At 51.1% G+C, this 284642-nt stretch overlaps 6 protein-coding genes across 14 annotated transcripts; 4 read left to right on the top strand and 2 right to left on the bottom strand.

Annotated features, from left to right (window-relative positions):
* The first annotated feature begins 61239 nt into the window (after nucleotides 1–61239).
* LOC140910048 (homeobox protein Nkx-6.1-like) lies at nucleotides 61240–64357 on the top strand. The gene is made up of 3 exons (XM_073340160.1): nucleotides 61240–61612; nucleotides 61730–61914; nucleotides 63779–64357. The coding sequence occupies exons 1-3, from the start codon at nucleotides 61294–61296 to the stop codon at nucleotides 63980–63982; spliced, it is 708 nt and encodes a 235-aa protein (XP_073196261.1). The 5' UTR covers nucleotides 61240–61293; the 3' UTR covers nucleotides 63983–64357.
* Nucleotides 64358–91951: 27594 nt separating this feature from the next.
* On the top strand, nucleotides 91952–98549 carry LOC140910049 (homeobox protein not2-like). Its single transcript, XM_073340161.1, has 3 exons — nucleotides 91952–92309; nucleotides 96003–96211; nucleotides 98391–98549. The coding sequence occupies exons 1-3, from the start codon at nucleotides 91952–91954 to the stop codon at nucleotides 98547–98549; spliced, it is 726 nt and encodes a 241-aa protein (XP_073196262.1).
* A 17035-nt stretch (nucleotides 98550–115584) lies between these two features.
* Nucleotides 115585–135645, top strand: SMYD5 (SMYD family member 5). Its single transcript, XM_073342991.1, has 13 exons — nucleotides 115585–115810; nucleotides 121203–121311; nucleotides 122483–122622; nucleotides 123201–123322; nucleotides 124560–124629; nucleotides 126767–126871; nucleotides 127470–127532; nucleotides 129297–129367; nucleotides 129943–130049; nucleotides 130880–130936; nucleotides 131765–131859; nucleotides 132865–132935; nucleotides 135075–135645. The coding sequence occupies exons 1-13, from the start codon at nucleotides 115715–115717 to the stop codon at nucleotides 135217–135219; spliced, it is 1251 nt and encodes a 416-aa protein (XP_073199092.1). The 5' UTR covers nucleotides 115585–115714; the 3' UTR covers nucleotides 135220–135645.
* A 1680-nt stretch (nucleotides 135646–137325) lies between these two features.
* Nucleotides 137326–154781, bottom strand: PRADC1 (protease associated domain containing 1). Of its 6 annotated transcripts, none has more exons than XM_073342993.1 (6): nucleotides 154052–154777; nucleotides 153351–153614; nucleotides 150011–150111; nucleotides 147443–147552; nucleotides 144866–145033; nucleotides 141846–144094 (listed from the first exon to the last, which is right to left on the bottom strand). In XM_073342993.1, the coding sequence occupies exons 2-6, from the start codon at nucleotides 153421–153423 to the stop codon at nucleotides 143974–143976; spliced, it is 573 nt and encodes a 190-aa protein (XP_073199094.1). In that variant the 5' UTR covers nucleotides 153424–153614; nucleotides 154052–154777; the 3' UTR covers nucleotides 141846–143973. The 6 variants fall into 6 exon arrangements, with proteins under 6 accessions (XP_073199098.1, XP_073199094.1, XP_073199095.1 ...); XM_073342994.1 differs by having other exon boundaries at nucleotides 154650–154777; XM_073342997.1 differs by lacking the exon at nucleotides 141846–144094 and adding an exon at nucleotides 137326–137533 and having other exon boundaries at nucleotides 153351–154781.
* Nucleotides 154782–155877: 1096 nt separating this feature from the next.
* Nucleotides 155878–177044, top strand: CCT7 (chaperonin containing TCP1 subunit 7). Its single transcript, XM_073342990.1, has 12 exons — nucleotides 155878–155985; nucleotides 159408–159561; nucleotides 162113–162219; nucleotides 163360–163485; nucleotides 165363–165415; nucleotides 166447–166618; nucleotides 168698–168862; nucleotides 170656–170844; nucleotides 171880–171977; nucleotides 173104–173236; nucleotides 174590–174796; nucleotides 176412–177044. The coding sequence occupies exons 1-12, from the start codon at nucleotides 155980–155982 to the stop codon at nucleotides 176634–176636; spliced, it is 1635 nt and encodes a 544-aa protein (XP_073199091.1). The 5' UTR covers nucleotides 155878–155979; the 3' UTR covers nucleotides 176637–177044.
* A 14069-nt stretch (nucleotides 177045–191113) lies between these two features.
* Nucleotides 191114–260538, bottom strand: FBXO41 (F-box protein 41). Of its 4 annotated transcripts, none has more exons than XM_073343011.1 (15): nucleotides 260064–260538; nucleotides 241695–242677; nucleotides 232518–232722; nucleotides 231533–231612; nucleotides 227747–228102; nucleotides 225041–225282; nucleotides 224204–224319; nucleotides 222668–222820; nucleotides 216386–216481; nucleotides 214701–214819; nucleotides 214084–214242; nucleotides 212672–212787; nucleotides 208285–211269; nucleotides 207108–207245; nucleotides 191114–192371 (listed from the first exon to the last, which is right to left on the bottom strand). In XM_073343011.1, the coding sequence occupies exons 2-13, from the start codon at nucleotides 242411–242413 to the stop codon at nucleotides 211207–211209; spliced, it is 2424 nt and encodes an 807-aa protein (XP_073199112.1). In that variant the 5' UTR covers nucleotides 242414–242677; nucleotides 260064–260538; the 3' UTR covers nucleotides 191114–192371; nucleotides 207108–207245; nucleotides 208285–211206. The 4 variants fall into 4 exon arrangements, with proteins under 4 accessions (XP_073199112.1, XP_073199111.1, XP_073199114.1 ...); XM_073343010.1 differs by having other exon boundaries at nucleotides 207112–207245; XM_073343013.1 differs by having other exon boundaries at nucleotides 207112–207245; nucleotides 227747–228093.
* Between the last annotated feature and the right edge of the window lie 24104 nt (nucleotides 260539–284642).

The raw sequence follows: 284642 nt of genomic DNA, 5'->3' as shown, positions 1-284642 counted from the left end.
AAGGACAACGTAGTAATCGGCTTAATCTGCAGCAAGGGAGATTTAGGTTGGATATGAGGAAAAACTTTCTAACTCTCAGGGTAGTTAAGCTCTGGAACAGGTTTCCAAGGGAGGTTGTGGAATCCCCATCACAGGAGGCTTTTGAAGAACAGGTTGGACAAACCCATCAGGGATGGTCTGGGTTTACTCCTTCCTGCCTCAGCACGGGAGGCTGAGCTAGATGGCCTCTCGAGGTCCCTTCCAGCCTGACATTTCTATGATTCAGTACCTATCCTGGGCCTAACCCACAGGACCAACCTTTCTCCTTTGCATCAATCTTTTCTCATGAGATTTCCACCACAAACTAGCTGAGAGGATGGTGACATGGACACAAAGCTCCCTCATCCATTACATCAGGCAGCCTGGTTTAGGTGCTCAGTAGGGAAGCAGGTGACACAAACTCTGTTGTGATTGCGTTGCCTGGGACCTGCCATGTCACCTCTCTGTGCCTCAGTTTCCTCTTTGGTAAAATCGGGGAGACAAAGGAACAAAGCGCTCGGATTCAGAGTGAGAATCACAAGCTTCTGAAGAGTGAGGAACTCTCCGCTGAATTTTTTAGATTCATCCAGGCCATTTCTGGCGGGCATCAGTGTATCTTTGCAGGAAGATCCTGTGGTTAAGCCAGTGCTCTAGGACTCAGGAGATAGGGTTTGGTTCCTATGCTGACTACAGAGTCCGTGTGTGACCTGGGGCAAGCCACTGAGGATGTAATTCCCATCACAGGGAGACATACACAGCAGTCTGGCTTTGTGGCTTGGGCTAGCTGAGTACGATCTCGCCTGACCCCTTGGGTACATACTCATGCAGCTAGCAGGTGGTAACTCCACTCACCCTTCGTCACATCACCAAGTGCTCGGACGAGATCAGCTCGTGGATGTAGAAGAGCTGGCTGAAGCTGAACCTGTGTGAGAGATAGAGGTGATGCCAGTGGGTGGCCAGAAGCACTTGGAGCCGTGATGCAGTCTCCTTTGGTGGCAGGTTCACACCCATTGTTGGCCAATTCGGTCCGTGGCCTAGGAGTGCTCTCACACAGCAGCATTGATGAGCGACACTTGCTACCATCTCCAGCTGGCGAGAAGACTGTCCCAACCTGGTGCATGGTGACTTGGCTTCAGTTATTCATGCCTTTGTCACCGCTCAGCTGGACTACGGCGATGTCCCTTGGTGTGAAGGACATGGGCATGAAGCCTTCAGCATGGTGGAAACTCCATCTGGTACACAATGCTGAAGTGCATCTCCCTCAGCAACCCAGACCACTATGAGCTCATCAGATCCGTCCTCCGCTCCCTGCACTGGCTTTTCCAGAGAACACTGAATCAGGTGGAAGGTCTTGGTCCTTACTTCAAGGCGCTCTCTGGCGTGGGCCCAGCATATCTAAAAGAGCCTAAAGTTCCAGGATGAAGACCGTGGTTGACAATTCTGCTCCTCAGGTGCCATGGAACTTTCTACCGTAAAGGGAAAAGCTCAGCTGTGCAAGAGACAGAACTGTCTTGGGGGCCAGTCCGAAGCTGGGGAACAAATTCCCCCAGGAAATGAGGGAATCCCAAACCTCCCCACCTTCTGCTCCCAATCAAGGTCCTTTTCTTTGGGCTGATTTCTCGACCAAACATATAGCAACATGTGTGTGCGGGTTTGGGGAGCGGGGCACAGGGCTAGCCCCCGGGACCTGAGCTGGGGAGTGGAGTCCAGGGCCAGTGGCCCTGCCTAAACCCTGGGGGTGCTGCAGCACCCCTTCTTCCCACGCCTGTGCTCAGATACTACGGTGATGAGTGCAGAATGAGAACCGATACAGAACAGGCAAGGCTATGATACGGCTACACTGCAGTCAGTGGGGAGATTGCAGCCTAGCTTTAATCTAGCACAGAGCAGTTAAAAAGAGCAGCGAGATCAAGGTGACGTGGACCTCCGTGCAAGCTAGGGCAGCAAGAACATGCCCACCTGGAACCCTGGGTTTGTACGGCCCCTGCTATTGTTAGCCGCACTAGCTAGACTGGGAACGCCTACCCCTGCTGCAGTCACCCCCCGCCCCCGCCCCCCGGAACGGAGCAGGAGGCGGGAAGAGGCGGAGCGAGGGCGGGGCCTTGGGGGAAGGGGCGGAGCACCCACCCAGGAAAATGCAAGTAGGCGCCTGTGCTAAAAATAATCAATGAATCAACGAATGAATCAGTCAGTCAGTCGTCATCTTTGGAATCCTGCGGGGACAGGGCTGACAGACTGGCACAAGGGCACAGAACTGAGTATCGAGGACTCCAGAGACCGCTTGTGACAAGGACCCGGGGTGCACCGGGACGTTTCACCCTGGGATTAGCAATCCTCTCAGATTCTAGACGCTCCCTAATCCAGAGGAGAAGGAGTAAGCAGAATTGGGTTCTGTCATTCGGTGACCTTGGGTGAATAACCGAACCTCAGCTCTCCCATTTGCAACCTGGGGAACACGAAGCTGAGTCCCCTATTGCTCTACGCATTAAAACAGGATTTAGGCACCTAGATACCTGTGAGGATTTAGGCCCAGGTGCTCAGAGCCAAAAGCGCCCTGGGGCTGCAGCAGCGAGTTCTCTGCTGTGCCCTGCAGAAGATAAAAGTGACACGCATTCAAGGGTGAAACCACCCAGGAAAGTTAAACAGCTGCAACTGGATTAGCACAAGGCAGGCTCTGCTAAGGTGACTGAAGCACGCGAGGAGACGGACGAGTTATGTTTTATTCAGGAAGGTTGGCCTAGGTCTTCTGAGGTTTGCATTCATAATCCATAATCCCTTCCATAATGCCACCAGAACCTGCCCCGCTGGAATTCAGATCTCCCGGCAGGCGCTGGGCCGCCTCTCCTGAATTACTCCCCAGAATGCCCTCTCCAGCAAGGCTGGCTCTGAATAGAGCTGGGAGGAAGGCTGGCTGACTAGATTCGATTCTGATCCCTGAACTGCCGTCCTAGAGAGTCTACTGCTCATATCACCCCTGCTGTTAACATGTCGGGCATAACGAATCATTGCAATATTTAATGTCAATCAAACACTAGCAAACACGGGCACTTCTGTTGCATCTTCCCATCAACGATTTCAAAGCACTCCTTGAATGCTAACAAATTCAAGTCTTGCCACCCCCCTGTGAGACGGGGAAGTGTTCTTATCCCCGCCCTACAAATGAGGAAACTGGCTCATAGCAACAGGAAATCACTTGCCCACGGTCATCCAAGGAAGCCCATAGCAGATCTAGGAATCTGGATCTCCTGGCTCCCAGTCCCCTTCCCAACCACAATAGCCTTGTCTAGTGATCATGTGCTCTGGCAGGGGCTGTGCTTCAGTGTGTGCGTGTTCATTCACACTCATGTTCAAGAGTAGCTGGCTTGGCTTAAACAATCAAGCCCAGCCCAGGTGAAAAAATACAAATAATTCTTTATCCTTCCCCCAAGGGAACATTCGCTCAGCAGCAGATATGCCAGGACCATCAGTGCTATGCTATGCTTATCCTTGTTTGATGTGTCTGCCAGTTGGCTCATCTTTTACTTAGACTGTAAGCTCTTTGTACAGCGCCTAGCACAATGGGGTCCTGGCCCAGGGTTGGAGTTCCTTAATGATAAGGAACCTGAACCAGAACTCCCCAGTAAAACCCAGTAGGTAACCTCCCAGCAGGAGCTGAGTTTGGGGAAATCCCTCTGTCCATGTCCCATGCTTCAAAGGCAGGTAGGCTGTCACGTCCCCACCCAAGCTGCAAGCATTCATCAGAACCTCTTACTGGCTTCCTCTGTCCTTGGGAGCTAGTGAGTCTGATGCTGAGCTGGCATCTCCTCTGTGGTACTGCAGGTTACCGAGGAACCAGCTCAGGCCTCTGAGTGGGCCCAGTTGCAAACTCTTTGTTGCATGCATGTGGAGAGGAGTGAGTGCATGGTGAATGGTGCCAGCCAGACAGCACAGGGCATGGACAGCCAGTAACCACAGGGCAGGCTTCCCATCCACTGAGCTACCAGTGTGCTTCTAGAGACATCACACTAATTCATTGTCTCTATGTCCCGTTTCGTCCTGGGTGTTTGTGATGCCAAGGGCTTTGCTGAGACCACCCACAATTCAGGCCCCCAAACAGCCATCAGAGAGTAATAACCTTCAGTCACTACCAGCCCCACAGTGGACTGGAACCACTGATGGTCTGGAGATGGAGACAAAGGTCCAGATCCTCAGAGATATTTAGGCTCCTTACTTCCCTAGATTTCAAACTGCAGTGTTGTTGGAGACATAATGGGCTCAGGATAGTAGAGAGACAAGGTAAGGGAGATAATATGTTTTACTGGACCAACTTTGTTGGCAAAAAAGAGACAAGCTTTCAAGCTTACATGGCTCCGAAGAGCTCTATGTAGCTTGAAATCTCGTCTCTTTCACCAACAGAAGTTAGTCCAATAAAAAAACTTAACTTCCACTGAAATCAATCAGAGAGACAAGGTGGGTGAAGTAAGGAGCCTAAATACCTGTGAGGCCCCGGGCCAAAACTCTTGGTGGGACCCAGTCCTGCCCCACTGGTGTCAAGGGCTTTCCCTTCCCATAGTCTGTAATGTGTATTTTCAGTCCGAATGGAGTTGTACCTGGACATATTCAAATCTCACAGTGAAATATGTTTTTTTTAAAAGAATCAGCACACGGAATTTCTTATCACAACACACATGGTCCGAAATCCAATTATACATTCAGTTCCGGTTCTCAGCCCAGCTCCGCCTGCCCCCTTCTATCTTTATTCATGATCTTCCTTTTATTTCTCCTTCCTCTGATTGTTTTTTCTCTCCTCCTCTTTTGATTATCTTTCCTCATTCCCTATCTCTGCAGCTTTGTCGCCTTCTGTTATTGGCTCGGTAATTGTATTTCTTTCCTTTTCTTTTCCCCTCTCCTCCTCCCAAGTCGCTTTTTATTTCCTCCGCACCTGTGCTTTCTGACTTTCCTTTGTTCAGCTCTTTACTTTATTCCCACATTTGCAGTTTGGGGGTAAGGAAGAAGTCGTTTTTAGTTATTCCTGCAAGTTGTGACCTTTTGTTTCTGTCATTAAAAAAAAAAAAAGCAGCTCGGAAGAAAATCTGCTAGAAAATAATTAAAGTAACACCTGATAGCAAAGGTGACACTCGTCTCTGGAGATGGGGACACTGCCAGACCCTTACGACCTTTCCATGCCCTCTAGCACCATTTCAGCACACAACGGGATTCCAAAGAACATGGGGAAATGTGGGGAGTAGATTCTAACTGGAGAGGCAATGGAAGTCACCAGTGGGCGAATGGGGGAGGCGGAGAGACTCCCCGACTAACTGCAGCGCTGCTTGCTAAACAGCGATCATTTTTGTTTCAGAGTAGCAGTCATGTTAGTCTGTATTCGCAAAAAGAACAGGAGGACTTGTGGCACCTTAGAGACTAACCAATTTATTTGAGCATAAGCTTTCGTGAGCTACAGCTCACTTCATCGGATGCTTATGCGCAAATAAATTGGTTAGTCTCTAAGGTGCCACAAGTCCTCCTGTTCTTTTTGACCATTTTTGTGTGTGCGCAAGTTTATGTTCTTAAGCATAAAAAGCAGCAGTCCTGGCCCACTAGATGCCGAACCATTGCTGCACTGAGGGATGGGTACATCTGCACAGCAGCTGGGAGAAGTAATTCCCAGCACGGGTAGGCAGATAGGGAATAGCTCTGCTCGACCGAGCACCTAAAATGAGCGTGGCCACAGCGGCTATTCAGGCTAGCTGCCCAAGTATGTGCCCAGGGAGCCAGGTGGGACTGCATGTCACCACAGCCAAAACTGCAACTTCTATTGTGTCTGTCTGAGCAGAATGAACCTGTGTATGTCCAGCCGCACTGGAAATTACCCGAGAAGGATAACATAGCAACGAATACTTTCTATAGGAAATGGTCCTGAAGATATACAGGACAATTTTCCTCCCTCTCTTCAAATGTCCTGGCACATGGGAACAGCATGGATGGGAAACGGTTGTAGACGGAATATCAGTTGGGGTTCACCAGAGCACCCCACAAAAAGTGCCCCTCACATTCACTATTGCTCAGCCCTGCCAGGTAAAATAGCCATGGTGTGCCAGGCACTTGCTGCAAGAATCATGGAGATCAGAACCGGAAAGCTTTCAAGGATACTGGCCCGATGCAGTAAATCCAGCTGCAGAAGTGGCACCAGTTCTGTAGTTCTCATTGCTTTGTGAAGCATTTGGGTGCGCTAAGAGGATGGAAGACTCCTATGGCAAATACAAACTCAGCGGTCTCAATCCAGTTCCTACTGGTGTCCACATCACAACATACACACACCCCCGAACCCTCCTGTTAGCATCCTCAGCTGAGATGCTGTGGACTGAATGAGCCATGGAGACCCAAATCACTCACTCTAGAGGTCTTTCCAAGGCAGGCTTCAGGCATGTTGATGGGGCCATGTTAGAAAGCACTGTCTGGAGTTAGCGCAAGGGACTGCAAATCAGGAGAGGGGTGTGTGTGTGTGAGAGAGAGAGGGGTACACACCTCCTGAAAACTCACCTCTCCCTTGATACCTACAATAAGTTAGTCAATTACATCCGATCTCCTGTCATAGAGTCCATGGCCAAAGGGGACCACTGGGATCTTCTAGTCTGACCTCCTGTCTAACACAGGCCAGAGAACTGCCCCACGATAATCCCTTGAGCTGATCTTTTAGCACAAATCTAGTTTTGATTTTAAAATTGCGTGGAATGGAAGAGAATCCATCACAAGCCTCACCATTAAAAATTTATGCCTTATTTCTAGTCTGAATTTGTCTAGCTTCAACTTCCAGCCTTTGGATCGTGTTAGACCTTCCTCTGTTAGACTAAAGAGCCCATGATCAAATATTTGTTCCCCATGTAAATACTTACAGGCTGTGATCCAGTCACCCCTTAACCATCTTTTTTACACTAAATAAATTGAGCTCCTTGAATCTATCGCTATGAGGTAGGTTTTCTAATCATTCTCGGGGCGCTGCTCTGAACATAGGCGCCGACTGTGTGGGTGCTCTGGGGCTGGTGCACCCACGGGGGAAAACATGGTGGGTGCTGACCACCCTCTGGCAGTCCTCCTATCAGCACCTCCCCCTCCACCTCCTGCCTACCATCAGCGCTTCCCCCTCCCTCCCTGCCCCTCCTGCCGCAATTAGCTGTTTCGTGGTGTGCAGGCAGGAGGCTGGGGGTGGTGGAGGGGGGGAGAGGAGGAGCGAGGACACGGCCCACTCTGGGGAGGGGTCAGGAAGAGGCGGGGGGGGTGTGGTCTAGCACATTGTGCGTGTGCCGCTGACCCCTCTCCAATTTATCAACATCCTTCTTGAACTGTGGACATCAGAACCGGACGCTGGATTCCAGCAGCGGTCGCACCAGTGCCAAATACAGAGTTCAAACAGCCTCTCTGCTCCGTGGATCACATTGGCCCTTTTGGCCACTGCGTCACAGTGGGAGCTGTGTTCAGCTGATTATCCACCACAACCCCCAAATCTTTTTCCGAGTCACTGCCCCCCACCCTCCTCCATCCCGTCAGTATGGCTGGCCTTCTACAGGTCATTATTTGTATTACTAGGCATGCCTCGAGACCCCACTGCGCTGTCTCCATACCAATCTATGCACGATATGACAACAGCATTGCATGGGCCATACCAGTTCTGGGGAGATGGCAGGCAGCTCTGAAATCAGGTACCTTTCAGCAGCAAAACACAACACACGTGCTGGAACAGGGAGTGCTGACGCACCCCCGTGGCTTGCAGTAGTAACAACTCAACTACATGGTTTCTACCTTCAGCACCCCCGCTATAAAAATTATTCCAGCCCCACTGCCCAACAAGTTCTAGTCCATTCCCCAAGCCACGTTAATCATTCAGCCTCCACCACTGGTTTTCCTAGCGGCCCTGCCTGCCCACAACGAGAGTCTTCTGCCTATGCGAAACACCCCCCACTCATCTTCCACCCTCCAGCATGGCACGGTCGCGCTTGTTCTACTAACCACCTCTCTCCTTAGAAACAAAGAGAAGCCTTTATTGCAAGAGAGGTGGAATCGCTTTGCTGGATAAAGGCACTAGGAGGTTTAAACAGCATCTGGGAAAGAATCACGGCCTCTGTTTATACAATTAGCCCTCGTCTATGCACGTGTGTCTATATATTGTTGTGATCTTGCTACTTCCTTGATTATAGGTTCTCACCTAGGGCAGTTGCTGAGCTGATTAGTAGTCTGAAAGTTGGCAATTGCATGTGCTAATTGGATCATTTTCTTCTCTTTTCTTTGTTTACACCATATGGTCGGTGGTTGTGCAAATCAGGTTGTTGGGGGGAAGTTTGGGGGTGAGGGGAAGCGGGAGGAGGCTGTTGGGCTGGTTTCCGGATTGTCGCTTCTTGCGTTCCCAATATGAACATCTGCGTTTACCATTCAAGCCATGCTCGTTTTAGCCAGTGGGGGGGACGGATGCCATTACCAAGCGCCAACCGGCTCCCTCGATGACGCCTTCTTGGCAACATTCCCGCTGGAGTTTACTGCGATCACTAGGTGGCGGTACAGCGCAAAGGTGATCTAAGTGGGGACTTTGGGTTTGGGCTGCATCTCGGGGCCTGTTGCTGTGTCTCATGGGGCACACATTCGCCAATGGAACGTAAACTCTTCGTTATGGGCCTGAAGCTGGGAGGCACAGCGTGCCTCCTTCCAAAGCGAGCCTATCGGATGCACCAGCCACAGCTGCCTTTCCCTCCATCGTACCCACCCAGCCTGCTAGGCCGCAAGGAAGCTGCGCAGAAAGCTGGGGTTTCCTCGACTGGTGAAAAGGGTTCTGCCAAGGGAAACGTCTCTCCCCTCGCTCCCTGTCCAAGAGGTTATTGGCACCAACAGGCGCCTATCCAGAGCCACACGGAAAGAAATGCAGTGAGCTGGGAAAAGAGCCCCTTTTATGAGATGTCATCTGGGTCTCAGCACAGGAGTCCAGGGCAGCCAAAGGAGATCAGACGCTCGTCTCACGCGGGCTCAATCTCCTGCTGCCTGTTCACTGATCAGCGTTTGTCATATGCCTCATCAGTTTCAGGGAAGGCAGCCCTGAGGTGAAATGGACAAGTGTCTCTGCAACATTAGGGCAGAGGGCAGTTACTGATCAGCATTCGCTTACAATACCTACATGTAACTTTAAGGCTGCAAATTAAACACACACACACACACACACACACATATATATATAGCGCCAACCTTTTTTCTCCCTCAGATCACGTTTTGCAAAGTTTTCTGCAATTTACATCTGTGCGGCTTGTCTCCATTATGACTTATTTTTCTAAGTGTTGCACATTTAAGTGGAAAGAGGACAATCACTTGGTGATTCCCTGTTCTGCTCATTCCCCCTGAAACACCTGGCACTGGCCACTGTTGAAGACAGGAGACTGGGCTAGATGGACCCTTCGCCTGATCCAGCATGGCCGGTCTTATGAGGTTCTACCCTCCTCCCCCATCTCTTCTTCCGCTTCTGCTGAGGAGGTAACTGTCACTCTGTGTTCAGACACAGCCTGCTAAAGTAGACATGCACAGTTCACTCTCTCCTCGAAACCCAATATTATCGCTATTGCAGCGAAGGATCAGGCCCCAGTGTTGAGGCATTAGACACACATAATGAAGAATCTCTCTGTTTCAGTCTTTGCCTTCTGATATTTTTTTCCTTTATCACATGGAATATGTTTGTTAAAAGAATACTGTGAAAGTTGGAGCTCCTTCTCCAGGCCCCTCCTGGGAATTTATGGGCTTTGCTAGAGTAGGGCCATTTGCCGCAGCATAGTTACATCAGTAAAAACCACTAATGTGGACATCCAGCACTGGTGCAGGCCCCATTTTACACCATCAACATTCAGGGCTTGCTTTGGGGCGACTACATTAGTGTCAGTACAATGGGGGGGGGGGGTGAACATGACAACCAACCCATATATACAGGGCCTAAACCAATTACAAGAAAGCAAACAAATCACCTGCAAATCAAGTGCATTGTGAAACACTGCCCAGCGCTCATCCACCTCAGAAGTTATTGGAACCCGAGTGAAACAATGGGAAAAGTAAAAAGTTCTTTAGAACACTTTTTAATGACTTCAAACTGGTCGCACCTTGCAACATAATTGCCTGGTTACTGCCTGCCGGGGGGAAAAAAAAATTGATCCTTTGAAGCTCCAAGAGGCAGTGAAGTTCTATAGCTCCTAAATGAATTCGATGATTTTCTCCTTGGGGTTTGTTGTTTTTTTTTTTCAAGTTGCAGATTGATCTCATTATATTTGCAAAAGGGGAGAGAGAAAAGCTACATGTAAAGCTAGTGTTTGTTTCCTTGGTTACCCTAGAGAGTGCTTTGTAGCAGTCTATTAATGCGGGTTCCTTGGGCCGCCAGCTCAGTGTCAGGGTCAACATAGGGTCAGCGTCAAGTTAGAGGTCCGGAGCCCTCTGATCAGCTGTTGTTCTGTTGTCTGCTCTTTTAAATGGCTTGATCCCATTCTGCCTGCTCTGGCGTGCTGGCTGGATTGGTGTGGGGGGAGATAAGCCATTTGTCAAAGCCAGTGGTCGCTAGGATTAGATGTGTACATTTAATTTTTGAGGAGGGGTGGGGAAGGTTCAGAGCCCCGAATGCTCATTTCTGCCTTGAAACTTTCCATGCCGCAGACGTGGCAGCTGTTGCATTGATTCAGCAAGCAGCCCAGCGCCTGCAATTAAATGGCTCTGTCGCTGGGAGACTTCTCATGGAGGAGGAATATCTCCCAAGGCGCAGGGAAACAGGAAAAGGGTCTATGAGCTACGTAGCAACTCCAGCCCCGGTGTACAAAGGTGCAGCTCCACTGATTCCAATGAGCTTGCACCATTTACTCCAGGCCTCTGCGGTGCGGGCCCTGGACCCTCCTAGGTTCTGAATCAATTGGAAATGCCTGGTCACGCAGATCTAAGGGCCTGATGGTGCTCTTGGTGGTGTCAGTGTGACATGACGGCCACCCATGTCTAGGTTATACCAATAAGAGCCAAAGCCAGCCCAAGGGGAGTCTGACTTCTCTTGGCATATGGTAGGGGCCTACCAGCAGCATCATAATCTAAGCCCCGCACGGTCCCCTGTTACAGACACAGAGGTGCTGTGGGATCTGGCACCCAAGGGGAAGAACGTTCTCTTTTGGACTCAGTGGGAGAGACACAGAAGCACGCGTGCTGTTAAAATGGTCATTGGTTGGCTCAGGTGTCAGGTACGGGCTACAGAGCCTTCTACCTCCAGATCCTTAATGTCGGCGTCCATGTCACGCTCCCTGTCAGCACCCGGCCCGGGCAAGCCAACGATCCAACCAGCGGCCCCAGTTCGGTGATGAATCCAACGTGAGGCACGTTGCACATACACTAAGTGGAATGACACAGTTGTCTCCAGCCGACGGCTGTTTGGCAGCCCGTGTGACGTGATGATCCTGGGCCACTTCCTAGAGGCTCCCACCACCACAGAGAACCCCAGCAGACAGGGGGGCTGTGCACACTGAGCAGTGGTGCTGCCAGGCCAGCGGTCAGCCTGGGGGTGGGACTCTTTGGTTCCACTGGGCATTTCTATAGGTTGTGCCAGGTGGACAGGAGACCTCATGGTCCCGCAGACAGAGCACAGGGCAGAGAGCCAGATGATGTGGGTTCCATTCCAGGCTCTGCCAGGGGCCTGCGGTGTCACCATGGGCATGTCACTTCCTCCCTCTGTGCCTCAGTTTCCCCCGTGACTGGTTTACCTATTTAGACTGTAGGGTCTGTGGGGCAAGGCCTGTCTCTCACTATAGAGCACCTAGCCCCAGGGGGGTCCCACTCAGTTGGGGCCTCTAGATTCACAGATCCCAAAGCCCCCACAATAATTCCTAGAGCAGAGCTTTTAGAAAAACAAAACCTCTTATTTGGATTTTAAAATTTTCAGTGATGGAAAATCCACAATCCTTGGCAAGTTGCTCCCACACTTAATTACCCTCACTTCAAAAAAAGTATGTGAGATACACCAGATGGGCGGGGTAAGACCCCATTTATTGGACCAACTTCTGTTGGTGAAAGAGAAGCTTTTGAGCCACACAGAGCTCTTCTGTGGGTCTTTACTCCTTATCTCCAGTCTGAATTTGTCTAGCTTCAACTTCCAGCAATGGGATCACGTTAGACCTTTCTCTGATAGACCTAAGAGCCCGTGGTTAAAGATTTGTGCCCCTTGTAGATACTTGTGTACACTAACTAAACACAAACAACACCGGACGGCTGAAACACCAGGGAGTTGTGCCTGCAGCAAGGTGGAAGCAGGTATTTCATATTCAAGGTGTAATCTGAGACTCCCTAAGTAAGGCCAGAAGGGCCCATTGTGATCAGCCAGTCTGACCTCTTGTATAACACTGGCCAGAGTGCTTCCTGCAGGGAAAGGGATTGTCTTTCCCTGTTCCCTCACACCACCTCACGTGTCCTTAAACGCCATGTTTAACACGTTTCAGAGTAGCAGCCGTGTTAGTCTGTATCTGCAAAAAGAAAAGGAGTACTTGTGGCACCTTAGAGATGAACCAATTTATTTGAGCATAAGCTTTTGTGAGCTACAGCCCACTTCATCAGATGTATTTTCCACTGAATGCAATGGGGAGATTTATATACATAGAGAACATGAAACAATGGGTGTTACCATACACTTTTCATAGAATCTCAGGGTTGGAAGGGACCTCAGGAGGTCATCTAGTCCAACCCCCTGCTCAAAGCAGGACCAATCCCCAATTTTTGGCCCAGATCCCTAAATGGCCTCCTCAAGGGTTGAACTCTCAACCCTGGGTTTAGCAGGCCAATGCTTAAACCACTGAGCTATCCCCAACACCCCTTGTTTCATGTTCTCTGTGTATATAAATCTCCCCATTGTATTTTCCACTGCATGCATCCGATGAAGTGAGCTGTAGCTCACGAAAGCTTATGCTCAAATAAATTTGTTAGTCTCTAAGGTGCCACAAGTACTCCTTTTCTTTTTGCAAGTTTAACATGACACTCCAGGAATAGATCTAGGGCACGTGGCATCATAGGAACCTTGCACGGAGTTCTTAGCCAGACAATCTTACTTGCTGTTTTCATATACCAGCCTGATTGCACACCCCGCCTTGCATGATTTCTGTCCATGGAGTGTGAGCTAATCAGAGTTCGACTCAGGAAAATCAAAGATGCTCAGGTGCTGTCTCTCTTCCTTTCCTCTCCAGCGCTAGGACAGGGAGGATCTCAGTGACTTAAGAAAGTGGCAATTGAAAATAGAGCTTTTTACCTCTTGGTGCCTAGCTAAACAATCTGTTCCACCTTGTATTTAGCTCTGACACTCTGAGCTAGTTTCCCAGCCCTGAAAAAGAGCTCAAAAGCTTCTCTCTCACCAACAGAAGTTGGTCCAATAAAAGATATTCCCTCACCCACCTTGTCTCCCAGGTAGAGAAGTCACCTGTTCTAATCAAACCCAGGTGGACACTTACTGAAAGCCATTACCATCTGATGTCTGGTTGGTGCCATAGGTGAGATGACTGGGGTGGGGTCTCAGATCAAGGCCAGATTTCAAGAGCTCAGTTCCCATACAGGCACCTAAATAAGTGGCCCAGTTTTCAGGAGGGGTCAGCGATATAGTTTGGTTCCTAAATATGAGCTTAGTTGTTTTGGACCTCCGGCCCCAAGTCCCCAGTGAGCCAATGTACATATCACCAAATCCAACCGTGCCACTGGACCCCTTGTGGGCAGTCGCATCAGAGCGACCAAAGATTCAACCGGCTAATGCTCGAGCCCTGTCTATACCACTGCTTCCACCAGAGGGACTGCACTGGTGGTGAATTACAGGTTCTCTTCTTTCCACCGTAGGCAAGGCCATCCAGTACAAACCAAGTCAGCAAGCCACCAGAGATCCTCTCCGTCCTCCCATTGCACGCAGCCACAAAACTGGGGAACCAGCTGTGGTTAGATGTTGATAGATGTTTGGCTGCTTGTGTGTGTTTCCTCTGTGTGTCACCCCAGCCCTGCAGAGACAGCTAGCATGGTAGACCTCGAGCAAACTGCCCAATGACCACAGGAACTGTTAAGGGACAAAGGCATCCAACCAGGTTTATTGTCGACGAAGCACGGTACTAGTATATTGCAGACTTTACCAAACCACTAAAACACGTATGCCCGTAACAATGGACCAGCGCAATGAACGGTGGGACTTTCCATTCTTCCCTCGGCCAGACAAAAATACTCCCTCTGAGATCTCAAATGTTACATGTGGGCGTCAGCCCATGCGATGGAGGCCTGCCACCAAAACACAACCAGCTGCAAGTGGCGCTTGTCACCACACCAACACCCCACTGGGCTGAATGATGCTTGACCAGCCGGTCAACGAATCTCTAACGATAAAGACTTGTGGTGAAAGTTAACCATAATGAGTCAATTATATTTTCTTAATTTTCTCATGCTGATTAAATTACACTTTTAAAAGGAGAGAAGCTATGGGAAAGCAGCAGGATCTGATTATTCCCCTCCTCTTTATTTATTTTTGGCTGGGGGGCAAGCTCCAAATTATTGCATTTACTTTGGCAGTTAAACATTAAGCTGGCCTCTGCGCAGGCTGGAGGGGCAGTGGAAATGGGAAGGGACTCCTTGCTTTGATTCTGGGACCAATCGACACAAAAGAAACTGCCCTCAATGGAGGCTATTTCCTTCCAGATGTAGCTGAATTGTAAAGAGCGTGGTGGAGGGACAGCTCAGGTTACACAAGTCAAACTCATCCCCCCTCCTTCCCCCGCCCACCCAATTAACACATCAAAGAGGTGCTAGAATTCTGAAGGGTAACAAGGGCCACATAACAGAGCAGACCTCCCAGGCAAACGCTTGGGTGGATGCGGGGAGCATTACTTATATTACCCATTGTGCTCTGGGCAATGTGGAAAGGGGCATCCTTAACAGGCATGGGTCTCCCACTCTCCCCTCTTTGTGACTGCTGCCATCACTTAGTTGGTGACCCTGCCACCGGAGATACCGCCGAGATCATCTAAACTGGGCATCGTCCTACACGCTTCCTCCCTTTTTGGTTTTTGTAACCTTCCCATCCCAACCATGCAGCAATTAGCAAACTGGTGTGAGTGAGAGGGTCCACTGCCCTCTGCTGGGTGGAATCAGAACTGCTCGGCTGTGTCTCATTGGCCTTATACTGCTAACGGAGGTTCTCCTTTAGGGCAAGGGATGGGGGCCTGGGCTTCTGGAGCAGGGGGTTTCAGACTTCTATCCCTGACGCTTCTGTGACATTCTGAATGGCCACGGAACACAACACAGTGTCAGTTGGGGAGCTTTAGGTCTATAGACTTTGGCAATCTTCTTATTGAGGATCACTGTCAAATATTAATTACACCTCCGTACACCCCTTTGATGCGAGTACCCTAGGAGGGAAGTGTTAGTGCCCTCGACCTCTCTGGAGGTAAGTACTATCTCCTTTGTAGAGGTGGGGAAACCAAGGCACAGGACTGTTCAGTAACTTGCTCACTGTCAAATAGAGTCAGTGTCGTAGGCAGCCTGGGTGTTGTTCCTGGGTTACTCCCACTCACCCGAATCTAACGGCTGGACAATGCTCCCTCCTGTAATATTTGCTATGGAAGTGCCAGGTAATGCTGAGGGAAATCGCCCCCTTTGAGGAGAGTTGCTTGGATTGCTGGGGCGAAAACTGGTTTAGATTTGACCCTCTTTGGGCACGCCGGCGATTGCACACGGCACAAGCTCAGTGTATTTTGCACGCTCAGGTTTCTCGCTGAGCTCATGCGCTGGTCAGGATGGCTGTGCTGAGTACATACACGGCCAACTTTAAATGAGCAGTGGAAAGTTTAGGGATGCCATAGAGTCAGTGAGATTCACAGATGTTAAGGACCATTTGAGGGACCACTCTGATTATCTAGCCTGACCTGCATAACGCAGGCCAGAGAACCTCAGCCCATGATTCCTAATCAAGGCCATAACTTCTGGATGAGCTGAAGCATATCTTCTAGCAGGCCCGCTGACCGGGGTGGGTGGAGGAGGCGATAAAGGGGGCAATTGCCATGGGGCCTGAGCAATTTAAAAGGGCCTGGGGGCCCCTGGCTGCCACTGCAGTATCGCCCTGGCAAGCTGCAGGGCAACTAGGCACGAGAGACTGCTCCGGGCCCAGTGCTTTGGGGGGCCCCACAGGTTGGAGTGGGAGGTCCCGGAAGTAATGGATTCATCACTTCCACCCTGGCCCCCGCCCCCCTAGGGACGGCCCTGGCACCTGGAATTTCTGTCGGTGGGCCTGTCTTCTAGAAAGATATCCAGACTTAACGACTTCAAGAAATGGAGAATCCATCCAATCCTTTGTTTAACTGTCCCAAAACTTAATTACCTTCACTGTTAAAATAGACACATTCAGACTAGAAATAGGGGGCACAGAGTCAATCTTCCAACCGTTGCATCTTGTTATACCTTTGTCTGCTAGATTAAAGAGTCATCTACTATCAGAAGTCTTCTCCTCTCTAGGCCAAAGAGAAGGCTAAGCTGAACTGATTGAGCTTCTTAAGTCTCTCACCATAAGGCCTGTTTTCCAGATTTCAGGGCATTCATGTAGCTCTTTTCCAGCACCTTTTCAACATGCTGTTACCAGAACTGGACACACTTTGTCAGTAATGGGCTCACCAAAGTTGTCTCCAGAGATAACACCTCTTCTTTACGCCTATTCAATGTTCCTTCAACTATACACCCCAGGATCACATTAGTCCCTTCAGCCACAGCATTCCATGGAGAGCTCCTGTTGAGTTGCTCATCCACTCTGACCCCTAAAGCCTTTTCAGAGTCACCGCACCCTGGGATAGTCCCCTATCCCGTAAGTGGGACCTGCATTCTTTGTTCCTAGAGGTCTCACCTTGCTTTTAGCGTGATTAAAAAAAACAGATGTTTGAATGAGCCCCATTTACCAAGCAATTCAAATGAACCCCTGTGCAGTGAATGAGGCAGGGCTGTGGAGCCCTGGCCTCAGTTACACTATTCCTTTTCCAGGTACAAGCTACGCAGCTCAGGAGTGGGGCTCCCACCTGCTCGGGACCTGGCTGAGGAGTGTTGGCTAAAGTGTTTAGAGGGCAGCTCGCTAAGTAGCCTCATGATATAGAGTTCCTTCCGTTTAAAAACAAAAAACAAAACAAAAAAACCATAAGAAATTCCATTAAAAACTCCAATAAGAGAATGTTAAGTTTGCCTAGTTAATACTGAACAGCAATAATAGTGAGGTCCAATCTAGCTCTTTTCACCTGTGTAAAAGTGCTTTATAAAGGAGGCAAGTATCATCACCCCCATTCTCCAGATGGGGAAACTGAGGCATGGGGCAGTGGCGTGACTTGCCCGAGGTCATCCAGCAGGGCAGTGAGGGACCTGGGTTCTATCCCCACTCTGTCAAGGCCCAGTGTTCTATTCACTAGGGCACATTGCGTCTCTAGCTAGTCCCTCAGAAGTCTGACATTCACAGAGCTGAACCTGGTACCATGAAATGCTACCCATGTGCATCTCAGATTGCAAAGCGATGCTACTTTGCATTATTTGGGAAACAGTACATCAGGTCACGTAATGAAGGACTATTGTACTGCATAAACACAATGGCGAGACCCCACAACAGCCAGGGGAGGTAGCATCCAGCTTTACTTTTCTCATTTCCTGATGGACTGCTTACGAGAACATTAAGGCTCAATGGCTAAGGTAATTTTTTGGATGGAGTACATGGGCACCATGATGAGCAGGTGCTGGGAATCAGGGATTTGAAAGTTCTAGTCATGACTTTGCCACTAATTTAGTGAGTACCCTTGGGCACCATCATCGCACTTCTCTATGCCACTTGCAAAATGGGAATAGCTGCTACCACCTATGGATGCTGTGAGACTGAATTAATTCACGTTCATCCAAAGTGCTTTGAAGACACCAAGATAGAGCTAAAAATATTAACAGCCTGGGGGGTAAAAAAAACAGATATCAATTTTAAGGCCTTGGTAATTAAGCACAACTAGAAGTACCCTTAAATTCCCCTTGATGTATGCAAATCCCATGGAGGCTTCCCCCCAACCAGCTGATTCAGAGAATTCCTTGGAGAAAAGTGCTCAAACGTCAGCAAATTTCCCCATCCCTTGTCATTGTTTAGTCAAGTTCTCGGAAGGCCTCGTTTTCAGGGAGTGCCAACACTCCCGTGATGTCCACGCCTGAAAGCAAGGGCCTCAAACCAATGACCCAACCAAATCAAAAGACTTACTTACAGGGAACTTGGGGGTGGGGGAGAAATTCTCTGCCCTTTGCTATGCAGGTGGTCAGACTGGGTGACCACACCAGTCCCTTCTGGCCTTGAAATCTGTGCTGCTGAACTGAACACCCAACTGGAGACACGTGGCAAGCAGAGGCCCTCCCAGCATCTTCCAGCCCGGTCTCAGTTATGCATGCAGAGGGGGGGCCTCACTCAGAACCAGGCTGCTGGGGCTGTAACCTGCTCTGTACTGACCATTATGAATGAGAGAGCCCGGCCTTTGCCAGCCCACACCATGTCTCCTAGAGGTGGCTTGACCAGGGGAGCTATTATGCAATGCTGAAAGCTTGGGTTTCCCCGCTAGTAGGAAACCTATTTGTGCCTGGTCTTCTCCTGCTCAGCAGGGCTGGATTGCAGGGGCCTCCATTCACACAGCTGACGCCACACCCCCTGGATGGCCACCCGTGCGGTACAGAGCTTGCGTGACTTGTGCCGTTTCACACAGTGTCACAGGCACTTGTTTGAGGAAGTACAGTCTTGTGGTAAGAATGAGAGCTGGGAATTCTAGGTGCCCTTTATAAATGATATCAAATAACGAGTGCTAGAGAGAAGGCAGATCGGGAATTTCTATTACTCCTGTCTCATAACACAAGGAGGAGTGGCTAGTCAATAGAATGCAAAGGTGGCCAATCAAAACTGATAGAAGGGGTGGGATCTGAGTTACCCAGGAAAGAATTTTCTGTAGTATCTGGCTGGTGAATCTTGCCCACATGCTCAGGGTTTAGCTGATCACCATATTTGGGGTCGGGAAGGAATTTTCCTCCAGGGCAGATTGGAAGAGGCCCTGGAGGTTTTTCGCCTTCCTCTGTAGCATGGGGCACGGGTCACTTGCTGGAGGATTCTCTGCTCCTTGAAGTCTTTAAACCACGATTTGAGGCCTTCAATAGCTCAGACATAGGTGAGGTTTTTCACAGGAGTGGGTGGGTGAGATTCTGTGGCCTGCGTTGTGCAGGAGGTCAGACTACAGGATCATAATGGTCCCTTCTGACCTCAGTAGCTATGAAACACTCCCATTCCCACATGCTCCTCCCCCACATCATTAGACGGTGGGGCTCGTTGCCACAGGTTGTCAGTCAGGCCAAGACCCAAGCAGCGGATCATAAAAGGATTAGTATGGATAACAAGGCTATCCTGAGTTAGGGATTGTGTTGCGCCGAGGTCAGCTCTACCCACCACTCGGTGGCGCCTCCTTGTGGCTCATCTGTGGAATTAACTGTGCCACCGGATCGGACGCCTTCCTGCAGTTCCTCAGCCTCACTTACTCCATGGCCTCTCACGCACCGGGAGCTGCAGCTCTTTCCTCTTCAGGGCATAGCCCTCTGGCTACATCACATCAAAGTCCTCCCCTCTTCTGGTACCATCAACGTCTCCTTTCTGCCAGCCCCAAACGAGCTCGCCCTAGTGTGTCACCCCAGCAGCAACTTGTAGGGGAACCAGGCCCACCCTCCTCACTGGGTTCCAGTCCAGGGTCCCTCAACCCAGCAGCTCTGGGCTTTTCCTCTCCCAGCCCATCCTGCTCCTTCCCTAGATTGCTTCCTACCCTATCCTTACAGCTTCCTGTTCTTCCCACTTGTACCCAGGAGCAGGACTGCATATTTCCTCCATGCAGCCTGCCAACTTCCTAACTCCGGCCCAACTCCCCACCAGCAGGCCTTCATCAGCAATTAGGCCCTAGCACTCCCTGGCTTTCCTCCAGGTGCAGCCTATGGTTAATTAAATTCCCAAATTGACCCCTTCAGTTCTTGTGTGGGGAGGGCCCCTCATCACATGTCTATGCAGTTTTCATACCCAATTAACACTTTCCCTTAGGCAGTGTGCAAATTTTTACCAGTACAGTTAACGTGCTACAACCACTTTGTGTTCACATACACATACCAGTATAAAGGCACAGGAATAAGCTACACTGGTGTGAAGACAGTCTCTATACAGGTATAACCCGCATCCACACTGAACAGTCAATTTTCACTATGCTGGTTTCAAACCAGGATAGTCAATAATAACATTACTGTCACCACCACCTGGCTCTCTATTGTGCGTTTCATCAGTAGATCAAAGGCGGTCAGTATCATTATCGCCATTTTATAGATGGGGAAACTGAGGCACAGAGTGTGCCCAAGATCATCCAGCAGGTCAGTGGCAGAGCTGGGAATAGAAGCCAGGTCTCCCGAGTCCCCATGCTGTGCTCTATCCACTATATCATGCTGTTAAAACAGAACAAGCACTATGTATAGACTAGTCCTTATAGCAGCAAATACAAAAGGGGAAATTTTCAAAAGCCCAGATGGGAGTCGAGTGCCTACCTGGCCTCTTTGCCTTTGAAACTCTGTCTCTAAAAGGGATATGAAAGACTTTGGAAGGGACAGAAACCCTCCTGTTTTGGGCCACGAGCCCATCTCTATCAGTGGTTGGAGCTTTCCTTGGGAGCAGGCTATTCCCAGAACTCCCTGCTGCAGAATTCTTGCACCATCCTCTCAAGCATCTGGTGTTGGCCACCGTCAGAGACAGGCCACTGGACTAGATGGACCGTGGTCTGATCCAGCCAGACAATTCCTGTGTTCCAACAGCGTGCCACCAAGGAGCCGGAGTTCCTCCACCTGAGAGTCAGGGACTCCTCTGGCAGAGAGTTTTGCCCGAGCTGTTTGTACAGTGCTCCAAGACACCTAGGTGAAAGGCCAAATCTCGCCGTCACTGTAGCCCTGATCCCCCAGCAAGGCTCTAACAGCAGAGCCAGGACACAACACGAGGGGCCCTGGGGAAGCAGCTTGGGAACGGTGCGGGTGCGGAAGGTGCTGGCAGGGAGCAGAGAATGGAGCCGGAGGTAGAAAATGCAACGCGACACCCTGGGTTAATTATTTAATTGGGTGAAACGTACTTTGAAGAGGATTCGCGCTTTCCTGACAGCTTGCAAGTAAACATGTCGAGGAGAAGGCACCTGCTCGGTGGTGCTGTTTGCTCAGAGACCCCATCTCACCCACCTCCCTGGGACGGCTAATTGCCAGACAAGAGGAGCAGGGAGAAAGGGCAAATGGGGGTGAAGCAGCCCAGGATTGAGTTTATAGCCACAGGGACCCACAGGCCACCACAGGGAGGGATCAGGCTGCCAGCGAGTGGCCGACCAGGCAACAACAGCATACCTGTGTCTACAGACGCCTAAACAGATAGGGTTGGATGCTGTGTTAGCACCGCAGGCCAGGGGGCTCAGCCGGTCTCCCTTGGACTGCGGGGCGGGGACCGGGGCCATGGGGAGAGAAGATGTCATTCATTCCACATCTTACTGTCCCTTATCTAGAGGGACTGAGCCCAGGGGTGGGGGAAGCCCAGAAGCCAAGTGAGCCTTAGGGTTAGAACTGGAGATGGGCCCAGATCCAGACAGGCCGGAGCTGGGAGGGACAGAGGTCTATGGAACCAGGCACACTCCAGGCCGGTGGCCTCTCTCTATAGAGCCAGATCCAGACACACCTGGACCCTGGGGAAGCTCAGGCCTGGATGGGACTGCTGCCTCTTAGGTCTAGCACTAGTAGTGGGCCACAGAATGCGGGCCCTGAGACCAGAGGGGGCCCTGTGACATGGGGCCCCCGGCCCACCAGCAGCTCACCCCATAGCTCCTCCCCCTTTGCTGGGGAGCAGGCCCTGGGTGGTGAGCCGGTTTACCAGGCAGCTCGGCTTCCTCCTGCCCAGGCAAGAAGCTGCAGGAAAACAGCCCGGCCTGGGCTGCATGGGCTCCTATGCCAGCCTGTGTGCGTTAAGTGGGCAAGGGCTTGTGGAAGCCTGGGTGCTCCGCTCAGGGAGAGCGGAGGAAAGGGAACTGCCATCAGCAGAGCTGAGTGCCTGTAGGGAGCTGAAAGTGAAGGCTTACCTCTGCCTGGCAGGTCACATCCATGCCTCAGTTTCCCAGGATCTCCAGACAGGCGGGCTCCCTCTCAGTGCCCTTTGGCGAAAGCAGGAGGCTTCCCCTTCTGGGAGCAAAAGAGAGGCCAAAATAACACTCTGCCTTGGCCATCTCCAGGCCTGCTGCTGCACGGCTGATCTCAGGAGCTACTTCCCCCTCATCCTCAGGAGGAACAGGTCAGCCATCTTTTCCCCCAAGCTCTGCCCTGCTTTTCCCCTGCCCACAGAGATGGATCTCTCCCTGGGAAACTCCCTCTCTTCCTGAGAAACTCTAGACTGGGTCCCCCACAGGGAATACTGGCATTTGCTTCCCACCCCGTGCCCTGTGTGCTCCCTTTGCCCACAACATCTACCTTTGCTCCAATGGTCCCTTACCCTTCTGCCTGCCTCCGGGGCCAGGGGGAGCCGGGCTGATGCCTAAGTGCTATGGACCTGTGCCTAGGCCAGGGGCTGGCTCCTGCATCAGGATCTCAACTTTCATTGAAAAGAAAAAAGAGCACCTAGCCCCTGTGGGTGGGAAGAGCCGTTCTGCAGCATCACGCAGTGGCAGTTGCCTGTGTCTGCCGAGAGCCTGAGCCACCCACCTGGCAAGGAAGGGGCTGCTCCATGGAACCCAATGGCATGTGAATACCAAGACCCACTACCCTGGGGGGACCCCACTGACATCTATCCAGCAGAGGGCTCTGAGGGCAGCCAGCTCTGCTCCCCCCCACCCATGCAGATAAATCCTGTCTGTGGGGGGACCCCCTTGCCTGGAGAAACATGGGAGAAGGGGATTCTGTCTTATAACTCTGGTGCGAGAGGGAAGCTGCTGCTTCTTGTTGTCAGTAGCTTAGGGTGTGGTGCTCTGCTAACAGAAGGCACGTCGGCCAGGTTTATTGCCGAAGAGAAACACAATCTCTCGCCCCCCAATTCATATAACTTATATAACTTATATACGGTTTGCTGCTAGTCCCTATGTGCTCCCTGGCAATGGACTGAGCTCAGTCAGTGGCGGGACTTTCCACTGCCCCCTAGGCCGGACAGAGACACCGCCCCAGGGATGTATCTTATACACAGGTACAAACAAGTTACATAACACTCCTGACGTACTGAGGTGAAACCCCTCTACATAACAATGCACCACCCTTCTAGGCAGTAAGGTGCCGCCTCTCACCTTGTACATGTTGGTTGGAACAAAACAACTCTATCCATCATCCTAGCCTTTTGCCCCCGTCCTTGTTATCTCTGTGGACAGTGTAAGAATGTTCTCGTACCACTTGTGTATAGCTCTGGTATCCAATATATTTTAGATATATATTTATGCAACAGTATATGGTCATGCAACATCAGCCCTTTCCTTGCCAGCTTCTGTGAGCAAGGCCTGCCTCTGGCTCAGAGCTTAATTTTGCTTTATGTTAGCAAAGTCTTGACCATTACTTTAGCTCAGGCCTTAGGTTATCATACCGGGCCCCTGATACCAAAAGGTTTATGTTTCAGGGCCTCATCTTACTACACTCCTCACAAAGCATGTTCATCATGGCCACTTCAGGTGGGGAGACACAGGGGGCCCCATGCCAGGTGCACTGAGAGTCCCTGATTGCCTTAATCCAGTGCTGGGGCTATGCCTTAAATAACTGAGCCCTCCCCAGGCTGCTTCCCCAGAGCCCACATCAGCTCCTGCATCAACCCTGCTCTCTGCAGGCCTAGAGAGACCCTCCCCTCATTTAGCCCTGCCTTTTCTAAAGCCCCTTCTGGGCTGAAATCAAGAGCTGGATGTGCTGAGCCCAGGCCCTCCCTTAAAAGGCCATCTCAAGCTGTTAAAGGAGCCCAGGACTGGAAGCTGGCTGCAGGTTGGAACTGAGGGGCCCCAGCAGAGCTGCGGGGAATCCAGGGCTGGAATCGCAGGGGCCTGTGGGTCAGGGTTGAGGGGCGCTGGCAGAGCTGTGACGATAAGAATTGCCAGACTGGGTCAGACCAAAGGTCCAGCTAGCCCAGTATCCTGTCTTCCGACAGTGGCCAGTGCCAGGTGCCTCAGAGGGAATGAACAGAACAGGTAATCATCAGATGATCCATCCCCTGTCGCACATTCCCAGCTTCTGGCAAACTGAGGCTAAGGACAACATCCCTGCCCATCCTGGCTAATAGCCATTGCTGGGCCTTTCCTCCATGAATTTATCTAGTTCTTTTTTTGAACACTGTTGTAGTCTTGGCCTTCCCAACATCCTATGGCAAGGAGTTCCACAGGTTGACTGTGCGCTGTGTGAAGAAATACTTCCTTTTGTTTCTTTTAAACCTGCTGCCTATTGATTTCATTTGGTGGCCCCTAGTTCTTGTGTTATGAGAAGGAGTTAATTACACTTACTTATTTACTTTCTCCACATCAGTCATGATTTTATAGACCTCTATCATATCCCCCCCCCGACACACAAATCATCTCTTTTCCAAGCTGAAAAGTCCCAGTCTTCTTAATCTCTCCTCACACGGAAGCTGTTCCATACCCCTAATCATTTTTGTGGCCCTTTTCTGAATCTTTTCCAATTCCAATATATCTTTTTGAGATGGGGCAACCACATCTCCATGCAGTATTCAAGATGTGGGGAGAGAGAGCTGAGGGGCTACACGGTGGGACTGAGGGGCATCAGCTGAGCTGTGGGGGGAAGATTGCTGGGGGGCTGCAGGGTGGGACTGAGGGGCGCCAGCAGAGCTGTGTGGGGAATCCCAGAACTGGGAGGGCAGGACTGTATGGCAGGACCATTGTCTGAGCAGCCCGAGAGCCATTTCCCAGGAGGCTCAGGTTAAGCCCAGAAAAGCCCTCTCTGGGTGTCTGGTTTATTTCTGAGGTTCTTGCTTTACCAGCCCAGGCTCCCTAGCCACGTCCTCGCTCCTGCTGCTCTGAGTCTGTGAACCCCAGTCAGACACAGAGCCCCTCACAAACAGGTCAGCGCTTACGTGATCAGTGACTGCCCCCCTCTGGGGGTGACCCAGCCCCCCTCTGGATTCTGAGGCTCATCTACACCTTGGCACCTCCCCGCGCTGACTTCAAATACTTCCTCACATTCAACCCCTGCCCAGTGCCTGGCTGGGCAATTCTTCCCCCTTGGCATAGGGCCCAGCTGGGCTGGGTGTCTCCCAGGGAGCACTAAGGATCTACTGCCCCATCGCCACTGTCCTGCCATGCAGAGATCTTTCAAATGCTGCATTTTTGGGGCTGGTCCTTGGTGCCGCTAGAAGAAAGCCAGGCCTGGAGAGACAGCCCGCGTGTGGAGCAAGAGCCCCATGGTGCTGCCGTTGTCATAAAGTTTCTTTTTTCTAAAACTGATGAGGGTGGGCAGGGGCGTTTTTCTGAAATCCCCACGGCCCAGTGAGGCCGGAAGCCAGCTTGCAGAGTAGCTGGACTTGCTTGCCATGGAGACTATGTGCAAAGCAGTATCAGCAGCCAGGTTGGAGGTGGTGGCAAGGGGGCGGGGGCGGGGGGCGAGTCATTGGCCAGAGAGCTCCGTCCGTGGCAATTTCCCTGTGCAAAATGCTGACACTTCACAACCCCCCATTCTCCCCGGCCCCCTTCTAACATCAGCTTTGTCCTTGACATGCGGGAGAAATCCAGGCGCGAAGGGGGCTGGGGTGGGGAAGGGGTGGGGGGAGTGGGCGCTAAACCAAATAAAGAGTTCAAATGTGAAACGATTAAAAATAAAATAAAATAAATCGAAAGCGGGCGAGATAAGGCTCCAGAGCCCTCGCTCCCTATTTAACATTCATTGGATTGAATAATCAGGCCTCATTATCTCAAATTCTCTGCATATTTGCCCTCAAAATGCTAATTTGAAAGTTGGCTGCGAGCGCCGGCTGCCTATTTTGACTAAAATATTATTTTGCTTTATTGTGCATTGTTTGTAGCTCCAGGGGGCATTTCCTGTTTAAAACCAAAAAGGGAAAAAAAAAATTCTATCAAAGGGGCGCCTGGGAAAAGAGCCTTTATTCATCTCTTGGGCCTCTGCTTTGCGTAGAAATGGCCTTGGTAGGGCCTTCGAGTAAAATTAGAGGCGTTATCAGTTTCTTTTAGGGGATGGACAGTTTATCATTAATCTCGGGAAAGGAAATAGGAGAAATAATTTTTTATTATTATTATTTTACCGAGGGGGGGGAAAATCTCTCTCTCTCTCCTTAAACTCCCCTCCTTGCCCTACGCTGGCTACTTTTGACCTCTACAGAGATACGACTGGTGCTTTGACTCAAACCCACAGATTAGCACCGATTGAGGTTGTATTTTACACGTCATACAAATGCAATGGCGGGGGGGAATTGGGTGCCATGGGATTTAGCTAGCGGGTTGTTTTATACGGCTGCCCATCACATGCCGAGCACCTTCCGTGTAAAATCAATAGCCAGGTCCTGGAGTCACTGGCTCTCCTCCCAGCTGGAGGTAAAAAAGTTTGGGGTTGAGTTTGTGGCTTTGACTTTTTTAGATTTTACTAATCGACTGTTTTACTGGGGGGTAAGTTGGGATAAAACGGGGGGGTTGATGTTTTTAGTGGACAGACTGGGGGTTGATAGAAAGGGGTGGTGATGTTTTTATTGGGGGGCAAGATGGGGGTGTCAAGTACCCCAGCATTGATCCCCTCTACTAGCAATAATCCCTAGCACTCTCCTACTACCCTTCATCTCAAAGGGCAGCAGCCATCATCTCCTTCAGGTTATAGAGGAGGAAACTGAGGCACAAAGCAGTTGATGCTAACATTTGCATTGCGGCTGTTTCACTTTTTGGGACAACAGAGGCTGGGTTTCCTGAGGTCCCGAGTACCCATGTCTCCCATAGGCTTCAGCCAGCACCAGGAACCCAGACCCTGGTGGGCAACCAAACAAGTGGCACCCAAAATCAGCAGAGGCTTCTGAAAACCTGAGCTTGAGTGACTCGCCCAAGGACACACAGCGAGACAGTGGCAGGGCTGAGATGAGCACCCTGCTGTCTTGACCCCCAGGCTGGTACCCTCTCTGCTGGGCCACGCTATTGCTGGGGATGCAAGAGGAGCTTTTCCTGCAGGCTCCTCCATCCTGTGGACTTGCCACTGAAAGTCCCAGCAAGGGCTCCCCATAGTGACACTCCTCCTTTTTGTGGGGGAGGGGGCACCCCTCCCCTAGGAAACAGACTGAGCCACCAAAATCCAGAGCAAGCCACTCCTGATCATCCGTGGTTGTCTCATGGCCCCTAGGAGCCCTAGAACAGAAAGACAGCCCCTGCCCCAAAGCACTCACGCCCTACTTAACACACCACCCTCCCCCGTAGAGGGAAGATGAGAACATAGCACATGACAGGTCAGTCACAGCACGTCCTCCATGGCTGGCAGGTGCTCAGGTACCGCAGGGACGAGTGCGGGATAAAACCGATATCGGACAGTAGCAAATTTGGGAGGGAGGTTGGAAGCTGGGGTGATCATCAGGGGTCGGACATTACTGACAGAGCAGGGTATCCTGTGATGTCTCTCCCTCAGCCCGTGCCCCGATGCTGGGTCTTTTGTGAGGTCGCCAAGATCTCCGGTTTGGGTAGGGAGAAATCCCTTGCCTCACTGTGCTTCAGCTCTCATGCTTCCAATTACACACGTGTCACACGGGGCGAAGGAAACTTTACCCCTCTGGCAGGGCTGGGCAAATCACTGGGTAGTAACCAACGTGAGCTGGAACACACCTCAGTGCTGGGACTCGCTGCCAGCCAGTCGTGGGTAACCCTACGGCTTGCAGCCAGGTAAGGTAACGTGCTACCTATGCTACTTATCTGCCCCCCATTCGACTAGTACCTGAGCACCACCCAGTCTGTAATGTATGTCTCCTCCCAACATCCCTGCGAGGCTGGACAGTGCAGTTCTGCCCAGGGTACAGGTCAAATGATATCAATGGGACTTCGGCGCCTCAAGGGGATCTGGGCCTAAGTGACTTGCCCAAGGTCTCACAGGATGTCTGTGGCAGAGCAGGGTCTCTCAAATTGTCGGCTAGTGACTGGACCACCGGACCATCCTGCCACTCTAAACATACCAGCCCTTGTCTGCAGTGAGTCAGTGACAGCGTGACCTAAGATATTTCACGGCACGGACAAGCTTGCAAGGGTGCAGGGTGGCTTAGTTGTTAAGGATGATTAATAAGTAATTTGTTAATAACAATGAGCTGGTTTGTAAAGTGCACGGAAGAGGATCTGTTGTTATTAACCAGCCTGGCCCTGGCTCACGGTGAGACAGAAGAGACCAGCCTGCAGAGTGTCAGGCAGAGCTCATGGCCCCCGAAGCATACGGCATCCTCGCCGTGGAGCAGGTCAGCTCTCGGACTCTCACAGCCAGAGCTGACTTCTCCACCCCAACGCCGGTAAGGACGAGCAACTCGATTTCTCAGCGGGCCGAAATGTCTCACTGCACCTCTCCATGCCGCCTACTTCTCTCGCCAGTTTGGTGTTCGGAGAGCTCAGGGCTGCGTCTCCCAATCAGCCTAAGACGTGTCAAACCTCCTGACCCCACACTGTTTGGCTTAAGGGTCTTTTCTTTCCGTGCAGCTGGCTTGGGGGACATGGCGAGGGGATGCGGCGCTTTGGAGAGAGGCAATCACGCGGCGCAAGCCTTCAGAACATAATTCTATTTACATTATTACCCTTTCTAAAAGTCAATCAATAGATAATAATGCCGGAATAACGGCCAGAGTTAAAAACCCCATTCACTGCCAAGGATTAGGGTTATAGAAGGGCAATTGCTTCAAAATCGCTTCAATCCGGCTTTAGTGATGCCGTGATTCACTTGCTAGATTACCCAGCATTCCGCCGGCTCGCTTTAAATGACACATTTCGGATGCAGGCCCCACACTGCTCCGAAATCTGTTTGCACAGCAAACTGCAATTGTATCTGAGATTAGACGGGCTTGCAGGGAGGAGGGCGGGAGAGAGCGGGTTCTTGTTGACAAATAAACTCGGAAATCCCCTGCCATCAATTCTGCAGGAGCCTCTGCATTTGGCATTGACTCTGCTTTTGACATTCCGGGCTGGACAGATGGACCCTTCGCGGCTGGCCTCCGAGGTTTCACACTGTCCCCACAGTGGTGCGGCCGGCCGGCCCAGATGGCATTGTGTTTGCTCAGCAAGAAAGGGGGCACGCGAGCCTCCTAAGTACTAAAGCAGAGAATGGAAATGCTGGGTCCTTTAGAAACCCTGTGAAAGCACCGGCCCTGAATCTGGCGCAGCGCAGCCCATTGCACCAGATCCAAACATCTTTTAATGCTGCTGCAGTGCAAAGGTAGCCTTTGGGAGCCACGGTACACTGGCACAGATGATGACCCAAGGAGGAAGCCGGCGCCTAGAAAGGAGGGCAGGTTTGCCTTTGGATGGCACACAAAGGTGGGGCAGGTGCCAGGGGAGTTCCACCAGCATGTGTCCCCCGGGCTAGGGCTCCCCTGAACCCCTCTAGGCTTGGTGTTAGAGACATGCATAGAGTCAGGCAGTTCGAAGCCAGAAGGGACCACAGATCATCTGAGCTGATCCCCGGTACATCACAGCCACTGACACACCAACCCCAACAACCAGAATTAGGCCAAGGTATTACAGCCCTAAACTGACTACACTACGGAGTGCCACAGGCAGGTAATGGGGGACTGAGGTGCCTCCAAGGCCCTGCAATGGCAGGGGGTTGATGGCACATTATTGCCATGGTACAACAGGATAACAGACACCCCAAATCAGCATCCACATGAACAGCCATGAGCTTTATGCAGTTTTGCTCTAGGGTCCTCCCTCCAGATACAATCTGCACAAGCACAGCGCATCCCTTTGCCATTTCTCATGAGCTGCACTGTTTGCTGAGGCAGGGGTCGGGTACCCATTCCCCCCCACGTTCACAATCCTCTGGTGCTTGCATTTGTACAGGGATCAGTGAGAGCTGGGGGAAAGTTCGCAGATGAAATTCCTTTGTGGAAAAAATGCAGATTGGAGTTGACTGAAACATTTTGCAAATTCTTGTTGAACTCATTAAGCCAGTTCAGTCAGGGAAAAAATACTTCCTCTCCCTCCCGCCAGTCGAAACATGACCACTTTTGTCCATTCATGCTGACTTTTGGTTTTGAATTTTAATACAACTGTATTTTTTTAAAAAAGCAATAAGCCCTTCAAAATACAATGAAATGTTTTGGGTCAAATGAAGCATTTTGTTCACTGCCCAAAAACGAATTTTTTTTCCAGCTTGGTTGGTTCATTCGCTGAACTGGAAAATGAGCCGTTCACACAGCTGCAGCATCAGCAGATCTAGTCAGCATTGCCAAACTACAGAAGCTCAAAAACCATGAGTCAGAACCTGCCCCGAATCATAAGATTGGCTCCCAAAACCATGTGATTAAAAAACATTTAACTCCATATTAAATCAAGTGTTTTGTTTTGTCTGCTGATGCCTGAACAACCCTGCCCACCTCCGGTGTGCGTGTGTGTGACAGAGTAACTGCGGAGCTCTTGCTAGGAGAGCCCACTGAGATCAGAGCCTCATTGTGCTAGGTGCTGTACAAACACACTGTAAGAGGCAGGCTCTCCCCCTCAGAGCTTAGTGTCTAATGCAATGTAGAGTGGGGGCTACTTGTTCTGGTTTGTCCCTAGTTTACTCTCCAGCCCCACAGGAACACGGTGCAAAGTGTTTTAGGAACCCTGTGTGTCCCACTTGGCCAGCTCAGAAGGGGAGGGAGCTGGCGAGGTTACATGTCCCTCCTTGCAAGCATAAGTCAACTGAAGGGGGATTAGAACTTTTGCTTCCAGCGGGGGGCAGATCGTACAGAGCCACTAAGCCACCCCGGTACCTAGCTGTGAGGATGCTGCCAGATGGAGGGCAGGCGGGGAAGCCCAGTCAGGTGCTGTCTCTGGAAGGGAGATGAGGGAGCCTCTAGGACAGATATTTTGTAAGAGCACAGGACAAGCGGCTACCAGGGCAGGGCCGGTTGTGAGTCAGGGGGCCTCCAGCTTGGTAGGCCATTCTGTCTGTCAGTCCAGCCAGCTTTTCAGATGGCCCCCATCACCTTACCGCTGGGGGTCCCTTGGCAACAGCGGTGCCTTCACGTCCATACCTTGGCATTAACACCAAGGGAAGGGGAAGCAGGTGCCGCCCCCAGGGAAAGGAGAAGGAAAACCCCGTCCTGGGTCAGGCCCCACTGGCTCCACAGATCCTCCGAGCGGGCAGGGCAGGAGCACAAGGAGGAAGCTGAGCGGAGCCAGCCACAGGCTCCTGATCACCCAGCAGGGATCCTTCAGGCCTGAGACCACAATGGCACATGCCTCCTATCTACTAAGCCATCAACAAAGCAGCTGAGGGAGGGGGAAGAGAGCTGCTGCCCAAGGCAGCCTGGCCAAATATTGGGGCCTGGGATGGCATTGCTGTCCCCAGGGGGAGGGAGATGCAGCACATGCCCCCTCCTCCATTGGTGCCCTTGTGGATCTGCTGCCATGAAATCCAGACCCCCCCAGTGGGAACAGTCCCACCCCCTAAGGAGATGGAAAATGGCTCCCAGGCAGGAGAGTGCCACTCTACTTCCAGGTGATGGCAGCCTGGGCTCCTCGAGCTGCTCAGCACCTGGGACAGAGGCTGCTTGCCGGGGGTGCCAAAGGTCCCAGGCTTAAGCCTTCATGACAACCCAGGTAGGGGTTATTCCAGAGTGGCTACCCCAGGGCCTGTGCACCTTGGGCCTAATTCACCTCTCACTCAGGCTGGAGTACCTGGAAAGCAATGGCGTTAGACCAGGGTCAATTAGAAGAGGCACATGCCCTGTTTGGCAGGCTGCCTGCATTCCAACCTGGCCCGTGGCCAGAGGGTAGCTGGCAGCCATAGATGGCTGAGGAGAGACCAATATCCCACCTTGGCCATGGATCGAGGAGCCTGGCAGCTGTATGGTGCTGACAGCGCCTCACCCACCATCAGTCTCCAGTGGCCCTGCCTACCAGCTGGAGAAGCGGGGTGGCCAGGCAACGCTCAGCACCTGGGTCACACGGCACTTTTATCACGTCGCCACCGCCCCAGTTTGCGGGGTCTATCCCGTGCCCTGCCCGACCGGTACAGCCCGCAAAGCTGGTGCAATGACGCTGCTTCACAAGGCTGCTCACCACGCTGCCGTCGGCACGAGGAGACGATGCCTGATCGCGACGGTGTCATTCCACCTTCACTTTCAGGGGTCACTGCGGTTGTATGGGGGCTGCAGTCCTGATCCCAAGCCCTCTCCCCCAGCTCCTGCTAAGGAGGCTACGAGCAAAATGCCAGAAGTGCCCCATGAACCAGCGTGCTGGTTCCTTGGTGGGGTTCTTCTGAGCTGGTATAAAGGATGCCGGGGGTGTCTTGGGAGGAGCAGGACAAGCAGGAGCTGCTAGCAGGACTCCGGCTTGGCTTAGAAAACAATGTGGTGCATTTGTAGGCCCCGTCCTTTAGAGGGCCTCAAAGCACCTTCCAGACTTAACACAGTGACCATCATTACCTCCGATACAGGTAGGGAAGTGTTCGCAACCCCCCATGGGGGGAAACTGAGGCACAGGGCATTCAAGTGACTTGCTTGAAATCGTAGAGCACGGCAGTAGCAGAGCTGGGAAGAGCAGTAGTCCAGGGCCTGAGTTTTAACCACCAGACTAATCTGTTCCAATGGGCTAGTCCCTAACATTGCAGCTGTACCCCATTTGTCTGAGGAGACAAGCATATTCGAAACCAGCCTCCAGCCTCCCTTGCATTTATTCAAGTTCTCACCGCTGTCTCTGACCACAAACGTACGGATCTGCCAGGACTTCTGCCCCGTACCAGAGCAATTAGATGGGAGGACCACAGGGCCGGATTTACACCTTACGCGCCCCTAGGTACAGCTTCTTCAGCCCCACCCCTGGCTACAACTGACCTTCGTGTTTTCTGTAAAAAATAAAATGAAAAGAAATAAAAATGTATATAAATCTCCCCACTGTATTTTCCACTGAATGCATCCGATGAAGTGAGCTGTGGCTCACGAAAGCTTATGCTCAAATAAATTGGTTAGCCTCTAAGGTGCCACAAGTCCTCCTTTTCTTTTTGCGAATATAGACTAACACGGCTGCTACTCTGAAATCAGTCATTTACATGCAGTACAACCTCAAAGATACTAACACCAGAGTTATGGACTGACCGGTCAACCAGACACCCTGTGGAACCAGAAGTCCTAATCAGGCAGCAGTGCAGACAGAAAAAACAACAAGCAAATACTGTACTGTCTCTGGGCTTTAGCCCCAAGGCTCAGGGCTGCAGCCGGGGGGTCAGGGGGTGCAGGGCTCCGGGCTTCTGATCCTCAGGAGCACTGGGGCTCAGGGCTTTGGGCAGGGGGGAGCACTGGGACTCAGGGGGCTTTCAGCCCCATGGCTCCAGTCCCAGTTTCAGCCTGGTGGGGGGAACTAGGACTTGGGGTTTTAGCTACCAGGGGAGCGTCGGTTTCAGCCCCAGCACTCCCCTCATAGCTAAAGTCCTGAGCCCTGGATCCGCCCCCACCCCAATCCACGCTGAAGCAGGGAGCAGAGCCCTGGGGAACTCCAAGCCCAGGCCGCCCCCTGCGGGGCTGAAGCCAGGATCGGAGCCATGGGGCTGAAGCCCTGACCCCAGCTCTCCCATCCAGGTCTAAAGCGCTGAGTCCTGGTGCTCCCATGGAGTAGAAGCCCTCAGCTCCCCGCCCGGAGCCCTGGCACTCCAAGAGTTAGAAGCCGCAAATCCCGCTGCCCCCGGCCGGAGCCTTGACACCCCCGCCCTGCAGCTGCAGCCCCAACCCCGCACGTGGCTGAGGTCCATAACCTCTTCTTCAGAGTTACGGAACATATCAGAGTCACGGACAACCTTCATTCCCGAGGTGTCTGTAACTCCAAGGTTCTACTGATTTAACTTTTAAACTTGCAACCCATTATTGACTTTTAGGGATCCCTGGAACACCGGCACCCCTACGCATGGGCCTACTGTGACGAACTGGAAATCCAGCCCTGGGGAAGCACCCAAGGTACACACCTACAGGGCTCGGTCCAGCAACTGGGGCAAAACTGCCATAGCATTGTACCAGCCGCACAGAGGGGAGCCCAGTCTCCCCCAGCCAGTTCCAGGGACACATTAGTGATTAAGCAGTGCCCTCTGGTGGTGAAATGATAGACCCGACCCTTCTGCCGGGCCCGACTGAAGGTTGCGAACCTGGGCCTGATTCCGCAGCTCCTTGGGCTCGGGTGACCAGGTGTCCGGTTTTTCACTGGAACGCCCGGCCGAAAAGGGACCTTGACGGCTCCGGTCAGCCCTGCTGACCAGGCCGTTAAAAGTCCGGTCGGTGGTGCTGGGGTGCTAAGGCAGGCTAGTCCCTACCTGTCCTGGCACTGCACGGCACCCCGGAAGCGGCCAGCAGGTCCGGCTCCTAGGTGGGGAGCCACAGGGCTCCGCATGCTGCCCCCGCCCTGAGCACCGGCTCCGCACTCCCATTGGTCAGGAACCAGCCAATGGAAGCTGGCAGCGTGGGGGGGTCGGGGGGAGAGAAGGTGCCTGCGGGTGAGAGTGGTGCATGGAGCCTCCTGGCCCCCCCGCCTAGGACCCGGACCTGCTGGCTGTTTCCGGGGCACGTGCAGTGCGGTGCCAGGACAGGCAGGCAGCCTGCCTTAGTCTCCCTGCTACGCTGCTGACCAGGAGCCGCCCAAGGTAAGCCCAGGCCCCAACCCCAAGCCCCAACCCCCTGCCCCAGCCCTGAGCCCCCCCATAACCTGGAGCAGCCTCCTGCACCCCGAACCCCTCATCCCTGGCCCTACCCACAGTATTCTTGTCAGCAAGTTAAGGAAGTATGGGCTGGATGAATGCACTATAAGGTGGGTAGAAAGCTGGCTAGATTGTCGGGCTCAACGGGTAGTGATCAATGGCTCCATGTCTAGTTGGCAGCCGGTGTCAAGTGGAGTGCCCCAAGGATCGGTCCTGGGGCCGGTTTTATTCAATATCTTCATAAATGATCTGGAGGATGGTGTGGACTGCACTCTCAGCAAATTTGCGGATGATACTAAACTGGGAGGAGCGGTAGATACGCTGGAGGGGAGGGATAGGATACAGAAGGACCTAGACAAATTGGAGGATTGGGCCAAAAGGAATCTGATGAGGTTCAGTAAGGATAAGTGCAGGGTCCTGCACTTAGGACGGAAGAACCCAATGCACAGCTACAGACTAGGGACCGAATGGCTAGGCAGCAGTTCTGCGGAAAAGGACCTAGGGGTGACAGTGGACGAGAAGCTGTATATGAGTCAGCAGTGTGCCCTTGTTGCCAAGAAGGCCAATGGCATTTTGGGATGTATAAGTAGGGGCATAGCGAGCAGATCGAGGGACGTGATCGTTCCCCTCTATTCGACATTGGTGAGGCCTCATCTGGAGTACTGTGTCCAGTTTTGGGCCCCACACTTCAAGAAGGATGTGGATAAATTGGAGAGAGTCCAGCGAAGGGCAACAAAAATGATTAGGGGACTGGAACACATGAGTTATGAGGAGAGGCTGAGGGAACTGGGATTGTTTAGCCTGCAGAAGAGAAGAATGAGGGGGGATTTGATAGCTGCTTTCCTCTACCTTGAGAGGGGGTTCCAGAGAGGATGGATCTAGACTATTCTCAGTGGTAGAAGAGGACAGGACAAGGAGTAATGGTCTCAAGTTGCAGTGGGGGAGGTTTAGGTTGGATATTAGGAAAAACTTTTTCACTAGGAGGGTGGTGAAACACTGGAATGCGTTACCTAGGGAGGTGGTAGAATCTCCTTCCTCAGAGGTTTTTAAGGTCAGGCTTGACAAAGCCCTGGCTGGGATGATTTAACTGGGAATTGGTCCTGCTTTGAGCAGGGGGTTGGACTAGATGACCTTCTGGGGTCCCTTCCAACCCTGATATTCTATGATTCTACCCCAGAGCCCGCACCCCCAGCCCAGAGCCCTCACCCCTCCTGCACCCCAACCCCTTGCCCTAGCCCAGAGCTCCCTCCTACACCTTGAACTGCTCATCCCCGGCCCCACCCCACAGCCAGCACCCCCAGCCCAGAGACCTCACCCCCTCCCACACTCTAACTCCCTGCCTCAACCTACAGCCCCCTCCCACACTCCGAATCCCTCGGCCCCACCCCCCAGCCTGGAGCCCCCTCCTTCACCCCAAACCCCTCATCCCTAGCCGGAGCCCTCTCGCCCTCCCGCACCCCAACCCGCTGCCTCAGCCCAGTGAAAGTGAGTGAGGGTGGGGGAGAGAGAGCCACCGAGGGACAGGGAATGTAGTGAGAAGGGGACGGGACCCCAGGCAGGGACAGGGCAGGGGTGGGGCCTCAGGAAAGGGACAGGGCTAGGGTGTTCAGTTTTATGCAACTAGAAAGTTGGCAACCCTAACTTGGGCCCAGATGTTCAAAGGTAATTAGCCACCTATCTCCCATTAAAATCAGTGGGACTGTGGCACCTAAATACCTCTGAGCATCTGGGCCTTGGTTCCTGGAACTCCCATTGAAACCAACTCTTATTTCTGTGCACTGCCTCTGGCCTGCTGGGATCTGGCCAGGATGAGGAACAGAAGAGCTGTGAACATAAGAACGGCCAGACTGGGTCAGACCAAAGGTCCAGCTAGCCCAGTATCCTGTCTTCCGACAGTGGCCAATGCCAGGTGCCCCAGAGGGAATGAAGAGTATAAGGGAATGTATAAGTAGGGGCATAGCGAGCAGATCGAGGGACGTGATCGTTCCCCTCTATTCGACATTGGTGAGGCCTCATCTGGAGTACTGTGTCCAGTTTTGGGCCCCACACTTCAAGAAGGATGTGGATAAATTGGAGAGAGTCCAGCGAAGGGCAACAAAAATGATTAGGGGACTGGAACACATGACTTATGAGGAGAGGCTGAGGGAGCTGGGATTGTTTAGCCTGCAGAAGAGAAGAATGAGGGGGGATTTGATAGCTGCTTTCAACTACCTGAAAGGGGGTTCCAAAGAGGATGGCTCTAGACTGTTCTCAATGGTAGCAGATGACAGAACGAGGAGTAATGGTCTCAAGTTGCAGTGGGGGAGGTTTAGATTGGATATTAGGAAAAACTTTTTCACTAAGAGGGTGGTGAAACACTGGAATGCGTTACCTAGGGAGGTGGTAGAATCTCCTTCCTTAGAGGTTTTTAAGGTCAGGCTTGACAAAGCCCTGGCTGGGATGATTTAACTGGGAATTGGTCCTGCTTTGAGCAGGGGGTTGGACTAGATGACCTTCTGGGGTCCCTTCCAACCCTGATATTCTATGATTCTATGATTCTAAGAGAACAGGTAATCATCAAGTGATCCATCCCCTGTGGCCCATTCCCAGCTTCTGGCAAACAGAGGCTAGGGACACCATCCCTGTCCATCCTGGCTAATAGCCCTTGATGGACCTGTCCTCCATGAACTTATCTAGTTCCTTTTTTAAGCAAAACAGCATTTAAGAGATAACAGATTTTCTATGGGTTTTTATAGTTTTTTTTTTAAATATCTGTTATAATTCTATAGGAGGAATATAATTTTATATTCCATTGTATACAGTGGTACAAAAAATCCACTACAGAAAATGTATCATTTTCTATTACATTCTAGAAGGGTTTTTCCATAAGCTGCCAGGCTCCCAGAGGACTCTGTGCCAACCCAGTGTTGCAGGTTCAAGAAGTTTGGATGGTCTGAAAAAACTTTCTACAGTGCCTCATTCGAGGGAGGGTACATTGGCAGGCTAGTGCTGGGGCGTGCAAGCCAGGACTCCTGGGTTCTACCCCCTATTCTGCTGCTGGCTCATTCGGTGACCTCGGGTGAGTAATGTCGCTGCTCTGTGCCTCAGTTTCCCCAGTAATAAAAAGAGATTGTAGTATCACTGAATACATGACTGGGAGAAAAATGAAAGCAAAGGCTGCACCAACCTAGGCCTTCATTCTGCAACGCCCTTGGAAAGTGAAGTCCGTACCAAGGATAACAGGAACCTGTCAGCAAAATGTCCCCAGCTTGACTCAATATCCTGCCATCTGTGTGGTCCCCTGACCCTGCCCTGTGCTGTAATGTGACAAGCACTTTGGCTCACTAATTCAGCCTTTCTCCACAGCTCCCAAGGTCTATAGCGGCTGAAAGGCCATAACCCGCTAATGAGACATGTCAGGGCCCATGGACTCATTCCAGCCAGGGCCCTTTGAGGTGCGTGTGTCGTTTCCTAAGTATCTGAGGTTTCCATGGAGATGTGGCCATTGTGGGATCCTTCCACCTCCAATTCTGCTCCCTCCTTCCTTTCCTGTCCTGCCCCCCAGCCCATCTGTTTTCTCCTCTCCTGATGAACAGAACTGGGGTTAGCTTTCTTCCCTGCCTTCCACCCCATGATGCCTTCAGTGCAGCTCACCTGAGTGGGGGGAATGTCTGAGGGAGGCTGGCCCAGGGATCCGGCTCTACAATGGGCTGCAGTTGCTGTTGGGAGCCTTCATTTCCCCTTCCCTCAGATCCACCCCACTCTTCCTCCTTATACCGCTTGGCTTTCCCTCAGCACCTGCCCTCCTGCACCCAAGTGCCCTCTCCTTCCATCCCTTGTCCGTAGCTAATGCATATGCTCTCGCTGCCCCTGCCCCGCAGCCCCCTTCCCCAGACACTGGTTTGTTCTCCTTGATTTCATTCCAACCTTACGGCTTTCTGGCCGCCCGGCACCGAGAAACAAGGCTCTACCCCATCCCATGCATGTGCCCCCTTCCAGCCTCCCCTTCCCCACCCATGCATGATATGCTCCTGCTCCGGCCTCACCCTCTCCCCGTGCAGGGATCCCTGGGCTCACAGAGGGTTTTCTATGTATCCAAGGGCCAGGGTGTGGGGAGGTGGCTGACTCTCCCCCAGTGCAGGAAAAGGGGAGATCCAGATGAAGAGATACTCCGCTGTGTGTGGATGTCAGGGGCCCAGATGCAGAGGAGGGTTGTGGGCGCTCCCAGGGAGAAGGAGGGAGAGGTTGCAATCAGTGGATGTGCCAGTCAGATGAACAGCATGGAATTAAGCTTTGCAGTGTAGCATGGACGACGCCCCCTCTGTCTCCTCAGTGGCCTTTCTGCAGAGCTGATGCTCTGGCCACAAAGCCTGAACTTGTCCCCCGGCTTCACTTGAAGAGGCTCCAGGTCCACGCTTCAGTCCCAGATTCGAGCTCTCTCTGCAAAAGCCTTTGAGTGGTATAAGCCTCTAAGCCATGTCAGTCCCAGGGTATTAGAGAGACCAGGTGGATGAGGGAATATCTTTTATTGGACCAACTTCTGTTGGTGAGAGAGACAAGCTTTTGAGCCCCGCTCTGGGAAGGGTAACCAGCGTGGTACAGCTAAATACAAGGTGAAACAGATTCTTTAGCACAAGGAGTTGACACATGTTGCACGAGACCATTCACGGTGGAGTGGGCAGTCAATGCCTCTGCAGTCATAGCACACAGGGGGGCTAGTGGGTTGCCAATGGTTGTAATACCCCCTAAATCCAGTGTCTTTACTGACTCCGTGATTTTTAGTGTCTAACCCAGGTCTGAATTTACGCGCCCAGAAAAACGACAATAGACAAAATCCCCCTGTTCCCCCTGGGGGAACACTTTTCACAAAGTGGTCCCTCCACGTCTGACCTCTCTGTCCTTGGCCTCAAAGGAGCCCTGCACAGCACCTTCAAAAGGTGAGCCTGGGAGCTTCTCTTCTGCCCCCAAAACAACGAGGCGTCCTTGAGGCACCTTAGAGACTGACAAAGTTATTTGGGCATGAGCTTTCGTGGGGTAGAACCCACTTCTCTAAGGTGCCACAAGGACTCCTCGTTGTTTTTGCTGATACAGACTAACACGGCGACCTCTCTGAAACCTGTCTCCTGCCCCAGCAGAAGTTGGTCCAGTAAAAGATAATGCCTCCCAGGCCTTGTCTCTAGCAGGGAATAGAAGAGCGTGGGACTCTGCTTTGTGGGTGAGAGCTGCTGGCTGGTACTGGGATCTGGGGGCATGCACAGTGGTACGGAAATTGCCTCAGTTTCACTTCAGCCGTGGGTGCTGAGCGCCCCCATTTGCCTGGCTGCCAGGGGCATTCAGCGCATGGCCTTGCTAGGGCACCGAGCCCTCTGTGCCTGGGATGCCGTGTCTGTGCCAATTCTCCGTGACTGTCAGGCAGATCTCGTTCACGGCTCGAGATCCTTGGAGGGAAGGGGCCACTGATGAACAAAGCCAGAGAAAAACGACTCTAAAATCCTCCTGGATAGACGGCATGCTGCAAACTCACCCCCGAGTTGATTTATGTAGAGTTTTAGCATCTGTCTGTCTCCCTGACCTGCCAGGGGCCTGGACAGACACATACAGGAGCTTTAGGCCTCCTTGTCTACAATGGGGGGGCTGCCCCGATGCCATCCAGACAGTGCCCCAGTGCTAGCCCCTCACACAGAGAAGGAGCGTTGTAAGTCGTGACTATGGGGGGACCTGAGCCCAGGTTCAAGCTGGGGTAAGTGCAACTCATGGCTTTGCCTTTGTCACTGCCAGCAACTGTGATGAGTCATTTAAAATCTCTCCTATAATTTCAAAATATTATTGTGTATTATTTGCATTGTGGTAGTGCCTGGGAATCCCAGTCCTGGACCAGTGCCCCATGGTGCTAGGCGCGGGACAGACACAGAACAAAGAGACAGGGACCTACTATACATAGTTAATAAGGACTAATCTGCCGTGCACTTCTGCAACCCTTCTCATGCTCTGAGTGCTCTGATAATCCCTAGCTCTTATTTCATGCTTTCCATCTGTAGATCTCAAAGCACTTTACCAAGCAGGCCCTATTTTACTGATGGGGAAACTGAGGCACAGGGAGGCGACAGCCCAGATCCTCAAAGGTATTTGGGCACCTAACTCCCATTGAAATCAGTGAAAGTGCCTAAATACCTTTGAGAATCTGAGGGGCAAAACAACTTGGCCAAAGTCCTCCAGCAGGCCAGGCCTGGAACCCAGATCTCCCGAGTCCCAGCCCAGTGCGCTTCATGCTAGCCCACCCTGGTTCCCACAAGCTGCAGAACTCACAATCATTCCAGTTCTCATGGCTTAGCTAAAATCTTTACACTATAGTCCCAGTCTACACACGGTCGTTGGACTGTCCTCGCTGGCTCACTTGCGGGGTGTGGGGGTGTGGGGGTGTGATTGTTTTACCAGTACAACCCCTAGAGCGCCCCCAGGTGCTCTATAGTGGTGTTGTTTATTCCCCTTCCATGTGGGCATTACGCTAGGGGCACAGATGCCCCCAGGCCGGGGAGGATGTGCTGGGGGAATTGTACCGCTGGAGTCAAAGCAAGGCCTCTTCCGTCCTCAGAACGAACCAACCCACCGCGAAGCTGATCTGGAGTATCCGCCCCAGACAGCGAGTACACGCTGCCCAGCCGGGTCCCTGCATAGGTCCCTCCATGGCCCTGGGCAGGGTGTGAGGGCTTGGGGGTCCTGCCCCTGTTGCGCTCTGGGCCTCGGGCAGGGGGTGGCAGAGGGGCATTTGCTCATGACAGTGAGGTGTCTTTATTTTAAATGGCATTTGCAAACTGCCCTCCCTCCCCCCCGGCCCCGCACCCATCCCAGGGCACTCAGCGCCGTGCCCCAGATAAGATCGCTATTTGCCAGGTAATTAGGGGCACTTGTGTGGAGTGCTGGAGGAATTCTTAGAGCTATGCCTGAAGAGGTGCTTATGGGCTGCACAGCCCCATGGGGGTGGGGGCCCTGCAGCCCAGATCAGTGCCAGACCCTGAAAGAGACCCTGGAAAATTGTGAGGTTGGTTGCTATAGTAGTTATGGAGCTAAAACAGCCATAAGCCAATCTCCCACAATCAGTCGGCACCCTGAAGCACGAAAGATCAGGAAACCAACCCCCCTTCCCCACCTATAAACATCAGCAAGATGCCCCGGGTTGGGGGGGGGCATTTGCACCTTTCAACTGACCCCTACAGGAGGCGGTGATGGGTCGCAAGACCCAAGAAATGACATAATTCCACCTCTCTAGTCCCGGAATGTCCCCTGTGGCACATTCTGCAGGGCTATGGCCTGTGTGGTCTTAGCTGTCCTGCCCAGTGTTCCCTGGAGGTGACTGTTCCAATGCTGGGAAGCTTCTTCTAATATTCAACCTAAATCTTCCCTTTGTGCATTGGCTGGGGACTCAGGAGACCTCGGTTCTAGTCCCAGCTCTGCGACTGGCTGACTTTGGCCAAGTTGCTGCCCTTCTCCGTGCCTCAGTTTCCCTGTGTATAAAACAGGGTTAATGATACTAACCCGCTCCCCACACTTTGTAAAAGGCTAAGTATTATTATTAATTTCATCCTGTACTACCCTCCGTTACTCCTTATCTTCCTGGCTGTTGGGACACTGGTAAATAGTTCTTGCTCCCCTTCCTGGGCCTTGTCTACACTCAGAAATTGCACCAGTTTAATTTCGGGCTTGTACCGCTTTAACTGACAAGCCTAGGCACCCCCTAGCACGGAAGGGGAACGAACTAGAACAGGTGCCTTTGTACCAGTATAGATATATCAACGCTAAGGGGCTGACCATGCAGAGCCTTGGCCGACACAGCCACGCCGGCAGAGCCCCCTAGTGGAGATGGAGAATAGGCCGGCATTGCAGCACCAGCTCCCTGAACGACCTTCGCCATGCCAACAGCAGCATCCTTCTGTCTGTATAGCTGCATCTTCGCTGCGGGTTTTGCCCACACAGCTATGTTGGCTAGCAGGGTTGGTTTGTCCATGCTCCTTGCTGACAGAGCTACCCCAGCAAAACGTTGTCATGTAGACCGGGCCGAGGGGTTGTATTGCTCAACCTGCATTGGTAAAAATCACACCCCTGACCCAAATAGCGATAGCCATACAAAATCTGTGCGTAGACCAGGTCTGAGTAAAACCACTGCAAACTCCTCTGTAGACACTGATTTGGGTTTAGCTTAAACCTGGTCTTCATTGATAAAGGCAGGTCCTCACACAGTTTTATATCATATTTGGCTAAGGGTGTGAACCTTGATTGATTTTTACCAACGTAGTTATATCTGACCAGCAGTTACGCCTGGATAAAGATGTCTTATAGCGTATTCCCCTTCCATATGGGAATAGCTGGACCCATATCAACATATTTATACCGGAATAACTGCATCCACACAAGTGAGCGTTACATGGCTGTAACTGCACTGGGATAGGTAAGGTAGAATAGCTTTGGTGTGTAGACAAGCCCTTTAGCTATATGGAAGTAAGCCTGGCTTAAACTGAAATAAGAGTGTCCCCACAGCCTTTCTCCCTGATGGACTCTAATCCAGATTAAATTACACCTGGTGCAACTTTGCCAATTACCAGTTACAATTACAGTGCAATTACCAGCACAACTTTGTGGTAGCGGGGCCTTTACTTGCGGCTTATCAAAGCAGTGAGGAAAACAACGGGTTGACCTAGCTGACAGGTGCCATGGGCCTCTCACTCGGACTGGTGTAAATGCCCATGAAGCAAAGTGGTATGAGTGAGAGGCGAATTGGGCCGGGCTCATCTGTGCCTAACGGGGTTTGCTATGGCCTCCAGGTCAGCTGCAGTGTTAGGGTGGAGTCTATAAAATCACGAATAAAACCTCCCCAGCCTAGCTGGAAAGTAGATGTCCTTTGTGTTCTCCACCCCAGGATAACAGGTGCGTAACAGGTCAGTAATCGAGCACTGACCTAAGGCACACCTACTCTGGTGCTGGGGGGGTGATCGAAACCATCATGTCCGTCCACGATGCTATATAAATGACACGGGAGTCAGAGGACAGCACCTCATAGTTCAGGTAAGGTAAGGGTGCGTCTACACTTCCGACGGGAAGGCATGCTAGCTCTGAGCAAGCCGGTGCGCTAAGAATAGGCCATAGCCCTGGTAGCGCGAGCAGCTGGCTGCCCCACGTACATACCCATCCAAGAGGCGAGGCACGTACTGGGGACGGCTAGCGCCTCCTAGTGTTTGCACTGCTGCGGCTATATTTCTATGTTTAGCACACCAGCCGGATCAGCGCTAGCCCGGGTTGCCTCACGCTGGGCATCACACCCCCGCAGGGCCGTCCTTACCCATATGCAAACTAAACAGCTGCATACGGCACCAGGAAATCTGGGGCAATTTGGTGCAGCTGCATGCTGCTCCAGCGGCCAGCCCGATCCCCCGGCCGGCTGAGCCGGCCAAGAAAGCTGCCCCTGCCCCGCTCCGCCCCTGCTCTGCCTTCTTCCCACCCCTACTCTGCCCCAGCCCTGCCCCCATACCACCCCTTTCCCAAAGTCCCTGCCCCTGCTCTGCCCCACCCCACCCCCACTCCACCCCTTCCCCTGAGCTATGTCCCGGGGAACTGCAGCAGGGGTCGGGCCCGACCCCGCACTCACCAGGCGCCAGGAAGTGGAGTGACCCGGCCCCAGCCCGCTCCGTGCCGCCGGCTCCCAGCCGTGCCGCCGGTGAGTGCTGGGGGGGGCGCTTCCCCCAAGCCCCCCGAGTCCCAAGGCTGGGAGCCAAGGGAGCGGGCTGGGGACCAGGTCACTCCACTTCCCGCCACCCCGTGAGTGCGGGGTCGGGCCTGCTCTGCAATCACCGGGCAGCAGGAAGTGGAGTGACCCGGCCCCAACCTGCTCCGCTCTGCTGGCTCGTGCTGGGGGGCGGTTTCCCCCTGCCCCCCCAAGCCTGCTCCTGCCCCCTACAGATCTTGGGCCCAGCCTGCCCCCCCCTGGAGGCCTGGGGTCAGCCCCCTCCCCCACAGGGGGGCTGCGTAGGGCACCAAAATGTCTAGGGACGGCCCTGCACCCCCAGCTCAAAGTGTAGTCATACCTGTCGCGTACTTGAACTATTAGGGTGCAGTCATCTGACTCCATTGTTATTTATCCAGCGCCACAGATGTAGGCGTCAGTTCCCTGCCCCTAGGAGCATACCATGTGCGTAAGCTCTTTGAGGCAGGAACAGGCTTTTCATTCTAGGATTGTACAGTGCCTAGCACAATGGGGTCCTGGGCCATGAGTGGCGCCCCCAGGGACTGCTAAAGTGCAATAAATAAGTCATGATTAAATCAAGAACACAGGATATTGCCCCAGAGCGTGGTGTGAAAGGGGAAGGGAAGTGGCGTGGGGAACACATAGATTATATAGAAGGGAAGATTTCCCCTCCAAAATAATTGTGAGTGTTCTTAATTTCACATGTATCTGATTAGATATAGTTGAACAGGATGCCTGGATATCTGGCTTACTTAGTGGTTAGAGCACAGGTCTGGGAATCAGGAGATATGAGGCTTACTACAGACTTTGTGTGAGAACTGGAGAAGCCATGTAACCTTTGTGTGCCTCAGTTTGCCCATCTTTAAATGGGGACAAAACATTTCCTTACCTTGCAAGGGTGTTGTGAGGCTTGATTCACTAATGCATGTAAAGTGCTTCGAGAGCCTTGCATTGAAGGTATAAACATTATTATAGTAAGATATGGTAAAACTTACCAGTGTGGTAAGTCCCTCTGAGTTTATCACAAGGAGAAAAGCAGATTCTTTGAAATCCTGAATCCTGATGCTCCTACTTCCTACTGCTCCAGAATCTAGGAACACAGGAATAGCCAGATCAGATCAGACCCAAGTCCATCTAGCCCAGTATCCTATCTCCTCTAGTGGCCAGCACCAAGCACTTCACAGGAAGGTGCAAGAAACCACATAATGAATAATTATGGAATAATCTTCCTGTAAAATAAGTTTCTTCCTTAGAGCTGAAGAGTTAGCAGTTGGCTTATGCCCTGCAGCAGGATTTATATCTTTTATGTATTTTTACCCTCTATTATGCAGCTGCGGATGTTCTTATTATTCATAGAAATGTCTCCTCTATTTTTGAGCCCTGCTAAAGTCTTGGCCTCCATAAGATATTGTGGCAGTGAGTTCCACAGGTCAATTATCTGCTGTGTAAAAAAACAGTATTTCCATGTATCTGTTTTAAATGTTCTGCTTTGTGGCCACTAACCAACTCAGGGCACTGACTATTAACTAGTTACTTACAAGTCTTGTCTAGGAAAGCCATCCTTGTGCGCTCCTTTGCCAGGGCAGATTTATTGATGGAAGAAATCCAGGCGCATATCTTAAAATGCTTAAGAGAGGGATTCATTCCACCCCCAGATCCAGGCTGTTAGACATTTAAATAATAATAACAGGAAGACGACATTTATCATGCAGATAAACCAAGGCTATAGACTTACCATAAAAAACAAACAGGGCGTTTAAATAAAAATGTCAACTGCAGAATAAAGAGAGGATTCTGTCTGAAGCCCAGTTCTGAAGCTGCCCTCAAGTGTGAATTACAAACAGCCCTAGCTAGGAACACACAGGAGTGAGGAGCTCGCTGGTAAATAAACACAGCAAATCCTTGAGTCTGAATCCCATCCATTCTGATGGCGGCTGGCACCCTGAAACAACCCATAGTGGTTTAGCAAGGGGATACAGGTTTTCCTACTGCATCGGGGTTGTCAGAGCACGGCTGCTGTCCATCGCAGCGGGACAAAGAAGTTCATCCACATCATCACCAGCCCCTCAAGCAGACCCCCCTGGCTGCTTGCTCCGTTTCAGAATCCAGTTCAGAACTGCCCTGCTGGGTTTTGAAAGGCTTCACGGTCTTGCTGCAGCTGAGCGTGTGGGCCTTGTCTCAGATACAATACAATCACATACTACATTACAGTTTGCACACACACACACACACACACACACAGAACTCATACACATGAACACACACATCCCTATGCACATGAGCACTCACACTCTATGTATTATTTGTATAGGTACCCCGGTCATGGGCCAAGACTCCATGGCGCTAGGCGCTGTACAAACCCAGAATAAAAAGACAGCCTCTGGCCCAAAGAGCTAACAATCACACACACACACACACAGAGTGGTTTGCAGTGGGGGCTATGTACCATTTGGACAAGACTGTATTTGGAAAAGCCAGGCAGGGTGGATGCCCTGAAACGTCAGTGCTTACACACACACACACGCATGGCACTGGCATTTACACCCCCCTAACACACATGTGTGGATGTTGCGGCCCAGGCTAGCTGCCCGAGCTTGGACGGGCTTGGACTCGGGGGGCTAGCCCAAGCGGTCACCAATGCTGCAACAGCCATGCTGCTCATTTTAGTGCGCGTCTGTCTACCCATGCTGGGAATCACCCCCCGCCCCCAGCTGCAGTGTAGACGGATCCCCACAGGCTGTGTCCCTTACACTCATCCCACGTGGAATGAAACGGTAAGACGCAGAACCGTGCTCAGGGTGCGGCGTTTGACAAGATCTTGCACTTGGAGCCATGTGAATGTCCCGGCATCTCGGTGACTGGATAATGCTGCTTGCTCTTTACTGACAGCAAGTTCAGAGGCAACAACAAGCGAGCTGGGCTTTGGTTTTCCCGGCGTTTGACTGGCAAATGCGCTGGGCAGGCACAATTAGTGGGCAATTCTTTACCACTCTCATGCTTGCAGAGTTGATCACCCATAGTGACAGAGGGCCACCCAGGCCTCCCTGGCCCACCACAGCTCATTTGTGTTTTGAAGCAACGTAAGGGGTAACCCATCAACCAGGAAGGAACCTTGGCAATTAGTGTGCTGCAGACCGGTGAACTTGCCAGCTCTTGGAAGCCAGGTGTGGTCAGGTCTGTTCCAGACATGAATGGGTGACTATGGAGAATTGGAGGTGGTAGAAGATGGCGTTGGGATTTCTGTAGGTGGCACTCTTCCCAGCTGGGTCGCCCTCCCTCAGGATGGTCTGGGGGCTAAGGCCCTTATCTAAGCCTTCAGGGAGCTGGGTTCAAGTTCTTGCTATTCCATAACCGTTCTCTGTGATCTTGAGCAAGTTACTCCATTTTTGTGTTTCAATCCTCCACCAGTACAATGGGGATCATTCTTTCACTATTGCCTGTTTCTATGGCAAAGCTCTTTGGGGCATGGACGACTACCTCCTCCTAGGCAGGTGTACAGCGCCTAACACAATAGAACCTTTAGGTGTTGTGATAATTGGGGGTGGGGGGGGCTCAGTACTGAGCTGAATCCTGGTGCTGCGCTGACGGAGGTGTCATCTCTTGGTTTGGATGTAAAACTCATGACATAAGGAATAACACAACAGTGATCATTAAAGAACCAGTAGCGTTTTTCATCAGGGTTATCCCTGGATACCCAGGGCAAATCCCCATAACTGTCTGCCTTCCTGAATTCCCCCTGCGACTGGATTGGGGATCCTTCTTCACTTCCCATCCTAAACCGCTCTGCGGTGTTGCTGTCAGCTGGCAGACAGCTGGAGCCAAAGTTACAAACGCATTTAGACACGGAAAGAGGCAGGTAGGTGCCTCGTGGGATTTCCACGAGCACCTAAGTGAATTAGGTGCCTAACTTGCTTAGGCACTTTTGTAAATTCCAGTAGGTGCTGATCTGCTTCTGTAGGTGCCTAAATATCTTTGTGAATCTGGCCTTACACCTCAGAGGGGACTGCATTTCAATGGTGGGAGAAGTGATCTTTGTATATAAAGCACCTTGGGGACGAAAGATGGGATATAACACTTGGATGATAGCGCTGATTACTATTATTGGTGCAATTCCTTTATTTGTACCGGAGTAGCACCTAGCGGCCTTGACGAGGGCAGGGTCCCGTTGCGCTAGGCGCTGTACAAACAGCAAATGACAGCCCCTGCCCTAAAGAGCTCACAGTCCCACAGGAAAGCGATTTCAGTGTTTAAAAAGGCTTTGATATCACTCCGCTTTTCAAAGGGGACCTAGTGCTGGGGCCAGCACTATAGACTGACTCCATGTAGCCACAGTATGGACAGCACCAAAACTAAGGTGACTGCTGCCATCTTAGCCAATACCAGAGGCCTTCCAGAGTATATAAGTGTAAGTCTCACCGGCTTGAGCTAAAGAGATCAGAGCTCCAGCTGGGAGCTGGAACAGACTCATATCCTCTGTGGATCACCTATAGCAAGGATCCCCTATCACACCCTGACCAGTGGTTTACAATTGGACCTGCCATGCTACTCCACTTCCACCCCTGAGTGTCAACACCCCAACCCTGAGCGGGAAGGAGCGCGCCTAGCATTTCCTATGGCCCAGTCCATATTTGGCTTCTCAGCTAGGGACGATGGTTGGAACCCCCAGCCCAGACACCTCCAAACCACATCCACCTCCCTGTCTCTGCTGTCAACAGGGATCCCTGTTTCTGTGATGCAGAGACCTACCATCTAATTTAATGCAGGCCGCTGAGTACGTTTAAGGCCTTATAACTGGTGGATTTCCCTAAGAATGACCTGAGAATTACTTATCCAGCGATTTCTGCCAGCTGAGAGACCAATCTCTCACTGGTAAATGGATTATCCAAGTGACACTTGGGACTGATAGCTCAGTGATGCATCCTGAATGGTCCTCAGCTTGAACCATAACTTTGGGCCAACGACTATAGAACTTCCACCTCACAGGCCCCTTCAGCTTTCAGTTGCCATCTGTACCAGTGACTCACTGCGCAGGTTTGGTCATGTCACTTCCCCTCTCTAACTGTGTCTACACTGCAATTAAAACCCGTGGCTGGCCCTTGCCAGCTGACTCAGGCTAAGGGGCTCTTTAATTGTGGTGTAGATGTTTGGGCTTGGACTGGAGCCCGGGTTGTAGGACCTTGTGAGGTTGGTGGGTCCCAGAGCTTGGGCTGCAGCCCCTTTGCCCGAGCCTCTTAACCTGAATCAGCTGGCATGGGCCAGCCACTAGTGTCTAATTGCAGTGTAGACATACCCTTAGTGTGCCCGTAAAGGGTGGGGGGAGGCACACACTTTAAAAAGGAGATTCTCAGAGGAAAGGCACTGTACACCCTTGTGCAAGTCACTTCCCCTCGCTGTGACTCAGTTTCCCTTCCAGGGACGGGGTAAACAGTGAGGTGGCAAAATTTGCAGATGATACAAAACTACTCAAGTTAGTTAAGTCAAAGGCAGACTGTGAAGAGCTACAAAAGGATCTCTCAGAAAGTGACTGGCAAAAAAATGGCTGATGAAATTCAATGTTGATAAATGCAAAGTAATACACATTGGAAAACATAATCCCAATTATACATATAAAATGATGGGGTCTAAATTAGCTGTTACCACTCAAGAAAGAGACCTTGGAGTCATTGTGGATAGTTCTCTGGAAACATCCACTCAATGCGCACCAGCAGTCAAAAAAGCAAACAGAATATTGGGAATCATTAAGAAAGGGATAGATAATAAGACAGAAAATATCATATTGCCTCTATATAAATCCATGGTACCCCCACATCTTGAATACTGCATGCAGATATGGTCGCCCCATATCAAAAAATCTATATTGGAACTGGAAAAGGTTCAGAAAAGGGCAACAAAAATTATTAGGGATATGGAACAGCTGCCATATGAGGAGAGATTAATAAGTCTGGGACTTTTCAGCTTGGAAAAGAGATGACTAAGGGGGGATATGACAGAGTTCTATAAAATCATGACTGGTGTGGAGAAAGTAAATAAGGAAGTGTTATTTACTCCTTCTCATAACACAAGAAACTAGGGGACACCAAATGAAATTAATAGGTAGCAGGTTTAAAACAAAGAAAATGAAGTATTTTTTCACACAACGCACACTCAACCTGTGGAACTCCTTGCCAGATGATTTTGTGAAGGCCAAAACTATAACAGCATTCAAAAAAGAACTAGATAAATTCATGGAGGATAGGTCCATCAATGGCTATTAGCCATGATGGGCAGGGATGGTGTCCCTAGCATCTGTTTGCCAGAAGCTGGGAATGGGCGACGGGGGATGGATCACTTGGTGATTCCCTGTTCTGTTCATTCCGTCTGGGGCACCTGGCATTGGCCACTGTCGGAAAACAGGACGTTAGATGGACGTTTGGTCTGACCCAGTATGCTCGTTCTTATCCTTTGTCGGTTTTGTCAGTTTGGATGGTGAGCTCTCTGGGGTAGGGACTCTCTCTTACTCTGTGTCTCTTACTCTGTGCCTTGACCCCAGTTTGGGCTTCTAGGCACTACTATAATACACATAACAGGGTTAATCCTCGAACCTGGCCAGAGAGTTGTTGCAAAACCCAAACCATCTTTGCTAGCTCATTGCAGTCTCTTGGGCCCATCCCAGATTATTACAAAGACTTCATTTCCCGCCAGCAGTCTGAGAGAACAGACCAGTGCTGGGTTACATAGCACCTGTTAACATCACTGGGTTGGTCCATTTGTGACCTTTCATGTCATCTCGGTGGTGTTGAACTTTTCTGATTCTGGTAGCTCTATGGAAGGGGAAAGGTCGGAGCAAGCACAGATAACGGGATAGAGAGAGAACAGAACAGTGTGTGTTGGGAAATGAACTGAGGCATCCACTCATCATTCTGCAGCTGTTCATGCTGTATGGTTACCCGTTAGTTGAAGACCATTAAAAACAGCCCTGATATTTAGAGTGACCAGATAATATTGGGACGGTCCGCATATTAGGGGCTTTGTATTATATATGCAACTATTACCCCCCACCTTTGGGGGAAAAAAAGTGTCCCAATTTTTCACACTTAGTATTTTGTCACCCTACTTATACAACACTTGGTCTCAAACCATTTCACATGATCTTTAATGTATTTATCCACACAACCCCCCCACTGGATAAGCCAGTGCTATCAGCTCCATTGTACAGGTGGGGAACCAAGGCAGGGATCCTCAAAGATACTTTGGTATTTCTATTGATTTCAGTGACATTTGGGGCCTAGACTAGGGCCTGAGAGGCTAAGTGACTTGCCCAAGGTTGCATAGGCAGGTAGTGGCAGAGCAAGGAATTGAACCCCTGTCCTAAGTTCCTTCCCTGCACAGTTTGCATATTAAGCAACAAGGGCACAAAGTAAGTGATGCTGATGGCTGCATGGACAACCTGGGCTATGTGGTCCCAGTGCTTAAGTTGTAATGAAAGAGGTGCCAGGGCTCAAGGAATATTTTTACTTTCATAACTGATGCGGCAAGCCCAGAGGTGCCAGGGCTATGAAGTGCCAAGCCTAGACATGCCAGGGCTCAGCCCTGGCACAAATTAAGCATTGATGGCACCCTGTTAGCATACTGTCTGCTTCCTCCTGTTGGCTTCACTCTGTTCTTGCTCATCTCACAGCTGATCTATAGTTCTGTATTGCACCTTGCCAGAGAAAAGTCTCATAGGCCAGACCATGAATCCCTGACTCACAGGAGCTGTCCTGCTGAAGTTCTAACCACAAGAACCAGCCTTCCACCATGCTGGTGGCGAATTCAGAAAACATGTTGATTTATTATTGACTTTAAAGGGACCACAAACTGTGCTTAGAGGAAAGGGGATCCCAGACTGGCCCATAATAACTGTCAATATCAAATTGTTCTCTGGCATAACTCCACTGACATCTTTAGAGTTACACCAGGAACATATGTTACTTATATGTGCCCTAAATAATGCTCTGTTAAGTGCTAAGAAGACTGAAGTTTTAGTTCAAAACTGATTCCTCCCCCCCCCCTTCAAAACAAAGTCACGTTAATTGGAGAAATGCTGGAAAGGGGAGCCTTTGAGGGAATAACGTTGAACCCTGTGCATGATCATAACAGGCAAACACGCCACATATTAGAGAATGATATTGACCTCCTTTGTAAAGCCTTTTGAGATCTGTGGCTAAATAGTGCTAGACAAGAGCTAGGTATTAATTAATTAATATTATTATTAGGGTATTTGCTTTTGGGGAACTTCTCTCTCTTTTTGGTGGTGGGGGTTGATTTCTGCCTAACCCATTTTTTACACGAACTAAGGAAAGAAAAAGAAACATTTTGACTCCTTTTTTGGTGATCTGGTTTTATATCATGAGAGTCAATGGCAATTTTGCCCCTGAATTCAGTGGGACCAGGAACTGGCCTTTGTTGTGATAGATTTATTTAGACCCTCATCTTGTTGATATAGTCAGTAAATTTGGTCTGGATCTCTAACAATCAGGTACCAAAAGATAACTGTAATCCTCAGTGGAGCTAGAGGATATTATTTAGTAGGAAAGCCATAGAATTTAGATAGATGGACAGTTAATGGGTGGATGGAATGGATGACAGTGGCTAGACAGATTGATACAGTGAATAGACAGGTGCAGTAGATAGATACAATGAGTAGATCTATGCAGTAGGTACAATAGACAGCTAGATACCACACAGTAGGTAACAGGTTTCAGAGGGGTAGCCGATAGCTTGTATCAGCAAAATCAACGAGGAGCCCAAATACATTTGTTAGTCTCTAAGGTGCCACAAGGACTCCTCGTTGTTTATGCAGTATGTAGACACTGGAAGATGTAGTAGGTCAGCAAATGGGCATGAGGGTTTGTGGTTTCTGGTTCCAGGGCAGATTGAACCAAAAAGTCTCATAAAAATCCCAAAGCAAGGAGACCAGGCCTCCATCTAACCTCTAGACTTCACTTTCTTGCCTGCATAGCCAAACCAGACAGTCAATCCACAAAATGCCATGGAGCACTTCACCTTCAGCCCATCCCTTTCTTAGGCAAGCTCCAAATGCAATTGGCTTGCTAATGACCATCATTGTTATTAATTAGCTCCGAGCTTCTCTGCTCCAAGGCCCTGTGGATTAAAGAGGTTACACCTTGGGAGCAAGCATGAGACCCATTAGGGATAGTCAGTCAGTTTGCACTCTAATTGTTAACTAATGAAGACTACTGTTTGGGGACTGGCTAAGCTAAGTGTTTGCTGTCTGAAGTGAGTGCCTGGCAGAGAAAAGGGCTGTCCTGTTTATTATTGAGGTGCTCTGGCTCACAATTAGGAAGGCTAGTACTCAGAAGTGTAATCTGCAGAACTCAATGGGCCTCCAAACTGCTCTTTATTACTTAATGAAATGCAGAAAGGCAATGCTTGTTGTTAAATAATGATACCTTGCACCTTCCAAGCTCATGATGGCAAAGCTCTTTGCAAATGCTAATTAATTAAGTCTCCCAATGCCTCCCCCCAGGCAGGGAAGAATTATCATACATGGAAAGATAAGGAAACTGAGGTACAGAGAGGTGGGAGGGACTTCCACCAAGGCACACAGGCCATCTGGGACAGAGCTAGAAGCAGAAACCAGGATTTCCTGAGTCACAATGCTGGGTCTTCTTCACAAGTCCATGCCACCATCCATTCAGAAACAGACTGATTTATGATGAATGTATTAACACACACACTCTCCAGAAGGGACGTAGGAGAGATTAGCCCCCACCCCAGAGAATCTACAGCAAACAGATGAAGGGTGGTGGGAGGGGAGAAGGTGAAAGCAGATAGACAGAGTAGCCTGGGAGATACCTGGCAAAAAATAGGGCAATTCTCAATGGAAATAACAAGCCATTTGCCAATTATGCATATAGTACCTATTTGTCATTTGTTACCATTGTCCATTTTTGCTCATTTAAGCCCTGATCCTGCAAGAAGATCCCTCCGATTGTTGTGTCTAATTTAAATCTATTTAATAACAATTAGATTACAATGCATCTCTTACATGTAATTGTTTAAATTAATTTAAACCACACAGCAGGCTAGGAATTGAACTCAGGCCTCCAGAATCTCCATCCAGTGCTGTATAGGATGCACTACCTCCCTCTAAGAGCTTCATGTGCCAGGATATTCTGCCTGGCACCTTTCAAACGATCAGATGCCAGGGGCCACACCACATACATTGGATGTGCCTGCCCTAGAAGAATCCGTATTCCTGCTGCAGCACTGCCAGTGAGCCATTAGCAGTACGGTATGATGTGATGGAAACCAGGCTGGCTGCATTGTGGGGGCTCAGTTCTTTAGACTGAACAAGGCCTTGCAGTCTGGCCAACCCCAAACATTCAAAAATCCTGAGTCAGGCTCACCAAAAATCCTGAGAGTGGCTTTAAAATCATGAGATTATGTAACAATAATAGCTTTGGGGTTCTTGTTATTTGCCTTCTGCTTTTTGAGCCTTTTGGGTGCACTGGGGTCTCATTTTGAAGCTTTCTCCTCAGCCACGAGGGCTAGCAAGTTACCTTTGCTTTAAGAATGAAGGCGGAAATCATCACATACCCACTCGACTCCAGGAGCCGGGGCTTTAAGGAAAACAATAATTAACTACCAGGAGACTCAGGACCAAATCAGGAGAGTTGGCAACCCACTGTCTGGACCTTATTCTCACTCAGGAGACACAGGGGAGCCAGAAATACAGGTCTGCAGGTTCTGGCTTCCACACAAGATGTCACAAGTCTTCCAGGCCTGGGCACTCAAACCAGACAGTTAATACACAAACAGCTGGGGAGGGGCTAAGCTCCCAGACAGCTTCTATTCAAGGTGCAGTTATCAAAGAAAGCCCACCCCAGCTGACTGACATGAATGGGCTATTGAGGCCTGTATCAGCTCCCTTATGCAGGTGGCCCAGGCCCAGGCCTTTGATAAGCCATCATGATCATCTTTGCTGGGCAGATAACCCAGCCATTGCAGGCCTGTTAAAGGGAACAATGAAATCAGGTCCATTTTCCTCTGGTACCTTGGGGCAGGGCTACCTCCCTGCTGTTATTTAACCCTTGCAGTGCCAGGGATGGGAGATTAGGGCATGCTGAACTGTGGCTAAGGAAGTCAAGCATGGTGAGTGCAGTGTTATGCAGAAGCAGTGTTATGCTGAGGGGGGCAACAGGAGTTGGTAACCAAAGCAAAGGGATCACTCAGTGGGTGAGCATTGCAGGTCCAATGGGTTGGTAGTGGTGGGGAGGCTTTCTGGACTTTAGCAGTGCTTGGGTTCAGGGTGAGGTTACAGTTCATGTTTAATAAATTAGGTGCGTCCCTGAAAACAGGTACCTGCAGGGAAATGAGGGCCATGCTCTGTGCTCTGACACAGCTCTTGCCACCCTGTAACAATCTGAAGTGCTTTACAAAGAAAAGGAACTGTCATTATCCTCAACTGATAGATGGGGAAACTGAGGCACAGAGCTCCACTTTTCAGACTCACCGAAGAAGCCCCATTGACTTGCACTGAAACATAGGCTCCTGAAGACCCGATCCTCAACAGAGTTCGGCCCAGATACTCCTGGGCATTTAGGCACCTAACTCCTATTGAAATGAATGGGCATTAGGAACCTAAATGCCTTTGCGATTTGCCCAGAATCACACAGGGAGTCAGCAGCAATGTCCGGAAGAGAACCAAGGTTGCATGATGCCCAGCCTCGTGCACTAAGCTCCCCTGCGCAGCTTTCTGCAGTGATGACAAGCTCTGGAGGGGGCTGGGTTACAATGGCCCACAAGAGCCATCGGCACTGGGCTATTCTAAAAGGGATGCAGGAGGCAGACCCGAGAAGGCTGCAGCTGGGGTGCAGAAGGTGGGCTGACTGTCAGCTGGGTCAATGGGTGGCACAAGGAACTCAGCTGAAAGTCGGTATTGAGCAAATCCGTTGGGACCTGCACAGTTTCGTGGACGGGGCCTTGGAGTGGGGCTCAGGAGACCTGGGAGCTAGGCCTGACGCTACCACTGACCTTTTGGGTGATCTCTGTTCTTCTGTTTCTTCTTGGATTGGCTTGTCTATTGAGGTTGTACTCTGGGGGGAGGGAGGAGCAGAGACAGTCTCTCACCGTGCGCACGTACAGCACCTAGCCCTGTAATATAAATAATACTGGGTAAGTAAAACAGGGCCTCCTAACGTCTCTGTCCCAGAGCTGAAACCAACAAAGATCAAGCAAAAGAGAAGGATTCCCACACAGCCATACAACCTCCTGTGCCCTAGGGAAAACACATGCCATTGTTTGCAGCTATCTGGCCTGGATGGAGGAGACCTATTCGGTGATGTAATTAAAAGGGGATTACAAACCCTTGAGGAAGCGCACATGCAGGGGTTAATGCTGCCACCTCAGGATCTCAGCAAGGAACGGAGAGCCGCTGAATTAGGGAAGCAAAGGGAAAGAAAGTCGTTTGACCTGAATGTTTTAGGGAGTTTTCAACAGACAGTTTAGGGCTGTTAGCTGCGTCCCTCGAAAGCCAGACAGACTGTGAGACTCCTGTGCACTACAGCATGACCCCCACACACGCACCCTCCCCCCACTTAAAACACTGTCAGGTCCCATCTCTACATATAAAATGGTCAGGGGGCAGATAGAAGGTTCTGGGTTAGTCTGGTCTCCGTACAGGAAAACCAAGGGGGCTGCGGCTTTGCAAAGACAAGGGCAGGGCAGGTTCAGACCCCTGGGGGGTAAGTGAGAGGGTTGGATACAAATTGTCTAGGACAGATGAGTCGACTTCTGGGTCCCACCCTTCTTCCACTTAAGAAAAATGGCAGAACTGCTATTAAAATTGCCCCATCCAGGGCTGCCGATACCGCCCGGAATCCGCTCTGACGATGTGGTTTAGCATAGTGCTTCTTCCCCTGGATGTTATTTTTTTGTTTGGTTTACTGTAACCGGCAATAAACCCAGTGAATGGGTTAGCATGAGCTGAAGCTGTCCCGTTCTCCAGGGCAGGGGAGTGGACAGATGTCTGTGTGTTTTATTGCAAAAAGGAAAGGCCACGCCACCAGCCTGGGTGCTATAAATGAAACAGGACCAGCATGGGAGGAGAGGGAGGTCTGAGAACAGCGCCTCTGCATTCTAAACAGCACCAGCTCCCCAAGTGTTACAGGTTCACATGGCAAACTGGACCAATTCCAGAAGTGCGAGAGGTGCAAAGGGGTTTCCACTCTGTGTGCAATACGGACCTGGGGAGAAGGAAAATCCACCTGAATGTTTTGCTGGGCAGCACTGCTGAGACTGCAAGCTGGGTCTGCAGTATGCACTGTAGCGAACCAGATGGATACATGACATAGGGCTGAGAGATGGAGCATAGTGCAGGGAAATCATTTTGGGGCCTGTTCCTGCTCCCATTAAAGCTGCCTATGTATGAGGACGCAAACCAAAACCGCAGAGCCAAGCCCCATTCCCGATGCCAGGAAAGTCCTGACCCACTAGCTTGAAGCCTGAACAGCTGAGCTGAAATGCTACGAGCAGAAAACGCTGGTCCATGTGCCAGCTTTCTGTCTGCAGCCTGGATGGGGAGAGGGGCAGTTTTAGTGCCAAAGGGAAGGGGCAGGTGGGAGCCCAGCTGTTCCCGGGGGAGGAGGAGAGCAGAGAGAGACACATCTCTTGTAAACAAAGCTGAGGCCAGGGTAGCTTCCCCTCCATTCACTTGCCCAGCAAGGTGTGGGGCTGACAAGGGGAGGGGCTCGGAAGATCTGTTGACCCGCCAAACACGGCTGTGTTTGCCCATCTCTTCTGCAAGGGGATGTCAGGGAGGAAAAGTAATTTGGAAGCTCGGCAGTCACAGGGGGCTGATGCTCCGAACAAGCGTTTGAAGGTGTGTAACCCCCCTGGATTTGGGACGAGGAGGGGGCAAAGTTTGCTGAGCTGCCTTGTTTTGAAAAGGGAAAGTACACACGAATGAAATGGGGTGAGCATGCCCATCTCCCCCTTTTAAAGGAGCCGTACTCCTTTTTATCTCGGGCCTTTCAAGGCTGGTAATTAAGAACTAATAATGACATATCTGCTTTGCAAGGCTGCCCTTTCATCTCGCCTCTCACACAGCCCTTTATTTGCATCGGCCCGCAGCAGATGCTGGACGCTCCCCACAAAGATAAAAAGCAAGACAACAGAACCCAAGCTGGCTCTTCGCTTGTGGGGCGGCCACCTTGAACTTTTATGGCTTCTTCAAATTGCAGCTGGAGCAAATCCCTCCTTGCGGGGACGTCACTGATGGCGATGGAGTTTACACCCAGGGTGGATGTGTCCCACTGGCTCTGTATTTTCAAATCCGCCTCCACCCCACCAAGACGCTGAGGAACAGTCAGGTTGCTGAAGCTGAGTTGTACGCAGTCAGGCCCAGATCCTCAAAGGTGTTTTGGTGCCTAACTCCCATTGGTGGCGTTAGGCTTTTTTGGGGATCTGGGCCTTACTTCCCCCACATCTGGTGCAGAAAGAGAACAGGGTGGGGAGGTTTGTCCTGAAGTCTCCAGGAATCAAAGATTAATCTTTAATGAGAGACGATGTCATGGGATGAAACCTCCAGGTATACGTCCAACCAACACTGGCATCCCTATCTCTGATTGAAAGCCTGGTAACTTTGGGCCCCATCCAGCATTGTCTATTTTCCCTTAGCATCAGTGGGCAAGGAATGCAGCATCCGGCCCTAAAATGTGCTCCTCGGGGGTGGGGAAACCTGGAGCATTTGCAGTGGGGTCAAAGGGCCGGGGGTGAGCGTACACCCCTGGCCGTCATGGGAGCCCAAGAGGGGGCAGCGTGAGCAGGAGCAGAGGGCGACCCCCTGGGAACACCAAAGCCCGTTAATGAGCAGATTAAAACTGGGAAGACAACAGCAAACCTTCCAGCCCTGTGATTCCTGCCTTGTGTGTGCGTGTGTCTGCAGGTGTCCCAACCTGTGATTCCTGCCACCTTGGGGGGGGGGGGGTGCGCTGCTTCAAATGAGCCCCATAATGACTTTCTCAGCTCTGGGAGTGGGCCCTTCATTTCCCTTGCTTTTATGGCGGGGCTCTCCCCTCAGCAGGCTCGGTCCCTGGAACCTAGTGAAACCAAAGCTAAGGGGAGACGGAGGGGGTTGGGGGGTGGGACATTACACTGTCTCTTGCCTGGCCTTGCAGGGGGAAACGCTTTGCAGATGTTTTGGGCCCTGGCTTGCTCTCTCCCTCAACTCCCATTTCCTCCCCAATAAAAAGAAAGCCATGCTGGAGTCTGTTGACTGGGGCCAGCCCCCGCCCCCGCAGGGCCCCGGACGGAGGTGTGACTTTTCCCAGCTCATTAGGGAAAGGTGTACAATTTTCAGAATTTCAAAACCTAATGACCATCTGAATCCCATCAGTGGAGCCCGCCACGATGACCAGGTAGCAGCAGCAGCCAGTGCTGGGAAAAGATGCAGGGGTTTGGGTGCTGGCCTGGGACACCTGGGTTCAATTCTCTGCCACAAACTCCTTGTGCGACCTTGGTAAGTCACTTAGACGCAGATCCCCAAGGGTACCTAGATGCTTAATTCCCATTGATTTCAACTTGAGTTAGATGCCTAAATACTTCTGCAGATCTGGGCTGTATTCGCTCTGTGCCTCAGTTCCCCATCTGTAAAATGGGGATAAAAGCATTTCCCTACCTCACAATAATGCTCAAATGCTATGGTAACAGGGGCCATATCAGAACCTGGGATCAGTAGCTCCATAGACAGCAGCAGCACGGGTCTGGGCGCATGAAATGCCGGATTCTGCCACCCCTATGCACATTGAGTATCGCCGCATTCTGCAAGTTGTCCCACTGAAATCAAGCAAGGTGCTTCTCGGCATGAGTGGGGGGAGGGGGGGACAGGATCCGACCCTAAAGGGTTAATTCATAAGAACAAAGAGCCCCCAAATGCAGAGGGCATCAAGCGAGAGAGGGGAGTGAGGCACAAGGAAAAGCAAAGGAATCACTACCTCAAATGGAGATATAAATTGGTGCCACCAATAACCGTGCAGCCTGCATTCCCCTAACCAGGAGGAAGTCCCCGGAAGCTAGAGTGTTCCCATGTGAGCCAAGCTTTGCTTCCTTACTCTTCAGGCCTGTGGGCCCCTTCCACTGCCCTAACTCTGGCTCTGGGGGTGGCATATTTCCAACCAAGGAACCAGGGCAGAAATTGGCACGGAAAAGGGGGTTGGGAGAGAGGAGACCTTGGGGCGCTTTGCCTCCTGGATTTATGTACATAGAACCTCTCCCCCCATCTCCCGTTTGTTGCCATATCCATGGGCTGGCAGCTCCACCGGAGTTGACAAATTGGAAACAATGGGATGGAAGTGACTCTGGAGGTTTGTGTGTGTGTAAACCCAAGGGGCACGGCACCAGCGACCCTGGGATCTTGGGAGATTTCTGAAGCTCCTGTCAAGTGGATCTCACCCCACCCCCCTTTCCAGCTCCCCGGCCCATCCATTAATTGGATCCCTTGTTGGTCCGGACACCTTTTTCATCTGCTACTTAGGGGCGAACAAAAGCTCAGCAGGAGCCATTAGCACTTCAGGGTCCCTGCTCCGGATATAAGGGAGGGAGCGGGGCTGGCCTGTCTGTATGATCAGGCCAGGAGCGCGCTCAGCCCCTCACCTGCCGCCTCCGCCTCCTCCCGGTGCAGGGACCCCCTCGCCGATCTCTGGCACAGCCTGGCCATGCTGACTACGACCCTGCTGCCCTTTGGGCTGCCCGCTCCGGCCCTGCTGACTCACCCCGGCCCCCAGCTCCCCGGACACTCCCCCAAGGCTCCGGCGGGGAAATCCTTCACCATCAACGCTCTGCTGGGCCGGGCAGACCCCTCGCCGCCGCCGCCGCCGCCGCCTCCTGGCCCCGGGCGCTGGGACCCCGTCTGGCCAGACAGCGCCTGGCCGGGCGGTGCGCTCCAGCTGTGCGCCCAGGCGCATCCCCTCCTGCAGCCTCGGCCGCTCTATCCCGTCTGCTACCCGGGCTGGCGGGCCCCTCTGAGAGCCCCAGGTAAGAGCCTGATGTCCCCCGACTCTCCCCACCGCTCCCCCCGCCCCGGCCGGGGCCCCCCACTCGTGGCCACGCAGCCCGCGCCTCTCCTCTGAGCTGTTTCGTCTTTACGCACAGGGTATCTGCTCTCCAAATGCTGCTTCCCAGGCTTCAGAGCCAAGTCGGGCAAATCCAAGCGGGTCAGGACCATCTTCAGCAGCGACCAGCTGGCCCGGCTGGAGAAGGAGTTCGCCCGGCAGCAGTACATGGTGGGCACCGAGCGGTGTCTGCTGGCCTCCGCTCTCCACCTCACCGAGGAGCAAGTAAGACAAGCCTGTCTCTCCCCCAGCCCTGTACCTAGATGGTAGGGATGGCAGTGCCAGGGGAACCCAGGAGGATAGCGCCTCCTCCGTCTGCAAAGTGGCCTGCGCCATGGCCTGGATCCCCAGTGTGTCCAGCTCCAAGGGGGACAGAAAGAGTCAGATGAAGCCACCCAGGGCTTGAGCCCTACATAGGCTTCACAGGTTTCTCTGCATCCTCCCTGGAGTTCGGCACACATTCCCGTTGACTTCAATACAAGTTTTCCTCCAAATAAGGATGCTCCAAATAAGGGCTGCAAGATGGAGCATTTCCCAATTCTCCACCCCCCACCCCCCAGTGCAGGACTCACTCTCCCATGGGCTTTCTCTAGCTTTTCTATGGGGGGGGGGGGGGGGAGAAGGGACTGTATACATAAGAACCTCCCAAGGGAAGGGGAGTAGAAACCTTCTGGAGTCCAAGGCAGACTGAATAAAGTCCTTGAGAACAAATAGGGGTGTGTGTGGAGGGGAGAATTCCAGCAGCAGCTCCCATCTAGGAACAATGTGGAAACCTCTGTGAGCTTGATTCTGTCCTCCTTACTCTAGGCCTGACCCAGAGCCCACAGAAGTAGATGGGACTTCTCCTGCTGGCTCCAGGGCTTTGGATCAGGCTCTCTGAGTAGCTCAATGGCTGTGGCTCAAGGTGCTACTCACTGGGAGTAAGCGGGGAAGACTCTAGTTCCAGAGGCTCTTAAAAGCTGGATTTTTTGTACCTATTTCTCTTGCTGCAGTCTGGGATAGTAACAAGTCTCTGAAGTCTGAGCTTTCCAAAACAGGGCCCAGTATTATTGCTTATATCGCAGCAACAGCTCCACTTAGGAACTGGGTCCCATTATCCTAGGTGCTATAGGACCCCTGGTCAGAAGCAATATCTTCCCCCAAAAGCTTACAATCTAAATAGACAAGACAAAGTACTATTCCCCTTCTTCTCCAGGTGGGGAACTGAGGAACAGACAAGCCTGTAGCAGAACAGGGAATTCACCCCAGACTAACCATTGGACCATTCCCCACTCAACACCCCTGGATGCTGCTACCGTGGCAAGCTGCCCTGATGAGATCCAGCTGATGGCTAGGGCCCAGATCCTGAAAGGTATTTAGGTACCTAATGCCCATTGAACTCAATTGGAATTAGACACCTAAAGAACTCTGAGGATCTGGGCCTAGGTTCTCAGCATCTCACAGGAAGGAGGAATCAAACCCAGCTCTCCTGAGTCAGTCAACACCCCTTTACCCCCATTCAGGGATAACTGGCTCTCTCCAGCAACTAGTCAAATGTGTATTTCGACTGATCCTGATCTGACCAAAACCAATGGGAGTTTGACAGCTAATCGGCACAGGATGGGGCCCTCGGATGGGCCTGTTAGACAGGGATCCATGAGGAGAGGCAGAGGGGGCTGGCTGTCATCTCCCACACCCCCACACAAACTTTTCAACCAGGGAGGCGTCTCTGAAGCTCCATCTACCTCAGGTTTTGCATGGGTGTCCGTCACCACAGCATCTGAGCCCTTCCAACGTTACTAGGGCTGTGTCTACACTGCCCCTTTCAGCGCTAAACTTGAGTCGTTCAGGGTTGTGAAAAAACACCCCCGAGTGACAAGTTTTAGTGCTGAGAAGGGCCAGTGTAGACAGCGCTTTATAAATAATAAATAAATAATAAAGCGACCACCCCTCATTCGGGGGGGGGGGTGTTATCGCCCTGGCAATAAAGTATGTCTACACTGCCCACATCATGGCGCAGCTGCGGCAGTGTAGATGTATCCTAGATCTGCTTAGCGAAGGTCCCTGGTAGAGTCTGGGTTTTAAAAGTGAAGCGTTTTCTGTTCCAAAGGTAAAAGTGTGGTTCCAGAACAGACGGATTAAGTGGAGGAAGCAGAGCCTGGAACAGCAACAAGCCAAACTGGTGAAGATGGGTCTGGCCACTCCCCAAAGGAGCCAGGATTCGCAGACCTACGAGGGAGAGGAAGGGGACAGGGACTTTACCAAGGAATCTACCAATGATCAGGAAGGTTTGTCCTCCCCTCACTTGGAGTAATCTACTGCACATCTCTCTGGACAGACTCTCCTGTTCTGTGCTTCGGGTCCTCACCCCTGTACATACTGTATTATAGCTGGCAACGTGCATATATAATATATACAGTGTAGGGATTATTTTTTGCAGTGCAAAAATAGATTAATTTATGCAATTGTTTAAAAAATAAAACACAATTAATCTGCTACTCTAGCCGGCTCAGGTTCTTACACCAGGCCTGTCACTGGGCTCTGGGCACCTACATGTGAATTACGTAGTCATTGGCTCTGTAATGTAAAACAGTAGCACTCAGTAGGCTTCTCTGAATCGGTGTCAGGATAAAAATGTATCCCAAAGTCATCGCCCCCTTCTTATTTATTTAACAACCCCTCCTCCCCCACCCCCTTCATAATAAATCTCTGATTTAGCCTGGAACGCTGCCTTTCTTTGTTCATGGTAACGCACTTGCAGGATTTTTTTTCGTCTTACTGGCATGACTTCTCGTTGCCTAGCTGCTCTTTGTATAAACAACAAAACTTTTTGGTGAAGTGGGGAGATAAAATAAAGGCACTTCCCCCCACCCCCAAACAGAATGGATTCTCGATGAGTGGGGCATAGTAGGAATAACAGCTTCATTCTGGCAAAAGAATAAGATAATGGACAAATATGGAGATGTTGGGTTCGCTCCTTTCACACACCCTCTAAATCAGAGGATAAGAATCAAAACTGGTGGGTCTGAGAGATTTACACTGCACTAGTCCAGCTGCGCCACTGTACTGCTTCAGGGAAGATGCTACCATGTCAGCGGGAGAGTTTCTCCCATTGGCGTAGCTAATCCATCTCCGCGAGAGGCGGTAGCTATGTCTACCCTGGGGTTAGACTGGTAGCGTTCAGAGGTGTGGATTTTTCACACCCCTGAGTGACACAGTTCACTAGTGTAAGTTTACAGGGTAGACCTGGCCTTGGTTTGTTCTAACCTCTCTTTGTTTCCAGTGTTGTAGCCATGTTGGTCTCAGGATATGTGAGTGCCGAGGCTATCCAGCCAAATGAGAGCCTGTCCAGGGAATGAGGGAGTTTACAGTAGTCCAGACAAAGGGGAGCAGAGAGGCAACGGGACTTGCCCACGGTCACACACAGGGCAATGGCAGTGGCTGGGAATAGAACCCAGGCATCCTGACTCCCACTCGAGCACACTAAGAAAGATAAAAAGCAAACAGCGCTGCTACCTCTGTGTTCGTTATTCCACAAGGAATTTTTGTTAATGCTGAAAGAGAAGAGATAATATTGTGTCTTATAACATCGCTTGGCAAATGCACATTGCCCTTAAAAACGGGCAAGGGCTGCAGGCTAGGACCCCGCTCATGCACAAACAGCTGGGAGTAGTCCGAGCTTCCAGGTGCCTTATGCGTGGGAGTAAGCACAGTTTCCCCACTGAGTGTTTTCAGAAGCAGGGCCGAAAGTAAGATAAATGTGGTGTGTAGCCACATGACAGGTTAATGCCCTCCACTAGAAGAGCTAGGGGGTTTAGCACTGTATTAAATGGTGATATTTTTATTATTTGATTTTAAAGGGCATGTAGTGAAAAATGTTTAAAATACATGGGGTTGATTCTACTGCCTTTACACACCTTGCTTTTCAGTAAGCATCAAGCACCTGCCCTCTCAAAATCAAGCCCCTTCAAAGTGTCTCAAATTGGGTCCCCCAAATCACCAGTCACTTGAACAGGTTAGCTTTCGTTCCTCTGTGACTCAGTTTCCCATCTGTACAATGGGAATAATAGTGCTACCCTACCTCTTGGGACAAATATATTAAAAATTGTGAGGCAATAAGATATTCTGGCACTGGAGGGAAGATAAGTAGCTTAGAGTTTAACAAATTAGAAACATCAAGAAAATGGGGCATGATTGAATGGATGTACTGAAGCTGTCAGAAGGTGAATTTACCAGCCTGACTGCCAGGGATCCAATCCAGGTCTGCACAGACTTCAGGAGAAAGGGCCCAGTCCTCAAGTTACAAAACACGTGGCCCAGATCCACACAGGTATTTAGGGTCCTAACTTCACTGAAATCCACACTAAGTTAGGTACCTAAATACCTTTGAGGAGCTGGGTCTTGCTGGTTTAAATAGGGGCAGGATTGGGCCCAGATGTCAGTAATTCCAGAAGAAAAACATGCATGAGGAATATTTTGATCTTCTCCCAGTGTTTTACTTCGGACAGTCACAAAGACAGAGGTCCAACACCGTGGAGTCACTCCTGATTTAACACTGGCTTGAGTGAGAGCAGAATTAAGCCCACAGTAAAACACAGAGCCAGATTTATCACACGTCCCGCTGAAATCTCTGGTAGCTGCCGGTGCTCAGAAAAGCAGGTCTGTACTCAATACTTCTGAGCCTGTGTGGGCATCATGAGGCTCAGAATCCAGGGGGAAGGAGTGGCTCAGAAACATGGAAGAGTTTGTCTACACTTGGAAGTGGTTTCTGATTCAGGGAGCGGGTGAATTGAAAGTACTATAGCTGCCCCTGAATAATTCCATGTGTGGACACGCTTACTCTGGAATAAGAGTGTTCATACATTGAGTTAATCAGAAACAAATCTATGTGCAGACAAGCTAAGACAGGGAAAAAATAACATCGCTGATTTTTATTCAGAACTTTCTATTGAAATGAATGGGGACCTTTGGAGCCAGTTCCCACACCCATGAAGCCAACGGTATCACAGGGCTGGGCACAGTATAAAGTGTGGGACTGGCAGGATTGCATCCTGAAACTGGTAGAAAAGTACTGATCGTGTCTTCAAAACCATGGGGAAAGGCATAACCCCCCACCTCATCACCCCCTCCAATGATCCCCCAGGCTCAATAATCCACATCCCCAGTGATGGGAGGGGACGAAACCCAATAGGATCAGAGACTTTATTCCGGCAGAAGGGAAACACAAAGCATCAGCAGAGGTAAGAGAAGAGGATGATGTGATTGAAGCTGCCCTTTGTTCCTACTGTTTCCAGAGCTGGGATTAGCTGGAGTCTCAAAGAGCCCAAACTGTGCTAATGTCTTTAGCTGTCTGGTGTGACCCGATGGCGTGTTTGCCGGCTTGAACTCTGTCATCTCGGATGCCACTAGCTTTACTGGGCTCTGCCTACAGACCACAAGAGCGACCCCGGGCATTTGAAATATAACATTGCTGGGGAGGCAGCTTCTGAGACGGAGCAGCACCAGGTTCTCAGGACCAGGGGAATCCAGCATCTTGCAGATTTGGGCTCTTAGACACAAAACTTTACCGGTGTTTCGGCCCTTCCATATGACCAGCCTGCTATGAGGGGCCTGATCCTGCAGTGTCCTGCACGCTCCAAACTCAGGAAGAGTTTAGGTGGAAAAGGGGATCTAGGACACTTTACTAGCCTAGCCCAGCCCTGCAGTCCTGACTTCAGGGAAGTTTTGACCGGGTATAGGCTGCCTGCCTGGGCATTCTAGTGGGAACCTATGTGAATTACAGTCTCTAGTTTGATCTATGTTTGCTATGGACAAAATTTTAAAATCCTGCCTAAAAAAGCATCACAGAGTTTGGCATTAACAGTTTCCTCTCTGTGGCAGGGGGACTCTCTTTCCTGGGTTGGCATCATGAGCTAATTGATGAGGCACTGGACTGGAACTCAGGAGACCTGAGTTCTATGCCCAGCTCTGCCAGTGACTTTGGGCAAGTCCATGTGCCTCAGTTTCCCCTCCCATGCTTTATCTGTTTAGACTGTAAGCTCTTCAGGGAGGGAGGGACTATCAGTGTGCATCTGTGCAAAACCATGGGGCCCTGATCCCAGCTGGGGCCTCTAGGCACTACCATGCTATAGATAATAATACAAATAAACAACGACAAAGGGCCTGATCCTGAAAACCATCACTAGTGGGACAAATTTCAGTGTCTCCAGAACAGCTGCACTGACTTCAATAGCGCCATCCCAGGGTTGCACTGGTAGATTTCCCGCAGGCTAATCACTCTCAGACCTTGGTACCCTCGCGTAGGGGCTCGTAGGCTCAGGTCCCACGTCAGGTGTCAAATGTCTGCCAGACACATTGCACAACTTCATCACAAGAAGGCACATGGCTTCCAAGTGAATCCCGGAGCAGCTGAGGCTTGCCATAGCAGGTGTGCAAATAGGGCCCGATCCTGGAAGTGCGGGCGGTCTGGAGTCAATGGCTGGTGCCGAACACCTTGTCACGTAATAAATACTCTGGGTGCGGGTGGAGTGCTGGTTATGGAAGGAGAAACCTCTAGCACAGAGGCCACTGGGCCGTAAGGAGCAACCTGCACATTCATTCAGACCTACCGGCAGCATTCTCTGTGCTAGCAATTCACGCCTTGGGAGATCCCTCTTTGGGACTAACACGGGGCGCTCTGCAATTCTTGTTCCCTCTCGGGGGTTCCCATCCTGCAGTCCGCACTCAAGCAAAATGCCAAATAGACCCTGGCTGGGTTTTACTGGAATAAGTGCTACAGGTTTGGGTTCCTGAAGGAGAAATTGATGGACTTGGGCATGACCCCACAAAACCCTTACTCACACGAGGAGGCCCATCGAAATCAACGGTGTTACTCATGGGAGTAAGATGTGCAGAGGTTGGCATGGCAGGTGCATAGGGCCAGATCCTCAGCTGGCGCAAACGGGCATTGCTCCGTCAGAACGACACCAGCGTACACCAGATGCAGATCTGACCTATTGACTTCAATGGAGCTACACCCATTCACACCAGCCAGGGATCTATAATGCCCCTCAGCCACCCCCTCTCCATACAATATGGGCCCATGCTCCCTCTGTAGCTCATTATAGTTATTCATATTGGTGCCTGCCACAAAATGAACTTTCTCCTGTCCTGGGAATAAGGTTTTAAGGTTCCCCTTGGAGGCTATAAAAATGCTGGGAATTGAGGCATCTGCACGTGTATTTTTACAGCCCAGCGATTTCCCCTCTTTGCACATAGGACCCCGGGAGGAATGAAACCGAAGAAAGTGAATTACAACAGCCCGCGAGCTGCTGCAGGGGTCTGCCCCCTCCTACAGAGACAGGCGTGGGGCAGGATAAGGTAGCAACACTTTACCCGGGTGCCGAGATAGAGACCAGGAAATCAGATAGAGACCAGGAAATCAGTGCGGGGTCATCTCGCTGGCTGGGAACGGGGTGGAGGGGAAAATCAGAACTTGGCTCTCAGGCATGGACTGGGAAATGGACTTATTGCCAGCTGCAAGAGGTAGTGATCATAGGGGGAAGGGATAACAAGGAGAGGGGAAACATATCAGAAGAGCTGAAAACACTGGACTCTTTTCCCCATTAAATGTAGGGAGCTTTTAGTTTAACTGTTAGCTTAATTAGATCATTTAGTTATGTTAAATCACGTACAGTTTGTAAAGAGCTTTGACGATTAAAGGAATTCTAGCTCACTATCTCTCTCCATTACTTTCTTTCTGTTATCCCCACCCACACCCCTCAATCTATCCATCCATCCTCATCCGTACCCCTCTATCTATCCGTCCATCCCCACCCACACCCCTCAGTCTATCCATCCATCCACACCCACACCCCTCACTCTAGCCAGCCATCCCCATCCGTCTATCTATCCCTGCCCACACCCCTCAATCTATCCATCCATCCCCATCCCTCTGTCTATCCCCAACCACCCCCCTCAATCTATCCATCCATCCCCATACCTCTATCCCCACCCACACCCTCAATCTATCCGTACATTCCCATCCACACCCCTCAATCTATCCATCCATCCCCACTCACACCCCTGTCTATCCATCCATCCCCATCCACACCCCTCTATCCATTCATCCCCATCCACATGCTTCTATCTCACCCTATCCACACCCCTCAATCTATCCCGATCCCATCCACATCCCTCAATCCATCCCCATCCACACCCCTCTATCCATCCATCCATCCCCATCCTCACCCCCTATCCATCCATCCCCATCACACCCCTCAATCTATCCGTCCATCTCCATCCACTCCCCTCTATCATTCCATCCATCCCCATCACATCCCTCTATATATTCACACCCACACCCCTCTATCTATCCCTCCATCCCCACCCACACCCCTCTATCTATCTCCAGCCACATCCCTCTATCTATCCTCATACACATCCCTCTATCCATCCATCTCCAAACATGCCTCTATCTAATCTATTCGTCCTTTCCCATCCACACCCCTCTATCATCCCTCCACATCCACACCCCTTTACCTATCTGTCCCCATAGACACCCCTCTATCTAATCTCTCACTTGACATTCTTAAAGCCCTGCACAAACATTAATTAAGTGCTAGGTTATAGAATGCTGTCATTACTATTTGTTATTATTCTAGATACAGTTAGGTTATTGTTATTCTGCATTATTGGGCCACATGGTGACATGCAAGGCGATAGCCCCCTCGCCAGGCCAATGCAACAGGGTGGGCCAGCTGCCTCCATGGCATTCCCACCTCCAGGCCCTGGATCACCTGGGGAACCAGCGCAGACCTGAGGGATCCCCACCTGGGCGGAGGCAGGCTGGGCCCCGCCCTGAGTGTGATGCACACACTGCCTCCCCTCCCTCCACCGCCATGCCCACAGGGAAAGCCAACACAGCCAAAGGCTGCCTTCGTTTTTCTGGAGCCCCCATTCCATCCTGTACAACAGCCCCTGGAGAGGCGTAGCAGCCAGGCCCCATGGACACTGGAAGGGAGCTGGGGAGAGGGGAGCCAATCCAGAAGCACAGGGCCTCCAGCGAATCCCTTAATATCTACAGGAATCTCAAGAGATCCACAGGTTCTGGAGCCCAGCCCCTCTGCAATCCACACCCCCTCCAACACAATAAACTGGGGAACCTTCCCAGCTTCTCCTGGCCTCCGGCCCCATCCAGGGGAAGGGCTGATCTGGCTCATTAACATCAGTTCCAGGTTGGTATATGTACACACCAGTCAAATTCTCACTTCTCAGGGACAGAGCAGGGGACATGGGTGGCTTTCAAAGCCAGCCACCATGATACTAAATCACGTCCCTTAGCATCTCCGTGCTAGCCAGGGGCAAGGGGACGCAGCGCAGCGTTCATGGCCTCACTGCATTGCACTGAACATCTTTCATTATCTGAGTCAAGTCAGGAAGAGTGGTCTTCAACCCAAGGATATTCCCAGGGGAGCTGCTTGTCTCTTGGAAGCTTTGGGCTATATAGCCAGAGCAGAGAGTCTTTCCCTGGTCTGTTTCATTTCAAAGAATTCCTCCCTCCTTTCCCCAAATTTCCATCCCAAAATATGTTGTCAAGTTTCAATCTTCAGGGCAGGGACTTGTCTGCAAAGTAGCTATCTTACTTCCAGGGCTAGAGACATATTAATAAGTGCTAATAATCCTTATTAAGAGGATTAACTTGCATGAGATTGACCTTAACGATGGAGCGCTGGGCTGCTGTGCTGATAAACCATATATCAATGCCGGCGGGTAGATAGGAATGGATCAGATGAAGTTGCAACACGAGGGTCCGACCATGCCCACCCAACCTTACATGAGTAGGACTTACTCACGCGACTAGTCCTACTGAAAACATCAAAATCAATGGGATTATTTGCATGAGTAATTATTACTCGGGTGAGTAAAGGCTTGCAAGAGTGCACCCTTAAATAAAAACCCAGTTGACTGAAAGCTTAAGTAATACGGGCCTGATCCAAAGCCCATCAAACTCAATGGGAATCTTTATTGGGGCAGTGCCCCCAGACCAGCCAACAATGGGGCCCCATTGTGTTAGGCGCTGTACAAACAGGGTAGTAGATCTGCCATCTGCCATCTGCCACCTGCCATCGATCTTTGGGTCAGGCCCTACAGGGGATACATGTCTAAATTACAACAAGTGGCCAAAGAATTCACTTGAAGCCTGTGTTTTATTTGCCTCCTTTGCGGGTCAGCTAGACGCATTTCAATGCAAACTGGATGTCAACCCCGCAGCGAGCAGCACAGCCTAGACTGATGTTAAGGGCCAGATTGTGAATCCTTCCCCCAGAACAGCCACTCCACACGTGGTCCTAGCCGTGTCATTGGGAGGCTCTGCAGCATAAAGTGCTCCTCGGTGTAAGTGACGGGACACCGGATGGGGAGGGCTCTGAGTTACTACAGCGGATTCTTTCCCAGGTGTCTGGCTGGTGGATCTTGCCCATATGCTCAGGGTCTAACCGATCATCATATTTGGGGTCAGGAAGGAATTTTCTTCTGGGTCAGATTGGCAGAGATCCTGTTAGGGTTTCGCCTTCCTCTGCAGCGTGGGGCCTGGGTCACTTGCAGGTTTGAACCAGTGTAAATGGTGGATGCTCTGTAATTTGAAGTCTTTAAACCATGATTCGAGGACATCATTAATTCAGCCAGTCTGTTGCAGGAGTGGGAGGGTGAGGTTCTGTGGCCTGCCATGTGCAGGAGAGGTCAGACTAGATGATCATGATGGTCCCTTCTGGCCTTAAAGTCTCTGAATCTATGAGTAAGGGGGGTCGCTGCCTCGCCCTGCTTGTCTCCCTGGGGTAACTGGTCCATGTGGTTGACCAGAGGAAAGAGCCTTCATTGGACCCTGGCTGGACTAAGCTGTGACTCCTGCTGAATAAGCAGAGCCGTGTGCAGTGGTAGCGTTCTGGCCATTTTTAGCGTGGATTGGGACGGTGGGAGCCTCCCACCCTTGCTAATGCGCTTGGACCTGTGCAAACAGAAGTCCCTCTCCATAATCTGATTGTTTCCAAATCCCCTCTGGGTGCTCTGCATTTTGGGGCTGGGGCTAGGGCAAGGCTGAGAGGCGCTGGCTTTGCATTCCCAGACCTTTCTGCATTCCACCTGCTAATCCTTTCAGCCAGGGGATCCAACTCACCCCTTGCCACAAAGACTGAACCCAATGGAAGCAGACGATGAGCGAGGCCAGAGCCAGATCCTGCTCACACGTACCTTGATGGGCATCTTCCCAAGGACATTAGTTGGCACAGGATTGGGCCAACGAGGGGTGTTTCTGCCTCTTTTAGGGCCTAATCTTGCAAGGTACTGAGTGTCTCGGGTCCAACCCTGTACCCTTTAAGTCAATGAGTCTAGGGCAAGCGTTTGCCCTAGATGTGAATGAGAATTGAGCACACTCAGCCCCATTTAGGATTAGGCTCTTACTCCCAACTAAACCACTTTTTACATAAAACCAAGTGGGCCAAATTCTGCCTTTGCACCTGAAGATGATGGATCAGATTCTGATTGAAGTGACTGCCCAGGGGTGTAAATCTGGGGGAAATCCTAACAGGAATTCTGGTAATTTGGAAATAATTCCACATCACTGGTGTTGTACCATTACACGTGGGCAGTTCTTTTACAATGATCATATTTGAGCTGGTCTATGAATTTTGTGTCTTCATTTTTCCTCCCTTTCCTGATGCACATTTCTAGTAACCATTTGTGGCTTTTGGGATGCTTCCTAACCTAAGTTCAGTGCAGTCACTCAGTTGTTATGATCCCTGTGCTATTTTCCTTTGCTAGGTTGTTGTGTTGTCGTGGTCGTGGTGTCTGTCAGTCTGTCTGTCTGTCTCTCTCTCATTCATTCCAGAGTCTTGGCCTATCAATTCAGCTCAGTGTGGTGACAGACCACTGCGGGAAGGGTTCAAGGAAAAAGATCTATCTAGATCCATGTATCAAAGGTTAAGGGGTCAGCCATACTTGTCTCCAGTCTCTGTCTCGTCATGTAATCTTGTTAAATGGTTAGGAAGCTCTTTTCCTTAATTCCTGATTGGAACATCAAATAAAGCAGCTCAGGGACATCTGGACAGCTCCAACCGACTGGCTTGAGCTGAAAAGGGACCTCGGAACTGAAAGCAATTGCATATCATTCCTCAAACATTACAAAACATGCCTGGCTCAAATTCTGCATCCTTAATTGGGCAAAATCCCAATAACTTCAGCGTGGCCCCATGATGTTTTGAAGAATGACAGAACAGCTGCATTCCATACATACAATCCCTCATTTCCCTTATGAATCTGCCAATGACTGAGCACCCAAAACTCCCATTGGAGTAAAAATTAAGCAGGGCTAGGAGCCAACATTTATTTTATATTGACTTTAATGTTATTCTTCATATCTTTACTTTTATTTTTAAAAAATTCAACAGCCTAGTTCATGTTAAAATTGCTTAATGGATCCCCTTACCCAGAAAAAACGCTATTTGTTTAACAATGAGGGCAGGGATTGCTATTCCAGAAGTGCTCCAAAGAAAACATCTTCCTTTGGCTACTGGCTGGAGGCCTTGTCTACATACAAAAGCCAGAGCACTTTAACAATATAGATTTAGTTCAAGTGATACAACCCCTGCCCTATGAAGGCAGCCATGTCAGTATAGAAGTGCTTATACCAGTATAGCATATTCCCATACGGCTGGGAAGGGAAATAAGCTACATCAGTAAATAAGGCACCTTTATACTAGACAAACTGCATGCCCATTAGGAGTTATGGCAGTATAACCATCACACCACTCAGCAAACTAGTTATAATGGTATAAAATCAGTGTATACATGTAGCCTGAAACTAGGGTGACCAGACAGCAAGTGTGACAATCGGGACGGGGATGGGGGGGGTAATAGGAGCCTATATAAGAAAAAGACCCAAGTATCGGGACTGTCCCTATAAAATCAGGACATCTGGTCACCCCACCTGAAACACAGATCCGAATCGTAAAGCTGTAATTATCAAATAGCAATCAAACAAATACTACACACAGTATACACTGAGGATCTCTGAGACCATAACTTAGAGATGGCCTAGATGAGGACAACCTGCATCTGTGCAACTTAGTCCAGCAGATCAATGACTTCATGAGACGTAAGCATATGCTTACTGTTAAGTACGTGCTTAAGTGCTGTGCTGAATTAGGATCTTCACTACTCTTTGCCTCCGTTTCCCCTCTGTACCATGAAGATAACACTTAACTTCTTCCCACCCTTTGTCTATTATAATAATACCACTACCTAAGGACACTTTTTGAAAGGTATTTATGTGCCTACCTCACACTGAAATCAATGGGAGTTAGGTGCCTAAAGACCTTTAAAAAATCTGGCCCCTACCTCTCATAGAGCACTTTTCATTCATAAACCTCAAAGTGCTTTACAAAGGAGGTCAGGATCATTCCCCCTATTTTACAGATAGGGAAACTGAGGCACGGGGTTTCCCAAAGTCACACCGGTAGAGCCAGGACTAGAACCCATGTCTCCCAAATAGCAGGTCAGGGCTTTAGTTACTAGACCACACTGCCTCACATAAGCACTTTGGGGCAGGGACTCTCTCTTTGGCCACACAAACGTGTATTGGTTTAATTATACCAGTTTGTTTAGTTTCAGCTAAATCAGTTTTCAAAAGCTCACCTTACGCCAGGGGCGGCCATGAGGGCCGCATTGGGTTTCGAAAATTGTATGGAGGGACAGTTAGGGAAGCGGGGGGCGGGCGTGCCCCGGCCCCCACCCCCTATCCACCCTCCCACCGCTTCTCGCCCCTTGACAGCCCCCCCCCCAGGACTCCTGCCCCATCCAACCCCCCCTGCTCCCTGACGGCCTCCCCAGGACTCCTGCCCCATCCAACCACCCCTTCTCTCTGTCCTCTGACTGTCCCCCGCCACCCCCATCCAAACCCCCCTTTCCTTCCTTACTGCCCCCTCGGACTCCTGCTCCCATTCAACCCCCCCGTTCCCCACCCTCTGACTGCCCTGACCCTATCCACCCCCCCACCCCCTGACCACCCCCCTGAACTCCCCTGCCCTCTATCCAACCCCCCCTTTCCTTCCTTACTGCCCCCCCAGGACCCCTGCCCCACCCAACCACCCCTTCTCCCTGTCCCCTGACTGCCCCCAGAACCCTTGCCCCTGACTGCCCGCCACTGCCCCATCCAACCCCCCCCCTTCCTGACTGCCCCCCCAGGACCCCTGCTCCCATTAAAACCCCCTGTTCCCTGCCCTCTGACCACCCCAACCCCTATCCACCCCCCCGACCACCCCCCTGAACTCCCCTGCCCTCTATCCAACCCACCCTGCTCCCTGCCCCCTTACCGCACAGCACAGAGCACCAGGTCAGGCTGGGCTCTGCAGCTACACTGCCCCAAGAGCTCGCAGCCCCGCTGCACCGCCTGGAGCATTGCGCTGAGGATGCGGGCGAGGGGGAACAGCCAGGGAGGGGCCGGGGGCAAATCTCCCGGGCCAGGGGCCGGGCAGGAGAGGCCCGCGGGCTGGAAGTGGCCCGCAGGCCGTAGTTTGCCCATCTCTGCCTTGAGCTAAATTGATACAGCTTAAAGACGTCCTTACTATGTGTTTGTACAGCACCTCGCACAATGAAACCCCTACAATAAAACAATCCAGTAATCAGAATGTGTAAATAGAGAATGACAGACAATGGAACTCTGGGTAATTCGGAGCCACAGTAACAAGGCTAGCTTTAGTAGCCCCCAGACATTACAATGACTAGCACCATGGCCAAGATTTTCAAAAAGGACTAGTCATTTTGGGGGTGCAGTTTGAGACACCTTAGAGGAGCCTGATTTAGAGATTTGGAATCCAGGCACCTCCTGAAAACCTTTTAGGGGTCTCCAGGTGCCCCCCCCCACCCCACAATCATTGGCCTCTCTTTGAAATCTTGGCCTCTTCGCATAACAAGAACAGCCCCCGTGTTTTTCCCCATGCTTGGCTTGAGCCTCCCTACTATCGGAAAGATCAGAGCTCAGGAGAGGGCTGCCTTGTTCTTGAATGAGATCTTCTCTCAAAGGAATGGCACACTGGTGACAAAAGATGCTCCGTATGTTGCTCTAGAGTTCAGACAAGGGCCTGTTTGTTTTTTCCCTGGCGTGAGCGAAGGCTGGTTAAACACAGCAATCACACACACAGGTGATTCTTCCCGGCTAAGAGCCACCTAACTGTCCTTCCCCACCGGATGAGCCCCCAGCTGTACTATTATTATTCTTTATCTGGCAACAGTATCGAAAAGCCCCAGCCATGGAAGCCCACTGTGCTAGGTGCTGTACAAACACAGAACAAAGCGATGGCTCCGGCTCCAAAGATCTTATCATCTAAGTCATCTCATACATTGGGAGGTTCTGTGGTAATTGTGTCCCACTTACTCAAGACCAAATTTGTTCAGTTTTCATAGATCCACGCCTCACTCCAGCTACCAGCTCTGCAAATGCCCCCCCGGGCTCTGGCAGCCAGGCTGGCTTCTTTCCTACTCACCCACCATCACTAGGAATATGGAGGTTGCAGGTCAAACTGTGCCCCCATCGACACCCACAATACAATTCCACTCCAGAGGGACAACTTGCATATGGCCCATAGGCCGTATAATCAGTAATGTTTGTAAAGTACCCGGAGGTCCATTTGCAGGGCAGGCACCATGTGAGTGGCATATTTTCTAAATCATTAGTAAGATCAGTCAGGCAAATTAATAATAATACGGCTGGGGAGAAAAGATGCTCTTGTTGCAAGGCACATAAGCAGGAGATCTGGGCCCTGTTCTTGGCTCTGCTAAAAGCTTCCCTGGTGTTCTTGGGAGAGTAACATAGCCTGTCTGTGCCTCAGTTTCCCCATCAATAAAATGAGGATAATACGACTACTCTACCTTCCAGGGGGCTAAATTAATGATTAGTATTTTCAAAGCATGTTAAGCTGTTCAGATAATAGGCCAGATCCCCACCTGGTGTAAATTGGTGTAGCGCCATTGAAATCAATGGGCCAGATCCCCAGTTGATGTAACTCCGTGTCGCTCCATTAATGTCAATGGATCTATGCCAATTTGCATCAGTTGAGAAGCTGGCCTAGATAGTGCAAACCCTGGTTATTACTGGAAATATTAAGTAATATTAAGTAATATTAAGTATCCCGTCAATGGCATGACTTATATTTTTATGCATGAGTCCAGTGTCAGCTTTGGATTGCAGTCCCAAAGGACCACGCTTCTCGATCATCATGCTTCTCTGTTTTAAACCGGGCTGTGACATGGGGCACAATCCTGTGCTTCTGGCTTGCCTGAGTGTGCCCGCTGGGCTGGCTTCTGATCTCACTTACACCTGTGCAATCAGGAGTAACTCAGCGCAGCTACATCCATGCAGAAACCGCAATCCAGACCAGCCTCTTCCAGCAGCGGCGCTCATGTGAGCAAGTCAGGGCAGGATCGGGCCCATGGCCCAAACTTCCCCCACCAGTGTCTATTGATTTAATAAGATGGAAAGGAATAAAAGGAGAGGGAGCATTAAAATAATGAAAGATGAACAAAGGGGAGTCGCCAACAAAGATGCTGCCAGCTTTTAATGATGCAGCCCGACAGATCCCCTGCTATTCCTCCCTTTGGAGGGGCGATTAAGAACATACTGTTATTGTTAGGGAAGAAAGATAAATCCCTGCACCGTTTCTGATGCGATCAGCCTGCGCTTCTCCCTACAATTTGTGATCCTATTGTGGACGGTTGTTTGCCTTAGGCAAGGAGAGTCTGGGAACCACTTAGGAACTATCCTTTGGTCATTAGCATCCCAATTAGGAGAGAACAATGCATAAGCAAAAGATAATTGAAGGCAGCACTGGGATTATGGCTTGCTCATGCTAAATCAAAGGTCATTTTGTTTATAATTCCCAATTAATTTAAAATTTAAGGTTTCAGAACTTTATCTCCCGGCTCTAATACGCTCTATTAAAATCTCTTGAAAGGTACATATACAGTGCACCTCTATTCAGGGACTGCATGTGATTAGGAGCCGCTGGGAAGACATTAAAGGGCCGCCTTGCATCAACACACTCTGTACGGGGTGCGCTTTGCTTTGACCCATGCCATGAGCTGGATTCTTGGTTCTGTGCTGCAGGGAACGGTGGTTACTTGCTTTGCAGCAAAGAACACCCGGCCAGATCTCACCATGTGGCTTCTGTGGTGAGGAATGATTGAAAGCTCTGCAGGATGGGCAAGTTGGGTTTGTACAAGGCGCCGGTGAGACAGAGAGTTTTGCTGGTATCGACCCAGCAGGAGAAATTCAGCGGTAAATGGGTATGGTGTAGACCTGACTGGTGCATGCTTTCGACCGGTCAAACAGGCCTGCCTGAGGTCAGCTTTCCCTGCAACACATTCAGAGAAGCTTTCCCACTGAAGTCAATGGGCCTGATTCTCTCCCACATACCCTGGCTTTAATCCATTTTAAGGCCTTGTCTATACACAAACGTTGCACCAGTGTAAGGCCTTGTCTACATGAAAAAGTTGCACTGGTTTAATGTAAATTGGTTTTTAAATAGATGAAGTTAAACTGGTGCAAATCCCTGCGTGCACACCCTTATTTCAAGTATCAGAGGGGTAGCCGTGTTAGTCTGGATCTGTAAAAGCGGCAAGGAGTCCTGTGGACTCTGATAGACGTATTGGAGGATAAGCTTTCGTGGGTGACTACCCACTTCGTCGGAAAGCTTATGCTCCCATACATCTGTTAGTCTATAAGGTACCACAGGACTCTTTGCCACTCTTATTTCAGTTTAAAAGTGGCTTATCTGGAGGTATTTTAAGCAGATTCCCAATCAGTTTAACCGAAACCCAAATGAGCCTGGTTTAATCTGAAATAAGAGTGTCCACACAGCTGTCTCCCTCAGTGGAACCACACTGGTCTAAAAATCACACCTTTAGTTAAAATCTTCTCAAGCCTTACCACATTGCAGGCACCAGACACACTTTTCTGACCTCCCTTCTAACATAAACACAGAGCAGCCGGAAAATTTAAAAAGAAAATCAGCACCCCACCCCACCCCCACTGAAACAAAACACTCCACTGCACATATGCAACAGATGTTCCTTGTGTCATTTCATGTGCTAATGGAAGGTGCTTAGATACCATGGCGATGATGGCAGCATAAGGTCCGGAACAGATTAGAATCAGTGCAACTCTGAATATAGACAAAACCTCAGTTCCACAGGTGTAAACCTAAACAACTTCAACTGACTTCAGTTCAGTTATTTTGGATTTACAGAAGCATAACAGAGGGTAGAATCTGGTCCTTGGTGATTTTTAAAGTGTAGTCGTAGTTCAGCGCTACACTAGAAACTTTCACCAGTATATAGTTTAGGGGGGTGATTTTCTGTGACATTTCTATCCCAGCAGAAGCCCTAGTGTAGACGCAGTTATAGTGGCAGAAAAGTGCTTTTGTTGCTATTGCTTATTTCACGTGGGGAATTAGTATAAGCATAAGCTGCACTCGGAGAGTTTGCCACTATTTCTGTACCAGGGCAAGGCTTTTCTAGTGTAGACTGGGCCCTAGCGGATATCTGGCCTTAAGCAACTGTAAATACTGGCTGGTTTCAGAGTAACAGCCGTGTTAGTCTGTATTCACAAAAAGAAAAGGAGTACTCGTGGCACCTTAGAGACTAACCAATGTATCTGAGCATAAGCTTTCGTGAGCTACATCCAATGAAGTGAGCTGTAGCTCACAAAAGCTTATGCTCAAATACATTGGTTAGTCTCTAAGGTGCCACAAGTGCTCCTTTTCTTTTTGTAAATACTGGATCTCTCCACTTGTGTGTGGCTTCCACCATGCAATTGAACACGTAGCAACAGAATAACAATGGGGCCTGGAAAAGCGAGAGGAAGAAGTCACTGGAGCCCAAGCTGAGTATGTAAAGATCGCCCTCTCCATTAGAGTCACAAAATGGTCCATTTTCCAACTGGATAGCTGTAGAGAGTACATGCCTGGGGTCACTGAGGTGGGAGAGGACCTGAAATGCTACAGGATGCTTGACATTATCAAGTGCTAATGAGAACGGCATGTGGCTAAGAAGCTTTCCAGTGCCATTACCAAAAATTAACCTGACAATGCAACCTGAGCAGGGAGTGTCTGAAACTTGGCCTGGTTTGTGTATTCACTGTCTGGGTCTGGAAGGCAGAGAAGGGCAGATAAACAGGCCTTTTGTGCTAGCCAAGCTGCCTGCTTCTTTCACGTTTTCTCTTTGTTCACCTCCATCAAAGCCAAGGGCTAAAATATTGAAGGGCCCAATCCTGCAACTGGATCCCTACAAAGGTGTGGGATCGGGGCCATAATGCCCAACTCCTTCCCAAAGGAGCCCAGTGAACAAGGAATAATGGCTCCGACCCTGCAAGGTGCTAAGCACGGTCAGCTCCCAGGCCCTGTCTATACTAAGGGGATTTCTATAAAGGGCCCACCTTTGCGAACACTAATTCAGCCCCACCAATGCTAACACCTTGTAATCCCAAAATCAGGAAGATCTGCTCGGAGCAGGGCTGGAGGGCAGTGTTAACAATGCCAGTAGCCTCCCTGCGCTGGGGCGCCTGACACTGGTGGATCTGAAACAGCCTTAGCCACAACCTGGATGTTTTTAGAAAATCTCCTGCATGCAGAGGGCCCCTGGGACTTAGTTCAGGGCGAGATGAAGGTGCTCCAGGTGGCTCGATGATCGTGTCAAGAACTGCAATTGAATTAGGCAGACAGTGGGGCCGTTTCCGTCTTCAGTTCCACCCGGGGGAGCATTGCCAAATAGCTGAGGACTCGGCCAACACATCTCTACTGGAGCAGGGCCCCGATCCTGAAATGGCTTACGCTGCATGCTGACTTCACGTCGCCCTCTGGGAACTGACCCACTGGCTTCCACGGCACCACTCGCAGAGCATCCCGCCAAGTCTTCTGCACTACTAACACATCCCAGCTCTCTGAGCACTATCATGCTTAGGGCCGCATCCAAAGCCTATGGGAGTCAGTCCAGTGATCCTGAGTCAGGCCCTAAGTCGGTGAAACCAGGCTTTGGCTATCTGCAGCTACCACCGCTCCCTCTGGCCACAGGGAAGCAACGGGTGGGACTTCTGTGTGTGCATCAGGTCCAATGCAAGACAAGTAGAAAATCTGCTGAGCTACAAAGCAATTTGATCCCCCAGATCTTAGGGAAACCACCCCCTGTATGCAAGAAATTCCCTGCAGAACCACACCCCCTCTCACATAGTATTATTTGTATTACAGTAGCATCTAGAAGTCCCAATCAGGCTCAAGACCCAGTCGCGCTGGGTGCTGTACAAGTGCAAAGTAAGAGAGAGATGGTAAGCTCTTGAGGGCAGAGACTAACTAGAGAAATAGAGGGGGGAACTGAGGCACAGTGAGAGGGAGTGATATGCCCCAGGTAACAAAGAGGGAGCGTATAGCAGAGTTGGAGCCTGAACTCAAGAGTTGCGTTGCATACAATCCTGGCCCAGTAGAAGGTGGGGATTGAGAGAATTAGAGGAAGGGAGACAATATCTGGGCCTAAGGGGAAAAGATCTGCTCTAGTCCAGCCAGAAGTTACGGGCTTGATTCAGGAAGGACTGAAGCCATGGTTGTATGCAGCGTAGTCGTAATTGCTGTGATGGTGGGTGTATCTTTCCCAGGCCTGAAGAGGAGCTCTGTGTGGCCCAAATGGTTGCCTTTCTCACCAACAGAAGATGGTCTAATCAAAGATATTCCCTCGCCCCATAGGCGCTGACTCTGTGGGTGCTCTGGGGCTGGCGCACCCATGGGGAAAAATTGGTGGGTGCTCTGCAGCCACCAGTAGCTCCCCGCCCTCTCCCCACCCCACATCCCTACCCCATCCCAGATCACCTCCGCTTTGCCTCCACCTCCTACCCTCTCCATCCCCCAGCATGATTATATTGCGTTATTTTGACAAATAAAATATGCAAAATTTTGCAGAATTTTAAAATCTTGTGCGCAGAATTTTTAATTTTTTGGCGCAGAATTTCCCCAGGAGTAATAGCACCCTAGTGTGGACACTGCCTATGCTCACAGAGCTTCTGCTGACACAGTGTCACCAACTCCCTGAACCACACTAGCTATGCTGACAGAAGCACTCTTCTTTCAGCCTAGCTGCATCTACACTGAGGCTAGGCCTATACTTCAAACGCTACAGCGGAATAGCTGTGTTGCCGTGGCACTTCAGTGTAGACACTCACTACAGCAACAGGAGGGCTTCTCCTGTCCCTGTGATCCACCTCTCCAGAGGGCAGTAGCTAGGTCAATGAAAGAAGTCCTCTGTCATCTTAGCACGATCTACACCAGGGGTGAGGTCAGCATAGCTATGTCTTTCAGGGTGTGGATTTTTCACACCCCTGCAGCATAGCTGTGCTGATGTAGACCATCCCTTAGGTTCTGGCAGTATCTCTATCACATAGGGGGTGTGAATTTCTCAACTCCTAGCTGACCTGGCTATGGCAGCAGGGCCTGGTAGTGCAAACCAGACCTTGGTGAAATTCTCTAGCCTGTGTTCTTCGGGAGATCATATTTGATGATCATGATGGTTTCCTCCGGTCTTAAAATTTATGAATCTCCTGAGACCCAGCCCAGTGTCTTTAGCCCACAACCATCCTTCCTCTCACAGCTCCAACAGCAAATGGTTTGTTGTGGGCGACCAATGCAAGCTAAGAGAGATGGTACACAGACTCTGCCATTGGGCTAGGAGATGTGAACGACAAAGAGAAACTCTGCTTAAATGCCTAAAAACCATGGGTCCAAAGATCTCTCACTCTTGAAGATGCAGCTGGAGCCCGGGGTCTGAAACCCAACCAGGTGGGAGGGTCTCATAGTGCGGGATCCAACCTGAGCTCTAATGGCTACTCTGCTATTTTTAGCCCCGTAGCCTGAGCCCCAATGAATTGACCCAGGCTCTGAGACTCAGTGCTGGGGGTTTTTCTTTGCAGTGTAGATGTACTGGAAGGGAGCTGGGCACTCAGCTCCCATTGAAAAATCTCCTATTATGAAGATATAAAATGGCTTGAATATTATCGGGCCATCAGTTTTCCAATACTGCTAACCCCAAGCATTCAAATATCATGTGTCTGGCCTCAAAAAGTCCTCAGATTGGCTTAAAAAAATCACGAGATTTACAAAAAAAAATAATAATAGATTGTGGGGGTAGTTTATTTGCTTTCCGCTTTCTGAGCCTTTAGGAGGTACTCGGGTCATGTTTTCAAGTTTTTCCCTGCAACCACAAGGGCTAGAAACTGTTTTTAATGAAACCTGGGATTCTCACTTCATCACATGACTCCAGGAGCTGGGGCTTTAAGCACAACTATCAAACGCTGTTAGGATGACCAGACAGCAAATATGAAAAATCAGGACGGGGGTGGGGGGTAATAGAAGCCTATATAAGAAAAAGACCCAAGAATCGGGACTGTCCCTATAAAATCGGGACATCTGGTCACCCTAAACGCCGTGAAACTTGCAGAAAAATGGTGACTTTTGGCAACACGTTGAGAGGAAGGGTGCTCTAGTTGGTTAAGCTAAGGGACAAGGAGGCAGTAAATAAATCTGTGCTGACCTGACAGCTTTGGCTCTTGTTTGGTGTGTGACCTTGGGAAAGTCAAGCTTAACTTCTTTGTGCCTCCATTCCCCTTTTGTAAATCGAGGACAAAAGTGCCTTCCAAGCCTTCGCTGCTGTTGTGAGGCGCTCAGACACAGGGAGGGTCTGACTCTCTCTTTTCCCTGATGGCAGTCCCAAGCGGCTGTAAAATGCTACCAGACCAGAACGAAAGCATGGCTCCCTCACTTAGCACTAGTGGGCACGGCCATGGAGAATCAGGCCCACTGATTCCAGTGGGGAGTGCCGACAGGAAGGAATGGCCCATTATTATTTATCACAGGCACTTTCATTTGTCCTTTCAAACGCTTAATCCGTTTTAGAGATGGCAACTCGACGCGTACAATGGAGCATACTGCAGCGATTCAAACGGGCGCAGCACGGAACTCATGGCCCAGGGGATGGGGGAGAAACGAAGGAGGCTTTAAACCACCTCAATAGTCTCCCAAGCCTAGGTTGCTTCAGGGCCTGGAGAGACCCCTGGCATAATGCAGATAGCCCTAAGGGCCTGTCTGAATTATAGCAGCCTCGTGGGACTGCCCTATGGGTGGAAGACGAAGAGCTGCCCGGAATCTCTGTCGCGCTGTATGCTATGGCCCGGCCCCCAACACGCCCCCTCCCCAGCCCCTTGCAAGCCCCCTAAACGGGGTCCTTGAGAGGTAGCCGTAGGCTGTCCTCCGCAGTACCTGTTCTCCCTCCCGGCTGCAACCAAAGCTTTTATGGCCCCTTTATGCCCTGTGCAACAGAAAGGGGCCAGAACGGGAGTGAGGACGTTTGTATTGGCTTTAAATAACAATCAATAGCAAGGAGCCCCCAGCCCTCGCGGCCTAGCAGAGAGCAGTTCGGTCAGGTTACAGTACCAGCCCGACCCCGCAGAGCGCTTCGGCCCACGCGCAGTGGGAAATCCCAGCCCAGCACTACACACCTGCTGAACTTTATACACCAGAACCCGATCCAAATTCCATTGAAGGCAGCGGGATTGCGGCCGCCTGTGAAGGTCAGCGTGCTGACGCCCGCAGGATCGGGCCCTCGGGGAGTAGCAGATCCGAAGGAAATCAGGGTTCCCACAAAAATCTCATCCCAGGAAAATGGCGAAATGTAACTCGACATTTTTTTTTTTTTGGAAAGAAAAGTATTCATCCGCCCGACTTTGTAGCAGTGAAAATCAAGCCCGGTGGGTGAAAATCTTGGTTCCCCTGAAGCAATGGCAAAATTCCCGTTGATTTCAGTGGGGCCAGGGTTTCCCCCTGGGGACTTCAGTCTCAGTGAGAATTTTGCTATTGTCTTCAGTGGGGCCCGGATCAAACCCTTTGTGGCCAATTGACACCGCTCTTTACCACCCTACTGACATTAAACCAGACTTCCATGGATGTAGCACCCCACTAGCTGGCACACGACAATTCCCACAGCATCCACAACTCAGGCCCTGGCACATACCTAGGGTGTGACAGGATGATGCACGGGGTGAGCAATACCCCTTTAGAGAGACCTTGCCGGGGGCGGGGGTGTGTGTGCAATTTAGGCAAAAATGCAGATTTTTGTAAACTAAAAAAGATGGGATTGGAGTACAAGCAAAAGTTAGAAATAAGCTTGGATCAATATTAGAAATACTGAACTGGAATAATGCTCGATAGAGGATCAAACCTGCATATAAATGTTTTCACTGCGTTACCGGAAAATTACATGAAATCAGATTTCCAGCTTACCTTGGCACCCAGACAAGGCAGCACTGGACAAGTACATGGGAATCAGAAGGTGAAACTGACTTTGCCTCGCTCTTCACTGCAGAACAAAACAAAACAAAGGTGTGGGAGGGTTACAGTGGGATAACTCACATGCTTTAGCTAGCCCGCTGCAGAAGTGCTGGAATGAGGGGTGCTGCAGCATCCCTTGGTTCAAAGTGGTTTCCATTATATACAGGGCTTACAGTTTGGTTCTATGGCTCTCAGCACCCCCACTATACACATTCTTCCAAACCCCCGTCCTGCTGTGAAATTGTACCTGTATTTTTTTCTGCAAGGTAGCTAGGGCGAGGTCAGTATTATGTCCCTGTCCATGGTTGACCTTGCCTAGGCTGCTGCTGGGCTGAGAAGCCAGCCTGTCATGCTAACCCAGTATTGTCCCATTGTTTCCTTGAGCTCCCTGGTCAGTCTGTCTGTACCCATCTGTTATTGTTCGTCTTAAGTTATCTGAAAAGGTTCAGAGGAAGGCAACAAAGATGATCAAGAGTATGGAACGGCTTCCAGAGGAGGAGAGGCTGAAAAGGTTAGGGCTGTTCATCTTAGAAAAGAGACAGCTAAGGGGGGATACGACAGAGGTCTCTATAAGATCATGAGTGGTGTGGAGAGATTGAATAGAGAAGTTTTACTCTTTCACACCGTACAAAAACCAGGCGTCACCCGATGAAATTAATAGGCAGCAAGTTGAATACAAAGAAGAGGAAGTACTTCGTCACACAGTGCATAACTAACCTGTGGAACTCATTGCCAGGGGATGTTGTGAAGGCTATAATGGGGTTCAAAACAGAACTGGATAAGTTCACAGCGGATAGGTCCATCACTGGCTATTAGCTGAGCTGGTCAGGGATGCAACCCCATGCTCCGGGTGTCCCTAAACCTCTGACTACCAGCCGTTGGGAGTGGAGGACGGGGTGGATCACTTCATAATCCGATGAAGTGAGCTGTAGCTCACGAAAGCTTATGCTCAAATAAATTGGTTAGTCTCTAAGGTGCCACAAGTACTCCTTTTCTTTTTGCGAATACAGACTAACATGGCTGTTACTCTGAAACCTTTCATAATTACTCTAATGAAGCCCTGGTATGGGCCACTGTGGGAGATAGAATACTGGAATAGATGGACAATGGCCCAACCCAGTAGGGCAGCCTTTATGTCCTACACCTAGATTTTGTTCTATGTTCGTACAGCGCCCAGCACAAGGGGGTCCTGGTTCATGACGGGGCTTTGAGATGCTACACAAATACAAATTAACAACAACAATAGTAGTTTACCTCATGGTAAAACTACAGAGCTTGTCTCTACTAGGATTTTACAGCCCAACAGAGAATGCACGTTAGTTATCCCACAGTTAGAAACATACCTTTTTTTTGGCAGTGAGGACAAAGCATTATTTTCACTCTCCAAGCTGAATACAGTGGGATTTCAGCTTGAGCAAAGACTGTGAGATGGAACTCTCAGCTCCTGGAGTTACCTGATTATGTACAATCCCAGCTCTCATTTAAAAAAGTCAGGAAGCTTCTAGCCCTTGTGGGTGCGGAAGTAAAGCTTGAAAATCTGACCCTAGCATAACCTAGGCTAAAGGTTCGAATGGCAGAAGCCAAACACAAAGAACTCCAAAGTTCTTCTTCTTCTTCTTAGTTTAATCTCAAGATTTTTAAGCCAATCTCCTTAGTTTTGGTGGGGGAGGGGGCTGACTTGTCGGTTTTGAGCCTTGGAGGTTGGCGATGCTGAAATTGTCAACATGCTAAATTAGAACTAACATCTAACAAATCAATGCCGGAGCCCTTACGATCTAGCCTGCCCCTGCGCTCAGACCACTGCCGGGCATGCTGGCCTGTTTCACTGTTTCCCTTATTGGTCTGTCTGTATCCACCTGCTGTTTCTTTGTCGCCTAAATAGATTGTAAACTTTGTGGGGACAGGGACCATCTTGTGTTTGTACAGCACCTAGCACAATGCGGGTTCCTCAGCGCTACTGCGATACAAATAATAAATAATAATCATTGGGGTTAATCCTTTACCCTGCACCAGAGGAGCTGAATGCAAAGATTTCTTCCATTGTGACGCTTTTGTGCGTTAAAAGCGATTTAAGCCCCTGGTTTAAAGATTCCCCGGTCACATTTTTTGGTTTGTTTGTTTTGCTTTTAGGAAATTTCCACCGCATCTTTGTCTGCTGAGGAGGCTGGCTGTTCAAGTCAGATGGAAATGCAGCCAGGTCCTCCCCATTGAAAGAGGCTAGGTGTGAAATTTCTCATGGGCAAAGAAGTGAGAGCTGCAGGGTGTCTAGAGGAAGGTGGGCGAGAGAGGGGAAAAAATCAGAAGCCAGAAAGAGAGAGAAATTCTGAAAGCCGCAGCTCCATTTCTAAGGTGGGGGGAAAGGAGCTTTCTATGACGGGATTGTAAAATGCACTCCCCCGGGCCTGGGGAACAAGGCCCCCCACTCCATCTAATAATCATTAGCATCAATTAGAATCCTTTGAAGTGGGCAGCATCTTTGTCTCTTTGCAAAAAAAAAGAAAGAAACAAAGAAAGAAAGAAAGAAAACCCTTTCAGGGAGCCCGTAACAACATCTGGAGCAAGAAGAGGCTGGACTCAAGTTCCCCACTTTCATCTCTTGTCAAGGTGCTTGGAATGTTAATACAGCTCCATTCTTTAATGGAGTTGTCAGGAAATGCTTGTCACCCGGGGTTCCTTTGGCTCAAGGGGGGATGTTTACAAAGGGCTTTTATTTAAAGTGTTCTAAGAAACTCCCCCTCCCCTTTCATTTTCTACCCCCTTTAAAAACAAAACAAAACCAAAAAAAAAAAGGAGGATCAGGGACATCCTTTTATCTCCCCTGCCTGCTCCCCTGCAAAAGCTTCCCCTCCACTGGGCACTTGGGTTGGAAACAGACCCCATGCAAACCCCAACCTGGCAGCCCTGTGGCAGAGTCAGGGCCACTTGGAAAGGAGGGGGTGTTGTTAGCATGGCAAGTGCCTGGCTCCCCGGAGCAGGGCCCCCCCTGTTTTGCTGGCTGGCTGGTGCGACATTTCCCAAGACATTTCCCAACTCGTTACCGCTGGGTGAAAATCCCCAGCTTTTTAACAGAAATACATTAGCGGAGCACACAGTGCTAATGGGAGACAAAATGCCTCATTAGCCAGCTAATTCTACCACTGGGGCAGAATACAAAACTCACCTTACTGTCACCGCTGCCTGTCCATCCAACTCCCCCTTTCTTTCTACCTCCCTAATTTCTCTCTCCCACATCTTTGCTGTGTCCCCACGGCTCTGCCCACCATCTCTCAGATCCCCCTGACTCTGGATTCCCCCCACTCTGGCTACAAGAGCTGCTTGATGGAACACAATGCACCAGGCAGCCCCATAAGGAGTTGTGGGGTTTTTTTTGCTTCCTTTTAACTGGCCAGGTTCTTGCTACCTTTCATTTCACCCCAGTTGGGGTTCATAGATTTGAGAAAGGAATCACCCTCTCTTACCGCCTTAGTTAGTGTGAGCTTCCCTTTGGATATCTGTGAATATCTTCCTCGTCCCTAATTTAAAAGCAAAATTCCGCACTTGGTTGGATTCTATCCCAGTCCAGTTTGACAGTTGGAATTTTAGCATTGACTCCAATGGGAAGATCAAAAGCATTGTTACTTTATTTTTGGTTTATGCTTCCCCCCCCCCTTTATTAATTTGTATGGGATGTCTCATGTGAAAGAAGTTAGTGTACATTTTTTTCCCATTCATCCATCCACCCATCAATCAATCCCCATTCACACCTCTCTATCTGTATTCTAATATTGGGCTATGTATTGTTCCATCAATATCAAATCACTGGGAAGATCTGCTTAAAAGCAGATGGGCTGAGGGCCATTATTATTAATGCATTGTCATTTTTATAATAGTAATTAATTATAGCTACATTAAATTTATATATATATATAAATAAATTATCAGATTCTCTCTGAAGTTTGCACAAGGCAAAATTGTATTTTCTCCATTTAAGTTTTGTATTTATTTGCAAATATTTCAGAGGATTTTATTCCACATAATAGTTATTATTTTCAGTAACTATATGCTTTCCGAATACTTATATAATGTGCAATAATTATAAGAGTTATTAATCATTAGATAGAGAATATTAAAGATGCTAACCAGAACAAGTTACATTATTTGGAATTTAAAACTTGGACAAGAGTAACAGAGTATTGACCCCTGCAAACCTATTGCAAAACATCAAAGAGGAACTGGAGCTGGAAAACATCCGTCTCTGGGGAGTTTGGAAGGCTATTTTTTTATTGCCTGAGTCTCCAATTTTGCAAGCTGCTTAAGCATATGCCCTAACTTCAAGCACGTGACTTCAGTTAGGAAGGGTTTGCAGGACTGGGACCTTACATTGTAACAAGGAGCAATAAAACCTCAGCTGTATTTTTTTATTTAAGTATTTCCAAATTGTCACGGAAGGCAGCTTGCTAAACGGGAGAAGTAAACACTTTACAGAAAAGGCTGATGGTTTCTTTTGTACCAGCACCTGATTATCATCTCTCTCTCTAGGTTCTTGCATGGGCACCCATTTCCAGGATATTTCCTTACTAACGAGATAGGCTAATAGTATTCCAATATGGTTTCTTGATTTACATTTGCCTCAGAGTGTAAAAACACTGAGTCTGATTCTCTGTTACAGTAAGGTGCATTTACACGGCTCTGGCAGCTTAACGGAACTTTAACGTATGCGTTTACATTTGTGCCCACTTTAAGGCAGGTTTGTTAATACACACACACTTATACATATATCTACGTTTTATTTTCAAGTTAAAGCCAAAAGGTTCGTAGCCTCTGATGTCTGTGCCAAACAAATCTAGGGCTTGAAGGCACAGACTTTGCCAGGACTCAGACATAAGCAATGGGAGATGCAGTTTCTTGAGGGTGACAGAATGAAGAGAGAGATCAAAAAGGATAAAGTGCTGGAAAGGACCCTGAAAACCCCCAGCTTCCAAGGGAATGCTGGGATCACACCGCAATGCCTCCTGACTTGTGTGACAGTAGAAAGGCAGACAGGGAGGCAGGAATCAGCCCTAGGATGTGGATGGAACAGTACAGAGACATGCAGACAATTACACACACTAGTGTACACACACACAAACTGAAATAACAGGTTGCAAATTAACAGTGAATTTCTGCTCCATATCTCAGCACCCTCTTGCACAGAGACGTGTGTGTGTTTAGGTGCATTAGCACATATAGGCATGTGCATGTGTACACATTGTGTGTGCGTGCTTGCAGTTACTGGCATGTATATATTTGTGGTGATGTGTGTTTGTGTGCGTATATGCATGTGTCTGCACATTTCTGTGCTTATCCTGTGTGTGTATAACCGTATTTTTACATTTATCTTGTAGATGTTTGTGTGTCATTCTCTGTACTTTTGTATCTCGGTGTTGTGTGTTGTGTATACAGCTACGCTTGTATTGATATTGTGTATATTTGTGGGGGGGGGGCTTTTAGATGCATGTTATGTGTGTGTGTATTTGTATGGGATGTGAGACCTCCCTTCCCATTCCAATTTGATCTTTCCAAGCAGACCTGGCCCTTGTCTTAGGCCATGCTAGGCTGTCCTCTGCCTGTCCCAGCCCAGAGACACACCCTGTCCTGCAAGCACCCAGCAGAGCATCAGGCCTTGGAACAGCCTCTCCTTTCTCCACCCAGCTGCAGCCTGCTTTGCATATTAATGTCTTATTTACACTTCACAGGGGAAGCCCTCGATATAAAGCCACCTTGGGCCCTTCCTCTGTATAAAGAGCCAGCCAGGCAGCGGGCTGAGGCCGGGGCTAGGAGCCTGCAGCTTGCAAGGCATCTGGAAAGCAACAAGCCCAGGCTAAGGAACCTGCTCAGTCCAGCCTCCCCATCAGCCACAGAACTGCTGACTGAACATGCTCCAGAGCCTGGTCTCCCCAGGTCCGCTCAGCAACATCCTGGCAGCAGCAACAGACTCATCTGGCCCCCCAGCTTCTCCAGATGTTCCCCAGCCCCCTCAGAAGACCCCCTTTAACATTGACGCCATCCTCTCCAAGCCAGAGCCCCAGAAGGAAGGTGCAGCCTCTGCCAGATGGTCCTCCAAGCTGCCTCTGGAGTGGCACAGCTGGATTTACCCAGCCACCTACTCCATTGGCCTCATGACTCACCCAGCCATGTACCTGGCTAAGCCGGGCTATGGGGTCGTGCATCAGCAGCTGCAGTACAGATTGCAGAGGGGCTGCCTGTTCTCTTATCCCAGCTGTAAGCAAGACAGTAAGTAGTGTTTAAGCTGGCAGGGCTATGGGGTGGGTGGGTGGGTGCGTGTGTTCTGGGGGGGGGGCGGGCTGGGGGGTGTGAGTGGAGGGTGGGGTGTGTCTGTTCCTAGGGTGTTTCTGTCTAGTGTGTATGGGGGTGTGCGCACGCAAGGGGTGTTTGCCTGGTCTGTGTATGTGTCTGAGATGTTTCTGTCAGTGTGTGAATGGGTGTGGCGGTCTGTCTCAGGGGTTCTCAAACTTGGGGTCACGAGGTTATTACATGGGGGTCGTGAGCTGTCAGCCTCCACCCGCAAGCCCCGCTTTGCCTCCGGCATTTATAATAGTGTTCCATATGAAAAAATGTGTTTTTAATTTACGGGGGGGGGGTCACACTCAGAGGCTTGCTGTGTGAAGGAAGGTCCCCAATACAAAAGTTTGAGAACCACTGGTACTATATCCAGATCTGCGAATGGGGTTGCCGTCTGATATGTGTGTACGTTTGGAGGTATGAGGGGTGTACGGGTATGTGGCATGTCTGCATGTGTGAGGCATACCTGGATTGTGTATAGGGTGCATGTGTGTGTGTGTCTGTCTAAACTGTAGGGTGTTTCCATCCAGTATGTGTGCACACGTACTGTGGTGGGTGAGGGGTGTACGATTCTGACCCATTTCTGCCAGTGTATTTGTGTGTGTCTATCTGTGTGGGGGGTGTTTCTGTCCTGGTGTAGTCTGGGTGGAGGTGGGTTTGTATGTCTATGTGGGTAGAGGATGTGTGGCAGATGTCCTGCATAGGAACTAGGTATTATTATATGTCATAGAATTATAATATATATGTAATATATGTCATATATTATATGTCAGCGTGTCATAGAATCAAAGGACTGGAAGGGACCTCGAGAAGGGGCAGCTGTGTCTGTGGAGCTGTAAGAGGTTGTCTGGAGGATGGCAAGCGTTCTGCCTTATTCTTTAGGTAGCTTGGCAAGGGATACAGACTCATCAGGATTGGGCAGGAGCAAACTGTGACCCTTGGAGCTTTGACTTTTTCTGGACTAAACTAAACTAGCAGAAAACCCAAAAAGTTTTTTTTCAAATTCTGTTAGGACCCCTGAGGTTTCTGGGGTGCATCTCACACCCCAGGCCCAGCTAGTCTGTTGTTGGCTATGATACATTCACAGACAGAAATTCAGTTTAATTTCCTGCCGTTTCCAGACTATGCTCAGTTTCTGTGTGCAGGGAAGCAGGGGAGGAGAGAGCCCGGTAATTTTCCAATATTTATTTCTGTTTCTGGGTTAAAGGGGCTGATGCTTATTAATCCTGAGAAGCTGATGGGCGAAGGGAGCCCAGGGATCGGGATTTATTTTCTTAGGGGCTGATTCTGCAGATTTGTGCTTTGCTGCAGTTGGAACTACTGATCTGAGTAAAATTACTCTCACGTGTGTTTGCAGAATCTGACCCCAAAGTTTGTTAGGCTTTTTAATGTAAATGCAACGAGAGCAAAAAGAGATTTTTGTTTTTAAAGTTACAGATTAATTTGGGTTTCATGGGAAGAACCAGAGCCCCATGGAGTTGGATTGCTGTAGCAGAGGGCAGATTTTAGTTCAGTGTGTGTATATTCTTGTCTCATTAAACCATATGGTACCATTGATTTTTAAGCAAAATTAACCCTTTGTCTCAGTGAGTAACCTTGATTAAAACTAGATGGTACACTACGGCCCATTGAAATTTATTATCATAGAGCATGCGGGGGCCAATCCCAGGGGTGTTAACAGAGGCAAAACTACCCACCTAAATCAATGAAGATTTTTGCCCGCATAAGAAACCAAGATTTGAGCCCTAGAGTTTTTTAAGATTTAGATACTAAAAGTTTTGTTTATATTCAGAAACCTTTAAAAACTATTTAATGTAGTTATGTAATTCATATTATCTCTTTTTTTAGACCGTTTAATCTATGTACATGTATATATTACATTATAATTACATTGCTAGGTGGCGACAGTACGCTTGGGCAATTTGTAAAAATGATTTTAGAAATTATTTAATTCCAAATCCTATTTACTGCTATAATAAATATATCGTAATTTAGTTATTATATGACAGCCCTTCTGGTGTAAATAGGCTGAGTTCTATTGAATTCAAATTAATGTTGATTTATACCAGCAGAGAATCGGGTCCTACATTATAAGTGTTTATACACTCAGATATTTTTAAATAGCTATCACACATTAGTTTTATTCTCCAAACATGTTTTTTATAGATATAACAGCTACAAATATTATATCTTAATGAATAAAACTACGGCCCTGATCTTGCAAACACATAACGCACCTGGTTAGCTTTACACACTGGAGTAATCCCATTTATCCAGTGAGATTACGCTTGTTAAGCATGTGTAGAAGAAATTTGTAGGATCAAGGCCTATAATTCTAACAATTTATAATTGCATTCTGCCTATATTTATTGCCAGAAACATTTTGCTATCGACATTTCAAATTCCCAGCGGTTTACATAACTACATTTTGATACTTGGAAACCTTTTTAACTCCTACCATGATCGTATCGGACCATGATCCCACAGGCTGATCCATGCAGGTGGATCCCTATGCTTTTGCAGAGCCCTTCTAAAGTCAGTGGGGCTCAGTAGGGGAACAGGGACTCACACATGTGGATCCAACTGCAGGATCAGGGCTTTCCAGTGTAACTATGTATTAGCAAGGGGCCTAACTGCAAACCCTGTGCCTCCAGCCCTCCACATTCTGGGATGGTCAAAATCAGAACCCAGATCCAAAGCACGGGCAGAACCAACACCTCGGATCCTAACACTCCTAGACTTAGGAGGGATGGGTTCAAAATTCAGAAAACTCCCACTTATTCATTATGCAAAGGCCCCCATCCTGCAACCCTCCTGGGTTATGGGGATCCCTGAAGTCAGCGGATGACTCACATAAGTAAGGCTTACTCATGTGAGTAAGGCTGGCAGGCCCAAGCTCTGCATTTATTTTGTGTAACAATTTGAAATGCGTGGGAAAGAGTTGGCGGCTCAGGGCCTGAGAAGCAATGTTGCCTGTTCTTGAGTTTGTGCAGTTTGGTATAATAATATGGAATTCTTAATAAAAAATCATCAATCAGACACTTCTGAATAATATAGTAATTATTGTTATGCCAGCAATATACATGGGACTATGCAGAACACAAAAACCAGATCCACCTTGCCATGGAGAACTCACAATCCAGCTCCCCAGTACATAGGCACATTATTATCTTTACTCTGGAGCAATCCCACTGAATCGCAGTGTTTGCTGGATCTGGCCCTGAACAAGAACTTCCAGTATAAGCCATGCATGGAGCGGGTCAAATCCAGCTCACCTCAATCACTCACTGACTTCCTTGGGACCACGGTTGGCCCTTTGTCAATAAAGGGATCCCCAGTTATACTGGCTAGCAGAGGCTGGCTGTTTCTTTCCTCAGGGCATTACTGTTCCTTCTCTTCCATCCCTCTTTAGCCCCCTGTGGACTGCAGCGGCCCTGCTCCGAAACAAGCCACAGCTGTAGCTAGCAGGGCTTGGAACAGGTAAAACACATTCACCCACAGTAACGAGGCTTAACAAGGGCTGTGGCGGGTGCTGTCTTTACGTACACGCGTCAGGCAGTCCCTGCAAGGCAAATCGGGCTGTTTCTGCCTTTCGCCCTGCTGACTCTTGCCCCTTGCTCGCAGGTCTGGAATTGTCTGGTTGCGTAGGACCTGTCTCGCTGGGCCCTCCTGTTCCTTGGAGATCCAGGGAGCCCTGTAAGATGAAGAGGGTCCGCACAGTCTTCAAACCAGAGCAGCTGGAGAGGCTGGAGCAGGAGTTCCTCAAACAGCAATACATGGTGGGCACGGAGAGGGTGGATCTGGCAGCCACCCTGCACCTCACAGAGACCCAGGTAGGAAATCTACTCCCTTCCCCTGAGGCCATGATCAATCTGGGATCTATACATGGTCCCTGGGGGATCTATACATGGTCCCTTCCTGGGACTGCAGCCGGAAATGACAGCAGGAGATGAGCCACCTAGTAAGTTTCAGGGCTTCTGTCTCTGTTATAGTGTGAGCAGCTTCAGTCAGAAGGAGCTGATTCTCCCCAGAAATGGGGAGGGTCCCTGGGGGTCCCAAGGGAGATTCCATGACTAGGGATATTTAAAACTAGATGAGACAACGCACGGGCGAATACACGATGCATAGGTAACCTGTGGCCCTACCCTACGAGATAGCACTGAGACGGGAGGCAAAATAGGCTTAGAAATGTGTCTGACTACTAACAACCTCCACTGATACATCCATTAAGTAGGCTAAAAATGCATTTGGGGTGTAGATGCTCCTGGTTCAGGGCCCAAGCCAGCCAAAGTGTTGTAGGTTAGAAAGAATCTTCCTCTGTGGGAAGGTTACTGTGCAATTGTCCAAATGGGGCCATCGTACCTCTGCAGCAGCGGATACTGGCCACAGCTGGAGACAGGAGACTGGAGTAGGTGGGCCACTGGTTTGATGCAGCCTGGCTCTTCCTATTGTACTGCAAGGACCAGTTCTGCATTTTCTAGAGGAGGTGGACTAGACAAGCTCATTTTCCATCTCTAGTTTCTATGATTCTTGATTTTGTCACTGTGCACGCACCCGAATGCGACCGTCCTGGGGGCTGAGGGGCACAAAGACCCCTGGAAACTGGGGACTCTTTCCATGATCGCTGATTTGTGTCACTTTAAAGAAGGCCTAGGCGTCGGCCCCCACCTTGCCAAGCCTGCGGCACTGTTCCCCGAGCTCTTCTCCTGCTTTCGCTGATCATTGCGGGTCCTGGTTGGATGACCCAGAGGGAGTTTTGCCATTGACCCCATCGGGAGCAGGACCGGGCCTTTTCTTAACTGGTCTAATCAGCCCCTTCATGCCAAGGTGGCTGGCACATGGCGCTGCTTAGGGAGAGCTGCGTTCAGACTGAGTCACATTAATTTTTATACCCTTTTCATGCTCAGGCACGCCCAGATTGCACATTCCCGTCCAGAGTGAAACCGCTGCCTAGCTGGGGCCACCACATATGAAATCTGCCAGCTGGTGGGTCCATGGCATAAGTCAAAGCACCGTAGATGGGACCACACTGTGCTCCTGAATTGTGCTGCAGCCCTTCTAAAGTCTCAGCGGCTCCCGCTGCTCCCATCAAAGCCAATGGTCAAACTCCTATTGGCCTTCATGGGGATGCAGCTAAAGAAACCCCGTCAATCTGGTCTGTGCTGCATGACCCAGGTTTTAACCAGAATGGCTGTTCTGCAACTGGGTTCCCCCAGTGTGACAGTTATTGCAATGTAGCCAGGATCTATGACGGGAGGGCTCATGAGGTTATGGATCTTGTCTCACGTTCCATGACAGACCCAGGAGGGTAGCTCAGGAAATGGCAGAAATCACTCAGTGCCGAGATTTAGCACTCAGAGCCTCTGCCTGCTGGGAACAACACAGCTGCTTATTTAATTTTAAACACATTTCGGATACACAGGGGCAGGGCGTGGCGGTGGGAATCCTGGCCCCACTGCGCTGAATGGGAGTCTTGCCGCTGACTCAGTGGGGCCAGGATTTCACTCCTCGTTTTGGGACGTTTATAATTTAAAGACAGCACAATCAGGGTGAAGGTTTTGGGGAAGGAGTTTGGGTCTAGTAGGTAAAGCCAGGGACAGGGAGTCAGGACTCCTGTGATCCGTTTCACTATTGTCTGTGTGCAAATGGCATGACCGCCATATGATTCAGTTTCCCCGTCTGTAAACCAGGGATAATACCACTTACCAACCTCGCTGGGCAGTTGGCAGGCTTAGGTAAATGTCTGTAAAGTGCTTTGAGAGCCTCAAAAGAAAAGAGCCACTGCTTTATTTATAACTATTATTAATAATCCTCATGGCCCATGTTGCCCAGAGCCTCTTAGCACCAACTCCAGGAGTCAAGGAGACTTGCCTGTGGAGGGATTACAGGATCAGGCCCTGCTGACAGTATTTTAGCACACTTCAAAGACTTGCAGGGTCAGGGCTTTAATGCGCCCGAGCCTTGGCCCAGAGCGAGTGGTTTTCATTGCCCATTGTGCTGAACCTCTCCTAGGTGAAAGTCTGGTTCCAGAACCGGAGGATCAAATGGAGAAAGCAGAGCCTGGAGCAGAAGAAAGCGAAGCTGTCGCAGTTCGGAGAAATGCAGCCTGTTCCTACGGACTCGATGGACCTCGAGAACAACGAGGAAGACACGGTGGACGTGGAGGTCTAAATGGCTTGAGAATTCCCTGTTGCAGACGTTGCTCTTGCGATGGAACTAGCAGGGGTTTACAGCTATGCCCAAGGAGAAGACTGACCGATGAAGCTACCAGGGAGTTAAGCAGCTGCTCCACACATGCGCTTCTCCAGCCAGATAAAAAGATCAAGCTCTTTATCTGAATGCTGAGGATACTGGACTGACCTGGTGCTGTCTAGGATGAGTCCATGATATGCAACACCCACTGTCTGGCAACCTCATACTAGACACCCGGGGCCTGCTGCTCATCAGGTCAGTTGCGCATGGGCAGCTTCCAGATAACCCACACGTCTTTCTTTTCTCTGTTGAAATGCCATAAAGCATGGTCCCTTTCCAGCAGAAAGACTGGGGTTAAATTTAGAGATGGGGGGGCAGTCCTCGATTTCCAATCCAAACATCAGTGCATGTAAATGCAGTGCTATTGTGGTTTATCAGCCCCCTGGTGGTGCTGAGCTACCAGGTAGGGTAGCCCTGGCAGGGAGAGTGATAAGAGAATCAGACTAATGATTTTTTCCCCAAGTAGCCTCCCTAGTTAATTTTATTTCCATGTCAGGTTTGCAGTTCAGATCTGCACAAAAAGTGCTCCACTAAAATTTGCAGTAAAGTAAACGGGATCTGAGCAAACTAAGGAGAAAAAAGCCCAGCGGGCCATAATTGAGGGCTTGATACTGCCATAAGCACAATTGTCATGGATTTCAATGGGAGCTCCGTGAAGAGCATGATGCTGCTGTCCCTATATACTGACCCCGATTCTGAACTTACTTACACCGATCCTCCACCGATGTAACTCCATTATCTGCCATGGAGTTAGTCCTGATTCATAGAGGCATGAGAGGAGACTCAAGTCCTTGCAGTTCCATGTAAGACAGCAGGATCAGGCTGTAAAGATAAACATTTGCAGCCCAAGGGGTAGTTTTCTGAAAGCTGTAAGTGCCTAGGGCTTAGAATGAAAGTGCCTCCAGGCAGCCCTCCTGCAGCGTTACAATAAGGATTTGTACATTTTTGCCTCTCTCCTGGCCTGCAAAGCCCAGATCAAAGACCTCAGTCCACCCCTACGCACATATTGCATTACCTTTACCATGCAGAGAGGCACTCAAGTGGCAAAATCTGGGCCTAGCTTTCAGTTACCTCTCTCCATCGGGCAGCGTCTGGATCTGGGATTTTGCCTTGGCCCATTATACAAATTTTGCTTTGGATTTCGAACACCTTCTTTATACCAAGCATGGTATTACCCCCCACCCCAGCAATGCACATACACTCGTTAGGACTGCAGCTGTAGTTGCTATGTTGTGTTTTCTATCTCTGCATTGTGTACCGTGTGTCAGAGGAAACAGCATCTGATGGTTTTGCCCAGTATCTCAGAATAGAGCCAGCGATTGTATTTTTAACAGGAGAGCAAACTGAGTTTGTGACCGTTGAGGACAGGTGAGGCTCAATCCCTCTTGTACCTCATTGTATCAGGTGTGCTTTGAGTTCACATTGCCAGCTGCTAAGGGCGCTCTTCGCACCCAAAAGCTCAGGATAATTTATTGTGCTTCTTTTTGAACCAGAACATTGTAAATAACACGACTCTTGTATTATTTATAGACATAGCCCCACTTTTTGGACACTGTAATTTATTTATTTGCTTCACGTTCGACCCTAATAAAATCTAGTCTATTTCAAAAGAGCTACAAAGCGATGGGAACTGGGAGGCAGTATTTTCTTCCAAGCAAATGTGTGTCTGGGTGGCTCGCAGGGAGATAGGACCCTGTGGGTGATGGGGCTCAGACTGCACCACCTCGGCAGATGGTTCATACGTTCAGTCAGTTTCAGGCTGCAATTTCCCATCACTGGTGCGCTAGCCATTTTCCCTCTTATTTCATCTACAAACCAGGATTACCCGTAAGAGGGAAGCCAGCCGAAGCGGTGGCTAGGGGCCACGGTATCTCTGGTAATGAACAAAAGACTGTAATGTGGGCCAGCCAAACCACTGAAAGGGTGATCTGCCTGCTGATTTTCCACAGTGCCTCGCACAACAGGGCCCTGATCTCTGATCCAAGTAACTCATAAAAAGAGAGTTGGTTCCTCAGACCTCTCTGGATTCCCTGATGCTCCCTCAGCCTCTAGGACCAGACCGTTCAAACAGGTCCTTCAACCCTGTAGGAAAGGTCCCACCACAATTCACAGGAGGTGATGCTCTGCCCAGGCCACGTCCCCCTTTCTTCCAACCCCATCACAGATACTAGATTCAGCTCAGTGAGCTGAGTCAGAAACCACCCAGGACAGGGCCATAGTCACCACAGCAACCATGAATTCCTGGGATGAGCCAGAAGTATCAATCCACTTGGACCTGCGCCTCATCGAACACCCTGAGGCTTGGTTCCTCCAGGGAGGAGCCTGACCCGCTCAGCAAGGCGCTCTTTGGTGTCTCAGGACACCAGTTCAAGCCCAAATGCTCATTTACATCCACCACTGGCCTGGGAGACTTCCTACATCTGCAATTTGGTGCAAAAGGCACAGCCACACGTCCTGCTCACCTCATGTTGCACTGTGCGCCTGTAGACCTCCTGCTGCTGTCGCACAAAGTCCTACCCTTCAGGGTAAAGAAAAATCTCCGTTAACTGCTAGCAGTGTAAGGCCTCTGATGCACTGTCAAGCAGTTCTCAGTCCATCCAGCAGAGGGCAGACTCTTTCACATGTGTCAGAGTAGCAGCCATGTTAGTCTGTATTCTCAAAAAGAAAAGGAGGACTTGTGGGACCTTAGAGACTAACCAATTTATTAGTCTCTAAGGTGCCACAAGTCCTCCTTTTCTTATTTCACATGAGTGACATTTCTTTAAAACATACTGTATGTACGTATCACCTGGAAAATATTCTGTCACGCGGCATTCTAAAGGTGTCACTACCAATTAGATCTGCTTGGAAAATGGGATTATTTTCCCCCTGGAATGATTCATGGGGGGAAAGAATAAAGGTATAATTTTTAATTCTCAAAGTTTCCTTCCATTTTTTGTTCCTTTTAAATCCCCTATCCGTCTTCCCCATCCCCGCAATGGAAAGTAAAGAAGTGTTAGGAAAATGGGGGAAAATCCACATTCTCTCCTTTTTATTGTTTCCCAACGGACAGAACATCACTTTTAAAACAATAAACAGGTGTCTACACATTTAAACCTTTCACTATGGGACATACCTGTGAAGGTGTGAAAAATAGGTTGTACTCCCCCCCCTACTAATTGTTTTCCCAACTTTGGCCATCTGAAAAACAGTAGCACAGGGCTGGGAAGTACTGGAAAAGCCCACAATTTCAAAACCAAAATACTTCGGTGCTGGGGGGAAGGGGGGTAATTAAATTTCTCATTTTGAAAAATGTCAGGGTTTTTCCGCAACATTTTTTTTTAACATTAATAAATTTCATTTAATGAAACTATTTTCTCATGAAAAAGGTTTTTATTGGAAAATTTTTTTTGACCAGGAGCTCCCACTAAAGGAACCAGTCAAGATTGGAGCCCCGTTGTGCAAGGTGATGTATAAACTCAAATGGAGAGACAGTCTCTGCCTTAAGAAAAGGAGGACTTGTGGCACCTTAGAGACTAACCAATTTATTTGAGCATGAGCTTTCGTGAGCTACAGCTCACTTCATCGGATGTAGCTCACGAAAGCTCATGCTCAAATAAATTGGTTAGTCTCTAAGGTGCCACGAGTACTCCTTTTCTTTTTGCGAATACAGACTAACAGGGCTGTTACTCTGAAACCAGTCTCTGCCTTGAAGAGTTTACAGTCAAGAGCAAAGCAGAGTGGCAAATTCCTTTCACTCCCTTGTTCAACTGGGCAGGGTTCATCCTAGTGGCTGCAGGTGAAAGGCTCTGTAGCTCATTAGCTGTGCCCTGAAGCAGCCAATTCCCCATAAGTGCTGATGTGACACCATTGAGAATAAAGTTACTTTCTGGAAAGGTGAGTTTATTAAATCAAGTTCTGACCTTTTTGGAACTCAGGCACGGTCTCCTGCTTTCTGTGCAGGTTGGAAAAATCTCCCACACACTGCTCAAAATCTCAAACACACTCTGTCTGCCACACTCTGTTCTTAAAGGCACAGCTCCTATTATAACAATCCGTAGTTTATATAGCACTCGTTCATCCATAGCTCTCAAAGCACTTTATAAAGGAGGTCAGAAGCATTCTCCCCATTTTACACAAGGGGAAACTGAGGCACAGAGGTCAAGTGAGCTGCCCAAGTTCACCCAACCAATAAATGGCAGAGCCAGAAACACAGGGCTCCTGAGTCCCAGTCTAGTGCTCTGTTCACTAGGCAACACTGTCTCCCCATTAACCACCTACAAAGAAAGTCCAAGGCAGAAGAAACTACCAAAAATAAATATAACAATTACCTGTATCTGCCACACTTGTCTGTGCCACTTAGTGGATCGTACCAACATAGTTCTCATTGCATAGGCAAGTGGTGGAAGCCCTGCACTGGCTGATTGGTACATGTTCCCCCCCCCCACACACACACAGAAGGTTAGCTCATGACTAAACCCTATTTTGAGGCTTTATGTAGGATGTAAGTGGGGTGTCGGCCTTGTGATGGCTCTCTGTATAGTGGGGAAATTCCCCCTAGGTGATCAAATAGCTCTGTTCTCTCTCCAATTTTTCTGATTCCAAGGGAGGTAACCGGGCACCTTTAGACTAGCATTCACAAGCTGCAGCCTAAAGCAGGATGCTACATGTCAATACGTTACTTACCTTGCTTCCTTCGAAGACAGATTTCAGAGTAACAGCCGTGTTAGTCTGTATTCGCAAAAAGAAAAGGAGTACTAGTGAGGTCCTGCAAAACGTCCTGAATGCACTCACCAATGCCATTGGGAATTAAGGGCAACTCAGCACTTTACATGAAGGTGCTAAGGCCCTGGTAGATTTGAGCCCTTATTTGACTGAACTTTTTCTGAAAGTCAGCGGCCAGCCAGAAAGCCTGCAGCGACATCTAATGCCCAAAGAGCGGCCATGCTACAGAGCCCTGGGTTTGACTGAGCCGAAAGGGGGGTGGGGGGGAAGGCAGCTATGCTTACAGCCTGTGTAGAGGGGATTTCAAGTTTCTTAAAGGAACATGCAAAGGCAACTCTGATAGCAGCCGGAGCTCAGCACAAGTGCAGTGTAGCAAATGATCCTTTGGTGTCAGCTGGGGTGGGGCGGGAAGGGAGAGCAAACAAAAGGCCAGTTCGCGTCAAGAGCGGATGAGGCCCACTTAACTCCATGAAAATGGCTGCCATCACGGCGATTTTTTAAGATGCTGAGCTGCAATTGCTGCCCCAGAAACAGAGGCAGACTAAGATTTATTGGGACCCTGGGCACAAAGAATATTTGGGCTCCCCACACCCGGGCGCCCAGGAACACCAGCACCGGGGGGTGCCATGCCCCTGCCCACTTTTTTAACATGAGCGTAGTACCCTCGGGCAGGCGGGAAGCAGCGGCATGGGCATAGTTTCGGGGGACATTGGCCCCCCCCCAACTGTGAGCCTTGAGTCAGAGGCGACAGGAAGAGCGGAGCCGCACGTGGTCACTACCGCAGACACAAATCCCAGGGGGCAGCGGGGGGACACAGGCTGGGGGCTGCTCTTGGGCCCCCTGGCCTGCACCCAGGGCAGGGGGAGGGTCCAAGGCTTCCCACAGCGGCCCGGGCTCCCTGGGCGGCTCTTACCACTGCCTGGCTCCGGCTTCCAGCCTGGCCAGGGGACGGGGCCTCAGGGGGAAGAGGAGGAGCAGGGGGCAGGGCCACAGATCTGACACCGGTGGCCCCCCTCCCCCCGGCTTCTATCCAGGTTCTGGCGCTCCTGTGGGGGTCCCCAAATTGGCCAGAGCCTGTGCGTTAATCCGCCACTGCCCAGGAAGCTGCATCCTTGCTTGTCCCTGTGGTGAAATATGGAGTTCAGTGGCCAGTGCCACCCTTTGGCTTCTTTAGTGTACAGCAAAAACCTGAATTGACTGCGTTGCCAACTCTTGTGACTTTATTGGGAGCGTTGAGATATTTGGGATGTTTTTTTTAAAGTGCCAGCTCCTGGAGTCATATGATTAGGTGAGAATCTCAGGTTTTTTCCCTAAGGTCCAACACGACAAGTAGTTTCTGGCAGACCATTTCCTATAACTTCTGCCAAAGGGGTTGTAGATTCTCGGGGACCTTTTCCCCCAGCTTCGTATCCACGTGATGGTAGGCTAGGTGGGTTTGTTCTTGCAATGCTAAGACCTCCCAGGGAAGGTCTTCAATTCATATTTGCTGTTTCTATTCAGGCCAAAATCATGGATTAAGGGCACTTGTGGGCCTGTTGGATCATACTAAAGAAGTTCTGTATTAAAATCACAAATGAGTTTGATTCCCCAGAGTTTAAATTCCAGAGTATTACCAATTAAGAGGTCTCTTGGTTTTTGGTACTGTTTCTCTCCCTCTATGTGTGAAACTTGCAAGCTGCTAACTGTGTTAGTACATTCTAAGACAGAGTCTGTTCTCAAAGCAATTCTTTGTAACAACAACTACTCATGCACAGAGAGGCTCAAAGCAATACTCTGTAACAACAGAAACAGCACCCAGAGACTCCTCGCCCTTTTGTTGCATTCATCTCGCTTTGTTAACAATTGTGAGTAAAATAGAGGATGTATGTGGATGGATGCTTGGTGTGGATAATAACTGAATGATCAGGGAGGTGCCAGCCTAAGAATCCAGTGTCCATCGACTGAAGGAGGCGTCAAGTGGAAATAACCAGAGGACCACCCCCCCCGCCTCCCGAGGGCAGACTGGAATCCACCCAACACCCTCAAGAATGGGAGAGCCAAAGAACAAGATAACGTCTGGCATCACGGAGCCGTCAGGAATGTGCCATCTGCTGACTGATTCAGCAAAAGCATGATGAAGCAATTCCCTTAATAAATTGGTTAGTCTCTAAGGTGCCACAAGTACTCCTTTTCTTTTTATGATAACAACCTTGCAGAACCTGTGTGTGTGTGTATGAATGAATGTGTGAATAAATATGAGATTGAATGGAATGTTATAGCTATAACTAACTGCTTACTATGATTCTGTCTGTATTCACAATAAATGTGGCATTTTGCCTTTTCCCCTTTAATAAGATCCTGCTGGTTTTTATTTTATTGGTATAACAGGCCAAGCTCAGGTTCCAGTGGAAAAGGCATTATGAGGAGGCCCTCTTGATCCTTCCAAGCCTTCAGCAGGTTCATGTGGTATACCTGGATCTATTTTCTCTTCCCTGGATGGTGGATTTCAAAATCAACTACCCTTGCCCTTTTTACAACCTTGAAGGATCCTTGCCACTTAGCCAGCAGTTTTGACTTCATGGTTGGCAGCAACAACAAATCCTATCATTGGGGTTAAATTTTCACATCCTGGCCCTTTTACTGTAGGCCCATTCCTGGTTCTAGTGAGATTTCAGCTGGTTCTCTCTCAAGAAAGCCCACAGCGTCTCTAAGTTTTCCCTCAAAAAGAACATGTAGTGTTCCATGTTGGTTGTTCCTGGGTCTGGCTCCTCCCATGTCTTTTGGAGGAGATCCAGGATCCTGTGGGTCTGCTTCCCATATAGTAGCTCAAATGGGGATAATAGGAGGGGTGGGATCAACAGGGCTCAGTGATTGGTATCTGAGGCCTTGGCCCTCCAGCCGGTTCACCAGTTGAGTTCTGGGTTGTCAGAGTCCAACCAAATGTTTACAGTCCAACGTCCCCACAAAAGAAAAGGTCTTCACCCCACCTCTGGTAGCCTGTGAATGGCACACCCTTGGCTCAAGCCTTATAATGTCTCTGTCCTCTCCAAGGGACGGAAAAGGTGTTTATGTCCCACATACAAAATGGGAAATGACGGCCTAGGAAGGAGTACTGTGGAAAAGGATCTGGGGGTGATAGTAGACAACAAGCTAAATATGAGTCAACAGTGTAACGCTGTTGCAAAAAAAAGCAAACATAATTCTGGGATCTATTAGCAGCAGTGTTGTAAGCAAGACACAAGAAGTAATTCTTCCACTCTACTCCACACTGATGAGGCCTCAACTGGAGTACTGTGTCCAGTTCTGGGCACCACATTTCAAAAAAGATGTGAACAAATTGGAGAAAATCCAGAGAAGAGGAACAAAAAAGATTAAAGGTCTAGAAAACATGACCTATGAGGGAAGATTGAAAAAACTGGCTTTGTTTAGTCTGGAAAAGAGACAAGGAGGAGGGAGAAAAATTGTTCTTCTTAACCTCTGAGGACAGGACAAGAAGCAATGGGCTTAAATTGCAGCAAGGGCAGTTTAGGTTGGACATTTGGAAAAACTTCCTAACTATCAGGGTGGTTAAGCACTGGATTAAATTGCCTAGGGGTGACCGGATGTCCAGATTTTATAGGGATAGTCCCGCTATTTGAGGCTTTTTCTTATGTAGATGCCTATTACCCCCCACCCTCTGTCCTGATTTTTCACACTTTCTATCTGGTCACCCTAGGGAGGTGGGGAACCCACCTGCCTCCTCCACTGGGTTCCAGCTCAGGACCCTCAAGTTAGACAAGGAGACCTTGACAGTGCCCTAAGCTCCTTCCTACCTTCCCTCCGGCCTCTGCAGGCTCTTCAGTCTGTTGGCCTGTTCGTCCCTTTCAGAGATGTTATCCTTGGACAGCTCTCTAGCAGGAGTCCTTTCCCCTGCCTGCTCACTCTTCTTTAGTGCCCCTCCAGCTGCTTCCGGGCCCTTTTACCCTCCCAGCTGCTGTTAGCTTGCCAATCCACAGTGGCTGGCAGGGCCTGTATTAACCCTTTGGCTGCTGGGCTAGTGCAGAGTACATACACCTCATGACAGGCCCCCTTTTAAACTCCTGCTCCAGCTTGAGCAAGTTCTGCAGGTGCAGTGGCGGGGGGGGGGGGAAGGATCACAACGGCCCAGCACTGCTCCCTAACCCCTCCTGGCCCAGTGTGGGGTTATACACCCCATCGCAGGTGTCCTAAGAGGTGCAGTCCCTGCGGAGCCATGGGCACGCGGTGAAAGGATCGGAGGCGCATCACCTTGGCCGTGACGTCCTCCTGCCTCAAGAGAACAAGAACCTGTCAGAGACGTGGTGCTCCCAGGAATCAGGGGAGATTAAATGTCGGCTGGAACCCTGAAACTGACTCTTGTCTTCCTCTCCAGTGACCTCCTGTGCCAAACACCCCCGCCCCATTGCAGGGGGAGCTCCTGCCTCCGTTTCCTCAGTCTTCCTGTGACAGCTGTTCCTTGGCAGCTTCTCTTTACAAGATTTCTCTTGTTGGTTTCCGGTGCCTGTATTCTTCCATTCCCATTGGTGGCTACACAGTGGGGAACCCTCACTGCATCCCTGGCCCAACAGAATAGCAAGGCTCTCTCCAGTGGGTGGAGTATCCTGGGTGCATGGGGAGGGGGGTTGATCCTAAATTGGGGTGGGGGATCATCCAGCTGGGGTCAATCTCAGAGCTGTTGATGGGTTTTGGCAGAGGTTCCAGGTGGGGTCAGTCTCAGATGGGAGGGGGGCTCATTTCTTCAGGGGTCCTGTTGCCCGGCTTCCATCAGTGTCACTCTTCTTTGGGGTCCCATTTCCCAGCTGGGTTTCATAGATATTAAGGTCAGAAGGGACCATTATGAGTATCTAATCTGACCTCCTGCACAATGCAGGCCACAGAATCTCACCCACCCACTCCTGCGAAAAACCTCTCACCTATGTCGGAGCTACTGAAGTCCTCAAATCGTGGTTTAAAAACCTCAAGGAGCAGAGAATCCTCCAGCAAGTGACCCGTGCCCCATGCTACAGAGGAAAGTGAAAAACCTCCAGGGCCTCTTCCAATCTGCCCTGGAGGAAAATTCCTTCTCGACCCCAAATATGGCGATCAGCTAAACCCTGAGCATGTGGGCAAGACTTACCAGCCAGACACCCAGGAAAGAATTCTCTGTAGTAACTCAGATCCCACCCCATCTAACATCCCATCACAGGCCATTGGGCCTATTTACCATGAATATTTAAAGACCAATTAATTGCCAAAATCATGTTATCCCATCATACCATCTCCTCCATAAACTTATCAAGTTTAATCTTAAAACCAGATAGGTCTTTTGCCCCCACTGCTTCCTTTGGAAGGCTATTCCAAAACTTTCCTTACCTCTCTGGTGTAGCAGCAGCCGATAGAGCCGGTAAATCCCCGCCCTAACACGCCAGCTGGTGTCATAGAATCATCGAAGATTGGGGTTGGAAGGGACCTCACGAGGTCATCTAGTCCAATACCCTGCTCAAAGCAGGACCAGCACTAACTAAATCATCCCAGCCAAGGCTTTGTCAAGCCAGGCCTTAAAAACCTCTAAGGATGGAGATTCCACCATCTCTCTAGGTAACCCATTCCAGTGCTTCAGCACCCTCCTAGGCCGTGTCCTTGGTTGGGTTACTGATGTACAGACCAAGTTGAGCCATGAGGTTCCCCATCTTGGGGAACTGTGCTGAGTTCTAATGGAAGGGAGAGGAGATGGGGATCATCAGCTCCCAGTCTCCCAAAGGCCAAGAGTCTCTCTGCCCTGGGTCCCTGTGAAGGAGATGCTGGGGCAGAGGAGCTAGGGCTAGACACCTTAGTTTTCTCTGCCCCCAAGGAAGCCTGGAGCACGGGGATGTGCCCTCACTGAGAACTTGCATCTCCAGCTGCTCCAGGATGACAAGAAGGGACAAAGGCCAGGCATGAACCTGGCTGGAGCATGGTCCCCTTAAAGGCCCAGGGTCACCACTGAACCAGGAAAAGAAGAACTCAACTTAAGCTTATTTCATTCCCTGCTCTGACTCTACCCCCACTCCCCCGGCAAGAAGAACACTCCCAACCCACAGACCCCACTGCAGCAGATCCTACAGCCTGTCAGAGCCAGCCCACCTATGCCTGCAGTCAGGAAGCTGGGGGTCAGAGGTCACTTTTGTCAAATTTGGGGAGAATGATGGTGAATCAGAGCAGAGCTGCGCTGCTCCTTATGGCCCTGGCTCTCTCCTGGGACACTCTGGACCTGTTCCAGAAGTTGACATGTTGTGGGGGAAGGAGGTAGTTCGGGATCAATGGGTAGGTGTAGATGCTGTGCAAATAAGCCCCTCCCCATTCCCAGGGGGCTGAGATATTGTGCTCAGGGTGGAATATCTGATTCAGTAACCGTAGAGCTTTGGAAGGGGATTGCTGCAACCAGGACGATGCTTGTATCTGGCAGGGCACTTGTCTCTGTCTCTCTAGATTGGGACAATGTTCAGTGTTGGGGTTGGTCCCATCCTCTCTGAATCCCTGATTCAGGAACAGCTCATCAGGAAGGAGAGACAGACACTGCCCCCATGCCTGACTCTAAAGCCCTTGGTGGGACAATTTCTCCAGGAATCTCAGTAGGAGAGAGGGGCTGACTGCCTGGGGATCGTCCTGTTTCTCTAGGAAGGAGTTAGTGACTCTTCTCCAAGGACCATCTTGTGGATCTCATGGAGTGGAGGGTTTGAGGCTCACTCCCCAAGCCAGCTGGGTCCCTGTGATTACTGCTCAATAGAACCAGGCAGAGCCCTGGCTTGAAGTCCCACCTTCTTCCCCTGTCCCTGCAGGAGGAAGGGCCCAACATTGCATTGCACTGACTGCCCTGAGCAAGTATTTTAGAAGAACTAACACGTTACAGAGAATCATGAACTTCTCAGAGAAAACTAATGGGGAGACGAGGCAAAATTAATCAAATACATGATTAGTTGTGACTTATTTGCTTGGTCTTAAAAAGAACAAAAGGACATGAATCTCCTCCCTGTCAATAGCCCCCTGCTCAGCCAAACAGTATTAAGACTCTGAAAGGCGGGAGGCTGAGGGGTCTCACCAGATATCCCAAAGGATGGCCCAGGTGACCACCGAAGGGGATCACTCTCAGAGCGTTGTTCCAGTCCCATCTCATTGTGAGGGCCTCCCACATTGAGAGCAACCCCCTGCATCTGCTTGGTGGAGGGAGGGAAGCAGGGAAAAGGGAACAAGAGAAGAGAAAGGAGGGAGGGACAGAGGAAAAGGGAAACCAAAAAGGACAAACCCCAATGTCCCCCGTGATTCTACAGGACAAAGTCCGAGGTAGGAGATCAAATTCTGCCACCTTAACCTACCATTTTCAGTGCCTAGAATTCAGCCAGCAGCAGGTGGATCAGACTGAACAAGTTCCAAACCTCTCTGAGCCTCTTACCTTCTAAACAAGGACTTGGGTTTTCTAGCAAAATCAGTAGTAGGGAAGGAGAAAACTCCAAAGAGGGTCCTCCTCACGCTCACGTACGGGAATCCTAATTCTCTCTCACTCCTCAAGGAGAGACCTCGAGGAGGAGACTTGCTGCAGCAAAGCCACGGGGCTCACTTTGGTTGCCCCAGCCCTGCTCCTCTGTCCTGCCTGGCTGTTGTCAGGGTCTCTCTGTGAGATCACCGCCTCCCCATCACCTTTGCCCAATAGGCTGAGGTCCTAAAAAGGGCTTTTGTGATGTCACTGCCACGCCCACCCCTCCCCTGGAAGGCTGATGTCCTGCCTCTGGCTAGTCTCTTTGGATGTTTGAGTTGCTTTCCCTGGATCACCTCACTCAGTGACTGTTGAGTCTGGGGATCAAGCCGGCTACACAGTAAAACATCAGAAGCTGCTCCCCATGCCACGCTCAGGTTTTCATAAATTGGTAGACTTTAAGGCCAGAAGGGACCATTAGATCATCTAATCCAGGGGTTCTCAACTTGTTTCTTTCTGAGGCTTCCCCAACAAGCTATAAAAACTCCACAGCCCACCTGTGCCACAACACCTGTTTTCCTGCACATAAAAGCCAGGGCCAGAAGTAGGCAGTAGCAATCAAGGCAATTGTCGGGGCCCCCACACCACAGGGCTTCATCTTTTTGCCCTGGGCCCCAGCAAGTCTAATGCCGGCTCTGCTTGGCGGACCCCTTGAATCCAGCTTGAGGTCCCCCCAGTGGGCCCCGGACCCCTGGTTGAGAAGCTCTGATCTAATCTGAGTCCCTGCACATCACAGCCCTCCGCTTTTTCACAATATCTGCTTTATGACTAAAGCACCTTCCCGAAAGGCATCTAGTCTTTCTCTGAAGACATCAAGAGATGGAGAGTCCATCACTTCTCCTGGTAATTTGTTCCAATGATGAATCACCCTCACTCTTACGAATCTATGCCTTATTCTAATTCGAATTTTTCTGATTTCTGCTTCCAGCCATTGCCTCCTGCTATGCCTTTCTCTGCGAGGTTAAAGAACCCTTTCATACCTGGTGTTTTCTCTCCATGAAGGCACTTACACACTGCAATCAGCTCACCTCTCAATCTGCTTTTTAATAAACTAAGCAGATTGAGCTTGGTCAAGGCCTCATTATAAAGTGTCCTCTCCATCTCTCAAATATGGCTCTTTTCTGCACCATCTCCAATTTTTTAATGTAATTTTTTGAAATGTGCACACCAGAACTGGATGCAGTATTCCAGTATCAGACTCACCCATGCTGAATCATCTCCCTGTCCATACTATGTTTATCTATCCATGGATGGCTTCTGCCCTTTTTACCACAGATCACAAACGCTCATATTGAGCGACTTGTCCACTAGGGCCCCTAAATCCTTTCAAGAGTCACTGTTTCCAGGGGACAGTCCCCCATTCTGTAGGTGCCTGCCTCCTTTGTCCTAGATGTATAGGTTTGTATATGGCTTTATTCAAGCCTAATTATTCAGTTAAGTATTTTAGAAGAACGACAGGATTAGTGAGAGAATCATGAACTGCTCAGAGACAATTAATGGGGAGAAGCAGCAAGATTAAACAAATACATGATTGGTTGTGACTTATTTGCTTGGTCTTAAGAGAGAAGTTTTGCCAGAAGCTGGGAATGGGCGACAGGGGATGGATCACTTGATGATTACCTGTTCTGGTCATTCCCTCTGGGGCACCTGGCATTGGTCACTGTCAGAAGACAGGATACTGGGCTAGATGGACCAGTGGTCTGACCCAGTACGGCCGTTCTTATGTCTAGCAAAGATTACAGTTGAGTTTTGCTTTTGAGAAGGGTTTAATATGAGATAGTATCCTGCCCTAATCGAATATTTGAGAATTAAGTTCTACACACAAGCAATGACACGCAAAACAGCACTAAGGACTGGCTTGAGAGACAAAATAATAGTTGCAAAAGGTAATCCCCATTGGTGGATCAAATGAAAATTAAGTTTTTACACTAGGCCAGGAAATCAGTCAGACTGGAAGTATCATGATTCAACAGAATAAACTTGTGCTATAAAAATAAGAAGAAAAAGTTAGAATTAAAAAATCCAAATGAAAAATCACAGTAAAAAACATAGCAAGTGCTATACTAGAAACACAGATGTCATTGCTAAAACTACTTACTTATAAATATTTTCAGTGAGTATTTGCTATTAAACTATAAAATAAACAGCACTGTCAAGGTTCCTTCCGCACTCTGAACTCTAGGGTACAGATGTGAGGAACTGCATGAAAAACCCCCTAAGCTTATTTTTACCACCTTAGGTTAAAACTTCCCCAAGGTACAAACTATTTTACCTTTTGCCCTTGGACTTTATTGCTGCCACTATCAAGCATCTAACAAATATATAACAGGGAAAGAGCCCGCTTGGAAACGTCTTTCCGCCCAAAATCCTCCCAAACCCTACAGCCCCTTTTCTGGGGAAGGCTTGACAAAAATCCTCACCAATTTGCATAGGTGAGCACAGACCCAAACCCTTGGATTTTAAGAACAAGGAAAAAGCAATCAGGTTCTTAAAAGAAGACTTTTAATAGAAGAAAAAGTAAAAGAATCATCTCTGTAAAATCAGGATGGTAAATACCTTACAGGGTAATCAGATTCAAAACATAGAGAATCCCTCTAGGCAAAACCTTAAGTTACAAAAACAGGAATATCCATTCCATTCAGCACAGCTTATTTTATCAACCATTTACGCGCTATCTCAGAGTACACATATCTAGCTAGATTACTTACTAAGTTCTAAGACTCCATTTCTGTTCTGTTCCTGGCAAAAAACATCACACAGCCAGAGAGAGCTTTTGTTTCTCCCCCCTCCAGCTTTAAAAGTATCTTGTCTCCTCATTGGTCATTTTGGACAGGTACCAGCAAGGTTATCCTAGCTTCTTAACCCTTTACAGGTGAAAGGGTTTTTCCTCTGGCCAGGAGGGATTTTAAAGGTGTTTACCCTTCCCTTTATGTTTATGACAAGCACAAGGACATGGATCTACACAATGATACCAAAGGTGAACGATAAGGTGCTCAGAGTAATAAAAATCACATTTTAAAAAGTAAACAATTAAAAGGAGTAAAACTCTATTTAAAATGGATTACAAAGACGGGAGTGCGCTTCAGGGAATCCCAGCTGCGGATAAGACAAGTCTGCGAACTGCTGTGAGACTTTAGGCAGACCCGTAAACTGATAAGGGATTCTTTTAAATACTCAAACTGCGACACAAAGTTTTTGGGGGTGTATGTAAAATATTTCACTGAATCAAGGCTCCTGTAGCCCCTCTGCATCTTATATCACAGGGGTGGCTAAACATACTGGACATCTGAGTCACATACAACAATCTGCAGAAGTTTGAGAGCTGGGGCACACCTGCGGGGGCTCAGGGCTTCAGCCCCACTCCTGCTGAAGCCCTGAACGCCAGAAGGAGCGCCCTGCAGGGCTGAAGCCGAGACCCCCCCTACCACGCCCCCCCACTGCAAGGTCAAAGAGCTGCAAGTGGCTTGTGAGCCACAGTTTGGCCACCCCTGTAATAGATCAGCGAGGGAAGAGCTGCCGTGTCTAGGCATGGGGAGGGCCTGGGCCTTTAGGAGCCCAGCCCTGGGAAGCGGGGTGCTGGCTGGTGAGAGGGGACATAAAAAAAGCCCCCCGCCCCCACCCTCTATTTGCAAACACGGCAGGTGGCTCATCCCATCGGGGCAAACTGTAAGCCGCCCCCCTTCCCAGTGCCAGGGCTTTGTCCTCTGCCCCCGTCTAGCAGCACCCCCGGTTCCTACCCCGGCCTGAACCCAGCCTGAACCGCGGCTCCTACCCCTCGCCCCCCTTCCCAGGGCTGAACCCTGGCTCCTACCCCGGCCTGAACCCCGGCTCCTACCCCCCGGGCTGAACCCCGGCTCCTACCCCCCCGGGCTGAACCCCGGCTCCTACCCCGGCCTGAACCCAGCCTGAACCCCAGCCTGCACCGCGGCTCCTACCCCTCGACCCCCTTCCCAGGGCTGAACCCCGGCTCCTACCCCGGCCTGAACCCCGGCTCCTACCCCCCGCCCTCCCCCCGGGGCTGAACCCCGGCTCCTACCCCGGCCTGAACCCAGCCTGAACCCCAGCCTGCACCGCGGCTCCTACCCCTCGACCCCCTTCCCGGGGCTGAACCCCGGCTCCTACCCCGGCCTGAACCCCGGCTCCTACCCCCCGCCCTCCCCCCAGGGCTGAACCCCGGCTCCTACCCTGGCCTGAACCCAGACTGAACCCCGGCTCCTACCCTGGCCTGAACCCAGACTGAACCCCGGCTCCTACCCCCCCACCCCCCGGCCTGAACCCCGGCTCCTACCCCCCGCCCTCCCCCCGGGGCTGAACCCCGGCTCCTACCCCGGCCTGAACCCAGCCTGAACCCCAGCCTGAACCGCGGCTCCTACCCCTCGACCCCCTTCCCGGGGCTGAACCCCGGCTCCTACCCCGGCCTGAACCCCGGCTCCTACCCCCCGCCCTCCCCCCAGGGCTGAACCCCGGCTCCTACCCCCCGCCCTCCCCCCAGGGCTGAACCCCGGCTCCTACCCTGGCCTGAACCCAGACTGAACCCCGGCTCCTACCCACCCACCCCCCCGGCTTGAACCCCGGCTCCTACCCACCCACCCACCCCCCCGGCTTGAACCCCGGCTCCTACCCCTCGCCCCCCCCCGGGGCTGAACCCCGGCCCCTACCCTCCCAGCCCCGTCCCTGATTTTTGCCCCTCATCCGCCTCTCCTCAGCCTCCAGCTGCTCGACTCCCCCCGCCCGCAAACAGCAGGCAGCCGCCGCGGATTCCCAGCCAGGGCAGCGGGTGCAGCGGCTGCTCGGCGCAGGCCCGGCGGCAGGGCCCAGGAGGAGGAGGAGGAAGAGGAGGAAGAGGAAGACTTTCCCGCTCCCCCACCAGGTCAGAGGTGGGAGGGCGCCCAAGATGGCTGCCTCCATGGGTGACCTGTTCTGCTTTTGTGCGGATCCTGCGGGCCCGGCCCGGGCCATGGTGGAAGTGAGATTCATCAGCAGCCTCAAGGTGAGGGTCCTCCCCCACACACACCCTGGCCAGGGGATCAGATCCTCCCCCCCCCACACACACCCTGGACGCGCTATCTCAGAGTTGGCCAGGGGATCAGATCCCCCCCCCCCCACACACACCGCCCAGGGGATCAGATCCCCCCCCCCCCACACACACACCGCCCAGGGGATCAGATCCCCCCTTCCCAACACACACGGGCCAGGGGATCAGATTCCCCCCCCCCACACACACACACACACCGGCCAGGGATCAGATCCCTCCCCCCCACACACATACACACCGGCCAGGGATCAGATTCCCTCCCCCCCCCCACACTGGCCAGGGGATCAGATTCCCCCCCCCCCAACACACACACACTGACCAGGGGATCAGATCCCCCCCACACACACACACACCGGCCAGGGGATCAGATTCCCCCCCCCCACACACACACACACTGGCCAGGGGATCAGATCCCCCCCCCCCACACACACACACACCGGCCAGGGGATCAGATCCCTCCCCCCCACACACATACACACCGGCCAGGGGATCAGATTCCCTCCCCCCCCCCACACTGGCCAGGGGATCAGATTCCCCCCCCCCCCAACACACACACACTGACCAGGGGATCAGATCCCCCCACACACACACACACCGGCCAGGGGATCAGATTCCCCCCCCACACACACACACACACCGCCCAGGGGATCAGATCCCCCCCTCCCAACACACACGGGCCAGGGGATCAGATCCTCCCCCCCACACACACACCTGGCCAGGGGATCAGATCCTCCCCCCCACACACACACCCTGGCCAGGGGATCAGATCCCCCCCCACACACACACACCGCCCAGGGGATCAGATCCCCCCCCCACACACACACACCGCCCAGGGGATCAGATCCCCCCTTCCCAACACACACGGGCCAGGGGATCAGATTCCCCCCCCCACACACACACACACACACCGGCCAGGGGATCAGATCCCTCCCCCCCACACACATACACACCGGCCAGGGGATCAGATTCCCTCCCCCCCCCACACACTGGCCAGGGGATCAGATTCCCCCCCCCCAACACACACACACTGACCAGGGGATCAGATCCCCCCCACACACACACACACCGGCCAGGGGATCAGATTCCCCCCCACACACACACACACACTGGCCAGGGGATCAGATTCCCCCCCCCCACACACACACTGACCAGGGGATCAGATTCCCCCCCCCCAACACACACACACACACACTGACCAGGGGATCAGATTCCCCCCCCCCAACACACACACACCGGCCAGGGGATCAGATCCCCCCCCCACACACACACACACACTGGCCAGGGGATCAGATTCCCCCCCCCCACACACACACACACACACTGACCAGGGATCAGATCCCCCCCACACACACACACACGGCCAGGGGATCAGATTCCCCCCCCCCACACACACACACGGCCAGGGGATCAGATTCCCCCCCCACACACACACACACACTGACCAGGGGATCAGATCCCCCACACACACACACACACCGGCCAGGGGATCAGATTCCCCCCACACACACACACACACTGCCAGGGGATCAGATTCCCTCCCCCCAACACACACACACTGACCAGGGGATCAGATTCCCCCCCCCCAACACACACACACACACACTGACCAGGGGATCAGATTCCTCCCCCAAACACACACACACACACCGGCCAGGGATCAGATTCCTCCCCCAAACACACACACACACACCGGCCAGGGGATCAGATTCCCCCCCCCCAACACACACACACCGGCCAGGGGATCAGATTCCCCCCCCCAAACACACACACACCGGCCAGGGGATCAGATTTCCCCCCCCCAACACACACACACCGGCCAGGGGATCAGATTCCGCCCCCCCCAGCCACCCACCCACCCAAACTCAGGTCCCTCCTTCCAGGCTGGCATGAGGGTGGCTCTGCTGCTGCTGGGAGAGACTCCGCTTTGTGCAGCTTGGCACAGCCCTGGGCATTGCTCCACCCTGGGGGGTCCCTCCGGGATCCCTCCCCTCGCAGCCCCGATGGGGTCCTGTCCAGCCTGCACTGCCCTTCCTTGGCTGGGAGACCCGCTTCTCTCTCACACACGCCCCCCTTCCCCACTCTAGGGACTATTAAACCTCCATCTGTGGCTTCTGCCAGGGGGGAGCGTGATCTGTCCCTTTCCATCAGCCCCCATCTCCCGCCTTGGTGCTCCTTGCAAAGCAAGGGGGTCCCTGTTCTTCCTGCCCCTGAATGGGGAGCCTTTCCTGGCTGGATCAGCCGCCCCCCCACCTGTTTGTCTGGTTCCTGCCCCACCCCAATTAAAAACAGCGATTTTTTAAAAAAAACAACATGGTTGAGCCTCCCTTCCCCCAGCTTCCCCTTTCCGGGAATTTGGACAGCTGAATGGGCTGGAATAGCTGGCGCATCGGAGGTGTGCTGGGGGGCCAGTGGTGGTGAAGTCCAAGGCTGGAATTGCAAGGGAAAGAGGATTGCAGGTCAGGACTGAGGTGCATCAGCAGAGTGGGGTGGGGCGATCTATGGACTGGATTATAAAAATCATACTTCAGATACATTGGCAGGGCTTGGGGGTGATGCTGGGGAAGCTGTTCTAAAGAGTGTTAGACAATTTTTGTTCTTGCTTGTGTGACTCCAAAGTGGCAGAATGAATTTGACTCAAAAGCTCCAGAAGAATTAATTCTTTTTCAAGGCTGATCTCAGCCCAAATGTGAACTTTCCCCAGAGACACGGGAGTGAAAACAGGGGAATGCTATAAAGCTTATAGCTGCTGTTAGCTTTAGCTTTGGGGCCCAAAATATCTATAATGCCAGGTTCATTTTATTGTCCTCACTATGTCGTGCTCTTGCAGATGCTTCTGTACTGGCTTATCTTTGTGCATGAGTTGTCCCCTTGATTTCAATGGAGCTATTCATATGTGTAACATTAAGTCAGTGTGGAACTATTTGCAGGATCGGTGTCTGTATTTGTTCCTGAGTATTTGTGTGTTATGATGGGATGGGAAGTCTTTTATGTTGAATTATTTTTACTCATTGATGCTAAAATGACGAGCAACAGATCACATAATAAAGAAATAGTACCAAGCTAGGCCAGTAGGGCTACACGGTCAAATCCTAGACCTTACTGCAGCCCTAGAGAAAATTACCTTACCAGTGATGACACAGCTTTCACCTCTTAGGAGGCTAGGAGGGGTTTGAATCGCAGTGTTCACCAAGGATCTCCTAATTTTATGCTCTAAATGAAAATGTTGTTGGGGCTGCTATGTTTGCCAGTTGACATGATACGCCCCCAGAGGTTGTTGCATTTCAGTGCTGCATGAAATGATCTTGTGTATTTAATAAGGCTGTCAAGCGATTAAAAAAATTAATTGCAATTAATTGTGTGATTAATCACACTGGTAATAATAGAATACCATTTATTTAAATATTTTTGGATGTTTTCCACGTTTTCAAATATATTGATTTCAGTTACAACACAGAATACAAAGGATACAGTGTTCACTTTATATTATTTTTATTTCAAATATTTGCACTGTAAAAAACAAAAGAAATTGTATTTTTCAATTCCCTTAATACAAGTACTGTAGTGCAGTCTCTTTATCATGCAAGTTGAACTTACAAATGTAGAATTATGTACAAAAAATAACTGCACTCAAAAATAAAACAATGTAAGACTTTAGAGTCTACAAGTCCACTCAGTCCTACTTCAGCCAATCGCTCAGACAAAACAAGTTTGGTTACAATTTGCAGGAGATGATGCTGCCCACTTGTTTACCATGTCACCTGAAAGTGAGAACAGGCGTTCTCATGGCACTGTTGTAGCTGGTGTCGCAAGATATTTACGTGCCAGATGCACTAAAAATTCATATGTCCCTTCATGCTTCAGTCACCATTCCAGAGGACATGCGTCCATGCTGATGATGGGTTCTGCTCGATAATGATCCAAAGCAGTGCAGACCAATGCATGTTTATTTTCATCATCTGAGTCAGATGCCACCAGCAGAAGGTTGATTTTCTTTTTTGCTGGTTCGGGGTCTGTAAGTTTCCGCTTCGGAGTGTTCCTCTTTTAAGACTTCTGAAAGCCTGCGCCACACCTCGTCCCTCTCAGATTTTGGAAGGCGCTTCAGACTCTTAAACCTTGGGTCGAGTGCTGTAGCTATTTTTAGAAATCTCACATTGGTACCTTCTTTGCCTTTTGTCAAATCTGCAGTGAAAGTGTTCTTAAAATGAACATGTGCTGGGTCATCACCTGAGCCTGCTATAACATGAACTATATGGCAGAATGCGGGTAAAACAGAGCAGGAGACGCACAATTCTCCCCCAAGGGGTTCAGTCACAAATTTAATTAATTCGTTATTTTTTTTAACAAGCATCATCTGCATGGAAGCATGTCCTCTGGAATGGTGGCTGAAGCATGAAGGGGCATACGAATGTTTAGCATATCTGGCACGTAAATACCTTGCAACGCCAGCTACAAAAGAGCCATTCAAATGCTTATTTTCGCTTCCTGGTTACATTATAAATAAGAAGCGGGCAGCAGTATCTCCCGTAAATGTAAACAAACTTGTTTGTCTTAACGATTGGCTGAACAAGAAGTAGGACCAAGTGGACTTGTAGTCTCTAAAGTTTTACATTGTTTTATTTTTGAGAGCAGCTATGTAACCAAAAAACCCTACATTTGTAAGTTACACTTTTATGATAAAGAGATTGTACTACAGTACACCTCATTGTATGAGGTGAATTGAAAAATACTATTTCTTTTGTTTATCATGTTTTACAGTGCAAATATTTGTAATAAAAATAATAATATAAAGTAAGCACTGTACACTTCGTATTCTCTGTTGTAATAGAAATCAATATATTTGAAAATATAGAAAAACATCCAAAATATTTAATACATTTCAATTGGTATTCTATTGTTTAACAGTGCGATTAATTGCGATTAATTTTTTTGACTTAATCACATGAGTTAACTGCGATTCATCGACAGCCCTAGTATTTAACTTTGAGATCCTTTCAGGGGAAAGATAAAGTTGAGGGGTGAAATCCTGGCCCTACTGGAGTCAGTGGGAGTTTTGCCCTAGTTTGCCCCCTGGAGCAGTCTGTGGGAGGGGGCACAAGCCATAAACATTTGGATCTGGATTCTACAGCTCTGGATCTGGGTTCCACCCTACATTCTCAGAGCCAGGGTTTTGGCTTAGGACACTGGACTTGGCATCGGTCCGTCGGAAGACATGGACTCTATTCCTAACTCTTGGTCTGCCCTGAGAGTGGAACTCACAGCTAGCTGGGGAGATGGAATAGCCCTAACTGAACTTGCAGTGCTGCAAATTGCTACAGACTGGGAGTCACTCTTGTTTCTCCATTCAAAGGGAAAAGGCTTATTTGCCACCAGGAATATCCATAAAGGGGAAACGATCTTCTTGGAGAAGCCTGTGGTGTCATCCCAGTTCCTCTGGAACGTGCTGTACAGATATAAAGGTGAGAGGAGAGTCATTGGTTTTAAGACCAGGAGGGGGCCCTTAGTTCACCGACTCTGATGTCCTGCATAACAAAGCGCTGAGAAAGAAGCAGTGACCCTGATGTCGTGCCCCAGAAAATTACACTGGCCCAAGGTCTGAGACTTGCTGTATTCAGTCTGTGGCCTATGCGGAACAAAATGCTGGTGGTCAAAAGACTAGTGACAGTTTAAAGACTGATGTCTTTCAAACCACTAATGCTAGGAATAAATGCTTGATAGCCTGGAAAAGCTGTACAAACCCAGCATGTCAGTGGTATAAACTGCTGATCTCTAAATATGGTGCTCCGTGAAATATCTTCTGCAAAAATCATATTGTTATTGAAGTAAAGGGAGCGGGATAGCAAGATGATAATCAGAAGAACATGGTTTTAAGGTTGGATACCTCATGGCCTTCCAGGGGTTAGAAACACTGTGCTGGACAAAGAATGTTTCCAAGTTCTCATCCCAGACCCGTGGCCTGAAGGGAGAAAAATGCCGATCCCAGGGAATATAATGTGATTTGCAAGTTGGATGTAATCAGTGCAAAAGGTGGGAGCCGCACAGAAGCAATAATATCTAGGGATCATTCCTTGAACCCTGTTGCAGTATACCTTGGCTTCACCGGGCACTGTGTCTTTTATACCATCAATCCCTAAACATGGAACGGGGTTAAATAATGATGACAGATCGGGGGATAGAAACTAAAAAAGAGCTTTAGGACAGGGAGAAAAGGTTTCCAGTTGAGATTTGAAGTGGCATGAAGAATCAGTGAGGTAGGGAGATACGTGATGGTTGTTTCGGATGGCAGGAGCTGTGTAGCAGAAGGGTTTCTCATCGCAGATCAGTTTGGGGACTCATGATGCAGGTGAAGTTTGGTGGCAAAGGGAGTTGAAGAATGCGGGAAGTGATGCAGATAATGAGGGCCGTGTTTCTACAGACGGTGTTGGGCCTGTGCTGTTTTCAGAGTGGTGGTTTAGAGTGGGATAGTGAACCAGATTCTCAGCACCTGTAAACCAGTGTTGCACCACTGAAGTTAATGAACCCACCCTGAAACAGCAGACGAGGATCTGGCCCACTGCATGCAAACGCATCTGTTCTTTTAGAAGGAGGTTCTCTCTATCTCTGTCATCTGGCTCGTTCCTTCTTCCCTAGCCTGTGACCACTGCCTGCGGGCCCTGGAGACGGCAGAGGAGAACGCACAGAGGCTTCTGGGGAAAAGCCGTCGGGTCCTGCCTCACCCAGAGCAGTGCAGCATCCGGAAGGATTTGCATCAGCACTGCCCCCATTGCCAGGTACCGGGTTGCTGGGGAGAGCTGGGAGCTGCCATTGCTGTGGCCTTGTGTTGATCGATTGGGATGGGGCTTGATCTGCAAGGAGGCCACGTCCCTTTCAGATCTGCCATTGTTGCTGCAGCCGCCCTGGTGTTGGGGCGCTCTCATCGGGAAGGTTGAATTGCTTTCCTAGCTACTGATGGAGAGAGCATCTGATGGGGCAGGACCACTTGGGTCGTCTAGGCCAGTTCTTCCCACTCTACAGCCTCGTCGTACACAATGGGGGTGCAGGGGAGAATTTTCATATCCTGGTGCTCACAGGGGCATCTGTGTCCGAGGAGGGGTTCACCCAGGGGGAAGGCACATGCCTTTGCTACCCCCTGCTCTTTCTTGCAATAGATAGGGCCAGGACTCTGTACTAAGGGGAAGTGGGCTGGTGTAGGACTGCTCCCAGGAACCCCCTCCTCCGTACCACAGTGCTCTCCCTAGGTCACTAGGAAAATGGCTGGCCTTTAAGGGTTGCTCACTTTCCTGAGGGCTAAGTTCCTAGGTTACTCTTCCGCTGACTGACGTGTGTCGCTGTCTCTGTTGCTCTCCAGGTTGCGTATTGCAGTGCTGAATGCAGGCAATCTGCCTTCGAGCAATACCACCAGGTGCTGTGCCTGGGCCCCTCCCGAGAGGACCCCAAACATCCCCTCAACAAACTGCAGGAGGCCTGGAGGTAGGAGCACTGGATGTTTGTAGGACCAGAACTACCTACTGAATAGACTGGCTCTGGCTCGTTCGAGAGCAGAGACGGGGACTCACCCTGTGTCCAGCTGAAGGTAGTTTGGAGCAGGGTCAGTTACTGCTCTGTCTCTGCAGAGGCACCCACGGCTCCATTGTTCCAGCCTATAACCAGCCAGGGCCTCCTATGATATGCAGTTGTCACTGTGCTGCATCGCACCGCCACTCAGAACTTCACGGCATCAGTGAGAACAGAGCGAGGAGCCTCCTGCTCCTGAAGCACAAGCCTCTGTTGCTTGAGCTAAGAGAGAATCTCCTTTAGCCATATAGAGGCTGTGACACCCAGCTGAGCAATTCTGATTCCATCCAGCAGAGGGCAATAGAGTGTGTATACACCAGTCAGTTGATTATAATACTTTGCAGTTCTGTGGCACCATCTGTGGATCCCAAAGCACTTCACAGACATTATTGAATTAAGCCTCCCAACACCTCTGTGTGAGAGAGAGAGAAGGATTATTATCCCCGCTTGCAGATGAGGAAACTGAGGCACAGAGAAGGGATGTGATCAAGGTGGTAACAGAGCCCAGTTCTCCTGACTCCAGCCCTCTGCTGAAACATGAGACAACAACTCACTAGGTGTAACACGTACGTTTTTAGTTGGCTCTTCAGTTATTTTTATTATAATAGCACCCAGAGACCCCTATCAGAGCTGTAATTGCATTGTGCTGGGGGCTGTACATACATAGAGTAACTGTAGTCCCTGCCCCAAAGAATTTACAATCTAAATAGACAACGGGTGGGAAGGGAAGGCGGGGAACTGACTTACCGAAGGTCACATGACAGAGCTGGGACTAGAGCTGGAGTCTCTCGAGTGCTGGAGCCCCTGGGCCTTGCTGCCTTTAGCCGTTTCACTGTCAACAAGCAGAGAAATGCGCGGTAGACCCGACTTGGAAGGTCCCCTGCTAGAGTCCAAAGGCAGGGCAGGAAGTTGCCCCTTTGGCCAGACCTCCATCAGTGCCCCGGCTGAGCCTTTTAGAACTTGGTTAATTTCCACTTCCCCCGCGGAGCTCCTGGGCTGTTGGTGTCAGTCCGATGTCTGCGTCTGAACGAGGCTGTGTGTGGGATTCCAGTCCTTGTCTCCCTTCGAGCTGCAAACACCCTGCTTGCCCTTTCAGTGCCAGGACATCTCTGCTCCTCTCACTCTCGCTCTGTGATTCCTCCCCCTTGTACAGAAACATCCATTACCCACCGGAGACGTCCAGCATCATGCTGCTGGTGAGGATGGTAGCCACCGTCAAACAGGTGCGTGCCTCTGTTTGCTGCTGGCGGCACCTCCTGTACGTTGCTCCCGGTGTCTGCCCTCTCCTCTCTAGGGCTACGCCTGCGTTGCAAAGTGAAGGGATGATTGTAGCACCAGTAGGCATGCCCGTCACTAGCTAGCGGGGTTCACAGCTGTAGCGACAACATGGTGGCACAGGTTATCAACCCGCGGACATGTCCAGAGTCCTGTGCAGGCTTTTACTTGGTTGTTAGCCCATAAGACCGGCCAGACTGGGTCAGACCAAAGGCCCAGCTAGCCCAGTCTCCTGTCTTCCGACAGTGGCCAGTGCCCAGAGGGAATGAACAGAACAGGGAATCATCAAGTGATCCATCCCGTCGCTCATTCCCAGCTTCTGGGAGGAGGGATAGCTCAGTGGTTTGAGCATTGGCTTGCTAAACCCAGGGTTGTGAGTTCAATCCTTGAGGGGGCCGTTTAGGGATCTGGGGCAAAAATTGGGGATTGGTCCTGCTTTGAGCAGGGGGTTGGACTAGATGACCTCCTAAGGTCCCTTCCAACCCTGATATTCTATGATTCTATGACACCATCCCTGCCCATTCTGGCAAACAGCCATTGATGGACCTATCCGCCATGAACTTATCTAGTTCTTTTTTGAACCCTGTTACACTCTTGGCCTTCACAACATCCTCTAGTAAGGAGTTCCACAGGTTAACTGTGCGTTGTGTGAAGAAACACTTCCCTTTGTTTGTTTTAAACCCACTGCCTATTCATTTCATTTGGGGGCCCCTGCTGGATCCTGTGCTGACATGTCTTCCCTACATCTTCACTGCTAAGGTTAAAGCTAGCCTGGGTAGGCTACAAGCACACCTTCGCTTTGCAGTGTAGACTTCTGTAAGGTAACCTCCTGGCACGTCAGCATGCGGGGCTGGGGATGTCTCACTGCACTGCACGCACTTACCAGCACTAGCGAGCGTTTGTTGCTGAGACAGCATGCAGCAGAGAAGGACCTCATGACCTTCCGCCCCAGAAGCAGACCCTCCTTCCGCTGTCATTCGCTCGAGAGCATCTAAGCCCTTTGGACACAGATGTGTCGGGCAGGTCGGATTCCACCCGGCAGTGGGACACAGACACACCAGCCAGGATGTCCCACCACAGCCTGGGTCTCTGTGTCACTGTCCTGACCGTGTGACACTGCTCCAGCTCCTGTCTCAGGGCTTGTGCTGGGCGCTTGTTTGAGCTAGGCGCTGAAGATGCCTCTTGCTGCGGGAATCAGAGGCTGCTGGCAGCACAGATTCTGTAAGGGCCTTGGATACCATGGTGATAAGGGCGGAATAAATATGCACACCCACCCGTGTGGCGTAGCTGTGCCGTGGGAGGTGATCTTTATGGGCTAACATCTGGGTTAGTGTGTCCTGAGAAGGCATCTGTCATCTGCATGATGAGTGATCTCCTGCTCCTATTCCCTGGGTCTTCCCACTGGCCTGGGAGAGCTCTTTAAAATGAGGGTTGTGGCTGTGTACGAAGCAGCCCCTTGACTATGCATTTCCTGCTTTTCCTAATGGTGGAGTTTGGGGTTTTGACGTCCCTCATCCCATCGTGTTACCGGGAGTCAAAGCTGTTGTCGCACATCTGTGGCTTCCCCTCCACCTTAGCAAAGGGAGACCTGAGTTTGCCTAGAACAAAAACTATCACTGTGGAACTGGGCTGAGCCCATCGCATTAATACCCCCCCATGGCGTACTCTCCTTGGCTTCTCCTGCCCTCTCTGTCTAGCTCCGCACATGGGCCCCACTGCTGTGTGTCTCACCTGTATTTCCCCACCGCTCCCATCTCAAGTAGAGAAGTATTATCCTTATGTCACAGATGGGGAAACTGAGGCACCGAGTGACTTGCCCAAAGTCACAGAGGCTGTCTGTGGCAGAACAGGGAATTGAACCCCACTCTCCTGAGTTCCCACCCTGTGCGTTAAACACAAAACCAGCCTTCCTCCCCTTTCCTTTCTCTGGCTCACTTGTATTCCAAGGGTTAAACATCGCTGTAGCAGTGCTAATGTTCTGGCCTAAATAGCGTCCAGATCTGGGTGTCCTGCCATCTCGCATAGCCCCCTCCCACTTCCCTCCTGCTGGAGTGCCAGTTTGAGCGGCTGTTTGATATGTTTCAGGCAAAGGACAAAGACTGGTGGATAAAGCTTTTCTCTCAGTTCTGCAGTAAAACGGCCAACGAAGAAGAGGAGATCGTCCACAAGCTGCTGGGGGACAAATTTAAGGTCAGTGCGTCACACCACTGGAGTGCTTTGGCCTTTTGGGGGGATCCCTGAGTTCCTCTCCTTTCCCTCTGAAGGCCCCACTTGTGTACAAACCCTTGGTCACAGAGAGAGAGACATCACGGTCCCCAGCAGTGACCAGAACCGGAACGGTCAGTGTCCAAACCACGGGCCTTCTCCACTTGAGCTAAAGGAGTTCTCCTCTCGTGCTCAGTACACGGCAGGCTGTTGGACCAGCCACTAGAGGCAGCCATGGCCATTTAGCCAGTGTATTGCCCTGGCTCCGTGGTAGACGGACCAAGCTGTGGCCTGTCCACTGAGAAAGGAGCAGTTAGTGCCAGTGGTTTCCATGCTGAGGTTGCTTCTCCCATAGGGAGTGGCCAGATACCAGTGCTTTGCTCGTGGGCACGCAGCCACAGGTGGTGGTGGCTTTTGATAGCTGCCAGCTTGGGGGCAATTCAGACGAGCAGCTTCTTGACCAGAAGTGGTGGCGCAAAGAGCCTTCAGGCTGCTCCAGACTCTGCTCGTCGGCTGGATTTAAAGCTGCCACACCTGTCCTGGGGCTCCTCTCCTCGCTCACTTTGTGGCCATGTGTCTCCAGGGCCAGCTAGAGCTCCTCCGGCGGCTCTTCACGGATGCCCTTTACGAAGAACATCTCAGCAGGGTGAGTGGTGAGTCCTTGACACCCCCTTCCCCACCCCCGGCAGAGTCCTGTGCACCCCAGAGAGAGTGCTGAGGAGCCCCCGTTTCTCCCTAGTCCCTCTGACACCCCGAAAGTGGGGTGTCCTGGTTGCCGTTCCTCCTGACAGTACTGAGGGGCTAAGGTTTGACCTGAAGCCCATTGGTGCCTCACCCTTACCCCAGCGGGGCTGAGGTGGGATATGAGGGACAACCTCTTTCTCTAGCACCTGAGCATTTAACCCCCTCAGTGCTCTGAGCTTAGATGGACTCAGGGGATAACAAGAATCATAGAAAGGTAGGGCTGGAAGGGACCTTGAGAGGTCACCTAGTCCAGCCCCCTCACTGAGGCCGGACCACGTGACCCTCTCTAGACCATCCCTGGCCGGTGTTTGTCCGACCTGTTCTTCAAAACCTCCAGTGACAGGGATTCCACAGCCTCCCTTGGAAGCCTGTTTCAAGTGCTCAGCTCCCCTGAGAGTTTGAAAGTTTTTCCTCATAGCCAACCTCAGTCTCCCTTGCCGCAGATTAAGCCCAATACGTCTTGTCCTCCCTTCAGTGGACTCGGAGAGTAATGGATTCCCGTCCTCTTTGTAACAGCCGTTACCATATTTGCAGATTGTTGTCAGTCCCCCCCTCAGACTTCTTTTCTCAAGACTAACCATGTCCAGGGGTTTTTAACGTTCCCCGTGGGTCAGGTTTTCTAAACCTTTTCTCATTTTTGTTGCTCTCCTCTGGACTCCCTCCAGTTTGTCCACATCTTTCCTAAGTGTGGCGCCCAGGATGGGACCCAGCTGAGGTCTCACCGGTGCTGAGCGGAGTGGGATATTACCTCCTGTATCTTACATACGACTCTGGAACATGTACAGCTGTTCAGCATTTCCCCTTGCTGCTGCCTTACAGGGGACGTACCCGGGGGAAAGAAATACAATGTAATAGGCTTGTGCCCTCTCCGGCGCTCTATGGCTCTGGAGTGACTGTACTTGGAATCCACCGTTGAGTAGCAGAAAGGAGAGACGAGGCCAACGGGGAGCTGGGAGGGATCCCTAAGAACTGGGTGGGGCCAGAACCATCTGAGAAGGTTGTAAATGCCTACTAGGGGGAGGAATTGTTTGGGACAGGACACCACAAGGAGTAAAGGGTGAAGCCGAGGGAGGGAGAACGTAGGCTGAGTCTGAGGGGAGCCCTGCTGACCCTGGATTCTGCTGGAGGATGGAGCCCCTTTGCTTGACGGGTCAGATTTGTCAAAGGTGCTGCTCTCCCACTGAAGACAGTGGATGCGAAGTGCTGATGAAAATCAAGCCACTAAGCTCTGTGCCTCACTTTCTCCGTCCAGATCTCTCTCACGGGGCATTTCTAGGGACCGCCGCCTTGTGTCCCGGCTTTGTTATTACAGGACGCTAGACCTGGGTCACAGCAGAGCTGAGGCTCGGTTCGCTGCTGGTCGTAATAGCATGAGGGCCCGTTCTACGGCAGCTCCAGCCCCAGCCCCGCGTCCCATCACGTGATTCTGCAGTGGGTCCGACAAGTGAGGCTGCGAGCTAGAGCAGTGTTTCTCAGCAACTGGTCCGTGGACCGGGGCCGATCCCTGAAATCTCCCTGACGCAGTGCAGGAAGGCAGCAGCCTGGTCCCTGGTATCAAACAGGTTGAGAAACACTGAGCTTGAGCAAATGGGAGCCACTGAGATGGTAGCTAGCCCTACAGTCCTGACAGGTAAACTGATCCTCTTGCTTCTTGGCCTCTCTGCAGTGGTTTACTCCAGAAGGGTTCCGATCGCTGTTTGCCCTGGTGGGGACCAATGGCCAAGGCATAGGAACAAGGTAACCAATGGATTCGCCATTGCGCTCTGGCTGTGCATGGGGAACTGTTGAGAAATCGGCATGGAAGTCATGAGAGTCCCAAAGCTCTCTAGGGCTCTGGGCTCCCCTCAGCGATTGCATGGATCCCCTCTGCCGTCTGAAGGAGTCATCCGTGCACATCCCTCAGCCCAGCTGATGGGAGCTACTTAAGTACCTAGAGCGAGAGCAGAGAAAAAACCTTGTATGTATTGCTGAGGTTCTGTAAAAGCGGCTCTTTACCGCCTGTCTGTCAAGTAGAACAGGACCTCCCCAGTGCCCTCAATCCAAAGCCTCCCAAAGTTCAGGTCTGGTTTTGCATCAGAACTTTGCCTCTTGGGGCCATTGGACAGTTGAACCCTGGGAGCCCCAAAGAGTCTCTCCTCCCTCCTGAGTGTTCTGTGCTGAAGAACGAAAGCCAGTGCCGTGAGCACCCGTGCCGGCTCCCGAGGTGTGATCACAGCTCTCCCTAGCACTGGGGTACGGGTGGCTCTCTCGCCCACCTGGCCAGATTCAGAGACCTTTGGAAACATAACCATGTTCTGTCTGGTTTCCGCTAGTTCCCTGAGCCAGTGGGTCCATGCCTGCGATGCATTAGAGCTTCCCCCGCATGAGCGAGAGCAGCTAGACGCCTTCATAGACCAGCTCTATAAGGATATCGAGAAAGGTAACTGCAGCAGGAAGCGTTGGTGAGGTCCCCGGGTGGCTGTCGGTGCGGTTCTCTGGGTCATTGTCTTCTCCAGGCCAGTCAGGGACCAGGGAACGGGCAGGGCTGGGCGTGGGACTCAGCAGCGATCGCAGTTGGCCGATTTTGTGGGCTGCATTGGCCGGTGCTGTCTGAAGGCCCTGGCAGGGTCCATGAGCTGCCGTTAGCGGTCCCGGCTGCAGTGTAGCTGTACCCTGAGAGAACTCTGCTCAGGGACAAGGCCCCTCCTTCCCATTCAACATCGGGGCCAGGACTGGTTTGCTGCCATTTTTCTGGATTCACCAAACCCTCAACAGTCTCAACAGCCAGGGGATCTGGCTCCCAGATACTGGGAAGTGTGGCTGAGGGGAGGCGAGCTGCAGGGAGCAGCTCCTGGGGCTGGTGGAGGGAGATGGGTGTGTCCCCAGGCGATGGCAACCAGTTTTTAAAACCCAGCTCCCCGTCTTGCTGGTTGTGATGGGCGCAGATGCGGACCAGTAGGTGTCTGCTTGATTTGTGGGTGCAGTTAAGTAATTAATTGGATGTTTCCGTGCCTTCAGTTCCTCCCACAGCTATCTGGGGGTCAACTAGGGGGTCTGGCCCCTTTAAATACCGACCCCCAGCCGTCCAGTCCCCAAGCTCCCTGGGAAGCTGAAGTGGATTGGTGTGATTGGCCCAGGTGAACCGGTACAAAACGGCTCTGCCCTGGTCGAATTTGCCCATCCTGCTGTTTCCCCACGCGCTCACTCTCCTGGAGTGAGGGTTTGGCTGGAGAAGTTGTCCAGTGCTGTAACCCTCCCTTTCTGCTTCAGAGACCGGGGAGTTCTTGAACTGCGAGGGATCCGGCCTCTATGTGCTCCAGAGCTGCTGTAAGTAACGGGCTGATGCCCCCTCCCTCTTTGGCTGAACCATTCTAACGGTCCAAAGGTTTCAAGAGATGCCGGCGTGGTCGGGCGGGTCACAGCCTGGCCTGCCTTCTCGTTTCCTTGCGTCCATTTGCAAAAGCCACGCATTATTTATATGATGCTTCTCAAAAACGAACACGCCAGAGCTTTTCAAACAAGCAAATAAATGCCAGCAGCTCAGCACACGTGAGCAACCCTACAATAACAAACCAGGGTCTGCAATCTATCGCCAAGTTAACCTCCAGTGCATTCATATTCCTACCGAGCCCAAAATGCGCCAGGCATGTTAGAGACAAATACCATGTGACTTAAACCCCAGAGTGCTTTCTGCATGCAATGGGGTAAAAATATCTTGGTGAGGAAACCGTCTCCAGTCTTAGCTGCCTCCTGTTATTAAAGAAAGGGCAATCAGAGACTGGTTTATTAACGAGAAGGGAGGGAGCCTAGAGATAACGCAGCCGTCTCGGTGCTGCAGGGAGTATCTCAGCCAGGGTGGTGGGGAAATCTGTACAACAGGCAGGCTTATGGAGAAGGGAGCAGGATCTACAATAGGAATATTTTCCTCCGTTGCTTCTCACCCCATTAAACGACCAGTGGGGAGACTAGTTGGTTCAGAGAAAGGCGAACAGCATCCCAAGCCTTTCACCTCCAGCTCACCACGTTGAGCCCAGGGCAGAACTGATCGAAGCCCTCCCCGTCTGCTGGCTGTTCCGCGGTGCAGTGCAGTGAATGGGGTCTCCTGCCTCTGTGTGTCACTCACTGGCTCTGGTGCCCGTCTCTTCCCTGCTGCAGGTAACCACAGCTGCATCCCCAACGCTGAGACGTCCTTCCCGGATAACAACTTCCTCCTGCACCTCATCGCCCTGGAGGAGATCAAGCCGGGAGAGGTGAGCCTGCAGGGAAGGGAATGGCTGGTTTGTTTGGGGAAGGCCAAAGCCTGTAGCCCTCTCTCAGGCCAAACTCCTCCTGAAGGCAGTGGCTGTCCAGCCTGTGTAAGACCAGTAGGGTTCTGTCTATGTGCTTACATGATCCCCCCATTACCATAGTATCCAAGCACCTCCCAACCCCCATAGGAGGTAACATCCCTATTGTATGGATGGGGAAACTGAGGCACGGAGAGATGCCGTGACTGGCCCAGGGTCAGACAGGGAGTCTGTGGCAGAGCTGTGGGTTGAACCCTGGTCTTCTGAGTCCCAGTTCAGGGTCTTTGCTAAAAGACCATTAACCCTCTGTGGCCCTTTGCTGAGGAAAGGACAAGGGTCATCATGAGCTGCGGTTCAGCCCAGCTGGGTTTTCGAGCCGTTCTGGACCCTGATTATTTTGTGAGCAATCGGGGAGCCCCAGGCAATCTCTGCTATCCAGATTAGAGATGGGCCCGACCGCCGAGCCCCTGAACGTCGGGGCAGTTCAGATCTGACCTTCGCCCCCCCCGGCCTGCAGCGTCGCTAAAGTGGAGGAAGGCATGGGACCGGGCTGTCAGGACAACAAAGGAGATTCCTCACTGGGGCTGCAGGACACACATGGACCCTCTGTTTCTCTCTGGCTCTCCACGTCCCCTGTGCTGCCTGGTGTCACCATGCAGCAGCCCCTTGAGTCCTGGCCGGGCCTCCCAGCCATGGAAAGGTCCGCTAATTGCTCTGCTGGGTCAGTCTCTCCATAGGGCTGGATTCTGATTTCTACCTGCCCTGGAAGTTAGCCCTGCTGGATGCTGTATTCTGCTTTAGCCCTGCCAGTTCCCTCTGCTCTCTGGCAGTGCTTTGTCCCCAGTGACTTGCTGCACTTTCCCCTCTGTTCCTGGAAAGCATCCCTCCCCCCGGGGCGGGGGAGCCCGGCAGTGGTTCAGTGCAATGGGAACTGACTCTCAGCCGGGCCTGTTTCTCTTGTCTCGGCAGGAAATCTGCATTAGCTATTTAGACTGCTGCCAGCGGGAGCGGAGTAGACACAGCCGCCACAAGATACTCAGGTAGGAGTAGTCACCCACGCCGGTCGGACTCTGCTGGCCAGGGGGCCCTGGGGACAGATCGGGGTAGAAGCAGCGGTGGGAGGAAGGGTTGCCAAGGCATGGGTGGAGCAAAGTGGTTCTGCAGAATATTGTCAATTTATTTTCAGGGATCAGGGGACACCCCCCCCCCCCCCCCCCCGCATCTTTACTCTGTTCTTGGATGTAATGGCATCGTCTGGCCTCAGTCTGCTGCACCCGTCCCTCTGGCTGAGCAGGGCAGGTCCCAGTGCACACTCGCCCACTCACACTCTCACACACACCACACCCCCCCCCCCGGCCTCCCTTCCCTGGCCCTCCCTCAGGCTGAGCAGGGCGGGGCCCGGTGCGTGCTCTAATACTGCCAGCCACAGAGGGATACTTGAGATCAACCCGAGTTGCTCCATTCAGCCTCTGCCCCAAGAGCTGAGCCTGCTGCTTCTGCCCTCATCGCCCTGTGGCCTGCATCTGCGCCTTTGTACGGTGCCTCCTGGTCTCTGTTGGGCTGGCTTTGCAGCGTTCGTGTACATGCAGCCTGCTGGGACGGGCCACTGTGTCCTCCGCGGTCCGAAGGGTGTTGGGCCGAACGTACAGCCTGTGTGCACTCTCGGCACGCTCGCCCTTCGGGATGGACAGATGGGGTCGGCACACCAGCATGCACGATATGCAGGCAGGAGGATCACACAGCCGGCATGCACTGGGATTCGTCTGCACTGTGAGCTGATGACGCCTTCTCCCCAGCTCCTGGCAAAGTCCTGAGCCCCGGGGCTTTCTTGCCGTCCGTGTTTTGCAGGGAGCGTGTAGCTCCTAACCTGTCAAGCAGCATGAACCCTGGGAGTGGACACAGCAACACCTGCAGGGTCCATCTACACAGCAGTGAGCGTGTGTGTGGCCTGGGCGGGCATGCCCGGGCGAGCTTTAACCTAGGCAACGATAGCAGCGTTGACGTGGGGGCACAGATTTCAGCGTGGGCGAGTAACCTGAGTTTGTACCCAGGGACCCTGGTGGGCTCATGCTGGGGCAGCTACCCTGCGCTGAGGCCCGTGTCACTGCATCTCCGCTGCTCCTGTCACCTGTGCAAGCTGGATCAAAGCGAGCCTGGTATACCTGCCTGCAGTGCACCTGCAGTGGGGACCTGCAGGTGGGGACCGACCCAAGGATGCATCTCGCCCAAGCTTGTCTTATTCCTGAGCTATCAGAATGCTAGGATAGGAAAGGGATGGATAATAAACCAGGAAATGCCATAATGCCACTATATAACTCCCTTCTACGGCCACGCCTTCAGAGCTGCGGGCAGATCTGGTCGCCCCATCTCCAAAAAGATGTATTAGAATTTGAAAAGGTTCAGAGAAGGGCAACAAAAATGATGAGGGGGATGGAACAGCTTCCATGTGAGGAGAGATTCAAAAGACTGGGACTTTTCAGCTTGGGAAAGAGACGACCAAGGGGGGATATGACAGTGGTCTATAAAATCCTGAGTGGCGCGGCGAAAGTGACCAGGGAAGTATTATTTACTCCTCACAACACAAGAACCAGGGTCACCCAGTGACATTAACAGGTTTAATACTAGCCAGAGGAAGAATTTCTTCTCACAACACACAGTCAACCTGGGGAACGTGTTGCCAGGGGATGCTGTGAAGGCTTCTAAAAAAGAATTAGAGAAGTTCCTGGAGGGTGGGTCCAGCAATGGCTCCTAGCCAAGATGGCCAGGGATTCAACCCCATGCTCTGAGTGTCCCTAGCCTCTGACTGCCAGAAGCTGGGACTGGGCGATGGGATGGATCACTTGCTGATTCCCTGTTCTGTTCATTCCCTCTGGGGCACCTGGCATTGGCCACTGTCGGAAGACAGGAGACTGGGCTAGATGGACCCTTGCTCTGACCCCGTCTGGCCGTTCTTATGTAGCTATAGTGTGTGATCAGGTTAGAACGACAGAGACCAGAGGCTTCTTGTCCAGCATAACTCACGGCTCAGGCTACAAGCCTGCCCGCCCTGGGGAGCTCTCCCTGCCCAGAGGGAGGGATAAGTGGGGAGTTAACCCCCGAAAGGCTGGCTCTACGGAAGGGTTCTGCGCTCCAGCCTGCAAAGTCCCTTGACGTGGTTCTCTCTCTCCTGCTCCCCTCAGGGAACACTACCTGTTCACCTGCTCATGCCCCAAGTGCCTGGCTCAAGCCGATGACGCCAGCCTGACTTCAGAGGAGGAGGAGGAGCTGGAGGGCGAAGGAGAGACGGATGACGCGGAGCTGGAGGATGAGATGACGGATGTTTGATCCTGGGCCCAGGGATGGGGTTCGGCTTTGTACCGGAGACGGGACCGTGGGGAGGGACTGGTGCTGCGGCAGGGAGAGAGCATGTTAAGGTTTGGCTAGGTTGGGCAGTGGAGGAAGCGGGGATCTTCCCTGCTCCTGACCATCCTTCTGAGGGAGTGTCTGTAGCCCCCTCTCTCTAGGTAACGGCTCCGCTTGTCCCAACCACTCCTCCACGGCTGAGGGAGATATCAGCCCACCCAGACATCGCCTTGGTCTCCTTGTTTGTGTCTGACCCTGCACACAGAGCAATACGCCAGGGCAGGGGAGATGGCGCAGGCAGGGAAAGTCCCCTCCCCTTCTGAGCATAGCGCACAAGCCTGAGCACAAGTCTTGCTCCTGACGCCGGGCGAACAACCAGCTACTCCGGGACTTCCTCCGGTGTCAATATCTAAGTGATCTGAGAACTTGGAGAGCGGAGTCCGGGGGGATTTGGGCACATGACTTTCTCGGGGCTGTGGAGGGGGGGAGAACAGAGGTTTAACCCTGTGGAGACAGTGGCTGTGCAGAGAGGTTGTAGTCTCATGGACTCAGCACAAGACTGGGAGCCAGGACTCCTGGGTTCTAGTCCTTGCTCTGTCGCTGACTTGCGGTGTGAGCAAGTCACTTACTCTCGCTGGCTCTCAGATTAAAATGAGGGGGGATGATCAGACTTTCCTAGCTTGCGGGGGGGCGGGGCGGGAGTTGGGAGGATTAGCTGCTCCATGTCTGGACAGGGCTGAGTATTTTGAGTTGTAGATATATATACTCTTAGTGCCAGCAGGTGAAGGGTTAAGTAGCTCTGGGGGTGGATACAGTCAGCTGGTGGAGTCTCACACTCCTTACCTTGGGCTCCTGCTCCTGCTGCCGTCGCGGGTTGGCCTAGTACTTTTGTTGTGGGGGTTTCACCATGGGGAGGTCTGTCTGCCCCACCGGGGCATCGGGCTCAGCGGTGCTGGCCTGTGAGGGGCTCCTGAACGGACCCCAAAGGGAAATCCTGACCCAGCTTGTCGCAGGGGGCTCGACACCTGGGGCCAGTTATAACGGTCCGCAGGCATTCCTCTGCTCAGCACTGTAGCGCCAAAACTCGTTGTCAGAAGGGAGTTAGGCGCTTAGGAGCCTATTGACTGTCAGTGCGGTTTTGGCTCTTAGGTGCCTAAATCCCTTTTAACAAGGAGACATAGGCTCCTGAATCAGCTAGGCATTGGAATGCTGAGCCCAGCAATGGCTAAATACCTCTAAAAACCTGGGCCCCGGTTCTTCTGCAAAGGACCAGGAAGGGGGGGCTGGTCCCACCCCAGGTGGATTTGCCAAGCCCAGCCCTGGAGCGCGAAGGGAGAAACAGTCGACTCTATTGTGTCTGGGGGGTGGCTGGAGGGATCCATCCTCAGCCTTCCCTTGTGTGTATTATCCCACTGACCTCCAAGGGGTGCAAAGGCTGCAGGGCTGGGTCCTGGAGTATCACGTGACCTTCAGCCAGCCCTGGAGGCTGAGTCTGCAAGGAGCTGGCAGCTCCTTCTAGACCCACTAGTGTAAGCTCCCCAAGGGACCGCCTGGGTCTGAGCGGTGCCCAGCGCCCACAGCTCCTCTCCAGGCCAGTGGGTGTTGCGAGTGCTCAGCCCCTCTCAGATCAAACCCTATCAGAGCAGCGTGGAGCTCTCGGGGGGGAGGGCGAAGGATCCAGATGAGAGTTCAGGCCGCCTAGTACCAGAGCCGGAGATGGGAAGATGCCAGTCGATGCGGGAGTCCGTTCCCCTGTGAGGGCAGGACCTGCCCTGCAATAGAGACTGAGCCGCTTAGAAATATCTCTGCCTTCTACGAGGCAGGCAGCTTTGAAATACGACTGTTGAACCTATCTTAGCCTTGTGACAGCACATTTTGAGGGCTTTTACATTCTGCGGGCCTGGAGCTGGGAGACTGACCTAGAAACTTGGTGCCTGCAGATCACAGGCCAAATCCTACAGTGGTGTAAATCTGGAATAGCTTCACTGATTTCCTCGGAGTTACTCCAAATTCACACTGGTGTCGCTGAGATCAGAATTTGTTTTCACCTTCTTAAGCCCTTGCTGCACAAGAAGTTGTACTTTGATTTTTGATCTTGCTTGAAACAATACAGCAATATGTTTATTTGACGTGGTGCTAATGCCCGTGATGATAGAACTGTAGTGAATGAAGGGAGTACGCTGGTATGGAGTAGACCGACTGTTAAACCGTGGCCTACAATGGCTCCGGAACATTGCTTGAGCAAAGCAGTCTTCCAAAAACCCACATGGTGCAAGGATCTCAAACAAGGTCCCACCTGTAGAAGAAAAATGTTACATCTGAGAGCAAGGAATTGTGGTTGAACAAAGACCTGCTAACCAAAGTGATCAGGCTAGATGTGAATTACAGTGACAACACTATCCAGATGAAAATGATATTGCAGGAAAGCCCTATCTGTGACGAATGAGGTGTTTAAAAAAACCAAAACGTAAAATGGGAGATTTAACAACCACCACCCCCCAAGCCTTGTCTCCATTTATGCGGCTTCCTTTTTGCAGGCCAGCTTGAGCGGTGTCACTATATTGGTCAGTTTCACTTCTTGGTTCTCATGCCCGGGCACAATTCCCTTGCGTGTGGGTTTCCTGTGCAATGCTTCAGCTCTAAATAATCCCTCCTCTTTCGAATGTATACACCCTGCCTGCCGGTGTCCTGAAGAACCAGAGCACTGCGGCTAGCCCTGCCTTGGATATTTTGTTGGCCAACCTTGAGTTTTAAAGTTGCCAACATCCATCTCCCTACGACGAGCTTTCCGCCTAAGGCTTTAAGTTAACGCGTTTCAGTTCAGAGAGAGTTGGGAAGCAGGCCCACCTCCTCTTACTGTTGTGCTTGTAACCAACAGCCCGACGTTCCTTTTGGGACGGGGCGAGTGGCAGTCTTGTTTCAGGAGAGGTAGGCAAAGCCATTTGATCGGTATATTCTCACGTAAGCAGAGATCGGTGCGTGCTACAAACCGTGGATCCAGATTCCCAAACAGCCTGAATGCCGAGCCTGGGGTTGGGTTGGGTCCACTTGCAAAACGGGGAGTATTTGGCGCGGGAGGTTTTGGTGCTTCGCTGGATGAGCCCCAGCAAACCGCCGTAGCGTGGGGTGCAAAGCAGCTCTGTTTAACAGTAGTTGCCTTTGATGGAAGCTGCCACTAATCTTTTTGAAACAGAAAAGCGGGTGGGCCAGGCTGGGCTGCCCTTGCTGAGGTCATCTGCAATCTGCGCCCAGTTTGGCCACCTGGCTTTTATTTTCTGCATTGTTCGATTCACGGCAAAGCAGAATTCTAGTGCCATTCTCCTACACCTCACCCTACCCCGTCACATCCACGCTCTGCACAGCTTCCCTGCGGTCACAAACGGCCTTGGGTAAATGAGCCTCATCAGCCCCCCTCCTCGCAGGTTCCTGGTTCAGGGCTTGGGACGTCCTCCCCCGTGGACTGTAGCCAGACATGTCTCCAGATTAGGGTTGCCAACCGTCTAATCACACAAACCCACAGCCTTGCCCTGCCCCTGCCCTGAGGCCCAGCCCCGCTCACTCCATCCCCCCTCCCTCCGTTGCTCACTCTCCCCCACTCTCATTCACCGGGCTGAGGCAGGGGGTTGGGATGAAGGAGGGGGTGAGGGCTCCGGCAGGGGTGTGTGTGTGGACTCTGGGGTGGGGCCAGAAATGAGGGGTTCAAGGTGTGGGAGGGGGCTCTGTGCTGGGGCAGGAGGTTGGGCTGTGGGAATGGGTGAGGGGTGCAGGCTTTGGGAGGGAATTTGGATGCAGAAGGGGGCTCCGGGCAGGGGGTTGAGGTGCAGGAGGGGTGCGGGCTCTGGGAGGGAGTTTGGATGCAGGAGGCGGCTCAGGGCTGAGGCAGGGAGTTTGGGTACAGGAGGGGGCTCAGGATTGGGGAAGGGGGTTGGGGTACAGGATGCAAGCTCTGGGGGGGAGTTTGGATAAAGGAGGGGGCTCAGGGCTGAGGCAGGAGGTTGGCGTGCAGGCTCTGGGAGGGAGTTTGGGTACAGGAGGGGGCTCAGGGCTGGGGCAGGGGTGCAGGCTCTGGGGGGGAGTTTGGACAAAGGAGGGGGCTCAGGGCTGAGGCAGGAGGTTGGAGTGCAGGAGGGGGTGTGGGCTCTGGGAGGGAGTTTGGGTACAGGAGGGGGTTCAGGATTGGGGAAGGGGGTTGGGGTACAGGATGCAAGCTCTGGGGGGGAGTTTGGATAAAGGAGGGGGCTCAGGGCTGAGGCAGGAGGTTGGAGTGCAGGCTCTGGGAGGGAGTTTGGGTACAGGAGGGGGCTCAGGGCTGGGGCAGGGGTGCAGGCTCTGGGGGGGAGTTTGGACAAAGGAGGGGGCTCAGGGCTGAGGCAGGAGGTTGGAGTGCAGGAGGGGGTGTGGGCTCTGGGAGGGAGTTTGGGTACAGGAGGGGGCTCAGGGCTGGGGCAGGGGTGCAGGCTCTGGGAGGGAGTTTGGATGCAGGAGGGGGCTCAGGGCTGGGGCAGGGGTTTGGGGTGCAGGAGGGAGTGAGGGCTCCGGCTGCTTCCAGTTAGCAGCACAATAGAGCTAAGGCAGGCTCCTTGCCTGCCCCGGCCCTGCGCTGCGGCTGGTACGTCCCTGTGGCGGGCAGGAGGTGCTGCATTGCCCCCGCCTGCAGGCACCACCCCCACAGTTCCCATTGGCTGCCATTCCCAGTCAATGGGAGCTTTGGGGGTGGGGGCGGTGCATGGAGACTCCCTGCCCCTCCCGCCCCCCAGGACCACAGGGACGTGCTGGCCGCTTCCAGGAGTGGCGCGGGGCCAGGGCAGGCAAGGAGCCTGCCTTGGCCCTGCTGTGCTGCCGGACTTTTAGTGGCCTGAAATCTCCCAGTTTGGTTTTAGTAGCCTCCAAGAGATAGAGCCCGATTCCAGGAGACCCCCAGCGAAACTGGGAGAGTTGGCAACCCTACCCCATAGAGAGGGGCTACTGCACACCCCACCTTCTATAATCACTGTGTTCACACTGATGCAGGTGTGGTGAGACTGAAGTCAATAGAGCTTTTCAATCAGTTGGTATGGTGTCTGTCTGTACATAATGCATGATAAGAGAGAGCTGGTATCCACCTGAATGAAAATAAATCAAACCACGATAACCCCCGCTGATTTGGACTCTGCAAGCTTCCCACAGCATTTGAACTTTGTGGAACTGTTTCTTCTGTCCGTTTCAGTCTGTCCTTTTGGTGGTAAGATCTAGGGGAACTTGCGAAGCCAAGATGGGCACATCCTCCCTCTCCAACGATATCAGCCCATAAAGCGCTGCACCTGGTCCTTGTCACCCGTCCCACTGCCATCCCTGTGGCATCGTGCCCTTCGGTGACCTCAATAAAATGATAGTGGTAAGACCTGGGGCTGGGCCTGTTTCTTTGAATTAAACATGGATGGTGATCACTTGTTCTCCACGTTTGCGAGTGGTTTGGTAAATACGGTCAGAGGCTTTAAAAACTCTTAAATTTCATAGTTTCAGATTTTAAAATCTGAAATGTCACAGTGTCAGAACCGTGGGGGTCCTGATCCAAAAGGGAAGGGTCGCAAGGCTATTATAGGGGAGCCATGGTATTGCCATCCTTAGTTCTGCGCTGGTGCGAATGGCAGCGCTGCCTTCAGAGCTGGCCACCCGGCCAGCAGCCACCCAGCTCTAAAGGCAACCTAGGAGTAAGGGTGGCAATACAGTGACCCCCCTACCATAGCCAGATTTCACGGGGGAGACCAGATTTCACGGTCTGTGATGCGTTTTTCACGGCATGAATTTGTTAGGGCCCTTGTGATGCTAGGGCAGGAAGTAATCAGCTTTATCTGCAGCAGGGGTGATTTAGGTAAGAACAGGTTAGAGAGACACCTGTCAGGGATGGTCTAGTTTAAAGCAAGCCCAGGCTAGTAGTGACTGGAAGTTGCCATCTGATGGTTGGTGGGCTTTGTGAAAGCAATTGATTATCTTATTCCAGTTCCAAGTGGCCAGCTGACCACATCAGGGTTCTTACCCGCAGCTGTGGAACAGACACGTCCTCCCCTTATCCCAGAGTCGGCCCTTCCAGGAGAGGGGTGGGGCTGAGTGCTGGGTGAAGGACACACTACTGCCGCTGTGACCCAGCCCTGCCTGGCCTTCGTTCCTGCCAGTCCAGCCCTGACATCACACCCTGTTGGTGGAAAGTTGCACACAACTCTGTGACTCTCGTGGTGAAGGGTGTGCGAAAGCAAATCACTGTGCTAACAGCAAAGAGACAGTAAACTTAGACATACCCGTGGCTCGTTCACCTTCTCTGTCGGCACCTAAAGCCTCAGCGCTGGGGCGAGCAGGGCAGGGAGGACGGTTGTTCTCCTGACCTTTTGGTCCTCTGGGCTCGGAGCAAAGCCGCCCCTGGAACAGGCACTGACCCTACAAATGCAGCACTCCCCATAAAAAATACATCTCAGCAGCAGCCATTCCTTCCCCAGCCCTGTCGAGCAAATCTGGAACGACCTAAGCACGGAGCCTTGCATTGTCACAGCTCCAAACGTGCCTCAATTGATGTTATTTTGCCCAGTTATAAATCTCTATACACCCACTCATGGGAGGTCAAGAAACCAGACGGCTGAGAGCTTCAGGCTTTATTAGAGAGATTAAAGAAGAGGTTCATGTTACAAATGAATATAGCCCCGACAGCATGAAGGCAAACGCCAGCTGGCAGCTGTGGTGTCAGACAGGTCCTGGGAGCTGGAGGGGGCATGATCTAGTGGGATCTGCCTGCCCAGCGCCGGCAGCAGCATGGAAGGAACAAGTTAGCAGGGAGTGGGGCTGCAGTTCACACGCTCCCTGCCTGGGTGACAGCGATGGAGGAACTGAAAGCTGCAGCCAGGCTGAACCAGGCCAAGACCCACACAGCCCTAGTGCCATTCAGCCACCTTCAGCTAACAGGAGTGCAGGGCAAGCAGCACTGGGCCTGAGTGTGTCCTGGGTCAGTGGAACCTGCTGTCTGATGGGGACTTTCCCAGTGCATCAAGCCTGGAACATGCCAGTGATCTGGGCTCCCTCTGCTGCAACAGCCTCTGGGCTACAGGATCTTGCAGAAGGCTGGGCTTCAAATCATGTGGCCACGAATGAATCCTGACTGCAGCATTCAAGAGACGATGACAAGGCTCCGATCCATGGGAGTGTCATGTACACTGGGTTCCAGGGCCGGGGGGGGGAGAGTTAAGGCTGCCCCATCTCCCTCCTCCATTCCCAAGGGCCTCCACCATCCTCCCCGTTGCTAATTATAGCTCCTTCCTTCTCCTCATCCCCAGCAGCCCACATCCTCCCCAACCCACTCCAAACAGCCTCCATGCACTGAGCTCTCTGCTCATTCCTCTTTGCTCCCTTCCCCCCTTGCTGGCCTCATGTCTGAGGCAGAGCTAGCTGGGGGAAGGCATAGGGGGTCCAGCCAGGGGCAAAGCCAAACTGGTCTAGATTGGTCCTACACCCAGCACTGCCCCCGCATCAGCCAGGCAGCCTTGGGGCTCCCTGACCCCACGCCCTCTAGCGTACGGCCCCAAGCCCCTAGAACCTGGCCAAGCCTTAACTCAGAACAGCCGCGTGTTAAAGCTTCCCAAGGGTCAGAAGCAGAGCTGGGCCTGAGCTGAGACCCTGGCTCGGAACAACCTCAGCATTAGGGGCGTAAAAGGGGTCAAGATCTGAACCCAGCTGGGAACTTTACGACCCTCCTGCCCTGGCCAGCCCCACCCTGCTCTGGCCCGCCACAAAACATTCCAAATCCAGGGCTAGCTTCGCCCACGTCGCATTAAACCGCTGCGCTCCTGCCTCCACTGGGAATCATGGTCCAAGGGCCAGATCCAAAGACTTGGGACCTGACTGAAGTGAAGGGAACAGGATCAGGCCTTTGAACAGTATAAGGTATTAGAGGCTCCCGTCACCTTGCAGTTGCCAGGGAACGTGTCAGGCTCGTGCTCTGGTGAAGCCAGTGGGGTTGTGCTGGCTTAGGCCAGAGGTGAATCTGGCCCATGCAGTTGATTTGGACCTTTACGTTCCTGTATCCGCTTGTGGTTATGGGCTGTCTCCAGCCCAGCCTCAGGCTCCAGCAGCCTCGTTCCCTTTGACGTGACGGAGTCCGAGCCCAGATCCTCCCAGAGATTTAGGTGCCTAACTCCCATTGATTTCAATGGGAGGGATCTCTCTCTTCTGAGCCCCATCTCTGAAAAAGACAAACCCACACAGAGCCACTTCCTCTCTCCTCCAGGCACCCTCGTCTTGCCTGAGTTTACACTTCTGGCTCCACTCAGCTACAAAATATAAACCTCTGGCCAACCTGGTGGGTCCTGTTAGCCCAGGATGATCCCCTGTGCATTGCTCTTTCCCCTCTTTACGCTTTATCCACACGTTACCATTTCGCTTGAGATTGGCCGTGCACACCTGACATTGTTTGCAATGCAATGCTATCTGACAGCTCCTCAAAATGCTTCTCTAGCACGCTCTGGCCTCTCGGACTCTGGGGCGTCTGCCTCCCTGCCCGGAAATAGTTACTAAGGAAGTCATCCGGCAGTGACGGTGAATGATATGATGATGTCGGAGTTTAGCTGGCTACCAGCTGCAACACAATAATTCCAGTGGGAATCACCCAGTGAGTTTGGATTGTGGAGTTTTGGGGCAGGCAGGGGCTGTTCTTCAAGGCCAATCCCTTCAACAAATCCATCCAGAAGGCTCCAAGACCTTCCCTTTCTCTCCCCACTACCAGAAGGTCCATGGAGGCTGCATCGTTTCATAGGCTGGGATGCTGGTAACGTTGACAGGGATGGAGATGATGGCCCAAGGGAGTCCGTGCTGTTCCAAGGAGCGTCGGATCATGTACCTAGACACACACACACACGCATCTTGACGGAGTGAATCAGGAAAGAGGTGCTTAGTCCTTAGACGCGCTCTGGAGCCAACCCAAGAGTGCAAGGTCAAGACCAACTCAACCCCACAGAACAAATACAACTGACTCCACTAAGGGTCTCACTGACAGGGCCTGATTCTGGGAGGTGCTGAGCACCCTTAGCTCCCACTGATCTCGGAGGGAAGTGAAGTCACTTAGCCCTTCCCATGGGATACTCAGCACCTTGTAGAGTCTGGCCTTCAACAGGGGAAGCCGGAACTTTCTGACGGACGGCTGCCCTGGCAACTTGCCAGGAGAGTGAGCGCTGCACATAAGCTGCCTAAACAATTTCCATGCTTAAGAATCAAGCCAGGCAGCCAAGTGTGATTGCAGATGCCTCTTGCTTGCTGGATGAACAGGGATGGCTGAGTGGAGGGCCACGGTGGCTCATCAGCACTGGGCCAGCCCTGCAGAGACACAGGCTATGGCCTGCAGTTTATGATCTCTGCTGTAAGTGCTAGCTTTATCATTTATTCTACATTAACATGCTGCCGATAAAGGGAGCACTTCCCTCTCCATGGCTGGCCAGAGCCCATGGACATTAAAGATCTGGAGAACATCTGAGGTGCCGGAAACAAAGGTGCCAGTGCGATCCTTCATTTCATCCACACAACCAGACTGACTTCAATGGGGCTGCATGGTACAACGGGGCGGCACAATCTGTGAAGATACAGGTGTGTGTGCATGTTGGGGAAAGGCACCTACCCATCCCTGCCCAGGAGGAAGAGAGCAGGAATGTCCGCCGTCAGCCTTGTGCTGTCCTGGATCATTTCGACGTAGAAGCTGTCGTTGTCGTACGCATTATCGGCGATAATCACTGCCCTCCCGCCGTGCTCCTGGACGACGCGCGTCTTCGACAAGAAGGAACAACCCCTGCGGCAGAACATAACACTGTGTCTCAGAGACCCGCTCGGCCAGCTGTCTGCACAGCGCAATGCCTATGTCTCCCCCTTCAAAGACATCACCCCTTCCCAGCTGACGCGCTTCGTGTGCTTCATACAATCGCCACCCGCAGAAGTGAAGGGTGAAAAGGGCCACACTTATGTCTGAGTGGGGGAATAGGAAGCGAATGGCCCATTTTAACCATAGGATTTTTATTGTTCATAATAATAATAGGCACTTCTCTATCTTTGCTTCACCAACATTATCCCGACACCCAGGAAACATCAGTGAGGGAGCAGGTGAGAAAACTGAGGCAGAGCAGTGCAGTGATTTGCCCCAGGATGCAGAAGGAATCTGTGTCAGAGCTGGGTTTAGGATTCTGCAGCACCTGGCTTCCAGGCCTGTGCTCGGACCGGGCCTCATTAATATTACTGTCTGAGCAAATGTAGTAATTAACCATTGGAACAACTTACCAAGGGTCACGGTGGATTCACCGTCACTGGCTGGTTTTAAATCAAATTAGTCTAAAAGCTCTGCCCTAGGAATTCGTGTGGGGCAGGTCTCTGGCCTGTGTTATGCAGAGGGACAGACTACAGTCCCTTCTGCACTTGGGATCTATGAAAGCATCTCCCCTAATTCTCTTCTTTTACTTTCTCGGTCTTCAGTGCACCTCAGCTACACTCTCCAGTGCTCGTAGGGTAACACTCCACCGCAAGAGCAAGTGAGCGACTCTGCTGGCTTGTCTTGGCCCCCTTCACTCAGCACCAGCTGTGATCGCCGGCCTGTCTGGGACGTTGTCCTAACACTGACACTTGCCCGGCAATCCTCCACTGGCACAGCCCTGCTGGCTTCTGCTTGGGAGCGCAGACTCCTTTGCTAACAGTGCCTGGGAGATAGCTGCTTGCTGACCAGCGGGCAGGGAGCAGGTGGTCTCACTCCCACGGAGCAGGTGCTCTTGTCGCAAAAACCGCTGATCCAGCATAATCAGTGCCCTTGCACAGTCCACCTACACACAATCGGAGGTGTGACTGCAGCACGCGTGGGCATGCCGAGCTGGCTTCGAGTGAGCTAACCAGCTAGAAACAGCAGACATGCCGCAGCAGCTGCTGCTAGCTGCCTGGCTGCAGTGTGGACAGACCCCCAAAGTCTCAGCAGCGAGGCCAAGACCGAATGGGTCCTTCCCTTCTCTGCTTGGGAATGCATCCCTGCAACTCGGAACTGGGGCGGTGGTGGGCAGGGTAGAGCTGGCTGGCCCTGGCAGTGCCCACACTGTACCTGTTCTGTGGTTATTAGCCAGGAGGCTTCAGCCTCCTCTAACCAAGCCCCAATCGCCAGGGGAAAGCTGGATGCTTTAGGAAAATGGTCTCAGTGAGTAGGGCCTCTCCAGGCTCCTGGCTGCTAGACCACATAGCTGCTCTCAGAATGCCGGAGCTAAGATTCTGCATGAGCAGAGAGGCCGCTGTGGGGCTGAATTCCCCCAGCGTGATGCCTTGCAGCACTGGGCCCACTGCGAGGAGGCAGGACCTTGGCAGCAGGGCCCGGGAGGAGTGGAGTTGGGGGGCAGCATTGTTCCCTGCTCAGTTTCCTCGAGGAAATCCAGGAGGGCATTAACAATTCCTGAAGCTACATTAGTCCCCTCAGCGTCTGCTATTGAGTAAGCGACAGCAGTCCCATGCCAGACGTCTCCAGCTCCGATTGAGCTGGGAGGTTTCCTTTTCAGCAGACCCACCCCCTCGTCTGTGGGGCTGGGAGGCTCACCTGGGCCCCTTCCACAGCCCCCTAAATGTCTCATGAGAAAGGGTGATGCCCCAAACACTGCCCAAGATGAACCTCAGAGCTGTCAGAGGATTCCCTGGGGAAGGAGTACATGACTGGCCTGTTTCCTTTATATTAAACAGCAGTAGCTGCCTTCCTTCCGGGACCTCTCTGTACAGACATACGGCAGAGGGGAAAGCTGACGATGGAGTCAGTTTTGTCAGACTAGAAAGTAACAGGGGACGGGAGACTAATCACGTTTCAGGTTTTGTCTACAAGGAAAAAACGACCAGCGTACACAGCTCCCCAGGTGGACTCACCATCCCAGGAGAAGACTGTCCCCACGAGGAGCTTTACTGGCATAGCTACGTAGCAATAATGCCAGCAGTACAGTAATACCTCAGTAATATTCTCCAGGCAGAGGAGCCTCTGCTGTCAGAGGACTATGATAAAAATGAACAGGAGCCAAAATCTCCACGGGACCGTTCCCCAGGCAGGTGCTCTGCGACGTGCCAGATTTCATTCGCCCGATCTCGTTGGTGGAAAAAAACCAACCCGCCCACGCCCTGCACGCCACTGTTCTAGAATCACACTATAAATAGCTCCCCCCCTCCATCGGTAAAACAGATCTGTCATCAAACCTACCCACGCTCCACCAGGGCGATCTGATCTTGGATGAAGACTCCATTGTTTAGCTCCCCGCATGCCTCTGGAGGGTCTGCCGGGACCAGGTGTATCTGCTCATATCTTGTGTTCTCGGAGAGGAAAGGAAAGAAGCAGACTGGGAGTAACGGCAGGGGGCAACACTTGGGGCAGGGGGAGCAGCTAGGTTTGCTAACTTAGATCTATTCTGGGGTCTGCAGCAACAGGCTCTCTTTGTTCTGGTTAAGGCCAGCTTCATACAACAGTTCTCACCCTCCTGCCCTAACTAAACCGAAGAAAACTACAAAGACAGTCAGATCTAGCCTTGTTATTGCTAGACTCCTATATACTTTGCAGGTCTATAGCACCTAAGGGTCTAATATTAAACCCTGCAAAACCTCATGGAGCTATCAGAGGAGTTTGAGTACAATGTATTAGCTAGTACTTCCTCTTTCCTCTTCCTTGCCATTGCACCTTTCTGCCAACTATTCCTCAACCCCCACAACCATGGCAGGTAGGCAATGCTTATTACCCTCATTTTACAGATGGGGAAACTGAGGCACAGAGCAGTTCCATCACACGCCCAGAGACACACAGTGAGTCCGTGGCAGAGCAGGGAACAGTACTTAGGTCTCTTGACTTGCAGTTCTGGGCTCTAAGCCCTGGATGGCACTCCCTCTCCTTGCTGCGTGTGGTTCAGCTCCAGTGTGGGAGGCTCACAGTTTCATTAGTCCTGTGGGAGACCAGGCAGGGAATTACAGGGAGGTCCTGTCTAAGGCAGGTCCTTCCTGCAGTTGTTCTTAGGGATCCAGGATTGGACGTGAGTGTCTCACCGTGAACTCATGTTCATGGTGTACGTGTCCATAACCAGATAATGTAGCTCCCTGTCTTTGATCTCCCTGGCCTGTGAGGGCTGTCCCAGATGCTGTGCATGGTAGAGAAATGCCTCTTGCTGGATTTGCCCAGCCTGCAGCTTCAGGCAGGTCTGTTCACGTGTTTCTTACTGAACTCATCCCCCCTCACCTCCTTTTTTTATTACAGGGCCAAGGTCCCATTTGTGCAGGTCACTGAATCACAGTTTGCAGAGTGGACAGGCACTGCTGGCTTGTCAGTCCATCGGAGTTGTGTACAGTGCGGCCCCTCAGAGGCTGCTTGGGTCACTCTGCCAGCTGCCCGGGTCACTCTGCCAGCTGCCCATCCTTGCTCTATGCTGGCTTACTTTCTTTTGGACCTGATTCTCCATGGCCCTGTGCAAAGCGGCGACAAGATGAGCACGGCAGCATCTCACACGCTTGGCACCACACCAGGTGCAGGGCAATGGTGAATGAGGCCCTCGGCCTTATCTCAGCCGAATCCCACAAGAGGCATTCTCTACCATGCCACGCTGGACGCCCTGCTGATGGTGGAGAAATGGCAACATACGGCAGTATCCCTTTGTTCTAGTATAAAGAGAATCTAGGGTCCAGATCTTCAAAAGTAATTATGCTCCTAATGCTCATTGATTTAAATGGAAGTTAGGAGCCTAAATAGCTTTCAGGATCTGGGCCTAGAAGCTCAGAGGTAGGGTCTAATCACAGGACTTGGAGCTAGAAACTTGTGATCTCATGGACTGAGCATCGGCCTAGGAGCCACGAACTCTTGAAATTAAAGCCTGCCTCTAACACTGTCCTGCTGTGTGGTCTTCGGCAAATCACTTAAGTCGCCTGCCTCAGTTTCCCCAGTCTGTAAAATGGGGATTAAAAATATCTACCTACCTTGCAGTGGTGTTGTGATGGTTATACAGTTAACATTTGCAAGACACTTTGAGGCTAAAATGTGTTACTACTAACTAGTACATAGGTAGCACTGGTAATTGCTTGTTGGAGATTTGTAATAGGTCATCTGCATCTATGAGGGATTTCAGAAATGCAAATTGCTTGCACAGATGTCTCTGCAGTTAGTATAACAACAATTTATAATTCTGGCACTTAGCCAGTCAGTTACGGGCCAGGCATCTCACACAAGATTAGGCAGACAGGGAGAGCAGCTCACACAGCATAGCACTGATACCCTCCCAAATCTCTCCCAGGCAAAATCACACAGAGACTGAACTGCACAAGGCTGGATAGATTCCTGGCCACCCACACCCCAATCTATCTCGCAGAAATAACTTCTTAAGCAGTTCCAGCATTTTTCTTACACATGGATCTGCTTTTCGGACCATGTTAACATAGGAACTCATTTGTTTTGCATGTCCCAGATTGAGCAGGAACTGCAGTGTTCCCAAGGGAAGGTAAATGGATCACAGAGATTTTGGAGTAGCTTCATCAGAATTCCTTGGCAAATTCCAAAGTTCAATCTGCACACTTCGGGCCAGACTCGGAGCTCTCTTACAGGAGTGTAAATCAGAGCAACCCCACCAGTTTCAATAATTGACACTGATGTAACTGAACTCAGAATCTGGCCCGCTGTTTCTAAGGGGCAACAAATGTAAGAAACGACCACATGAAGATCAGGTTTCAAATCCACTAGTTGCTGTTGAGAAAAATCTAGAAATGAAAGGTCTAATACATATCTGATCGTCATACTTACAAACACGCCTCCAAAATCTTTGGCCGGAGTAGCAGTGAAGATGTAGCGGATATCTCTGGGACTCAGCACTTGGAAATATAAATATTCATGGATGCGTAACCCTGCGTATTTAAAAAGACAAAAAATAGACAAGGGGGGAAAATGGAAAAGCTCTTGGGAAATTCCTTGGTGATATTTAAAACTAAATTCACAATCACGCTGCTGTGAAAATAGCTCTTCTCAATGGGGATGAGAGAAGCAACAGGTTATATAACATTTCATCTATACAGCACCTTTCATCTAATAGCGGCTGAATATACAAGGCACAATTCACCTGCCACTCTGATGCAGCCAGTTCTGGTGTGCGTGTGTGCGGAGGGAGCTGTTCAACAGCGCACAGCAATGCTGCGTAACTGTTTAGAGCAGGAAGCCAAGCATATGGCATTCCACTGAAATCACAAGGGATGTTTCAGGGAGGCAGAATTGAAATGACTCCTGGTGTAATTTGGCCAGGACACCTGCACGTACACCCCGGTGCTTGTGAAAATACATCACGGGCCCTTTTTCCAACCCCTTCTCCATAATTTTCTTAAGCCACCTCAATGCCATACCCCAGCGAAGGCTGCCCCACAGAAGCTATGATTGCATTCAGGATCATGAAAAGATCTATTGATGCCACTCTCTGGAACAATGCTTGGTGCCAATTCTGCTCCTGCAAATGTCCCATGTGTATTACGTCGCCTCCAAACAAACAGGCTTTGTAACAGTACCCCTAATAAAAGGGTTGGGGAATGGCTACCTGGCCAGTCAGGACAAAGTGCTCCCAATCCTGGCGCGATGAGGTCCCTTTTTCAGTGCCTAACACATGCCACCTGACAAAATGGTCCGCAAAACTCCAGCAGGCTTAACACGGCTGCGTTCCGGGCACAGCAGATGCACAACGATCATTAGCTGAATCCCAAGGCGCTGCCATAGAAGTGCTTTAATTAAGAGCTCCAAATGTCCTGCCTCCGCGACTAATTCTGGAGCCACTTATTTCCCACGGAAGCAATTAGGGACCCATTGACAAGCAGTGGGTGGAAAGCTTAATGCTGAATTTGCTATGGCACAGAAGCTGTCAGAGTTATGCTGGATCTCCTGAGAGCCTCTTAAAGGTGTGTCCTCTTTTTCTCTGCTCCAACTGAGCCAGGGCAGGGGTGATGGTCTCCCACTGAGATGGCCCCTTCACCTGTAGTTTGAATCAGCACTTCCTGAAAGAGGCTTTGAAGACTCAGGATGGCTCTTTTACATCTTGGGAAGGGAGTGCTGGCTAGCAGTTACAGCAGGAGCATGGGCAGCGGGACACGTGGGTTCTGTTGCACTGACACCCTGTGTGATCCTGGGAGGCTCACTTAGACCAGCATTTTCACCGACATCCATTGACTTCTGGGTACCCCCAATTTTTGCAGTTTGAGGCACCCTGGGCCGGATTTCCCAAGTTCCTTGAGCACCCACAGCTCCAGATGAAGTCAATGGAGCTGCTGGTGCTTAGCACCAGTGGACATCAGGACCCTGGAGGTGTGTCAAGTTGGGTGCCCAAAAATCACCAGTCCCTTTTCAAACACACTGCCCTTACCCTTTCTCTGCCTCAGTTTCCCCTCCAATAGTAAATGGGAATAACACTTGACCATGGCACAAGGGAGTTGGGAGGCGCGGTTAATGCAGGTGAAGCATAGAATATGCTCTAGCAATCCAATTCACCATCTAAATTAAAAGGAGAGGACAGCTTTAGCCCACCACACCTGGGCTTGGTTGTGATCTCTTTGTGAGAGGCTGAAGTGAATGAAAAAAGACATTGACAAAAGCCCCAAAGGGTCAAACTGCTCTAGCAGCCCAGAAGACTGATCCACATGGACGCACTGATGCTAGCACTACGGAAACCCCCTTCCCTTGCAACCACAGACACCTCTTGAGGGTTGCAGTGTCACTTAGCGGGGAGGTGTCTAGCGGCTGGAGCAGGGGAGCCTGGGGATGTGGGTTCTATTCCTGGCTTTGCCACTAACTGGCTGCGAGTCCTCGGGCACGTCGCTTCATTGTTCTGTGCCTCAGTTTCCCCATCTGTACAATCTGGGAAATGATCCTTATTAACCTGCCTCTCAAGGGCACCATGAGGCTTAAAGCGCTCCGAGATCCTTGGATATAAAGTGCCTTGTCAGTGGGAGTTGTTAATTACTACAGTGTTCAGAGGACGGGATGGGAGGGTACAAGGGTGAATGACAAATAAGGGCCTTATCCTGAGAGGTGCTGAGCACCCACAGCTCTTGCCTACATCAACAGGAGCGGTCAGTGTTCAGCACCTGTCCAGCTGGAGCCCTAACCCTCTGTACTGTTGAGAGCATTCTGACATCCTGCAGCAGCACTTCTGCTAACCTTCCATGAACTAAGCAACACTAACCAAATCCCCCAGCCGCGGCCAGAAAATGAATTTGTGCGAGCAGCTTTGGACCCATCACAAGACTCCTCCACAGTGTGACATAAAAACAGGCTGCTAGCCCTTTGGAAAGTGCCTCCAAACTGAACAAAGGTAGTTTCTAGAATCCAGCGGAGCAACCGCCCCTCTGGGATCTTCTCCTTTGCTTTCTCAATTTTTTAACTGCTGTAGTCTCCCCTTATTTACCTGCTGGCTGCCCCTCAATCCTGCATTCCCTCCATCTTCCTTTCCAAATCTCTTTGCATGAGTTTTGGGGCTGATTAACGGTGCTCTAATGGACAAAACTCTTCCCTCTAGCCCCCAAACAAAGGCAGCAGCAGTGCAAGATTCTCCCACCTCAGCTGTGACCTGCAGGGATCACATCTCAGGGCAAGAGGATGTTGCATTATATTTTTCTTTGGCTCGCTCACTGCTTTCAAAGCCAAGACACAGGGGAAAAAAATTAAAAGCACAAGGCATTCAGAAACCCTGGATCATGTGCCGAGAGATCCTCCTGAGCCGGATTGCCACTGCTTTGCAGAATATAGAAGTGAAAATGGGAATTTATAAATAGACTAAAAACCTGACAGGTTTGGCAGGTCTCCACGACAGCAAATAAAGCAGAGCGAGGAGAATACAAAGAATAATAATCACAAATTCACCCCAAAGGGAAGCACTCAAGAAGATTTTTTTTAACCCCCTCCCCATGCCTTTATTTAAGGCCAACAGAGTATCTGAGCACAAGGCTAGCTGCTGCATCAGAGCACAAGACTTTGAACAGGCAGCTCAATGTGCATATTAAATGCTTTCTTGTCAGGTCAGCACAGTCCAGCTTTGCAAGCTTACTGGAAAAGGTGCCGACCCAATGCAAGCACTGGGGCACCCTCCAGCCCCCGAGTGGCCAGTACTCACCATCAACAAAAGGCCAGGCGCAGAGAGAGAGCACCAAACGCAACCAGCTGCCAGTGCCAAGTAGTGCAGCCATCTGCCAGTGCACCAACTTCCCCGCAGCTCCCAAATGCACCTCTTACTGTAGAAGTCTCAAACTGGCAAGAGAGCAGAGCTCTGCCTCTAGTTTCCACTCACTGGTGAGCTCAAGCAGCTGCTGATCTCATTGGTGAAGGTTTCAGTCAATCCACTGCTGGCTACAAGAGGGTTGAAATTACCGACTGGTTCCTAGTAGAGAGGAAGCAAAAAAATAATTTAATCCCAGGCTCACAAATTCAGCCCCCACTGAAATTAGCAGGAGATTTTTCAGCAAGATCAGCAGCAAAATAACTGGAAGCAAATTCCTCCTTTTCCACCCACTCCGCTTCCTGAAAAGAAGAGTGAGTGTCTCGTTGCATATTCCCAGGAGAGGGCTGTGGCTGCTTCACAGGCCTGGGTGTCAGGTGGGGTTTTACTTCAGCCTCTGCTATAGACAGGCTGTGTGACCTTGACCAAGGCATTGCACTGTGTGCCTCAGTTTCCCCCTCCGAGCCTAACCATTCAAAGAGGGGACTGCGAGTTTAATTCAATAAGGTTTGCTTACACCAGGGTGCCTTTACTTAAAATGTGTAGCCCCATTCCCTACAATAGAGCTGCTCCCAACAGTCATAAAGCTGCACAGGTACCTGCAGGACTGGGGGTAGACGCAATGTTTGTTGCTTTCACTCAATGAGGAGGGAAAGGAGGGCAAGGGTTGCAGTAATAAGACCCTGGATGCTGGTTTTGTTTTTTACAAATGTGATTTTAATGAGGCGATCGCTATTGCTTCTCTTTCCGATTATCCAGCCTGCTCTGCTCCCACTCGGCCCTTGACTACCACCTGCCATCTCTGCACAGCATTTTACTAGCTTCACAACTACAGCAGCTGCCCCAGCCCGTCTCACTGCCTCAAACCCCACTCCCCCATTAATTTTGCTGTATGCACATTTGACATTTTTAAACCCTTCAAATCCCATCTAGGCTGAATTTGAGTCGCTGTCATGGTAACTGCACTGGTGTAAGCCCCGAATGAGGAAGTGCTACGCTGATGTAAAGCAGGCTCACACCAACACAGCTTAATCCAGTGGAAATTTCTCTAATGCAGACAGGGAATGGGTGCCCCTCTGCCGATGACCCTCCACCATCAGACCCTCTAGTCTGGCCCATTTCCCTCCCTCTCGCTGCACTCCAGGTCCCTGGGGAACCCATCTACCCGCTCCTTGTTCACCAGCACCATTCCCCCACCTTGGCCCAGGTATCACTGCTCCACCCCACAGCGATGGGTGCTGTATATGGACTTGGACAGCAGATATCGGACAAGTGAGCCCTACCAGTGCTCTCCCTGCCACCCGCCAGTCAGCGAGCCCCGCCAGCGAGCCCCACGAGTCCGCCCCCCGCCCGCCAGACAGCGAGCCCCACCAGTCCCGCCCCACAGCGAGTCCCGCCCGCCCGCCAGCGAGCCCCACCAGTCCGCCCCCCGCCCGCCAGTCAGCGAGCCCCACCAGTCCCGCCCCACAGCGAGTCCCGCCCGCCAGTCAGCGAGTCCCGCCCGCCGGTCCCGCCCCACAGCGAGTCCCGCCCGCCAGCGAGCCCCACCAGTCCCGCCCCACAGCGAGTCCCGCCCGCCAGACAGCGAGCCCCACCAGTCCCGCCCCACAGCGAGTCCCGCCCGCCCGCCAGCGAGCCCCACCAGTCCGCCCCTCGCCCGCCAGACAGCGAGCCCCACCAGTCCGCCCCCCGCCCGCCAGACAGCGAGCCCCACCAGTCCGCCCCCCGCCCGCCAGACAGCGAGCCCCACCAGTCCGTCCCCCGCCCGCCAGACAGCGAGCCCCACCAGTCCGCCCCCCGCCCGCCAGACAGCGAGCCCCACCAGTCCCGCCCCACAGCGAGTCCCGCCCCCCGCCCGCCAGTCAGCGAGTCCCGCCCGCCCGCCAGCGAGCCCCACCAGTCCGCCCCCCGCCCGCCAGACAGCGAGCCCCACCAGTCCGCCCCCCGCCCGCTAGACAGCGAGCCCCACCAGTCCCGCCCCACAGCGAGTCCCGCCCGCCCGCCAGCGAGCCCCACCAGTCCGCCCCCCGCCCGCCAGTCAGCGAGCCCCACCAGTCCCGCCCCACAGCGAGTCCCGCCCGCCAGCGAGCCCCACCAGTCCGCCCCCCGCCCGCCAGACAGCGAGCCCCACCAGTCCCGCCCCACAGCGAGTCCCGCCCGCCAGTCAGCGAGTCCCGCCCGCCGGTCCCGCCCCCAACGTCCCGCCCCCCAGTCAGCGAGCCCCGCCGGTCCCGCCCGCCAGATACTGAGCCGCCCCAGTCCTCCTCCTACCAGATAACGAGCTATTCAATGACAACCCCCCACATCCACCCGCCCAGCCTTGCATCTCTATGGTCAGCTGAGGGAAGGAAGGGACACCGGCCGGGGCGAGCTGCTGGCTGCCAACCACAGAGTTGTAGCAGGGAGGAGCCGCCCGTTTCCGGTTAGAACTCCTCCCCAAGCCTCGGGAAGTTTCTGTGCGAACGCAGTGCATTGTGGGATCAGCAACCCCCGCTGTCGGAGGAGCCGAACGAGACGTTCCGTCAAAATGATGGTGAGTGGGATCGGCGCGGCCCGCTCCATCCGCCGCCATCCGTCCCGGGGATGGGCCCTCCCGGCCCGACAGCGGCTCCCCCCGCCGCTGGCGGGCTCTGGCCGGCCGGGAGCCGCCGTTATTTGTGGGGGATGGCGGGCTTTTGCCGGAGCGGCGGGGATCCGGAGCCGCTGCCCCGTCTCTCAGCACAGCCCGGCGGCAGTGAGGGCGAGGGGCGCTGCGGCCTAGTCCTGGAGCAGCCCATTGAGCGGGGGGCCTCGGGGTTTCGGGACAGCCTGGTTACGGTGGGCGAATAGTGGTCTCGCCGAGACTACCAGTCCCATCAGGCAACGCGCACGACCTTGCCCCCGAGCTGGGGGAGCAACTGGTGCATTGCATGCTGGGGATTGTAGTGTGTAGGTCGAAACGGCAGGGAAGGTGCAGGAAGCCTCCGGGTATTACAATTGTTACCCTGTCCTGTGGCTTCTCAAACCATTGCATGCTGGCATCTGTAGTCCTCGGGCTTCCTCTCCCTGTTACAGCCGCGGGGCCCATGATTGCCCACATTGGCTGCTGTGGGCAAGGTGAGCGTTGCATGTTGGGAGCTGTAGTCATTATGGTCCCCACGGTTCCGTTGGAGATGGGCGTGGCTCATTTTGATTCTGGCACCTGCTGTCCCCAAGTTGTGCAGACCAAGGGGCTGTTCTGCAAAGCTCAGACCTGTCATTTCTGTGGAGGGCACTTCCCCCTGCCTACGCTAAAGGCAGCCTTAGGAATGTCCAGACAGAGACTGTTACAAAATATAGAACATAAGAAGGGCCGTACTGGGTCAGACCAAAGGTCCATCTAGCCCAGTCTCCTGTCTTCCGACAGCGGCCAATGCCAGGTGCCCCGGAGGGAATGAAGAGAACAGGTAATCATCAAGTGGTCCTTCCCCTGTTGCCCATTCCCAGCTTCTGGCAAACAGAGGCTGGGGACACTATCCGTGCCCATCCTGGCTAATAGCCATTGATGGACCTATCCTCGATGAATTTATCTAGTTCTTTTTTGAATGCTGTTATAGTGTTGGCCTTCACAACATCTTCTGGCAAGGAGTTCCACAGGTTGACTGTGCATTGTGTGAAGAAATACTTCCTTTTGTTTGTTTTAAACCTGCTGCCTATTAATTTAATTTGGTAATTCCTAGTTCTTGTGTTCTGAGAAGGAGTAAATAACACTTCCTTATTTACTTTCTCCACACCAGTCATGATTTTATAGACCTCTATCGTATCCCCCCCCTTATTCATCTCTTTTCCAAGCTGAAAAGTCCCAGTCTTCTTAATCTCTCCTCAGAGAGAAGCTGTTCCATACCCCTAATAATTTTTGTTGCCCTTTTCTGAACCTTTTCCAATTCCAGTATAGATTTTTTGAGATGGGGCGACCACATCTGCATGCGGTATTATTACACTGCATATAACTTGATTTTTTTCAAAGGCAGAATAATTGGATTTCCTTTGTAAACTTCCATTTAGGGTTATTCTGACAGAGGTAGAAGATCCTTGTTTCTATTTCACAACATATTCTTCAAACTTGAATTGAGGGCATATATTTAATTTTCATGCCCCACCTCTGTCCCCCTTGTCCCACAGATCTCAAAACGCAACTTTGTAATTGTTTTGAATCATAGTGGTCTTTCCGTAAAATGATTTATTGCTAATGGTTCAATCTCTCACATTACCATCATGGTGTAAGGATAATCATCATGTTTGGTTAGGTGTTGGACTAGCTTCCTCTTTAAGCGATACCATCTTGTTCTGATTTTTCAAAGGTAGTGAGAGATGAAAACTGGTTGCTGGCTAGCAGGGTGTGTGGTATGGGACCATCCTAGAGCACAGTGAAGATCCATTGGCTGGATGTTACCATGGCCTTTTAGAGTCCCCCAGTCATTCTCTTAAGAGCATAAGAATGGCCACACTGGTTCAGATCAATGGTCCATCTAGCTCAGTGTCTTTTCCCTGGCAGTTGCCAGTGCCAGATGCTTTAGAGAGAATCAACAGAACAGGGCAATTTTGAGTCATCCAGCTTCTGTCCATTCCCAGTTTTCTGGGGGTTGCAGGGTTAGGAACCTAGAGCATGGGGTTGCATCCCTGACCATCTTGACTAATAGCTATTTATGGACCTATCCTCCATGAACTTGCCTAATTTTGTTGTTGCTTTCAGTTATCTTATCTGTAGTTTTGACACTGTCCAGCCGTTTTCCCTGTCAGCCAAGTGTGAGGGACCCAAAATGTTCCCTCTCAGGCCTTGTCTACACTACAGAATTCAGGGCTTGTCTGCGACACAGCTGCAGCGCTTCAGTGTTGATGTTACCTATGCCAACGTTAGGGATTCTCCCGTTGGCATAGGTAATCCAGAGCTGGTAGCTAGGTCCATGGAAGAATTCTGTTGACCTAGAGCTCTCCACACAGGGACTTAGTTAGCTTAACTAAGCCCCTCTGGTGTAGATTTTTCACATCCCTGAGTGATGATGTTGTGCCCTAATTTTCTTGTGTCGATCAGGCCTCATTATCTGCATATCGGTTACCACCAGCAACGGATACAGCTGTGCTGGTGGCAGCACCAATGCAAGAGTGGACGGGGCTCGGGTGTTCATACCGTGGCATCATGAAAAATCTCTCAACAAGTTTACATGACAAAGTGGTAGGAATGCCTTTGCCCCATCCACGCTGCCTGCCTAGCATTTCGGTGCTGTTGCAGTAGTATGGGTACTGCGTATCTAGTGCAGAGTTGAAGCTGGAGGGTATTCATTTCATTGTGCTTCATGCTGTTGAAGGGGGGAGGGCCAGGAATTCAGCCTCTGAGGGGGGTTACAGAACATATCCATGACAGCTTTCAGAGTAGCAGCCGACAGGTAACCAGATTTAATGTTAACAGGATCTGCTCATTTGCTTGCTTTTGTTGAATTGTGATTGTATTCTAGAAGAAAATGGATCTTGACCTCGGGTCTTGGTTATCCTTCATGTTAGTTGTATTTTTCAGACAAATCTAAATTAAGGTTGAATCCAGCTTAGTAATGTAAAGGTTAAACAACCAAAAACCGCTTACAAGAGTAGTGAACTACATTCATTAGAAACTCAAGTAATTCAAGGTCAAGATTAAATTCAGAAGAAAACCCCCAAACAGCTGAAAAATATGGAAATCCTTAGTTCTAAGACATCCAATCTTCAGATTTATAGAGCCTAAGGTGGGGGGTAGACTTTGGTTTCAGCCTTAGATATGGAATTGCAAGCAGTGACACTGTAATACAGTGAACTGATTTCCTAAATTGTTCCCATGAGGGAACTTATTCAATAATATTAATTAGCTGAGCTAGAAAATTTTGATATGCACAGTTATTTTTAGGGGGACTAGTTGGCCTATTAAAATCTGAGCAAGGCATTGGCTAACGTATGTTGTTTTTTCAGCCCACACCAGTTATCTTGTTGAAGGAAGGCACAGATACCTCCCAAGGGATTCCTCAGCTTCTAAGTAACATCAGTGCTTGCCAGGTAATCGCAGAAGCAGTTCGCACCACCCTTGGCCCCCGGGGCATGGACAAACTTATTGTTGATGACAGAGGTAAGTCTCAAGTATCATGACTCTTAACACTTCAGGTTACCACATGTAAGGCAGTGGCTTTTGACTGACTAACAAATAACATCCCTGCACGATACATATTATATGGTACTTCTGTGTTCAAGTTGGGGGGGGAAGCCCAAACTAAAGATTAGCTAATTTAGAGCTAAGGTTGATAGTCCTGTTCCCCTGTCGTGTCCCCCCCCCACCCCCAAATCATCAACCACCGGTTAACCCAGCGTTCATAGACCTCAGCACGCTTACCTCACCCCCATTCTCATTCCGACTCTCAATTACACAATAGCTTTCAGTTCTAACGGAGACCCTGCTTCTAGTGCACACATCTGATTTCTTGTGATCACATTCAAACTTAAAACCTTTACTCCAGCCTCAGCTAGTTCAAGATATTTTAGTGACAGAAATACCAATAGCTTTAAAGGGATGTATTGTTTATCCAGGAGACTGAGTTAAGGTAGCTTTTTTTTCTTTCTTTCTAAAAAATACCCCAAACCTAGGTGGTCATGACAGGGAGGTGCCATAGTACTGGTTAGATCCTGTCATAGTGTGGCCCAAGTGTTGTGAAAGTTTTTGTCTCTCCAGTTCTGCCAGTGTACCTCAAACCTGGTCTACAAACTTCTTTGCCTCATAGACTTTAAAGTCAGAAGGGACCGTCATGATCATCCTGCACATCGCAGGCCACTGAATCTCACCCAACCACTCCTGTAATAGACCCATAACCTCTGGCTGAGTTACTCAAGTCCTTAAATCATGATTTAAAGACTTCAAACCACAGAGAATCCACCATTTACACTAGTTTAAACCTGCAAATGACCCTTGCCCCATGCTGCAGAGGAAGGCATAAAACCTCCAGGCTGTCTGCCAGTCTAATCCCAGGGGGAAATGCCTTCCCAGCCCCAAATATGGCGAGCAGTTAGACCCCTAGTATGTGGGCAAGACCCACGAGCCAGACACCTGGGAAAGAATTCTCTTTAGTAACTCAGAGCCCTCCCCATCTAGTGCCCCATCACTGGCTGTTGGAGATACTTGCCTCTCTAGTTATGAACCTGTCTTAAGCCAGAGATGGCCTGCAGCGCTGAGTTGTTTGGCTCTTTGTGGAAGTGCTGTGCCTGAGCAGGGAGTTAACTGACATTGCTGAACTTATTTTCTCTTGTTTCATAACTAAGCCCAGGTGTCTGTGGTAGAGAGAGAGCCTGATGCCAAATCTGAGGCCTGAACCAGAGGCCATGAACCAGAGTCAGGCCATGTATCAAAGCAGGTGCTTATAAGTTCACTGTCACATTAACTTGGCAAAGTTGCTGCTACTGTACTAGGCACTGGATATTTACGGAAATATATTCCAGCTAGTACAGCTATATCCCAATCTAGTACAAGATAAGATGGTTTGACAAAATAATAATGTTTTGTCCAAAATACCAGGTAAAAAATAGACGTTATAAAATATGTACAGTGGTACACAACTTGTTTATCCCAGTTGTTTGTCTTGGTCTATAAATGTTGGGGTACCTCGCCTTAACACTTTGCCCAACCGAGAGGGCCGCAGAAAGTCCCACTGCTGACTGGCTGAGTCCATTGTAACGAGCATGCATGTGTTTGTGTACCTGAGACATAGATCCAGGGAGCTACTGTGCTTCATTGATAATAAACTTGGCCGAGCACCTTCTCCATTGAACCAAGTCTGTGGTCTTTCTTTGAGTAACATCAAGGTCTGTTGAATGAGCAGACTGCAGAATCTGCTGTTAGCAGTGATAACATTGGAGCTCCAAGAACAGAAGCACTGGGCAGCCTGAAGAGCGTTACTGAGGCAATGACATTCCAGCCTTCAACACTTAACAGTTTCCTTATATGAAAAGTTATTGTTAACCCTCTGTGGCACCTAGCATGCTCCATTTGTAAAACCAGAATGGGAAGGAAAGTGAGGTGATGTTATCAAGCAGGGTTGTTAGAGGCACTCTTACATCAAAATTCATGTTTTTTAAAAAATGCTTAGCTACATTAAGATTAAGACTGGCCATCTTTCAAACCCATTTTGCTTTTCACCATTTATACTGTTTACTGTTTTACTTTTTTCTCAGCTTGGACTATTTCCTGTCCTTTTCAGCTGATTTGTAGTCAGTAGTCAGTCACTTTGAACTTGTGGGAATGTGTGGAAATACAGCAGTGATCATGTTCCATATGCTTTTGAGGGACAGTCATTTGTCTGAAGAAAAGTTGTCTTTAATGAGGATTTAGGGCTTGATTCTCTGCTCATTGAAATCAATGGCAAAGCTCACGGTGCAGGAATCACGCATTTAGAGAATTTATGGAAACCTTTCTACCTTAGCAAAAGCCAGGAGCCCAATTTTTCCTGAAAAGGAAAATAGAGAGAGGTGTAGTGAGGTTTCCTGGTGTGTTAAACTAATCAAAATATTAATCTAACTGGTCTTGAGTTCTAAATAACTCCATCAAATGCTGGAGCTTACATCTATCTTTGGAGCAGGTAGGCAAGTGTCTTCAGTCAGGAACTTTGGACTTAACTCTTCTTCTAAAACCATAGGCAAAGCAACTATCTCAAATGATGGCGCCACAATCCTGAAACTTCTTGATGTCGTCCACCCTGCTGCTAAGACGTTAGTGGACATTGCCAAATCTCAGGATGCAGAGGTATGAATGTGAACAACTGTGCTTCTGAAGCATAAACACATGAGGACAGAGGAAGCATACAGTAACTCCTCACTTAACATTGTAGTTATGTTCCTGAAAAATCCGATTTTAAGTGAAATGAAGTTAAGCAAATCCAATTTTCCCCATAAGAATGAATGTAAATGGGGGGGGTTAGGTTCCAGGGAAATTTTGTTGTTGTTGCCATACAGTACAGTGCAGCACTATAGTTGGGAGGTGCCCCCCCTTACCCCACACAGGCACAGCCCACTGGCACTGGAGACAATGAAGCAGGCAAGGAGTCTGAAGGTGCTGTAGGCTAGGAGAAGTACATTGCACGGCGGCAGCTTCCCCTATTCTGCAGGCACCAGGGGCAGGGGGCTCAACCCTCGGCTCGCTCACTCCACCCCTCCACCCAAGCCCCAATCCTTAACCCGCCTCTTCTTCCCCCCCGTCCTCCCTCTTTACTCCACACCCTGTGTCCTCACGCCTGCCTCCTGCCCGTGGCAATCAGCTGCCTTGTGGCGTTAAGAAGGGAGGGGGGAGGAGCGAGGACATGGTGCGCAGCCTCCCCTGCCTCCTGCCCGCGGCAATCAGCTGGTTTGCGGCGTTGAGGAGGGAGGGGGAGCCTGCACGCCGAGTCCTTGCTCCTCCCCCCTCCCTCCTGAATGCCACAAGCCAGCTGATTGCTGCGGGCAGGAAGGCGCTGATCCGCAGGGTCTGTTGGCGGGCAGGAGGCGCTGTGGGGAGAACATAGGGGGGCTGCCAACTGTGGGCAAAGCAGGCAGCCAAACGACGTTATGGCGAAGCATTGCACAACTTTAAATGGAGCATGTTCTGTAATTGAGCAGGGACATAAGTTCAAAACAAGGTTAAGCGAGAGGACGTTAAGTGGGGAGTTACTGTACTATGAAATGCTGGGATACCAAGTGGGGCCGTGTGTGTTGCTCAGGTCTCTGGAAGGCACTGGCAGCATAAGTGTCTAAGTCAAATGTCTATGTTTGCATTCAAAGTATGTACACCTCATGCTTAAGGGTGGGATGTCTTTCTGAAACTGTACTTTATGGGTTTGATGAACTTGTGCTAATGTAGAACCTTTAGGATGTGATGGTGATATGAACAAACTTCCTTGTGGTGCTGCAGGTTGGCGATGGCACGACCTCTGTGACTATGCTGGCTGCAGAATTCCTGAAACAAGTGAAGCCCTACGTGGAGGAAGGTGTGCATCCTCAGATCATCATCCGAGCCTTCCGCACTGCAACCGAGCTGGTAGGGAAATGCATAGGCTTGTGGGGAGTCCGTCTGTTACCACAAAATTGTATAGTTGTCTAGAACATCTTGGACAGTGATTTTCTACCAGAAGAAGGCAAAAACCATCTCTAAAATGGATTGGGGGCGGGGGAGAGTATCATGAGCAGTAACAATCCCTTCCAACCCACTGCAAAATATCAGCTGGCTTCTTTAAAACACAACAGCAGCCATTAATCCTTTATGACTTTAAATCTCATCTCAGTTGTTACTACTAGTAACTTTATAATGGCTTCTTTCTTAGCCTGACCGAATGTGGGAGATCTGGCTTAAAATGCCCAAAGGCTCACTTCAGGGTCCTGTCCCAACATTGTTAGAACAGTGTTTTGGAGGGAGCATCAGGGAACGTAGTCATTTTAAAAAGGAAGTGAAAATAGTTTACTACCCCATCCTCTGCGTCCATAGGAATTTTGCTTGCACTTAAAAGTGTGCTTGAGTTACACACATGGCTTCAGCATATCTCATCTGCGTTTAGATCTGGTTTCCTATCATTGCTTGTGCTGACAGCAGTAGAGCAGTTCCAGTGATGTTTGTAGAATCATAGAATATCAGGGTTGGAAGGGACCTCAGGAGGTCATCTAGCCCAGCCCCCTGCTCAAAGCAGGACCAATCCCCAACTAAATCATCCCAGCCAGGGCTTTGTGAAGCCTGACTGTAAAAACTTCAAAGGAAGGAGATTCCACTACCTCCCTAGGTAACCCATTCCAGTGCTTCACACCCTCCTAGTGAAAAAGTTTTTCCTAATATCCAACCTAAACCTCCCCCACTGCAACGTGAGACCATTACTCCTTGTTCTGTCACCTGCTACCACTGAGAACAGTCTAGATCCATCCTCTTTGGAACCCCCTTTCAGGTAGTTGAAAGCAGCTGTCAAATCCCCCCCTCATTCTTCTCTTCCGCAGACTAAACAATCCTAGTTCCCTCAACCTCTCCTCATAACTCATGTGTTCCAGTCCCCTAATCATTTTTGTTGCCCTCCGCTGGACATTTTCCAATTTTTCCGCCTCCTTCTTATAGTGTGGGGCCCAAAACTGGACACAGTACTCCAGATGAGGCCTCACCAATGTCGAATAGAGGGGAACAATCACATCCTTGATCTGCTGGCAGTGCCCCTACTTATACATCCCAAAACGCCATTGGCCTTCTTGGCAACAAGGGCACACTGCTGACTCATATCCAGCTTCTCGTCCACTGTCACCCCTAGGTCCTTTTCTGCAGAACTGCTCCCTAGTCTGTAGCGGTGCATGGGATTCTTCCGTCCTAAGTGCAGGACTCTGCACTTGTCCTTGTTGAACCTCATCAGATTTATTTTGGCCCAATCCTCTAATTTATCTAGGTCCCTCTGTATTCTATCCCTACCCTCCAGCGTATCTACCACTCCTCCTAGTTTATTATAGATCCTGGGTTTCTTGCAGAGCAGCGATGTTTAAGGAGATGGTTCTTGATTACTGGACTGGAAGCAGTAGAATAGGTGAAATACTTGGATAGGTCCATCAATGGCTATTAGCCAAGATGGTCAGGGACACAACCCCATGCTCTGGGTGTCTCTTAAATCTCCAACTGCCACAAGCTGGGACTGGATGACAGCATGGATCACTCAGAATTACCCTGTTGTGTTCATTCCCTCTGAAGCTTCTGGCTCTGGCCACTGACGGGTGGGATACTGGGCTAGATGACCGTTGATCTTTCCCACTGTGGCCGTTCTTGTGTACTTAAAATTTCAACTACATCAAAAGAAGCAATGAAGGTTGAAATACAAATACAAGAATATGCTGGAGGGCCGATCACATTCTTAAATGTGAGCCACTAATTCCAGCTACTGGCTTTTGTTTTGACAGGCTGTAAATAAGATCAAAGAGATTTCGGTGACAGTGAAGAAGGACGATAAAGAGTAAGTTCCTATTTGAGTTTGAGAAGCCTATTTTGTGACTAGATGGTAGATCTGCCCCAGGAAGTGCCTTGTTGGTTCAGAGGCATTTTAAAGTTGTTTTTTGCTGCACTTTATGTGGTCCTAGGTTGAAGATTCCAGGCCAGATTCAGATCTGGGATGAGCAGCTGCAGCCACAGCTAGATTTTTCTCTGAATTTGGAATCTGTAGGTCTGACTAAGAAGATGCAGTGCTATCTCTCCAAGGCTGTTACTCCAGAAGAGTATCTAGGCCATTGTTTGCCAGCTTGGGTGCATAATGCTAGGCGCCTAAATAAATGGCCTGATTTTTCACACTGGGAACTGAACCACCTGTAGCTCCCACTGAAATCAGCAAGCATCTTAGATGCTCAGCATGTCTCTGAAAATCAGGCCACTTACTATGTCCCTCGCCTTATGTACCCCTGTGGGCAGCTTTTGGCCCTAATGAACTGAGCTGCTCTAATGAGGAGGGAATGTTGCACACTGAATGGTTTTTATTATTCCTACTGACTGTGGGGGAAGCCCTTGCACATCCATCAGTGGATGCAAAATACAGTAGTTCTGGTAACCGTTAGTAAACATAGGAGTGAGCTCAGGTCCCTCCTGAGTTCTGGTTCCTGCCCTCTTACAACTTCTAACAAGTAGTGTAAGCCAAAGGTTTCAAAATGGCCTCTAGTTTGGGTGCCCCATTTGAGATCCTTGGGGTCTGTGTTTCAGAACAGCTGAACGCTTGTGGCTTCCGTGGACTTTGGTTGGAGTTGTGGGTTCTGAGCACTTCTGACATCTGGACCCATGGTGTCTGAGGCGGAGCTCTGTAAATTAGAGAGGCCCTTTCTGAAAACTTGGGCCTCAAACACTGTGTGCCTCGGTTTCCCTCTCTGCAAAAGGGGGCTAATACTTCCTCATTTGGGCTGGAGGTGGGAGTGAGGCTTAAGAAATGCATATAAAATGCTTTGCGATCTGGCAAAGGGCACTAAGACATGTGCAAAATGTGACTTTTCTTTTCTCTTGCAGCGAGCAAAGAAGGCTGCTGGAGAAGTGTGCAGCCACAGCCCTCAACTCCAAGCTGATCTCACAGCAGAAGGACTTCTTCTCCCGGATGGTGGTAGATGCCGTCATGATGCTTGATGAGTTGTTGCAGCTCAAAATGATTGGAATAAAGAAGGTGCAGGGAGGTGCCCTGGAAGTAAGTTCTTTCTGAGTCTCCTGTTAGCTCAGAGGAGTTCTTAGGGTATGTCTACACAGCAAAGAAAACCCCACGGCTGGCCTGTGCACATACCCATAGAGCCCTAATCATTTGCTCCTGCTCGGTGCCAGGGTTTTCATGCCCAAAGCATCCCCCACGCTGGTCAGTGGTTCCTTGTTTTGCCTTCTGTCTGTAATTCCCCACTTTAGTTTGCAAACAGGCAGGAGTGGGTAGGGTTGTGTTTCTGTGCACAACGGACCAGCCAGATCCTCCACAGCACTGCCCTTTGTACAAAGCGGGTCTGCAATGCTATTACTGATTGTAGTGGTGACTTCTGTGTTTCTGGCTTTCACTACACCTGCTTCATGCGGGGATGAAGGACTCCACAAGGCAGTAGAGAAGTCAGGTCTTCAGCCCTTATTCAGGTGGTAGTTCTTACATTTCTTTGGTTCTAGAAGTAACTAACATCCTTGTTTACATACCACAAGGAGACTTATCCTGAATTGGCCAGGGGGAATAGACTGTATGAGCTGCGAAGGGTTGTCCATTTCCATTTGTTTGCCTAGGTTCTTATGTGGTGCCCATCACCATAGTGTCTGACCACCTGTGGTACATAGTGTTAAACGTACATACCACGATAGAAAACCGTTCCTGGGGTAAAAGGTGGTTGGTGCTATCTCAGTCCCTTATATCTTAATCCCATGTAGATGGTGGGTTAGTTGGCATATCTCCACTGAAAACTGGAGCCTGTCCTAGTCTCTAGTGAGTGAATTGTTATTCTGTGGTGGTTTCTGCCTGTAAATACTTCACACAAGCATTTCCATGGAGGAAAAGAGGTGATCACTACTGCATTATCTCACCCAGACAGGTAATGTAGTCAATCAGAATTGGTTCTGCATGCACCCAGTCATAACTGAGGGTCTGCAAGCATTTCAGAGAGTCACAGAAAACTCCCTCCAGCTGACTTGAGATGGGAGAGACCATCCTATTTCCTTACTTTCTAAGGAAAATCATTTCAGCTGTTCCTGGCAGGAGCTACAGAGAATGGAAGCTAGTTTTGTCAGATGCTGTTTGCCCTTGAATTTGATTTTGTACAGGTTTGAGGATAGTTTTTTCCCCCCAGTTGCCACTTTGAGGAGTTTGGCAGGGCAGGTCTGTGAGCCTGAGGATATTGCAGCATCCTGCTTTCCAGGGTATTGGTTGAACTCTTGAGGTAACTCTGCTCCAGGCCTAGTGAAGGTTTTGGGTCACCTTGAGGGTCATGCTCATGTACCCTAGGGAAGGGTTTTGTGGCTTTGGCAGCTCCTCCTGGTCACAATGGATGTGCTGCATCTGGGTTCTTGATGCTCAGGATTGGAGCTGCCAGCATGGTTGCTGAGTTTGGGGTGAGGCAGGAGGTTGTTGTAACTCAAGGGCTGGAGCTGTGCCCTGACTCCTCCCAGAGGGCAGGAGACCAGGGAGTGCTGTGAAAAGAAACTGGCATTTTCTGAAGGCCTGATGCAGAAGCCCCATTCTAATGACCTTGAGACTATACTTTCCTGGGGTAGTTGACCCTGCAGGAAAGCCTGCTGGGGAGAAATCCACATGGAAACTAGTGGGTTGTTAGAAAGATGTAGGATGGGGAGAGAATGTAACACTGACTTTTTTCCAACATGGAGTGTTATCGGGGGCAGCGTTGGGCAAGCCAGTCTCATGTGCTTAGCAGCTCCCATCCCGAGATTGCTGTAATCTAGAATAAGGCAGGAAAAGATCAAGTTTAGGGAGGTGGTTGAGCGGGGGTAGGCATCTTCAAAGGGTACAAATGGGAAAGGCATCAGTGAGAGACTGGAGAGTTGAGCCTGAGTTTTTGTATAGTGCCTTTTGCGATGGTATCTTTTGTGCTGGGAAGGATCTGATGGGAGAGGTTGGTTTCCTGGGCAGAGGAGATAAATGTTTGCCACTTGTGTTCTGTGAGGGTGGGTTAATCAAAAGAAACAGCTGTCGTAGGGTAAATGGCACTTTGCCTTATACATTGATTCTGAAGCAGGGAGTCCTCCTGCAGGATCTCGCTAACCCCAACATCCAACCCCCTTCTTTCAGGAGTCCCAGCTAGTGGCTGGAGTTGCCTTTAAGAAAACGTTCTCTTATGCCGGGTTTGAGATGCAGCCGAAAAAGTACGAGTCCCCCAAGATCGCTCTGCTGAACGTTGAGCTAGAGCTCAAAGCAGAGAAAGACAATGCTGAAGTGAGAGTCAACAACGTGAAGGTAAGAGCTGAAAGGAAAGATCAGGACCAAAACTAATGTGCACTTCCAATGCAGAATGAGGCTTCTCTGACTATTTCCGAGCCTCTTCTAAACCTTATGGTGCAGGAGAGTTGCTGTTCCCTCCTGGATGGGGTTGGGTTGTTGCCCTTCCACACGTAACTATCGCTGCATTATGTACCCTTGTCTTACCAGCTCAGATTGATATGCATCATTGGCCTTATTTAAGGACCTGGGCAGGCTGTTCCAACTGAAACCCAGTATTCCAGGTCCGAAGGGAAGTCTACCATCCCGCGGCTGAGTTGTCCCTGGCCAATATGGAAAGGACAGTACCACTATGTTTTTCTGTAGCCTAGTAATTCCCAAACTTGTTTGTGCCACCCCCGACGCGCCCTTGGACTCATCTCTGTTAATGTGACCCCCCCAGAGGTCTGAGATAGAGCCCTGTGACCCAAACCCAATGGGACCTGACAACAGCCTGTGCAAGGTCAGGTCAGAAAACAACCTAACTCCCTTGGGCTTGGCTCGACTCCCTCCCACTGTGCATGGGATTGGTGCAGCAGCAGCTGTGAGCCCCATTCTGCTAGTCGATGCCACCTCGCTGTACTGTCCTGTGTGTGCTGCAGAGCGACTGTGCTGCTGATCCAGCGCTGTCCCTGCCCAGCGCACGCAGTACAGGGAGGCAGTGGTAGCCAGGGCACGCAGCTGCCCCATGTGCAGCATGTACATCTTGTGACGCCCCCTGGTCATGGGGCAGGGTTGTGACCCACAGTTTGGCAAACTCTGCATCTGGCCTCTGGCTCTTGCTGCATTTATTCCAGTGACCGGCCCTTTGGATAAACTGGAACTGAGCAGTGTCCTAAGTGTTGATTTTCATACATGTGTGGAAATCCCTAGAGTGTCACATAGTGCATTAAAACAAGGTGAAGCTTTTAGCCACTGGGCATGTGCAGCTTCTGATAAACACAGGAACATCACGTGGGAGGAAGCTCAAGGCAAAACTACGGGGAGACTGTTAGGGCTGAGAATTTAATTGAGGGTTGAGTTGCTAATTTTTGGTTCCCACAGCAGTTGTGGTCACCCGAGATCCCCTTGCTGTTTATGTGGGAATAGAGGGGTAATCTTGGTTTCTTGGCCATGTTACAGTCTGGGTAGTTACTCTGTTCCCCATAAATTCTCCAGGCCATCCCAGCAAACATGGCTTCCTTTACGGTCTGTCCTGAATGGTTCTATAGTGTTGCTGTTCCTGGTTTAAATCCTTGCCACCCAGCAGTGGCTGCATTTTATTGATGGCTGGAATGACTCTTTTGTGTCTGGTTTGTAAAATCTGAGCACTATGGAAAACACAAGATTGATACCCGTCGCTATCTGCATCCTTCTCTGTTGCAGTGTGTGCTATGTTAGTTCCTTGCACTAACTGCATTAGACCGTCTCCTCTCCTTCCTATAAATAACACTCAGATATTTGCACAACCCTTCCTTTCTCCTCCCCATTAATCACCTGTTATCAGGATACACTGAGCTGTCACTGTCTTCCTGTTAGTTCCTCCAATCCCTTTATCTGTTAGTCATGCTGCTTTGAGCTTTGTAACTTTCTCTGTGTCTCCTTATAAAATGAGTGACCTAAAATTGCCTGGGAGTGTGTAAAGTGAACATCTTTCCAAGGCTGCATAAAGCAGCATTATCACTGCCTTTTGTCTCACAAGGGATCTCCCTGTGCAGGTAACTTGTGATGACATTTGCAATTCTTTGTAATGAAACTGCATTGCAAGCTCATCTCTGATTCTTTTCCGCTAGGATTACCAGGCCATTGTGGATGCAGAGTGGAGCATCTTGTATGACAAGTTAGACAAAATCCACAAGTCGGGAGCCAAAGTCGTCTTGTCTAAGCTTCCGATTGGTGATGTAGCTACTCAGTACTTCGCAGACAGAGATCTGTTTTGTGCTGGTCGAGTTCCGGAAGAAGATCTCAAAAGGACTATGATGGTAACTTCCATCTCTTTGTAATAAGGGGTTTAGATTTGCTATTAATCCTTCAAGGCTTTTTTCACTCCCTCCCTGCCCTGTACTGAACTGTAAGCCGGTGGTTTTCAGCCCGGCGTACGCGAGTACCCCCAGAGGGTACTCAACTCATTTAGATCAGTGTTTCTCAACCTGGGGTTGCAGCCCCCAGACGGGTCATGGGACACGTTTTGGGAGGTTGCAAGTGCGGGGCTGGCGTTAGGGGGGTGGCAAGTAGGGCAAATGTAACAACGCAGATGGCTTGAGGAAAGGGACGTTACGAGTGAAGATTTTAAAAGATCTTTTAAACCATTTGATGCTTTGCTAACGCATGGAGGAGCATATTGAAAGCTCTGCTGTACGGGGGATTGTGCTGTAGTGGTTGGAGTAGGACTCCTGCGTTCTTTTTGCTGACTTTACTACAGTAATTTGATGGCTTTGAGCAAGTCACTCAGGCTGGGATTTTCAGAGGAGCCGGAGAGAGTTCGGTGTCCACGTCCCAGTGGGAGATTGGGAGTTTAGTGCCCTTCTTACACTTTTTTTTTTTTTTACTTGTACCTCAGTTTATCCATCTGGAAATAGGTGGGATATTTAACCTATGTCACTTGACTGGTGTCTGCAAAACATGAGCTCCTCTGCCAGAAGGATCTCTGTAAGCATAATGTGTTCTGTCTACTGCTTCGGCCTGCTCTGCACCCAGTGTCTGTATCAGTAGAAGTCTGTCGTTTGTGAGGAGGGGGGTTAACTGATACGGTTACACTGGTGTAACAGTCAGGTTTTCCAAACCCTTCATGTGCTGCCCCTGGCATTTCTGGTTTCTCTTGCTGGTCGCTTCTTAAGCCTTCTCCTGGGGGTGGCTACAGCCAAGGCTGCTCCGTGTCTGGGAGTTAGAGGTCACAGTCATTCCAACCAGTTACAAGGCTCTGTGACTATGATGCCATTGCACAACAGTAACCTGCTGTCTGGGCTTGTCCCTCTGCTGTTACACTAAAGCCACCTTGTCTCTTCTGTACGTTGCAGGCCTGTGGTGGGTCTATTCAGACTAGTGTTAATGCCCTCACAGATGATGTTCTGGGACAGTGTGCACTCTTCGAGGAGGCCCAGATTGGAGGGGAGAGGTAAATATACTGTAGCTTGAACTGTGGCATTTTAATTTGTGTTGGAATATTACTGCTGTAAGAGTAACATTTCTGACCGGTAAAATGCTAACCTGGTGAAATCTCAGCGTGTCTGAGTATCTTTCCATGTTTTGGCTTGATGTCTGGCCAAGCGTATCGCACCTCGTCACACCTCTTGAGGTCCGGTGGACTTAATATAGTGTCTTGTATGTACATAGTGACTTTGTATGTACAAAGGATCCTGCAGCAATATACAAACAGTATATCCTAGAATCATAGAATATCAGGGTTGGAAGGGACCTCAGAAGGTCATCTAGCCCAGCCCCCTGCTCAAAGCGGGACGAATCCCCAACTAAATCGTGGAAGCATCCCTTCATCCGTCACCTGCAATGCAGCCCCTTCTCGGGTTGAGTGGGGCATCTGTGTTAATACCCCACAGCCACATTGTACATCAGCTAGCACAAATTAAGCTTAATACCATACCTCAGTGGATTTTCAGCTTTTCCATCCTGTGGCCCATCTCAAGGGAGAGATCCTCTTGGGGACCAATCCCAACATCCTAATCCCTCTTGCTGTTTGTTTCTCCCCAGTTAACTGCTTCAGCACAGACTCAGGCAGGGGCAAATACCTGGGTATTTGCAGAAGAACTTGCATCCCATTCATAGACTAATCTGGCCCTCCCCTGTGTCTCTAGAGGCTCAAGAGGGTCACAGTATAAGTTAGAAGGGCTGCAGATGTGTTTGGCTTTGGAAAGGAATATCTCTCTTGCCAGGTCACCCACGAAGCACCTTTTGAAGCTGTCTGAGGACTTGTCTCGATGAACACTTAGTTCGCAGCAAGTTGGGGGGTAAGTCTGCCATGTGCTAGCCTGCTGCACGTCGTTTGGCCGGGCGTTAACGGTTCCCTGGTGTGTTTTGATCGCTCCCATTTCCACGCACGCTGTGTAAGAACGCATTACAGAACTGTCAGCAAGTGACAGCGGGTTCTGCAGCCAGTCTGTGCATGGCAGGCTAGCGCTGGGTAGACTTACACCCCAGCTTGGTGCAAACCACGTGTTTGTGTAGATGAGCCCCAGGTGCTGGTTATCCTGGCAGTGCTAACCCTTGACATGCTCTGCTCTTGGCAGGTACAACTTCTTCACAGGCTGCCCAAAGGCAAAGACGTGCACGCTTCTATTGCGAGGAGGTGCAGAGCAGTTTATGGAAGAGACTGAGAGGTCCCTACATGATGCCATCATGATAGTCAGGAGAGCAATCAAGGTATGGAGGAGCTGGAGACGTTGCCCAGCTGTTTACATTTGCCATAGGCCAGGGTTCTTGTTTAAAAGGCTATCACGGTCTGTCTAGGACTCGAAACTTACCTTCCTTAGCAAGGAGGTAAATCCCATGGAGCACCTTGGATGGAGGGATGTTTTGGGAAAGTGTGTGGGGCAAGGAAAGCGGGAACGTGTTTGTTTGGGGGCAGGAGGATCCTGCCTCTCAGGAGAAGCAATACGGTGGGTCTCCACTCCCATAGTGCAGTGAACAGAAAGCTGGCCAGTGTTGAAGGGACAGTGTCCAAAGTAACACAGGCCCCTTGAAGCCAGCCACCCTTGAACGCTGTCTGGCATTCTCCTCTAGCACAGCCCTGGAGGCTAGAACTGCCCCCTGACCAAATGGGGCGTGTATGTGCTAACCCCAGTCCGATGGGTGATCAGGAATCTCCGGGGGTGCAGAATGGCTCTTCCATTTGGTTTGGATGGTGCCTTAGCAGAGTACCCTGACACACATGCCTGCTTCTCTCTCATCTTCTTTCGAGGCTTTTTTCACTCTCACTCTGCCTCGCACTCCACGTAAGCTATCGGCCCTCTCCTTGAAACGCATTCTGGTGACTCTCCAAGCAGCTAGCTAACTGATATGAGTCAGGGCTAGGGGCACCGGGACAGTGATATTTATCTATGTCTACATGTGTTATCCCCCCGCCCCCCCCATGTGCTTGTCATCTTTGATAGCTTGTAGGCATCTCTGGATAGTACGTCACGTGTACAGGTGTGTTAGCATACATTGAGGTAAGGGATTCTCAGAGCACGGGTGCTTTGGGGGACATAAGAGGAAGCAGTTTAGGATTTTGGACCATTTTCTTCTAGCAAAGACTCCTCAATCTGTGATTTACCAAAGGAAATGCAGGAGAAATAGCTGGTAGCGGCACTTGGCAGCAAAGCAATTGCTTCGCGAAAATGGCACATCAGGCTTGTGCCATCTTTTTGACCACTTGATGGAAGTGAAAGTAACTTAATTCACTACTAGTCAGGTCTGTGTCTGGCCTGAGAGAATGTGGAGCTGGAGAAAAGGCACCCACGTATGTCTGTGGCAGGGTAAGCTCCCCTTCCAGAGCATCTCCTCCCAAGCCTGGAGGAGCCACTGGCCCTCTGCAGAAAGTACCTGCAAAGCAGGCAGGTTGTCCTGACGGTGGTGGTGGCTTGCATGATGTGGATACTCCAGATCCAGAGATGCCATCAGACAGATCTGTAACAGGTTAATTTCGTGTCCTGGGCTTTCTCCTCTAACTAGTTTCAGTGTAATCGTTGTGTTTGGAGAAAGGTCATGGAACGTTTTACTCTTGCTCTGTTTCAGAACGACTCCGTTGTTGCTGGCGGTGGTGCTATAGAAATGGAACTTTCGAAATACCTCCGGGACTACTCCAGGACCATTCCAGGCAAACAACAGTTGCTCATAGGAGCTTATGCTAAAGCCCTTGAGATCATTCCACGCCAGCTCTGTGACAATGCCGGGTTTGATGCCACCAACATTCTGAACAAACTGAGAGCCAAACATGCACAGGTGGGCTCGCCCCGTTGAACGAACATGTTCCCGGGAGAACCGATAACACTGAATTTCTGAAGCATGCAGAACAGAGCAATGATACAACTGTGACTGTTTCAGTTGCTGCCTCTTTGATTAAGTACTGTGAATGGTTTTCACATGTGATGAGGAATCTGCTGCTGCTCATAAAGAGAAACTATTCTCCTTTTAGAAAAGGAGGACTTGTGGCACCTTAGAGACTAACCAATTTATTTGAGCATAAGCTTTTGTGAGCTACAGCTCCCTTCATATGATGCATCCGATGAAGTGAGCTGTAGCTCACGAAAGCTTGTGCTCAAATAAATTGGTTAGTCTCTAAGGTGCCACAAGTCCTCCTTTTCTTTTTGCGAATACAGATTAACACGGCTGCTACTCTGAAACCTATTTTCCTTTTGATTGCAGCTGTGGGGTGACTTTTTTAGAGCTGCTACTGGGATTTGATTTGCTTTTGAAAAGGCATCACTTGTCAGGAGGAGTCTTCGCTTTTAAACCTTAAAGTGATGGATTATAAAGGTTGATCGTGCTTTTCCAATGAAATGCAAACCTGGCCGGATTCCAGTTCAGACAATTATATGTTGCCTCCTTAAGTGCCCCTGGAAATTTCACTTGACTCCAGTATTGGTCTTCGCTTCTTAGCAAATGGTTGGGCAGTATTTGTGATCTTTGCCATGTCCCACCCCAGAGCTGACTGCATCTAAGTACTGTTAGCCATGAGGTTGATAGCAAGGGAGAGTTTGTAAAATGCTGTATGCAAGATAAGTGATTGCATCTTTTGGTTAGGAAAGATGCAATCTGAGCCCAGGGCTAGGAGCTGGCAATTCCTGAGATCTGGTTTGGGTGTGAGGGGCACTTTGATCTCTCTCTGTTAGCTTCTCTGTACATTAAGTGGTGTGAATGCCAGAGAACAGTGTGAGGCATAGTTAATGGTTTGTAATGCAGTTGGCAGATGGAAAGTGCTAAGAGCTAATACTTTCCTCAAGCAAGACTCTTTCTGATTGCAAGTGAGGTTAATGAGGAGAAGAATTGCTGTCCCCTGCTGTATGTCCAGCGAAGGGCAACAAAAATGATTAGGGGTCTGGAACACATGAGTTATGAGGAGAGGCTGAGGGAGCTGTGATTGTTTAGTCTGCAGAAGAGAAGAATGAGGGGGGATTTGGTAGCTGCTTTCAACTTCCTGAGAGGTGGTTCCAGAGAGGATGGTTCTAGACTGTTCTCAGTGGTAGAAGAGGACAGGACAAGGAGTAATGGTCTCAAGTTGCAGTGGGGGAGGTTTAGGTTGGATATTAGGAAAAACTTTTTCACTAGGAGGGTGGTGAAACACTGGAATGCGTTGCCTAGGGAGGTGGTGGAATCTCCTTCCTTAGAAGTTTTTAAGGTCAGGCTTGACAAAGCCCTGGCTGGGATGATTTAATTGGGGATTGGTCCTGCTTTTGAGCAGGGGGTTGGACTAGATGACCTCCTGAGGTCCCTTCCAACCCTGATATTCTGTGATTCTATGTTAGCACATAGGAGCCATCTTCCTTCTCCCTGTCCTCTTGTCTGCATCCTCCTGTTTTGCTGCGTAACTGATGTTTCCTCCTGTTGTCTTCCTCAGGGAGGTACCTGGTATGGCGTGGACGTGAACAACGAAGATATCGCCGATAATTTTGAAGCCTACGTGTGGGAGCCGGCCATTGTGCGCATCAACGCGCTGACGGCCGCGTCTGAGGCTGCTTGCCTTATTGTGTCTGTAGATGAAACCATCAAGAATCCCCGTTCTACAGTAGATGCCCCTCCTGGTGGGCGGGGAAGGGGAAGGGGCAGGCCACACAACCACTGAGAACGTGTCTTTGTCAATGTGGTATGACGTGGGGCACAGGGACGACACTGGTGGCTACTATCTCCTAAAATATCCCACTTTAAAAAAGGAATTGATGCCTAGCTTCTCCCAATTTGCAAACCATTTACCACCTGGCTACTTGATGGGTTTACAGCCCACTGAGAGAAACCAAATCTGAGTCAATAGCAGCAGCCTCTTGTGGAACCCTGGTCCCCATGTCTTCTAGACAGCACAGGTCCCACTCTGGGCTCTCTTGTTGTCCTTCCAGTTGGAAGCTGCGCTGTATGGAACTCCTTGCAGTGTTGACATAGGGCAGACCATGCATGTGGCAGTTCGTGATTGTATTTATTGGTTTTTCTATTGGAGTTTTGACCTGAGCCACAAACACAAATAAATAGTTACAAGCAACTTGGGGCTAGTTGTGGATTCTCTTGTTTTTCTCTGATTAGAATCTGCTTTGATGTGGAAACACCCAGGGTGGTTGTAGGATTCTTAAAACAGCCTCTGTTTCTGTGAAACGCTGTCAGCTATGTGCTTTAGTTGGCAGGATCTGGGGCAGACCTGCTCAGATGCTTTTTCTTTGCCTCAGAAGGCAAATCTCCCTGTTTGTTTGTCTCTCAGAGCACTCCCAGACTGCTTAATGATCTTTATTTGCCTGAGTTTAGTAACCCATGAAATCCTCTGTTTAATGAAACCCCATTTAGGATACATGTTATTGCAGCACAGCTGATGCTGTCCTGGAAGCCTGTCTGATTGCCATTGGAAAGCTGTAAAGCGCAGATGGCGCCTTCCCTCCCATCTCTTTGCTGCATCAGAATTGTGGGTACTTGGGTCTCCATCAATGAGTAATGGGGTTGGAGAGGCTGGGGACTATGGCAGTTATGTACTAGATCATGGTATATTATAAGCGTGGCCCTTCTATGTAGGCTAAAGGCTTTCCTTCGTGTGCCTGGCAAACCTGGATGACTTGCCAAACTGATGATGTGGTGGTGGGGGGGTTTGCTGTTTAGCGGCTACTGCTGAGGTCGTATGATGGTGGGGGCTGGGATGAACAGCTGTGGGAAGAGAGCTGAAAGAATTGTATTGATCTGGTATCAATCCATTGAGCTCTCATTTCAACAGGCAAGTTTAGACTTGGTTGCACCACAAATCACATTATTACTTATTGCAGGCTATCTGCAAACACGTAGCATGCCCATCCCAGCTTCAGCACTGTGAAATCCTTGCTTGGAAGGACCAAAGGAAATGCTAATTATTACAAACAGAAAAGCAAATGCTTCCTGGGTGTAACCTTCATCTTACCAGGAACGTGTTAACCAGTCACAAGCCAGCAGTGTCCAAGAATGGGGAAAATCATAGTTTTGACGTTGCAAAACGAGTTTGAAGAGGGAGGAAAGGCCTGGCAACGCTAATTAACTTACATTGATTTCCTGCTAGAAAAGTGTTAAGTGAGTTACAAGTTTAGAAGACATGCAGAGAGGAAGGATGGACTGGTGGTTTAGGGCCCTGACCTAAGAGACCTGGGTTTGATTCCCTGCTCTGCCACAGACTCTGGCACACCGTGGGCAAGTCACAGTCTCTGGGCCTCAGTTGCCCATCTGTACAATGGGCATAGCAGCACTGTCCCACCTCACAAGGGGTGTTGTGAGGATAAATCTGTTAAAGATTGTGAGGTGCTCATACTACAGGGATAGGGGGCTTTACACATCTAAAGATAGCAAAATTCATCCTGGTCTGGATTTTCAAAGCACTTCACGTCTTCCATTAATATCCGTTCCTTGGGCCTGCTGACTTCTACTGCTGTTATCCTTTGTTAGCTCCAGATTAGGCTACTGCAATGACCTCTACGTGTGGCTACATCTTAAAGCCATTTGTAGAGGAAAGCTGGTGCAGAACACAGCTGCTTATTGAGCAGGGCATCTTGCTGGGAGTATCATACACACTGCTCTGGAGCCTGGACTGGTTTCCCCTTTGGTTGCCAAGTTGTTTAAGGTGCTGGCTATTCCCTATAAAGCCCTCTATGGCTGGGAGCGGCCTACCTGAGGGAATCACCTCTCCCCTGGCTGTACTACAGCTGAGGCCAGCAGAGCTGCTGGAGTTCGCTCTCCCTCGTTATCAGGCAGCAGCTGGCAGGGTGTTCTCTATGAGGGGTCTGACTCTTGAACTCCCTCCCCCCCCCCCCCCCAGCTCCGAAACAGCCTGAACTTGGTGACCTGGGTGCACAGCGGAAGACACCTGTTCCACAGGGACTTAGGACAGGCCTGGGGTCTGCTTCCTGGAGCCATGAAGGAATGAGTTTTTGTAGGTGTCATTCTGGCAGAGCTCCACTCTGCGTGATGATTTGAACGCTACTGGGATTATGTTGTCACACTGATGGGGTGTGAAGGTGCCTCAGGCCTTACACTGGCGTCTTTATCATTTACATCGAAATAGTTATTTATAACTTCCAGGGAAGATGTGTCCATCTCTTGGCTGCTCTGACTGTCTGCCCCATTGTCCATGCACACGTATTGACCAGGGCCTACCATGTCTTGTTGAGATAAATCCTGCTGTGCCTCTTTAGCCATTGAAAAGGAGTGACAAAGACCATGTCCATGAAACCGTGGTCACACCTTTGTCACTGGGTGTCACAAGCACTGGCCCTTCCCTATGTACTTTGGCTTCATCAGCAGGAAGCAGAAGGAACAAGAAGTCTCCGAGCCAACCTCACAAGCCCAGACCTACCTACTCCCGCTTTTCTGCTCACCATTATGTTGTGACCCAAGAGCCCTAGTCATCCGCTGGGGCCCCAGTGTGCAAGGCACTGTACAAACAGAACACGGAAGTGGTTCCCGCCCCTAAGAACTTTCACTTGACAGGGGCGCACAAGGAAATATGGAGATGTTACTCCTCAGTGACGGAAGTGGTGTTTTGCAGTAGCTGTCACAGCAAAGGAGAGTTTAGAGGAGGCATTCCCTCTCTTAGCATGCTTCTGCAAAGCGGCTTACGGAGTCAGGCATCCTTCCTTTGGACATCAAGCTGCAGCTACAGGTGTAAAGCCATCCACAATGGAAGGTTAATCTGCACCCACCAACTGATGTAAATGTACCCAAACAGATCTCGGGGGCTTCGGCATTACTGCTACAACCCAGAGCACTGGAACACCACTGTGGGTGTGGCTGAGACTGGTCTGCCCTAAGGAAGGAAGAAGTGGGGCCGAGCATGGCCCGCAACTCAACACAAGAACAAGGGGACATTTGACAAAATGTAAAGGTGGCAAATCCTGAACAGATAAAGGGAAATACTGTTACGTACAATGCATAATTAGACTGTGGAACTCTTTGCCACAGGATGTCACTGAGGCCAAGAACTTAACAAGAGTCAAAAAGAGACTGGTCATGTCTATGGATAATAAAACTATCCATTTTGTAATAACTACTGTTAACAAGCATTTTGGAAGGGATATTAAACCTCATGCTTCAGGGTTCGAGCCAATCTCTAGCTTTCAGAGATCAGGATGAGATCTAGTGTCAGGGTCAGATTATCCCCCTACTGCGGGGTTCTTGCACCTTTCTCTGAAGCATCTGCTGTTAGTCCCTGGCAGAGATCTGTAGCTAGGCGCGGTGGGCATCGGGTCTGAGCCACAATGGCAAGTCCTATGTTCTTTGCACTGGCTCAGACAGGCCACTGGTCACATGTGAGTTTAAAAAAACTAGAAGAGGAATCCTGAAACAGGGGAGAGACTTAACAGGGCTAAATAGCCAAGTGGGGCATCCTGATTCCAAAGTCAAAACATCAAGTCAAATGGATGTGTGGCCCGGTCAGGTACATGAGATGTAGCGTTCTGCCCTTGACTGGTAAAGACTGGCTATATACCCATAGGCAGGTCCTTCAACCTTTCTCCCTCATGTTCTCCAGCTACAAAATGCTGGTTGCGGCTAATGTTGCAACCACCTGCTGTATCTTTGAGGACTATATTGTATGAAGTTTGAGTGTTTTTTTGTGTGTCATTGTGGGCCAGGGATTGTATGCAACTCCATGGGGGAGGGGATGTTACCCACAATCCCCCAAGAGCCAAAAACAAGGGGGTGTTGTGTGTGATTACTAGAATCCCTGAGATTATAAACACCTCCGGAGAAGTACCACCTTTAGGCTGGTTTGCATACACTGGGTCAGGCTGGGTTTTGAGGAGGCCAGGAAACAAAGAAAGGGCTTGTGGTATATCAAGGCTGAGTTTGGGGAAGGTTGGAGGGGTCTTCTTTTTGACTCAACAAACAGGATCTTGGGTCCTAGGGGAACCCCAACCCTTGCTGAAAAGTTGGAAATAATTTGGCTTGCATGAGCCCCACAAGATGGATGCGTGAGTCCTGGTGTAATTAGCAAGTGCATGCAGGTTCTTGGGTTTTCAGGTTTTCTCCGTAATGCTTTTGCCCTAATAAAAATGTATTTTGCCTTGTGAAGGCTGGCTGGTAACTGCTCTCCAGCGGTGTAGCATCTGGGAAAGGAGAACAACAGGCGCTGGATGCCAGGCAGAGCTTCTGGGGACATGGCAGCAAGGAGCAGAAGGACTGCAAGCTTAAACCCCGGTCTGGAGCGAGAGAGATGTGGGAGACCAGAAAGGAAGGAAGCCAGAAACCTTAAGTGGGTGCCCTTGAGGAAGACTGGGGTCTGTGTGTGTGAAGGTGCAGTTACTCCTGAAATGGTAGCAGTGGTAATTCTTGCCCACCTCGCAGGACTGTTGTGGATCCCTCAAGGTTGGTGAAGCAGCAGGTGCTATGCAAGGGCAGGTTGTTAATTTGCTGCTCTGGAAATCACTTGGGTGGGGGAGATGCCACCTGAGGGCTGTTTGGTGATTGGGCCGAATTCACACACCTGTCCCTTCAGCTGGTGACGTCTGCCTGGCCTCTGGCAGGCTCACGGGGAGTGAGTTCACTGGGACCTGGACGCTGAGTGTGCCCTTTTACACACAATCTCTACAGCTCAGGGCTGAAGCTAGGGTTGCCAACTTCCTAATTGCACAAACCTGAACATCCTTGCCCTGTCCCTTCCCTGAGGTCCCACCCATGTCCCGCCCCTTCTCCAAGACCCCACCCCCGCTCACTCCATCCCCCTTCCCTCCATCGCTCACTCTGCCCCACCCTTACTCACTTTCATGGAGTTGGGGCAGGGGGTTGGGGTGCGGGAGGGAGGCAGGATTCTGGGGTGGGGCCAAGGGGTTCGGCGTGTGGGACAGGGCTCTGGGCAGGGGTAGACGGGTTTAGAGTACAGGGGAGCTGAAGGATTTGGAGTGCAGAAGGGGGCTCAGGGCTGGGGCAGGGGGTCGGGGTGTGGGCTCTGGGTGAGAGTTTGGGTGCAGGGTTGGGGTGCAGGATGGGTGAGGGGTGCGGGCTTATCTCGGGCGGCTCCTGGAAGCGACCAGCATGTCCAGCTCCTAGGTGCAGGGACGGCCAGGCAGTTCCTGGCCAATGGGAGCTGCGGAGTAGGTGCTTGGGGTGGGGGCAGCATGTGGCCGCCCCTACACCTAGGAGCCGGACATGCTGGCCACTTCCAGGAGCCGCGCGGAGCCAGGGCAAGGAGGGAGTCTACCTTAGCCCCCCTGTGCCGTCGACTGGACTTTTAGCAGCCTATTAAAATCTCCCGGATTGCTTTCAATAGTCACCGGGAGCTCGATGCTGATTCTGGATGACTCCTGACCAATCTGGGCAGGTTGGGAACTCTAGCTGAGGCACGCAGTTTGGGGGGGCATGGGGCCAATCTGTCCCGTGTATGGGCTTCTAGCCCCCCTTGCTGCCAGGCTGGCACTTGAGCAGCACTAAAATTTCCCTGGTTTTGAAATGACTATTTCCAGCAAAACACGATCAAGTCATCTCTATCCCTACGGCCCTTGAAGAAAGAGCAGGCCCGAGCCCCATACAAGAAGCTGCACCAGGTGATCAGTCTGCGTTCACTCAGGAAGCTGAATGAGAGTCTCACCGGGGGTTAGCGTAACCAAGGAAACTGCCCCTCAGTTAGTGAGATACAGCCGGGCATGTCACTGAATGCTCACTTGGGATTCGGGTGACCAGATCTCCCGATTTTATAGGGACAGTCCTGATTTTTGGGTCATTTTCTTATATAGGCTTCTATTACTCACCACTCCCTGTCCCGATTTTTCACACTTGCTGTCTGGTCACCCTACGCTGGGTGCCTGGCTGGAGTCCCAGCTGGGCTGGGCTGCATTATGTCGCTCAGGGCTGTGAAAACTCCATGCAGTTAAGCTGACCTCACTACACCATTGCCCCACCAATGGACCTCCATGCTGAGCTCTAGGAAAGGAAGGGAAATTCACACTCCCGGGCTCGTTCCGTCCTCGGCCTCTCCTCTGAGCAGGGGAGTGGCTTTGGTGGTGTGTGTGGTAGATACCGTGGTCTGGGCTGTACCTACGAGGGGCCAGCACCCCATCCCCACAAGGGGTGTTTCTATCCTGTACTGGGTGTCCGCCCACATGCTAGCCAGTGCAGCTGAGTCAGCAGGGGTGGGGTGGGGACAGGATTAGTAACAGACCTGACAGAGGCCAATAATACATTTCTGCACCCAGGACCAAAGAGAAAATCGGATGAACTGAGTGGGACTTCTAGGTGCCAATGCCTCTGGGGGGGGGACATCATTCCTTGCTCAGGCTGTACCTAAAGTCACTAACTCGCCCATTATTTGCCCAGCAGCTTCAGGTCCGATGCAGCACCTCTTCTTTCACTGCGGTGGTGGCTCCTCGCTCGGAGCAGGCTGGCCCTGCTAGCCCTTTACTCAGTTTCTCAGGGAAGACCGGCCTACCTAGCTGCAGCTGGTATCTGAGCTCCTTTGGCGAAGCCAGGTCAAATAGCATGTGGCTTGTGATTGGCAGGTCTTTATAGACCCGTCATGGATCTGCAGGCACACACTCAGACGTTAGAGAGGCAGGCTGGCTGTTTATCACCACCTCTCCTTCTCCGACCCAAAGGGCTCTGTGCAGTGAGACTGGGGCCTTTAACCACGCCTCTGCTAATTGGAGCTGATTGCCAGTTATCCATCATTAGCCCCAATCAGCTGGTCTGGCTCTTGTAGCAGGAAGGAGCAAAGCATGGAACCCAAAAGGAATCAACCGGCGTTAAGGATGGTTCACGGCTAGCTTCTGATCCTGAGGAGGTTGACAGACTGGAGGTGGAGCATTTGACTTTCAATCCTCCCCTGGCTGGCTTTGCTAGCAGAGTGGGCCTTGCATGGAGCCCCTGCTCTTGTTGCTACATCTGCCTGCTCTCAGGAGTAGTTGCAGTGTTTACACTTGGGGGTTTAGATGATGTGTTTCAAGCAAACTCTTGGAGAGACTTTCCAATCGGGCCTTCTATGGTGATCATTCCCATTTAATTGCTTGCACCTGTCCTCATGCAGGATCCCCTAGGTGCTGGACACACTGAGATGTGACATCTATATCGCTATCCCTTTGTTCCCCCAAAATGTAGCCCCTTCTGGGGTGGAACACGACAGCAGTTTACCAGCACACAGGGACACTAAATAAGCTCAAGGAGCAAAGAACAGTGATGCGGCAGGGAGATTTGAGGCAGACAACACGTTGCTACTCCAGGAGGCATTTAGCTGCAACTCAAGGGTTAGTGCAGGTCTGCTCTGGTCTGGCAGGATGAGCCCTGGGATCATTAATGAACACGAAGGGGCAGGGTGCAGCGCTGTTAAGCTGCATGGTTGGATGCCATGATGCGTTATGCTGCTCACATGCTGTTCCCAAGGCAGGGAGGGCTGAAGCTCCCTGGAGAAGAATGGAAAGGCTGTCAGGCTGGGAGCATGCAGTGCTGAGAGCAGAAGCCACGTCCCAAGCTCCCGGGGAGCAAAGTGAGAAGCTGAGTGCCAAGCCTGGCCGGGCTCAGTCGTCCCTCCCAGCGAGTGAAAGGCTCTGGGGCTGGGTTGGCAAGCGCCAGCCCAGGGTTAGGAAAGGTTCCTGGCTGGCGCACTGTTACTCCTGCACTCTGCCTCTGCTGCTCACCCTGGGCATAGTTTTATTTTTGCTGCTGCTGTTTGTTTTTCGAGCCTGGCTCAGTTTCCCTTTTCCTGTTTCTAAATCCCTGTACGTAGTCCCGTAAACCAGCCAAACACAGGGTGTGGGTATGTGATACTTACCTACTGAGGGGCTAAACACGTATGTAGGCTGCACAGAGGAGGGGAGGGAGACACTTCTGGTCTGTCGATTCTCACAGAACATGGTCCCAACATTTGGGACATTGTCAATGCTGATCTCCCATGATTCCTCTGGGGCTGATCCAAGTCTCACTGAAGTCCATGGAAGTTAGGAGCCTAAATGCCTTTGAGGATCTGGGCCTGCGTCCCCAGGCTGTGAGCTCTGGGGCGCATCAAGGGCTCTTGGATCAAACAAAGGCTGGGAGTCTCGGCCAAGTCAATTTTGAGATATGATATGAGCAAAAGGTGCTTTTCAGCCCTTCGGGGCAGGGCCCATATTTTTGCTCTGTGTTTGTACAGCGCATGGCACAACGGGGCCCTGGTCCATGACCGGGGCGCCTAGATCCTGCCACAATACAGATCTATACATAATAACACTCCTTTGTTAATCCTAGTTTCATATCTCCAAAACAGCCTGGCTGGTTCCCCTTGAAACTCCCACTGAAATTCTCCTCCAGACAAACATCCCTTTTTGGATCACCTTTCTCTTGGTCATTTCAAGCAGTAACAGGCTGCCGGATCGATGATGCAGTGTAATCATCTCCACTCAACGGCTGTTTCTCTGGGCAGCTGGCTCTTTGCCCTCTAGGTGCCCAGCCGAGAGTCTGTCTCCCACGAGTATTAGCCTGGGCTTCAGCTGGTAAAGATGAGAGCATATGCTAATTTCCTAGAAACATACCCCGGGCTGCCATTGTCCCGTGGTGCTGCCACTTTTTGACCCACCGGGTTGAAATCCATCTCTCCTCCCTGCCACAAAGCCCTGCCTGGCTGTGGACTGACTGAGGAGACACTGATGCTCAGAGTTCTCTTTGTTTAAAGCACTCACGGTCCTTTCTTAGAGGAAACCTGAGCCCTCTGCTGGCGGGGGCTGCCTCAGCCCCCTTTCCTTTCCTTTCCTTTCCTTTCCTTTCCTTTCCTTTCCTTTCCTTTCCTTTAGTGTTTCCCTCCTTCAGGCCCCTTCCCTGGGTGTTGTTTTAAGTGAGTCTAGTTCTCATGCCTGGTGACAGATGGCACGTTCAGGATGGCTGAAGTCCTCTACAGAGCCACAGATCAGGTTCCTCATGGGCCGCAGCAAAATAAGCTTCTCCATCCCGCAAGCCTCCGCCTCAGGGTTGAAGAGCAGCCCCTGGCAATCAGGAGACCAAGCACAGCCCTCTGTTATATGCATGGAGCCTCAGCGGTGTCGTTGAGAACCTGCACCAGCTTCAATCAGGCCAGCTGCTCATACATTTTGTTGTGAATTTAACCCCTTCGCTAGCAAGGAGCTCGCTCATGACTCAGCCCCCACTGTCTTCAGACATTTGGTATTTGTACGGAGCTGCTGCATTGTTCTGATGAACCACTTTGGGACTATGGCGTGTTTGCCAACGCTTTGTTTTGACTCTTCATCCTTAATGGCACACGACTGGTCACGTAAAGCCCGTGGCCTGGCTTCTGCTCCCTGACTGGCCCGGAGATGAGCATATAGCATGCTCTCAGGGTGTGGCTTTGTGGATGAATAATGCCGCGGGTTCAAATTCGTGAAGCGTAACGAGATTCATGAGCATTTTCCTGAGGTTACCCAAATACTCACCAATAACGAAAAGTATCGCTCCACAAATCAGGGCTCCTCCCCGGGTGGTCCTCTGAGTCACTAAAATATAGCTGGCAAGTATGTTATGATCTCAGGTCTCTCTCTCTCTCTCTCTCTCTATGGCCCTATCACCACAGAAACTGGGCTTCCCCGTACACCAGCTCTCCCCAGCATGGTGGTGGTGTTTTTTTCCACCTCTAGCCTCTTGGCACTTGCTTGCTACTGGTCATTTCAAACGATCCGTATAATCTAGCCCACCTCCCCCATTTGTCATGTTTCGTCATTTAACCAGGTTTCTTATTCTACTTTGTCCTTCTTGGAGTTGGATGATTCAAGGCAGCGTGGCTTCAAGGCTTTGGAATTTTCTTGGTTCTTGGTCCTGGTTGCTCTTGGAAACCATGCTTTATGCTTATGCGACTGCTGACCTACATCCAGCGCTCAAGTCTTTATCGTAATTCTCAATGACACACAGCAGTGAGGGCAACTTGAGCTCAGCTCGCGTCTCTTGCCGCTGGCCAATACTCCATTGTCTATTCAGCTAGTTCTGCTTGCCAGACCCCCGCCTCAAATCCTGTGGCCTCGTTTCATGGCTCGTTTTCCGGCTGTGGCATAACAATTCTGTTCTACAAGCATCTTCCATCTGCGGGGCTGCAAGCTCTACTGAGTGATCCTGAGAGTGGGTCCCAACACCCCCCAATCTGCAGATGTGACACACAGAGGGGTCAAGGCCCAGATCCTCAAAGGTATTTAGGTGCTGAACTCCTCTTGATTTCAATGGGCAGTAGGTGCCTAGATAAATACCTTTGAGGGTCCAGGCTGCAGTGACTGGCCAAGATCACCCAGCGAGACCTGGCTGTAGCGGTATTGAGACCAGCACACATCACATAGCATCCCAGTCCTGCATCTTAACTGCAAGGCCAGCCTTCCTCCCCAGTGCCAACCAGGCCTTCTCCTCACTGCCACTTGCCACCATTTTAAGGCTCTTAATGCTACTTAAAGCCAGGTAGGCTGATTTGCTAGGCCCAAGAGCAGCAGGAGCCATGGTCACTTACTTCACACCGGCCCATGCTTTTGAGGCCACCCTTGATCGCCAGTCAGACAACTGACGTGCAGCAGGTCCCTAAAGCCTTGCCACGCCCCCTGTATTAATGCTGTGATCTGGGACTGCTTGGAACTCCCCTGCAGTCTTGTGTATGGGTGTGGAAGGGGCTGTACTTCGGGGGGGGGGGCAATGACCATAAGAGCATCCCCATGCCAGAGGGGTCCAGGGGCTCACTGGTAGCGAGGAGTGAGTATCAGCTGGCCTGACCAGTTCAGCATGCCCCGAGGCACGTATGTCATAATCTGTATCTAGCAGGTGTCCTGTAAGGTGTCTGTAGGAAACCAGTAACGCACTGAGCATGAATAGTCTTGCAGGATGTGTGTACCGTAAATGCCCAAAGGACTGTACAAATGGGAAGAAGTTATGGGCCTAAAATGTGTTGGCACCAGACAAATCTGGGGGGTGGGTAAACAGTTGGTTTTTTCCCAGACAACGGAAAGGTAGTTGGAGCAGCTGGCACTCACCATCACATGGCCATTCGCTGCCGTATCAGAGGCTGCAGGGACAGCCCATGGGGCACTGTAGCAAGCACTGGTGGGGAAGAACCCAGCAGGGAATCTTTTCCATCATCTGTCCATGGCATCCTCCCCCACAGCGGGGGCACTGGACTTACAGAAGGACTACGGTAACCATATTTTCCCAAAGAGAAAACGGGACACCCCCCCGCCCCAGGCCTGCCCAAGCCCTCCCTGCCTCCCACCGGCAAGGGACCAGGCTCAGGTCCCTCTCCCCCCAGGGCTGGCATCAGCCCCCCACATGGGTGGGGCCACCCAAGCCCTTTCGCCGCCCGCCCATGCGTGGGGCCACCTGAACCCTCCTGCCCACATGGGGCCAGCCTGAGGTCCCCCTCGCAACAGGCACCTGGGGCCGGCCCATGCCCCTCCTCCCCCCACAACCCCTCTCCCACCTGTGTGTGGGGCTGGTCTGAACCCCACTGCCACCTGCCCCCGGCCCCCCTGTGGTCTCCTTGCCCCCTATGAATGGGGCTGCTCTGAGCCCTGCCTTCTCCCCCGTGCATGGGGCTGGTCCTCTGAGACCTCCCCCCTCCCCGCTGCCCACCTACGAGCTGGGCTGGTCATCTGAGCCACCCACCCGTGACTGCCCCCCGTGGCATGCTTCGTCCCCGCCCACAGGGCTGGTGATCCGAGCCCTGCCTGCCCATGTGCAGGGCTGGTGGTCTGAGCCACCCTGCCGAATGCCCCTGTGTGGGGCCGCCCGAGGCCCCCCTCCTGCCCCTGTGTGCGGGGAGGGCCGGACAGCCTGAGCCACTCCCCCTAGCCCTTCCTCCAGCACAGGGCTGGCATTGCCACTCGCCCCCCACCCCACCCCACCCTCATGCCCTGCTAAGAGTCCTACCCCACTTTTTTGACAAAACCGGGCATTTGCCCCATTTGCTCTTGCCAACTGATGATCAGCTGGTGAAGGGTTAAAATCCATTGCTGATGTAATAACCTGGTATATGGATTTGTGTACAGGCCCAAAGTCCAGAGTTTGGTGAAGAGGTCAGAGGCCTAGCAAATAGGGATTAGCTAAGAGAAAGCAGAATAACCAAAAGATAACCTTGTTTTTGTTTAGATATGTCTGGTCAGCAAAATGCCAGATGTTGGGGGCAATAATTGTCTTATTCAAAGTTGCAAACAGAACAAAGAAGCCCTGTTTCTGTTGTGTTAGTTTCTCCTGTAGGGAGATATTCTTCCCACACATCCAACCTTGAGTTTATGAAAGGTTGGAACATGTCAGTATAAGATATGTCTTCCTCCCACCTCCTTTTCCCAGGGACCAATGCCTGACAAAACACAAATAAGCAACTTGAAAGACAATCTTTATTGCCATATACTTTCATTGTTTCTTTGCTTTTACCCCTAAATATGTATCTGTTGGACAACCAAAGGAGCTACTTCATTCCTATGGACCCCAAATTGAATCCAACATATATTCTATACTAATACATTTATTAAAGTACTAATTAAATACTAAATGTTAATTTGTTAACATTGAGACCATGGGCGGAGATATTATGTAACCTTTGACCATTGGCTACTGTGCTATCATGTCTTCCAGCTAAACCTACCCAGGGCTGTGGGACTGCCTACCCCATCACTTTCCCTCGCCCATGGAAAATCCATATATTCCAGTGTAATCAATTGATTGACTGTCTCTGAGCCTAATAAGCGAGGTGACACTCCATCAGCGCTGTATGGAATAAACTCCTATGCTTGACCTCTACATGGTGTGGATTTATGTCCTTCAGTTGACAAGAGCAAACAGGTCAAATGCCCAGTTTTGTCAAACAAGTCAGGATGGCCTGGATTGGACCTAAAAAAGGGACTGTCCTGGCCAAAACGGGCCATATGGTCACCCTAAGAAGGACACATTTCAAAAGTTCCCTGGACTATAAAAGAGAAGGGCAACAAACCCCAAGTTACCCTTCCCCTATGACAACAAAGCAACCGAGCACTTTGGCCTTTGTGGGAGATCCTGACCGCAGGAGGGAGGGAGTAGCCGTCTTGCTGAACGGCTGTGTTGTAAAAGTCATGCCATGAACCAAGGCTGTAGTTGCTACAATGCATTTGTCATGTGTATTTGTTCGTAACCATTTCTGCCTTTAGCCCTGAACTGACATCAAATCTTGCCGCTTTTTCTTAATTAGCTCATTTTACTTTGAAGCTGAACCAACCCACGGTTTGCACTGAAGTGATTAAGTCCAGTTTAAAGCACCGAACAGCTGGGTTCTTGTCTCTTCAAAGGAGCAAGGGACCTTATTACTCCTGTGACTGGTCCAGGAGAGGGCTGGGCATTTCAGGACAGATGGTTTGGGGGAAATTCGAGACTGGGGGTATGTTGGGGTCATTTGGCTAGTAGTAACCAAGACTGGTGGAGACCAGAGAGAGGCTGTGGTGTAACAGGCAGGCTGCTGGCCTCGGAGCTATTGACCCAGGGCTGCTTAACACAGAGACACTCAGTACATGTTAGTTGACTGGCTGAGAGCATCCAGATAGGGAGCTAGAAGAGCTGAGCATTTTAATGTACTTGGGGTTACAGGCCAAGAGGTGACATCACCTCTCACTGGTCTTAATTGCACCCCGAATCATGACAGACAATGGCTAAGTGACCCAAGTAAGGGCCTGCTGCTGGCATCCATGTTAGAGGTTCTCACTCCAGGTGTCCTCATCAAAGTCCTCTTTGGCTAATTACATTTTGCCTGCCTAAAATCCACTTTCCTTTCTCACTGCCTGCTCGAAACAGCTGTGACCCAGTGCTGAGGGTGTTACAGGGTCTGCTTGGTACCTGTTATGGCCCCCAGCTTCCGACTCTTGCCAGGTTTGTCCAAGCTGTAGCCACTCAGGGTTTTAACTCTGGAGGTCCCCAGTTCAATCCTCTGCTGCGTTAGTCAAGATGGCGGCCATCACACAGTGCCTTTTGTGCTCCACCCTAGAAATGGCTGCATTCCCATGGCAAGGAAAGCGATCTCTTTGCAGTGTGTATCATTGGAAAAGCACTTTGAAGGTCGAAAGGTGCCCTGTCAATTAGCCACGCAGTAAGCTGCCTCGCTGGATCATCAATGAAAAGTCTGTTAACAGTCTAGCAGGGAGATTGCTGGCCAGAGAAGAAAAAGACAGCTCAATTTGAAGAATCTTTATTCCACACTGAATGATAAAATAGCTCTTTTACACACATTTTCATTCTTGAAGACACATTGTTTACATTCGGCAAAGTTTAAAAGCAACAACATCAAAGTGCATCTACAGGTGAGAGTACAGACCAAAGTGCTAAAAACGAAGGTTGCCCGCTGCGCTGAGACAGTGGCCGGGCTAACGGAAAGATGAGATGTTCTCAGCTCTCTCCCAACCTTTCCCCTTTTCCACTGCACCCAGGCTTGCAGCTGGGGAAAGGAAATCCGGGTCCTACTGGACACGCGCTCTGAGTGGGATTCCCTTCTCACCCTCTTTGCAAGTGCCCGCCCTCTAACCCCATGGGCTCAAACTTCTACCTGCTGGAGAATACATTTTGGAGAACACAGATCCTCCTGCGGACCTAACCCTGTACTCTGTGCTCTGTTGGTTCTCCAAAATCTTTGACAGGAACGCAGGCATTCCCAGACTGGATCAGACCGAAGGTCCATCTTCCCAGTACCCTAACTCCAACAGTGACCAGCACCAGATGCTTCAGAGACCCTGCGATAGGCCAATGTGGGGTGACCTGTCCACAGGGCTGTTTCTTCCTGACCCCCATTACTCAGAGGCTGGTTTAGACCCTGAAGCATTCTGCAGAGCATCAAAGGGAAGTCTCCCCTGGCCACAGTGGGAGAACCGCCTGCCATTCATCCCTTAAACTGTTGACTGCCAGTTCAGTTCATTTCCCCCTTCCCCACCTCCCCAAACCATGTGCTTTCTTTTTTTAGTTTTTTTGGGATCAGTTTCAGGACACGAGGAAGGGACATTTGGTTTTCCGAACACTGGCACATCTCCACTAATGACGAGAAGATACATAAATTTATATAGTTAAAAAAATAGCTTCAAAGTTGAACTTCTACGTTTTGGGGGCACATGGACACACAAACTGTGTTTTCAATCATTTACAGTGCTTGGTATTTTTTTCCCACAGAAGCACTGTGAAGAATTAAGTGCTTTAGAGAAATGATTACACAATATATATATTTTTGGGGAGCATGCCTTCTGATTATCTCAAAGCCGGGAGAACCATTTGCTGAAAGAAATGCCAGCCTGTCTGAACATGGCTACACCATCCTCTCCTCTCCACTTGCCCAGCTGGACTTGGAGCCACCGCCTCCCATGCTGCCACTGGTTTCTGGATCAGAAAGTTCTGACCTATTGTTGTCCATGGGCTTTGATTTCCTCTGACCCATGGGTCTCAGCTTCTGTTAGAGGTGGTAAAAATGCATTAGACCCAAACCCCTTTCAACAGCCTCATCAGACAATAAACTGACAGGAGGCAACCTAGAGATGGGTCTCAACCAAAAACCCAGTATCGAACACATGCTGGCTCTAGGGAAGTTTGGATCTAGATTTGAACTTCCTGGATGTTAACATCACAATGGGCCATACCCAACTGCTCCCAAACCTTTGGGGAAGTCCAGCTCTAGGGCCTGTGCCCATCTCTGATCTGAGCCAACAGGCCAAGACATCCCAATCCCCAGCAGCTGGGTGGAGAGAACCAGCTCTGGAATGACTTGCAATGGGAACGGAATCAAAGGATTGTATGGCACACGCATGGGGGGGCAGGTCCCAAGTGACTAATGCTTGGCTTGGGGGATGGAAAAGCCCTCCTCCAAATGGCGCACCCAACCGCAGGCACCAGCAGCCCTTTCCCCACTGCGCCACCTCTCTATGTTACCCAAGGGGCAGGGCTGCGGTTTGTACCTGTTCTGAAGGCCATTTCCCCGGCTGAGGGGCCAGCCCCACAGTCAGAACTCCCATGGGCACCATGAGAGACTCCAGTATGCCACGCCTTCAGGCTTCCCAGCTCGCTGGAAGCAAAGGCTCCTTTGATTCATGATGCCAGGAGCATTGCTCTGATTCTGGCCGAAGGCTGGCTGGGCTAGAGGGCAGACAGCTCCTGTTGTGCTCAGGCTTTCATTAAAGCCCTGGCCCCCACTGGCGCCAACCCATGGTGGGGACAGCTTCAACATGCTAAACCTCAGGACAGCCCGGCTGCTCTAGCCTTCCGGGAACCCGCCTAGAGGAGCCAGAGCAGTTCGCAGGACTCTCAGCACGAACCCAGCTCTGAGTTCAGTGGGAGCTGCGGGGCTCAGACCTCTCAGGGTTTGGCCCGTGTCAATTAGAGCCGGAGAAAGGCCTGATCCAGAGCTGGTGTACCGTGGACGCAGTGGAACATAATTGACGGCCATGGGGCTGCTCGAGGGAACACCTGCCCTGGGTTTGGGCCCATCCCTCGCCACTAATGTGGAATATCTCCCAAACTCTATTCTCCAGTTCCCAGAGGGGCAGGCAGCTGTGTCAACACCCGTCCAGCATCATGGCCGAAACCATGCTGCCTACTCACCACCGTCGCCTGGGCCAGGGCCCCTCCCTCATTCCTCCCCCCCCCACCCCCGAGCACACGGAGTTGGCTTTATTTCAGAAGCCGGCCTTGCTAGGACTCTCCCTCCCCGGCCCCCCACTAGCATTTCCACCCAAGGCTACATATGATTGTACAGCAGCAGCAGCAAGCCTGGGCCCCGATCCTGCCCCCTGGCATGGTTCTGAATTTGGCCCAGGAATCTTTACCCCCCTGCCTGGTGGACTCACAACTGGACTGGGCAGAGCACCAGATGGGGTCAGAAGCCTGCCCCTTTCTAACACTCCACGCAACCCACCCCCACCGACTTCATGCAGTTTAAACCAGAACAGAATTTGTCCCACTCCCTTTAAGGTCACTCCCCCTCCACCATCCCACTCTCTAGCCAACCCTCTGGGAATTCCCTGTTTAGAGCGTTTCCTGGTGCGTACCAACCCACACAAGCCAGGACGCACTGAGGGAAGGTGAGCACAGTACTGAGAGGTGACCATCTAGTGACCTGCCACTTTAGATGATCCCAGCATCATCCAAGGCAGTTCCAATAAGGGAACTAAAGTTTAGAGGCTTGGCCAACGCATGGGGGGAAAGCCTCCAAAGGAAACCTCCAAAGCAGAGGGCACTTGTCTGCTTTGGGTTTTGTCACACGCCTAGAATTCAGCCAGGTTAACTAAAGAGTTCACCCAGATTTCTTTTTCAATTGCTCAAGGGCTAGGGCTGTCCAGGGTCCGGCCGGCTAGGACAATTAATAGGCCTGCTGGACAATTAATAGGCCTGGTTTATAAGCCCAGCAACAACAGCAGAGCCTGCTCCAGCCCCAGTCCTGTCCTGGATTCAGACTCTTGCCTCCAACCCTTCCTTGACTACCCCTCCTGACTGCGCCTCTAGCTTATCCTTTGGCTTCTGACTCCTGGCTCTAACCCCTGGCTCAGCCTCAGGCCTTGCCCCGGCTGAGTTCAGTTCTAATCAGTAGGCCAGTCTCTTGTGCCAACCATTAGGCAAGACTGCCCACGGCTCAGTCAGTGAGAGGGGTTCTGGTGCTCCGGGAGCCTGGGTTACGGTTTTGGGTGGAACCTGTCTGCAAGTAAGTGCATTCATAAGGACCTGGCCACCATGTCAGTTTGTGCAAACAGGACCTTCGGGAGCTGTGACGCGAGAAGAGGCCCCACAATCAGTGGCAAACCAAACCCACCACAAAGCTTTCACCAGAGCCTCCCCTCCAGCTTGGAAACCAGACCGATGTTCCTGCGAGCCGATCCAGCAGCAGGGGCTTGATTCTTCATCACTGAGGTCAAGGTGAGTCTTACCATTGTCTTCAATGGCAGCTGTATCAGGCCCTCGATTCCTGGAACTGGTCTGGCCACAAATAACTTATCCTGGTGCTTCAGCCCAAAGAAACCAGCTGCACGTTTGTTTTGAACCTCAAAATCAGTCTGGGTTTTGGCTGATGGTTCAGGCTGATTATGCTCATCTCTAAAATGCCCTGCAACTAGATAGGAGGGAACCTAACAGGAATGAATAAAGCTATGATTTGGTCACGGAGATCGTGGACGTCACGGAACCCATGACTTCCAGCGACCTCTGTGACTTCAACCCGTGATGGTTGGGAGCTGCAGGGTCCCCCACTGCCCACGGGGGCAGGGAGCTGCTGGCAATGCCTCTGGCATTCCCCGGAGCTCCAAGCTGCCACAGGCGGCAGGGTACCCCGCAGCTCCCGGCCGCCGCAGGCAACCCCCACAGCTCCCTGCCGCTGCGGGCCCCTTGAGCTGCGGGCAGCGGGGGTACCCCACAGCTCCTGGCTTACATGGCAGGTGGGGGCACCCCACAGCTCCCGGTCCCCACGGACAGCGGGGACACCCCCGGAGCTGCAGGCAGCAGGGGTACCCCGCAGCCCCCAGCTGCTGCCTCAGGCAGATCCTAGCCCCTGCACAGCTTCCCCGCTGCAGGTGGTGTGGGGACCTGCCGATCCCTATTTTGTCACAGATATTTTTAGTAAAAGTCACGGACGGGTCACAGTGTCCGTAAATTTTTCCTTTTTACCCATGACCTGTCTCTGACTTTCACTAAAAATATGTGACAAAATCTTAGCCTTAGGAATGAATAATAAACAAAATACCCCCCAGGTCTTCAAGTGAATGGCGAATACCTGCATGACAGAGAAACACAAGGAAATACAGCTACAAGATCTTTGGGACAGAGGCCATCGTTTTGCTATTTGTACAGCACCATGCACCATGAATCTGGTTCCATGACTAGGGCTCCGGCTCTCCCAATTTCATGGGCAGGCAGGTTAGAAGTTTAAGATAAAAAAAAAGTTTTTTATAAAACTGATCAAATCTGACACCAATAAACCATTTTATGATTTTTTTTACCTAGTTAAATTGGGACATTAGTAACATTAAAATAGTCGATTAAAAACCAGTTCTTGTCTCTATTACTGATGCCAACCAAGATCATTACAAGCGAGGAAGGTACATTTGCTTTTTACCTTTTGCCCTGTTTTTCACTCAGTTGAAAACCAGGTTGGTCTGTTTCAATCAGTTCCACTCACTGGTTCTCTCACCCCTAGGCACAGTGCTGTTGGCTTTGGGTTGCAAATGCCATGGAAGGGGGGCAGGGACACTCACATCCCAACAAAAACCTGTTTGCAGTGGGATTTATAAAAATAATCCATGTCACACAAACATGGCTATTGATGGGAAAGTTTGGATCCAAATCAACCTGATATGGGGCCCTGGAGGAGGCTGGTTGGTTGCAGCTGCCGACTCACCCTGTCAGCAGGTGTTAGGACACTGCATAACGCTGCTGAACTTCTGCTGACTTATGGGAGCAGATGTGGCTCCTTAACATCAACCTAGAGCTGGTAATGGCTCTCTGGGCAGGGACGGTCTCCCCCCACCCCAGGGTTTGTACCATGCCTACCGCAGTGGGGTCCTGGGCCACGTCCAGAACTCCTAGGCACTACGTTAATACAAATCATAAATAAAACAACAGCAGCAGGGAACAGGAACTGGGGAACTAAGATACGGTGGCCTGGCAGGGAAACCCTACGGAGAACGTTAGGCTGAAGTTTATGTCGCGTTATTGTTTATGAGCTGACACACAACTCAAGCAGGGGGCAAGCATGGACACAGTGCAGAGTCCATGGGGTCTGCGGAGGAGAGAGCCAGGGCCCACACCATTTATTGATTATGACTACAAAAGGTTCCTCCGGTCTCCTGCTGGTAATAGCTCACCTTAAGTGATCACTCTCGTTACAGTGTGTATGGTAACACCCATTGTTTCATGTTCTCTATGTATATAAATCTCCCCACTGTACTTTCCACAGTATGCATCCGATGAAGTGAGCTGTAGCTCACGAAAGCTGATGCTCAAATAAATTGGTTAGTCTCTAAGGTGCCACAAGTCCTCCTTTTCTTTTTGCGGATACAGACCAACACGGCTGCTACTCTGAAACACACCATTTATATATCCCTTTAAATCCTCCCCTGCTGGAGTGGAAACCCAGCCCCAACAGGAGGGGATAGTGGAGGAGAACAGGATGTGAGACTGACTGCAACAGGGGGGCTTGCCCCTCGGAGCTGGAGGGCATGGGGCCAGCCAAGCCTGATTACCCTGTGCTGCGCTAAGCCCCTGATGGAGGATTCCCCTACAAGGGGCAGCAGGAAGCTGCAGAAGGAGGATGCTCAGGGATCAGAGATGGCTAGGAGTGAGCAGGCTCTAGCAGAGTCCTGGCTGCTAGGACTGAGACTCCAGCCAGGTAGACTCCAGCCTGGGTGTGGCCAGCCAAAGCCAGAAATGCCCCTGGAAGGAGGGAAAGAAACCTTTGATTTGTGTGGACTCATGGCTGGACTTTGTTTTGGGATTTTGAGTTCTATTTGGTGTTGGTATTTCTGACTACAAAAAACCTAGGTGACATTATATTTGAGCAGTGGGGAAACTGAGGCAGGCTTCCAGTAGCACGACTGTCAGACATCAGGGGCGCTCTGGGGGCGGCTGGCTCTGTTATGCTGACTATAAATGCAAAGTGAAACAGACCGAACCTGCTTCATTGTTCAAACTGAATGAAACGCAAAAGGCAAACAGACAGAACAGACGGTGAAAAGCTCATGAGGTTTGCACGACTGCACTATTGCAGGGGCGGGGGGTGTCAGTAACACGGGCAGGGAATGGGTTAAGTATCGAGTTTTTAACCTTAACTGTGCCCCTTGATGCTGCATTTCCATCCAACAGCCTCCTTTGTCGCCAAAAGGGGGACACTGGGGGGACAGTGAGCAGCAAAATTCAGTATGTGATTAAACCTTTGCATTGACAACGTAGCCTATCCGGTTACAGCTTTATTTCCTTCTTGTTAAACATGCTGGACAAAAGGAGGATCTGATTGGCCAAAAGTGTGGGGCTGATTGACCAGGCATCATAACCACTCACGGCTGGGCGTGTCTCTCGGCAGGTACATTGCCAGAGTGAAAGGGAAAGGTCGGGCAGCAGGACCCCGGAGGGGGTGGGGGGCAGTTTTCAAGTGACAACCGGCCTTCTCTCGTGCTCAGTGCAAGTGGATGGGCACTCCACAGCTTTTCACTGCTACCCTCTCTCGCTGGCATTCCCTGGACATGGATCTGGGCCTGCACAGCTTGGGAGCGATGGATTCAGGGCAAAATCACCACTTAAGAAAAGCAGCTGCTGGCATGCACAGCGTTAGCTGGTACAGTGAGCCCGCAGCCTCTCCAATTCTCTGGTTTCATGCCACCAGTGGATATGCCAGTAGGCTCTGATGAATGCTACGGACTACAGGCCAAAACCTGTTGCCACTTCGGTGGGGTTGCAGCTGCTCAAATCCTGTCTAAATTTAGCCCTCTGTACCTCAGGGCCAGGAGACAGCCCTCCTCAGCCAGCCAAGAGAACTCATCGGATTGTCATAACAGAGCCAAACATTTTGGAGTAAAAGAACCTTAAAAACGAAGGTTGGCTCATGTTGCCACCTCCTCTCCTTCTCCCACTCCACAGAGCTCATTCCCATTGGCCCCAAACAATATGGCTCTCAGGCTAAACCTAAACGTACAGTTTCATAATCACTAACCAACCAACCATAATTAAAAAGAGAATGCCGCTTAACTTTGGCAAATGGCCTTAAAAACAAAACAAACAAACAAACAAACAAAAACCACCACCAAACTTCATGCATAACCTCAGAAAAAAATAGCCACCATAGACCTGATCAATGGGGCGGAGGTGGGTCTGACATAGCTCTGGGGTGAACAGTAGCTATAAATTACTCTCTCTAAGACAAAAACAAGTCTTTAGATTTTTTTAGCAAGCAAGGACCAAGATCTATGGGAAGCCAAAACAAAAAAATGACAGAGCTAGTGGCCACAGTAAAGGTACCCCGGATATGAGAAATAGAAGAAAGTCACCCCAGAATCTTACAGGTCTACTGTCCATAAAGTGCTACTTTATATGTAAATACAGTGTATATGTCAATTGATACTCTATAGTCAGATCTCCCAGCTTTGGAAGGAAATTTCAAACTATCTTTGGATGGAAGAAAGGCAAATGCACCACCCGATACAGACGACATCTGCCAGGGATGGAAAGGGCTGCTCTTTTCCTAAGGGTCTCTATTTTGACTGGGCCTTCTGCTGCGCCCAGGGCTCCTGCATGTTCAAATGAAGAGCACAATGGGAGCTCGTCTGCAAGAGCTTCGTTAGGAGGAGGAGATGGAGAAAGAGACCGGCTGGCTCTGGTCACAGGCCACATGCTTTAACCAGATCAAATCCAGACTGTGGGGCTTGAGCCAAGCTCATTGGAGTCCCTGGGAGTCCTTCCTCTGACTCTGCTGGGCTTTGGATCAGGCCCATGGCTGGCACAGATGAAAGGTCCTGCCTATCCGATGGGTGTTTGCCAGCGCAACGTGAAATGAGTTTGCTGAGCCTCGGCCAGCTCCCAGACGACATGTGGCCATCTCACACTGCAATCTGAGTGGAGGTCTTAGCAGAGAGACTATGCAAAGAGCTGACCCAAAACTTAGCCCCGAGGTGGGTCCCTCTGGCAGCAGGGTTGTGGCACATTGCCCCCTGGCACTTTGCCATGACTGCTGCCCACATGGTACCCAACGTGGGCCCAGGATTCCATACTGTGGGTCTGACAATCCAGCATTTAATTCTCTACCAAAAACCAAAATGAAAATAAAAAAAAAAAAAAAAAAAAAAGTCCCACACTCAGCAAAATCTCCTCCGTCTCCCAGCAATGTCGTAATGTGTCGCAGGAAGACAGGATCCCAACAGAGCAATGCCTCACTCATTAAATTCGGGCCTGTGACCTCTGACTGCCATCCAGTGAACGCGCTTGGGAACACTCCTGCCCGGCACTTCTCCACAACAGTGGCTTGGAAATGCCTAGAGTAACTGATCAAGCTGATCTCCAGCTCAGCGGCTGGGGTTGAAATAGATTTTAGGGCCAGATGGTGCCATTAGCTCACCTGGTCTGACCTCCTGTATAACACAGACCAGAGGATTCCACCCAGTTACCCCTGTATTAGCCAGGCATAAGTTATTGGGCTCACCAACTCTCTTCCAGAAAGCCATCTACACTTGATTTGAAGACCTCAAGAGATCATAGAATCATAGAATATCAGGGTTGGAAGGGACCTCAGGAGGTCATCTAGTCCAACCCCCTGCTCAAAAGCAGGACCAATCCCCAATTAAATCATCCCAGCCAGGGCTTTGTCAAGCCTGACCTTAAAAACTTCTAAGGAAGGAGATTCCACCACCTCCCTAGGCAACGCATTCCAGTGTTTCACCACCCTCCTAGTGAAAAAGTTTTTCCTAATATCCAACCTAAACCTCCCCCACTGCAACTTGAGACCATTACTCCTTGTCCTGTCCTCTTCTACCACTGAGAATAGTCTAGATCCATCCTCTCTGGAACCACCTCTCAAGGTAGTGGAAAGCAGCTATCAAATCCCCCCTCATTCTTCTCTTCTGCAGACTAAATGACTAGATGAAGAATCCACTGCTTTCCTTGGCCATCTGTTCCAATGGCTGACCCCCCTCACTGTTAAAAACGTGTGCCTTGTTGCTAATTTGATTTGTCTGGTTTTATTTCCAGCCACTGTTCGTGTTATGCCTTTCTCGGCTAGACTGAAGAGCCCTTTAGCACATGATGTGTTTTTTGCTTTCATTCCCGCCCCCCTATTTGCAGGCTCTTGTACATTAAGGCTTCTGTGCAATGGAAGATTATTCCCCAAACTCCTTTACTCATCAAGGGAAAAAAATATCAATGCTTTTCTATTGTCTTACATAATTAGGGAGCCCTGCCGGTCTAACGCCAGCCTTTGTACAATTCAAAGCCGTGCCTGAGTTTGATGTTACATAGCACTACACAAAGCAGAAGACACAGAGCTAGCGACTGGCAGCAGAACTGGGAAAGTCAAGAAGCTGTTTAACCCCTTTGCAGAGCTGGTTGGTTTTGGGGGGGGGAGGGCTTTTGAGGGAGCACTATGGTGGAGGTTGGGGGGGATTTCTGGCAGTTAGTAGGGGGCAGCTCAAGGTTGTAACCTACTAATTGTAATGATAATTTGAAGCTATATAGCACTTTTCATCTGGAGATCTCAAAGCGTCATTATCCCCCCATTTATGAATAGGGAAACTGAGGTATAGTTTCTTGTATGGCAGTGAACTGTGGGCACTGAGGAAAGCTGAAGATAGGCAGATTGGCGAGTCTCATCAGCTGCTCCATATCAAATCGACAAGACCAGCAAGGAGGACGTTCATAGCTGAACCCAGCAACTGCCTCCATCAGCACTGGGTCAGGTTCGGAGGCTTTCTTGGTACAGCCATACTATTAGGAGGGAAGACCAATGAACTACGAAACCAAGAAAGGTTGCTACTTGGCTGGTGGCCACATGTAGGACCCCAAAAGCTTCAATGGCACGATAAGATTGCCAGTGATGGACACAGACTGAATATCCGCCCAGACCACCTTAAGGACCTAGCCAGAGATCGATCCAGATGGTGCTTGGATCTGCACAGGGATGACCTTCCTTTGGGATCCGCCTTGATGATGAAACTGAAACTTAGAACAGGTCCGTGATTTGTCCAAGGTCCATAGCAGAGCAGGGGCCTAGAACCACTGCCACGGGATTCCCGGTCCTGCGTGCCCACCACGGGGCCACATTGCCTCCTCGAGCAAATCCCAGCCCCCCTGCGCTACCTGTACCTGGAGCCCTTCCTGGATCCCTGCACCGCACAGCGTGGAGACCCGAGGTTAGCACACAGCATGCGTCTTGCTGAAGAAAAGGTCTCTCCCTCTTTGGAGAATGTCGTGGCGGGTTTGCTTGCGGCCCTAGCAGGTCTCGGCCTCCCAGCTGTTGAGCTCTATAAACAGGCACGGATCAAAATAGGAGACGAAATCTCTGACCAAGTAGCTACGCATTTCGGTGCGATCCGTGGGGTGCTGACTGTTCTCTCTGCAGCCAGGCGCTGACCCCGTGAGTATGAGCGAGCCACCTGCCTCAGCCTATTGTGCGGCTCTCCTAGGGACACTCCCCCAAGGCAGGAGGTGGGGTGCAGAGCCCAGGAGGGGAGGAATGATAGGGCTGAGTTCAGATGCTCACTCGAGCACCCGTTCCATTCTGGAATAGATCAGACTGCAGGAAGAGCAGCCGCACAGCCTGAATGGCCAATCCTTTCCATGAGAAATATGAAACAGACACAGAGCAGGGCGCAAACCGCCCCTAGGGCTCAGATAGGAGCTCCTCAAAAGTGCAGACGGTTTGGATTGGGTGTCCTTGTTCAGTCTAGACATGGGTGCTTGTGTTGGCCCGCGCCAGAGTTCAGGTGTGTTTGCATGTGGCATTTTGGTCAGGCCCCGCTCCACACGAAAGCAACCCACAGGGTCCCTCGTACCACTGACACCTCATTAGGCACTGGCAGGCCCCCCAATTTCCAGAGCCGTCCGTTCCCACTGCAGCCAGACTCTGAACGCACCTGCACTCACTGGGACGCTCAGTTTCTGTAGCTCTCCATGGCCTCCTCACCTTCAGCAGGGATCTGAGATTTACCTTCTCTCCTGACTTGCCACCTCTCATGAACTGCCCCGGAAGGAACTGACCAGTTCATCCTCTTAAAGAAGGTGGAAACCTGACTGTTCCTCTAAGCCCATGGCAGATCTGACAACATGCAATAGCTGATCTTCTTGCTGATGAGATCTCAGAAGCTACATGTGTTTCCATGAGAGCATCCCGGGTTTCAGCGTTACTCTGAAAATCCAGCCTGCTTCCCCTAGAGAAAAGAGTGCATCTACCCCACCCATTAGCAAAAAGCTACCCGTTTCCCCCAGCTTTCCCCACAATAGCCCTCCTGTGGCTGGAGATTTACAGCTCAGTTTTTATTTAATCATCAAAGGGGTAGCCGTGTTAGTCTGTATGGAGACACACACTCCTCCAGGGTACGTGGGGAGGAGCGCTCTGGCAAGAATCCAGGAAGGAGAGAAACCTGCAGGCTTCCCGGTGCTGCCTTCAGTCCCCCCCATCCCCTGCAGTGTCTGGGGGGAAGGGAGAAGAGAGGAAGGGCACCTGCAAATCCCAGTTTCATTGTTACAGTTTAGGGCAAATTGACAAGGGTCTGTGTATTGCACAAGTCTGCCTGCCCCAGTCGTTTAGCAATTGGCCTTCTTGCTTCATTGCTCCCGTTCCTCAGCCTCCCTGTATTTCCCAGTCTCAAAGGGTGCTTTCTGCAGGTATGTTTTTTAGGGCTGGATTGCCAAAAAAAAAAAAAAAAAAGAGTGTGTATGTGTATATATGGGGGGAGGCGGGGAACCCTACCAAATTCACGGTCCACTTAGGTCAATTTCACTGGATTGTAAACATCATAAAGGTCCCGATTTCAGTTCTTTAAATCTGACACGTCACGGTGTCGAACCTGTAGGGTTCCGACCCAAAAGGGAGCAGCGAGGATGGTGGTGGTGGGTTTGCAAAGTTCCTGTCCGGGGGCCCCGGTATTGCCACCCGTATTTCTGCACTGCTGCTGGCAGCGGCACTGCCCTCAGGACCGGGCAGCCGGGGAGCGCCAGAAGGCAGCGCCCCTGCCAGCAGCAGCGCAGAAGTACGGGTGGCCTGGTGTGGTATTGGGCGGCTGCTGGCCCCAGCAGCCGCCGCTCCCCAGCCACCCAGCTCTGAAGGCAGGGCAGAGGGAAGGGTGGCCATACCGCAAGCCTCAAACAGCCTTGCAACACCCCGCTTCCCCCACCCCCGGCCACCTCCGTTTGGGTCAGGACCCCCAGTTTGAGAAATGCTGGTCTCCTCTGTGAAACCGTGTAGGGTAAAAGTACACAAAAGACCAGATTTCATGGTCCGTGATGCATTTGTCACACACACACACACACACTCGGAGTGTATGTGCCCTCATGTACTCGGTCCCACCTGGCGGTCTGAGCACTTTGCTACACAAGTTTGGCTAGGACTCAGACCCGCAGCGTTAGGCCATGTCTACCCTAGCGAGCTGACGGTGGCAGGGCTGTACCGATGCAGCTGTGCCGTTCTCAGATGGCTCGTGCAGCCGCTCCTTCCCAACGGGAGAGAGATCTCTCCTGGACATAATAAACCCACCTCCACGAGCGGCGGTAACTATGTCGGCGGGAGAAGCTCTCCCACTGACAGCCCTGGCTATACCGGTGCGTCTGTCAGTGTCACTTCTGTCGCTCAGCGGTGTTTGTGTCACACCCCTGAGCGACATGAGTTATACTGACAGAAGTGGTAGGTTAGACGTGACCTTAGCTATTAACCTCACCTACCCACTGTCAGGGAGTTGCTTTAAATCAGTGGATTGCACTGTACTCCCCGACCTTCCATTGCTCAAGTTGCAGGTGTAGGGTGTGGAAGAGACTCAGCACTGGGTGGAGCTGTTTTTAGCCAAGATGGCCAGTCTAGACAGCTGCACAGGCTTGGCTGACTCAGCACTGAGACACCTGCTCTTCACCTTGGGAACTGGATGTGAATTTCAAATTCCCAGAAGCCAGAGACTTGATCGTAAGAACGGCCATGCTGGGTCAGACCCAGGGCGGGTGCAACCACTAGGCGAACTAGGCGGTTGCCTAGGGCGCCAAGTGGTTGGGGGCGGCCAAAAGCACGCTCCGGGGAGGCGGTGGAGCGGAGGTGAGCTGGGGCAGAGGGGCGCGGGGAGGGCCGCCTGCAGCAAGTAACGGGGGACGGGGGGGAGTGGCACACAGGGGAACTGCTCCCCACCCCAGCTCACCCCTGCTCCGCCTCCTCCCCTGAGCACCGCCCCGCTCTGCTTCTCTCCCTCCCTTCCTTTGTCTGTTTTAAACCTGTTGCCTATTAATTTCATTTGGGGACCCCTAGTTTTTGTGTTGTGAGGCATAAATAACACGTCCTTATTTACTTTCTCCACACCATTCATGATTTTATAGACCTCTGTCATATCCCCCCTTAGTCGTCTCTATTCTAAGATGAAAAGTCCCAGTCTTATTAACCTTTTTTCGTATGGAAGCTGTTCCATACCTCTAATCACTTTTGTTGCCCTTCTCTGTACCTTTTCCAATTCCAATAGATCTTTTCTGAGATGGGGCGACCACATCTACAGGAACTGAAAACCACGCTCCTTGCAGGTTCCCCCTGCTTCTCCACCTTTCATCCCAACTGTGTCCTCTCCATTGAGGGAACAGGGTGGGCCACATGTTTAGGGAGAAAACCACAACAAGCTGGAGTAGCAGGAGACAACTGGTCTTGTATGTTTCCTGCCTTCCTGTAAGTGAAGCCTTGATGGAAGAAGCTGGGCCTTGCTATCTGTGAAATAGGCCCCACCCCTGTAAATAAGACCCCGCCCCTCATTACAAATAGTCCATGAGGAACCGCAGGAATCCCAGACGAACACAAAGCCTCCCTTGGAATATGCAGCCAGAAGGGACCCCCTGCAGCAGGATTGCTGACAGCTTAGGAATAATGTTGCACCACGTGGCTTGTGTCATGAGTGTCTGGGCCTCCATTCCTGGCCCTGCAAAGCCAAAGAGGCAAGGAAGGTGCTTGCCCCACAATCAAGGGTGGTTGTTTAGCATCATAGACAGAGCAGGTCTCCCCTGCCCTCACTGGGCGTCTTTCCCACGTTCCTCAGAGTCTGTGGCACCAGCCAGCAGGCTGGGGGCAAAGTGCCCCGTCTTCTCCCAGTCACAGGAGGGGAGGATTTTGCAGCTGGGGCTTGGAACAGTGGCTGCTCTGGGAAATGATGGTGGGTGAAAAGCCCTGACTGACCATAAACAACTAGTAGCAGGAATCAAGAGCGTTCACACAAAGGGGTCTGGCTGGCCTGGAACCCAATCCAATAACTAGACCCCTGCGCACTGCAGGTGGCGAGGGCAGCGCCCAGTTATTCTTCCCTAGCGGCGTGTCTAACCCCGAGCGCCCAGAGTCGGTCTGGAGAGTCACAGCCCCCAACGCTCCTCTTCCCTTGTTGCTCAATCCAGCAACTATGTACCACTCTCCACCTCCCGCCACTCCCACACGTGGGCTTGTCTACCCAGGGAAGCTCGGGTGTGAATTCGGTCAGTTTGCATCAGCCCACAAGTTCTGGGTTGGACAGTGAAAGTTCCACTGTACACAAGTCAAGGGTTCCCTGGCCCTTTCAAGCTGCACACGTATCCTGTGGAGCAACGGGCCCGAGATCTGAACTTTCCCAGAAAAGTCCCTTCAGCCACAAGGGAATTTATAGTCAATGGGGCTTTGACCTGAGGAAAGACTGCAGGGTAGAGGCTCAGACACGCAAGTGCAAGTTGATGGGGAAGTACACTTCCGGGACAAGAAATAGCCAACACTAAAGACATAGAGCTGATTCACTAGTGGCTGATAATCGCACCGTACACAGAACAGTTCCACATTACCCATCACTGTCTCAGCGTGCAGGAGTCTGCAAATCACTTCTGCACGGCAGGGGCATCGTAGCTGCCGCACGGACGTGTCATTACACCTGCTTAGTGCCAGGAGGCACAATTGCCAAGGAACGGGACAGGCGAGGAGCCCCTTGACTGTCTCGCCATTGAGTCAGCAGAGGGGCGAGCAACAGGGTATTTGAAATGGGGAAAAACTAATCAGTGAATAGAAAAGGAGCACTTGTGGCACCTTAGAGACTAACCAATTTATTTGAGCATAAGCTTTTGTGAGCTACAGCTCACTTCATCGGATGCTCACGAAAGCTCATGCTCAAATAAATTGGTTAGTCTCTAAGGTGCCACAAGTCCTCCTTTTCTTTTTGCGAATACAGACTAACACGGCTGTTACTCTGAAGCTAATCAGTGAATGTGACCATTGACTTTACCAACCCTGCCAGTGAAGACCAGGCACATCCCAGGACTTCTCTACACCCTATGTAGTTAGCATGCCCTTAAACACACGGATTGCCATGTCAGCCCACAACGCTGCTCTGTTTAGCCCAATACCCTGCTTCTGACATTGATTAAACCTACACTTAACACGTCCGAGGAGGCGGGGACTTCCCAGCCCTTGGCCTCCCCCAAACACCCCTGCCCGCTTGTGCAATACCACCCTAGGGCAGGGGGGAAGTGGATTTCTTACAGACCCCAGCGGGGGAGTCAGCTTATTTCCCAGCGTAGCCATTTGTTTGTGAAGATCCCCAGGGTGGAGCCATCCAAAGCGCTCAGCGCTGCAGAGTGCCTGGTGAAGGGCATGCCATGATGTGTTTAGCAAATGATCCTGTAAACCATGGGAAAAAGAGAGAGATGAAGAAAAATGCCTTCCCAGGCGAGGAAGTGACTACGGTTAAACCTGGAGTTGCTTTGCCCCTCTGAGAATCAGGCCACTGATGCAGCTGCCTAAAGCCGTGAGTAAAACTAAGTTTGTGTATAAGTCTTTGTGAGATCAGGGTCTAACTCTGGATTTAGTAGCCTAGACCTTAGGTATCCGATTTTTGGCCTAAATGTTCAGAGCCAAGGAACAACTTGTCAGTGCTGATGGGAAATTCTCTTGTTTTCCCTGCCCTTGCAAATTCAGTTCAGCAGGTCACATAAAACTGCAATGGGATCTCTTTGCAGGTTTGGGGCACTCAGCTTCGGGGTTCCAAACTAGGCCCCTGTCTAACAATGGAAAGGCCGAATCATGTCCTGCCGTGTCCCATTCTCTGACTCTTTCTCTGCCTCTGCAGCAGTGAGTCCCTCAGGCTAACTACACAAGCCGTAAGAAAAAGTGGCCTCTCTTTGAAGTATTTGTCCCATGCAACTCAGCAGATGATCAGTAATGATCCTTAGCTACTGGCTAGAGTGCTTTTCGACTTCAAAGCACTGCAGACATTACTGTAACTGATCAGAAGTTATATAAACGGTGTGGCTTACATTTCATTTTCCATGCCCAAAAGACTGGTTCGTTTGGGGGTGCGTGCGTGTGCACATGTAGGTTTTGATTAAAGGATTTCCACAGAACACGAAGGCACAAGTCCGAAGAAGGACTTGAGCCCATGACCCGTTCGTTTTCTAGGTGGGGGAAGATGGCACAGCGAAGTAACAAATTCAAACTACAATGCACGGCCATGATTCACAAAAGCCAAGTGAGGGGCGGAAGGGATGTGTGTCACACACAGACGAACCACACGCCACTGCACCGGGATCCACAAGCAGAAAATACGATAAAAAAAAGCCTGACTTTTCAAAACCAGTAAATAACATTTTCAAAGAATTTTCGGCTCCCCTCCTCCCCCCACTCCATCCAAACCAGGAAAGAAATTTGCCACAGAACATACCTAACTCTCCCGATGTCAGATGGGCAGGCTTCCCATGTGCTGTTGGAAACAGCTTGAATAGTATTGGAGACAGAAAAATTGAGCTAGCAGCAGGAATCTTCAGTCTTCAGACGTGACTCTCAGACAGGATAGTCTTTAAGCATAGTGTATAAACATGCTGAGTATATAATTTTTCTTTCAAGTCTTCTTTGTTTTGTTTACAGAAATAAATACTTACTTTGCTTCTTTTAAGGTCATTCCCTAGTCTCTGCACAATGTCAGAAGGTGACATCTCAGTTTACAGGACTTGTAGCCACTAGTCTGACTTGTGTTAAAAGGTAGCAAAATGTGGCTTTTCGGAGGCTGTGTTGTTCTCCTTTCCCCTGTATTGTAGCTTCTCTCTTTTTGCTGGTTGTGGCATCCTTTCCCCCCCTCTGCCTGTGGATTTGCTTAAAAGTCCTCGCTCATTTCCCCATATTCCTTCCCATGCAGAGAGGGCAGTGACAGTGACAATTGTTATTTTTCAAGAGGTCCAAGGTGACTACAAATCCCAGCATGCAAAGGTTCCAACTGGATGCCGCTAAGAGGCAGGATGGCACACTGCATGCTGGGACTGGTAATCTCCTCTTGTTGCCTCTCTGGCTCCATTTTATGCACATTAAGCGCAGCTCCCCTACTCCTGGAAAGCTACCATCAGCTTGCGAAGTTTGGGTGTCCCTGATCTAGAGTTGTGTGTTACAAAAGCAAACCCTAACTAACCCACCCTGCTTTCAGAGGAGACAAATTAAATCCAGCAGTGGGCTCGAGCCCCCTAATGGCTGGATCTGGATTTCAAACACCCTTAGTTAATGGGCGCTTCGACTGGGGAGTTTGGTTCAGCCCGTTACGAAGGGAGAGCCTGTTTGCAAAATTCAGAGCCGGATGTGGTTTTGGATTTCGAAAGCCTGCCCCTGAAGTGCAGGGGATTTGTGTTGGAGTTACCAGGGGCGAGGTGGTTTGGATTGGTCTTGGATTAACTGCTAGATTCCTCCCTCCCCACACAATTTTCTTCAGATTTGGGAACTTCTGAGATTGGCGCTCTCATGGCACATCAGCGTGTAGGAGGCTGTCCTGGATCCCACCCACTGCAAGAGGGCCAGCTTGTCCTGCTGGCTCAGAAGGCCTCCGACCATCTCTTCATTCCTACAAAGGGGAACCAGAGAAGGTGCCATGCCTATTGGTCGCTTGACAAAGGGCGGATGGAGGAGGAAGGTGTTTGGAACCGCCACTGCCCCCCCGTCATCCTGAGAGAGACCCAACTTCGGCCAAGTCCCACACCGGGTGGCTGATGGCTTCTTGATACCAGCAGCCCAGAGTGGACGATGAGCGTCACCTCCACCATCCCGGTCAGCTAGTTTCTCTGCCTCTGGAAGGCAGGACAGGGGAAGAGCACTGTGGGCACGGCATGGTGCTTTCACCACTGGCTAGCACACCGTCTCTCTGTGGGGCAAGGAAGCAGGCTTCTCGATCACGGCTCAAGCGTTGATTGCAGTTGGGGGGGGGCTGTTGCATCACCCCGGTGATGGCACTGCTCCTATAGGCATCACCCTGTGGCATGGAAACCTGCTGGCTGCTTCTCTCTGGAAGTGGAGAGTAAAGAGACATAGACCCTCAAGAAGCCATTTCCTTTGGAGGGAGCGAGTTCTCCTGTCTGGTAATAAGATCAACTTTTGCAAAAAGAACAGGTTTGGTACAAACAGTGCCCATGTGTAATGAATACATCAAGGGCTGCCATCGCTGATCAAGGCAGGGGCTTTGTCGCCGACAGAACTGTAGATCTTTGGAGATCGGAATTTCAGCCAATGGATCTTACTTAAAGCTGGTTGGGGAGAGAGGTGCCATGGCAGAAGTCTGTCTGTATTCCGAGCAGCAACGTTGACTCTTCTCCTAGGCGCTAGCCCATCTCTGTGCCAACAGCGGGCAATTTACCCCAGAACGAGCTGCCTTGCGGAAGATGGACGCCTCGCCCTGGGAATGAGCCAGGGAATGCTTGTGAGTGCTTGTGAGGACACGTGATTCCCCTGATGAGACGGTTTATTGCCTTTGCAGGAAGGGAATTTGGCTTCCTTACGGGGTGAAGAGGAGACGAGGCTGGACTGGTGTCCTTGGCGGAGGCGTTCGCTCCATGTCGCCGGCTAGCTTCCCAAGGCGCCCCAAGGGTCACGAGCAAGAGGAGCTTTGTACGTTGTGGTTGCGGAGGCTGTGCTGTTGTGGCCGCTGGCTTGAGGGAGGCACTTACCCACGTTGGGTAAATTGAAAGAAAAGAGTGTAAAATGTACAGTAATGCTGGGCCGTGGGTCGCCCGGCGGCACTACCCCGCCCCCCTAAAATGGAGCTCGGATGGGAGTTGGGATTCAGTCGAGCCACACATCAAGAAAGGCTGTGCAGGGAGCTCCGACTTCCCCAGCGCTGTTTACCGGTCCCGACGGCGCGACCCTCAACGTAGGGCCGGCGCGGGGCCTGGCTCTACCTCAGTCTTAGACTCATCCACTCAGGTGGCAAGGAGGGGGAAGCTGTGCTTGGCTGGGTCACGTGCCACGTCACTCAGATCCCCAGCTCCCGCTAAACGAAAGCGAGGCTCAAAGAAAGAAATGTCCCCAACACAAAGCTCCTTGGCAACAGGGTGTCCGGCCTAGTTCCTCAGGCAGAAAGAGAGCAGCTGAGCCCTCTCTGGCAGGTCAAGAAGCTACCTTTGTAGCACCGTCACGTCCGCAATATGTTACATACCCTGCCCCACCGAGGGAACGGGTCACTTCCAGTCACCAAGGCCTGCACGAGTTGTGTGCGTTGGCTGGCTCTTCTGTGGCTCCGGGTTTCAAACAAAGGGCGGACGGTGGGTTTGGTTTCACTGTCTCTGTTGCTCAGGTGGACGGAGGAGGACACACGTCGTCGTTCCCTGCAGGGCTAACAGCCTCCTTCCACCTTAATGTGTAAAATCTTTGAGAAGCCGGGTCTTTTCCTCAGGGCCTGGAAGAGAAGGGCGGGGAGGGTTAAATGCATGGACAGCAGAGCGTATGCATGCATTTGGCTAATACTAACGCAGAGCCAATTAATTGTATGGTGCTGTTCACCTGTAGCTCTCAAAGCACTACAAAGGAAGGGGAAATTCAGAGCAGGGGTAACTCCACTCACACCAATGCAGCTGACACCAGCTCAGAATTTGGCCCCATGGACTTTACTATGTAAGAAATATATTTTCAAGGGAAAGAGAATTAACTTAGACCCAATTTTCCCTCTGCAGCATGAAGGAACCTCATCCTTCCCCCAACCTCTTCCATTGCACTGGGCTCCAGGCCCTGGGTGGCACTGATAAGGACTGGACCCAAGTTGTAGGATCTCCGTTGACTTCCCCGGAGGAATGTTCAGTGTGACTATTTGGAATTGTTACTCTTTGGTATTTGCCTCTGCAGCTCATTAGCACTAGGATGTAAATATTCAGATTCCCCAAGGAGAAACAGAGAATGAAAAAAAGAACCTAGAGAGAAAAAGAGAAAAAGAAAACTCCCCCGAGAACACAGTGCGGGAGCCCACCTCTTTCACGGCAGGGTATGAATAATTCCCCTTGATTTACACAGCTGAACTAGACCCCTGCGGTACCAGAGCTGAAAGGCAAAACACCTGCACATCCAAATAAATCCTACCAGGGGAAGATCCTACCAAGCACTGGTGGCCTGCACAGGAGTGACCCTCAAGCCCTGCACTGCAATCAAATCATCTTCCCAAAGATCAGCCAGAGCCGGGGGCTGAAAGGTGGAAGGAAATCCTGGTTTGCCCTCCTCACCAGCCCTTGCGTTGGATCTCATCTCGGGGCAAGCACAAAGCCCGGGAAGAAGCCCAGCCCAGCAGAACATTACCTGCCCCATACATGCAATAAGCCATGTGCACCCCCAAGAACTGGCCCACAGGGACTCGCTTCTATGTTCTGCACGCTCAGATCCACAAGCACAGCTCCCTTGCACAAACAAATGCAGAGGAAAGAATGGGGCCCGTCTATTACACATTTCTTAACCGTGTTGCTAATAAGGCCTTAGATCACTGCTGCTAAAATCACTCTGGAAGTAAACAGCGCTTCCCCTTATGCTCCTAAGGCAGAGCAAAGGGGGTGAAAATGCCTCCTGAGTATCGCCCTGTGCAGGAGTCTGCCCAACTGGCATACAGCTGTCAGAAAGGCTCTCTGCTGGCCGTGTGCCCAGGCCCTGGTGTGCTGTGGCCAGCGAGTTGGGGCCATTCTGTGCTTTCCACTGCTGGGCGGGGGCCTTGGGAATTGGAGCAGCCCTCAGGCCTTGGTCAATGTCCTCAGTCTATTGACTTGGCGGAGCACAGGAATCTGTGCTCAGAGCCACCCAGGGACCAGCCTGGCTCCCTTTACCTGGAGTTTGTTCACCATCTCCTCAAACATCTTCCGGGCTTCGGGGCTGTTCGGCTCCTTGAAGTAGTCCACAATGCCCACCTGCACCACAATGGACTTAAGGTTCCGGCAGACACCTGGGGCAACAGAGAGACAGCCAGGGTGTGTGACGTGTGGGGAACAGTGCCCGGGTGCCACACGGATCCCAGGGAGCAGGCTGTGATGGTCAGTATGGCCACAGGGACTTCTGGAGCACCGGCCCTATTCACAGTCAGTGGTACTCGTGCTCTGTCACAAGGGGGACCGAGTCTTTTAAGAAGGAATGGCCCAGCCCATCTGTGCCTCATTAATAGCCTCTGGATGGGGCCCGATAGGGGGCTGCTGGCTCTATAAAGAGCCAGAGAGGAATGGGAAGAAGCTGTGGCAGGGTGATGCCGCAGGAGAGTTGGGGACTTTTCAAGTCCAGGGAGGGCTGGGAGTGGCTTGGCAAAAGCAGGGAAGTTGAAGCAGGAAGGTTGGGATCCTCTCCCGAGAGAATCCCAGAGCAAAACACTCCAGGTGGGAAGGCTGGGGACGGGTTGAGGGGAGACGAGGCTCCCTTTCTGGGAGAAGCCCCAGCACTGAGTATTGTTGTGAATTATATATAAAGATATTAGACCCAGGAGGGGAATGTTTTAAAGATTCTGCACGGGTGGAGTTTATGTAAGAAGCTCTGGAGAGGGTAAACTGAGGCAGGGCACCTGCTGAACAACTGCGGGCCATGAGGGGGTGGTCACGGTGTTACCTGCCTCAGGAGCGTTTGAAAACCCCACACTTGAGACAGAAAAGGCCCTCTATTGACCTGTCCTGTTCCCCTAGGTATTTATCCCAGGCCTGATCCTGCCCCTTAGAAGGTTTTCTCCTGTTGTCCACTCCAGTTTGTAATGACTCCAAAAATGGTGCACCCACCATGTCCCCAGCAGACTTTTATGCCTTTCATCGTTGGGAAGCGTTTCTGGATATTTCACCTACAATTTCATCCCAGGACGCCTGGCGAAACCGCCTCAACCATACTCCCCACCCTGCTGAGCTGGCCAAGGCTGGAAGTGATACACCCCACCTGCTTAACACTGCTGCGGATCTGGAGCAATGAAGATCTCCAGTCCTCATGCATGTGCAGAGGACCAGATTGTGACCTCCGTTACACCAGGGTAAATCTGGTGTCACTCCATGGACATCAGTAGAATGACTTCAGATTTCTACTGGTGTAAACGGAAGCAGAATCTGGCCCGCAGCCTAGGACACCAGCAAGGGGCTGCGACTGTCCACAGTGACTATTTAAACAGGATGTGTTGTGTTGTTTTGCCCGTTAGCTGCTCCGATGACAGTCCTGCAAGGGGGGCTGTGGCTGGGAGCTAAAACAAGGCTCCGCGGTGCCGGCAGTCGCTACTCACTGTTGAAGTGCAGCAGGGATTTGGGGGTGACAGGCGTGGAGGTCAGCACCAGCATCTCCAGGCCCTTCAGGCCCTCCCGACACACCTCCGCCGCCACCTCCTGGTTAATTTCCGTCACATGGTCGAGTTCCAGCACCTGCAGCCGCATGCAATTCCGGGCTGGCGAGATGAAGAACACAGGGTCAGCTGGGTCAGCGTTCCCGGGAGTCGCAGCACGCAGCGGGGAGAAGCAGCCTGGGGCGGGGTCTGGCCTGAAGCTGCCTGCACATTTTGTGGTTGGGAACACGAAGGATCTAATGGGAAGGGAGGCGGGGCCTGTGTGTTGGCACATGGGGACCAGAGGCGGGACTTGAGTGGAGAGGAGGCGGGACCTATGTAACACTCTCTCTTAAGACTCGGTCCACATGTTTGAGACTCGCCCCGCCCCCAAGCTAAATGCCGCGAGTGGAAATTTTGTGGTGCCCAGGGGAATATCAGAGAACTCCCCCAATACGGGCACATCTCCCGACATACATATCAGCATTCCCAGCACAGGGCCGCACCCAGCGGAACACGTCCTGCGCCCATATCCCATTCTACCTCCACTTCGCAGCATGACTGAGTCGATTTGCATTTACCTAAAGAAGCCAGTCCCTGGATTCCACAGCCCGCGCCACCAACACCCAGAGCTCTTAAATGCGGCCAGCATCGGCCGATCATCTGAAGGCAGCGGTTGCTGAAACGTGTCGGCTGCTGGCTGCAGAGGAAAGGGGAGGAAATAAGGAATTGATAAATTATCCCAGTTACTGTAATGTCACTGAAACACAGTCCTCCGGCACTGGGAAGAGAACTCATGACCTTCTGCTTCAAAATTCAGGCTGCTACCTTTAAAGCTAAGGAAGTAATACTGGTCACAGTCTGTAGCAATAGGTCTTATACCCTGTGTGTGTTTGTCACACTAGAAGGCAATACACGCTCACAGGGTCTGGTGTTCCTTCCAGCAGAGGTCCTGGGTACTTCAGTGACCCATTTCTAAAGGTCTTGTCCACCTGCCCAGCCACTGAAAGAAGTCATTTCCACATGTCTTGATCTGGGTGTGCCCAGTGGCGTATTAACGCCTAGGCTGACAAGGCCTAGGCCTAGGGCGGCAAATTTGCGGGGGCAGCAAATTTATAATAGCAGCCAGAGCCTGCTTCCCCTGGTGCCGGTTCGTCCCCTCCGCCCCCAGCCCCGCCCCAACTCCACCCCTTCCCCGCCCCCTCCCTGCCCCTATTGGTCCCGTTCCCCAAATCCCCGCCCCAGCCCCGCCTCCTCTCCTGAGCGTGCTGTGTTTCCCGCCTTTCCCGCGTCCTTCGCGAAGCTGTTTCGTGCACAAGGACTGTCAGGGAGCAGGAAGAAGCAGGACCCGGCGGCGCACTCAGGGGAGGAGGCAGAGTCGGAGCAGAGGTGAGCTGGGGAGGGTGGGGGGACAATTATTTCTGGGCCTAGGGGTGGCAAAATCATTAATCTGCCACTGGGTGTGCCATAAGTCAGGTAGAGTTAGAGTACGTAATGGTATTGCCTAACATCTACTATGGCAAAAGAAAGGGAAGATTCTCAGCTGCACGGAAGAGAGGAGGTGAATAACCTGACCTAATTTCTACCTCCCCTGAACTGTGCTGTTATCTAAGTCATGCACCTATTAGCACTTCAAGATTTTTTTCTGTACTCTGCAGAGTGGGGAGACCTCCAGAATCTTAATGCCAGAAGATCACAGACTTTAAAAGTGAGAGAAATTACAGTCATCTATTAAACAGTGAGACTCAACACCCTTCTCTAAACACACGAGCCCATCGGGGCTGCTATTACATAAGCGGCGAAGAGCTCTGGCAGCGGTCTGATGTTCAGGATTGGCCGTGCCCTTCATCGCGGATGCATCAGGGTCCTTTGCAACATTTGCATCGCTGTTAGATGCAGCTGCAGATTCCTAAGATGCTTTAGCCTTTATATCTAGAGACGGGGCTGAGCTCCCCATCCCAACATCCTCCGAGTTCGGGTCCAGGATTTTGGTTCAGCCCAGAGGGCCCAGCGAGGACATTTAGATCTGGAACCCAACTTCTTCCAAGTCCAGGGGTAGAGTGGGGACGGGAAGAGGTGGGGGGTGGGGCCTTGGGGGAAGGGGTGGAGTGGGGGCGAGGCCTGGGGTTGAGCGGGCGTTGAGCACTCCTGGGGAAAATTAGAAGCCGGCTTGGGGGTCCACGGAAAATTTTAAATCAAAATGGGGGGTTCTCAGGTTGCTAACGTTTGAGAACCGCCGAGCGGGTGATTCGGGGGCTCCTCTTACCAAGGGTGCAGTGGTGCCACCTGTAGAGAGATGATGTCCCTGCAGCCTGCTCCCAGTGCCCAGATGACTTCATGCCCCACAGGGTCTGTGCAACTCCTGGAACAAGACAGAGAGCCTGCTTTAACCGTCCCCAGCAGGGACGCAGCCCAAGAGGTTCTTTGAAATCCTACAGCGCCAAAGGGTGGAATTGCCTAACGTAGCGTCGGCTAATCTCCGTAGCCCTTGCATCAGGGAGGGGTTTGTGTCTGGAAATCCAGGCCTGGAGAACAGCAGAGGGTTATTATTAATGCTCCATATTCTTTCTGGAAAAAAACAACAACCATCACCTCTTATTCTTCAGGCCATTTGCAGGAACCAAGTTCTTATCTTTTAATGGGAGGAGATGGGGAGGGAAGGGGGGACCATCAGGGTGACCAAAGTAAGTTCCACCTTACATTTAGCCTGTGCACGTGTGATACCACCAGAAGGAAAGAAAAGGAATTTAGCCCTGGCTTGAGTATTTCAGAGACTGAGAGCCCACGTCGAGGCATTGAGCCAGGAGCCAGTAGGAGTTGGGCATCTCACTCCCGTTTGTCTCTCCCTCTGAGTCGTACTTCCAAGTCGTACTAACTGTCACAGGTCTAGCCAAGCGCCCCTTCGTGGCTGCTCACTCACCAGACTGCAGCCGCTGGATCATGTGTGTTTTAAGCCTCCAGGATCTGAAAGGAGTCCAGTCAATGGCCCGGGCTTGGGGTCCCTAGGTGTACACTCTATATCCAGATCCTCTCTCCACCATCTGCTCCTGGGAGTTTAGACCTCTCTGTCCCCTTGCCCAGCCCCTAGAACCAGTGTTAACTTCTCAGACCCGCCCCCACCCAAGCTTAAACACCCCCTCAGCCAAAAGTCCAGGGGTGTGTGCCATGCAATGTGCAGGCACAAGATCCCCAAAACATTCTTGCTCTTTACTTAAGCTTGAGAAATATGGAGCGAATCCAGGTCACGGAGAACACAACACACGTCCTGCCTGCAGCACCCCCTCTCTAGCTCACCTGTCCCTTGGGAGCCCATGGGGGACTGTCTCTATTCAGGTAGGCAGAGTTCCCCTGACTCATCAGGCTGCTCAGAAACTCCCCTCAGCTTGAGCTGGTGAAAATGGCCAGAGACAAAGACCCTGAATAGATCAGTTCCTTTCCAACTGCCTGCGTCTCTCTCTGAGACAGTCTTCCCCCTGCGACTCCTTTTACAATTGCCTGCTTTTGCCACCTTCACTTTGTCCTGCGTAGGGAGTTTCCACTGCCCAACCCCCCCGCCTGCCGATCAACTTGCCTGAAATGGTCTCTCAACTCAGGCATCCTCTTTAGCATAACTGCTGTGTGCTCAGAGTACCACTGACAACTCTCCATTGTCAGCCCTGTACCACTGCCCACTGGCATTTCAGCCCAATATGGAGGTAAAAAGGCAACAGAGAAGATAATTAGCTCCCACATTCAAAACGAAGTTGGCAGTTTGGTAAAGATGCATAGAGAGTTCATAATCTCACATAGAATTAATAAATTATACAGAGTCCCCAAATCCCCATGCAATCCTTGGCTCTCTGAGCCTACCAGCAAGGGTGTTAATTAGCCCTAATGGGTTGGGTCTCTCTAGAGCGTACTCTAGGGTGACCACTCTCACGTTCCTGGAATACTGGACGTTCTGGCACTTGCGGGAACAGTGGGGACCTGCCCCTGCCTGCATGACCCGACCCCCGCCAGTGTGACCTCCTATGCAGCATGTGTGTGAGGTCATGCCGGAGCAGATGAAGCAGTGTGCTATTCAAAATGGTGCCCTCCGGTCCAATACTGGTCAAAACTACGTCCGACAGGGGATAAACGTCTCTGAAAAAGGACTGTCCAGAGTGAAGCCGGACCATTAACCCAGACCAAATTCAAACCAGCAGCCTCCCATCGTGCCACCCAGTCCCACAGAGCAATGGAAACCCCTGAGGATCGAGTCCATCCTTCTAATTTTGAATGACCCAGTTCTAAACTTCAAGCGAACCTAAAAATAAGCCAATTGTGTTATCTTGAGCGCTCGTACGTCTCCCACAAAGCCGCCTGCTAAGATTCCCTTACGAGTTCGGCTCGTCCTTAATTAAAACATATGAGTCATGGTGACAGGTGAACACGCTGCCAAGCGCCTCGAGTGCACATGAATATTCGGGGCTGCTGGTGCCATTAAAAGTGAGGAAGGATGCAGTAGCAGATAAATTAAGCGACAGACCGTCATCTCGCATCCCACTCTCATTCATTTGTGGGCCCAGGCTCTGAATCAGGGTCTAACGCGTTTTGCACAATGGGAGCGGTGCTGGAAGAGGATCCAGAGGAAATGCAGCCAGCGCTGCCATCCCAGCGGGTTGGATGTAACATGTCTCCCTCGACAGCTGAATGTTAATGCTGGAAATACTTGTAAGCTTTTTGGAGCGAGAGCCGCCGCTTGCTACGTGTATGTGCAGCGCCGAGCACAATGGGGCCCCCATTTCAGTGGGGCCCTCTAGGTGCTACCCTAATACACAGAGATTATAATGGTACTAGAGGGCAATGGGGAGACTAGATAGCTCAGGGATTGGTAATGGGTTACACAGCCTTTCACTCCGAGCCCCAGGAGTTTGTATGTTGTGACCGAGGGGCAGCGTGGTTTGGTGGTGAGGCTGAAAACCCAGGTGTTCTTGGCTCTGGTTGCAGGTGGCAGTGAGATAGCGAATGGTAAGGGGGGATTACCCCACACAACACACATGGCCATCTCCACCACAGGCGGGTCTTCTCTTTCCTGATCCAGAGAGATGCCGTCACCTAGACCAGACGAGGAAGAAACGAGATGACATCACCATCTCCATGGCTACATCCTGAGCTGGGAACCCAAGGTTCCTGCTTCACGCGGTGTCAATTTCCTTTCTCATCTTACTCTTACTTTTTGTCCTCTCTTTGCCTTCTGTCTCATCAGAACCCAGCTAAGCCAGCCGGGGAAGATCTAACCTCACAATAATTTGCTGCGACCAGCGTGGCAGACAAAAAGCTACCCCTAAGCAGCCGGGTCCTGGTGAAGAAAGCACCCTACAGACTGGGCAGACCAAAGGAAAGGAACCTGCCAGGCATATGCCAAAGCCAGAGTCCAGGACCGTGTGCTCTGTGCTGATCTTAGCCTGCCAGCAATGGAACTGCAACCCAGAGAAAGAAGCTGCCTTTTCCTCTCTTCCGTTTTCACATACATTTGACTTAAGAGGAGACAGCATCAGATGCCAGCAACAGAGCCTGAGAGCTGCAGCTCAGAACCAACTTCCTTTGCCCCCCAAACAGGGGAGCTGATGCCCTTCGAGCGATTGTCAAATTAGGAGGAATTTTCTCTTTAAAAGATTCTGCCCAAGTACCGGGAGAGGAAGGAAGGACAGGCCTGCAGGTCAGCCTGGCGCTCAGAACTCCTGCCTCTGTCCCGGACTTCCTGCATGAACCTTGGGCAAATCACTTACTCCCTGTGTGGAACGTCAATACCCAACACCGCAGGGGTGTTGTGAAGAGAAATCCATTAACGGTTGTGGCGTGCTGTGGTACTGTATTAATGGGGCCATGTAAGTACCACACATAGAAAGAAGCAAGTTTATTACAATGGAGATTAACTGTTGAATGCTTTGACTGTCTTAAAATTCTCCCCCTATTTTCCTGTGGGTTCAATAGGTGTTTAAACTAATTCCTTGTTTCTTCGGAACAAGCCAACCCCAAGCCCTGGCCACTGGACCCCGAGCCCAATTCCTTTTAATGCTGGGGAAGAAAAAGGTAACACCAAAGGCCCTGGTTTTCCAGGGATGGTCCCTGATTTCAGTAAGAGCCGCAGATTTCTGATCATCAGGGCCATGTAGGGTCAATTTAGAAGCATCCTTAACTCACCCCCAATTGATCCTCCCCACACGCCCCATCCCCCAGCCAGGGTGGGAAGCAAAGAATGCAGCCTGCTTGTGAAGAGCAGTGAATAGCTCCTCTCAAAGGCAATCTCCTGGGCTGACTCCAACCTGCTTCAGTGTCGTTTATCGTGGTGGCCCCAACGCAGGGACAATCCCGCAGTGCCCCGGCAGGTAAATAGAGCCTCGCTCCCGACTGCTCCCCTGGTGACCCTGCCAAAGAGGAAGGCCTCTGCCAGCTTGCCCAGAAAGCTCCTGCTCGTAGCTTGTCACTTCTCCAGCCTTGCCCTCGGCGGGTAGAGCCAGGAACCAGCATTAATACGGGCTGTGCTGGGCCTTATGCGGCCGTGCCAGGAGGGGAGAGCAGCAGAGGGGCTGGCTGGTGAGAGCACTGGGGGCTTCTCCCTGGGATCCTGACTGGGGCAGCGGTGACGGCTCATCCATCCTGTGTGTGCTGCCCCATTTCCCGCCAGCTCAGTGCAGCTTGTGCCTTGCCTTGGCCTCCTCCCCCAACAAGCCGCTCCACCCTTCCTCCCCTGCCCCATCCCCATGCAACCTCCTCCTCCAGATCCTGTGGCCGGGGCAGGGCACTGGGTGGGCTCCATGCCCTCGTATCAGAGCAGACTCCTCCCCATCTGTAAGAACGCCCCTTCCTGAGACTGGCCCGCCGGGCAGGTAGTGACATCTCCTGCGGCTAGAGCCTTGCCCTGCCCTTTGCAGGCTGATCCTCCCTGGCGAGGTTTGTGCCCGTCGAGAGGACAGGAGCCTGCAGCTGTTCTGTCAATTTGTCTGCTAAGCGCTAAGCAACCGTATGGCACTAGGGAAGCCAACAACCTACATCGTCATCCTCTAGCTCCCCTGGGGCTGGCCCTGTAAGAAATACTGGTGCTACACAGACCCCCCAGGCAGCTGTGGGCGCTAACCTCACCATGCCCGTTGGTAGGATTTGGAGCGCCTCTGTCCCCGTCCGCTCTCTGCACACTGCCAGTGAACACACTGCACCCAGGAAGCACGGGTCTATGTGAACACGTGCTATAGGACCACAGAGAGGTTGGGCTGGAAGGGACCTTGAGAAGTCACCTAGTCCAGCCCCTTGCGCTGCGGCAGGACAAGGTAAGCCTAGGCCATATCGCTGACAGGGGTTTGTTCTTAAAAAGTCTCCAGTGATGGGGAGTCCACAACCTCCCTCGGAAGCCTGTTCCAGAGCTGAACTCCCCTTAGAGTCAGGAAGTTTTCCCCTCATAGCCAACCTAAATCTCCCTTGCTGCAGATTAAGCCCATTGCATCTTGTCCTGCCTTCAGTGGACATGGAGAACAACTGATCCCCATCCACACCACCAGCGCTCCCAGCCGCAGCAGGCTCTGCAAGGTACTCTGTCAGCTCCGAGGCCGGGGGACTGGCTAGTGTAATGACAACAGACCCCGGTCGTCGTCGTCGGGATCAAACCTGGGACCTCTGAAGCTTAGTGTCTGAGCCTCTACTCCATGAGCTCAAAGCCACATGGCTCTTAGCTAAGGCTGTAGCAGACTCATTAATCTCTCAATGGTCTAGGTGCCCCTAGAGGGGGAACAGAGCGACACACCAAACAGGCCTGGGTGACCCTGTGTCCACCCTCCCAGGGCTCTCCCTGGGTCAGGGACAATGCACGCATGGGTGGGGCTCTGCACACTGTGGATAAAGAGGCCAGGAAGCCTCAGTCTGTCGGTCTGGCACTAGACAGCATGCCCACAGCAGGAAGGACCTAGAATGCCATCCCTGTCTCTCAGACTGACCGGGCCCAGACATCTCCGATACTACCAAACCCTCAGCTCACAACCCCCCGGGAGAGTCTTTTCAGAGGCTCGTTGTCTGCTGCACCAGGAAGCATCCGGCACTTGAGAGAGGAACAAGGTTCGGAGGGCAACTAACAGATGGCCTGGCTTGGAGAGGTGGGGCTGCATAGGGGCGAGTGCCGGCTAATCCAGGGCACTAGAGCCTCCTGCCATTGACCAGCACAGGGCAGGGTAGTTTGCATCCCCAGATGTTTCGGGCTGGGTCTGTGTATCAGGGCCGGGGCCCAGTCCGACTCAGTCACCCAGGAGAAGGTCCCACAGACTGGCCCTTGTTCTGGGGATTCTGGAGGCCTCAGGGGTCCCGGTTGGATTCCACGTGGTGTGGGCTGGCTCAGCTGTTCCCAGCTCCTGGCTACCTCCACCCCGGTCTGCATAAGAGCAGCAGGACAGACACCAAGCAGGAGCCTGAGGACTAAGCCCCCAAGTCCCAAGCAACGGCCCTTCCCATGCACACGCTCTGAGCGGCAGGCAGCCCGCCTGCCTCCCTCCAGCGCGTGCCCCACGGCGAGGTCCAGTGGGCCCAGGACTCGTGCACGTACCGATAGGTGACGGCTTGAAGCGCCCGGCAGTAGCAGCTGGCCAGCCAGAGGGAGCGGTCCGTCAGGATGTTGGGGCAGTGGGAAATCCGCAGGATGAGCAAGTTACCGCCCGTGGCCTTCAGCAAGGACTCCAGCCCGGCTTCGAGGCAGCCCCTGAGGAGATGGAACCAGCGGGGAAGGGGGAGAGAGAGCTCAGCGGCGCTCACTGCTACCCCTGCTCTCAAAGCTGGGCTAGACCCGGAGTCCTGGGACAAGGCCCAGCGTGGGAAACGTAGACCTGGAAGCCCAAGGCCAGGCCAGAGAGCAGCCGCTGGCAGGAAAGGTGTAGCCCCTTTCCTTGGGATGTTTCACCTGGGACTGAGCAAAAGCCACAGGGAGCAGCCCTGCCCTGGCCGGGGGCATGGACGAGGGTCCAGATCCTCAAAGGTATTCTGGTGCTGAACTCCCAGGGATTTCAATGGAAATTAGCTGCCGAAGTACCTTTGAGGAGCCGGGCCTAGACGACATAGCTCGCTCCCACCTGTGAGTGCAGCCATGCTGTGACGAAGGCCACCTCCTCATCCTCAGCCTTGCTCGTCACGTTTGGTTCGGGTGGAGGGGGCCCAGGCCAGGCAACAGTACGTGGGTGCTCCCTCTCCCCCTCCCTTGCCCTGTCTGCCTGACCCAGACTCGCGGAATACCAAGGGCAGATCCAGACCCCATAGGAAGGGTCTCAAGCTCCCTGGATTAGTTTGGGTGACCGATTTGCTCCTTCTTCCTTCCCCTGCCTCATTGCAGGCTGTTTCTCCTCCATCCTCGCCTTTCCCGCTCCTCTTCTCCCGTCCCAAGACGTCCTGGAAGCAGGACACTAACACCCTCACCCCAGCTGGAGACAAACACTGCCAAGGTCTCATTGACCTCCGCTACACAGATCTAAGACTGGCCTTTAATACACCTTCATCAAACCTGTCCCTCAGTCCTGCCTCCACCATCCCAGCCCGTCCCCGGCCAGCTCTGTGCCCTTCAAGCCCTGCTTTGTCCAGACAAATATTACAGCAAACATCCCGAGCTCCTGCCAGCGGGAGTTTCAGTCCTGCCCGGTGATGGAATATTAACGGGGGGGACCCTAGTATTTTTGAAGAGTAGGGACTGTGTTTCTGATAGTGATAGCCAAAGCACTAAGGGAGGGGTTCTCAACCGCGGGTCGGGGCCACCCTGCCTGTTCTGTACCAGTCGGGGGTCCCATGGTGGTACTGGGATGGGAATGGGGGCTCTGGTATGGAAGAGGCTGAGATCCACCAGCACTAAGCAATCCCAAGGGACAGGAACCAAAGCACTGATAACTGGGCACTCTTCAGGGCAGGGGCCCTTGTAGCCAGGAAGCTATTAACGTTCTCCCAGTGGAGTGTTAAATGGAAAAGCCAGAGCTACAGAGAGAACAGAGACATGGTTATTAAAAGGTCAGCGGTGCCGCCCCTGGGCTGGCAGACGAGATCCTTATGGAAACGGATGGATCGGCTTTGGAGGTGGAAAGAGAAGTGTCTCGCGGGGGCTCACCGGGTGCTTTTCATGTACTCCTCCTTGCTCTCCTTCTTCCCTCTCAGCCGCGGCTTGAGGTTCTGCAGCGTGAGGGAGTGCGTCTGGGTGCACCATTGTGACAGCATGCCCAGGAACTGCAGGGGGAAGCCAGACCCCCCCGCTCAGTTAGAAGGAGACACGCGCCGGGACAGGAGAGCCTGCAACCAGGAGAGACAGCGGTGGCCTCTCCCCCTGCCCCAGGGTGGGGATGGTGGGCCCAGAGCACCACACATGGGCCCTCATGCCCAGGGTATGTCTACGCTGCAAGCAAACACCAGGTCACCCGTGGGGCAGCCCAGCGTGCCGGTTGCAAGGCTAAAAATATCAGCGTAGACATTCCCGGTCGGGCTGGAGCCCGGGCTCTGACACCCGGCGAGGGGGGAGATTCAGCCTGAGCCGGAACGTCTACACTGCTGTTTTGAACCCCGCAGCCCGAGGTCAGTGGACCCAGGCTCTGAGACTCGGTGCCGTGGGTTTTTCTTTGCAGCGTGGACGTACCCATAGAGGGAGAGGCGCACACACGCAGCTGCCATCGCAGACCTCGGAGACAGGCCCGGCGCACACGCCAACCCAAGGCTTTTTTTGGTAAAAGAAAATGTTTCAGCTACTGAAAAAACCTGGTTTTCATTTATCAAAAAATGTCCATCCCGATTTCAACAGAAAACCTGGGCTTGGAAACAAAGGGCGGGGCTACGTCAGCTTCTAAGAAATGGACCCCACATTGCTGCCCTCTCTGAGGTTTTCATAGGCCCGGCTCTGCCCCGGGGCGTTCCCTGTGGGGCCTGGCTGGAGCCCCACAGCTGGCTGGCCCTTTACCTTCGACGACACCCTGGCGTTCTCCAGCAGCACCCGGGTCCACACGGCAGGGTGGCGCGCCACGAACTTCCAGTCCTTGCAGACCTCAGCAGCCTTCAGCAGGGTCTTGGTGTCGAGGTAGGTGAAGATGCAGAAGAGAGCAGCTCGCATCTTGAGGATCTCCGGGCTGATCACCTCGTTGGAGCGGGACGGGCTGCCTCTCTCGGGCCGGACAGCCTTCCCGCCGCCCCCCTCGGACCTGGCTGTGTGACACACACCATCAGCGGGGGCATTGTGCGGGGAGGGGGGACAATGCTGGGGGTGGGGGTGGAATTTGTGGGTAAAGTTTTCCCACGCTTTTAGCAGCTCCTGGTGCCTCAGCGTGCATTCAAAATAATAACCCTTCACCCTCCTCTAGCACCTTCCCTCCGGGGATCCTGGAACATTTTATAAACAACAACAGATGCCCCGGGAGTTTGGTCTGTATTGTTATTCCCATTTGAACAAGGGGGAAACTGAGGCACAGAGCGGTGCAGTGACTTGCCGAAGGTCAAAGAGAACGACGGAACCCAGGAGTCCTGAATCCCAGTCTGTCCCCTCCCCACCATGAATGGAATCAAGGAGTCCTGAGTCCCAGCCCCACCCCCTTCCCAGGAATAGAACCCAGGAGTCCTGAACCTCAGCAACCTCCAACCTCCCCACAAATGGAACCAGGAGTCCTGAATCCCAGTCAGGTCCCCACTCCCCCAGGAAAGGAACCCAGGAGTCCTGAATCCCTGTTGGCCCTCTCCTGCCCAAGGAATGGAACCAGGAGGCCACCTCCGTCCCCCCATGAAAGCAGCAGGGTATGCCAGCTGGTCCCTGCACTGCCCCACCAATGGGCCTCAACCTCAGCCAGGCCCACCCTGGGTTGCTGCGGCAGCCAACCAGCGTGCCAGTGGGGGGCAAATGTGCAGGCGGTTCTTGCAGAGCAGACCCCTCCCCTTGCAACTCATCTCACTCAAGCCGCGAGCAAACTGGGCTGGGGTTCAGCCGTGAAATGCTCCCTCTCCTTTTAACGATGCCCCTGGCCCGTCCTCCTCCTCCCTGGCAGAGCGGGCCTGGCTAGTGTGGGTACTGCACCAAGCACATCTCCCACTAACGGGAGACGCCAGGCCATTTCATAGGCACAAGGGAGCAGAATAAAGGGCCAAATCCAGACCTGGTGGAATCAATTGCAACTCCAGTGGCCTAAATGGGATGGGAGTGACAACTGTTTACATGAGCTCTGAATCTGGCCTTGTGGCTCAGCATTAGCTCTGATGGCCTGGACCCCCCTCAATCGTCCCCAACACACTTTGGGGGTGCAAGAAAAAACATTCCTGATGCCCCGACTTGTTGTGTTTTAGATGCTCCATCGCCAGGGTGACCGAGTTCAACTCTCTGGCAGAATGGTGTTCAAAAAGCCAGGGCTCTGATTTACAATGCTAACACCTCACATTCACCGAGAGAGCCTCTCTCCTCCGGGAGAATCCTGCCCACGCTCTCTAGATCACTTCACTCAGCCCCGGCATGCAGCCAGCTCTGGGGCGGAACACAGCAGCTGCTTAGCAGCATGCCACTACAGTCAGGGACATCCAGTGTTAGGCAGGAGGTCAGACTAGATGATGGGGACGGACCGTTCTGGCCTGTGAAGATGTGAAGAAGAGCATTGTATCTTGCTGAAGCTGCAGGGGGAACTGAAGGAGGCAGAATGTAATTATGGGGATTTGCGTTGTTTTTATGGAAAGCACCACGGGACCTTTCACAACCACAAAGGGTTAGGAACATTGGCGTTGCTGGCCTGGATCCAGCCCAGGGTCCATCTAGATCACTATCTCCAACAGTCACCAGCTCCAGCTGCTTCAGAGGAAGGCGTAAGAACCCCACACAGCAGGTATGGGATAATTTGCCCCAAGAAAGGTCTTGTCCTGGTCTCTAATAGCCAGAGATCGGTTCAAGCCCTGAAGCAGGAGGTCTAATATCTCTTCCAGTGTTTTTATCATTCGTTATGCAAGGTCTGGACATTCCCAATAGCCATATCCCTCTTTGCAACTTGCTAAATTCTCGACTCTCTATCAATCAGTGGGGTGACCTCAGCCAGAGACCACGTGCAGCCCAATCTCCCTTCTCTAGGGCAGGGATCATATTATAGACTTTTATCCTGTCTTCTCCTATTCGTCTCCTTTCTCAGGTAACAGTCCCATATTTTTCCAGGCCCTTGATCACCCTTCTCTGACCCCCTCTACCCCCAATTCTGCAATATCCGGTGTGAGATGGGGTGCCCAGCCCTGCACCCAGTCTCCAGATGAGGCCGCCCCATTGATTTGGGGAAAGGCATTCAAATATTTTCCATGATATTCTCCACCCCACTCCTGCTTCATGCTATTGCCTTGGTTGTGATTTTTGGCTGCAGTGGCATGTTGAGGAGAGGTTTTCACTGAGCTGCCCACAATGGTGCCCAGGCCCCTTACAAGAGCGGGTACAGTCTATTGCGTAGCTTAATGTGCATTACTTCGGAGCTCAGTTTTCCATCTCCCCCAGATGCCGGTACCTCCCCAACCTTCCCCAGGCTGGAAGTGCAGGGTTCAGCGGGAAGAGCGCCCCCTACTGAACTGCCACTGCCAGGGTTTCCCAGCCTAGTGTGGGTCAGGGTCGCCCCTATGTCCGGGCAGTGGGGTTCCCCTCACCACCGGGATGGAGACTCACCCGTCAGCTTGCAGCTGTTCAGGGGCCTTGCCAGGTTCGCCTCCGGTGGGATGCGGCGGTCTTGCTCCCACACCTCAGCCTCCGACTCGGTTGTCCTGGAGCCCACGTCCGAGATGTCCCCCTCCTCCCCCTCGGTGCTGTCACGGTAGGGCCGGCGGTGCCAGTTCTGGATGGCCTGCCTGCGGAGCCCCGAGCTGCGGGCCACCACGGGCCGCTCGAAGCCGCCGTCCACGCCCCGGCTCTGCCCGCTGTGGTAGGGGTGCCCGTCGGCATTCTCCTCCGGCTGGTACAGCTCGGCGCCGTCGCTCTCGTAGCAGCCTGAGCTCTGGGAGATGGCCTTCACCCGGCTGGAGGCCCTGCGGGGATACGCAGCCATGAGGCGGATGGTCTTTCCTACCTGGGAGGCAGCAGGGAACTGGATCCAGAGCAGAGCTCCAGGGACAGTGGGGTGGCCTCGCACCCTGTCATAAATATAAAGGGAAGGGGAACCACCTTTCTGTATACAGTGCTATAAAATCCCTCCTGGCCAGAGGCAAAACCCTTTCACCTGTAAAACGTTAAGAAGCTAAGGTAACCTCGCTGGCACCTGACCCAAAATGACCACTAAGAGGACAAAATACTTTCAAATCTGGAGGCAGGGAAAAAGCCTTTTGTCTGTCTGTGTGATACCTTTGCCGGGAACAGATCAAGGATGCAAGCCCTCCAACTCCTGTAAAGTTAGTAAGTAATCTAGCTAGAAAATGCATTAGGTTTTCTTTGTTTTGACTTGTAAATTCGCTGTGCTGGAGGAAATGTGTATTCCTGTTTTTGTGTCTTTTTGTAACTTAAGGTTTTGCCTAGAGGGATTCTCTAGGTTTTGAATCTGACTGCCTGTAAGATTATCTTCCATTCTGATCTTACAGAGTTGTTCTCTTTTCTTTTTTTTGTTCTTCTAATAAAGTTCTGATTTTTAAGAATCTGACTGGGTTTTTTGGGTCGTAAAATTCCAAGGCTGGTTTGTGCTCATCTTGTTTATTCTCAAGCCTCCCCAGGAAAGGGGGCATAAGGGCTTGGGGGGATATTTTGGGGAAATAGGAACTCCAAGTGGTCTTTTCCCTGTTCTTTGTCTATATCACTTGGTGGTGGCAGCGTACTGTTCAAGGACAAGGCAAAGTTTGTGCCTTGGGAAAGTTTTTAACCTAAGCTGGTAAAAATAAGCTTAGGGGGCCTTTCATGCGGCTCCCCACATCTGTACCCCAGAGTTCAGAGTGGGGAAGGAACCCTGACACACCCCAAACCCAAAAGCCCTGCTTACAGAAGAGCCCCCTGTTTATTTCAGGCACATGGCGGGGCCTCTGTATCTCGATGGTGAAGACATTGCTCGGGGATAGCTCATCTGGAGCAGGCAGGGCTAGCAGTCCCCGTCAGACGCTCCCAGCCAGCAACTTCCCTGAGTTTCTAGGACAGTTTGCCTAAAGCTGCCCGACATTCCCCCACCTGGCACTGGGGAGCCCCCAGGCCTACAAGGCAGCCGGCCCTTTGCAGCAGGTGGCGAGGGGGCCAGCCGATTAGCTGTAGAGAAGTCAGGCTCGGGGCCAGCCTGGGAGGCACGAACCTGGTTTAACTGGGACTTCATTGAAACAGAGGTTGTGCTGCATTCAGTTCCCCTAGTCCCCTGCCCCTGCCTCACAGGGCCTGTCTACACTGTGATCCCGGGGTGTGAGTGCAGCCCAGCTTTCATCTCCCCAGCCGGGGTCCTGGAGCAGGGAAGCCGTGGCAGCCCGCGCTTCAGTATGGGCCACCTGGATCCCTGGGTAGCTCCTGGTGGGGCTTGCCCATGCGGAAGGCTGCTGCCAGGAGCCGAGCTAGCTGGGCTCCTTTGACACAAACGGCAGTCACAGTGCAGACAGACCCAGAGAGGGCGGCGGTGGGGTCTAGACAGCACTTCCCAGAAATGAGCCATTCGCAAAACAGGCAATGAGGGGAAAGGGGGCACCTGCCCAGTCCATACTGTGCGGCTCCAGGGAATGTGAGGGGGGAACCCAGAGGCTGGGATAAAGGGCTAAACTCCCCTCAACGCCGCCACGCTTACAGTGGCCAAACTTAAAGAGCTAGTGAGCCAAACGCATCTCTGGGGTGACGCCACTAAATCAAGGGAGTTACGTTAGGGATGAATCTACCTCCGTATGGCAAAAAGAGGCACGCCAGCTATTTGAATGTCCAGTAGCTTCCCGGATACGGACAACTCCCGGTTAACAACAACATTTCCCAGTGACTTTAATGTTAATGGGATTCGGATATCAGCGTGCTGCTTTCGAGCGGCACTGTGTGGACGAACGGCCCCAACTGCAGGCAGGTTTGCAAGGCTGCAGCCGGCAAAAGAAGTGCTGGGATGTACCTCGCTTGCCTGCAACCCGCAAACGTGCCTGTGGCCGGTGCTCTGCATGTCCTGGAGCTTCCTCAGGGGCTGCAGCCCCGCAAACCTGCCTGCGCACAGGACCACACAGGAGTTAAGGGGCTGCGAGCTGGGAGGGGAGGTTGTGGGCAAGGCAGTAGTGGGGAAGGGGACTGCTGCAGCCTGGGTGCTAGAGCTGCATGGTATCTCTCCCTGCACTCTGCAGGATGTGCCCTGCCAGGAGGCTGCGCCCAGGGAAGGAAGTGCTGGGATGTGCTGATCCATGTCCCCCAGAGAGGGGCTACCAGGCAGCTCTGTGGGGCCCCTAGCTCCCCTGCTTCCTCTAGAAAGCCTGGGCATCTGGGCTGCAGCCCCTGTTGCTGCCCTGCCTGGATGCAGGTTGGCAGGGTCTAAAAAGATCTGTCCAGACGGTCAGTCCTAGAGCAAGAACCAGTGAACTGAGTGTCCTGTTCTCTCTCTCATTCCCGACACCTGAAACAATGGGAACCACCTCTCCTGCTGGTACCTGGGGTCACCTACTGAAAGCCCAGATCCCAGAGACCAGACCCAGCTGAGGTGTGTGCAGAAAAGTCTGCTCTTCCAGCTACACCATCACATTAAACCTTTCAGAGACACCACCCTGATTCAGATGCAACTTCAGCCTCACGTCTGGGTCAAATGCACCTTAACTGCTTGGGAACACGCTATCAAAAGAGGCCGCATGTCAAAACCTCCCTGTCCTGTTCTAGTAAAGATTTCTGACAGCCCAGTCTTACACCATGGTGCCTCCCACAAGATCACAGGGCGAGAGAAGAAGAATCAACCCACCCACCTATCCCGGTTCCTTCAGATTTCCGACTTCAAAGCATTTGTACAACTCAGCATGGCAAACAGCTTGAGATCAGTTATACAGACATGTCCAGCTGTGACATTCCCACCCACCCGCCAATGGACTGGGCAGACCTGCAGCCATCCAGGTCCAAGCTTGAAAGAAAAGGAAGGGCAGATCAAAAGGGAAAAACCGCCATCCTCCATGCTACTCCGACTGGCTGTGAACCCGGGAAGGCTCCGCACATACAAGGAAGCTGGGAAGCAGAATTTCAGGCTGTCGCAGAAGACAGTTTCTGGGTGGGCATTCGCCAGCCGCCGGCAGAGAATTCCCCTGGAAAGGAACCACAGGCTTCTTCCAAGCCCTAGTGACCACCAGCAAAACACACTCCAGCCCCACCATCTGCTGCAGAGGATGTGAGCCAGAAGGTGCCCATGCCACGTGGGTGCACATTCATGGGCGTCGTGGGCACTGATCCGGCTCAGCCTGTTTCCTGCTGGGAGAAGCTCCCCCATGGCTGCAAGAGAGATGGGAAAAGGATACTGGGCGAAAGCCAAGGCCAAGGCATATGGAGACTGCTTACCCAGTGCTCGAGGACGATCTCTGATTGGACTCCGCGTAGGAGCTGTGGGCAGCTGCCCCGGGGCCGGCGTGCCTGTCTCTCTGGGGCAAAAGGAAGGAAGAAAAGGAGACCAGACACTGAAAGCCTTTCCAACTCATTCAACTCGGGAAAAGCCTCCCCCAGGGGATACCCTGACTGACTGCGTGTGGACATACCATGCGCTGAGAGGTGACACTGGTGTAATGATGCCAGCATCAGCAGATCACCACGGTGCAGTGCAGCATCTCCAGCAAAATAGCTCCTTGGCCAGCTGAGCCATGTGGGCAAGCAGGGTGGGTTCCAGCCCAGGCACAACTCCCAACACACCTTGGAGTCTGCTCCCCCGTCCAAAGATGCAGGATGAGACCAGCAAAACCTCCCATTTATACAGCGCCTTGCACTTGACAGGCTGGGCGTGACTTGCCCTTGAAATGGGGCCACTTCTGGGGTGGAATATGCACGGCATTTTGCACTACCCAGAAAGGGGGGACTGACGAGTAAATTGGCCAAATAAAAATCCACACGTGTTTTTTTCTCAACGTCGAAGATGGTTCCCTAGGTTGGAAATTGGGGGCGGAGCCTGGGGCGAACAGCCCGGCTCTAGCAAGAGCACTAGGGGAACTTTAATCATAGATTCGGCGGGATGGAAGGGACCTCAAGAGGCCAGCTAGTCCACTGCGCCAGGCTCCTCAAGTAGCGGTGGGGACAGGGGCTCAGCACTGAATCAGTGGCCTCTCGGGAGCCACCCCCACCACCCGCCCGCAGAAACAGAACGTTTTCCAGGGCGGTCTCCCATCCAACCATTGCTCCCACTCAGTATTGCTTAGCTTGCGATGCAAGCAGCCCTTACTACACAATAGCACAGATGAGAGAGAGAAGGCTGGCAAATGCGCCCATGGAGGAAGGTGGCTTCCCAGAGGGCCTGGCAAGCAATAGACGTAATTGGCATGACGCGAAGAGGAGATACCGGTCTGCTGGCGCCCTTGGAGCCGGGCACGCTGCACCTTCCCAGGCTGCCGTTGGGGGTGGTGCTGCAGCTTATGATCTGGAGCTGCTTCTCCGCCCGGTCGGCCCGGTCCAGGAGCTCCTCGATGAACTGCTGCAGCCGCACCTTGGCGTTGGCCTCGCGGGCCGCCGTCTCCTTGAGGAACTGGTCTATCTGGACGACCTCCCTGGCGCAGGGGAGACAGTGAGAGGCAGAGGTGAAAACGCCGTAAGGCCGCCCTTTCCCCGGCGGATCCCGCCGCCCTCTGCCACACGGCAGCTTGCAAAGCTCTGGGAGCCAGGGGAGTATCACCAGTCCTGTTTGAACAACCAGGAAACTGAGGCACAAATGTTAGTGGTCTGATTTCCAGAGATGCCAAGCCCCTGCTGCCTCCCACCCTCGATCAGCCTCATCCCATCTCCCATAACCCCGTCCCAACCCTGTTCCTTGGCCTACCCCACAATATAACCCTGCCCAGGATCCCACCCCACCCAATCTCCTCCCACCCTGATCCCCTTCAAGCTTCGCCCCACATGCCCTTGCACCTGTTCCAGTTCCCTGGGGTCTGGCTGGGAGAGGAGGGGGAAAGGGAAGGGGATAGTATATTGAGGTACATTTCCAAGGGATTTAAGCTGTACATCCCCAGGGCAGGAGTCACCCAGCTCTCTGGATTCTTCGGGCCTGAGGCTTTGAGGTACAGAGAAGTCAGGGCTCCTGCTGGCATTGGCAGGAGTCACAGGTGCTCAGTGCTTGAGTCTAAATGAACCAGCCAATCTCTTTGTCTGTGTGTCATGAGAATCCTCTCCCTCTGTGCTCAGCAGCAGTCGATCGTCCAGCCAGGGATGACGAGAGGCACCCAAGAGAGACCGCGTTAAGTGGGGACGAGCTGACCTGGCGTTGTCTCTCCTGAAATATAACCCTGTTCGCTCTCCACTCACCCGTTTAACATGACACCTTAATGGGGCTAATTCCACCGGCTGCCGTTCATCCTCCCACAGACTGGCCTTGCCAGGCCCATGGCACCAGGAATATACTGGCCAGCTTCACCTTCTGTGCCAGTTTCAGACAGGCAGGGAACACGGGGTGCACGTGGACCCCTGCATCTTAACCTGGAGCCAGCTCTGCCCTGCCAGTGACCTTAACCATCCCTCTGCAGGGTTTATCACCTATGGAAGAGCTGCCCTCATGCTATTTACCTTCTGACGGATTTAGGTGGAATATTTCAATCCCTGCTTTAGGGAAGGGAAGACCAAGGCACAAAGTGGTGAAATTACTTGCCCAGCAAGTCTCGGTTGGATGCAGGAATCCTGGTGCCTTGTCCTGTGTTGTAGCCATTAGCTCACCCAGGAGATCTGCAATGGAGCTGGGACCCAGAGCTCCTGGCAGACTGGATTTCTTGGGCTCACTGAGATGCGTGGTGGGATTTATCGCACAGTGAATGTGCACAGCCGTTAGTTCTTCCTGCACCGAGGACTCCCGTAGACGTACCGAGGAGACCCGTTATCTGCACCTCGCTTCCCCACAAGCCCTTCTTGTCGCGAAAGGGGCTCGTGTCCCCAGCTCACTTCATGCACCGCCAAAGCTCCCTGGCATATTTACCCCCTGGCCTCCTCTCCCCAACGGCACCTGGAGAACCGACGCTTCCCTGCAGCCTCTGAGTTAAAGCCCAGAGGCCACAGGGCTCTGGCGTTGGCAGCATTCAGCATTTTACTAGGCAAATGAGCTGCGTTGCTCCCCGTCAGCCTCCCTCCTCTCTGGGCAGCTGATTGAAGCTAGAGGACTGTCTGTGCTCACTTCCCAACCCCAGCCCCCCCATGCCCTCTCACCCGCTGCTGGCCTGAGAAAGGGGGCAGAGCAGAGACCAGGCTAGCTGGGAATGCCAAAGAGATCCAATGACAGGTTTCAGAGTAGCAGCCGTGTTAGTCTGAATTCGCAAAAAGAAAAGGAGTACTTGTGGCACCTTAGAGACTAACAAATTTATTTGAGCATGAGCTTTTGCGAGCTACAGCTCACTTCATCGGATGCAACTATTTCTAGCACAGAATGTGTCTCACGCTGCTCTGGGCAGAGCCAGGGACAGCCGAGTGGAACTGAGAGGGGATGGGAGCTCTCAGAGTTAAAGGGGGGCGGGGTTGCTGAATTTGAGAGATGTCCTGTCCTCCGTGCTCAGTTCCCAGGCCTGGAGGCTGAGGGCCCTTTGCTAGGCCACAATGGACAGCTGCAGAGCAAACAGCTCCCACAAGCAATGCGGATGGGCCTCACCTCCCAGCAGGGACCATTCGGACAGATGAGAGCTCACTCTCCATGGCCAATGTACCCCTTAGCCTCTCTGCTTTGATTCCCCACAAGGGGCCCATTGCCACAGGACCAGTTGTGTCAGGGAATTTTGCAATATGGACTGAGGTCCACCAAATTTTTTCCACCTAATGACCTCCCACTGAGTGCATCTCCGTGGGCAGATGGCAATTCTGGCTCGGAGGAACTTGCTGTAAGACCTCCGTGACAAACCGATCGCTGGACTTCCATCGAGCGCAGAAAGCGCTTCTCCCACCGCTGACCAGCGGCCAAGTCTGGGGTGGAACTCAGCAGCTGTTCGGCAGCACTGAGGAGAAGAGTAGCACCTTCTCCAACCGAAACTGCGGGGGAATCCAGATTGGAATTTGAGCAGGCTACGAGGGCAAACCCTCCCCCTGGGAAAAGGGGTGATGTGGGCACCTGACGTGAGGGCAGCACCGCGCCCCCCTGTCCCCGAGCTGAGGGCGCCGGTTCAGCAGACTCAGAGGGGAAGAGATCTTCCGAGTGAATCACCAAGACCTGTGCTCTTGCGTTTTTTCCTTGCAGGTCTCCCGTCCATGCACTGACCAGTCAGAGGGAGGGCGGTTGTACCCCACCCTGCCTTCACCTTTCCCCTGTGAACACAGCCAGGAGACTTCTCCAACCAGATCGGCTGTGTTGGGAGGGGCTGAGTTGGGGGACATTCAGCATCAGATCGGTCCCTTCTGTCAACCAGCGGCACTTGGCTGGAACAGAGGGCTCGGAAAACGAGACCTGCTACTTCTCACTCATAGACTATCAGGGTTGGAAGGGACCTCAGGAGGTCATCTAGTCCAACCCCCTGCTCAAAGCAGGAGCACTCCCCCAATTTTTGCCCCAGATCCCTAAATGGCCCCCTCAAGGATTGAACTCATAACCCTGGGTTTAGCAGGCCAATGCTCAAACCGCTGAGCTATCATCTCATTATGAAGCAGCTCTGGTTGCTGAGCCCTGGATTCTGCTCCGTTTAATAGCAGAGCAACAGGAATCACGAGGGTCACTTCACACCTCGCCGATGGGGCCAGGGCAATGGGGAAGGCTGTGCACAGATGCTGCCTAATTGCCCCCTATGGGCCTGATCCTGCCCCCCTGCACTTTGGACCCTGGCTAGCTGTGTCCCTCACTCGCCAATACACAGAATCGGGGGCTTGGATCGTCTGGGGCTCCGTCACTCCGGCAGCACGATGCCGTCACTGAGGTCACAAGCCTGCGGGAGCCAAGCCCGTCTCCGATACCCACTGCGCCAGCCCTGGCCGGAAATTCTGGCTCCAGGTAGAGGGTGAAAAGAGCAGCTGGAGCAGAGAACTCTGGAGATGCCAGGTTATGAAAATGCTACAGTCAAAATCCCCTGTTGCATCCACACCCACCCTCCCACCCACACACCCAGCATGATCTCCCGCAGCAACAGCCTCCCCGCACACGACAGCGGCCACTGGAGTCACGACTGGGCTTTGGGGTGATTCCTGGAAAAACACCGCAGCGTCGTTTTCACATCAGGGCTCGGAAGGGTCAGAAGGTTCGTGAAAAGCTACAGGGCATTTCCAGGCTCGGTCTCTGGGTCAAATCCAGCCTGGATCAGCAGTGCCGGCCATCGCGGGTGGACTCTGAATTGAATCAGTCTCAGTCCGGTTCCGAGGGGACCTGCTTCCCTCACCTGTGGAGGCAGAGCCAGGCCCTCTACCCCAGAGTGGGGCCAGCCTGGAATATCAGGGTTGGAAGGGACCTCCGGAGGTCACCTAGTCCAACCCCCTGCTCAAAGCAGGACCAATCCCCAACTAAATCATCCCAGCCAGGGCTTTGTCAAGCTGGGCCTTAAAAACTTCTAAGGATGGAGATTCCACCACCTGCAAATGCCCTTCTAAATTAACTAAGCACAGATGGAAACTGAGCACTGGGATATGTTCTCATAGCCCCCCCCCCCCCAGCCTCCCCGTGCCCTTTAGTATCCACCTCACCTCCCTTTGGGGCTCGTTCCTTTTAGCTGCGCCTCCGAATCTTCCGTGCCACGCAGCAGCCCTGCTGCAAAGGGAGTGGAGAGGCTCAGCGCCAGCCTGACGGGGTCTCTCCGAGCCAGATGCTGGGTGGGGGGTGTCTGGCTCAAGGCAGGGTGCGCCTGGCAAAATGCGGGTACTGGGGCAGAGGTTCTCTCTTAGTTCCGTGCTTGTCCGGTGCCTAGCTCCGTGGGGTCCTGCTCCGCGGCCAGGGCTCCTACGCGCTACGGTCATGGATCGTTGCAGGGTTTGGTGGCTCAGTGTTGAGTGGCCACATGGTGACGCCTGCCCCAGGACATCAGCCAGGAAGAGGCCTCCACCCGCGGAGGGCAGCTCTCTCTCTGCCAGCAGCAAAATGCTCCCGGAGCCAGGCTGTGCTGAAATGCGATCGCTAGGTCTATCCACAGCACCCACTGCTGTCGCGGCTCAGGGCTTGAGCCACAGCCCATCCAAATCAGCTGGAGTTGCTCCCTCGCCCCCGTCGCATCCAAACGAAAGCTTCACCTCCGTCAACCCCCCCCCGCCCTGCAGGCAGCAGCCTCCTGCTGTGACGCAAAGAGCCACGCCGTGATGTAAACAGCACCCTGCCCCGACATGCATCTCGTCACGCAGCCAAGCACAAGTGCATTGTGACGCATGCCGCAACCCATCAGTGCGTCGCGCCGCGAATAGCTTCCTGCCACAACTGTGCCTCCTGGCCTGATGGACGTGCTCCAGAGGACGTCTCCCGGGAGGGAGATTGGGGATCAGCCTTGGCGTTTGAAAGGAAATTTACAGTCAAATCCCAAAGCCCGGAAACAGACCAGCTTCATCTCAGGGTCTGGCTTAGTATCCAACACAATTACCTCTGTGTGCATAGATCATGGTAAAATATCCACCTGCCTCCCCAGCGCTGCACTGCAGAATCCTGGGAAAACTCGCCTGTGATGGGAGCTTTATGTAACAGGAAATGCACCGGCAGAAACACAGCACGTAAAGGCTCTCGCGTCCCCTTTAGCAAAAGGGGGGGAGGGATAGCTCAGTGGTTTGAGCATTGGCCTGCTAAACCCAGGGTTGTGGGTTCAATCCTTGAGGGGGCCATTTGGGTCAAAAATTGGGGATTGGTCCTGCTTTGAGCAGGGGGTTGGACTAGATGACCTCCTGAGGTCCCTTCTAACCCTGATATTCTATAATTCTAAAACAGGTTTTTGTCCCCCTCCGAATAAATACCTTCCTGGAGTCGTCACGCTAGACTAGCCAAGGGACCCTGGAGAGGAGCCTGCAGCTCAGACTGGAGCTAGATTCATAGATACAAAGGTCAGAACGGACCATTATGATCAGCTAGTCAGACCTCCTGCGTGACGCAGGCTACAGAATCTCATCCACCCACTCCTGCGAAAAACCTCTCACCTAGATTGGATGCATTGGAGTGACGATACACAGGTGAGTAACCCCCCTGGACTTAATGGGACTCCTTAGATGTGCGTTTGCAGGATCAGGGCCAAGCAGTGAGGGCTTGCCACACGCTCCAAGATTATTAGTGGTGTTATTTATCATTTATTCTGCAATAGCAGCTAGGAGCCCCAGTAATGGGGTCCTGGTTCATTGTGCCAGGTGCTGTACATTTATATTGCTATTAGGCAGGTGTATTGTGGTAGTGCCTAGGAGCCCCACACCAGGACCCTATGGGGTGAGGTGCTGTACAAACACAGACCAAAAAGATGGTCTCAGTCCCCAAAAACTTACAGTCTAAGGATAAGGCCAGAGTCCCACGGGTTTGTATTTGGAGGTTGATGGGGTGAAATAGGGGAGAGACAAAGGGGATGGGAGGAAGAGGGAGCAGGGCTGTCGTAATTATAGGTGATTATTAATTCGTATTATTTTTCTTCCCACCTAATCAAAGAACAGGGCCCCTTTCTGCGAGGTGCGGTACAAACCTCAGAGAAAGAGACTCCCTGCCCCAAAGAGCCTGCAGAGTCTCCGAAAAAGAACTAGGCAAAGAACCAATGAACTCTTCAAGTGGGAGTGGATTGAAGATCGGAGGTTAAAAATGCACTCACAGTGCACCCGCAGTGTAAGTGGGGAAAAAAAGGGTGGGGGAGGGAAGGGCTGGCAAGCACAGAGCAGCTGGCAGAGAAAATAGCGAAATAGGTTAAGTCTAGCCAAAGGGGTTAACGGGAGAACCCAGAGCCAGTGATAAATGAGGAGGAGGTTGAAATGAATGACTTGAAACCGGCTAAGATGTCAAGCCCTTTTTCCAAATGCGTCATTCCCCCCCAAAAAGTAGGAGCAATTGGGAAGAATATTAATATTAATCAGGTCAGGAAATATTTGGAAAATGGGCCCATACAGTAACTTCTGGCCCAGCTGCCATGCGTCTTGAGGAACTAGCAGAGGAGCTCACTGCACTGCTGACAATTACTGGGGGGAAGGGGCCAGAGGACGGGAAAATCAAAGGTAGCGTTGATATTCAAACAGTGGCAGAAGAGAGACCTTGATGATTACTGCCGCATCTGTCTACGTTTATCCTTAGTGAAGCGATTGAACAAATAACCATAGTAAAAACAGATCCCGAGTACACAGGATAAACAGACTGGCGAGCCATAAGCAGCATTGAGAGGTTACAAGGAATAAATCAAGCCCAACAACCTTGATTGGCTTTTTTTTATAGGATTACAAATTTATCGGAGGATGGGAATGCAGCCGATGGGATTTTAGTCAAACATTTTATACCTTGGCTTGTGAAATCTTACTTGAAAAATTAATTTAAGCTGGCAGGGATCTGAACACTGTTGCACGGATGGAAATTTGGCTGGAAGGCCATAAACAAAGGGTAATGATATATGGCAATGTAGCAGATTAAGGGCGGGATGTGAGAGTAGGGTACAGTAGTGGCTGACGTCCCATCTTATTTGACATCTCCATTAATGATGTGGAAGAGAGAGTAGATGTCACATTAGTTAAATCCACAGATGATCCTAAATGAGAGGCATTGTGACATCCGTAAGGACAAAGAACTAACACAAAAGGACCTACCAGGTTAGGTCCTCAGCTTGTGTAAATCAGTGTAGCTCCTCTGAAGTCAATGAAGTTACTTTGATTTTCACCAGCTGAGATCTGGCCCCTGGAGAAGCTGGAGACATGAACAGGAAATACAAGGGAATAGATCTGGGCGGGAAAATAATCCAAAGGACCGATCTTTGTTAGGAGGGTGAAATCTGGAAAGCAACTATGCTGAAGCAGCCCTCAGGTGGGAAGGGGAAAGCAGAACAGACCTGAGTTTATGATGCAGTACAGCAACAAATGGTGGACCCCTTGGCTCTATGCACAGAGACATCTCATTTCAGCACAGGGATGTCATTACAGCTAGTTGGAAATGTTTTGCCAGCATTTGTATTTCAATGAAAACTGCCTTTCGGAAGAAATGGGCATAGCGCAAGACAATGTCTAGCATTGGCAATGTTTTTTCAGGTTTTCACGGCAAACGTTTCAGATTCCGACAACTGAAAAGCAAAAGCAAATCAGGTTTGGCTTTATGTGTTTTCCGTTTTCCTCTGAAACGTCCACTGTTTTTCCATCACAATTTCGGTGCCACCAAATATGTTTCAGAAGAACGTAGCACTGGAAGGGGTCTCCTGGGCCATGAAGTCCAGTCCATGTTTTCCCAGGCAACCTTGTCATATCATCCCGTTTAGAAACTTACCAAGCACCGTCTTAACTCTCAATAGGTTCCCCCCACTGCCTGCTCCTATTGGGAGTCTGTTCCAGACCACCCTCCTCTGATGGCTAGAAACACTTTTCTAATTGCCAGCCTTCATCTACTCATGGCCAATTAATTCCCATTTGTTCTTGTGCCACCATTCTCCTTTAGCTGAAATACCTCTTCTCCCTCCCTGGTATGTATCGCTCTGTATTTCATTTTCTTCTACATTGTTCACAAGAAATAAAACGTATTTCCCAACTAGCTCTAGAGGGAATACTTCTTGGCTGCAGGGGCGCTGTGACCACCTCTGGAATATTGTATTGCATGGTGGGCATCATGATTCCCAAACCGGGGGGGGGGGGGGGGGGGGGAGTTCAGAGAAGTGCAACAGAAACCATCAAGAGGCTGGAAGGACTGACTAAAGGGAAGAGATGAAACAGATCTAGTGTGGCTAAGCAATGATTCCGGGCAGGGGACTAGATAGTCCAGGACCTGCAAGACTCGAAACACCCAGAAGGGGAAGAAGATAGGGTGGTGCGAGGGCTATGACTGGGGTTATGGGAGGAAAACAGGAAGGCTTCAGTCAAGGAAGTCCTGCTTGTCAGGGAGATGGATCGAGCTGTGAAATAGCCTCAAAAAAGCGGAAGCCACATTGCTTGGGACATTTTAAAACTAAAGTGGACTGAACACTAGACAAGCTCCTCTAGTGGACCAACCCTGCATTGGCTGTGAGGTACGGGTTGGACGAGCTCTTTGGTCCTTTGCATCTCTAATGTCCGAGCATCAGAGCCTTAGCTGGTTTAAACGGGCATAAAAAGAGGACTGGACATTTATATGGCTAACAAAGTATCCACAGTTATAATAGTTAATGCTAACAGTCTGGAAGGGGTACGAAGGCATTAAGTTTGGCTTTACCCATCGAGATCCAGAAGGTCTAGTATGACAAGTCCTACATTCTTCTATGGCACCGCTTATTGAGGAGCTGGCCTGTATTTCTGTGACAATGACACACACACACCCTGAGAGTGGAAACATACACACGCACAGAATCACACATGAGCACAGAGACATGTGCACTGCTGCGGACACATGAGACCACACGGAAGCACATTAGTGTGTGCAAGGGAGCACACGCATGCCTCCCCCTGCAGAGAAGATGGGGCAGAGACTCACTGTTGTTTGCGGGTCAGCTCCTGTTCCTTCTGCACCAGGTCCTGCTTGAGGGAAGCCAGCATCTCCACGCTGACGTCCACCTGGCGGGAGAGCTCCGTCGCCCGGTCCTCCAGCTCCTGCTTCTCCCGGCTCAGCCTCACGCTCTCCTGCTTGGCCTTCTCCAGCTCCGAGCTCTTCCGGTCCAGTTCCACCTGCAGCCGGCCCACCTGCGAGGCGATCTTCTGCTCCACCTCTTCTGTCAGCTTCTCCAGCCGCTTGTCCACCTCCAGCTTCTCGAAGGCCCGGATCTTCAGGCGGGTCAGGCCTTCCTCGTAGGCGGCGTCCACCGCGGCAGCAGCGGGAGGGGTGGTGGCCGAGCTCATGGCCTTGCGGGTGAAGATCTCAGTCAGCGGGATCTCGATCTCGTGCACGTAGCGGGACGCAGAGGAAGAGGTGGGCTCCAGCTCGTCGGCCGAGATGAGGTCGCAGGCAAAGCGCTGCTCCTTGCCCTGGAAGGAGGTGCTCTCGAAGATCTCCCGGCGGGCAGCCGGGGTCAGCAGGGTGGCGTCGGACGCCAAGGGGAAGACGGTGGCATCGCAGATGCTGTTGGTCTTGGAGAGGACATAGAGGGTCTCATAGGTGTGGTTGTACTCCAGGTGGGCCCGCAGTGAGGAGAGGCTCCGGAAACGCTTGTGTTCCCCGCAGCGCGGACAGCGGTAGGGCAGGTCCAGAGAGGCCATCCCTCAGCCAGAGCCGCTCCACCAGCCGCGCGCCCCTCCGCAGGAAGCAAGCAGGGCCCCTGTCATGGTGCAGGCCAGGGGGCGGCGGGGGCACAGGGAGGGGTGCTGGCGTTGGGGGGAAGAGGGCACAGTGGGGCGGGGCGCTGGCTCCACAAGGGCATTTCCGGTTAAGGGCCGAGAGGCAGACTTGGCAAACGGGTGGCACCCCAGCCCGGTGAGCCTGAGGGAGGTCCGTGCACCATCGGGCGACGCCGGCGCCGGGCACTGAAAGAGAAAAACAATGCCAGCAGTTCATGGGCAGTGCTTTCCTCTTCCCTTCCCCCAATCACTCCCCCCACAATCCCTCTCCTTCACCCCCACAGCTACCACTTCTTGTTCCTCTCCCTTCCTCCGGGACACCTTAGCTCTCCCGTTCCCACCAGTCCTCTCCCTCCCCAAACACCTGTCCTTCCTATTCCCCTGCCTCGGGATCTCTCTCCTTCCCCAGCTCCTCTCCTGGGTGGCTTTGCCCGCAGTGTGTAAAGAGACAGCCCTCTCTCCCCCAGGCTGGAGGTTTTAAAGCCCCACTCTGTCTGAGCATGTTTGCCTGAGATGGTTTCCTAGAAGATCTGCTCTAGTCAAAACCGGGAATTGTTCTCTGGCCCCCAGGAGGTCAGACTAGCTGACTGCAATAGCCCCTTCTGCCCTTGAGTTCAGCCAGCCAAACGTTCGCTCCCCGCCCGTGGGCATCAAACCCCTCCCTTGCGCCCGCCCCATCGGGTGGCTGCGGTGCCACTTACAGAAGGCAAAGACAGCAGGTTCAGGTGTAGTTGCTAGAACCCGTGAGGCCAACATCCTGCTCCCAAGCACGAGACTCAGAAGAGGAACATGGTGGAGAAGAGAAGGGGGAGGGATCGCTCAGTGGTTTGAGCATTGGCCTGCTAAACCCAGGGTTGTGAGTTCAATCCTTGAGGGGGCCATTTAGGGATCTGGGCCAAAAATTGGGGATTGGTCCTGCTTTGAGCAGGGGGTTGGACTAGATGACCTCCTGAGGTCCCTTCCAACCCTGATATTCTGTGATTCTGAGAAAGATGGAAAGCCTTTGATAACAGTGCCCTGGGGAGAGGGGGGGCGCTGTCTCAGGGTGGGCTCTGGCTCCACCAGATTCAACGCCAAGGATGAATTTGACCGAAGGTGATCCAGAGACGACCACCAGGCACCAACAAATCAAAATCTCTGGAGATCTGCAATGGAGGGCCCAAGAGAAGGGCTTTGGTGGTTCATAAAGTAAATCTCTGTCCCTCACCACAAAACCTGCACACAAGGTGCTACAGCTGATGTGGGTCAAGATTGAGACATATTGATAGAGTAGGTTGTGTGGGGAGCATAGGGGCTGGAATGGCAGCGGGCTGAGAGTCAGGAGTAAGGGACATCGGAAGAGCTGTGGGGGGCACCCAGGAGGGGCTGCAGATCAGGAGGAAGGGGCATTGGCAGAGTTTTGGGTGGGGAGCCCAGGGCTGGGATAGCAAGGGGTTGTGGGTTTTGACTGAGGGGCATTGGCAGAGCTGTGTGTGAGAAATACACCATTTCCTAAGGATAATGAGGCAACTGTTACCACCCCCGCTGAGAATCTGTAAGGAAAGCATTATTTACCAAACTAAATGCTTCTTCCCTTTCGGATGAGGGATGAAAGGAAGGGAATTTAATCAAGTGTGAAATTGACATCTGCCTTGGGCAAATACACCAGGCCCCCCCTTGATCCTTGTTAACTAACGCTAGGGAAGCCTCAGTGTAGATAGCTATCCGAAACCGGTCAGAACTGATCACGGGCTGGCACTGGAAATGCATTCGTTATTCAGCTTGGCTTCTCCTGCATGGCTTCTTATTCTGGGCACCGGAGGGATTTTCTTTGTGACATCAGCCTTGAAATTAAGGATGGGAATGACCTATTGGATCACTAGTCCATCCCCTTCAGCAGGACCGTCCCCTGCAAGTCTGCTCTATGCTACCTTCTCGTGTGGAACTTCACCCAGTCCAGCTGCAAGCGTCCCAAACAAATGGGACTTCCACCACTGCCACGGGAGGACTATTCCACTGCCTCATAGACCTCAGAGCCAGGCTGTTCAGCTTCCTGCTCTCCAGCTGAAATTTCCCTGTGCTTGATTTCCCCCGCAATTGCCTGTCTCCCTTTCCCCTTCCATTGGGTGCACACAAGCCATAGTCCTTCTTTTGAGTCATCTGATCCTTTAGCTAAGTGCAAGATAAAAAATACCCAACACCCATGGTGAACATTGACCATTTATTCCCGCTGTTTGCTTGTCTGCCTCAGCCCATCCTGGCATCAGCCACTGGCCCCAGTTGACAAGGCAAACGCTGGCTCGTAGTAGTTGTTACATTTGCCTCTTTAGAAATGGGGGACCCTTGGTTACTTATTTAGCCCATGCTATTCCCGTACTGTAGTCTTCTCCAGTGGCTAACGCCCTGACACACAAAGAGGCTGTATTCATGCACATGGGCATTGTATTATAATGAGGAAGACTCTAATATGTTGGAATGAATGATAGCACACCTGAAAAGTCCTGGAGTGATAGCCCTGGAGACCAGAATCCTCCATTTCTGGTACAACATGGGCAGTGACAATGCCAACTCCCTGTGCACACACATAGCCCCTCACCCTGACGTGGTGGGAACACCTCTAAGAGTCTGGAGAACTTGGTCTCCGTGGGTCTTTGAGTCCTCTGCTGAGAGGGCCAGTGCCACACCCCAGTTTGACGTGAGCACCTGTCCCCTCTTTGGCTCTACAGAACGATACCTGCCAGGACATTGATTGTGGTACAGCCACAAACAAACCACGCAAACACATGGTAGGCATTATCCTCCTTGTTCATCTGAAACCAAGCAGGACCTGCCCTGGATCTCAGTGCCCGTCTGAGGGAAACCGTGCAAACAGAGGAACCTGACCTGACTGCCAAAGCTCGTTGGTGGTGGACACTGGGGAGCTGTTCCTCCGGCAAGGAGGGGACCCAAAAGCTGCTGCATGATCCCAGAGCCTGCCTGAGCTCTGGACACCGCTGTCCTCTTTAGAAATCCTACAAAATGGCTGAGCCTGGCCCAGGCCCTCTTGGTCTTGCCCACCTTAGATGCTGCTAGCCATAATAACTCCAATGGGGCTATTCGTGCCCCAGACTGTACGGGGAATTCCCATTACGCTCCATGAGAGGGATGTGTGTGGAACAAAAAGGCCAGAGCCTGGCCCCTTGTGAACTAACACCTGCTCCCTGGGCAGGTCTAAATCAGTGCCCTGGGGTGGGGTCAGAGGTCACTATAGTGCTGGAGGGGCCATTTTATTGGATGAGAAGTAAAACTGAGAGCCTGACCCCTCGTGCTCATTAGATATCCTGCAGCACCTAGGAACAATAAGAATGATCAGACAAGGGCTTCGTCTGGTTCGGTATCCTGCCATTATGGCTAGATGCTTCAGAGGAAGGAGACAAAATATCCGTAACAGAATAACCTGACCAGATGAGAGGTTTCTTCCTAGTCCCCAGACAGTTGTGGCTTATGCCCTGAGGAATGAGGGTATGGCCGGGCAGCCGTTAGAATTTGGCTGCCTACGTAATCCTCCCTGCAGTTCTAACTGGATGCTATTCTTCCCTCCCTCCCCCCACCCCCCATCTTTATATAGTGTATACTGGTTCTCTGGGCTGTTAAACAGCTGTCATGTTCTGCCTCAGAGGAAGCTGCATTTTGGTGATGAATTAAATTATTCTTCTCTCTCTCTGTGTATATTGCCTATGTTCTGCAGGCAGTCAGTAAGGACAAGGATGGTCTAGTGATCAGAATGCTAGCCTGGCAGTTGGAGACCAGTATTCCTTTTCCTGCTCTGCCACAGACTTTCTGGGTGACCTTGGGCAAGTCACTGAAGGTAAAATTTTCAAAAGGGGTTCAGTCCCATTTTTAAATGTGACAGGCATGTAAGGCCCAGTTTCATCGATTCCAAGGCCAGAAGGGACCACTGTGATCATCTAGTCTGACCTCCTGTATAACACAGGCCAGAGAACTGCCCCACAATGATTCCTAGAGGGTATCTTTTAGGGAAAAGATCCAATCTTGATTTTAAAATGGTCAGTGATAGAGAATCCACCGTGACTGTTGGCAAGTTGCTCCAATGGTTAATTACTCTCACTATTAAAAATTTACACCTTATTTCCAGTCTGAAATTGTTTAGCTTCAACTTTTAGCCACTGGATTGTGTTAGACCTTTCTCTGCTAGATTGAAGAGCCCCTTATCAAATATTACTTTCCTATGGAGATACATATAGACTGTCATCAAGTAACCCCTTAACCTTCTCTTTGTTAAGCTAAATAAATTGAGCTCCTTGAGTGTCTCACTTGAAGGCAGGTTTTCTAATCCTCTAATCATTCTTGTGGCTCTTCTCTGACCCCTCTCCAATGTATCAGCAGCCTTCTTGAATTGTGGGCGCCAGAACTGGATTTAGCATTCCAGAAGCACTTGTACCAGAGCCAAGTACTGAGGTAAAATAACTTCTCTACTTCTAGTCAAGAGCCCCCTGTTTATGTATCCCTGATCACATAAACTCTTGTGGCCACAACATCACACTGGGAACTCGTGTTCGGCTGATTGTCCGCTATGACCCCCAAATCTTTTTCACAGGCATTGTTTCCCAGGGTAGGCTCCCCCATCCTGTAAGTATGGGCCACATTCTTTGCTCCTAGATGTATACATTAACATTTGGCCATATCAAAACACACATTGTTTGCTTGCACCCAGATTACCATGCGATGCAGGGTACCCTGTATCAGTCACTTGCCCTCTTCATTATTTCCCACTTCCCCTATTTTTGTGTCATCTGCAAACTTTATTAGTGATGATTTTATGTTTTCTCCTAGGTCCTTGAAAAAGAAACATTAAATAGCAAAGGGCCAAGAACCAATCCCTGCAGGACCCCACTGGAAACTCACTTGCTCCATGACAATTCCATTTACAATGACATTTTGAGACCCATCAGTTAGCCAGTTTTTAATCCATTTCATGTGTGCCATGGTCCTTTTATATCGTTCTAGTTTTTTGAAACCAGATGTCAAGAGGTACCAGCTCCCACTGAGAATTAGGTGCCTAAATACCTCTGAGGATCTGGGCCTGAGGAACTTAAGTGCAGGGACTTTAAATGAAACTTAGACCCTAGTGGTGGGACTTGAAAATTTCACCTTGAGCCCCTCTGTGCTTCAGTCCCCCATCTGTACAATGGAGTTAATAGCCCTGCCCTGCCTTGGGGAGATACATACACTAATGATACTAGGGATACTATGATGATACCTTAGATGATCATAATGATCTGTTCTGGCCTTCAAATCCATGAACCTTACAAAGTTTGGGAGATGAGCTATCCAGACAGGGGGATATCAGGTTATCAACAGCCAGGTTCAGTGCATAGGGCCCATGATTGGATGTCAGGACTTCTGGGTTCTAGTCCCAGTTCTACCGCTGGGTGGACCTCGGGTAAGTCACTACCCATCTCTGTGCCTCGGTTGCCCCATATGCAGAACATGCATCCCTTTGGAAAGTGCTCTGAGCGCTACTGATGAAGCCCGCCACGTAGGTGATAGGGATGGCGAGGACTCATACATTTCCTTCAGGATGGTTTTGAACACAGATTTTCCATAAGGGTCTTTCAGCCCCGCTCAGACGCATCCACCTGAAGGACAAAGCACAAGCCGGCCATTTCCTATACACTCCCCACACCACCTTCAGCCCCAGAAAACAGCCAGAGACTGTACCGGCTGTGTCTGCGGGGAGGCTTGTTATTAGAGGTGAGGGCTGAAACTCACAGAAGAAGCAGGTTGATTTGCCTGCAGGGCTGGGGAAGCGTTAAACCATTCTGACAAGCAGAAAACAATGTGCGTGGGCACGATGTAGAAATCTCAGGGGGCAACAGGTAGGCCCTGACAGGGAGCCAGCACAAACCGAGGGCTGTCCTCATTGTGCATCTAACATACAATTCACGTCTCTCCTCTCTGCGCGCTTCATCGTCCACCCACTGGGCTGGAGGGAATCTGGGAGTCAGGGGGTGCACAAAGGCCTGAAAGGACCATTTTGATCATCTAGCCTGACCATCTGCATAACGCAGGCCTGAGAACCTCCCCTAGAGATTCCTGTCTGAGCTATAATCACCATCGTTTCTGCTGCTAGGGTGGTCCCCAGGACTCAAACCCAGGACCTCTGCCACCACAAGCAAGAGCCAGACCCCTAGGCCAGGCGTTAAAAGAAGCCCTAAACTCACACACAGTCGGGGGTATAGTGACATACACAACAGATGTTCTCAGGAGCTTGCTGAGGACAGGACTCAAATTCTCAGGCCTTGGGTATTGTTTAGGTTCAAGGACTGGAGCACATTGCCCTGAGGTACCTAGCGGCTCTAGTGAGGTATCCACTGAAGGCATTGGGGCCGCCTGCCATTGAAGGATGCCCAATCTACGTTGGCCTACTGAGAAGCACCTGTCTCATCATGCAACCCCACTGGAATCCAAGACATTTCCCTGTGGTCTCATTCCAGGTTGAACTCTTTCGCGGGGCAGAACGGACTCAATCCCTACTCCCACTGGAGTCAGTGGCAAAACTCCCAATGACTAAAATGGAAGCAGGATCAGGCTGCAGACTAGGGTTCCATGCCAGAAGGAACAGTTCTCCTCAGGCCGGTTTTGCATTAGACCATGGTTCCTTCATTTTTTTAGCCGGCCTCCTGCCGCAGCCAATATCTGATGCTTCAGAAGAAGGCGATTTTCTCCTCGTCCGACTATAACGTTTGCCTGTGGGAACTCATCCCTGTGCAGAGGGCCAACGCACTAGTCCATTCACAGAGCTGGGCAGGACACGATTTGCTCATCTGACAAAATTCTTTGAGATATTCCAGGATATTGAAACATTTTTCCCACCTTGAATTGGGACAACAAGTAAAAAAAATCTCAAAATTTTTTGCGAACCAACAAAAACTTGGATTCGGGCTCAATGGCAGAGGTGCTGATTTTCTTTTTGCCGGTGGGTGATTCTCTCCACCTCCTCCCCGCCCTTTGAGTGGTGGGCGGGGCCTTAGGAGGAAGAGGCGGAGCAGGGGCAGGGCCTCAGGGCAGAGTGCGGGCAGAGCGGGAGGTTCTGTCACAGTCCAGGCGCCGGGCCCACAAAAGATTAATCTGGCCCTGCAGGTGCTGAGAACCCTCTTCTGTTTCCAGGGGGCTCTTGAGCCCCGGAGCACCCACTGAGTCAGCTCCTATGGTCAATGCAAATGTTTCATTTTGATTTTGACCTTTTTTATTTTTAAAACCTTTTTCTCAGTCTAAATTCACTAACATCTCAAAACAAAAAACAACTTTGACTCAAAACCCCCAAAGCTTTTTTGTTTCAAAAACGCTAAAGCAGGGGCGTGTTTCAACGCTTTTGAAACTTCCCCCCCTTCCCTATATCTTTGTGAGTCAGGAGATTCGTTAAAGGCGACCCTGTTTCACGGAGAGTTTTGGTTTTGATGAATTGACATTTTTGGCACAATACGGTTCATCAAAAAAAATTCCCAGTCTGCTCTCTCGCATAGGTGCCAACTTTCTTCTTTCCAGGTGGGTACTCCACCACGAGGCCCTGCCTCTTCCCCCAAGGCCCCACCCTTGCCCCACCTCTTCCTGCCCTCACTCCGCCCCCTCTCCCCAGCGGCTCCCACCCGCTGGCAAACAGCTGATTGGAGGGTGGCTGGTGGGTGCAGAGCACTCACTATTTTTTGGTGTTTGCTCCAGCCCCGGAGCAAGCACGGAGTCAGTGCCTATGCTCCCTCGGCCCCACTTTGAACTCAAGTGGGTTGGAGGAGGTGAAGAGTCTTGGTCTGGCATTCTCTGGCCTGTCCTAGGCAGGAGTTCAGACTAGAGGATCACAAAGGTTCCTTCTGGCCTTTGTGCATCCTTTGTTGCGAGGCATGAGTTTCACGTTCTACCCACTTGTACAATGCTGTATTTGGGGGAGGGATTCCTTCTTGACCCCTGCTATGACCATCAGAGGCTTGACACAGGCTGATTACACCCACCAATGTTGCTGTTGACACTGAGCCCACCTGGAAGATCTCACACCTTCAAGAAGCAATCAGCCTCTGTGACGTTATTGACTTGAACTGGGACCGTATAGAACATTGTTGCAACCAAGGTCCTGTAGTGGCACCAAATCTTGTATAAAGGGGGTCAAATAAGGTGTCTAAGATGAGGTTATGGTTTGCTGGTTCGGATTATGCTGTCTGTTTGCATGTATCATTTTTGTATTTAAAGATATAAGTATTGGCTCTATACTGTCTGTATTCCAAACTTTATTCTATGCTTCTGGGTGACACCCCAGCCAAGTTGGTGTCAGCTCTGCTTAGCCTGCTTGATGGCCCATTAAGGACCATCAGCTGTACAAGTGACCCATTGAGAGAGAGGCCTCGTGACTCAGCAAGGCATGCAGGGACCTGCCTATGGACAGAACGCTGAGGTTTTTCCAGGCCATGGGATGGGCAGCTTGTCCTTGGGACAAAGAAAGAGAGACCACACGGCAAGAGAGTATAAAAGCTGCTGCAGCTCCTCCATCTTCTCTTCAACCCTGCTTCTTACCTCTGGAGGGACTTCGCTACACTGAAGCATTGAACCAAGGACCAAATGATCCATCCCAGCTGGAGAAGTTCTCCAGAGACTTCATCTGAACCTGCTGTTTATTCCATCGCTGCTACAAGCCTGAACCAAGAACTCTGCCATTACGGTATGTCATTGGTTCAATTTAACCAATTCTAGCTCTCATCTGTATCTTTTTCCTTTTATGAATAAACCTTTAGATTTTAGATTCTAAAGGATTGGCAACAGCGTGATTTGTGGGTAAGATCTGATTTATATATTGACCTGGGTCTGGGGCTTGGTCCTTTGGGATCGAGGGAACATTTTTTCTTTTGCTGGGGTATTGGTTTTCATAACCATCTGTCCCCATAACGAGTGGCCCTGGTGGTGATACTGGGAAACTGGAGTGTCTAAGGGAATTGCTTGTGTGACTTGCAATTAGCCAGTGGGGTAAAACCAAAGTCTTCTCTGTTTGGCTGGTTTGGTTTGCCTTGGTGGGCACAGAAAGCCCAGCCTTGGGCAGTAACTGCCCTGCTTTAAGCAATTTGTCCTGAATTGGCACTCTCAGTTGGGTCCCGCCAGAACCAGCCTCGTTACAGCCTCTTGCGGCGAAGAATTATCCATCAATGTATATTTCCAGAGCCCCTTTCTTCTAAAAAAAAAAAAAAAAAAAAAAAGCCAAAGCACTTTGCAAACTGACCAGAAATCACTCTGCCCTCCAAGGAAATGAAGCCTCATCTGGGGTGGAGCACAACCTGTCGTACATAAGGGTTTAGGACAGGGAGTGAAGGAGAAATGGCCAGATTCTCTGCTGCAGCGAAGGTGTGCTTAGCACTGCAGAGAGGGGAGTTGTCAGGGAGTTGGCTACAGATTCTCTATCCAGCCCCAGGCTGGAGCAACAGGGGTACAAGAGGTTCATGTACACTATAAAAGGAAGCAAGGCAGAGCGCTAGTTTGTTTCTGTGTCCATATAACATTGCTGAATTACGTGCTACTCAGTTTGGCTGGCACAGGCCCAATTAGGGAAATCTCTCTCATTGCGACCTCTCTTGGGGAAGCTACGATATTCGATTGCTTTGACAGCTGATTAGTAGGGATGGTGACTCTGCCTAATGGGGATGCCTTTGGGTGATTTTCTGGTACTAAGATCCACATGGGTCTCTCTTTTGTGCTTGCTCTTCCCTAACAGAAGATTTCAGACCCTACACAGTGGTCACACAATCTGGGAGTGGATGACCTACCGCCCCTCTGCCTAAGCTATTTCCTTCAATACTATTCTGCAGCAGGGAGTTCCAGAGGTTAATCATAGTGGTGTGACAGCGATTCCTAGAGTTAAGGTTGCACAAGCATTTCCATCTTAACCTTTGGGATTCCTTATGACCAGGTGTTACACATGCCCAGGCCTAAATTTTGGAAAATTTTCAAAGCTGAAATTCTTGGCGTATTTTTGACCAGCTGTAATGCTGTCAAACCTCCAGGGCAGGGTACAAGATAAGAAATTTTGGCAGGAAATCACCATCCCTGTGAACTGGCTAAGCATCCTGGTGAATGCTGGGTTTGATTGGACCAATTTATGGCCAGTGTGTTTTCTAGACAGAGTCTGTGCACTAGGCCCATAAAACGTGATACTAAGTAAAGCTTTTGTGAGCATACTCACCTGCTCAAGAAGTGCAAATATTGTGAGATTAGGAGCAGGGCAGCTGGTAAGGATTACAAGGAGAGGGGCTCCCTACTACAGAGCTTGCTGGATGTGAAAGATGGTGTCCAGCCAGAGAGCATGAAATCGCAGACTGTGGAGTTGGTTTTGGTTTTTGTTGTTGTAAACCTAGGTGTACGGAAAAGAGCCTGAAACATAAACCCTTGTATCACAGGCTTGAGGCCTGAACTAAAGTAGCGGTCAAAGCTTTGCTGACATAAAGCAGAGAGTCAGGTTGTGAGCAAGAGGCAGGCCCTGCTCACAGAATCTGGCAAGAGCAAGGGCTGATTTTGCAGAAATACACATTCCTAAGAAGTGCTTGGCACAGAACATTCATGCAAACAAATCCCAGAAAGGTGGTACCAGAACACCTGGAAACCAACACATTCCCCAAAGAGAACAGGAACACAGTGGCCTATCTTAAAGATAAGGTCAGGATGACAGCCTGATGGATGGAGATGTTTGGTCAAACCAACATGAACAAGATAATGGGTGGTGGTTAGCAACGTTAGAGGGTGGCACCTAGCCATGTCAGAGGGGTGATACGTAACTTGTTTGTATCGATGTATAAAGAGGTATCTCAGAGGGAGTGTCTTTGCCTGGCCTAGGGGGGAACAGAAAGTCCCGCCATTCACTGAGCTGGTCCATTGTTAGGGGCATACATGTAGTAGTGGTCCGGCAGAATCTGCAAGTTACTAGCATCGTGCTTAATTGGTAATAAACCTGGCCATTTGCCTTCATCCCTTAATGGATCTTGTGGTCATTGGACAGTTCAATAGAGGTCTGCTGTGCTAGCTACCTGCACAGAGCTGGGACAGCACACAGCGAGAACACACACGCAGCCAAACGTCTGACTACACTCGGAAATCCATGAAAAAACTCCATGAAGAGAATGCTAAGGCTGCATGGGTGAGCAGTCAAAGTTAGGAAAAGCCAAGGTGAAAGTTGCAGGCTCCCCCTTATTGTGGCCCCTCTTATTTTAGGAGTTTTCTCAGGTGCCCATCATCCTGGAATCTAAGTCTGTGGGGGGCGTGTTGAATGAAGGGATTGAACCCATCTCTATGCCAGCCATGACTCTTGGGTGATGTGATGGTCAAAACCAACGGATCGTCCCGACCTGCGAAAATACCTGAGGGTTGGGAGCTTCAGTGGCACCCAAATCATTCCAGGGAGGATGGGGGGGGGGGGGGGGAAGGTGGATTTGCCCCCCTTGGAATAGGCACGGGTTCTCCTCCCCCAGAAGCCACCGATCCCCCACAATCCACATGGCTCCTGGGGGATCTGCCAGATACCAGTGGCCAGCTCCTGGGAACCCTGTTTATGTCTTCCCGACAGCCCAGCTCCGCTGGAGGAGTGCGCCAAATGGCTGCAACATGGCGGTGGTGGAGTGGCTCTACAATGTGGGCACCTGGCCTTGCCCCACCTTAGCCACAGACTGAGAGGATTTGCCTGCCTGGGACAAGAGCTCTGGGGTGGGGTTGAAAACGGCGCCGAGGGTCCCCACAGCGTGGCAAATATTGCGGGAATGCCTGGGCACATTGGTGGCGTCTCGCCACTGACATCAACAAACCTGCCGCACCATAGCTCCAGGCTTTCTTCCTTGTGCCAGAGGCCAGGTCTTCTGAGGCTGCACTCCCGGCTCTGCCAGCTGCTTTCCCTCAGGCACATGGCTTTGCCTTGTTCTCCATCCCAAATATCATCCACAGAGCAACGAGAGGGGGCCCGGCGCCGCGTGCCCCGTCACTGCCGGGCTCGTTATGCCGAGAGGTGCGGGTGATTGCGTGGCTCACATAGCGGAGACCAAAGGGTGCAGCGACACGCAGTCAACATCACTGGCGGGATAAGTCAACCACCGGCCCCCTGCCTATGACAAAAGGGGCTGTGAACCCACCCAGGAGGGCTTTTGTTGAGTGTTGTGGGCCTGTGTATGGGAAGGCAGAACACACAAAACTGAGGCCTGGTCTATACTTAAACGTAGGTGCTCAGGGGGGTGAACAATCCACACCCTTGAGTTCTGCAGCTCTTCAACCTAGACAGGTGTAGATGCTTCCATCTACCTAGCTACTCTCTGGTGGCAAGGGGGAGCTCCTATATTGATGGAAAACCATGCCCATCACAGTAGGGTGTGTCTACACCATGGGGTGATGTCCTAGCTATGCTGCTACAGTCCCTGTACGATAGGCCTGGCCCGAGAGAGACTCAGCGGCAGGAAGAAAGCCAAGTAGCAATATGTATGCATGGTGTGATCCTGGGGGAACCCCGAGGAAGGTTCTAGGTCTGGTGCTGGCTAACGAGGCTTGGGGCAATCAGCAAAGAAGCTGTCCCCTGGGTTTTTCTGGGTCCTCCTGCATTTGGAGGAGCAGGACTTCGGACATTCCTTGTAAAAACCAAGGCTGCATCAGAGAAAATACTAGCCTCCATCCATTTCTACTTCCAGCCACAACCACCTACTAGACTTTACATTTTTGGTTAGCTGCTCAGCTCAGGAAGGGTAACCCTCTCATCAGCTGTAGTATCTAGAGACCCCAGCTGAGATCAGGGCCCCTTTGTGCTACAGGGACAGAGTAAGAGACGGTCCCTGTCCCGAGGGCTTCACAACCTAAACAGATAAGACTGGGAAAAGGCGGGAGAAAGAAAGCATTAGGATCCCCATTTTACAGATGGGGAACTGAGGCACAAAGATTCAATGAACTGGCCAAGATCACAGCAGGGTTTTGGAGAACTAGAGGGCATTCAGAGAGGGGTGACAAGAAGAATCAAGAGCTTGGGGAAACCCTCTTGTGAGGAGAGATCGAAAACACTGGGATTTGTTACTTTGAGACAAATAAGATGGAGACATGAGAAGAGCCTATACAATAATAGTCCAGCGAAGGGAGATCCGGAGCTTCTGTTCTCCCTGTCTCGCAAGAACAAGGGAACAGTCAAATACAATACAATAAAAAGTGGTCACATTCAAAACTGATCAAACACAACGTGTAATTAGACTGCGGAACTCATTGCCACAAGGTGTAACTAAGGTCAGGAACTTAACCAGGTTCACAAAGGGACGGGACATTTATATGGATAACAACTCTGGATATGCTTGTTATAATTAACACTAACCATTTTGGAAGGGATATTAGACCTCATGCTTCCGGATTTAAGCCCATCTCTAGCTATTAGAGATCAGGGTGAGGCCTTATGTGGGGAGCAGATTATCCCACATCTGCCACTGTGGGTTTCTTATACCTTCCTCTGAGGCATCTGGTGCTGGCCCCTATCAGAGCCAGGATAGTGGACTAGACGGACCTGGGCTCTGATCAAGTCAGGACATTCATCTGGCAAAGCCAGGATTTGGACCCAGACCTTCTGTGTCCCAGTCTGGTGCCTTAACCAGAGATCCGTCCTTCCTACTCAGAGCCTAATGAATATCCTCCAGAGACACCCACTGTACAGCACCTAACGTAAACCCAACCAGCAATTAGGGAACGTCTCGAATATTAGAAACAAAACACAGGCAGACAAACAAGCTACAGACAACAGCAAAGGGACAGGCCTAGACTATCCCCCGATCCAAATTCCCCTAGACTTCAGAGTGCCCCAGATCCACACCCACATTTTGTGGCTTGAGCAACTCTCAACTTAACACCATTAAGCGGGGGAAAAAACTCCCCCTCCGAACACCCAGCCTGGTGATCTGTATTGTATGGTTCATAATAAAGAAAAAAATTACAAGGAACCAGTTTTTCATCCTAACCTATTTTGGAGCCTTTATAGGGCTGGCTCAGTTGTTTATTATAGACAATAATATGCTGGAGCTAGACCCAAACAGCAGCTAAGAACAATCCATTCCCTTCCTCAGCCCTCCCCTATGTAAACTAACCCCTAGGCCCACCTCATCACAGATGGGGTAGCACTCACACATAACAGCTCCCGCGGCAGAGCTGGGCGCTCCCTTCCCACCTTACACGGAGTCACAAGAGATTTGCTTCCTCAGTGCAGCGTCCGTCGCCTAGAGGCACTGGGCCAGACTCGCCACCTGGTGCGTGAAGGACAACCTCAGCGGGCAGAACCCAGACTGCTGGGCGGTTGGAGATCCAGAGCCAGGGATATAGGACCCCCAGGGACTGTGGTACCCAGGGAAGATGGATGGAAGTCAGTGGTATCTCTCCTGTGGTAAAGCCTTGCTCAGGTACAGCTGCCTCTGTACAGCTCAGGTACAAGCTGTACCCACCGGGACAAAGGATGGCAAGACGATTCCCCCGGAGTCTCATGCAAGTCTTGAGCTTGCTGCCCAGTTCCGCTGCGAGCGCCCAATCCTTGCCCCAGCACCCAGGCTGAGTAACCGGGTGCAATGCTCGAATCGCCACAGTGGCTGTAGAGCAAGAGCTTAGCCCCAGCCTGGCCTTCCTCCAGCGTGACCACCCCCCCTCCCCAGCTTCCGGTTCCAGGGTATGCAGAGCCCAAGGAAGAGATGCCAGTGGCCAGCCTCCGCTTCCCCGGCCCATGGTCAGTGGAACCTTATTAGCTCCATGGTGCATGCGAGGGTGGAGAGGGTTTTACCACCTCGAAGGCACTCAGGACACATTGTGAATGAAGGTTTGTGCTTGATCCCTCCGTATCCTGGGATGTCCCCTCCTTACTCCTGACCAGGATTTTGAGACAACCAAAGCCTCAGACAATCCACCCCAGATGTTACGCAGAGGCCAGGGTTTCAGGAGTTTAGCCAGGGCAACTTATCCAGTTGAAGTTTCCTTAGATCAGGGGCAGTCAATAGACGGACCGCCGGCCAAATCAGAACCACCAGATGCTTCTGAACAGACCCCAAAATCTTTTTTATTTCCTTATTATTATCATCATTATTGGTATTATTTTTTAATTATTTTCTCTGGAGTCTGGACCTTGACATACCTTGACCAAGGAATTTGGACCTTGACAAAAAATAATTGCCTACCCCTGCCTTAGATGTATTTCTCAAGAGCCTGCAAAGTCCCTCCCAGACTGCTGACAACCCACTATTGCTAAGAAAGTCCCTGAGGCTCTGGAAAAACACCCGGCTCCATGTTTATTCCCCCCTGGTGACTCCAGATCAAATGTACTCCTTTTCTAAGCCAGAAAAAGATCCTTCTAACTGCTGGGGCCAGCACCACCCAGCACACCAAGGCCCTGCAAATCCCACCGAGCCCTCTCCACGGCCCACACCAGTGCCGGCAAGGAAGATTTTGCAACTGGAAATGGGCCAGCCGTTGTGCTGGGGATGCACAAGCCAGAACAGAATCCAGCTTCAGGAGCTTTGTGTGAGCAGGGCTGACCGGAGTGACAAAGTTGCCTGTGTCAGTCCAGTGAGCAGGTATGAGTGGAAGGTGCAGAAGGGGCCATGTCTTTCCAAACATGCCAGCGCTTCCACCTGGGCTCTGCCCCCAGTTCACAACTTCCAGCCGGCCAGGGAGCGAGGGGTGAGATGAAAACACCCAAGGCACCAAATTCCATTCTGGATGTACACAGACTCTAAGCCCATGGCTCCCATTCATCAGCCTTCACTGCTTTCTCCTGCCTTCCTCTGCCCTGCACTTGTTTAACCAAGGGACACCCTGGGGAGTCTAGCTTGTTAAATCGCCATAAGAACCTTTCACCGAAAAGCCGCTCTGCTGATGTGAGCTGCTCTCTCTCTCGCAACCCCCCATTTCATTAAAGCAATTGTTCAAGAACTCTATTAATCTCGGTCTCATCTTATTTACGGGCTCTCTCTCCTATGTTGCGGACACGTCCGTCTCCCAAACAGTTGCCCACGGTGATGGATAGATACAAGACCGGCTGCTTCCAAGCATAAGTTTCCATGTGACAACCTGAGTTTCATTGTTAATTTCGGGGGAAATGTACCTCAGTCCAAATTCTGGGGATACTGCTCTAAGTGATTTTACTTTGGCTCGGCGAATGCTTTGGGAAAATGGGATCAGCTCTCCCATAGAAGTCATGAGGCTTGGGAGATCCATTTTTAGCGAAAACCATCCAGGGAAGGAAATAGCCCTATAATTTATGCTGGAAGAATTTATAGCATGCCCCCTGATATTTGGAATTGTCCAAATTGGACACTTACATTCTGGTCCTTTACCAGCTTGATTTCATATTTTGGGGGAGTTACACAAATCAGCTATTCTGCATGGTAATATACACCTCTACCCTGATATAACACTGTCCTCCGGAGCCAAAAAAATCTTACCGTGTCATAGGTGAAACCGCGTTATAGCGAACTTGCTTTGATCCACCGGAGCGCGCAGCCTCCCCCCCAGCGCTGCTTTACCACGTTATATCTGAATTCGTGTTATAGCGGGCCGCGTTATATCGGGGTAGAGGTGTATTACTGTCACATGAGTTCCCGCTTGCTACAGTCTGCTGGTGTGACTCCATGACACAGAATACATGGCCTATAACTTTATTTTAATACAGTCTTTCCTACTTCCAGATGCTCTTTGGCTTTAATAACCGTTACAGAATTCAGCATGAGGCTATGGACATTTTATGGCCCAGTTTGTAATCTCCATCAGCACCAATGGAGTCTTTATTGGTTTATGCTGGTGTAACTGGGAGCAGAATCTGGCTCGTTTCCTGTATCTCGAGAGACAACAAGATGCGAGTGCTATCCTCCTATGGGTGCAATGCACAGATACTCATCAGAAACGGAGATGTACATCTTAACCATAAAATATGTCTCTTCATAACATGAATAATGCTCCGGATTTAATATAATCGTGACGGGAGTCATTCCTGCCATTAACAGCATGGAAAATGCATTACCCTGTATGCATGCAGACTGACAGTCCCAGCTCACTACCCCAGGGATAAACTGGTCTGAAAACGAAATTAACACCCATATTATTCTATCAGTTACACCTGAGTTTCACCACCGATTCAGCTTTAAAATCGGCTATGTTTTTAAATGAACCACCAGTGAAGCAGAGAATCACGCAAACCATCCATCTAGAAATGACTGCCTGGTTATTAATTATTATTATTATTTTTACAGGCAGAAGGGGGTGGAGGGGAAGGAAGAAAAGACCTTGGCTCATACATCCAGCATGCGATTGCTGCTGGTTACCCTGGCCCCCGTTTACCTCCATTTCTTCCCACCTTCTGGAGGCTCTTGCAAAAATCATGGTTCATTCCACCCCAGGGTAAAAATCACCCCAATGTCAGCACACAGGCAGGGTGTGTGTGCGCGCTGATCCAATCTGAAAATTAAATCCTCGCTCCTCAATCCGGTCTCCCTCTGGTGCATTTCTCCCGCACATGAAACGTGCCCATTTCCCACCCCCGCCGCCAAGACAATTTAAACCAGCTCCGGATCGGGGCGCCCCTTACCTGCTCGAGGGGGCGGGGGGAGTGCAGAGCGGGGGCCCCCCCGAATTCTCCCCGGGGAGCCGGGCTCGCGAGGCCAATGCCCGGGACGCTGCTCAATCCATACCTGGCCCCGGCTCCCCCGGAGAGGGCAGCAGCCGCCGGAGCCGGGAGAGGGTGGGACGGGGACCCGCCAGCGAGGGGACCGCTGGCCAGCGCGGTCCCCAGCCTTTGTCGGTCGGCGGGCGATGGAAGCCAGGCAGCATCCGAGGGGCTGCGGGGCCGGGCACACACCCACCCCCGGGAGGAGGAGGAGAGGAGGAGGAGGCGGCGGCGGCGGGTGATTAATTCAGCAGCGCCCAGCTCGCTGCAGAGAAGCCTCCATTTCCAAGCCAGCAGCAGCCGCGGCAGCGCCGGGGCCGGGGAGACCCGGGGCCGCAGGAGCTCCGCGGTTGCCCCCGCATCCCAGCGGCCCCTCCGCGGGACCGGGCAGCCGGAGCCGGCCTCTCCGCCGCGTGTGCGGCTCTCCCCCGCCCCGCGGCCGGCCTCTGCCGTGCTCTGCCCCCGCCTGCTGCAGCGCGGTCCCCCCCGCCCCGGATCATCCTCCTCCTCCCCCCTGCAGGGCCGCCCTCCCTGCCTCCCTCCGCCTTGAGATCCACGCTAGGGAGCGTCGGCAAACTCGCCAGGCCATGCTCGGGGAAGGTGAAATCCCGCCCCCCCTTTGCGAGGTCCCTGGCGGGGCGGGCTGGGTGCAGGGCGGGATCCCCTGCAGCTCGGAACAGCCCCTGCCCGGTTCTTTTGTACTCGGCTCAGCTGCCAGACATCCTGCTTTAAATGTCTGGTTGCTCATTTATTTGCCGTGTGTCCCACTCGCTTGCCCAGGTGCGGCTTTGCCTGATTAAGCCTCAGTGAAAGGCTGGGCGGTTAGGTCACAAGGGCGGTGTCAATAATCCAACTCCTCGCCTCTCCCAGCTCCCGGAACCGCTGCCCGGGGAAGGAAGGTGCCAGGGAAGGGTTAAGTGGCATTGTTGCACTGCAAAGGATAACGTGTGGGCGGGGGCCCTCTGTTGGATGGAGGGTGGGAATGTGTGTCATAGGGCCCATATTGCTCTACCTTACTGGAGATTCTCCGGTGTATAGGAAATTATGGTGGTCATCTGCTGCAAGTCACACGGTAGCCAGGGCTCAGATCCTCCTGTACACAAGCACAGGAACCCTGGGACTTGAGCTAAGGAGAATCTTCCTTACTCTTAATCGTGTAGAGGCCTATGGGACACGGTTCTGGTTCCCTCCAGTAGACGGCAGCGAGACAAACACAGGTCACTACAGTGATACTATTTAACGCTTATATTGCCCTTCCCTCTCCCAAGCACTTCACAGACATTCATTTATTTTTGGTGCTTTTGATCCACAAAAGGGTTTTGCCACCACTCGGTCATTCACCCTCACCCACCCTGCAAAAGGCGATCAGCGTTATACACTCCTTTGGGCAAGTACCAGGTCTTTTCTATTTCAGTGCAAAGCATGGAGCACACCTACGATACAGTATAAATACATAATGAGGACAACAATGGTCATTTATAATTTCCACAGTGCACAGGAGACCTGGGACCTCATCCTGATTCTGCCACTGTGACCTTCGGCAAGTCACTTCTTCTCTCTCTGCTTTGGTGTCCCCGTCCCGCCTGTGTCTATTCAGACTGTCAACTCTGTGGGACTAGGTCTGTCTCTGACTGTGTCAGTCCAGCACCGGGCGTCCTGATCTCAGCAAGGGCTCCCAGATGCTGCTGTAACGCAAACAATCAACACCACAAACCCACAGAGGGAGCGTGGCTTGAGCAGCCTGCATAGGGTGATAGGGAATTGAGGCCACAGACAGCTGCTCCACTCCCACCGGGGGGTGTCCTACATCAAGTCTGCTCTTTATTTTCAGAGGCCTCTTCTCGAGCAGAAGCTCACTTGGGATGTAATTGACATGGGGGTTTATATAGCGGGGGGACCGTCAACCCCTTTACACAAGCCGTGCCCGCCATCTAAGTGGCGTGTAACTTCCCCACCGGGGCCATCTGCTTTTCTCTGGCTCTGCATCTCCCAGGTCTGCCGCCTCCATCGTTAAACCACTTGCTCCTCTTGATGGCCTCAAGACCTTTGGGAGGCTCTTCTCTTTTCCTGGGATTTAGCCAATAAGCAAACCTCGGTCTGTTCCCCATGTGCCTGGCAGCCAGACAACCGGGGGCTGCTCCCGATGCATGAAGATCTTCAGAAAGAAATGACAAAAAAGCCCATTTGAATGGGGGAAACCCCCCCCCCCCACCTCTGTTTCTCTTTCCCTTTGCAAGAGCGTCAGACCAAATCACTGCCCAGCCTCAGGGTTCCCAACAGAAGCAGTGGCCAAGCTCCCATTGGCTTCAACATCTTCCCGCGGCCCTGACTGATGGCTTCATGCAGTACATCGCCACCTTGTGGATAGCTTTTGCAGTGAGGCCAAAGACAGAACCAGCAGCCAGCCCTGGAGAGAGAACTGCACAGAACCCCCCTGCGGGTCAAGGTGGTGGCAGGGTGCATTGTGGGAAGCTTGCACAGCCAGGGCATCATAAGGTTGCACAGCCAGGGCATCTGCATCCTAAGGTGCAAAGCAGGGGTGGTGGTGGGGGGGTCTACGTGGGCCCTGGCCCAACCACTTTTTGGGCAGGCCAAACCTGTGTGGTGCTGTGAACCCACACACTGGGGTGTGTGTGTGTGTGTGTGTGGCCTCTCTGCCTCCCCTTTGCCCCAACTTTAAATAGCATCCAGCAGCTCCTGCTGCCAACACATCCGCAAAGGCGCATGGTCCTGGGGTCCCGTCCAAAGGATGCCCGGCCAGTCTTGTTCCCCCTTAAATCAAAGCACAATCTCAGTCCCACCCACAGCAGCACAAACCACTAGTGGCCCAGCTATGTCCGACTCTGCAATCGGGGTCTACAGTCTTTCTACTCAGTGACAGATTTCTTCCCTCCTGCTCCCCGGAGGGATGAAGCAGCATTGATCTCCTTGTTAGCCTGTCACCACCAGTTCGGGATGGTGCAACGTGCCAGTAATGGGCATGTGTGAAGCACAGACACCTCTCCAAATCCCCTAAGGGACATCAGCCCCAATCCTATAGCCTTTGCTAAGGCATTAGGGTGCAGCCTGATGTAGGGCTAGGAGACAGGGCCTGTTATCATGAGCCCACCTCATGATGGTGGCCAAGCCAGTACTGTCTGCTGGGCCAGGATCCCAGGCAGGAGAGGGGCACCAGGAGCAAGGTGGGGCGACAGTCTAGCTCTGTAGCAGTAGCAAGCCAGAGCCTACACCGTCACTCAAACAATTCTCCAGGGCCAACGTCCTGGTTTAAATAATTGGTGTGGACCAATCAGGCAGCTGCAGGTGTCTGTCACTCTGGCCTTTTCAGGCGGTACTTCCTGCAGTGTCTAACCCTCCAGGAATTGGTGGGTGATGCTTTACCTAACTGCCCAGTGGCAATGAAGAGATGTCATTTGCCTAGGATCTCACCTCCCCCCACGTTCTAGCCTTGCAGATGTTTACAGTTCTCTGTGCCTACTTGAAAGCAGGGCAGTAATTATCTTACATCTCTATAGTGCCTTCTATCACACAAGGCACTATCCCAAAATGCTTTGCTGTGGGGATGGATCAAGTTGTCCCAGTGCAGCCGCTTCTGGGGTGGTTATTCAGAGCCAGAAGCACTGCACAAGAAGTAGATTTTTTAGGAGGGTCTGTGAAGGAGAACTCCTCCATTTGAAACAGTAGGAGGGAGTTTTTAGGGAAACGGACAGCAATTTGGGAATTTGGCCATGACACCGAGTTTTATAGCCCTGGCCCCTCTAAAAAGTGCCAGGAGATATTTTAATGAAAACCAAGGCTCTGGTCAGTTGTGATTGTTAAAAGACCTCTGGTGAGTTTTGCAACATTTCCAGCCTGATAATGGCATTCCACCTGCAAAAAGTCCCACCCTGGTCTTAGTTTGGAGAACTTATAATTCACTACCCCTCTGTCACAGGGTGGTACTGGCCCTTTAGGAGGGAGCAAGGTCCAGTGTAAATGTGACTGATCAGTACCAATCAATTAGGTTTAACAGAGGGCACCTGGTCCACAGTTGGGAGGAAGACTTGGTAAATCAGAGTTGGCTAGCCCCCCTCAGGGAGATGTGCCAGAGGCTGGAGAGAGTTCCTAGGAGAAGGCTGGAGAAGGGTTTGCTGGCTGACCTCCAAGCTGGAGAGCCAAGGCTGAAGGTGGCAGAGCAGTGTAGCAGAGAGAGTGGCCTGCTGATGGCTAAGCTGGAGAGGGCTCAGCTGCTGACTTCTCCATGCTGGAGACCTGCTCCCAGAAGAACAGTGGGAGGGCCTGGGGAAGCAAGAGGTGCTCCCCCGGTGAGGCTGATCCCCCAGCAGGGAGGCTGTGGGGGTTCCTGCTGGGAAGCGTAGGGTGGCACTCCAGCTGGAAGGGCTGGGGGGTGGCTGTCTTGCCAGGAGGGGACTGAGGAAGTGCCCAGAAGACACCAGAGCATGGTATGTGCCACGTTGACTGTCTAGCTAGCCCAGGACTTCAAGGACTACATGTGCTAGATGGGCTGTGGCTTGGAACTTCTGTTATGGACTATTTGGGCCATATTGCAATACATCAGCCCCAAGGACGGGTAGGGCTGAGACAAGAAAGCTTGAGTAGAGTAATTGGGGACTCTGAAGGAAGGAAACCGAGGCAGACATACTAGTCATGCTGCAGCCTGCTGCACGAGGGTACCTCAGGCAGGGTTGCCTTGCTACCAACGCCTCAAACTCAAAATCGTGCCACCGTTAAGTAGCTGCCGCATCCCACCCCAGAAGTGGGTGCATTTCAGCAGTGGGTGAGGCGTTCCCTGCACGGGCAATGACCCAGAGCCAAATTCTACCTTCAGTTACACCTGGGCAACCCCAATGACAAGAGCTATAGAAATAGAAGGGGCGACTGGCAATGATCATGATGTCACAATGCAGCATTGCAGCGTGAAGATCCTGGTCAATGGACAGACAAAGAGAGGAAGGCAGCATTCTTGGCACGGAGGGGGCAGCTAAGGGGGGACAGAGGACGCTTGGATGGGAGAGGGGCATGCAATGCCCTGAGCCCCTGTGCGATACGGAGACACGTCACGTGCTGTACGACTGGTTGGTCGTTTTGCAGAGCTTTTCGGGTTTGGCATCAATAATGGATGTGTTTCCTGAGGGGTATTAATAAGGGCTCATGCATCATGCATGACAGACTTTGCAGGGAAAGAGTGATGATTGTTTACTGCTATGAAAGAGGCCGGCGGCCTGTATCCTGCCAGGGTGGTGGTGTTATTAACAGCGCAGCCATACCTGTCTCACCTGTGGCTGGGATCTTGTCACCTCACCTATGCTAAGCGCTAATGGGCCCAATCAGCACCGGAATGGGAGACCGGGAAAGAAAAACCAGCTGCTGCCTCAAGGGCCAGAGCAAGCGGCGCTCTTCTCTTTGCCAGCGCTGAAGTACTGCCCCTGGGTGGTGCTAGGGGGCGCTGTGCCGCTGGAGGCACACCTTGCAGGTGAGACCTTAAAACTAAGGCCCTGACCACGGGTGCCATGGATCTCTCTGCAAGAGCAGAGGGGTTCACTGGGGTCCTGGCTGAACTCCGTTCCACCCCCTCCATTCCCTCAGCTGGCTGAATGGGATGCAGGATTCTTCACTCCTGGGTTTAACTCGTGTCTGGAGGGTGACCAGCATATAGGAGGGGAAACTGAGGCAGCTTCCTGAGGCTTGTCAAGGGAAGGGGGTTGGTTCCCTTCTGTTCTGGATTTTATTCTCCCCTTGGTATCTGAGCATGGTGGATGGAGGGCCTTTGGCAGCTGGGCTGGGGCTTTGTCAGGCATGTCTCAGTGTCTGGAGAGGGGACGGGATGAGCCCATGGTCCTGAGGATAGGAGAAGAATTGTGTTTCCTAGACGACAAACACACACTAAAGGGCAAAGAACCAAACAGCAGAGGGAAACCACAGCTTTCATCTCTGGCGCTGACTTTCACTTGCAACCTCCCTGCTGGAAAAACAGGCCCGGCACACGATTTTATCAGCCACTCCGAGCCCTGGCAAACTTGTGCCAGTGTCGGGCTGTTCAGGGCATTGTTTTTAGCTGCTTCTCTGGTCAGGTGTTGTCAAATAGACCGTCTTGGCCAGCTAAGCCAAACTCTTAAACAGAAGGCCGAAGAGGGAGAGGAAAGGAAAAGGACACATGGGGTCTCGGGGCGGGATGCGAGTGACAGTCTCACATCCCAGGTGTTTGGGATTTAGCCCATAAGGCTGGTGATGTCAGCTGGGTCCCACTCTTGGCCCGGTCTGGTCAGGACATCACTCAGGATCAGGATGTCAAAGGCCCATGGTAAATCCCAGCCATGATGGTAAAGCCTGGGGCAGCGTTGTTGGCAGACAGCTTCTCCTCTTCTTGATTTCTTCTCCCCTCCCCCAAAGGCCTTTTCTTTCAAGGAATCCAAAAGGGAGCGATGGGCAGAACAGCCCATCCCCTCATTATTTTGTGCAAATCAATTAGGGTTCATTTCTGATATCAGGTTTGGTCTGTTGATTTCCATTCCCCCACGTCTCGTGTTTACCAGGCGTGATCTTAACCCAGCCTTTGAGTTCTACCAGGAGGCCTCTTTGTTTGGACCCCCTTCTGACAACAAATATTACTACATGATCCCGATCACATTCAGATGACTTGGCTTTAGGATGTAAAGGCCAATGCTCTCCCCTGGCAGCTATCTCCTTGGTGGGAGGGGCGCGAGGGGCAGGAATATTTTCCTTGCCAAAAACCAAAGTCGTTCTGCCAGTGGCAAGAACGCCGTGACCCGGGCATGACAGCCGCCGCAAGCCGCTCTCTTGCCTGGATTGTGGCGTTCTTGCATGGGAAGAACAGCTTTTTTGCAGTCCCCTTCAGGCTCCCTTTGGAAAGGACTGTGGACCCCCAGCACCTCTGGGCCCTGCCGTGTGTGGCAGAGGGGAGGATTTCACTCTTCCGGGCTGCTGAGCCAGGCAGAACGGGAAGCACTGCCATCTCTCCACCAGGCTCCCTTCTAGACACGGCCTTGGGGGCTTCCACCGTTCCCTTTGCTTGCACAGACGAAACGTCCATCGGACACGCTGTAATATACCCGCATTGCACAAGAGGGCCAGGAAGAGACTGACCTTTTAGTCCTTAGCTGGAGTGTCATGCCAAGGCCACCCCCCTGATTACTGACCCCTGTCATGTGACTGGGTATAGCCACAGACTCCAGAGGTTACTGCCACAATCCCCAGAAGTGGATGCTCCAGATTTATCTCCTCTATGGGGATCTCCAGCACCGGGATTGGCACGTGGCTGCGGTTCCTGTTTTGTGTGTGGCCAGAAGAACGCAGTCTCCAGGGCTGTCAGGGGCACTGCAGTCGGTTTTTAAAACAGTCAAACAGATGGGATCCATTTTTCTCTGTCCTTCCTTGACTGAGTTACTAGCACATCCCCCACATTCCCCCTAGCCCAGCGGATTCCCAAACTTCAACAACCTATGAACCCCTTTCACTAATATGTCAAGTCTCGCGAACCCCCTCCTAAAAATGACTATTTCCAGGGATTTTCTCCTTTACCTGAGTATAAATTATAAAAGCAGTGATCTTGGAAATATAAAATTTGTTTTTATGACATGCTTATTACACACTATTTATTATTCATTATTATTTATCATGACAGTATTTTTATTACATTATGAAAACGGCAACACTCTTCCAAGGTCTCACTTTCGTAGCTTGTATCACTTTGAATAATCTTGTTCTAAGACAAGGCTCCTCTGTTTAATCAAGGAGTATCACATGTGGAACAGCATGAAGGGAGTTAAGAAGCCAACTCAAAGAGTTCCTCGTACAGGAGCATTCAGGTCTTGAGCAGTCAAGGCAAACGATGCACGTTACAACAAAGCTTAAACTTGTTCTTCATCATAATTTTAAAAACAATACTAGCTGTCTATTTAATTTTAAAAACAGCAAAAAATACCCACCTCCCTTTCCAGTTCTTCTAAGGAGCCTTGAAGTTTAAATCTCCTCAGTGTGATAGATATGCTTGCTTTGATCTGCTTAGCTCTTGGAAGTCCAGGGGCTCCGGGCTGCCGTCCCTGTGCTGCCCTGGGTCCCCAGGGATAGCTCTGTCCGCCATTAGGGAATATTTTCCCAAGAACCCCCTGTAACATTTTGCAAACCCCAGTTTGGGAACTACTGCCCTAGACCATCCGTACAATGCGTGGGCCTTGAAAAGGCAACCGCAAAGGGAAGGCCAGTGTCTTGGGGTGAAAATGTTTACATGGATGCAAATAACTTAGTTGTGGCCGAGGGAGAAACTTGTGCGTGTGAAGAGGGTGACGATCCAACTGGCTTAGCCGAACTTCAAACCCGCTAGAAAATCATGAGTATCCAAGCTGGACTCAGATTTCAACCTAATTTGCTTTGCACGTTGTAATGATTTGGGAAATGGGTCTGTACAAAATGACCATGTCGGTGATGAAAATTGCTGTATCAGGGAATGGCTCTACGTGGTTATGGAATCCACCAATTGCTGACATGGGCTGAAGCATGTACCTAACAGTGAGGGACAATGGAGAGTCGTTCGTGATAATGAGTGTGCTTTAAACCAAACAACAGGTATGCTCAGGAGGTTGGCTGGAGCTCAAGAAGCTACTTCCTTCAGCTTGTCTTCAGGGAGACGGTGAAGTCAAGAGTGGAAAAACGGCAGTAGCAGAACAAAGGAACTAGGTGCTGGTAGAGGGAACATATAAACTGGGAAAACTCACTGAGAAGGTGTAACAAGGCCTATGCTTAGCCCTCGCACTATGGGACCCCTGCGCCCACAAAATCAGCTAGAGACCTCTTCTGGGTGCAATCACCAGTGCCTTTTATTTACCTTGTCAGCTCCCAGCACCTTCTGTTTACAGACCACGCCTGTCATAAACATACAGATAAGGGTGGCCTAGAATTCCTCCTTACCTGTAAGGGGTTAAGAAGCTCAAATAACCTGGATGGCACCTGACCAAAAGGACCAAGGGGGAAAGAAAATACTTTCAAATCTTGGTGGGGGAGGCTTTGTTTTTGTGTGTTCTCTTGGGAAGCAGAGAAGCATCAGGTCAGAAAACTCCTTCTCCTATAAACCATCCTAAAAGTCTCTCATTTTACAACAATTGTAAGTAAAAGCCAGGCAAGGCGTGTTAGATTACCTATTGTTCTGCTTGTGAATTTTTCCTTTGCTGGAGGGAGATTTATTCCTGTTTTTTGTAACTTTGAAACTAAGCCTAGAGGAAGTTCTGCTGTGTTTCTGAATCTTTTGTTACCCTGTAAAGTTATTTTCCATCCCGATTTTACAGAGGTGATTTTTACTTTTTTTTTTTTAAATAAAATCCTTCTTTTAAGAACCTGACTGATTTCTCTATTGTCTTAAGACCCAGGGGTTTGGGTCTGTGATCACTTTGTAACCAATGGGTTAGGATATTATTCTCAAGCCTCCCCAGGAAAGGGGGTGTAAGGGCTTGGGGGGATATTTTGTGGGAATAGGAACTCCAAGTGGTCCTTTCCCTGATTCTTTGTTAAATCACTTGGTGGTGGCAGCATACCCTCTAAGGGCAAAGAATTTGTGCCTTGGGGAAGTTTTAACCTAAGCTGGTAGAAATAAGCTTTGGAGGTCTTTCATGTGGGTCCCCACATCTGTACCCCAGAGTTCAGAGTGGTGAGGGAACCCTGACATGGTGGCAGCGCGGTGGGATCATTTTGAACCAAAAGCACAGTAGGATTTTAAAAGGATAATTTTTTTCCCCCTTTTGGCTGCTTGGAAAGCAGGGACGGTTTTTTTTAAGGATTTTGTTTTTTTTAAGCTGTGAGCAGCTGGAGGTTTTTTTCCCTGCCTGAGGACAGGGTAGTTAACCTCCTGCAGGGGAATTCACACTTTTTTTTTTTTCTTTCTTGCTCTTGGGTTAGGCCAGATTAAACACAGAAAGACTAGGATGACTGACAGTGACGTCCAAAAGAAATCAGAATTAGCCAGATTCGAAGCTGATGAGAGACAAAAAGAACATGATAGATGGATGACCTTAAAGAGCTTGGAATTGGAGGATAAAGAAAGAGAGACAGGAAGCATGAACTGGAGGATAAAGAGAGAGAGAGAGAGAGAGAGGAAGCATGAACTGGAGTTAGAGACAAAATGCTTAGAGATGGAAAGGGCTAAGCAGAATATACCAAATAACCCTAGCAATTCTTCTTCATGTGCCACTTCCCATCCCAGAAAATTCCCCACCTCCAAGGTAGGTGATGATACAGAGGCCTTCTTAGAAAATTTCGAAAGGGCCGGTCTTGGGTACAGCATCTCTACAAACCAGTGTGTGGTGGAGCTGAGGCCCCAGCTCAGTGGACCCTTAACAGAGGTGGAGGCTGAAATGCCTAAGGAACACATGAACAGTTATGAACTTGTTTTTTAAAAAAAAAAGCCAGAATCAGAATGGGGCTAACACTCCAGCATGCCCGTCGCTGGTTCAGAGCCCTAAAGTGGAAACCGGGCATGGCATTTTCCCCAACACGCCTACCACATTGTAAATATTTGGGATGCCTGAATATCAGGAGCAAGCGTTAAATCTCTGGAAGATCTGTCTTTCCTAATGCAAATGGAGCAGTTCTTAGAGGGTGTTTCTGAGGAAATAGAAAGGTATATCCTAGATGGGAAGCCCCAAACTGTAATCGAGGTACGGGAGATTGGAACCAAATGGGTGGAGGTGGCAGAAAAGAAAAAAACTGGTAGCAGTTGAAGTGGATATCAGAAGGGGCAACCCGAGACAACACCCTACCACCGGGGGCAGCCCAAGGCCCCACCTACATCCCAAGGAAAACCCCAAACACCTTATCGTCCCACCACACTTTTTCTCCGGCAACCCACCTCGCCCCAGTGACCAGTCAGCTGGGTGATGTTTTTAAATGTAATGAGCTGGGGCATGTGAAGGCCAGCTGCCCCAAGAACCCCAACAGACTGCAGTTCATTCTCATTGGGTCTGGAACACATAAACTTATGAGGAGAGGCTGAGGGAACTGGGATTGTTTAGTCTGCAGAAGAGAAGAATGAGGGGGGATTTCATAGCTGCTTTCAACTACCTGAGAGGTGGTTCCAGAGAGGATGGTTCTAGACTATTCTCAGTGGTAGAAGAGGACAGGACAAGGAGTAATGGTCTCAAGTTGCAGTGGGGGAGGTTTAGGTTGGATATTAGGAAAAACTTTTTCACTAGGAGGGTGGTGAAACACTGGAATGTGTTACCTAGGGAGGTGGTAGAATCTCTTTCCTTAGAAGTTTTTAAGGTCAGGCTTGACAAAGCCCTGGCTGGGATGATTTAATTGGGGATTGGTCCTGCTTTGAGCAGGGGGTTGGACTAGATGACCTCCTGAGGTCCCTTCCAACCCTGATATTCTATGATTCTAGGATTCATTACACCAGAGTCACACCAAAGGTCCTCAGGACCAGATGCCTTCCAGGTACCCTCAGAGCGAAGGGAAACTGAGTGTGGGCGGGAAGAAGGTTATTGCGTGGAGGGACACTGGAGCACAAATGTCGGCTATCCACCAATCCTTAGTGGACCCCAACTTAATCAACCCAGAGGTCCAAAATTGAAAGGTGGATAGGGAATTGGTTAAAGGGGAGACTACAACGGGTCCTACTGAAAGGTGAACTGTCAAGTTGGAGGGAGGTTACCAGTGGAGTTCCTCAAGGATCAGTTTTGGGACCAATCTTATTTAATCTTTTTATTACTGACCTGGGCACAAAAAGTGGGAGTGTGCTAATAAAGTTTGCAGATGATACAAAGCTGGGAGGTATTGCTAATTTAGAGAAGGACAGGGATACCCTACAGGAGGATCTGGATGACCTTGTAAACTGGAGTAATAGGAATAGGATGAAATTTAATAGTGAGAAGTGTAAGGTCATGCATTTAGGGATTAATAACAAGAATTTTAGTTATAAGCTAGGGACGCATCAACTAGAAGTAACGGAGGAGGAAAAGGACCTTGGAGTATTGGTTGATCATAGGTTGACTATGAGCTGCCAATGTGATATGGCTGTGAAAAAAGCTAATGTCGTCTTGGGATGCATCAGGAGAGGTATTTCCAGTAGGGATAAGGAGGTTTTAGTACCGTTATATAAGGCACTGGTGAGACCTCACCTGGAATACTGTGTGCAGTTCTGGTCTCCCATGTTTAAGAAGGATGAATTCAAACTGGAACAGGTACAGAGAAGGGCTACTAGGATGATCCGAGGAATGGAAAACTTGTCTTATGAAAGGAGACTCAGGGAGCTTGGCTTGTTTAGCCTAACTAAAAGAAGGTTGAGGGGAGATATGATTGCTCTCTATAAATATATCAGAGGGATAAATACCAGAGAGGGAGAGGAATTATTTAAACTCAGTACCAATGTGGACACAAGAACAAATGGATATAAACTGGCCACTAGGAAATTTAGATTAGAAATTAGACGAAGGTTTCTAACCATCAGAGGAGTGAAGTTTTGGAATAGCCTTCCGAGGGAAGTAGTGGGGGCAAAAGATCTATCTTGCTTTAAGATTAAACTCGATAAGTTTATGGAGGAGATGGTATGATGGGATAACATGGTTTTGGTAATTAAATATTCATGGTAAATAGGCCCAATGGCCTGTGATGGGTTTTTAGATGGGGTAAGATCCAAGTTACCCGGGAAAGAATTTTCTGTAGTATCTGGCTGATGAATCTTGCCCATATGCTCAGGGTTTAGCTGATCGCCATATTTGGGGTCGGGAAGGAATTTTCCTCCAGGGCAGATTGGAAGGCCCTGGAGGTTTTTCGCCTTCCTCTGTAGCATGGGGCATGGGTCACTTGCCGGAGGATTCTCTGCTCCTTGAGGTCTTCAAACTACAATTTGAGGACTTCAATAGCACAGATATAGGTGTGAGGTCTTTTTTAGGAGTGGTGGGTGAAGTTCTGTGGCCTGCATTGTGCAGGAGGTCAGACTAGATGATCATAATGGTCCCTTCTGACCTAAATATCTATGAATCTATGAAAAAAAGTGATGATTCAACCCTTCAAGTCAAACTCTTTTGACTTGCCTACAGCCGAGTTGCCGGTCCAGTACAAGGGCTGGTCAGGAATGTAGACTTTTGCAGTCTATGATGATTATCCCATTCCCAGGCTGCTGGGGGAAGACTTGGCCAACCATGTGAAGCTAGCCAAGTGGGTGGGAATGGTCACCCGCAGCCAGGCTAAGCGAGCTGTCACACCTAGCTCTGTTCCTGAGCCTTCAACAAGGGCCCTGTCTGTGTTACCAGAGACCCAGACTGAGGGGGTGGAACCGGACCCCATTCCAACGTCTGCGACAGCGGTAGTGGATCCAGTCGCAGAGACCCAGCCAGAGCCAGTCCCAAAACCGGAATGGCGGAGCCACCAGCACCAGAACCATTGCCAGCGCTGAGTCCAGTGCTTACAACCCCGTCTACTGCTCCAACTCCAGAGGGCCCCACCGAGCCTGCACTGGCAGCCGCCGCAGATAACCCTACACACGAGGCTCAGCCAGAGCCTGAAACACCCCATAGTGCACCCACGGAGAGCGGTTCACAGTCAACGGAACCAGCCCCATCACCTGCATCGCTTCCAGGGGGACCAAGCCCAGGTCCACCATCCAGTGAGGAACTGATGTCTCCAGCATCAAGGGAACAGTTCCAGGCCAAGCAGGAAGCAGATGAAAGCCTCCAGGGAGCTTGGACAGTGGCACGGAGCAACCCACCGCCTCTCAGTTCTTCTAACCCATCCTGGTTTGTTGTAGAAAAAAGGACTTTTATACAAGGAAACTCTGGTGACACCTGGAAGACTGGCATCCTCAAAGACAGTTGGTAGTTCCAACTGAGTACCGGGTAAAGCTCTTGAGCTTAGTCCATGATCATCCTAGTGGCCATGCTGGGGTGAACCAGACCAAAGACCGTTTGGGGAGGTCCTTCCCCTGGGAGGGAATGGGCAAGGATGTTTCTATCTATATCCAGTCTTGTGAGGTGTGCCAAAGAGTGGGAAAACCCCAAGACCAGGTCACAGCCCCTCTCCAGCCACTCCCCATAATTGAGGTTCCATTTCAGCAAGTAGCTGTGGATATTCTGGGTGCTTTCCCGAAAAAGACACCCAGAGGAAAGCAGTCCATACTGACTTTCATGGATTTTGCAATGTTCCGAGAAGGATAGACTTGGGAGAACTCGATTTTGATTGGTTGATCATTTTGACTGATAATATTCATGTTTGTTTTTAAGCATTTTTTTTCTATTTTAATTTTCACAGTTGCAGGAAATTATGGGAGGAGGGATTCATAGTGTGGGGAGGCCAGGCAGTCATCATTTAACGACTGTAGATGTTGAGATTAAAAAAGTTAACCCAAAATATGCAAACTGACTAGCCTTAAATCAAAGTCTAAGTTCTCAAGCACCATGTTTCTGACTTTCCCTCTCTGTACCTTTTGATTATTATCAGTGGAAATATTTTTTGCCTCCGTTTGCGTGTGTATGGTGAAATCGACATTGACCAATAAAAATCCTTCCAAGCCTACGTATGTAACACCCTGGCTTTGTGTGTATGATGCCTTCTAATGGCTCTTACAGCTTCTATTGCCGTTGGCTAAGAGAAGTTTCCTTTAGCGCTAGTAGTTTGTGGGGGTTGGAGTTGAAAGAACAGGGTTCTAGACCCACCTCCACAGATGCATGGCACTGGGATCCAAAAGCTCCTCAGTTCTAGCCAAGGCTCTGTTACCTGTGTGGCTGTGGATAAATCAGTTTATCCCGTGCCTCAATTTCCCCCCGATAATACTTGCACGTATCACAGGGTGTCATTAGTATTAATTAGTTATTTGCAAAGCGAAAGCCCTGTATGAGGGTTAAGGGTTATTAACCATGCAGTCTGACCTTACTGCTAAAGTCTTGGCAGCCTTTAGCTTCTACATGCTCCTCTTTCTCCCCATTAGCTGAAATCCAAAGGTCAGTTCATAATCTAAAAGCCGCTTCCTAACATAAAAATTTCCTACTGCAATCAAAATTGTATCTGGTTCTATCCTCCTCCCCTCACACTTTGTATGTCACTTGCCATCTTGGTTATTGGTAGAACTTCCTATTAGTAAGGTTGCCTGACATTGGCTGTTATAAGACCCCATTTTCAGTTGCTTATAAGTTTGCCAAACTTTAACTGTTTGGGCTGAAATCTTCCATGCTGGGTGTCTGCCTCAGGCTGAACTTTGTTGGAAAACTTCCCCCCCAAATGGGAATGGCAATAAGCCATTTCTGAGAAGAAGGCTACAGAAAATATGGCTTGCCCATGTTAACTCTGGTGAACTTTCCTTTGAACAGATCTAGCGAGCTCATTCAGTGAGCACTGTTTGTCCTGTGTGCTGAATGAGGCAGAGGTCCAGGAGTGGGGCTGGGGAGTCTGTGATCATGTAATTAAAGACGGCATCATTATGTATATGCACAAGGGGGCCTAATTAAAATTTGTGACCTTAATTCTGGCTTTTCCTTACTTTTGGGTGTTTGACTTGGCCACTTTAATGTTCTTTTAACGTCGTTTTGTGTGTGTGTGTAATAAATTGTACAACACCCAGCCCAAAGGGGTCCTAGATCCAAGCTTCGGGGCATTACAGAAGTATCACTATTAAATAAAAAGAAAAGGAGGACTTGTGGCACCTTAGAGACTAACCAATTTATTTGAGCATGAGCTTTCGTGAGCTACAGCCCACTTCATCAGATGCATCAAGTACTCCTTTTCTTTTTGCGAATACAGACTAACACGGCTGTTACTCTGAAACCACTATTAAATAAGAGATGCAAAGTGATTGTTTTAATAAGAATGATGATGTGACCCATCTACTTGGATGCTACATGTAGCAGGTATAAACCATTGGCACCTGGTCAGTCTCATTAGCTACACTGGCATGGGGACAGCTCTTGGGATCATGATTAATTCACAGAATGATATAAGCCCCGAAAGCAGCGCAGCTGAGTTAAGGCTGTAGATGCAATGGATGTCTCCTGCCACTTAGTGTACACAAATATCCTTAGCAGGGTGTGAAATCCCAGCTGAGGGTACCAGCCAGGCAGTAACTGACTTATCACTCACGGCTTGGAGGGACGGACCCTGGACATGTTGTAGGAGAGTGAATGGGCTAAACTGGGAAACTATATTTTGCTTCTTTAAATTCCCCAGCATTTTCAGCTGGATACAACACTCTTCTCCGTTTCCTGTCCGAAACCATTGTTCGGGACCGCTGTAGAGTACTTACCAGCTGCTACCTTTCACCCCAGAACAGGCTGAGTTCCTGCCCTGAGTGGAGACATCACTCCCAAGCTCAGTCACCTCCTTTGGCTCCCCGTACAACTCAGGATTCAGCTCAGAATTGCTCTCCTTTGTTTTTTGTAACTCCCTGAATTCATTTACTCCATTTTTATCTCCTGGCACTTGTCCCTGACTGCCCCCCTCCCTGCTCTCTCTCTTTTTCTGCCCTGGGCTCCTTCTCCCATTACACATTCTCATGGGTTTTGGTACAAGAGCCTTTTCTTCAGCTCTTGGTTCCTGGGACACTCTCCCCATATCTCTCTTGTTGAGCTTCCATCTCATTTGAAAGTAGCTCTTTTCTCCGACAGCTCTTCATTTGTTTCCACTAGAAAGCATGACTGGGCTGGGGAAAGAGTTTTCAATGAAAGAGGTTCATCAACGCTGCATTGTATAGAAGAAAAACAGATTCTGGAGGCACGGTCGTGAGTCCATAGTTAAGCTTACATTGGAAGTTCTAATTTAAGCCCCTTTAATTTCCCATTTGAAGCCTTGATCCTCAAACCACACACCGGTGGAAGACAACTTGGGGGTGAAAGAGATCATGAAATGATAGGTTTCATGTTTCCTAAGGAAAGGAAGAAGTGAGAGCATCAGAATAAAGACAATTAACAAACGCACATTTGATTGGTTAGGTTCCATGAGAAGAAAATCTAAGGAGGAAAAATGAGTTCAGGAGAGTTGGCAGTTTCTTGAAGGCAAAACTATCTCGATGGGAAGAATAGAAAGAGGCCAGCAGTGCTGCATCAGCGGCTCTTTGATGATGTGAAAATCAAAAAGGAATCCTACAAGCAGTGGAAATAGGGACAAATTGCTAAGGTTGAGTGCAAAAGCATAGCACAAGTATGTAGGGACAAAATCAGAAAGGCTAAGTCACACAATGAGTTACACCAAGTAAGAGCCATAAAAGGCAATAAGAAGAGGTTCTTTAAATACATGAGGAGCAAAAGAAAGACAAAGGAAAGCGCCGGCCCTCTACTTAGCAGGGGAGAACTAATAATGGATGGCATCCAGAAGGCTGAGGTGTTTCATGCCCATTTTGTAGTCTTCACTGAAAAGGTTAATTGTGACCAGATGCATAGCACAATTAATACTAACAACAAGGGGGAAGGAATGCAAGCTACAATAGGGAAAATACAGGCTAAAGATTATTTAAATAAAGTTAGGTGTATGAAGTTCATCAGGGCCCGATGAAAATCATCTTAGGGTACTTAAGGAACGAGCTGAAACAATCTTGGAACCATTCGCAATTTCCTTTGAGAACTCCTGGAGGACAGGTGAGATCCCAGAGGACTGGCGAAGTGCAAACATACTCCCTGTCTTTAAAAAGGGGAACAAAGAGGACCTGGGGAATTACAGATCACACAGCCTAACTTTGATATGTGGAAAGATACTGGAACAAATTATTAAACTATACATTTGTAAGCACCTAGAGCAGGGGTGGGGCAAACTTTTTGCCACATCTGGGTATGGAAATTGTACGGCGGGCCATGAATGCTCACAGAATTGGGGTTGGTGTGCAGGAGGGGGTGAGGGCTCTGGCTGAGGGTGCAGGCTCTGGGGTGCAGCCAGAAATGAGGAGTTTAGGGTTCAGGAGGGGGCTCTGGGCTGGAGCAAGGATTAGGGGTGTGTGTGGGGGGGGGTGAGGGCTCTGGCTGGCGGTGCAGGCTCTGGAGATGAGGGGTTTGGGGTGTAGGAGGGTGCTCCAGGCTGGGACCCAGGGGTTCAGAGTGTGGGAGGGGGCTCTGGACTGGGGCAGGGGACTGGGGCGCCACAGAGGCTCAGGGGTGCAGGCTCTGGGTGCCCGGAAGCAGCAGCATGTTCCCCCTCTGGCTCCTACGTGGAGGTGTGGCCAGGCACAGGAGATAACTGCCCCACTTTACTTGGCCCGGGTGTGGTCTCAGCTGGAGTACTGTCTGATTTGGGGCATTGCACTTTAAGAAAGATGTGGACAAATTGGAGAGAGTCCAGAGAAGAGCAACATAAATGAGCAAAGGTTTAGAAAACCTGACCTATAAGGAAAGGTTAAAAATGGGCATGTTTAGTCTTGAGAAGAGAAGATTAGGGGGGCCTGAGAACAGCCTTTAAATATATTCAGGGCTGTTACAAAGAGGATCACTATCTCTTGTTCTCCATGTCCATCAAGGATAGGACAAGAAGGAATCGGTTGAGTTTGCAGCAGGGGAGACTTTGGTTAGATATTACGAAAATCTTTAACTACAAGGCTAGTTAAGCACTGGAATAGGTTATCAAGGAGGTTGTGGAGTCTCCAAAACTGGAGGTGTTTAAGAACAGAGATTGCAAGATCAGGGCCTGACTTTGGATCTGAGCATGGGATTTATTAGAAGGTTCTGGTGCATAATGTAGGGCCGGGGAAGGATTTTTCCAGCATATTTCATAACTCTAGGATGCTGGGCTTTCACACTGGTGCATCAGAACTTAGCAGTTTAATGAGGCACTGGAGCATACCTTTTTATTTTTTATTCCTGGCATGTGATTTTTTTCAGTGCACCATTCCCTTTTAATTACCCTAACTGGCCCATGTGCCGCTTTGTCCACCCACTTGATCTTCAGGTGCTCTGTCAAGCTACTGAGTTAAAAAGAAACAAAAATAAAAATAACCATGGTTATTAAATGGATCCCTGTCAATGGAACTAATGTGTAAAGATATGAAACCAGCATTTAAATATATGCTCCCAAGTTAGCCAACAATTAAAGATATAGACACACAAGTCAACTGGTATTTAAAGGTAATTAAAAATCATTAATGTATATTTAACGTTGCTAAGTAACATTCCAAACCATTATTCATCCATCGGACTGGGGGGAAAGAATCATTTGAATGTCATGGAATTAAACAGTTATAATTAAGTTAGCAATTTTACCAACAATCTTAACACATTTCATGTACATATTGCAAAATAATGGGATGAGGGGATAGAGAACAAAGGTAAAAAGTGCTTAACTCTGCCCCTGCTTAAAAAAAGGGGTCTAATTTTTTCATAATTTGGTTTTCCACTGTTTAAAATGAATTGCTATTGTGATTGTTGGTGTTTAATCTAAAAAAACCAAAAAGTACAAACAGGCGAATGGCTTCCCGTTTGTTTGCATTGCAGAATACCTCACACGTCACAAGATCGCTAATGGAATTATGCAATTTTACAACTCGTCAAAGCAATTGCTGTTTTTATAAAAACAACGAGGAGTCCGGTGGCACTTTAAAGACTAACAGATTTATTTGGGCATAAGCTTTCATGGGTAAAAATCCCACTTCTTCAGATTGTTTTTGTGGATACAGACTAACACGGCTACCCCTCTGATACTTCGCTGTTAAGACCCTCTTGTGCTTCGCATGGTACATTTTGTAAATTTCCTTTATTTTGTTTGTCTAGAGACTTACTGCAAAGTTCTGTCCAATATCTTTGTGAAGATAAATGTGAGCCCAATATTACCACAACTTTATGCATGTGGATAAAGCAAGTGCCTAGATTTTTATCAGGGTTGGATCCTAAATATATTGCGTGAAATCCTAGCAAACTGAAATCAGTGGGAATTGTGCTATTGGCTTGCATGGGGCCAGGATTTTACCTATTACATACAAATGTGTTCAGGTGTGTTTGTTCATTTGGCTGCTCTTAAAGGGCACCTGCAAAGGAAATAAACTGGGATGGCATTGTGTCCTGTCTCCACTGAGAGCAGGATTGGGTGCATAGTTTATTTCAGGGGAATTATGATTTTGATCCTCCTTTTACATAACGGATTTTTACAGCGGAATTTCCATGTATGGCTCAAGGAGCATTGATGGCTTATATGTTACTAAGCAGCATTTGAATAATTCTGGGATTAGAGAGTGTTTATAGTAAAGAATGATGTTGAAGGGATTAATACCACATCACTACTGGTCTTCTGCTACCTGTGTGTCGTTTCAATCACTCATTTTTATGGCTGGTGTTTTGTCATGCATGGAGGGTCTGGGTGGGTGACTGCTTTTCTTAAACATGCACAAAGATTGGTCTTTCTTTGGTTGTGGCAGCTTCCCATCAGCTAGAACGACAGACATAGGACATTTGACATAGACTATTCCTAACCGATCAATACTCGGGTGGCTTCTTAACAGAACAGCCTGCAGAGGGAGCTCTATGCAGACAGCAAGTTCAGAGTCACATGGCCTCTGCATTGTGGATCCAACCACCAGATGACTAAGCAGATCGCTCTCCCCTTCTGAGGATTGGCAGGAGTTCAGTAGTATCTAACCTAAATCTCTCTTGCTGCAGATTAAGCCCATTGCTTCTTGTTTTAATTCCAGTGGACACAGAGAACAATTGATCACTGTGATGCAGGCTTCCATGGAAGTTCCTCAGGGCAGGGTCATTAGAGGTTCTTGCTCTGCATAACCTCCTAGTGCCAGTGATTTCAGCCTATCTGGAGCAAACCATAGAACTAGAAGGGACCTCAAGAGGTCATCTAGTCCAGTCCCCTACACTCAAGGCAGGAATAAGTATTATCTAGACCATCCGTGACAGGTGTTTGTCCAACCTGCTCTTAAAAATCTCCAATGATGGAGATTCCACAACCTCCCTAGACAATTTATTCCAGTGCTTAACTACCCTGACAGTTCAGAAGTTTTTCCTAATGTCCAACCTAAACAGCCCTTGCTGTAATTTAAGCCCATTGCTTCTTGTCCTATCCTCAGAGGTTAAGAAGAACAATTCTTCTCCCGCCTCCTTGTAACAACCTTTTATGTACTTGAAAACGGTTATCAAGTCCCCTCTCAGTCTTCTCTTCTCCAGACTAAACAAACTCAATTTTTTCAATCTTCCCTCATAGGTCACGTTTTCTAGACCTTTAATCATTTTTGTTGCTCTTCTTTGGACTTTCTCCAACTTGTCCACATCTTTCCTGAAATGTGGCTCCCAGAACTGGACACAATACTCCTGTTGAGGCCTAATCAGAGCGGAAGAATTACTTCTCGTGTCTTACTTACAACACTCCTGCTAATACATCCCAGGATGATGTTTGCTTTTTTTGAACAGCGTTACACTGTTGACTCATATTTAGCTTGTGATCCACCATGACCCCCAGATCCCTTTCCGCAGTACTCTTTACTAGGCAGTCATTTCCCATTTTGTACATGTGCAACTGATTGTTCCTTCCTAAGAGGAGGACTTTGCATTTGTCCTTATTGAATTTCATCCTGTTTACTTCAGACTATTTCTCCAGTTTGTCCAGATCATTTTGAATTTTAATATTATCCTCCAAAGCACTTGCAACACCTCCAACTTGGTATTGTCCGCAAACTTTATAAGTGTATTCTGTATGCCATTATCTAAATCATTGATGAAGATATTGAACAGAGCCGGACCCAGAACTCATCCCTGTGGGTCCCCCCTCATTATGCCCTTCCAGCATGACTGTGAATGAAGATTTCTAGTATGCTTCTATACCGCCAGTGGGCCCTTTACTGCCAGCATTCCACTCCTGGGTGGGCCACGCATGGAGGGCACAAACACCTGCAGGGATTGCCTCCTGTAATAACCCCTACCACAGGGAGCTGCTCCCCACCACGCACAGGGTCATGTCGCTCTTTGTCCCTGCACTGAGAATGGTTCTGGGAGAGGTGAGACCAACTACGTGTCCCCTCGTCAGCACCGTCCAGTTACCACCGCACCCGGGGCGGCCCTGAATTTGTGACCCTGCTGCGGCGGCCTCTCTGTGGCCGCAGTTGGGATGTTGTTGTTGTTGTTTGTATTATTGCAGTCCATAGGAGCCTCAGTCATGGACTAGGAAAAACACTGTTTGCAAATGAATAACACCTGGCAACTTCCCTGCCGCCCCAGTGTTGCCAAGTCTTGCAACTTTTATCACAAGTCTTGTGTAATTCGGTGTCTTTCTTGAAGTCCCAGCTCCTGGAGTCATGTGATTTACATCAGAATCTTGGCTTTCCTTCAATGGCAGAAGAAGAAGAAGAAAAGGTAGTTCCTAGCCTTCTTGGTGATAGCGAATGTGAAATTGTGACACTCTCCCTCACCCTTCCAGCTCAAAAACCCAGAGGCGAATAACCCACAAAGACCTCCAAATTTATTTATTTTTTTTAAATCTCATGCAATACTGCAGCCCCCCCCCCCCACCACAAGGCAGGCAGGTAATAATGTAATGAGCCTCATATTATAGATGGGGAAAACAAGTTACTGAGGAGCTCAGTTAAGGTCAGACAGAGGATTGGAGCTCCTGGCTTCCAGGCCTGTGCTCAGACCTCTAGACTTCATCTCTTCCAAGGAGCAAGCTGCTGGGAACTCTTCCGTATCACCAGCCACAAGTGTTCAAAACTCAGGAGCCAGGGCCCAGAAAATCATGAGATTTTAAAAATAATCAATGTAGGGTCTGTTTGGTGACCATCTGGGGCCTTTAGGGCTCCTGCTCTCCAGCAAACTAAGCCAGTTTCCCTGCAAACAGGAGGGTTAGAAATGTCGTGTTTTTTTTTTTTTAATAAAACAAAAGCTGAGAGTCTCACACAGTCATGTGATTCCAGGAGCTGGGGCTTTATGGAAAACATAAAATAGTATGTGACTCTGTAGTGTTGGCCTCACTGGTTCCTGAGGGCTGACTCCTGAACAGGAACCCTGTGATCCTGTCTTTCTCCTGCCGCAGCAAGGAGGAGTCTGTCTCTTTACCACTGGAATTTGATGGGTTCCTAAAAGGGCTCATTGAGTGGATAGTGCTATGAACGCTCCTCCCTCTCTGCACAGCCCCTTCTGGGTGCCCACCCTTGGGTGTCATCTCTCCTCCTTTCAGCCTGTGAGATCCTGATTTCTCTTGCTAGGCTGGTGTGGATGGTACAGCACGGCCTGCAGATGGCTCTCATGCTCGGCCAGGCAGTAGCTGCTCGCAGCCAAACTGAGCGGCCTCCTGTGGGAATGATGCACCAAGGAAAAAAAAATAAGACCGGGGAAAAAGATTTGAGCCAAGGAGAGATCAGAGCAGTGGAAAGTCTCCTGAAGCATGGGCTAGATGATCATAATGGTCCTTTCTGGCCTTAACAATCGATGACTCTTCTCATTCACCCACGTTTGGGGGCTGATAGCCAGAGGGTTACTCCTTCCCTAAGCCCATGTAAGGCATGGGTAGAGGGCTGGCTTTGGAAGATCTCATCCAGTCCTGGGCTAGGATTAGCCCCTACCTCTGCACCTGGCATGACTAGCATTGCATGTGGTGAAGGAGCTGGGAAGGACAGGGGGTTATATGTTCTAACCGTTGAGTTGCCACCAGTCCAGTTGGCACAGGCCAGTCCTGCATCCTCCCAGCGCAGCTTGTGGGCCGATGCTGTAACGGTTGTAGGCCCGGCTCATCAGCACGCCATTGTGACGTGTCACACGCCATGGGGATGCTGGAGCCCCAGCGCTTGGTTTCTCAATGCAGCGTTTGATGTGTGCCATGGAGCGGTGACGTGACGTCTGTGTGCTGTTCGTTCCTCAATTGTCCCACCTGAGTTGTGAGGCGGTGACAACATGTCCTGAAGGGAGTGACATTTCGCAATGTAGCACCATGCTGCATCGTGACGTGATCGCACGGCATCATGACTCAGTGACGTTAATATCCCTGCATGCTAACTTCCCTGAAGCCAAAGGCAGCTGCGTTGGGACACCTTTCCTAACCATGAGCCCCACCCAGCTGCCCGGTTCTCGCTCCCTATAGGGAGACAGAGCTGTAAAGGCAAAGGAAAATAAGCGATGGGTTCTGAACAGCATAAGGTCAACTGGAGACAGCTCTGTCAGTCCTTCTATTGCTACTCTGCTTCTGAGCAGAGCAGCTACAATGATCAAGCCAAGGAGAAAGAGGACAAGGCTGGGTTTTAACCCATCCGTGGTCCTGCATTTCCACTTAAGAACCACAGGGATGGGGGACTAGAATCAGGGATGATGAAGCGGCAGCAGCTTTGAGATGGGTTAGACCTACCACTTTAACCATCAACCCCTGCCGTCTGTCTCTAACACAGACAAGCTGATGTGCTGGGCAGGTCTGGCCGCGCCTGGCTGAAGAAATGCTCTCCTTGCATGTCAGATGAATGGGGAAGGTGAGGGGTTGGGGGCAGGCATCTGGGCTGGAGGAGCATGAAGATACTGGATATTTGTACTGCTTGGGCTGGTTTGCCTGGCTTTACATAAGAACGGCTATGCTGGGTCAGACCAATGATCCATCTAGCCCAGTATCCTGTCT

This window comes from Lepidochelys kempii, chromosome 4, assembly GCF_965140265.1.
Source record: "Lepidochelys kempii isolate rLepKem1 chromosome 4, rLepKem1.hap2, whole genome shotgun sequence".
Taxonomy (NCBI): Eukaryota; Metazoa; Chordata; order Testudines; family Cheloniidae; genus Lepidochelys; species Lepidochelys kempii.
This window is presented reverse-complemented; position numbering and strand designations above follow the sequence as displayed.

Coding starts and splice junctions, on each gene's coding strand:
- SMYD5 (XM_073342991.1), top strand. CDS start 115,715: ATGGCTGCCTCCATGGGTGACCTGTTCTGCTTTTGTGCGGATCCTGCG. Junction 122,623..123,200: donor AGCACTGCCCCCATTGCCAG/GTACCGGGTTGC, acceptor GTTGCTCTCCAG/GTTGCGTATTGCAGTGCTGA. Junction 126,872..127,469: donor TGCTGGGGGACAAATTTAAG/GTCAGTGCGTCA, acceptor ATGTGTCTCCAG/GGCCAGCTAGAGCTCCTCCG.
- LOC140910049 (XM_073340161.1), top strand. CDS start 91,952: ATGCTCCAGAGCCTGGTCTCCCCAGGTCCGCTCAGCAACATCCTGGCA. Junction 92,310..96,002: donor TCCCAGCTGTAAGCAAGACA/GTAAGTAGTGTT, acceptor CCTTGCTCGCAG/GTCTGGAATTGTCTGGTTGC. Junction 96,212..98,390: donor TGCACCTCACAGAGACCCAG/GTAGGAAATCTA, acceptor AACCTCTCCTAG/GTGAAAGTCTGGTTCCAGAA.
- FBXO41 (XM_073343011.1), bottom strand. CDS start 242,413: ATGGCCTCTCTGGACCTGCCCTACCGCTGTCCGCGCTGCGGGGAACAC. Junction 231,613..232,517: donor CCAAGGGCGCCAGCAGACCG/GTATCTCCTCTT, acceptor CTTTTGCCCCAG/AGAGACAGGCACGCCGGCCC. Junction 216,482..222,667: donor CTTCAAGCCGTCACCTATCG/GTACGTGCACGA, acceptor GTCTTGTTCCAG/GAGTTGCACAGACCCTGTGG.
- PRADC1 (XM_073342992.1), bottom strand. CDS start 153,423: ATGGCTGCACTACTTGGCACTGGCAGCTGGTTGCGTTTGGTGCTCTCT. Junction 147,553..150,010: donor AAGATTTTGGAGGCGTGTTT/GTAAGTATGACG, acceptor TTCCTCTCCGAG/AACACAAGATATGAGCAGAT. Junction 145,034..147,442: donor ATCGCCCTGGTGGAGCGTGG/GTAGGTTTGATG, acceptor GTTCTGCCGCAG/GGGTTGTTCCTTCTTGTCGA.
- CCT7 (XM_073342990.1), top strand. Junction 170,845..171,879: donor ATCTCAAAAGGACTATGATG/GTAACTTCCATC, acceptor TGTACGTTGCAG/GCCTGTGGTGGGTCTATTCA. Junction 173,237..174,589: donor TAGTCAGGAGAGCAATCAAG/GTATGGAGGAGC, acceptor GCTCTGTTTCAG/AACGACTCCGTTGTTGCTGG.
- LOC140910048 (XM_073340160.1), top strand. CDS start 61,294: ATGCTGACTACGACCCTGCTGCCCTTTGGGCTGCCCGCTCCGGCCCTG. Junction 61,613..61,729: donor GGCCCCTCTGAGAGCCCCAG/GTAAGAGCCTGA, acceptor CTTTACGCACAG/GGTATCTGCTCTCCAAATGC. Junction 61,915..63,778: donor TCCACCTCACCGAGGAGCAA/GTAAGACAAGCC, acceptor TCTGTTCCAAAG/GTAAAAGTGTGGTTCCAGAA.